The sequence below is a fragment of the Anguilla anguilla genome, chromosome 14 (assembly GCF_013347855.1).
Source record: "Anguilla anguilla isolate fAngAng1 chromosome 14, fAngAng1.pri, whole genome shotgun sequence".
Taxonomy (NCBI): Eukaryota; Metazoa; Chordata; class Actinopteri; order Anguilliformes; family Anguillidae; genus Anguilla; species Anguilla anguilla.
In genome coordinates this window covers 3,471,201-3,679,270 of record NC_049214.1, presented here as the reverse complement: position 1 = coordinate 3,679,270, position 208,070 = coordinate 3,471,201, and the positions used below count along the sequence as shown (strand labels likewise).

The 208,070-nt window shown below is 46.2% G+C and overlaps 4 protein-coding genes and 1 long non-coding RNA gene across 8 annotated transcripts; 1 reads left to right on the top strand and 4 right to left on the bottom strand.

Annotated features, from left to right (window-relative positions):
* Window positions 1–61,725: 61,725 nt before the first annotated feature.
* Window positions 61,726–69,194, bottom strand: myorg (myogenesis regulating glycosidase (putative)). Of its 2 annotated transcripts, none has more exons than XM_035391113.1 (3): window positions 68,962–69,194; window positions 64,819–65,303; window positions 61,726–63,547 (listed from the first exon to the last, which is right to left on the bottom strand). In XM_035391113.1, the coding sequence occupies exons 2-3, from the start codon at window positions 65,082–65,084 to the stop codon at window positions 61,756–61,758; spliced, it is 2,058 nt and encodes a 685-aa protein (XP_035247004.1). In that variant the 5' UTR covers window positions 65,085–65,303; window positions 68,962–69,194; the 3' UTR covers window positions 61,726–61,755. The 2 variants fall into 2 exon arrangements, with proteins under 2 accessions (XP_035247004.1, XP_035247005.1); XM_035391114.1 differs by lacking the exon at window positions 68,962–69,194 and adding an exon at window positions 68,257–68,940.
* Window positions 69,195–69,650: 456 nt separating this feature from the next.
* LOC118213254 lies at window positions 69,651–74,335 on the bottom strand. Its single transcript, XR_004762377.1, has 5 exons — window positions 74,208–74,335; window positions 72,548–72,632; window positions 71,853–71,957; window positions 71,395–71,511; window positions 69,651–70,715 (listed from the first exon to the last, which is right to left on the bottom strand). It is a non-coding gene; the product is annotated as an uncharacterized LOC118213254 (long non-coding RNA).
* A 3,621-nt stretch (window positions 74,336–77,956) lies between these two features.
* On the bottom strand, window positions 77,957–96,575 carry zgc:109965 (uncharacterized protein LOC619266 homolog). Its single transcript, XM_035391557.1, has 16 exons — window positions 96,496–96,575; window positions 95,236–95,435; window positions 94,001–94,191; window positions 92,012–92,156; window positions 91,581–91,678; window positions 91,097–91,174; window positions 86,288–86,391; window positions 85,590–85,678; window positions 85,262–85,401; window positions 84,407–84,585; window positions 83,249–83,336; window positions 82,450–82,488; window positions 80,139–80,311; window positions 79,180–79,233; window positions 78,577–78,655; window positions 77,957–78,230 (listed from the first exon to the last, which is right to left on the bottom strand). Exons 1-16 carry the CDS (start codon window positions 96,573–96,575, stop codon window positions 78,171–78,173), a joined length of 1,797 nt encoding a protein of 598 aa, XP_035247448.1. The 3' UTR covers window positions 77,957–78,170.
* A 2,111-nt stretch (window positions 96,576–98,686) lies between these two features.
* Window positions 98,687–131,176, bottom strand: fam219aa (family with sequence similarity 219 member Aa). 2 transcript variants are annotated; one of them, XM_035391836.1, is made up of 6 exons: window positions 130,907–131,176; window positions 112,125–112,224; window positions 109,413–109,515; window positions 108,648–108,728; window positions 105,357–105,432; window positions 98,687–104,036 (listed from the first exon to the last, which is right to left on the bottom strand). In XM_035391836.1, exons 1-6 carry the CDS (start codon window positions 130,964–130,966, stop codon window positions 103,878–103,880), a joined length of 579 nt encoding a protein of 192 aa, XP_035247727.1. In that variant the 5' UTR covers window positions 130,967–131,176; the 3' UTR covers window positions 98,687–103,877. The 2 variants fall into 2 exon arrangements, with proteins under 2 accessions (XP_035247727.1, XP_035247728.1); XM_035391837.1 differs by having other exon boundaries at window positions 105,378–105,432; window positions 130,907–131,175.
* A 786-nt stretch (window positions 131,177–131,962) lies between these two features.
* On the top strand, window positions 131,963–173,277 carry dnai1.2 (dynein, axonemal, intermediate chain 1, paralog 2). Of its 2 annotated transcripts, XR_004762175.1 has the most exons (21): window positions 131,963–132,233; window positions 132,554–132,622; window positions 132,955–133,053; window positions 134,786–134,866; window positions 135,076–135,202; window positions 135,580–135,638; window positions 136,161–136,325; window positions 139,548–139,607; window positions 140,128–140,256; window positions 142,088–142,172; window positions 143,933–144,050; window positions 144,825–144,868; window positions 145,241–145,485; window positions 146,059–146,148; window positions 146,492–146,579; window positions 146,805–146,884; window positions 147,912–148,060; window positions 151,726–151,825; window positions 163,374–163,559; window positions 172,802–172,950; window positions 172,994–173,277. XR_004762175.1 is itself a non-coding variant. In XM_035389803.1 (20 exons), exons 1-20 carry the CDS (start codon window positions 132,192–132,194, stop codon window positions 172,898–172,900), a joined length of 2,115 nt encoding a protein of 704 aa, XP_035245694.1. In that variant the 5' UTR covers window positions 131,963–132,191; the 3' UTR covers window positions 172,901–173,277. The 2 variants fall into 2 exon arrangements, 1 of the variants encoding a protein (XP_035245694.1); XM_035389803.1 differs by having other exon boundaries at window positions 172,802–173,277.
* The last annotated feature ends 34,793 nt before the right edge of the window (window positions 173,278–208,070 follow it).

Here is a 208,070-nt window from a genome sequence, read left to right as displayed (position 1 = left end):
TGGCAGAGGAAAAGATCAGTTAAACCGGCAGAGGAAACGATCAGTTAAACTGGCAGAGGAAAGGATCAGTTAAACTGGCAGAGGAAAGGATCAGCTAAACTGGCAGAGGAAAAGATCAGTTAAACTGGCAGAGGAAAAGATCAGTTAAACCGGCAGAGGAAAAGATCAGTTAAACCGGCAGAGGAAAAGATCAGTTAAACCGGCAGAGGAAACGATCAGTTAAACTGGCAGAGGAAAGGATCAGTTAAACTGGCAGAGGAAAGGATCAGCTAAACTGGCAGAGGAAAAGATCAGTTAAACTGGCAGAGGAAAAGATCAGTTAAACTGGCAGAGGAAAAGATCAGTTAAACTGGCAGAGGAAAAGATCAGTTAAACCGGCAGAGGAAAAGATCAGTTAAACCGGCAGAGGAAACGATCAGTTAAACTGGCAGAGGAAAGGATCAGTTAAACTGGCAGAGGAAAGGATCAGCTAAACTGGCAGAGGAAAAGATCAGTTAAACTGGCAGAGGAAAAGATCAGTTAAACTGGCAGAGGAAAGGATCAGCTAAACTGGCAGAGGAAAATATCAGTTAAACTGGCAGAGGAAAAGATCAGTTAACCCGGCAGAGGAAAAGATCAGTTAAACCGGCAGAGGAAACGATCAGTTAAACTGGCAGAAGAAAGGATCAGTTAAACTGGCAGAGGAAAAGATCAGTTAAACTGGCAGAGGAAAAGATCAGTTAAACCGGCAGAGGAAAAGATCAGTTAAACCGGCAGAGGAAACGATCAGTTAAACTGGCAGAGGAAAGGATCAGTTAAACTGGCAGAGGAAAGGATCAGCTAAACTGGCAGAGGAAAAGATCAGTTAAACTGGCAGAGGAAAAGATCAGTTAAACTGGCAGAGGAAAAGATCAGTTAAACCGGCAGAGGAAAAGATCAGTTAAACCGGCAGAGGAAACGATCAGTTAAACTGGCAGAGGAAAGGATCAGTTAAACTGGCAGAGGAAAGGATCAGCTAAACTGGCAGAGGAAAAGATCAGTTAAACTGGCAGAGGAAAAGATCAGTTAAACTGGCAGAGGAAAGGATCAGCTAAACTGGCAGAGGAAAATATCAGTTAAACTGGCAGAGGAAAAGATCAGTTAAACCGGCAGAGGAAAAGATCAGTTAAACCGGCAGAGGAAACGATCAGTTAAACTGGCAGAAGAAAGGATCAGTTAAACTGGCAGAGGAAAAGATCAGTTAAACTGGCAGAGGAAAAGATCAGTTAAACCGGCAGAGGAAAGGATCAGTTAAACTGGCAGAGGAAAAGATCAGTTAAACTGGCAGAGGAAAGGATCAGTTAAACTGGCAGAGGAAAAGATCTGTTAAACTGGCAGAGGAAAAGATCAGTTAAACTGGCAGAGGAAAAGATAGAGCCAAAGATGCAGTGGGTGTCTCCAGTGGGTGTCTCCAGTGGGTTTCTCCAGTGAGTGTCTCCAGTGGGTGTCTCCAGTGGGTGTCTCCAGTGGGTGTCTCCAGTGAGTGTCTCCAGTGGGTGTCTGTTTAATACGTTTCCTCCACCAGCCCCGCCCCTAATCCCGCCCCTTTATCGCCTGGAAACCGTAGGGTAGCCTTTTTTGAAAGTTTTTTTGTTGTTTTTTAATTCCGAGTCAGTGTTCTAGAACTCAGTCAAGAACATTCTGAACGCATATTCGTGATCTCACACCTTAAAGGGTTAGGAAACCCCCCAGTATCCCACATGGTTTTTGGCTGGACTGCAACAGCGGTGCCAGCCCTATAAACGCGAATGTCTGTGACTGAGTGACTGAGTGACTGATGAAGTTACACCATTGGTCGGCCAAGTTATGAAGTTACACCATTGGTCGGCCGGATCACGTGTGTTAGGTCCAGCCATATGCTAGGTTTTGACCTGGTCTTGTTCCTTGGAAATATAGCATTTAAAAAAAAAAAAAGAACAGATTAAAAATTCAAATGCATGATAAAAACAAACATCTCCCACTGTCAACGCAAACCTAATTGCGCCGCCCGTAGTCTCTTTCCGTTATATTACATCAGGGCGCTGTGATGAATCGCAGCGATAAAACAATGTTATTATGAAGAAAAGAAGAAGGGAAAAAAAAAACGCAGCAAACTTGGGTCAGGGCGGTAGGCATTAGAGGGGGGAAAAGAACCGAGTTATGGTTTAATTCAGGAGCCGTATTAATTGAGACGAATCGCCGCTGTTTGTTTTTCCTCCGCGCCAGGAACGGCCCGTACTGTCTGCTTCCTCAGACAGCTTTCGGCCAAAGCGCCGCGCTCGAGTTTTCCCCCTAATTATGTTCTGCAGCCATTTATTAAATCAATTTTGGCAACCCCCTCTATAAGGGCAATAAAAGGCTTCCTTTTACACTCCTATCCAAATAGCCAAGGAAACCAAGGGAGGCAGAAGTAATTATATCTGACATCAAACAACAAAATCCCAGGCAAAAGACGTTTTTCAATGTCCTTCCGCGTCGGCTTAAAACGCTGTCTATCTGACAGGCCGTCGCCCTGGTATATCAAAGCTACAGAACCCTGCGTACTGCGTGAAATTGGTAATCTACGCACGCTAGCAGCAACAAAAAAGTCTCTATGACTACAGTTCAACACACATATATTTATATTTGTAATTCACACACAGCTCCTGGACATGTCTGGAGTTTTGTTTTGTTATTTGTTTTTTTGGGGGGTTTTTTTTAAACAAAACTGATGCAAGATAATACTCCATCCATTACCTAACCTGCTTGTTCCTGATCAGGGGTCGCGGAATTTTCTGGAGCCTATCCCAGCATGCATTGGGCGAAAGGCAGGAATACACCCTGGAAAGTTTTCCACTCCATCGCAGGGCACACACACCATTCACTCACACACTCATACTCATAGTCTTTGGACTGTTGGGTTAAATCAAGAGTACCCAAAGGAAACCCACATGGACACAAGGGAGAGCATGCAGAACGTACTGCACCACCATGCCACCCCAAGATAATACTTTTTTTTTTAAATATGCAAAAACCTTGCCTTTTTATTTAAAAATAATGAGTCGTGGCTCATAACTTTTTTCCCCCCAACACTGTTGATAAAGGTAGCCTAATCAAAATAAACAGAAGCCGTTTTAGCCGCAGTGCTAGCCTCTGCAGGAAGGCCTTGTTTGAAGGGACACCTGGGAAGTCCGGCAGGGAGGGAGGGCCTTTAAAACCAGGCTCCACGGCAGACGGAAACATCGGAAAACAACGCTCCGGTACGAGGCGGAACTTGCGGCACAACATCAGTAGCCATCCGTACAAACCTCGGCGACAGAGAGCTTTTTATAAACACTTAATCCCTTCCGAATCGCCCCCTTTTTTAACACGGGCCTGAAAGAAAATGACAAACCCAAAATAAAATGGTTACTATTCTTGAACCCTTTTCACTGCAGGCATAATCCCGGCCTCTTCTGAAAGGGCACCCCATGGGAGTTCGGTTTCCAAGAGATTGCTCTAAATGTTTCTGAAAGAAACAGAAGCTCAAACACAGTGCAAAGTGGAAGTTTTTTTTTCTCTCACCTAAAAGATTTTTTTTTTTAATGGATATGGATGCTTGCGGATGTGGCCTGGTATAAACACAATGCAGCCACATCCGCATCACTGGACAAATCCTGGTTCACATTTGGTGGTGACAACACCACCAAAAACGGAGCATTCTGCAGTGTTTTTCTGCTTCCCCAAAAGGCCATTTGGAGATTCCAAAAGAACACTTGATAATAAAATGACATTATGGGTGCTTCGAGGTGTAAAATACGATATATTATATATATAAAACATCCCTCTCCCCCTCCTTGGTCTCTCTTTGCCACCTCTGGTAGCAGCAGGTCTGGAAGATTGCAGGAAATAACTACATTAGCTGGGCGGCAGTGTAGCACAGTGGGAAAGGAACTGGGCTTGTAACCAAAAGCTCATAGCTTCAATTCCAGGGTAGGGCACTGCCGTTGTACCCTTGAGCAAGGTATTTGCGAGGTATTGCTTCGGTTTATATCCAGCTGTATAAATGGATACAATGTAAATGCTGAGTAAAATTTGTGTAAGTCCCTCTGGATAAGAGCGTCTGCTAAATGCCTGTAATGTAATGTAGTTTACTAATACATTGACTGAAGTTTTTGTCAGATATCCCAACCCCATCAGCATGTCAAACACATACCACAAATACACATGCCACATTTATTATTCAAAAAACCAGGCCTACTTCTTATTTATGTGCAATAAATATATTTTGATAATGTATTTAGATGCTCACTGATATAAAATGGGATCAAGTCATTAATTGAACATGTGCATGTGCTCTGCCGTTTTCACTGCACTCAGGCAAACGATTTCTTCCAAGCATTCCAAATTCGAGTCTTCCTTTTAGAAATAGGCATTGCGAACTATATATATTTTTTTTGTAAAGCCTCAAGGACTTCTCTTTCCAATCCCTAACGTTTTCAGCGCACGTTCTGAAAAAACGTATGGTTTGTTTATGCAGGAGAATCAATACATGTCCTTTACTGCAAGCCAAACGAACTATGCACCATTAAAACGTAATTTCATTAGCTGAAATGCTTTTCGGTTGTCACAATAATCTCTCACCACCAGCTGGCTAAGTACTGGGCAGAACACACTGTCCTCCAGGTTGAGACTTTGCTGGTGCACAGTGGATCCCATTGGCTATACCGAGCGACTGCTTAGCCAGTATTCATCAGAAAAGCTTATAGGTGGGCTCATCTTGTTTCACAGAGTCTATCCAAACCACACATAGTAACGTTCCTATGTAGACTACATGTCACCCGTTTCAAACTAAAAACCTGTTGCTGCAGCTAAGGAAGGAAAACACAGTTTCTTGTGTTCACTCTACAAGTTGCTTCTTTATTGAGCCAAATTGCGTTTACACTGAATATTAATAATCACCTGAATATTCCTGCGGTGCATTTTGCATAACTTGGCAATTATGATACATGTGTTTCTTTAAACTCAATATTCACATGTAGCACATTCATAGTATAGTCATTCTCTTTTCAGGTAAATTCCCACGTCTGATTCACAAAGCAATCATTTACTATAGCCGTTGTCATTCATTAAAACAGCCATTTAAATCCATGAACTGAAACTTCCGGTCTGTAGCTGAGTATACTTCCATCAATTTCCGCCATTTTAAAACTTTCCCAAAGCATCCGCCTTCTAAATTGCTTACACTTAGCCACCCTTTTTCAACTCCTGAAATAATACACCCAAAACCGCGTGTACAGTCGCTTTAAGACATAAAAATGCACACAATAGACAGTGAGTAATTTATCATTGAAGCATAAAAACATCGTATTTTTAAGCATTTTCACTTTTGCCAGTACAAACTGCCTTCCGGACGCTACCCGCGAGGAAGCTAACTCGTTTCAAACTTAAAACACACATTTGCATTTCCTTTTTCAAAGAATACAGTGCGGTTCTCAGGCAACTTACAGTGCATTAAAGCAAGGCCTTTCTGGTACGAAAATGGTATTTACTGACCTGCTAATAATGAAGGAAAACACAGCTTCGTTTAGTTGATTTCTTCTTCATTGAGCCAGATTGCCGCGCTTTCACAATAGGAAATACAGTGGCGCCCTCTTCAGGATACACGTGAAATGTCCTCGGAAGAGTACACCTAGCTGACATACGGCTGTCTTATAATTAGTATGTAGCAGTACAGAAAGGGAAAGTAGTACCAAACTTAAATAAATTTTAAAAAATAATTTAAAAAAACATTGAGTAGGGGAGGTTTGGGGTTTTCTTCCCCATTTCCACCGAATCTTCTTTATGATAACTGAACTAATTTAAAGATTGCTACATATATAGTGTATATAGTACATATAGTAAATAGCAACAGTAAAATGGACAACAATGATCATTTCTCGGGAGAATTGCTAAGTAAACAATGGATGTTCTTTCGATGTTTCTTTGAGTTAGCACTTTTTGGATTAAAAAATTACTTGCTGTGATAAAGACACCCTGAATTTACCCTGATTTGTGTGGTCTGTGGATTTCCAAAATGCATAGAAGGTAAGAGACGAACTTGTTCTGCCACCCCGCATGTTACAAAATAAGGAAGCGTTGTTGTCACTAAAACATACAGATTGAAAATTTCATCATAAAAAAACTAAATGAATTAAAATAGACCCACTCTGACCCGAATACTGGTTGGTTCGACTTAAGGGGATAAGCAACATAGATATTGTTCACAGTTTAGCAGCCCGTAGTGAAATTGCGTGCTTCTAAATTTACTGTCACAGCATAGAGTTTTTTTTTTTTTTTTTGGCAATATTAAGCTTTGCCAGCAGATATTTTCTACCACTCTTTCAATATGCGTTTAGATAAATCCACCTGCAGTAACTGACATTTTGCAGTCTCCACAGAAGGGAAGTTGGCAGCTTAATAAGTGGTGAGTTTGTTTTATTTGTTTTCCTCAATAATATAAGAAGACAATGTTTGACTGACAGCAAAACCAATCTCAGATGAAAGAGAAAAAAGAGAGAATCTGGTAAGATTAGATACAAGCTCTGGGCTTTAAGCAAAAACAGCCCACGCATTCTTTGGGGGGTGGGGGGGTGGGGGGGGGGGGGGGGGGGGACCAACTGCACAATTTCAGACGCAGTGGGATAAAGAACTTGCTTCGTATATTTAAGACTGGTAAAGGGTTTGGCTTGCAGCCGTAAAACAAGTAAACAGCCCCCCGGAATAAAACACCCATTCTGTTGCACAGACTGGATAATATGATAATGTTGGGTGAGGATGATTCCAAGGCCCCTGACAGACAGGGGCCCTCAAAATTAACTGTGCAGGGATGGGGTGCCCTGGGGTGGTGGGGCCCAATGTGAGATCTGTTCATGGGGCCCAAAATCCCTGGCGACGCCCCTGTCCTGAGGATCAATAACCAATAACCCAGCTACAGTCTCGTCAATTATAATTGACAAGAAGCCTCTATTCAATCTACTGTACTATATTGGCAATGTGTCCATTTGCAGTTAGATTGAACAGCCCTAAGGCCAGATTCAATCCAACTGCAATTCAGTGATGTAAATTTGATTAATAAAACTGTGGAAGAGTTTCTTTATTTATTTATTTTTTTTACAAATTATTCACCAGTCACTGAAAAAAGAAAAACAAAATCATCAAATAAAATTTAACACTTGGGTAATTTTGTTTTTCAATGGCTGTGACAAATAGCATTGCATTTAGACTGAATCTGGTCATAAATCACATGACAATCACAGAAATGGGGCACTTGGCACCGCTGACTAGGGACCTTTGGAACAAAACAAGAGGTTATTCCCTGACTGTGGTCTGTATCCAACAGCGCCAGACCAACTCAGGCACTCTGCTTACGAGACCTCTGGTATTTGTAGAGGTTTCAAGGATCTTTCAAATTCTGAGACGGCTACAATCATATTTAAAAATTTTTAATTGAAGTTTGACTCTCTGATGTCCCATAAATTCTTGGTCAGGCTGTAAAGGATACCCCTCTCATTCTCTTTCTTCTTCATATAATAATAATTGCTAGTTAGGCCTAATTGCTCTGTCATACGTACTCATCTGTAGCTGATTCCCCACCCAGGTGACACAGAGTACAGGTATGGTGACAGGTAGAAACGCACGCGCGCCGGGACTACGGCGGTAGCGTTTGTTCACCAGCGAGAGCTGCTGAGTAAAAAACTCCACGTTAGTCGACGCAAGCGGAGAGCACGTGATCCAGTTGAAGGGTCGAAGGTCGTTGGGAGCGGCCCACAGACGGCAGACTGCCGTCGGCAGCGCTGACCTCTCCTTGAGTGACCCGGCGAGGGGGGAAGAGGGCTGTCGGTTTACATAGAGCACACCTGCCCAGGAGGTGAGGCCATCCTTCAGCCGGAGGTCCAGGGCAATCCCAGGTGAACCGGGGGCGAGGGCGGGGGCGGGGGCGGGGGCGGGGGTGGGGGGGCTCAGCCTAATGAGGTGTGTATCTGCCGAACGTGACAGGAGCTACTACTCAGGGCACTCAAACAATTCACACGTGGCTCAAGTGCAGATCCTCAGCTTTTATCAAAGAATATTTTTGAATACATTTTGGTTTCACCATGCACTTTTTTTATGAATAGCCTCCCTTATTTTAATTCCCAACCATTATGGAGACGAAAGTAAGTCATTCCATTATATTCTACTCTACTCTATTCTATTCTACCCTGTTCTCGTTAATCTTTACACAGCTATAACTATAGCGGTATCCAACAAGAAAATCCAGAGAAGGAAGGAGAAAAAGGAAGAACATCAAGAAGGGGTCAGGGGAGCCATGGTTCTAACACTAATGCCTGTTTATGGAGGTTTCGTGAAAGTAATTGGCAAGAATTGGAGAGAAATTGACAGGCTGCGAGATCTGAAGAATTCAGAGCTGGTCTTGAGGTTTGGGGGTGGTGGGGGTGTTGTGTGTAGGGGGGAGCAGTAGAAGCATTCAGAGCCAGTGCCGTGGTTTGGGGAGGGGGGTGGCCCGGGCGGGGGGGGGGGGGGGGGGGAGCAATCATTTGAAGGGGAGACCATGAGGTCCTGGGCTGGCAGCTTTTATGATGAAGCGGTGAGAGATTATGGGATTTTTTCCCCCATTTTTTTCCTGATTTAGATGTTTTTTTCCATGAAGCGGCACCAGGCTGACAGACATCCCAGGAGAGACACACCAAACAAGATGCTGGCGAAATGTTCATGGACCTCCTGGTCCAGAGGTCCCCCCCCAGCCAGAGAGGAGACACAGACAGGTCCCGCTCCGGGAACGGCTCACCCGCGACAAACCGGACGTCCGAGCCTGTGCTTCGTTTACCCAAAGCATGCTGGGATACAGGAGGACAGGGACTCAGGGGCACGTGTTCCTTAACCCTTTGAAGAGTACTTTTTTTTTTTTTTGAATGTTTTCTTTTTCTCAAAATTCTAAGTCAGCGTTATAAAACTCCATCGCTTTCAATTACCAGTAATGACCACGTTACATCAGCATCACATTATTTGTGATCCTGCCCTTGAAAGGGTTCATCTGAAGCGGTGAATAAAGCCGTGCGTCTCCCTCAGTCCGTTCCTCTGATCCCTCTCACGCGCGCAAAAAAAATAACGAGTGCCTCGAACCGGCCTGCGACCACCGCGCCAGACCCCCAACAGAGAGAGAAGCCTTTGTAGCGAACGTTAGCATTAACCACCGTCCCATACCACCCACACCCCCCGGCCCCCACCCCACACCAGACCCCCAACAGAGAGAGAGGCCTTTGTAGCGAACGTTAGCATTAACCACCGTCCCGTACCACCCGCGCCCCCCCCCCCCCCCACCCCACGCCAGACCCCCAACAGAGAGAGAGGCCTTTGTAGCGAACGTTAGCATTAACCACCGTCCCGTACCACCCACGCCTCCCCCCCCCCACCCCACGCCAGACCCCCAACAGAGAGAGAGGCCTCTGTAGCGAACGTTAGCGTTAACCACCGTCCCATACCACCCACGCCTCCCCCCCCCCTCCACCCCACGCCAGACCCCCAACAGAGAGAGAGGCCTTTGTAGCGAACGTTAGCATTAACCACCATCCCGTACCACCCGGCCCCCACCCCACGCCAGACCCCCAACAGAGAGAGAGGCCTTTGTAGCGAACGTTAGCATTAACCACCGTCCCGTACCACCCGCACCCCCCCCCTCCACCCCACGCCAGACCCCCAACAGAGAGAGAGGCCTCTGTAGCGAATGTTAGCATTAACCACCGTCCCGTACCACCCGCGCCCCCCCCCCCCCCCCCTCCACCCCACGCCAGACCCCCAACAGAGAGAGAGGCCTTTGTAGCGAACGTTAGCATTAACCACCGTCCCGTACCACCCACACCCCCCGGCCCCCACCCCACGCCAGACCCCCAACAGAGAGAGAAGCCTTTGTAGCGAACGTTAGCATTAACCACCGTCCCGTACCACCCGCGCCCCCCCCCCCCCTCCACCCCACCCAACCCCTCCCCCCCCCCCCCCCCCCCCCACCCCGCCACCTTACCCGGCAACCGACTCCCACACCGCGCGGTCGGGCCGCGGCGAGTCAGAAGTCATTACACCCGCTATTAACTCCGGCTCAGCCTCATTAGGCATGCAAATTGAGGAGGGACGACGACCGGGCCGGAAAAAAAGGGAAGCAAAAAAAAAAAAAAAAAAATGGCGCTCGCGAAATGGCCTCACGTCCGAAAACAATGGCAATAATAACGATGAGAATGCTACTGCCCGTGACATCAATTCGCTGACATTTGAAGCTTCACGGGGTCATTGGTAAGGTGGTTGTTTTGTTTTGCCTCCTCCTCTTCCGCCCCTCCACTGCCCCCCCACCCCGCACCCCCTCCCTCCCCCGACGCTCTTTCTCCCCGCTTAATAATGCATGGATGACTTTTCCTGTTGCGCCCGGCTCGCTCTCCACTGGCTGGAGGGCGAGCGAGCGTTCGCGGGCGGCCGGCGCCGGTGTCAGAGTCGTGCCGGCGCGGGTAAATACCGCGTGCGCTTCCTGTGGCAGGCGTGCGCATTCTTACTGGTCACGGGTCAGCGAGAAACGCCGTCGCACGCACGCCAGAAAGTATGATTTACGCCACACACCGAGGGCTACGGTGGGCTACGAGGGACATTCGGCCCATAAGCGTATGGTCTTTTGCTTTGCCTTTTTCTGCACTTCGTGTGAGCAGTCACTGAGATTGATGAAATGGTTTTTTTGTTTTGTTTTGTTTTTTGTTTTTTTTTTACGAAGGAAGCACAGGAAGGTCAGGTTGAAGGAGGCCTAAATGGGTTAGACCAGCAGCGCTGAGGCGATCGGTCCTTGTGTTTGTGTAGCACCGTTTACCAGCAAGTTCTGACATGCTGCTCTACAGTCAGCCTGTGACTTGGTCGCGGTTTTAAGCGCGGCCGAAATAATGATGCCCGGATCTGGACGACGGGAGACAACCGTTGAGGAACGAAAGGTGACTTCCGAGTGTGGATTTAGAGACGGGAAATGGTTTCACTTCCTGTCTAAAACTTCAGAGTCCTTCAATGGGAGGAGCGCAGAGAAGGAGAACAGAGTCCAGATTTCCCTTTTCGGATTCTGACCTCCCCCCCACCCCCACCCCCACCCCCACCCCTACCCCCAACACCCCCCCCCCTCCCCTCCCCATCTGTCTGTCAAACCCACAGACATCTGCAGCAGGTGGAGCCCATGCTGCTTCTGATGGAACATTAAAACATCACCGGCAGGCAGATTAGCCCGGAATAATACCGGGTGTGCGCTCCAGTCATTTCGCATCGGCCAACGACTTCAAACAGGTGGAAAATGTATTCAGGAAAGGAAAAAAAAAAACGACCAAAAAAATTTTTTTTTAAAACCAACCGCTCTGCCGTGGACAGATGCTCATGCATCCGTTGCACACCCGTTACATTTGCCTGAGAATATCATTTTTTAGGGATTTCTCTATAAAGACTCCGTACAGTGTCCGACGGCATTCACGGCTTAGCACACGGGAATGTTTTGGTAAGTAAAGTGACCGGTCACAGGGGTGCCATAGTGTGACCATGTTTCGGTGGGGGGTCATGTACGGTTATCTACAGTTACCATCTGTATCGCTCGTTCCATGTCGTCCATCCCAGTCGGACTCTCACTGTTCTCACTGGGTTTTACTGCAGCCAGTGAAAACAGCTAATGCAGCATTATTACAGGATCTGTAAATCTCCAATATGCCTCCCCCCCCAAAAAAAAAGCCCCCCACTGTATCTCCAATGTGCCCCCACCCCCACCCCCAAAGTAATTCACCATATTTACTCTGCCTTTTTTCTGTCGGTTAAAAATACCACATGCTTTTTTTACACACTCAAATTTGATGGTGCACAAACCGCTGGTGGATGCTCAGACAAAACGAGGAAAAATTTTGCACTTCTCATTTTCTCTGGCACACCTTGATGGAGGCATGTAATGTCAAAATTGTTTGCAAAAATAAATAAATAAATCACATTCGGCCCAGAGGACCGTGGGGCTTCCAGCAGCTGTGTCTGTCATTCACGCGTGTCCATGAGGTCCGGTCCTGTACGCTGCCACACATTTCAATCAGAAATTAAATTTAAATTTAAATCAGGTCACTCCTTTCCTACGTGTTTTTTTTTCCCTCACACACACCCACCAACGCCGTGCCACTGCCTGCAGTCCCAGGGAATTGTTAGTAGTCCACCAACTACCCCCGGCATTTTATTCCCTGTCCTTCCTCCACACTACAGTAGTGTCAAATATTTTTTAAAGGAGCGTCGGCTGTGAAGTCACATGATTCCAGTCTTGCAGTACCCATGAACCCCGTGACCCGCAGTCCTTCATCCCCCGCGAGAGAGAAAAAAAGCGCAAGCGCCGTCGAAACAAATGTAAGACAGCGCGCCCCGGTTTTTAAGTAATTGTATTTATATGTACACTGTAAGTGGAATTATGCGCGCTTTCTATGCAAATCGCGCCGAGGTGCAACTCACAATGCAAAGTCGGCACCATAAAATCATTCGCAGGGCCACCGGGTTTCGGCGACGCATTCCGTAGGAGACAGTGCCATCTATTGGCGGGACGTAGAACTGCAATCCTATGCCCCGGACCGCGAAATCAAAGCCTTTCAAATCAAATCAATATCTATTTATATCGCGCATTTCATAAACAATTGTCACGATACGCTTCACAGACAGCCCTGGCCAAAAAAAAAACCCTCCCATAGGAGCAAGCCTAAAGCAACAGTGGCAAGGGAAAACTCCCTGTGGCAGATGGGAAGAAACCTCAGAAGGAACCAGAATGAAATGGGGGACCCCATCCTTTCTTACTCTAAGGTTTTTTTTTTTCCGACTGAGATTTCGCACAGGGTGCTTTTAATGCGGCCGGTTGCTGTCATCTCTCCTTTGTAAGCTCGCTTTCTCTTCGCCGCTTTGAAGTCAAGAGGCTCGTTTCCACGCTGCCATTCCTACTTTGTAAGACTCGGTTCCGCCATAAAGATTCTAGAATAGGCCTTCAGTTCTGCAACCTCGCAGCCAAAATGGTTTGAATTCCTCTCACTCGAATCGCTACTGATGCTAAATTATTGCTGCAAACCTGTAGTAATAAATCTCCTGTGAATGATTCATGCATATCTGGCGTTGCCATGCTTTTAAAGAAAAATATTTTTTTGGAGCACATACCCTCATATGCAAAACATGTATACTAAGGCTGTAAGTCCATTGCTCGTGAGTAATAAAACTGTCGCTTTGCATCAGCGAGACAAAGATCTATCTCATGAGTGCAGCAAATAGCTTAGTTCCTTCTGTGTTTCATGCAGTCGGTTTGATTATCAGAGGTGTTGTTTGGGAGCGCTGCTGATATTTATAGAGAGCTGTAACGTTTCAGCGGTAGGCTACATTTTGTACTTGAGCACCGAGAAACCATTTTAGACTCTTTGTAGCTTTTTAAAATAATTTATTATTTCGTCTTAATAAATCAATATCTCTTCTCGCAAAATAAATCGTGCTCAGAAACAATAGCTCGAGCCTGTGATTTCCCCCACATTTTTTTCGCAGCTGGTAATTTGGATCATCAAGCCGGATAATTTAAGCTCTTGATATTCCAGAGCTGAGTGCGCTTTAGTATCCGCCTATTGCCTCGCGCCAGATAAGTGTTCGTGTCAGTTAACGGGTCAGGGCACGCGCGTGTTCGCGTGAACAGACGTGTACAGCCCTTTCAGCGGGTATTGCGCGGCAGCATCGGCGATCGTTCTGGTACGGTGCGCCGGTTAGCGGCTGGGAATCGGTTGAGAAAAGTGCGCTCCGGGGTAAAAAAAAATGTAAAAAAATAAAACAAAAACAAAAAAACCCACGGGGAGAAGCCCGGCGTTGCGTGCGAATCAGGACGATCAGGCGGCTAAACTCTCTCATTTCACAGCTCCGAGCGAAGATGGTTCCAGCAGCGGGAAAGATCTGTACTGTGAACTGTGAATTCCATCATCCCTCCTCCCACTTAGAGAACAATTTAAAGGCATCGACAGCCCCTGCCTCCATCAGGACACTATTGCAAATCAATACTTATTCCTGGCTGTTATTAGTATATATAAAGCAATATTACTTTATGAAAGACGCTGGGATATTGACCCCTTTTTTTCTCCCCCCTCCCGCCTGCGATTCTTATTTTCCAAAAAGAGAATCATGTATCAGGCTTAGGAGGCAATCACAGCGCCAGCCTCGGTCCCCCAGACCCCGCTGCGAAATCGTTTGCTAATGCCTGCTGTCGCCACGTAGCGCCGTTGAGCTAGCTAGCGCCATCGGCGTGCTGGGCAGCGGCGCTACGCGTTCAACAGCCAGCCGCAGAAAAGGAAAGAGCCCCATCCAGCAGCAGCAAAGTGGACAGTAACTACTGTTATTTCCGCCTGATTGGGACTTCTGTGCATGGGGACGAGCGCGGAATCTTAAGACTCACAAGATACTCGCAGGCCTCCTATACTATCAGAAGAAAGGGGTTCCAAAAGGCCCCTCTGTGTCTCCAGGGGTTCAGGCGTTCTTCGTCAGGCAAAATGGTGCACTCTGGTTCAAAATGGTTGAACCAGGGGCAACCATTTTGAAATGGTTCAGAATGGTTCGCTCTCCAGGAGGTTCAGGGGTTCTTTCTCAGGCAAAATGGTTCAAAACGGTTCACCCTGGGAGCTTTCACAATTTTCACACGGACACAATAACATGTCCAGTGTTAATTTGTCTCTGACAGAGTCCAGTGGGGACCACCAGACATTTTACTGTGCTCAATAAAGAACTAAAAAAAAGGGGCTCCACTATGAGATAACCAAAGAACCCTCTCACATCAGGGTATAACGTTTTTTAGAAGAAACTACACAGTTGGCTGTACGGGCAGTTTCCTGTCCAGAGCTTCCTGTCGGGACATTCGGCGATGCTGTGTTCACAGAAATTATCCTGAAGGCGACGGCGGGACGTTGTGTTGAATGACGAAGAGACGCTTGATGTCGGGAGACGAGAGAAAAGGAAAGTTGTTTACCTTCTTAAAGCCGGTGGGGTTCGAGGGACGCGTCTGTGACTGTTTCTCCTTCCCGAATCTGGCATGGGGAGGCGGGGTGGGGTGGCGTGGGATGGGGGGGGGGGGGGGAAAGAGGAGGGGAAAAGGCCGGGCCCCGAGTCGGGCCCCAGTCGGGCCTGGGTACGAGCCAGCAGACGCCTCTCATCTGCCTCTTCTGCTCCTTCACCTGCCCTCATTTTCCACACGGTTAGCCGCCCACCTGGCTGAGGAGCACAAACCCCCCCCCCGACCACCCCTCCCCCCCCCCTTCCTCCCCAATCAGCCTGCGGAAGGCCCACAGGTAGTCTGGGGCCGCTGGAGGGGGAGCGGGGGCAGGGGAGGGGGGTGGAGGAAACAACAAGAAACGATTCATTCCGTTATAATTTTCTTGTTCGTTCACAACGCTCAGCAAACAAAATCTCTGATGGACACTGTTAACGCTCATTCACGGGCAGAGAATGAAGCCGCTCATGTTGGGAGTTGGTTACTGAGTTACGGAAAGCCAAATGCGTGTCACTGTAGGTTATGAGAGAGATATGCAGGTGTGTGTTCGGAAAACCAAGAGCCTGCAGGATACAGCATAGAAAGCAAGGACATGACCGATATTGGTTGTTTTGAAATTTTTTATTTCTCTCGAATTTTTTATTTCTCACAGCGTGATCTATGCAGTAAATAAAATACTGATTTTTGAAGAAAAAAAAATGTTTGCCGCAGGAGAACTAGACAGAAATATGGCTAAGTATTCACAGTTATGCTTAAATGAGAAAAGCCTACAGAGAACAGGCTTTTGTCAAGCTTAGAGATTGACCTAAGAGCTTGCTTTTAAAGCATTTAGGACTCAAATTTGCTGCCTTTTATTATGTGAGTGGGTGCACTTGTGCACCTATTTCTTGATGTTTTATAAAATATAAAGTGATGTTTTAATCAATGCACATTTTCTAAATCTGTAGAGTGCTTTCTATTATCAGGAAATATTGTCAGGTTCTTGGAAAAACAAAATGTTCCCCGGTGCCAACCGCCAACAGGAAGTGGGCGCAAATTGTCCGGCAAGCGGTGGACGAGCTATACGTCAACCGGGAACTCTTCTGTGGCCCTCACATTACAGCTCGACTCTTAAGTGTCTTTTTCTTTGCTCTTTTTCCGAAACTTCGGACACAAAACAATCGACTGATTTAAATGAACTTGAGGAACCGGCCCCTTTCAACTTTATTCTCCTCTCTCTGGTTTCTTTAATAGCTTATTTGTTTATGTTTTTGTTTGTCTTTTTTTGTGGTTTTTTTTTTGTATCGTGTTTTGTTATACTTTGGGTTATTTAACTAAGGGGCTTATGCAAGTTTAATGCCTGCCTGCTGCCCACTAAAGATCAAACAGAGTGCCTTTGGGAAGGGAGTGAATGCAGAACTTTTTTAGCCACGCCCGTTTTTACTTTATTTTTACTTTTTATCTTCATTTATTTATTTATTTATTTATTTATTTATTTATTTTATTTTTTTCCAACAATTATTACTTGGCTCTTATCTACAGCAACTTCTATGTACAATGTGTTCAATTTAATCCTTTATCACAAGAGTGAAGAACAACAACAGCACCAAGTAGAAAACACCCAGAACAGACTTCTATTGCCTATACTTCCTATGCTTGTTATATACTCTTTGTATGTTGCCGAGGGCAACGTGGTGGAATAGCACTGTTGCCTCACAGCAAGAAGGTTTCCGAGTTCAAATCCCAACCAGACACAGCATCTCCGCAGTGGAGTCTGCATGCTCTCCCCACATCCGTGTGGCTTTCCACCGGGAACTCTGGTTTCCACCCACTGGTTTCCCCACGGTCCAAAGACATGACGCAGGCAAATCTGGAGGTATGAATACTCATAGGTACGAGTGTGTGAGTGAATGGTGTGTGGGCCCTGCGATGGATTGGCAACCTGTCCTGGTGCCCACTGCATGCTGGGATAGGCTCCAGCCCTTCCCCCCAATGATATCATTTTTAAAACAAATGGTATATTTCCCTTTAAAAACAATTTTTTTATAGTCATAGTTTCTCAAATAAACATCTGTATACTTACTTAAATAGTTTGATGCAAGTACAACCCAGCTCAAATTATGGGTATAACTAACAAACGTGTATTTAATATTTCTCTAATTATCCGAGATACTTCTACGTGTGATGGCAAGTGAACACCTTGTACACTCACAAAATATACGCTCTTGGCCATTGGATTTGGCTGGAGTAACATTTGTATTCTTTTTGGGATTACAATACAACAGAAAAATGCAAGACAGACAGTTCTACTGTTATGTTCAGGAAACAAATAACCCAGAATGTTCTCTGGAATGAATCTTGCATGAGGAGCATCATAAGAACAGCTGGTGTTTGCTTCTGAAATAGTCTGAACCTAAAAAAATCATAAATATTGAAGGATGCACCAGGGGCTCTGGTATCAAGCTAGTTTTAAAACTTTTCATATGAAAGAAATAAGCATTATTATTAATGCTATTGCACACATTTATTTGTACTGTTATATGAGAGAAATAAGAAAACACTATATTGATTTCTTGACTTTGAACACATTTATTGTCAATGTTTTTTTGTATATTTTATATAAACTACATATGTACATTTAATATATGCGAAAACAAAGCATGCCAACACATTTTAGTTACCAACCTTATTGTCCTGGCTCAGTTTCCATACGTCCTTATTCCTGTCTTGCATATAAATGCAGGTGCTCATCTCAAATTTAAAATACGCAGTTTGGTGTATTCATTTTTTGTTCATAGCTAAACATAACAAGCTGGATTTAAATAAAAATAAATTTTGAAGGCTGTCATGATTTTATTTTTTTACAGCCTTTCAGCTTCACAGTTATAAGTGTTCTTATTTAATTTTGGTTAATTGCCCAAAAGGAATAAATTAAGTATAAAGCAGATACTTGATCTTCACATTTCTGTGTCAGTGTTCTAGAGTTCTGTTGCTTTCAATTACAAGTAGTGATTGTTACATCAGCAGTAGAACGTTCAGTTAAGAATATTCTAACCATATATTATCTTAAAATGTTAAGGGTTAATGTGAAGTCTTTGGCTTTTTCTACAATAATTTATTCTCTTTTTTTGATGGGGGGGGGGGGGGTACACAAGGGGGCATGGTCGTCATGGGTCTTTAAAAATCTGCCATTGCTACATCATACACCCAGATACCCTGTGTTTTCGCAAAGGTTTTTTTTTGAGACAGTTACTGACTTTTTATATAGAATTTTTAGAAAACCTCAAAGTTCAATTCAGATAAGGGGGGGGGGAGGGGAGACGTGTTGCTGGAGGGCCGTATTTGTTTGCATTATTGGGGGGGGGGGGTGTTTATTCCGCCCCCAATAATGCTGGCGCAGTTAGCTTACTAGCTTTATAGAGCAATGCCAGATGACTCAGAGCTGAAAATGAAGTAAAAGGCTTTTTGGACGGACAAGAGAACGGTCTTCAGCAGCCTATCAAGTGCTTAACAATGAATGTATAAAAATGTCAGACCACGTAAACGGGACGATAAATTGGCATGAATTCCAGAATCAGATTTTTTTTTTTCCTCCAGGAGCGTGATTCCCCACCCGCTGGTTTGTATACGCACGTGTGAAATTGTACTCGCAAAGTTTAATCTCTGCTCATTTTCAAAGAGAGTGGCGTTGAACGCTCCCACGTGGAAGCAAATCTAGGCACTGAATTTGCTGGTGGTGTCAGATTGATGCATATAGATGTTCATTTTGTCAGGGTCTGGTCTTTTGGGTAACCCCTAATGTGCCCCCCCCCCTCCCTCCCTCCCTCCCTCCCTCTCCCACTCCCCCCACTCCCCCACAACATGTGCCCATAGACATTTCAACTTGTACACATCCAATGGGCATTTGCAAAGATTTCTCAAACAATTGCATGTCCACTGCTCCTGACCAATACGTCTTCAGCGCCTTTGGGGGAGGGGCTAGCTGTAAAGGGGAGGAGTCAAGCACTTGTTGATCCCAGCGAGGCTTTCCATTATAGTTAGCCACAGGCCGAACTATAATGTGTGGCCATGTGACTAACTGAACGGAGCCAACTAGCACGTTTTCGGTCTTCAGTGCACACATCCAGCGGTATCATTTTTCAGCCATTGATTGGTCAATTCTTCCGCCTCCCTCCATCTCTCAGCCTATTATCAACGCGGCTCAATATAACGCAAGTCGTTCCTGTGTTCACTTAAGTGTAAAAGCAGCACGATGAGAATTTTAAAACAGGCCAGTAATTCACGCCCGGGTTCGATCTTCACGTGTCCTTACGCTAGACTCACCATTAATCACCAGTGTTGCGTTCTTTCTTCACAGGGGACTTTTGAGAGTTTGTTAATCGTCAAAGTTATTCACAAAACCGTGTGCCAATAGCACGTTAAAAATAATAAAATGAAAATAAGACTGTCCTTAATTTGTAAGTTAAAGTTAATGACACATTTTGGGTGGATATTGGTCATTGTCTGGCTAAAAGTTTAAGAACTGTTTTCCGGTACAATACAGTCTGGGTTTTGTCAAATCCATTTTCTTTGCCAAAACATTTTTTTTTGCACAATACTGACGATGCTGTCTGAGCTACTGTTTAACTCTCTAACTAGCAGCTCAATTGACTAACTAAGCTTCTTTACGCATCAAAACGTATGTAGTATGCATGATTTATTTTATTTATTTATTAGTGCAATTAGACATTTCATGCTTGTGTACTTCAAACAATTAAAGCATGGGTTTTAGCAATAAGCATTTCTGGAGTAACACTGTAAAATGACATATTTACAGTAGCATCAGCATTTTAATTTTGCCAATGGCCCCCTAAGACCCAGAAATTCAATTTTGTCTCCTGTAGGGGACAAGAGTTTCTGGTCATAATCTCAATAACCATATTCTACTCTGTTGAAACCTGCACTAAAAGTAAGACATTAAATAAAAATAAAAGAAATAATATTTAAGATAATATTTTTCACTGCAACATGTTTCTATCATCCAAGACACTTGATGTATTACATCAAAAAATGTAAATACTAAAAAATATTTCTGTCGGGTCTCAGGAGGATATGAAGCCATTTTGTCAAGGTGAAGCTCAGACTGTAAAGTTATACAGCCAGTCAATCAAAGAGCGAAGATTTTTTTAAATCGAGCTCAACAGCCCGACGTGGAGCGTGGCTGCGCGGGCGGGCAGGAAAAGACGATGTATTATCGGAGGGATAAAAAAAAAAGTCGCGCGTTCGACGGAGCCCTAGCAGAAGGGAGTTCAGCCCGAGCCCGGCTCGGCCCATATGTTACCAAGGTGACGGTCCATGAAATGGGCCCCGCGTCTGACACCTGGCGCCGGAAGCTTCCAGCGCTTCAGCCGCGGCTCCCGCGCGTCCATCTGGGCGCTATCCCCGGCATCTGTAGAGATGATAAGGGGCGCGGGGAGGGGGGGGGGGGGAGGGGGGGGTCGCTTGGATTAAAGCAAAGGGAGTTTGTGAAGGATCCAGGAGGAAAGCCAGCCAACGTCAAGTTTTTTAGTGAGTCTGTAGTCTTAAGAGTCACACGGATACACACTGTTCACACTATCACACACACACATGCATGCACACGCACACACAGTCACACACACACGCACGCATATGCGCACACACTCTCCGCCCAGTCACAGGCACACACACATACACGCACACACACAAACACACTTTCCACACAGTCACACACACACATACCTGCGCACAAACTCTTTCTCTCACTCTACGCAGTCATACACACACACCCATACACAAACACACGCTTGACACAATTTCACACACACACACACACACACTGAAGTACTGCAGTTATACACTTAACACACATCCGGTCCACATTTGGTCATTTTTATAAAACTTCACTGGGGGGTGAAAACACACACACACACACACACACTGACTGTGTGACTAGTTATTTTGGGCTACGTTAAAGTCTTGCAGAATGCCTTGTCCTTAATCTTAAATTTGTATTTAAAATATTGATGTATCAATGTGTTTATTTCACAGCATCATCAACATCATACAGTAAGTATCCGTGTGCTTATTTCACAACATCATACAGTAAGTATCTGTGTGTTTATTTCACAACATCATAAGTGGCAGACATTACAGGCCTCCGAATGTTTGTTAAGACTTTGCAGCGAAAAATTAAAGAAAAAAGAGCTCTGATTTTAACAGCAAGGGTTACTCGAGGAGTTTGCACTGACAGGATCGTCATCTATTGTGCAGTGTTTGCAAATAGAAGTGTGATAGTTTTTCCACACTTTTAATGGTTCATGAGGGGTGTGCATGTCGCGAATGAGTGTACGTACAAATAAATACGCTACTGGGAACGCTAAAAATAAAATAAAAAAACGAAGAGGCATTTGATTCCTCACATTTCAAGCTGACACCGTTATGAATGTACTGCCATTGTTTTTTTTTTCACTGCGGTGCCTAATGTTAAAGATTCTCACCGGTGTGGCGGGGGGGGGCTTGGTCTGGGGGGGGTAACGTGGCGGAGCTCTACCCAGCGCTATCGTCAATACCGGGCGTATGGATTTGCAGGCTGGTGGTGAGCAGCAGGAGGACCGGCGAGAGAGAAAAAGGTCTTTTGTTGTTGTCCTTCCATTAATCTGCGGAAAGTAAAGAAATGGCTAGGGGATTAAACGTGCTACTCAAAAGGCTTTTTCTTCGGCGCTCCGACTGCAAATTAAAGGATGGGGAACGGGGCCGGTGGTAGTGGTGGAGGTACCGGGGGGGGTGGGGGGGGGGGGGGGGGGGGGAAGAGAAAAGTGAAAAAAAAATGTTAATTGCTCGCCAATCGATAATTCTATAATTACTTTGTGACAAATGGCTGGCTTGGAGGTGGGGGTGGGGGGGGGGGAGCCTGTGCTGGGGGGGGGTGTGGGGGTTTGTGTGAGGGTGGGGGGGGGGGAGATTGGCTGCGATCGGAAAAGGAAATATTTGCTTTTGTGCCTACAAGCGCCGCTGCCTGGGACAGGGAATTTGTGTCAGCTTTCAACAAGAGGCGGAAACCTCCGGGGATTCGCTTTGCTGTTCTGTGAGTGCGCTTATGTGGGGGGGGGGGGGGGGGTGTGGGCGTGTGGGGGGGGGGGGGGGGGGGGGGTTTTCTGTATGTGGGGGAGGGGGCTGTATGTGGAGGGAAGGGGGGGGGGGCACACAGTTTGCTTCCTTTTTCCCTCAGCTTCATCTGCACCGTTAGCTGGACCACACTTCATTCGTGGGGTGCGTACCTTATGGGGTGCACACTCAGTGTGGTGCATACTTTGTGGGGTAGAGAGTTTGTAAGGTACATGCTCAGTGTGGTACATACTTTGTAGGGTACAGAGTTTGTAAGGTACATGCTCAGTGTGGCACATACTTTGTGGGATACAGAGTTTGTGGGGTACATGTTCACTGGGGACAGACAGGCCTCTCTGGCACTCCTTACCTGTGTATGTACACTTACCTGTGTATGCACACTTACCTGCGTATGCACACTTACCTGCGTATGCACACTTACCTGTGTGTGCACACTTACCTGCGTATGCACACTTACCTGCGTATGCACACTTACCTGTGTGTGCACACTTACCTGCGTATGCACACTTACCTGCGTATGCACACTTACCTGCGTGTGCACACTTACCTGCGTATGCACACTTACCTGCGTATGCACACTTACCTGTGTATGCACACTTACCTGTCTGACGACAGCCTCTGTTCCGTCGTCCATGCTTTTCTGTCAAGAAGCAAAAAGAAAACATTTATAAATAAACCAACGTCCTCCATCAACTATTGATTGTGCCTGTCAGATATACATATGGGACCTTTGCAAAAAAAAATGTAAAAATATCAAGGTGCTTCTGGATGCTGGATCTGTTGCATGCTATTCTTTTTGGGCAATGAGTAGGTGCACTGCGCACACTGGGAACAATGCGCGACGTGTGCATGGGCGCAGGCGTAGCTCATTCTGCGCCGCTGACTGTTAATGAAGGATCCAGACAGGCCAGGCCAGGTTTCACAGCGAGGCCAGTGGGGTTATGCTGACAATTCTGCGATAACAAGCAAGCTATTTTTACTGCTTACGCACGGAGATAAGTGCGACTTCCTCAGATTCCCTGTGAATCAAACACGTGTTAAATGTGTCATCACACCACCACCCCCCCCCCTCCCCAATTACCTGGAACTGGTCAGCCCCGCCCCTTTTCATCACACACCCTCCAATCATTGCGTCTGTTTTCAATCCATAGGCACGGAGTCTAAAAGACTGCCTGAACAAAGACTCGGATTCTGGAACAACTCAAGATGCAAGAAGGTGTGAAATGTTAACCTGCCTAAAGATAATGGTAAATTCTAATTTCAGACCTAACATCTTTTATTTCACACGTTCTCGACAAGCATCTAAAATGTTACATTTCAGAAAGAAGTGAGTCTGACATTTATTTCCGGAACATTAAGGCCAGCAGGAGCCACCCTCTGGAAAAATGTCAGCACTTGACCTTAAAATAATCATTTAAAACATATTGTTTTTAATTATAAATTTAATTAATTGTGAAGTGTTCTGGGAAGAGTAATAAGCATTAGAAAATGACCCTCAGGGGATACACACGCACACACACACACACACACACACACACAAACAGACACACACAAAAACTCTCTCTCTCTCACACACACACACACACACACACACACACACACCGTCCACATGCACGCAAGCACTATGACAAACATGCAGGCACAGCCTTAAAATTGACCAAATGTCAAATGTAAAACAGTATTAAAAATATGCCTCTTTTTTTTCTCTGACACATCCAGTCAAATGAATATTACATGATATTTTCATATTCAAGTGGCTAATAATATGCCCCTGCTCATAGCAGCGTGCTGGAGCGGGCCTGATATATAATTCATAGACCATGGAATCATTGAGCTCAGAGAGGCCAGGAGGGTAAGCTCAGGTGCAAACAGTCACCTGTATTTCAAAACCGAGTCACTGTATGTGACACTGATTAGTTTCGGTGTTTTTTTCTAATGGACGAAGCACCATTTTTAAACAGAAAGCACAGAGGACATATAGCTGATGTCACATGGTGCAATCCAGCTGACTATATGTCATAAATGAGGTGAAGGGACTGCTGGGTAACTAATCTGGTTGAGTATTAAATCTCAGTCCAGTATAGCACCCTCATTGAGTTTAACCCTGATAGTGCCAAAGTCAGCTGTGGTCGACAGCCACATATATCAGCAAATATATATTGGAAAAAAAAGTGTTATCAAGATTTTACAACAGTTTAGAATTATACAAATGACTGGTGCTTTCAGATCTTTCACTACATTAAAACAGCAGTGCTGCGAAATATATTTATCATTACATTCTATCCTGCAGTCAGACCTCCAGAAATCTGACCTGCCCCCCCCCCCCCCCCCCCCCCCCCCCACATTCCCCTTTCACCATTCTAAAATAAATCTGGTGTTGTAAATAAACTGCTTTCTGCTTTCAGTGATTTACAACACGCACTTATGGGTCTCAAGCTTGTCTTAAATCCAAGTAAAACAAGACGCATGTTTTTTTTCCCTGGTAATTCTCATTTTTTTCAATTTCAAGATTAAGGCTTTAAATGGGACTTTGATTGAGAAAGTTTTCTGTATATAAATATCTTGGCATCAGGCTTGACGATGGTTTTATTTTTAAAACTCATGCTGAAAAGTATAAATTTGCCTTAAGAACAAAGCTTGGGTTTCTGTATAGCTACAAATCCTGTTTCTCCATGTCTTGCAGACAAAAGATTGTTGAAGGTACCTTGCTATCTGTACTGGCCTATGGTGATGTATTATATAAAGATACCTCTGCCTCATCTTTAAGATCTCTCAATGCACTTCATCTCTCTGCACTCAGGTTTATTACAGACAATCCCTAACATACTCATCACTGCATTCTGTACCAGAAAGTCGGTTGGCCATCGATGACGGTGATGGTTGGGAGAAACCTTCACTGGTACACGTTTATATATAAAGGCCTTTTACAGAAACTGCCACCGTAACTTGCTGGGTTTTTACAACGGGAAAAAATAGTGCTTATATGAGCCGTTCACAAGCTTGTCCGTCCCTCGAGGTTCCCAGGGTAAATTCGAACCTCGGAAAAACTGCTTTCAGCTTCTGTGCTCCGGATACTTGGAACTTTTTACAATGTTCTCATAAACTTGATTCCCTCGCACCATTAACCACATTTAGAGAGAGTATTTTTTAAATATGATTAGCCTACACTGTGAATGCTTTTAGTGATTTTTATTTCTTTTTTATTTATTTATTTAGTTATTTTTATTTTTTTTAAATTTGTTTTAAATATTTTTTCAATGTTTTCACCTTTTCAACTGTAAGTGTACTCTCATCTATTCTAGTTTATGATCTTGTACTTTGAATATTCATTCCTTTTTTTTTTACACTGTACACACGGCACACAAAAGTGTGCATCTGCCCTCAATGACTCTCCAAGTCTGAAGTAAAAGGTTTTTTTAAATAAAGAAAAAAAAACATAAAGAAAAAAACATACACACAGTGCAGTCAGGCTACTGTGCTAGACTCTACTTGATTATTTCTAATCAAAATTACAGTCAACAAATTGATATGTAGACAGCCATATACTGTAGGCACCCCATAAAATAAAATACATTATAAATTTTGCAGAACTTTACAATTATGTGTCATCCCTATGCCGCAAGACTTTATTGTGTGTGACTATAGATGACACATCATAAAAATCATATTCATACAGGACACGCACACACTGCACTCACTGGATGGCATGTGGGAAGACTCCTTGGAAGTAACAAGTCACCTCTGCTAGGCTTAATGTGTGTGTTCACAGAAACAAGACAGGTGTGTACAGGTAAATTGTGAGTCCATCTGATCACTAATGCCAGGGTCTTTCTTTCAGGCTCCTCTAGAATTTTCAATAGGAAAGGGAGATTTGAGATCATAGATTTATAATTTTTTCTGATTATCCTGATCGAAAGGGAGATTTGAGATTATAGATTTATAATTTTTCCAGATTATCCAGACCGAGATTAGGTTTTCTTCAGTACTGGCTCAATACCAGCCACTTACGGGGGACTCAGACGCACGTCCTGTTTAACGGGACGTGCTAATGACTTTGGAACAGCAGCTGTTCCAGCGCGGGGAGAAGTTCTTTAGCCGGTTTAGCGAGAATCGGGTCTGGCAGCCGCGCAGTCGGTTTCCAGAACACACGGGCTGCTCGTCTTCCTCAGCTGGAGCACAGCAGTTTCGAGCTGCCGTTGGTGCTGCTTTTCTCCTCCAGTATCTGGGGCTTTGCACATATTTCTGGGGAAGTGGCACGGGACACATTAAGGAGATCCAGGGCCGGCCCGTGGCATAAATGGGTCTATGCGGTTGTTTAGGGCCACAACTGCTGGGGGGGGGCACACGACCACGGGGGGGGGTGGGGGGGGGGGGCACACGATCCAATGTGTATCTAAGGTAAATAACGTTATTCCGTATCGCAGAACTAGCAGTAATAATTTTAAACGGAACGGCAACAGAACATTTCATAACAGTGTAATGTAAGAAGGATTTTACCAAGCGAACCCCCACCGCTTGACGGAATCCAACACAACCCCCCCCCCCCCCCCCCCCCCCCCCCCCCCCCCCCCCCCCCCCACTGCTAGATAGAGTTGCTTAGGGCCACCAAAATCCTAGAGAGAAATGGTCACTAATACTTTATAATCTCTCATTTTTAATAATAAAAAAAAAAACGTTAATGAAGTCATTACCGCAGTGATTGTTGTTTGTAATTTCCACCGATTGTTTTTTTTTTCGTGAAATTGTTTACGGTATCAAAGAGAAATATTGGAGCTCTTTTCATTCCGCTCAATCAGATAAAATAAATATGAGTATCTGGCCGACGCAGAGGAAATGTTTGTGCGGAGGAAGGCAATCTCTCCGCGCAGGGCAAAACACCTCTAATTTAGATAACCGCCATTTTCCCTCCAATTTTCTTGTTGACTGCTTCAGGAGTCATATCATTGTGTCGCCAAGCACCGCTCTCTGGATACTATTTCTCTCCTTTAAAAGGCATCTCTTTTCTTGTTTTTTTTCCCTTTTGTTCAAATAAATATTTATTTAAATATTGTAAATATGTAAAATGTTAACCCTTTTAGTCATCATTAAAATGAATGTGGATTACTGACTAATATTCAGTTTCAGTTTGGATTTGTGAAATGTTTAAAATTTTCAGGGGAACTGCTGGACTGTTTTCCAGGTTTACCAGCATCTAAAAGGTTAACTCTTTGTTTCTTTTCTTTTCTTTTCTTTTCTGCACTATCAGGTTTGGTCACAGATCGTAGCCTCCAGAAGACCCTTTTTTTCTTCTTTTTTTTGCTAGAGAAAGATTTCAGTTGCTTCAGAGCTTAGGATACATTTAGTCTTCTACAGGCACTGCCGTCAATACCATCGTCAAACACTGTCCTCCAAATTGCCCACTGAGTCAATGTCAATGACCTTCGGCTTGTTGTTGACCTTGACAGTAACCACAGCCACAACAGCAAAAAGCCACTTTTGAAACCTTTCCTGAAAACATTTATGTGTGGAGACACAATAAATATCAGTTAAGCATTTAATTTTTTTTTTCCTATATTGATAAAGCCATCTGCAGTCATTTGGAGTAAACAAGGAATTTTGCCAGAACAGATGTCAGCATTTGAAATCTGTCCTTTAGAGAACTTGTCATACTTAACAAATAGAGCGTCAGATTAAGATTTTAGAATTTTGTATGATATTCTTTTTTTCTTTTCTTTTTTTTTTGCCTCCAAATAGATCCACACCAGTGCCGATCCAATTCAATTTAACAGGAAGAAGAAAAGAAAACCAGCTGTCAAAGTAATGGAAGTTGTCTTTCTTCCTTTTAAAGTTAGCCAATCGGGGTTGGAGATTGAAATGGCGTGGCGGTGTTCAGGGAACCCCCCCCCCCCCCCCCGGTTCAGTGTCGCCGGGGCCGACCGAGTCGCGAGCCCAACGGGGGGAACAGGCTGGAGCGGGTTTTGGGTTGAGATTGATTACACGGTTCGCTCAAGTCAAATCACCTGTCAGCCTCCCTTTGACACGGAATCCATTTTGTTTCACGTGGCCATTAACCTTGAGAACACCTGGATTTATTTTCCCCGGGCCCCTGGGTGTGCCCGACCTTTTGTCCGGCGCCAATCCCCCGCGCGAAACCCGCCATTCTTCTCTTGTTCTGGGAAACGCGCGGTAAAAAGCACAATATTTATTCATTTGTTTTCGCGGTTTTGTTCCGAGCCGGAGCGAGGCCCAACCCCCCCGGGCTTATCGATCGCTTCGCGGGATGGGACGAGCAGAGGGCAGTCCCGTGCGCCATGCCGCGCGAGCTCGTTTGTACATCGTCCCCCCCCCCCCAAATCCCCCGTTTCTCCACTCACACCCCAAGCAGCCACGGGGAAGCTAATGAGGAGCAAAGGGAGGGACCTGCAGTCTGGGAGATAATGGAAACGGGAGAGGTCTCTAAATTCAACGAGCGGCGGGAATGGCGAGCGGACAGACAGCTGGGGGGAACGGCGGGATGGCGTGGGGGTGGGGGCGGGGGAATGGTGGGGGGTGGGGGGGGGGTCTTATTTTATTGTCAGCAGCAGCTTAAATTGGAATACATTTGTGAACCTGCATCCCCATAACTAATAGCTGTCTGCTCACTCGCCTCTCAGAGGAACGTTGGTCATAATAAAATGGAGATGGGGACACTCCTCCTCTCCGGGCTACCACGGCAACTGCCACTAGCCTCTGTGAAGGCGCTTATGAAAAACATGCATAAATGTATTGCTCCCGGCTCCGAACCAGGAGCGCCCAATTAACGGTGTCTCCGTGCTCTGCATCGGCGATGTCACGGGACTGTGATGCAGGGGAAGAGGACCGCGGTCAAAATCAACAGAGTTAAGAGTTAAAATCAACAGAGTTAGGAGTTAAAATCAACAGTTAGGAGTTAAAATCAACAGAGTTAGGAGTTAAAATCGACAGAGTTAGGAGTTAAAATCGACAGTTAGGAGTTAAAATCGACAGAGTTAAGAGTTAAAATCGACAGAGTTAGGAGTTAAAATCGACAGAGTTAGGAGTTAAAATCGACAGAGTTAGGAGTTAAAATCAACAGAGTTAGGAGTTTTAACAGCGACGGTACCACCGCTCGTAGTTTCCAAGAGGAAAATATGAAACATATTTTTGTTATAGTGGCATTAGTGGCAGCACTAGTAGCAGGAGTTGTAGTAATAATGTAGGTGCAGTAGCAGTAGTAGTTGTTGTAGTAACAGCACTAATAGTAGTCAGTCACATTAGTCATTGTTGTAATAGAAGTTGTAGCAGTAGTAGTAGTAGTAATCTTCCGGGTGAGATGTGGTCATTAAAGGTCCAAATTTTCACTGAACTGCTTTTCTACACCCGGTCACCTAATCACTTCATATCCAAGGACGTAGATCTCGTTTTGACTTTGAGGGGAACAACAAACAGGAATTGTTCTTTAGGATTTTTTTGGACGGGACACTAACAGTACCACCCAATATGACATGATAATATTGGGGGGGGGGCATTTTATGTTTTCCCAAAGCTGGACACCCCCCTGTGATCTACTGTGCATCAATGTCCATGCGTCTGATTGGCTACTCAATCCCTTGCATGCTACACCCACTTTAATTCCCTAGGTCTTCACTGCTAAAAAGATAACTGAGTTGAACCCAGCTGGTTAAATAAAGGTTTTTAACAAAAATGCTTTGACCTGCCAAATGGGGTGCAAAGGAGAGTGAATGTAAAATGTGTAAAACAGAGAGAGAAGCGATGTTTAGGATGAAGATGATGATGAGGGAGAAAGTGCGTAGTAATCTTTCCTGCTGAATCTGTGGCTTACAGAGATCATTAAGGGCTTGTTCTTTTTTTTTTCTTCTTTTTTTTTTTTCGCTCAGCAGTTAATTACAACATTTACATTTCTAAAGTGCTGAGTATTAATCCAGTGGCTGTAATGCTAGGGTAATCAAGATCTGGGCTAAGCATTTATTAAACCGCAGAAAAGCTGATTGCAGGCGAGCGTAGGAAATGGGGCTGGCCTCCGTTGTCGTCATGGAAATCAAGGTAGATTTTTCACATTTTAAACTCGCGCTGAGACAAGGCAGACCACACGTTTATATACGGACCCCATGACCACTAGGGGCCTCCATTGAGCTGCTGTATTTCTTCCCACCCGAAATTAAAATGAGCACTCTTGATCTTGATCCCTCCCCACCCCCTTTCTCGTTCCACGATTACCATCTCTCCACCTCCTGATTGGACACATAAAAATTGTAATTTTTGCTTAGGGCTTCCTGATGGTGCTCTGAGACCCATACAATGTTTTTTTTTTTAAACGGTGAAAGTCTTGCGACTCAAAAGGGCAGCAAGATTTATCAAAGATGTTGTCTGCTATTTCATACTTTGCCATAATTAGTTTTTCATATTTGTCCAATAAATGTCCAATATTCCGTTATCCCACAACCTACACCGGCGACATTGTCCATGACTCAACCGTTAATGACAGTTTTAACGTTTGCGTCCTCAGACTTCACTTTCAGAGAGTTCATCAAAGTGAACTCCGCGTTCACTCGCGAAATGACTGTTTGCGTGTTTTTCAAGTCAAATTTAAGGACAAACATTGGCAGGATCCAGCCGACGGTGTTTTTAAATGACACGCTTTTAAATGCCACAAGGGAAGTTACAGTTTCACCCCCCGCAGTACGGCAGATGATATTCAGTGAACAAAACGATTCGAGTGAGAAAATCGCTTTGACCTTGGCTCGCTTTGACTTAAGCGGATAACAGCCGTGTTTTTTGTCAGTTACAGCGACCGAGGAGAGATGGAGAACAACCCAAGTGTGCAGGAGTGGTCTTCTCCTTGTCCACTAAATTACAGACACTTCAAACTCAGAGTCCGAGAGGAATGAATATGCCCTGAAAAAAAAAAAAAAAACACCTGCTTAAGTTTCCGAACCGATAAATCCAGCAAGCGTGCAGTCCCCTAGTTCTACTGGGCGTGATGCAATTGACATTTCCTGGCCCATTTTCACTTCAGTAAATGTGAAAACTTTTGCTTTTTACGCAGGACTGAAAGAACAGACGGAGAAGGAATTGCTCCTCCCGTTGCTGAATTCGGGCTCTAATTAACTCTCAGAAGTCCCTTGGCGGAGGGGATTGAGCTAGGACACACAGTGGGTGAGCTTAGTTAAACACATGGGCCACTTAGGTATGACTCAAGGAGTTAGCTTAGCTCAACACATGAAGCTCAAAGGCACAACGCATCAGGTTAGCTTAGCTCCACACATGGAGCATAGAGTTAGCTTAGCTCAACATGTGGGACATAGGGGCACGACGCATTGAGCTAGCGTAGCTCAACACACGAAGCATAGCGGTACGGCGCGTTGAGCTAGCGTAGCTCAACACACGAAGCATAGCGGTACGGCGCGTTGAGCTAGCGTAGCTCAGCGCGTGGGACATAGGGGCACGACGCATTGAGCTAGCGTAGCTCAGCGCGTGGGACATAGGGGCACGACGCATTGAGCTAGCGTAGCTCAGCGCGTGGGACATAGGGGCACGACGCATTGAGATAGCGTAGCTCAGTGCGCGGGACATAGGGGCATGACGCATTGAGCTAGCGTAGCTCAGCGTGCGGGACATAGGGGCACGACGCATTGAGATAGCGTAGCTCAGCGTGTGGGACATAGGGTGGGACAACACACGAAGCATAGCGGTACGGCGCGTTGAGCTAGCGTAACTCAGCGCGCGGGACATAGGGGCACGACGCATTGAGCTAGCGTAGCTCAGCGCGTGGGACATAGGGGCACGACGCATTGAGCTAGCGTAGCTCAGCGCGCGGGACATAGGGGCATGACGCATTGAGCTAGCGTAGCTCAGCGCGCGGGACATAGGGGCACGACGCATTGAGCTAGCGTAGCTCAGCGCGCGGGACATAGGGGCACGACGCATTGAGCTAGCGTAGCTCAGCGCGCGGGACATAGGGGCACGACGCATTGAGATAGCATAGCTCAGCGCGCGGGACATAGGGGCACGACGCATTGAGTTAGCGTAGCTCAGCGCGCGGGACATAGGGGCACGACGCATTGAGTTAGCGTAGCTCAGCGTGCGGGACATAGGGGCACGACGCATTGAGATAGCGTAGCTCAGCGCGCGGGACATAGGGGCAGGACGCATTGAGCTAGCGTAGCTCAGCGCGCGGGACATAGGGGCAGGACGCATTGAGCTAGCGTAGCTCAGCGCGCGGGACATAGGGGCACGACGCATTGAGCTAGCGTAGCTCAGCGCGCGGGACATAGGGGCACGACGCTTTGAGATAGCGTAGCTCAGCGCGCGGGACATAGGGGCACGACGCTTTGAGATAGCGTAGCTCAACACACGAAGCATAGCGGTACGGCGCGTTGAGCTTAGCTCCACACGTCGGCCACAGAGGTACGACTCAGTGGGTGAGCTTAGCTCAACGTGTCGGGGCAGGGTGTGCTCTCTGAGGTCCCAGGAGCAGATGGAGGCAGGGTGTGGGGGAATGGGGGGGAGGGGGGTGGGGGGGCAGAGAAATGGCAGGAGCGAGATGGCAGCCAAGCAAACCCTGGCACCGGCGCTGAACCGGCCAGATGCCAGGCCTCGGGTCTTACCGGCGCAATACGGCGGGTCGGTCTGCTTCATTACCGACAAGATGGCCGACCGTGGGTCTCAGAGAGGAGTCAGGCCAAAGAGCGGAGCGTCCGATTGCAGCCTCAGTGTTCCGGTGCGCGCTTTAGTATGACGTTTACGCTTTAATTTAGCCGCCGACCAGAATTATTATTTGTTAAGAAATATGTCTAGATCTTTTAAAAAAAACAATTCTATCCAAAATCAAACACACTGCAGTACATTTTAGAAGTTGGCTAACATTTCAAGATAATAAAAAAAAACTCACACAAGGTCAGAATATGATTTATACTCCTGTCACAGTAGTGTATTTTATAACAATTTGTGGGGTTTTCTTGACTTTCCAACTCTGGCCTGCTTCTTAATATTATTAATAGTGTTGTCAATTTTCCATAAGCAAAGGTTTTTGAAATGTTTTTTTTCCCAGTTATGTGTAATGCAGTTTTTAATATTTTTTTAAGCATTTAAAGTGTTTCTGAAAGACCGTAGTTGGCGCCATGTGAAAAAAAAAACTGAAAAACAATTTTAAATCCTGATTTATCTCTGTAACTGCTCACTCAGTAAAAACAGAATTCTGCATTTGCTTTTACCTTTTTTTGGAGGGAAAATCTAAATATTTTAAGGCCCAACATTCTGAAAGTTGATCCTCCCCTTAAAGGAAAGAGCCAATGAAAGGTCCTGTCAGACAGCAGATGTTTGACCCTTTCCGCAGAGCCATACAAGGACAACTGTGCCACCTGAGAATCTTGGAGTGTTGATGTGCCAATCACAGGTGGGTCTATATTCAGCCAGTGCTGTTTAGTCTTAGCCTCCCTCACTCAGTCATCAGCATAATAATATATTAAAGCCACTGGGAGAGAAATGCTAATGAATCAACTAGATGACAGATCACAGAAACTCTGAAAAGCACTGAACAACTGACAAACTGTCAATCTGTCAGACCGGTAACAACGGTTACCAGCAACAGCCGTTTAACGTCCGTGTGAATCGGACAGGTATCGCTGAGGGAGGTGCCAGGTAATGGATCCCGGTACAGGGAGAGAGAAAAAAAAGCAGGTGCTTTGTGAACAAGCTGAGAACAAACAAGACTAACACGCCCGCAGAAATTTTGCCGGATAAATTCTGAAAGTTCTCAGTCTGCACTTCCTGTTTTACAGTCCCATTCTTGCCCCGACTTCTGTCAGCAAAACTAAACCCATTTTAAAGCCCACGGTTGACTTAACCTTTGCCGTTTGCCTACGGGATATCCTGCAGGAAAATATTTGGACAGCCCGTTCCACCCCCAGATTTAAGTCACAGTCAAACTCTCTCTGTTTGTGTTTTGCTTTTAAGTCTCTGCGACTATGATAGAGTAGAAACTTATGTTGCTTGTTTTTGTTTGTTCTGATAGTAATAGTAATAACATTATTATTATTATTATTATTATTATTATTATTATTAGCAGTAGCAGTAGCAGCAGCAGCAGCTGCAGTAGCAGTAGCAGCTGCAGCAGCAGTAGTAGTAACAGTAGCAGTAGCAGTAGTAGAAATAATAGCAGTATTAGCCCAAGCAGTGCTACAGGAGAGCTAGGAGGAGCAGCAGACCTTGCTGCGCTTGTTGAATATTCAGTGAGAGCTGATTTGAGGGACGTTCGGCCCTTCAGTCTCCTAACGAACCGGGCCCCTGCTCAGGACGGGCCAGGGACCCGGAGCGGTGTGCGTCACGCGGCAGACGCGCACGGCTTTGCCTCAGGATGACGTAAACCAGCAAACCACCCCCGCCCGCCCGCCCGCCCGCCCACCCGCCCGCCCGCAGCGGACCGTGCAGGCCGTGCATTACACAAACAGGATGACTCAAACCCCCCCCCCCCCAACACCTGCTCCATTTGGAGTGGGACGATCGTTTACAAAGTGAATGACAGGAGAGGCCACTAATCGCTCCCAGGGTAAATCTGTAGGAAAGTTTTGGGGTTTCGACCCCCACACCCCCCCCCCATCTCCTCTCTTCCCAGGACCCCGTACATTAAAAAAAAAAAGACTCTGGTGCTTTCGGACCGCAGCGCGACTCACCACAACATCGCTGCTGCGTCCTTCCACAGAGTCTCCCAGAGTCGCTGAACCTCTGAACCGCTGAACCTCTGAGCCGCCGCATCGATTTCACTTTTCTCTCATGAACCCATGGTGAGTCAGAGGGGCCGTGCCTGTTTCTGCTCTCACCTTTCACCAACAGGCCGCAGGGTAATATAACGGTTTCGTAACTGGCTTTGTCACCTAAAAGTTGCAGGTTTGAATCTCAGGTGGGAGACTGCCGTTGTACCCTTGAGCAAGGCACTTATCCAGCATTGCTTCAGAATATATCCAGCTGCATAATTGGATGCTCTGTTAAAAAATAATAATAATAAATGCAAAAGCTGTGTAAGCCTAGATAAGAGCACCTGCTAAATGCGTGTAATGTAAACAAACAGTAAGAAACCAGTGGCACTTGTACTGCAGATGAACATTCATTAGATATTCCATATATAGTGCCACCTTGTGCTCACAGCCCCAATCCAGCTACTAAGCTTATCCTCTTTAATGGAACTTTGATGAGTAAACAAACCACTTACATCAAAAGCATAAAATTAATCAGACACAAACAGTATCGATATGCCGTAAATACAGGGACAGGGATGTTGTGATGCGAAATGCGTTGGCACTTAGCCGAGCGCGTTCAGTACCTTGCCATCATTGAAGTGTGCTATTGCTGTCACGAGAAGGCTATGCATTTGAATTGTCAGCTGCAACACATCCGCGGGGGAATGGCTCATAAATTTCATTGTATCAGCAGTATAAACGGATTATCAGGGTCTCCCCATCGGACTCAGACTGGCAAACTTGCACGGCGCGGTAGATTTCACGGTCGGAAACATCCGCGGACTCCGTGTGTCACTGCTGAGAACGCATTGTGGAACACGATGCAGAATTTATCCGGCAAAATTTCTGCGGGCGTGTTAGTCTTGTTCGTTCTCAGCTTGTTCACAAAGCACCTGCTTTTTTTTCTCTCTCCCTGTACCGGGATCCATTACCTGGCACCTCCCTCAGCGATACCTGTCCGATTCACACGGACGTTAAACGGCTGTTGCTGGTAACCGTTGTTACCGGTCTGACAGATTGACAGTTTGTCAGGGCTGAAAAGACCGGTTTGAGAGAACACGTGTGGACGGTTGCACCCGATCAGAATCTTTTTTGATTCAAGTGGGGATACCAACAAGGCACTTAAATCAGGATTTATAAGTGTTGAGTTTCTGTTGCGCCTTACGAACGGGCAATTTCACAGCGGAAAAACAAAAATAAAATGCGTGTGAAAATGTGACTTCAGAGAGACACGACATCGGCTGAAAGCCAAAGAAATCCGGGGTGGTCTCCCGGCAGGGATGTTGGTGGGGGGGGGGGGGGGTGTTCCGGGGGAGACAACAAACAGCAACTTTAGCCGACATTGATTTCCTGCCCGCAATCCCTCTCTCGTTAACCCGGCAAGATAAGGAGAAACCGACCAACGGTTTTCTTTTTCTTTTTTTATCGCCGATGTGCCATCGGCAGCTCATTTGCCACGGCTGCAGTTTGTAAGCCATAAAACGAGTGTCACGACACCGCCGCAGCTGATAGCAAATTAATTAAAATACGCATTAATGGCGCATTAAAGGTAGGGCGGCGTTGAAGGCTCCTTCCGTATTTTCCATTGTTATCTGTAGCCTTGCTGGGTGAGAACCTCATTAGCCTCTCGCACTTAGCTTGGAAATAAACTCGGAGACTCTCTGTCACTGTTTATGCCACAATTAATTAGAGGGGGGAAAAACAGACAGCGGTAGGCCTACTGTTGTTGCAGCGCATAAGCTGACAGATTGTATTTATTTATTTATTATTTTTTTATTTTCTGGCCGTCGTTATTTTCTTGTTTCAGCCGCGCTTGTCACTTAAGCAATCCTCCGAGTATCCAAGGAATTGTGGTATTGATCTTCCCCAGACCTTTAAAAAAATTCGGGATTAAATTTGCTTGTCTCCTGGTTTCACTGAAAAGAAGAGAGAGAGAGAGAGAGAAAATCCTATTTCCTGTGTAAGTGGTGTTTCTATTGCATTATGGATTTTGTATCTTCAGGGTTGCCTCGCGTTTTCTTTCTCTTTCTCTCCCTCTCCCTCCCACCCCTCTTCATCCTGCCGAACGCTTTTATGACTGGTACTTTATTTTTATTTTAATATAGGCGAGTGCATGCCGTCTCATATTCCAGCCCGGGCTTTGAAGTCCTGGAAAGGACTGCAATTCCCATGTTTCCCTGCTCACCCTGGGGCCCCAGGTCCTTCAGACTGGCAGCCAAGAGCGCTTCCACCAGCTCCAGGTTTGTGACCGGAGGACTGAAATTATTCCAGTATGCTCTGTGAAGCACCGGTAATGACCCGCGCGGAATGCATACATTAACCTACCGCTGTACTTTTTCGGGAAGCCGGTTAGGATTCGCTCTCGTTACGTTGGCGGACTACACAATGAGTTTTCGCGGTAAACAAACCTTTAAGAAAGCTCCGGTTTCTGGTCACTATCGGTCCTGTGCCCAACCTTTAGTATTTATTTACTTTACATTTGTTTACTTGTTTTGACTAAAGTAGCTCACTGAACTCCTAGTGCGCGGCCTCTGTGGGAGTCGACGCTCTCTCTCGCACGCGCGACTGCGACTGTTTTTTTTCTTTTCCTCGGGATGATGCGGTACGGAAAAGGAGCATCTTGCTGAAATAAAACATTGATCGCCATTGATTTTGTGCGTCTGAGGGCACGCGCCGGCCTCTCCGTCGGTGCATCGCAATGATGTTCCGCCCCCACGCTGCCACTGTGGGCGGAGCTTTATTTGAGCAGGGAGAGGAACAAAAATCCATGCGATAAATAAATAGAAAAAAAAAAGAAATTAAATATTCTCAGCGGGGGAATAAAGTCAATAAGAACCAGGGTCTAATTCAAAAGTGAGAAAACCCACTCAGTGCCCACTGGGACAAAAATGAGGCAGGATCCCTACCCTGCCCTAGGTTTTCTTTGGGGGGGGGGGGGGTGGTGGTGGGGGTGGGGGGAGCTTAATTTAACCTCCTCGCTTTTTGGTGTATCCCTCAAATCAGCCTTCTCAAAGAAGTGGCTTTATTTTATCTGAGGTTTACACATTGGAAGTTTGGCGTTCTCGGGGAAATGAGCAGAGCCGATGTTGAGGTTCTCGACGCAGCGGGAGGACAGCGTTGCGTAATGGCTTTAAATCCTAAGTGGGCCGCCTCCGTACCCTTGGGGAAGGCACTTACCCTGAATTGCCTCCATAAATATCCTGCTGTACGCAAGAATGCTAAGCTAAAAAAAAAAAAAGTAAGGTGGCAAAGTCTCTCTGGGTAAGCGGCGCCTGCTAAGCTAATAAAATTATTTTGTAACGGTAAAAAAAAAAAACTATTAAATAATCTAACTCGCGTATTAAGTCGTCTCTCGAAGTCACGGACGAACCGTAACCGTGGTAACGTCTCGGCCCGTCCCTTTCATCGAAAGATCGGTCCGGGGCAAGCTATGACAGCGGGATTTTAGGCTGGCGTCTGCTACCCTCTGAGCATGTGCGGTGTGAGATCGCGCGTGATCCTCAACCTGTTGCCTGGCAACCTGTAGTACCCGCCGCTGGGGTTTTGTCTGCGGGACCCCGGGGACCCGCGTACTTCTTATCTGGAGCGGAAGGGCTTCTGTTTGTCTCGTAACCCCCCCCCACCCCCCACACACACGGCCGGGGGGCCTGCCACTCAACCTTTGTTCAAAACTTTGAACAAAAATTTGAGTCAACTGCTATTTATTTATAGCACGTTTTTTTTTACAAAGAATCTATCACAGCGAGCTTTGCAGTTTAACTCTGGCTTACAGGATAAGACATGGACATGTCAGGTATCAGTGCCCATAAGACATGGACATGTCAGGTATTAGTCCCTCTAAGACACGGACATTTCAGGTATCTGTTCCTATAAGATCAGGTATTAGTCCCTCTGATTGGCTCCAGACGGGTTGTATGAAGCATCTGAAGATGGCGAACATGAGGTGGGGTGGGGGGCTGAAGTGTTTGTAGGGGGGGGGGCGGGGTTGGTTGGGGATTTCACTCTTCACAAAAAACAGTTTGGTCAGTTCATTATAGTGATTACTGAATGTGTCAGGCTGGTCAGTTATGAACGGACAGCTCAGCTGTGGGATATCAATACCTCTTGAATTAAAATTCAGCATTCCTAAAGTCAGCACGGGCTGAAATCGGCATGTGTAAAATCAGGCAATCAATCAATCGATCGATCAACCCTTGTTTTCGTTGCACACCTTATAACAACAGAAACAAAGAAGCTAGCAGTGCCTATTAGCAGTAAATCTGTCACACAGCTCCTCACAGTGGGGTAGGGATTTATAACAGACACGTCTGAAACAGGACTCTTTTAAAAGGGAACTTTAGAGTTTCGGTTTTAAAGACAGAAACGCTTTCTCCGCCCCCGCATCCCCCCCCCCCCCCCCCCCGCCCCCCGCCCCGTACCGTTTCAGGAGCCCTGAGATTTAAACACTCTGAGGGGAACGCCCCCCCCCCCCCCACTCACAGCAGCGCAGACCGGGGGCTGACCTGCTCTGTTTCCGGAAGATAGACCGAGCGTGAACAGAGAGGTGTGGGATGTGGAAAATGGAGGTGGCCTTTGAGCGTGGGGGGTGGGGGGGGGGGGGTTGGGGAGTTGGTAATTTTTTCGGTGTGCTTTCTCACATTTGAGCGAGCAGGAGTCAGAGAACTCTCGGCAAGGCTTCATAAAACAGCCGAATCAGCACCGCTCGGTGGCACCGATTTACCGGACCGGGACGAATACCTAAACTCATCCTTCTCGTTGAGGTGCCTGCTGAAAACTGCGCTCGAGGTCCAATTGGACAGTGTAGCGGCAGTGTAGCATAATGGGTACGGAGCGGAGCTGGTCTTGTAACCTGAAGGTCACGGGTTCGATTCCCAGGTAGGACACTGCTGCTGTACCCTTGAGCAAAAGGTACTTAACCTGCGTTGCTTCAGTATATATCCTACTGTATAAAAATGCTGTGTAAAAAAGTCGGTCTGGATAAGAGCGTCTGCTAAATGCCTGTAATGTAATATAATGTAACAGTGAATTACAGCTGTCGATGGGAGGTACCCATTGTTGTCGTATTGTAGTATTCTTGTAAAATTACCTCTCTTACCCTGCGATGGCCGGTAAGTTCTTGGGTGTTCTTGGGCAGTGAAGTTCGGGCCCTGATGCCGAGCGTTTCTCCTTCCAGCTCTCGAGGCCTCTGATCCGGGGGTCCTATCGGCTGAGTCCGAAATACAGGGGAAGGGTGTGAAAGGGGGACCAGTTAGCAAATCCCAGCATGCCGTTCTTCCAGGTCCGCACCTGGGAGGAGGGAAAAAGACTTTTAAAAAAAGCAAAGAAACAGATGAATTGCACAAAAACATAGAGGGAATAGGACCTGACCCTAGCGGATATCCACCTCCCCTTCCCTCCCCCCCACCACACCACGCCACCCTCAGCATTCATCCCCATCTTTTCCTCTATCCCCCCCTCCCGCGCCCCCCCCCCCCCCGCCCCCCCCCAGCCCGGCGGAGAGAGCGCTGCAGGCCCAGCGAGCCGGAACTGGGCGCCTTGCCCCGCGGGTCCCTGTTGACTTGTTAAATAAGGGAGCTGACTGGCTGATTGATGGCCCCTCGCCGGCCCCCCCGCCCGCGCTCCCCCCCCCCCCCCCCCCGCTCGGCCCCGGCCCGGCGGCGCCCCCCCCCCCCCCCCCCCCCCGCGTTTCGCGGATCAGCGGCCCCGCTAAGAAGCCTTGGCGGGAGCCGCCCCGGACAGGCGTCCCTTAAACACGCCCTTTGATGGATGGCGCCAATTTCCAGCCCAAACCCAGATGACCCGACCAAGCGGCGCTCTCTTCTGCTCGTTTTTAACGCCACCCCCGTGCCCCCACCCCCCCTCCATTCTGCTCCCCCCAACCCCCCCCCCCCCCCCCCTCCCCCACCACCACCACTACCCCCTCCCGCCCGGCCCGTATTTCTCAGGTAAACCCTGTTCTCCCCGTACGCCAGAGAACAAGAATATTCTAAAACTGCATCAATCAAGGCTTTGCTTACACTGCGCCCCCACCGCTCAAAGTTTCAATTACCCCCCCCCCCCCCAAACCCCACCCTCCTCGGATACTGACAGCCTCTTCACTACCCCCATCTCTCTGACCAAAAAGAGGGGGTCGGGAACCTTATTGGCTTTTTATTGCTGTTTTCTATGTTCTACATTTCCACTGAGCCCCCAACACCCCCACACCCCAAGTTTTAAGCAAACAGATGCTACCGCCAATCACTTTAACCCCCCCCCCCCCCATTTTAAACAGGATGCATTGCCTAAGGGGGGGGGGGGGGAGGGAACCTGTGCCAGCCTGCCACACGGCACGGGATGTGGATGTGTTTGGGGCGGGGGGAGCGGGGGGTGGGGGGCATGCTACACAGGTGCAGTCTCAGGCAAGTCAGGTTCATTTGTAATGTACTGAGCGCTGATGTGCTCCTATCAGGAGGAGGTGGCAGGAGCGCTGATGTGCTCCTATCAGGAGGAGCGCTGATGTGCTCCTATCAGGAGGAGGTGGCAGGAGCGCTGATGTGCTCCTATCAGGAGGAGCGCTGATGTGCTCCTATCAGGAGGAGGTGGCAGGAGCGCTGATGTGCTCCTATCAGGAGGAGCGCTGATGTGCTCCTATCAGGAGGAGGTGGCAGGAGCGCTGATGTGCTCCTATCAGGAGGAGCGCTGATGTGCTCCTATCAGGAGGAGGTGGCAGGAGCGCTGATGTGCTCCTATCAGGAGGAGCGCTGATGTGCTCCTATCAGGAGGAGGTGGCAGGAGCGCTGATGTGCTCCTATCAGGAGGAGCGCTGATGTGCTCCTATCAGGAGGAGGTGGCGGGAGTGCGGATGTGCTCCTATGAGGAGGAGCACCGCGGAGGAGGAGGTGGCAGGAGCAGGTGCTCAGAAGAGCGGTCGTTCTCCCGCCGTCCCCGCCTGCGCCTCCGCCACGGGACGTCTGCTGCCCCCTTCAGGCGCCCGACGCAACCTCTGCTGCCCCCTGCAGGTGCCCGACGCAACGTCTGCTGCCCCCTACAGGTGCCCGACGCAACGTCTGCTGCCCCCTACAGGCGCCCGACGCAACGTCTGCTGCCCCCTACAGGCGCCCGACGCAACGTCTGCTGCCCCCTACAGGCGCCTGACGCGTCAGAGTTCGGTTATACTTCTGCCCTCCTCAGACATTTCTTCTGTTCCTTTCGTTTAGTTTCCCCTGTAATTACATATTTCATCCATGTGCCGGACACGTACGTCAGATTGCTTTATGTTTTCTCTATTTCGTTAATTTCTTATGTTTCTTTTGCCTCATGTCCCCTATACTTATGTATTTCATTGTTTTAAAAAAAAATCTAATTATGCCTGTTAATATTTTATACGCGGTCTCAAACAAAGCTTATGCTAATTCTTATCTTGAGACGTCTCTTTAAGATAAAAAGCTCATTACCGCAATTAAGAAACAGCAAGCTGCAGTGTGTTCATTTATTTATTTAGTTATTTATGTTTAATTCAAATGGTATTACTTCAACACGTAAGCAACAACACTCATTATGTTTTGGGAAAAATTATTAGTGCCGATCCTGCGTTGTCGGTGGCTACAGCTTCAGCACGTGTTTTGTACTGGATGGGGTTTGACTGAACTTTCCAGCTAGGATTATATACGGAGTACAATAAAACTAATAAATAAAATATCAGGACGCATAATACCCTACTTTCACAACAATGAAATTAAAGCTAATTACAATGAGCACAGTAAATTACATCAACAGTGTTCCAGGATTTATGTACCAGTGGGCCCTATTCCAGCAGGAGAAGCAGAAAAATTATTATTCTTTATTATTTTTTTGTTTATTCTTTATGTTTTGTTTATTTGACGGGGACCACGCACAGCCACTTGGCTGTCTCAAAATTAGCAAATCGAGCTGAACTGAATTATCCCCTGGGCAGGCACCATATAAAAAGAAAATATTTTCCTCCGTGACGTGGAGCGATGAAGTTATGTCTGAGTGAAGCTCCATATAACGGTCCGCTGGCATTCCGTGCATCGCACACCTTTAAACGCGTCTCTTTTAGTGCACAGAGATAAATTAACGGCGTACATTTTAGTGGGAATTTAGCCATCAAACTCTTAAGATACCTGCATCTGTGAAGTGTACTGCTTTACGAGCCTCATTTGTCTTCCAGATCAAAATTCACAACAGCGTAACAATTTTTTTTTTTTATTTGCACCTGCAGTCAATGAAACGCGGGGACCCTTTAAAAAAAAAAAGATTTACTTTGCATAAAACGAATAAGAGCGCACACAAGAATGCATAATGAGGGGAGAACGGAGCGTACAGCTCGTTTAAGGCTGGCTGTTTACCTACAGTCTGGAGCGCAGGTGTCAGGCTCCAGTCCAGGAGGGCCGCAGTGTCTGCTGGTTTTTTTGGGGTGTTTTCGACACAAGTGGTTCATTAAAGTCATTGATTGGCTAATGAAACCACACACCTTGTTCTCAGGGCCTTAATTGGCAGCTGATTGAAAGGAAAACGCAAAAAACCTGCAGACATCACGGCCCCCTTGGGACTCAGTTTGACACCGCTGGTCTAGAGGGCATCCAGCAGTGCACCAAGTCTGGACATAACCACGGAGAGGGTCTCTGTCTGTACCACATGACCTGGCCAACTGCCCCCATGCATCGACAAGTCTGCGTACAGAAATATCTTCCTGACATTTGCCTGAAATGTACGATTTTTTGTTAATTTTTGCACTCGTCCCCCGTTCTTCTTTGAGAACTCAGGATGAAAAAGTAAATCTACTGTAGTTCGCTTTGTTAATCCTCTTTTATGAATTAATGAAAAAAACCTCAATCGAATCCCCCCTTCGCCACCTTCTGCTGATCCTGAGGAAGAGGAAGCAACTGTAGGCCTTTTTTTTCACCGCTTCAGCACAACGGCGAGAGCCTGACTGGCTTTGATTGGCTTCCACTCCCACACGCTGAACTTCAGCGTTTAGCTGCTCCGAACGTCAGCTGCCAGGTTTCTGCCCACCGCAGCACTCTGCTTCTGTAATTAAATCTTCATTTAAGAGGGTCCAATTTAGACTTCGGTATAGTTTCCAAACAGAAACACTGAAAAAAACCTGAAATTTTGCATTCCAATCATAAAAGACCACACAAAGAAAATCTACAAAACAAACAGTACTTTTGTAGAACATTTAAAAATCTTTTCAAAGCAAGCACAAATTTCAAATTCCCATATTATTATTTATGTTTCATTCTCTCTCCTTTTTCTTTTTTGGACAAAAAGTATCTTGACAAAAATTTGCACTGGAGTCTTTTTTTTCTGCCAGACTGTATGGTTTGGCCAGAGCTGTAGAGACACAGCTCATCACAGTAAAACCATCATAATGAAAAGAGGAGGGAATTAAAGAGCAGTTCTATAAAAATAATAAAAGAGCGGATATTGAACGGATGGAATGGAATGGCTCCTTTCTATTGACGCCGGGATCTCTGTTGACTCTGGAATCCCAGCAGGCCTCAGTCTGTAGTTCCATCGACGCATCGACCCTGCGGTTACTGGGAGTGAGTTACTGTACTCCGTAGAGTGCTCCAGCCATCGGACTGCCACTACAGTGTATTGGATTACCCGGCGAAACGACACCCCCCCCCCCCCCATCCCGCCATTACCAGGCTCATCAATTAGCCGGCTTTAATATCTCGCTATAATTCTGCCCATTCACGCATTAAAAACGGCGTGAGATTAAAACGGACGAAGCGATCGGAACGTCGCCTCGTTATTCGTAAAGTGCGTCGTCACTGCCCCCCCCCCCCCCCCAAGCCCTCGATCGGCTCGGTCGCCCAAATCGGCGATGGGCGGACCCGTTCGATCGAGCGGGACGGGCCGCGCGCCTTCGCCGGAGGAGGTCAGGTGATGCGCAATGCGCTAAAGCATGTGACCCAGGGGGCCTGAAGAATGGCTTCGGTCGAACGAGTCAGTCGGGGATATGAAATAGTGGCTTTGTTTAAAACCGCTTCTCGCTGTCAGGGGAAGGGAGGTGCCGCTTTGGTTAAGTGTAAGTGAAGCGGTCCCATAATGCCGCAGTGTGAAAGATGTGAGACGGGATTGTTTGTGGACATTAGCTTTGGCATGCAGTTGGGAGTTGGGGACACACCACCTGACACCCCCTGGAAGTGTTGAATTGCACATAAAATACATTTTTACAAGTTAGTCTTCAGTATAAGGAAACTTGGCAAGAAGTCAATTTTGTCACTGTCAGTCAGAAGTGGGCATCTGAGTCCTGCATCTAGAGTAGGTCTGGCGTTCTACACTTCACCGCTGGTCTTTTGTACTATTCTGCTGTCTTTTGGTTTTTGAAATTTGGTCTTGGCATATCCTAGGATTACTTTTGGAGAGACATGCTATAATTTGGTTATTTTCTTTCATGCCTGTCTCGTATGACTGTGAACTTGTCCATGTCTACCATTTGTTGTTCTTTTAAGGTAGTTAAATCTCGTCTTTATATTAGATGTGAATATTTATTGTAATTTAATAAAAATCTTTTTTTAATTATTTGGTTGTGAGTTGTTGACGAAGGTTGATCCTATCAGTAAATTGCCAATTAAATCGATCATTGAGATCTATGATAAAAATAGCCAAATGAAATAATAAATATATCTTACATGTTGGATAAGTGAGGTGTTGTAACTGCTGATACACTTGTGTTTGGAATTCAGAGTGCCAAACATCAAACAAGGTTGTTAACGGTTAAAATGTCTGGGTTCAGAAAATTAAACATATCTCACGTAATCCTCACTTCCCCCAACACCATAATAACATAAAGCGATGTTTTCCTTATCGTGATGTGAACAGACCACAGCTAAAATGAAAAAGTACACTGGACAGGGAGCAGCAGTGCTTCTGCCATGCAAACAGTTAACCCAGTTGCTGCCTAAATCCATCAGCATGCGATGATGCTCACAAAAACACGTGTTCAGTACACAAATTAATTGGGCTTAGTCGTGGAACGGAAACCATTTTGGATCTACGGGCAGTATTCAGTCGAGCCAAGATGGCTACTACAAACATAACTCACGGACATTCAGTTTTTGTCATGCATGGGTTCATCTTTATTTGTTTGTTTGTTTGTTTGTTTTTTTATGTGAGTTGAATTATTTTAGGGGTCTCTTTCAGCAGCAATCCTTGGCTCCTATCAAAATCTTTGGAGCAGGAACCAGGGCTGGGGGGGAGGGGGGGGAATGCTGTCGGACTGACTCACATCCAGATGGACAGACCTGCTCGTGGCGGTGGGGGAGGGGGGTGGGGGGGGGGGCATTGGCAGGAAAGGCTGGCGGACTCTGGAAAACAACTGGCACGACGTCTCTCCAGATGGGCACACAGGTGGACACTGACTGGAGAGAGTGGGGGACGCACGAGACGTGCCAGCTTTCTGTTCTCCTCGTCTCTCTCTCTCTCTCTCTCTCTCTCTCTCTCTCTGTTCGGGCTTCTTTCACCGTGTCTGTCCTGCTAGTGGGCCACATCTGGGCTCTTCTCTCTCCGTCTCCGTTCTCCTGTGCTGGCACGCGTCGCTCGCCGGCAGCAGTAAAACGCGAGTAAACACTACCCTCTAGTGGAGATCAGAGGTACTACCGCTGCCTGTTCTGCCGTGGTAAAATAAAAAATAAAAATTTTAAAACGCCACTTTTCAACTCGTTCTGGACCACTTTTCTGTACACTCCTAAATCAAGAACTAGTTCTGCGAATTAAATGAGAATAACATTCAGGAAGGTCAGAAATATATTACACATTAATGGAACACAGCACATAGTGTGCCAAACTTTAGCTTAGCCTTTACTGAATGAAATGAATTAAATCAGAGGAAACTGACTTCAGATAAATGCAGTCTCACACAGTGAACCCCACTTATTTCTATGTTTTCTACCCAATTTGGAATGGCCAATCATGTTGGCTGATCCGTGTACAGCAACATCATTCTTGTGTGTCTCTATATTCTTTAGACCAATCAGATGGTCAGTCAGCACTGTGATATCATGCTTGGGGCATCCGCATATTCTTCAGACCAATCACACGGTCAGTCAGTACTGTGACATCATGTTTGTGCATCAGCACTTATAGAATATTCTGGAATGATGCCTGAAGCAAGTTTTCCACTTCTGTCAAATGAACATTAGACGAGAGACTCTCAATGTCGGAGTCTTCCTGCAGAATTCCAGAATTCCAGAAGCCTGGAGGACCGCACATTCCGGGCCATACTGGCCACCCACACACTATGGTCCAATGACTGTGTTGCTGTTGCAATTATGCTGTTATTATTACAGTAAAAGGAAACTAAGATGGAGGGAGCATTCACGGGACACCGGGAAGCACCAAGTTTGTTTGGAAAGTGCACAGTGCAATCAATCCAGTCAAAGGTGAAACTCCCCTTGGAAATTAACAACATAAAATCCAATTTGTGGCTGAAACACCCACTCAAACAGGCATTTTAAAATCATGCTGTTGAGGCAAAGTGGAAAGGTGTTTTTTTTTTTTTACACCAGGTAGGTGGGGTACATTGTGCACCAATCTGCTGCAGCTCTGTCCCTTTCTATGAAACTCAATGTCTGCTTGTAGCAGCCAAGCAGCGCGTAACTGTTGATTGACATTCCACAGCCTCACGCTTTTTATGGTAATGGTAACTTAGCGACTGATTCCACAGCCGTGGCCACTTTTTTAGTGACTTACACTCATGGAAAAGAAAAGGCAGGGAGCCGGGGGGGGGGGCGGGCGTTGTGTGGGGTGGGTATGGGGATAGCGCCCCACCCCCCCCCCATGCCCAAGAAAAAACAATATCACTGGAAACCAGCAAGGCTACAAATAGCATTGATTTTTGTCTTTGGACCAGAATTGGGGCATCTAATCGATGCGCGCGTGTCTGTGTGTGTGTCTGTTGTGCGCCGGCTGAGGGTGTAGATCAATTTTCGGAGGGGGGTCGGGGGGGAGTCATCGGCGAAAGAGGCGAGCGGCGGTCGGGGGGGGGGGGGGGGTTGCACTGCATTTCATATCACAGGAGATAATTGCTGCTGTAATTGAGTAATTGATAAAGGCTCGGCCTGATAAAGGTTAGAGTTCTTTACAGGCTCCGACCCCCCTCAGCCCAAACCCCAAACCCCGCCACGCCCTCCACCCTCCGCCCCATCCCCTCGCCCTGCGCGATACTCCGCGTTGTTATCGCTGTCCATTTCCATTCATATTTAATGCCTGTTTTTGGAAACATCAAGCCTTTGATTTCCTCCTGATAGGTTTTATTCTCTTCGTCACCCCCTCTTCTCCCTCCCCTCCGCCCCCCACTCCTCCCCGCCCATCCCCACCCCCCACCCCCTCTTTCCCGCGGTCCTATCCGAGCGAGATGATTTATTGAGCGGGCGCACACTCCATATCAGGTGCCAGATTAGTTTGCCGCTGTGTCATTATCAGTCTATGACGGCTGCCAAAAAAGCCTGGGCTTCGCCCGCCTCCCAAGCCCGGCTGGTCCCGGGCCGAGACAAACAAAAAGAGAGACGGTTTTCCCACAAATACGCACGCTTAAAATTCAATCTACATCAACGGCCCCCTGGGAGAACTCCGTTAAACAGGAGCTTTGTCCAGTGGCCCCCACATCGGAACAGGGGCCTCCTCCCCTTTGTGGGGGCCACCACTTTGCACACAGCTCTGTCGCACTCGTTTGCTGCTTTTATTTATCGGTTTACCCCGAAAGGATGGAGAGGACGGGCGGGGCCCTGTCGCTGCCAGCTTAACCCTTTGAAGATGCAGGCTTCTCGGAATGTTTATTTATGTATTATTCTTCAGAATTCTAAGTCAGTGTTCTAGAACTCCGTTCCTTTCGGTCATCAGAAGTCATTGTGACATCAGGATTAGAATGTTCGGTTAACAGCATTCTAATCGCATGTTTGTGACATCACACCTCGAAGGGCTGAGGAAGGTGGAGGAGAGCACAGACAGACACAGTCTTGCTTCGCATTTCTCCCTCTTTCAAAAGGCCTTTGTGAAGGCATATATATATATAATGCCTTTATACATGTGCTGTTAATACTTTATAAAGCATGCACAGCATACTAAAGCATTTGCAGCAGTTTTATATGTTTTGTAGACACACAAAAAAATAAGAATTGTGTAAAAAATAAAAATAAAATAAAAAACCTGAATTACATCATTCTATTTGAGCGGATGCTTTGGAATGCTTTCTAAAGAAGCAATTTCACGGCCGTGGACGCATTATGTCATTTAAGACGGCTTACTGAACGGCCAGGCAGGTAATTCAAAGTGATCAAAGCGCATCAGCTGAAATTCCTTCACGAGCAAATCCCACGGCTGTAAATTCACACCGCGTCTACACAGGAAACAGGAAGTGCGATGCGTTGGCTTTTTTTCTTCACAGTTTTTCATCTCGGCTTGGCCAGTTCAGCAAAATCTTCAGCAACAGGATTAATGAGAGATAAGAACAAACACTGATTGAATCTAGGGGTGTGTTTCTAAACTAAACAACCACTGCTGTGATTTCCTATGAAGGGTAAAACATTACATTACAGGCATTTGGCAGATGCGCTTATCCAGAGCGACGTACAGCAAAGTGTATAACCATAACCAGGAACAAGTGTGTCGAAACCCCTAGAGAGAAGTACCGTGGGAGTAACATGGGAGACCTAATTTTTACCTCTGCAAAACCTGCAAAAATTATTACAACCACAAATCTTCAAAACAGGATGCTCTCCACTTCCTCAATACCTCCTCTGCTTTGACTCAAGTTACGCCTCTCTTCAAGTGTCACGACTGTACCTTACGTGAGGCTTCAAACTTCTGGCTCTCGAGTCACGCTTCCTCATAACCCACCGTGGAAAACCCGCCGTGTCTCTCTCCTCCCCAATGTCTCCTGTCAGTGAAGCGAATAATGACGTGTTGGTCAGGAAGGATTTAAGTGACATCCTTTGCAACGGACAATGGATGTGAATCAGGATCCCGCAATGAATTTGGCCAGAACAGAACACCCCCCCACCACCCCCACCCCCCCAAAAAAAAGAATCAATAAAATACAATCAAGGCGGCACTACGCTTTTCCATGCAACACACGCGCGCATTGATTTAAGCGTAAATTCCACACCGTAAAGTAAAACCGACACCGAGCGGGAAGGGGCCGGAGAGATTTAGCCGACCCCCCCGGTCGCAGCACCGTCGGCACGCGTGCTGAGGGAATTCGGATCCCCGCTCAATTTCCACCCGTAAACTTTATTTCAGCCGTATTTTTTCTCTTCCCCCCTTGTTTTGTGGTTTTTATATATTGGAGCTCTTCCAGAACAGGCATTTGCAGAACGCATTAGCATTTCGTATAGATTTGTCCTCTGCGCCTTCCTCCGCAGACGATGTGAATACCTCTCCTCCGACGCGATGCCCCCCTCCCCCCCCCCCCCCACCCCCCCACCCCGGAGGGAGTCTTTCCGCGAGGGCATCCGCGAAATGCTTTTTATCGAGAGAGAAAAAAATGCGTCTGCGTCCGCGTGCCAAGAAAGTCCATTAAAATTAAACTGGAGGGATGTTAAGGCTGCTCTCGGGTAGGTCTGCTTCCACAGCAAGGCCTTGCCCTTAAATGTCAATCAATACATTGAAAGGTTTCATCGGGGAGCATTTTCCCCAACATGGCCATGCGCAGCCCGAGAGCAAGAACGTGAATAAACGCGTCCCGGATAGCAAGCAACCCCGGACCGGATCTGGCCCGATTCTGGCCTGATTCTGGCCCGAAGCCAGCACAGCTGGCACATATCCGGTCCGGTCCAGAGTCGCATGCTCTCGGGGCTTCTGTCCAACGGCAAAAAGGATCGGACACATATGGATTCTGCTCCGCAAACATGGCCGCCATTTCTCATTTGGTGTTTGCCTTATTCCTTTTTGATTTGCAGCGGGCAGAATTGCCCTTTTCCCTATTTTCACTACAATTTGATTCTCACACGTGCACTAAATATTGACATTCTGCTCAGCGCAACTTATGCCCTCTGCCTATTTTCTCTATGTGTCATTTAAAAATTCACTCAGTCTAGACATGATCCCATTACACTGAATATCAGGGATTTAGCAGATGCTTCCATGCCACTTTGTCATTTTAATGCATTCTGTCCATTCTTACAGCTGGATATATACTGAAGCACTTCAGGTAAGTACCTAGGCTCAAGGGTACAGTGGCAGTGTCTCACCTGGGAATCAAACCTGCAACCTTTATGTTACAAGCCCAGTTCCCTAAACTACACACTGCCGCCAGGGTCTGTGATGCCAGGAGAGGTAAGGGAGAAGAGAGGCTCAGCCTGCCTTCTCTTGGCTCCCTGTTACCTTCCTGTTGCATGCCTCCCCTTCCCCCTCCCCTCCCTTTCTCTCCCTCTCCCCTCTCCCCTCCCTCCCCTCTCTCTCCCTCCCTCTTTCATCACATTACAGGCATTTATCAGATGCTCTTATCCAGAGCAACTTACACAACTGTTTGTTTGTTTTTTTTTTTACGTAGCATTTACATTGTATCCATTTATACAGCTGGATATATACTGAAGCAATGCAGGTTAAGTACCTTGCTCAAGGGTACAACGGCAGTGTCCTACCCAGGAATTGAACCTTGACCTTTCGGTTACAAGCCTAGTTGCTCTCCCACTATGCTACACTCTCCTCTCCCTCCCCTCTCTCTCCCTCCCCCTCCTCCCCTCTCCCCTCCCTCCTTCCTCCCTTTCTCTCCCTCCCCCTCCCCCCTCTCTCGCCCTCCCTCTCTCTCCCCCCTTCCCTCCAAAAAATTTCAGGAGCCCTTCAGGGCTGTAGGCTGCAGGCGGGCACAGCTGAGGTTGACTGGTACTCAGGTGTGTCCCAGGTGTGCAGGGTTGCCCTTTCCAGGCCTGTTATAAATGCAGAATGTTCTGGACCCTTTTCCTCTCAGCTAGAAGGGGGTGTTTTGTTGGTCGTTTTTGGCAGAGTTCTGCCAACTGAGCTGCTTCCGGCCAAACTGGCTGAGCGGTCGCCGATTTCACACTGACACTACTGGCACAGTGACTTTTTTTCCTCTAAACTTGTGAACTTCTTGAAAAGAAAAACAGGGTTTGAGTTGCAACAGCAAGACTGACACGTACTAGGTATATTTTTTGCTCCTCTAGTCATTAATTTGTTGTTCGTTGCAGAAGCAAGTTCTTTTTTTTTGTTTTTTTTTTTGGATGTTTGTTTTTGGCATTTGCTTCTATTTCCATCACAACAACATCATGCATTTGGCCTGTATGTATAATCATAAAGTAATTACGGTGAAATTGGGGGAGGGCTTTATGCAGAGCTTTATGTTTTGAAGATCTGTGGTCACTATAGTAGTTTTTTTTTGCACTGCTAGCTTTCACAGCTCAGTTTAAAAGTAACCGTTATCTCATCATATCCATCCAATCAACACCCTTAAGCGCGGCCACGCCCATCGTCATGCCAACAGCGAGGCTTAACTGAAAGGCGCTTGTAGCCTAGCAACAGTGTCGGTAATTGAGACCATCAAACCATAACTGAGGGAACCAAAATATCAGTCGAAAATTTCTATTTCAAATTTTAGAATGTTGGGTTCCGTTTATGGCCAAGCGGATGAAATCTATTCCCGATGCGTACTTACAATATTTTAATTTTTAAAAAGTGCAAAGTGCAAAAATTCAACGGCAAGCCAAGGCGCGGGGACTGGAGCCGGTCTCTGCTACTCCGTGACCGGAATCGTGCTGAGGTAATGCCAGGCAGGGCGGGGGCAGCTGGCAGGGCAGGGGTAACGCCGGGCAGGGCGGGGGTAATGCCAGGCAGGGCGGGGGCAGCTGGCAGGGCGGGGGTAACGCCGGGCAGGGCGGGGGTAACGCCAGGCAGGGCGGGGGTAATGCCAGGCAGCACGGGGGTAATGCCAGGCAGGGCGGGGGCAGGCAGCTGGCAGGAATACGGGATGACCGGCGCTCGTGTCGCACTAAAAATACACCCTACACATCCACCGGAGATAAAAAACTGGTCAGCAACAGCACTACACGCTTTTGTACTCTGATCTTCTCCAAGAACAATTTGTACCCCCACTTCACAGGGTCGTTCCCCAAGTGCACTCACACCGCACTCCTCTGATGAAAACGATCAGCAGTAAGCTATACATAGTAATGCATGTTTTGCACCAGGGGTAGATGAGTAAAATACAAATAGATTAGAACAGATCTGAACTGAAAACGAGAGTTTTAAACTTGATGACTTCAGTTTTTTTACTAGTATCCTCTGTCATTGTTTGGCAGTGCTTGGTGAAAACTTGCCCATCTGAAGAAATGCATATTTCTGCACCGACAGAGTTTATCAGACAGACAAGTTTTTTTTTTGCCTCTGTCCCAGAACTGCCCAGTACCGTTGTAGTGCTGTTTACTTGTGCAAATAATTAGTGACAGATGACTTTAGACAGTTCTTACATGTTGTCAGTTTCTCCACAACTGTACATTTCATGCGTTCAGATTTCTCAACTTTTCTACCACCGCAACATTTCAAACGAGGCTTTGGCCCTGTTCTGCTAGTAACATCAGCAGCAGCAGCCGTAGAAACGTGTTGCTTTGCCAGAACAGTATTTGGCGAGCGGCCCGTATCCAGGTTCATAAACCTACAGTAGAACACCAACCACCCCGGCTGCTTTTGCACGACTTTTCACAGGTAGGTCTGAATCGTGCTCCTTCACTGGATTTCTCAGAAGCCCCGCTCAGCAAGATTCCTGTTCTGCAAAAACACTTAACATCTATTTTGAAAAGCCCCGCCTTGCCGGAAACGGCTTATCTGTGCCATCTGCTGACTCAGCAGTGACCAAAGACCTGCTGTCAGGTGACCAGGCTGTCAGGTGACTAGACCAAGCTGTCAGGTGACTAGACCAGGCTGTCAGGTGACTAGACCAGGCTGTCAGGTGACCAGACCAGTCATTTTGTGTACGTGCTTCAACACCCTGTAGCACATGCTTGCTTTGATTAAGCTGCCATGTATCGCATGGTTATTGAGAAATGAACGAATCTTTGGGGATATTCAGTGGAATGCTTGCACTTAAGAATGCATTGGTCAATGTGGAAAACATCGATTAAGGCAAAAGCAAGGATATGACTACAGACTGGTTTGAATACCACTACTATCCATCACTGAGTGCTAAGAATAAAGTGTAATTTGTATATTTAACATTTAAAGCCCCCTGCCCTTCCTGAACACGGCATAGATAAGGCATGTTCATTTTTCATAATTAATTTTATTTAAAAATTAATAAAACAACTTAAAAAACAACATGAACACAACAAAGCGGCGTAATCCCAATTTATATTCCGCAGATTCAAATTTTTGACCCATCGGTGGACACAAATTTTTTAAAAATAGTTCACTGAGGAGAAAAAATATACAAGATACGTCATATTTATGAAAACATTTATAATTGTCAGAACATTTTAAAATATTGCAGCAGGAAAAAAGTTTTCTTTTTTCCCCTGGTGTTTTTCTTTTCCCTCATGTGACTCATGAATATTTTTCTACTTATGGCATGAAAACTGAGGGAAATGAGGGTTTGAGTAGGTTAAGTTATTTTTAATCTGATAAAAAGCTTTTCTCTGGAACAGAAAGAAAACAGCAAAGGCCTTCATCAGCATAGATCTCTTTTTTGAAGGTCATTTTGAAGGGAAAAAAATCAATAATAATAATAAGGAAGTGATTTCTGCCATACTGTTGGAGAGTATGCTATTTTATTGTACACTTTTGAAATAAGACAGTCCCTGGATGAATAACGTTTCCCAGGTCAGGGACTTAAATTTAAGTTTAATTCAAGTAGGTTAAGCAATGACAAAAACTGCAAAGGTTACAAATACAAAGACCAGTTACCAAATGCAAGAGAGAGTCGGCATTCCTGTATACACACACACACACGCATTCACATTGACACGTAAAGTCCACTAGTTAATAAATTCAAATCTGAATCTCGTTAATACCCACATTTCTATTGCAAGATCTCATGTAAGAGCGTTCACTTCCTAGAAACTTGTAAACGTGTGTATCAGATAATTTCACTCGACATGCATCAGTAAAATTGAAAAGCCCTGCAGATTCCCTAGACACCCTGCCAACCAAAATTAAAACTAGTCACAGAACTTTTGTCGACAATGTTGGTTAAAATGTCTGCATCTTTTAAAATGGTCAGCAATTCAAATAAAACATTTAACCATGGTCCAGTTCCAAGTACCAGAGGAAGACAATAAGTTATTTTAGCCTCCAAACAACCTCTAGTTGAGAGCAACTAAAAAGATACACTGCACCATGTTTACCGAAAGAAGCATATATTTAAAAGTGTCCCCAGTTTACCTTTCAAAAATGCTTAAAGGTAAACATTTACTTTTTAACTGACCATATAAAACACATAAGGGAATTGCTATGATTTCACCTTTAAGAATTTTAGTTACATGTTTCATAAAAGCTTGAATGCTCTAAGCAAACACTTATTCTGGGTTTTCCTTTCAATGGGACCCTTTAGCCTCTCACTGAAGCAAAACAAAACAAAAACAGGTTAGAGTAGCAGCGCCCCCTGCTGGCACGGAGGACCTAAAGGCCATGTGATTGGAAACTGAAGCTTGCTTCCCCAATCCCAAAATGCCCAGCATAACCACGTGCTGTGAATCATTGGGCTGTACAACACTTTGGCCCAGAACCAATCCTCATTTTTCCTCAGCTCAAACTTATAATTAAACAGAAGTGTTTTTGTTTGTTTCGTTTTTTTCATCTTCAAAGTTTGGCGAGGTCAGCAAGCATTAAAAGGGACCTTGGCAAACTGCTTGCAAGGCAAAAATTTAATTTAATTTAATTTAATTTAATTTAATTTAATCGTAAGTCAAATGTTGATTGAACCCAGGCCACTGATTGGTTCACAGTAAAATGTCCTGTGTTAATTCAACAGATAACATAATTTAATTTAACAGATAACATAATTTTGGTCCCCCATTCCGGAGCGGGACCAAATGTTATCGGTTTGAGAGTTGAATGAACACTGCTAAGAGTTGATTTACACTGGACATTTTCCTGTGTTCTGTCCAGAGAGCTGCTGATATATACTGGAGAGGACAGAATCTAAACATCCACCAAGAGCTGTTCCACTCCAGGATTTCCAAGAGCCGATCCGCTCCAGGATTTCCAAGAGCCAATCCGCTCCAGGATTTCCAAGAGCCGCTCCGCTCCAGGATTTCCAAGAGCCGTTCTGCTCTAGGATTTCCAAGAGCCAATCCGCTCCAGGATTTCCAAGAGCCAATCCACTCCAGGATTTACCACCAGCTTCTGCCCGTCATTATTTAACGAGCTCAATCATCATTTCCTGAGCTGACATTTAGAAAACCAGCAGCAGCAGCAGCAGACAGTGCGTACGTCCTAATAAACTTCACAGCACGTTAGCATCGGAGTCAGACAGCACTGACGCCAGAAGCTGTTTCTACACAAGGCTCCCGGCCTGAACAAAAAACCTGGATACACACCGGCCCTCCAGGAGTTATGCCCCCCCCCCGCAATTCTACAGATTTGGAAATGGCACATAAAATGGCAGAAACACAGTTCACCCTCCAAGCACTTCCATATGGCACGTTATTATGGCACTAAGCACTGAGTTACGCAATCATTATTTTCCACACACACGCACTTTACATACACATTGTTAAAAATTATATTGTATTAAATTCAGTTACAAGGATTCGGACATGCTCGAAAGTCAAACATAGGTTAGGTTTTTTAAGAAATATTTCAGCGTTAAGGTTAATAATACATACAACCGCACGTACATTTGCATAACTAAAGAAAGGAGTTACATGACAAAATGGCGTAAAATGATTCCGAAAAGGCATAGCTTTGCGTCTTGTAGCACCCAAAAGCTAATAAAAAAACATCTGAAAGTAAGTTTGAAACACACAACTGAGAACTGAGCAACAACACACTCAACTTTTTTTTTTCTTTTTTTCTTTTTTCCAACTCTTGTTGAAGTCTCTTGTTGAAATTGTTCTCGGACTAATTTTTTTTAAAAAGTGCATTTAGATGGTGTTTTGCGGCTTGCTTTAACAACACAACTCAAAGTGGCCTGCACTGGAATAAAGGTAGTCACAGTTTCAGAGTACATTCACACCATCAATGAGTCTGGACGGGAATTCATCAGCACAAATATTGTATCTGACCGGACGTTTTTGATAGCCGAGAGCTACAGCTCCTGCCCACAAACGCATCCTCGGTGAGAATGTTCTACTGCGTTCTGATATACAGAGCACAGCTGCGCAGAAACTAAGGCCAGAGTAACTGGCTGGAACTAAAATTAAAGAACACGCAGGTCCTCCCAAGACTGGAGTTGTGTAACCCCGTGCCAAAGAACAGGGGTCTAAATCAGGAGTCCCCCCGGTGCAGTGTGGGATAGCTGTAGCGTCTGCAGGTTTTTTGTGTGGTTTCTATGCACTCAAGCAGACAACGTAGGCCGTGGAAACAAGGCGCCTGGACACTTTAGCCAGTCGTCGGCATACGTTAAGCGCTTTAGAGGAGGGATACGCCAAAAAACCTGCACACACCACTAGGTCCTCCAGGATTTGAGTTTCAGATTCCTGGTACAAACAAACAAACAGACAGACAAATTAAAAAACAAAAAAAGCACACACACTTGCAGCTGCTGTACTGAGATAACAGCACAATAATTAACCTGGGTTTGTAACCAGAGGTTTGTGGGATTGATTCTGTTGTGGGCCACTCTAGTCTAGTCTATGCCCAGGGTCCATACGCCTCCAGCTACACAAAGTCCAGCAGCAAACACAGATCAGTAAAAATCCTGCGCATCGTCCCAAGGAGAAAGTGCATTGAGATCAAATCTAGGCAGCTGAGCTCACAGCATGTTTAAACAGGGCTGGGCAATATACCGCCATGATAATTATCGAATGCAATAACGGTCGTCGCCACCGTGTGGCGTATTGTCTTTCTTTTCCTGTTTTTCACTTTAGTGATAGCTGATGTGGTGGTATAAATTTTTTTTTTTTTTGTTTTTTTACAAACGCACTTCAGAGACTGTGTGAAATGCTTCCAAAAATAATAAAAAATACATCACCACTGTTATCTACTGGGTGTGTTATCTTCAATGTGATTGGTAAAACCACATCACCTGATCAGATACGACCTTACTGCTGATTGGCTGTCTTATCAACACCCAGCACTGGTGATGTTTTTTTCCAGAAGCACTACACACTGACTGGGAAGCGTGGTTGTTTACTGCTACCAAATGTTAGGACATTATCCTCCTTTTCTTTATCTCTTTTGAGTCCTATCTTTTGTTTTATCTTTCTACATTTCAGATGCGTCCTTTTTTAATGGGCTGTTTTAATAATAATATATTTTTTATAATCATTGTGATATTCACTCAGCTGTTCTTCTAAGCTGAGACCTCAACCCACATCCTCACACAGGAAAATTTATTTAAAAACATTCCCCCCCCCCCCCCCATCAACCGGCACGCTGTGGCAAGGGTTGCGCATTCACTCACCGCCTTGTTGGCGCATCGCCTAGCAACGCCGGAGATCCCCCCCCCCCCCCTCGCAGGACAACAGGCTAGTGTGTGAGCGAGGGTTAGGGTACAGTGATAGGACGGATGACACGGCACTGCCGTCTGCACAGAAGGGACGGTCCCGGGGACAGGGACGGACCGTGCTGGTGTCAGAGGCGGGATGGGGGGGGGGGGGGGGGGGGCGGAAGGAAGAAAACCTCACGCTCAGCTTTCTCCCACGAAAAAAAAAAAAACAGATGCAGCTCTGTTGTGCCAACAAACAAAAACATGCACACTGCGACAAGATTCTGCAGTCGACGTCGCTGCTGGCCTGCACAACTGCTGCTGTGTAATTTTAGCTGTTCCATCGGCGTCAGCTTCTCCTAATACTCCGTCGATTGGCTGTTGGCGGTAAAGTAACCGTAAGACGCGGGCTCTGGAGATTAGACAAACTAGCTTGCAGTCGAATCAGGTCCTGCCTTTTTTGCTTACAGCATCCTTCCTGGCTGCAAAGTCAAAGAGAACTGAAACTGGGACAAACACGATTTCCTGTATAAACGATCGCCATGACAACCAACAGAGCCGCCAAACCATTTGGGTCGGAACCCAGACTCACAAGCAACTTGGGAAAACCAGTGACTTGACCGGCTTGGGCCTTTTCCCCCAGTGGGGCTAAAGCCTTGGTCAAGGACAAGAATGAGCAATGCTACTGACAGAGAGAGAGAGAGAGAGAGAGAGAGAGAGAGAGAGAGACAGAGAGAGAAAAAGAAAGAAACAGAAAGAGAGAGAGGGTTGGGGAGAGAGAGACAGAAAGAGAGAGAGAGAGAGAGAGAGAGTGTTAACGCTAACGTAATGTTAATGAAACGCTACATCAATCAAGACTCAGAACAGCGGACGGTTTGGACAGGCACCAGGCTAAGGGAACAGATCGACAACAATGAATTCGGAACACTCTGAGCCAACGCTAAAACACATTAACAAAGTCTGGTTGTCTGCCAACCTCCCCCAGAACACATTCCAAATATGGTCAGGCAGTTTCATATCTCTGGTTTGAAGCTAATAAATCAACATTAGGTAAACATTTCAGCCAGGAGCCACCAGCACTATCAGTGGTATTGACCCAGTAGGGACTGGTATGCTGCTCTTTTAAGACTAACAGCAACAGACAGGAAGAAAGCACCATAAACTGTCCTCATGGCTGTCAGTGGCTTCATTTTCTATGGGTGAGTCATTTCATTTTGCATTAGCAGTTCAATGTGCTAAATCACTGGTTCGCTGTCAGTTTTGTTCTGGCACGTCTGCACTTCATGTTGCAATACTACTGAGTGGTGCACAAGTACAACCACGTGCGCTATTACAGACCGACCAGATATTCAGCTCTGTACTGCTGACAAGGAAAGCTCTCCCTCCCACAGAAGCCAAGAAGCCATTCCAATTGGATGATTCTGAAAATGGGGGCGTGACCAACCGACACTGAAGGACCATTACTAACCACCACAGACAGTCTGAAGGACCATTACTAACCATCAGGAGTGGACTATATGGTTACTCAATAATAATAATAATAATAATAATATTATTCCTGGTACAGATGCTGGTGCCCTGCTGTTCCACGAGCAGGCTGTAATGATGAGCATTGGTCTGCCTATAACCCTGGTTAAAGAGCTACTCTGACAGCACTAAAGTTAACTTTTAACTGTCTAAAGGAGGCACGGCACTTTAACATTGCTTAACGAAGTGATTTCATTTATGCGCAGTTCCACGTATGGTTAAATTGTTTAGAAATTAGGTAAAAAAAAATAAATTAAAAAAACAACTAAAATCTTACTTAGTAATCCTTTCAATGGATGACCTGCTGATGAGGCCTGACCTTTCACCCAATTTCTGAACAAGGAAACTGCCACCATGAACAAACTGCATACGGACGACCTGGAGCAGAATTTTTACACGATTATTGCTGTTTGGATGTGCTGAGAGAGCCATCTTTGGGAAGGCAAGCTTTAAGCTTCATTTTCTCTGTTTGCAGTGATGACATCATCCAGCTGGTGAGGCTGCTGGCTTGCATCGTTGAGTGAGGAAGTTAAAAAGATTTTTAAAAACGCTAAACACTGGATACACATCACGGGACATACTACAAATAATACCATTTCTGTCTGGCGGTCTGTGCACTTTAATATTCAAAAGTGTTATACTCCTCAAACTAAAAAATATTGTATAACTGTATTGGGACGGAAGTTGGGTAGAACAGAAGTAACAACCTTGGAAAGAAAATGTTTTTTGTTTTTTTTTGCCGGTTGATGGTTACATTGTTGAAAATGAGTTCCGCACCAAAGTGATAACTCACTTCAACGTTATTACTAATGCGTACATGCAATTAAATGATATCTATGTCCAGGGGGACATTGGTTGCAGCTTATTCATTTGATACGAAGTCTCGAAGCAGTTGTGCGTTACAAAAAAAAAGTTAAAATAACAAGTTAAAATCAAAAAAGCCATCAACTTTCTAGACAATTTCCCACCATGGAAACGGCAAGCTGACTGACGGGATTTTTGAAAAAAAAAAAAAAAAAAAACATTAATTTAGCATAATTAGCAAAGTCCACTATTTATATTCTTCTTATTACAAATGTGCATTGTTGAGTTATCCCTTTTTCAGAATCCAGTGGTGACAGTTGGCGATAAATTAGCACATGTGCATAATAGGATAGCGCTGAGCACTATGACGGCATTCGAGGCTGGCGTGCTGAGAAACCTTCCCAGCATGCAGTTGGCCTGGCTGCACCAAGTGCTATTCATCTCTTTTATCACGTGATATGTATACTGACAGAGGCTGTATCTCTTGCCTGAGCTAAGCAAAGCACCGTCGACGAAGCATCACGCTGCATTCACGGGGGTCCGCTCTTCAGCTCAAACACGAGACACGGGTCCAAGTGTGAGCAGGCGTCGCGTCGGTCGCGTTTACACAATGTCGTACGCGACCGCGCGAAGCTCGCGGACGGACGGACGTGCTGCGTAGGACGGGTGGAGATCGCGATCGCGGAACAGTTCCGCAGCAGAACCGACCGGCTGCCCGGCGTGTTCCGGGGAGAGTCGGCCGGCAAAGGAAGTCCGGCGAACGCAACGCGAGTCACCTGACCCGCGGCTCACGCGTACCTCCGGCACACAGCCCAGAGATCTCACGTTCAAACTCGCAAAGGCATCAGGCTGTGCGCCGAAAAAAAAATAAAAAAGGTCAAACGAGGAGGGCCCGCCGCGCGCTTGGACGTACTTCAAAGCTGCCGAAAACAGGATGCTGGGCTTCAAACACCATAAGCCCCCTCATTCCACCCCACCCCACCCCCCCGGAACACACGCCTTCAGCAAAAACTCCCCCACAACTACATCCAGACAAAGTAAGCGATCTCGTCCAGGTCCACGGGGTAGTCGGTCAGATGCAAGGGCCCCTTGTTGTCGAAAATCTCGCCCTTGTAGCTGCGCCAGCGCCCCGCCGGGAGGTAGATGTCCCGCTCCTGCTTCCCGGGCTCCAGCACCGGCGCCACCATCAGGTCGTCGCCGATCAGGAACTGCGAGTCGATCTTGTAGGCGGTCTCGTCGCCCGTGGCGATCCACCAGAGCGGCCGGATGATGGGGTCGCCGGTGGCCAGCACCTCGTAGGCCAGCTCCAGCACGCGCGGCGCCACCAGCGTCTCGTGCAGCGCCGTGAAGCGCTGCGCGATCTGCACCACCTCCGCGTCGTACTCCCACGGCGGCACGCTGAACTGCATGGCCGGCATGAACGCCGACAGCTCCAGCCAGCGGATGTACAGCTCGCGGTCGGGCAGCCGCCGCCCGCCGTCGGTCCGGTTGCGGTAGGCGTTGCCGCCGATCATGTCGGGCATGATGAACTGGTAGCCCAGGATGCTGATGGTGAGCACAGCGGGGATGAGCGACTTGAGCCCCAGCTCGTAGCCCCACAGCGAGTCGCGGTCGATCAGCCGGAAGAAGCAGGAGATGTTCTGCGACTGGTAGCCCACGCGCAGCTCGGCGCGCTCGCTGAAGGGGATGGCCATCTCCGAGTAGCGGCGCGTGAAGGTGCTGGGGTCGTACAGCGGCCGGCGCGTGCTGAACTGCCAGGGCAGGTAGCTGGTCTCGCCCGCGTCGAACTTGAAGGAGGCCACGCCGTAGCGGGAGCGCAGGGAGCGCAGGTTGGAGGCGTACCAGTCGCGCGCGTCCGGGTTGGTGAAGTCCAGGATGCCGCCGATGCCGTTCCACCAGCGCACCAGCGCGGGGAGCGCGCCCGTGGGCTCGCGCACGAACAGGCCCTTCTGCACGCCCACGCCGAAGTTGGCCGAGTCGTAGTTGACGAAGGGGTGCGTCCAGAGCGTGACCAGGAAGCCGTCGGCCTTCAGCCTCCCGAACATGGCCGAGGCGTTGGGGAACTTGACGGGGTCGAACTCGAACTCGCCGTAGCGGCTGGTGTAGCGGTCGTCCAGCTCCAGGTGGCTGCAGTTGAAGCGGTGCCGGCGGATGTCCGCGGCGTACTGCAGCAGCTTCTCCTGGTCGATCTCGGTCTTGTGCAGGGCCCAGGTGGACCAGATCGGGTGGCGGAACATGGCCTTGGAGGGCACCTTGTTGGGCTTGTTGAAGTAGCGGCGCACCATGTACTTGTGGATGGACGTGACGTCGGAGCCCACGCACACGCGGTAGCTGAGCTCGGTGAAGGGCGGCCGCCCCGGCGGCGGCTTGTACGGGCTGTCCTGGTAGCGCGCCTGGAAGTACATGGTCCGCTCGGTGTCGTTCCAGCCCAGGTGGAAGGGCACCGAGTCGTTGATCTTGATGGCGCTGGCGTTGGACGAGAGCCAGTAGCGCTCCAGGATGCCGCCGAACTCGTCGCGCCGGGCGTACACGTCGCTGGTGACGAAGGGCTTGGGCGCCTGCTGGCCGGCGATGACGATGGGCCAGCGCTGGGTGCTGGACTCGGCGCCGCCGTACCAGTGCGAGCCGTTGTAGGACATGGCGTGCTCCACGGGCCGCTCGGACTCCAGCTCCTCCCAGCGCACGCGGTAGCACATGACCGTGCCCTTGGGCCGCACCGTCTGGATGAAGAAGTTGAGGCGCCCCGCCTCCGACCGGCCGCACCTCAGGATCTCGCCCTCCTTGGAGCAGGAGTCCAGGTCCAGCGTGCCCGACCTGAGAGTCACACGGAGAGAGAGAGGAGTTAACGCAGGAAAATGAGGGTCTGTGTGAGCGTGTGAGTGAGTGTGAGAGTGTGGGTGTGTGTGTGTGAGCGTGTGAGTGAGTGTGAGAGTGTGGGTGAGTGTGAGAGTGTGTGTGTGTGCGTGTGTGAGAGTAAGTGGGTGTGTGTGTGTGTCTGAGTCTGTGTGAGAGTTTAAGTGTGAGTTAGAGAGTGAGTGTGAGTGTGTGTGTGAGTTTGAATGTGTGTGGGCGTGAGACTTTGAGTGTGTGTGTGTGTGTGTGTGTGTGAGTGAGTGTAAGTGTGTGCGTGAGAGTGTGTGTGTGTGTCTGAGTCTGTGTGAGAGTTTGAGTGTGAGTGTGTGTGTGTGTTTGTGTGTGTATGTGTGTTCTGATGACCAGCCAGTTATACAATGGTTATACAATAGGGCATTCTGGGGTTTGTAGTCTCAAGTAATTTCCAAGTAATTTCAGTAGTGGGTCTGCATTAATGAGTTTGAATTTGCTTTTCTGTGAATCAAGGGGTGTGTTCAGTAAGTAAATCTGACTGACGGATGAGGCTCTTGATCTGAACAGCACTTGGAAAACTAGCCTAATCGCATTCTTGCTTTGGCAATCGAAAGACCTTTATCCCTCAGTTGTGTTTTTAAGACTGACAAAGCTAACTAGCTCTTTATTCCCCCCAAGTTGATTAGTCCATTGCCAGTACATGCACAGTAATACTCAGTTTGAAAATGTTTCTTTGCAAAAGTGCCAGGGTGTTGTTTATGGCCAAAACATTTTTAAAGCAACTTTGAAAATCTGCGTTCGCAAGTGTTAGCTTTTGTTTGTATCATCAAACAACCTCAGACAGAGACTGCTTTCTTTCCTTAGCTAGCTCACGTTCACCAGTTAACAGGACAAATACAGGTGTAAATACGAACATTAACCATGGTTTTGCAATAAAAGGATTGTGATAGGCATCACAATAAAAAAATAAAACTGGAGAGCTCATTTGCATTCTACAACCAGAATTTCGAGTTTGCAGTCAGCAACCTAATGGAACTGTACATGTCAACAATGTGCTGTAAAATGAGAAACAAAAGGACCAATAATGGATTACAAACAATAAACACACACACACATGCACCACAGATACCACACGCACACCCCCCCCACACACAAACACACACACACATACACACACGCACACACACCCCCCCACACACACACACATACACACACACACACACACACACATACACACACACACACATACACACACACACCTGAAGGCCATGCGGAACACGATGGCCCCGGCCTGGTTGCGGATCAGGAACCCGTCCTTGTTCAGGTCCAGCAGCTCCGTCTTCAGCAGGTCGGCCTTGCGCAGGGAGGCGATGTAGTAGCACCAGGCCGTTACCGCGGCGATCACCAGCACCACGCCCAGCACCCCCGCGCCCACCAGGGGGCGCCCGTCCTTGCCCATCTTCTGCTTTAACGGTATGCCAGTGGTGATGGTGCCACCGGCACCCCCGGGCACCACCTGATACATGCTGATGTCAGCGGGCTTGCTCAGGCACTGTGGATCAAATTAAGCTCTAAATATATAAAACATAAGGCAAGGAATGGAGCCCCAAACGCATTGGGCGCGCTGGTCTTTAGTTTTACGTGTTTTTCGCCTGCTGGTACAGAGAGAGAGAGAGACTGCGGGGGCAGGGGGGTAGGATCTCGCCTTTCTTAAACTCGTTATGGCCGCCTTCTCTGTGGCCTCCTGCAAAAGAAAGAAAAAAAAAAGACAAAAGAAGAAGAGAACATTGAGAGGACTTTTTCACACATTTTAAAAATCTGAAAGTCGGAAGCGTGAACACCGCGAGCCAGAATATTCTGTGTGTGGGAGTTTTTGGACGCATTAACAGGAATTTGCACCGTTCAACACTTAATATCACTTATTTATTTTTTTTTAACTGAAGATACTCCAGCCGACTGCATGTTTACTGTCTTGGGGACAGCAGCTGCACCACTATTCCAGTCATTGGCGTACGAAATTTGCAGGTGGACGGTGGACGGGGGGGGGGGGGGGGGAGGGGGAATGTGATCATGAACCGAGGGAGGGACATCCGATTTTTGGGAGTGCCAATCAAAAACTGGGCGTGCCTAGGACACCCAGGGGGCACAGAGAGCCACTGCCTGTGCCTGAGGTACAGCAGATGAGTCATCTGTCCCAGGAGAGGGTGCCAGCTGTTTAAAGGGGGGGGGGGGGGGGGGTGTGAGGCCTTCCCAAAATAAGGCCTTGCTCCACCGCGGACTCACCCCCAGGCCCTCATTAACTCACAGGTACACAGGCGGGCTGAGCTTCTGCTGCGTTTTATAACTCATCTGCATCCTGAGCACACGTCCCTCCAGCTCTCACTGAAGGGAACGGTCATCGAGCTGACACCCCAGCACCCAGCCACATGCCAAAACCCCCCCCCCCGCCACACCCACAACCCCCCACCCACTAACCCTAACCCTACCCCCCCCCCCCCCCCCCATCTCTCCAGCTCTCACTGAAGGGAACGGTCATCGAGCTGACACCCCAGCACCCAGCCACATGCCAAAAAGTCACCTTGCCCACCCCCCCCCCCCACCCCCCACCCCCCCCCCCAAGCACTTAGCACACGGGACGGTCCAAACTGAAACACACCGAGAGACGTGAAGGGGAACGGTCATCGAACAAACACCCAGCTGCATGCCAAACCCCCCCCCCACCCAAACCCACACGCCGCCGCCCCATCCCCCCCCCCCCCACCCCCCTCCAGCACAAAACGCACGGGACAGTCCAAACTGAGGCACATAGAGAGAGGTGTGAAACACCCAGATGACAGAAAACAGAGTTTGGCACGGGAGCACCACTGCACCAAACTCTTGTGAGGGGGTGGGGGGGGGGGGGCTGTTAAGTAACTTATCAATGCGAATCAGGAACCAAAATGAGATTAGAAGCGAGTAGCAAGGCATGTCCACCATCGCACAGATTTTTACTGCTGACTGGTTCTTCTCTGGAGCAGAAGACTCCGGTGAAACGATCACCGGTAGTTAATCAGTAACACGCCAAAGCTCTGTCCAACCATTCATGCTGTTCAGGGGGGGGGGGGGGGGGTTTGGAGTTGGGCGGGGCGGGGAGGTAACTGGTGTTGACAGGTACTCCAAAACCCATTTGCATTTGAACTGCAGGGTCTGTATCTGTGCCGTGAGTGAAGCACAGGGCAACGCACACAGACACACGGCAGTACGAGGGTACAGACGTGCGACTGTCACAGACGTGTCTCGACGAGACGCGTCTGCAAGGCAAAAATGCTGAATGCCTGGCAAACGAGCAGGACCCGCAGCTGAACACGTCGAGAAGGCGCAGCTCCGCTTTCCTAGACACGCTGAAGTGAAAGTGCAGGAGGAGGGCGGAACCCTGAAGATCGCATTCTGGTTCTACAGTGCGGGACTGTGGGTAAATTCTTTTCAAGAATTTCCCCGTCATCTCGCAGTTCACAGCCTGTGTTTACTGAGTGTGTGTGTGTGTGTGTTTACTGAGTGTGTGAGTGTCTGAGTGAGTGTCTGAGTGTCTGAGTGTGAGCGTGTGTGTGTGTGTTTGTGAGTGAGTGAGTGAGTGAGTGAGTGAGTGAGTGAGTGAGTGAGTGAGTGAGTGAGTGAGTGTTCCTTACTTGCACAAAATATTTACAAATTAGAAAAAAATATTTCCAAAAATTATCCAAAATTATAAATAATTTTAATTACAAATCAAAAGAAGAAAAATGTGCAATTCTTTTAGGGGAAGGATCAACAGCCCCAATTGCAGCACAGTTCATTTCAGCCTGCCATAACCTGAGGGACAGTGAGTGACCACCCACCCCATATAGATATTGTACATACTTATTGATTTACTTCTGTTGCTGTTATTGTATATGTACATTTATCATTATTATTTTAATATTACTCTTATTTTACATATTATATGTATGCTTTGGCAATAAATATGTCTGTATTTCATGCCAATAAAGCAACTTAAATTGAAATTGAAATTGTGTGTGTGTGTGAGTGAGTGAGTGAGTGTGTGTGTGTGTGTGTGAGTGAGTGAGTGAGTGAGTGAGTGAGTGAGTGAGTGAGTGAGTGAGTGTGTGTGTGAGTGTGTGAGTGTGTGTGTGTGTGAGCGTGTGTGTGTGAGCGTGTGTGTGCGTGTGTCCCTGCGTGCACGTGACTTTGTGTGTCAGTCTGATCTCTGCAAACAGTTACTGTTTACAAGAGTTTCAGGTCAGGTTATTGGCCAATAACATGCGGATATTATTGCACTACAAGGCTGAAATACTGGGTCAGAGTGGGGACCTAGGAAATACACACTGAAATAAGACCGCATGTATTAAAACATTGAGAAGGGACCATTTCAATTATCTGTATTCTGTACCCTTTATAAAAACAGTACAGAATTCTCTCTGGATAGAAATGTAAAAACATAAACATAAGGTTTCACCAAAAGAATGTTGGATAAATTATTATAATATACTGTAAGAGCGCTTACTGTTTGCAGCGTTCATCTGAAGTTTGATTTTTAAGATTGCAGCATTGACATTGCATTATTATTGCATTACAGGCATTTACCAGACGCTCTTATCCAGAGCGATACACAACTTTTACATAGCATTTTACATTGTATCAAGTTATACAGCTGGATATGTACTGAAGCAATTCAGGCTAAGTACCTTGCTCAAGGGTACATATCTGCGTCCTCCAAAGATGGCAGACTCCAGCTGTGCCTAACTTCTCGACACTTTCCCTGTCTTCTGGTACGATTATATTCACTGAACAACAGTTTTAAGACGTACGGCGTCTTCAAGTCGTTGTCACTGAAAATATACTGCAGTATCAACGGCTTTTTCGAAATGCTGTACATCGGACAGGACTAGTGCAGTGTCTTCGTGTGTGCGTGTGTATACGCCGTAAATGTTTTAGTATCTCATGTTACTATAAATAAAGAAAATAAAATAAGTGATAAATCGATAAAAGCAAATTTAAAATCAAAAGACAAAACCATTAGCCAAACGGTACATAATTTGTAAATAACTGAAAACCTGTCAGCATTACGAATAAAATGTTTTAAAAGCCGTGGTACACGTTCGGTTAGGAAATAGAGACACGTGCAAGGTCGACATATTGACGCATACGCTGCTTGAAGTCTTCAGGACTCGCTACCTCAGTTGTAATGACTAGTTGTCGTAGTGGCTATCTATCGCCAGCGAGCTTCAACAACAAGGGTGAAAAACGGGATGGGGATTTTATTCGGCAGTAAACTGGATCAGAGAAACTAAACGCCTCCTTTAAAAACGCGGCTTACTGCTCACACGCGATATCTAAGAAATGCTAGTAAAAACAGACGCATAAAATCTAAAATAGATCACCGTACTTACCTCGGATGATCCCGAGACTCGAACTGCGCTTGCAAAATTTTAGCCCGCCCCTACAAGTTTGGCACAACAGCACATGACGCACCGAGGGCTGCACGGTTTTAAAATTCGCCTGCCATTCAAGCGAAAGCGCTGCTCCAAAACACACACTGGGAGTTGCAGTTCACCGAGAGGAAGAACGCCTGCGCAAGCTGCGTAAATAAATTCAGCGAACTAGTTATGTCTCAACTCTGTGTCCCGGGGGCAGACTGCATGGGGTTATGCGAGGTTTCGACACAGTTTCAACACTGCACTCGAGAAAAAGTCGCTTTTTTAAACCCCCCTTTTCCCACCAAAGTGTACACGATAGAAAAAAAGTTCTCCTTTAAATTTATATTTATACAGGACTGGAACAGCGTGTTAAAACGCACGCGCACAAACAGTCATGCAGCTCGGAGACACGGGTTCGACTCAAAGTTTAATCGCTTTAATGTGCACTGTTGTGTTTAAAAGCAGTGCAGGAACTGCTATCATGACGACAGCTGGCAGTCGTCGCTGGCTGTGGAGACGTTCTCCGCGTATATCTTCAGTTCTTTCTCCGGCGAAGCTCTGTGGCGTGTTTACAAACGCTGTGTGGTTTAGCCTATTGATGCCCCTGCAAACAGTGCTCAAGGCCTACCAGGTATTTGTACAATAAGAGAAAACACAGGGGCTTGTTTTCAAGTTTATTTAAATGATGCTTACATATTAACGGGGTTTAACTTAATACATCTTCCAATAGTTAACATAAAACTCACTCTGGGCGCTTTAAGACATAGCCAGGTTTCATGCGCTATTTACCGAAGAAGAAAACAAATATCTTTTCATTGCAAATTCAAAATGTCTAATACACAAGTAGTGAATTCAGATTGTTCAAAATCAATACATAGAGGTAGGTCAGACAGACTGCCCGACTAAGCAATGGAGGGATTCTCTTTTTCAGAAAGACAATATATTCACAATATACAAAAACAATCTCATTTCAAAATACAAAACATATTGCCAACAGTCTTCATCGTGTTTGTTTAATTCTCAAGAAGTTAAATCATTTCCCTTAATTCCCCACAATGATCTTTCTTTGTTGTGCTTGCTTGTAAGACCTGAATTTCAGTTTAATTTTTGTTCCAACTACAACTTTAAACGTAGGCTACCTAAAACGTCATGCTCCACACTGTAATACACCAAAAACAAACACGCTGTCCGAAGACCAACGGCTCATATCATTAAACATCGTCTGAAGAAAGTTGAAGTCGTTTTAATCTATAGCAAGACACAAAGCAAAGAAAAACCTTATAAATCTGGACAAATAGCATAGATAAATAAATACCTAAAATGCTTCCTGGAGCCGTAGGCTAATTAAGACATTCAAATATCCTCATAAGACCCGTATTTAAATTTAATTGACATAATACAAGTGTTTTGGAAGAGAGAAAAAAAAACATGTTGCGTTGAGAAAGTATTTTCAAAAATATTATTTATTTTGCTTTTACTGAATGTCCCTTGCGGTGTCGGGTTCAGCACAGTCGACTATGTGGTTCTTGAGATTAAGACCAGAGACTCGTGGACCCCGCCAGAGGACAAAAATGAATCGCCTGCGTAGTCATAGGATGAATATTAAGGCAAGTGTATTGAATATTAATGCATGAGTTCATTTGAGGCTTTCTGAGATAAATTCGGGGTGAATGATGTAATATCCGGCCTTGTATGGCTTGACCACTTGGAAACAGCTGTAGACGGAACTGCAAGATGAGCAACACAAACATCCAGTGAATTTGAGCCCTTCCGTATGATTTGTGCAGCCTTTATTTAACGAGGTCAGCTCTACTTAATAGAGATTCCGATCCATTTTGTGGGAGAGGCTTGGTGTAAAAATAATAAATAATAATAAATAAATAATAAAATAATAATAACGCAAACAAAAATCACAATATTTTACATTTCCACTTTTTTTTTGTATGTTTTTGGACCGTGACATCACAGCAGCGTACTTCAGTTCCATCCTGCTCAGTGTGAGCACGTGATGGCGAAAAGTGTAGAATTCCCAGGAGTGGAAACTCCCTGGGAATGTTCAGTATAATTTGTAGACATGATATTGTAATTTTCAGCAGGAAAAAGACAATGTAGCTGCTTGTTTTTCATATTTATACTTTGTGTTCTTTTTTTTGTTGTTGTTGCTGTTATTGTTGTGATGTGTGCTTTTTGGTATGGGGCAAGACAAACTCCAAAGGGGTGCCCCAGAAAAGGACACTACAGGAGGACGATTTCATAAGCATTATCTGTGAGAACAGGTGACGCAAGACAAATTATTTACCAATCAAAGGACCCACTGTTTTACTTTGAGTGATTTTAATAAGGCTACAGTGTGGTGTTACAGTGTAGTCTTAAAGTGTGAGGAGTAGTTATTTTGGTTTTGCCTACCTCGGGTCTAGGGTGGAGTGGGATTTCTTGAAATACATCTGAGGCTTAGGGTACCTGGCGAGGGTAGGGTTATCCGGCCGCGTGCTTGCCTTCAGAACCTCGCAGCCCGAGATTCCCCTGCGACACAAAACAGTCCTTTCTCCTGATAACGGGTTAGCCTTCAGAAATGGCCAGGTGATAACAATTACCGTTAACCACCGATACCTGCAATGACAGTCAGTTCGGTTTTACAAGTACATAGAACGGTGCCAATAACATTGACCGCTGCTATTTTTAAGTGTACAATCGTACAATTATGACGCGAAGACGTGGTTACCAGTGTGAGATGTTTGAGCAGAACGGGAATCCCGCAGAGTCATGTGATGATGTGATGATATTCTGTCATATATATATATATATATATATATAGAACAGCAGTGTCACAGTGATACTTATCCACATCCAGGAGCACGACTGACCTGTCTGTTTGACTGACGCGGGGCTGGACGTCGCTGTGGAAACACTGGGTTCCCTTCAAATAGCCATTGCTGCTTTGCATACAGGATTTGAGGGGTTCCATCTTGCTGTAAATGGCAGCATAAAATGTTTGTTGTTATTGTGAAATGTGGGCAAATACTGCCAAATAAACACTGGTGCACAAATTTATAAAATTATATGCAATATTATAACAGTGAACTCACATGACGTATGTTTTAATGTTCTACATTTAATATGATAGGAGAGTAAGTCTTCATGCACCTGTCATTTTTGGGTGTGGCTACCACATGCTGTCAATCCCCAATTCAAATGATCCAATCAAAATGAGCATCCTTTCCGTAACAATGCATAATGATAGCTACTGTACCACTTGAATGGACTCAGCTACCATATGGTTTCTATGCTTCTTTGGGGGTTCACGATGCTCCCCCCACCCTCCCACCGTTAGTCTCTGAATTAATTCTACCACAAAGTTTTATTGTGTTAATTTCTAGTTCTTTTTAAGAAGCAGAAATGTATTTACAAACTGGAAATGAAGTAGAAATCTGTACACGAAAGCAGAACTGCTCAAAAGGGGTCAAACGGTACTCCTCCGTGTTTTTTGGAGGGGAGTTTTGGAATTGCCGCTCTCTCGAGGGGCTCTGCCAGTAGCTGGCCAGTAGAGGGCGACAGAGACCTGTGAGCCGAGCTCAGGGCAGGCATGCGTACGGCGGGTCTGTCCACGGAGCCGGGCCACAGGAACAAGCTTGCAGGCCTGCCCTCTGCTGGCAGAAACACACATTGCATCAAACTGAGGCAGGTTTTATTTACCAAAAAGAACAGCTGCGTGTTTCATTCTGATAAAAAGCCACGTTATGAGCAGCGCTGATAATGAGTGCTGTCACACGAGGGTAAATGGATTAACAACAGTGATGGAATGTAAGAAGAAGACCTGACAGTTGTGGTTGGATTATAAAACACAACGGCCAGTTAATTCCTTTAGACCACATTTAGTGTACTGCACCCAGCCCTCAGAGCTACACTCTAAGAAAGACACAGAAGCTCTTGTGAAAGTGCAAACGGCAACTGAATTGGCTCCTGGTATGAAAACGTGCATAAATATCAATATAGCCACCCCCATGCATCCTATGGTTTTTGCTAGTTGGTTTTCTTCGGTGCCTGTTACTTCATTTTCACTTGATTCGATATTTTTTCTCGATTTCGTAGTCTCTCGGTTTCGAGACTCCTTTGACTTGACTGTTGATCAGAGTCTTGGAGTCTTGGCTGTTAATTAGTCACTGGGTGCAGCTGTTGTGCAGTTGGGCCCTGTTGCCCAAACAGGGTGTGACGACACCCTTCCTGTTGGCAATAAAAGGGGAAGGAACTAACACATGCAGGATTGTTCCTCAAGTTTATACCGCCTGCTTAAATCATTGCCTACTCCTGCAGGCTTATTTTATTTTTTTTCAAAGTTGAGCTCCAAAACCGTCTTATCTACACATACTCCCTTCAACAGAGAAGGGATTTATAATTATAAAGGGGAAGAGAAACTAAATATTTTGGTTTCATTTGAAAGAGAGATTTGTTTATTAATGTAGAAGATGCATTTAATATCAGCTTTTTTGTATAAATATCTGTTCCTCCTTTCCATATTTCGTGTGCTTGGAGCTGGTACTCAGGCTCCTTCCTGATTGGCTGGGGTTTATCGAAATGGTATCGTCACATAAAGTCGTTTTTTTTAATTAAGAGCAGAAGCTGGCACAAAATCCTGAGGTGGATCGGCCATTACTGTACACCCCTGCCTCAGAACTAACCCCTGACATCAATCATTACTTAACGGTCCTCAGTGATCTTCTCATAGTCCGGCAGATGCTAATAGATTCAGTGCTGAGACACATACAGGCTGGTGTAGCTACGTGTGGTGGTCTAAGTAACTACAGGAAGGGCCACAGCAGCATTACTGCAGTTATGGACTTCTCTTCGCTACCTGAAGATGGGCAGAATGACCGTTTGTTGTCATCGTCGTCATCACCATCAGCACTATCACCACCATTATCTTCCGTCCTCCACCATCATCATTATGCATCATCAGCTTCCATCATCATCACCATCATCTACCATCATCATCCTCCATCATCCACCATCATCATTATCCATCATCATCTCCTATCATCCACTGTCATCATCATTATCCATCATCATCATCATCATCATTATCCATCATCATCCTCCATCATCATCATCATTATCCATCATCATCCTCCGTCATTCATCATCATCATCATCATCATCAGTTGTGTTAATTTCGGGATGTGAGAGGCAGCGTTGCCGGCGGCACTCCTGGGGCCGTACGGTACCTGGGCCGGGGAGGGAGAGGTGTCTGAGGGGGGGGGAAGAACCGTGCGCCGTAATCCAGGGTCGTCTGAGCAGGAACCATCTGCCGAGCTCCGTACCCGGTCTGCAGCCTTCTGGGTAACAGGAAGTCCTGGGAGAATAAGCACAACTTAGACCACACCCCTCCGATACAGCACACAGCAACAGGAAGTCCTGGGAAAATAAACACATCTTAGACCACACCCCTCTCATACAGCACACAGTAACAGGAAGTCCTGGGGAATAAGCACAACTTAGACCACACCCCTCCGATACAGCACACTGTAACAGGAAGTCCTGGGAAAATGAACAAATCTTAGTCCACACCCCTCAGATACAGCACACTGTAACAGGAAGTCTTGGGAAAATAAGCACATCTTACACCACACCCCTCTCATACAGTACACAGTAACAGGAAGTCCTGGGGATTAAGCACATCTTATCTGCTGGTGGAACTGATTGATACATAAATAATACAAGCCACCGCCATTATTTTTAACATCTGTGCGTGCAGTCAGATTGAATTTTAAAAAACTGCGGCGTTCGATTTGGCCTCATTAAAAATGCATTATTTCCACTTTAAAGCATCCCTCTCCGGTCTGTTGCCTTCCTTTGTAGTACCAGCGTGCTGTGCTATCGTATTGCGGTGTAGTTATCAGGGGAAGGTAAGGCGTGCCGTAAAGTTTACACCTTCTCTCATCACAAGAGCGATAAATGATGCACGAGATTCCCAGAGCTTTCACCCAGCTGAAGTGTAAGCACTGACTTTGTAAAGTATAAACTGATTAAGGCACCCGCTTGGTATTTTGAGAGAGAGAGACAGATGAACCAACATGGTAAGCAAAAAAGAAAGAATATAAACTATCAACTGCAACCTAGAATTAGAACCTAGAAAACAAATAAACAAATGAAAAATGCATAAGAAAGAAAATTGGTAATAATAATTTAAATAATTGGTAGTAATAATAATAATGAAGGAACACAGGATCTGTCCATCTGGTAACTCTATTATAATTATATAATAATAATAATAATAATGACAATAACATAATGATGAGAGCAGGCCATTCAGCCAACAATGCTCACCATTTTCCTACCATTCAATAATAACAACAATAAAAACATCAACCACCATCATCATCATCATCATCATCATCATCATCATCATCATCATATTAAAACACACATTTCAGATGAAAGAGAAAGTAGCCCTGTGTCAGAATAAGGTGGGTAAAGAGAGGAGGAGAGCAGGGGCACTCTCTCTCTTACCGGGCGGGGGTGGGGGTTGTTTCGGCGATGGGCGGAGGACGGTCTGGGCCGGGCTGGTTTTCCCCTTGCGGGGGCCCCGAACTCCTCCCTGTATGTGCTGCGGCTCACCTGCAGACTCATCTCCTCCACACACCTGGCTCCCCTGTGGAACGATAACTATCTCCTCCACACACCTGGCTCCTCTGTGGAACGATAACTATCTCCTCCACACACCTATCTCCTCCACACACCTGGCTCCCCTGTGGAACGATAACTATCTCCTCCACACACCTGGCTCCCCTGTGGAACGATAACTATCTCCTCCACACACCTGGCTCCTCTGTGGAACGATAACTATCTCCTCCACACACCTGGCTCCTCTGTGGAACGATAACTATCTCCTCCACACACCTATCTCCTCCACACACCTGGCTCCCCTGTGGAACGATAACTATCTCCTCCACACACCTGGCTCCCCTGTGGAACGATAACTATCTCCTCCACACACCTGGCTCCCCTGTGGAACGATAACTATCTCCTCCACACACCTGGCTCCCCTGTGGAACGATAGCTATCTCCTCCACACACCTGGCTCCCCTGTGGAACGATAACTATCTCCTCCGCACACCCGGCTCCTCTGTGGAATGATAACTATCTCCTCCACACACCTGGCTCCTCTGTGGAACGATAACTATCTCCTCCACACACCTGGCTCCTCTGTGGAACGATAATTATCTCCTCCACACACCTGGCTCCTCTGTGGAAGGATAACTATCTACTCTGAACTATCTCACTAACTCTCTCTCTCTCTCTCACACGCATACACACTCACTCTCTCTTTCTCTCACTCTCTGTACCTCACTTTCTCTCACACAATCTCTCACTGGCTCTCCCACACCTTCTCTCTCTTCCTCTCTCTCTCTCACTCACTCTCTTTCACTCTTTGTCTCTCACTTTCTCTGACACACAATCTCTCACTGGCTCTCTTACACCTTCTTTCTATCGCTCATTCTCTCTCTCTCTCTCTCTCTCTCTCTCTCTCTCTCTCTCTCTCTCTCTCTCACCTGCTGTGACTCACACTATTTCCATCCAATCTCTCTTCTTCCCTCCTTCCAGCCACCCCCCCTCCCCTCCCACATCATGGCAATGGTCACCCTTCGTTCGCCTTTTGGGCCAACCCATCCCCATGCAGGTCAGTACTCATCCTGTATTTCTGTATTTTCGATGGAGGTGGATCAGATGCGACCGATATGAATAAAACTGAACTTCCTATTGCTAGTGCACAGACAGTGCCAGACGGGGTCACATTCATATGATGCAGACGTGTCCATGCAGTGGAATCTGAATGCGATGAGCATGCCCTGTGTGTGTGTAATAGAAACATTGGGCACGGTTAGTGTGTTAATAGCGTGTACAGGTCGCAGTGCTAACTGCACTAACAGTCTAAACAGCTGAAAAACAGAAGCTGAGATCTGCAATCCGAGCAGCCGTCCTTCAGTGGGGTCTGCAATCCGGGAGCCTAATTGTCCCCCATTTGGATTCCACCCTGTGTTCTCTCCTTGGAGGGGGGGGGGGGGGGAGGGGTGTCCTGCCAATTCTGACAATGAATAATTCAGCCAGCAGTCAGGGAAACCTACTCAGGGCCTTTTGTGTCCCCTCAATTGCCGTGGTGACGTGGGGGGGGGGATGAAGGGGGGTCATCTTTCGCGCAAACGACAAGACTGCCAACGAAGCATCCACTTAACCCTTTGCAGAGTAGGTTCTTTGGAACAATCTTTTTTTTTTCAAAATTTACAGCCAGTGTTCTAGAACTCCACTGCTTTCAGGCACCAGCAGTGATTGTGACATCATCAGCATCAGAGTGTTCAGCTAAGAACATTCTAATCACACGTTTGGGACCTCACACAGTTGTTGTATTTCCATTTTTTTTTTTTACACATTACTTTCAAAAAGGCCAGACCAATGTGCATCTGGCAAGAGGCCGAGCTGGATGACAGCTGGATCACAAACCGGCCTGCCCGGCTAAACAACGGACATCTGGCCACCCGAACTCTAACGGCTGTTTTTTAAAACCCCTGAACGGTTGGTGCTACAAGAGTAACTGCTAACACTCCTATTCTCAGAACCCTTTATGGTGACTGTAGACGCCAGTGGGAATCTGTATCCGTAGAAAGCCCGATTACTTCCCTAACACAAAACCCTTTCACTCTGACAGAATGCTGGGGGATCGGGTTACCTGGAAGTAGTTCATTATTAACGCCAGGGTTCTGCTAAAACTGCAGGCCGTGTCGAACTTTCCCGTCCAGCTAGTCTGAATTGTGCAGTTCCCCTTTTTCAATGGCCAGCCTTCGTGAATAATTCAGGACTGCTGGACAATGGGAAAGCAAGCCCAGGTAAAACTATATGTTCAGACAGCCTGTTATCGCCCCTGACAGTTAAGGAAGGGAAGACAGAATGCTTATCTGGTAATCCTTTTTTTTAATCAAAACATGCCTTTCAAAAAACAAACTTATAAAATGATTGAATACAGTGAAACAACAAAAGCTTCTGAGTGAGCTCTGTCCGTTTGATGACAGTTGGTGATGGCGGTTGGTAATGCCAAGGGCCACTCCTCTCCACTGGGGCCTACACTCCGCCACATCCTGGCTGTTTCCTGCTCTCTCTTCCCCCAGCTCCAGTGCGCCAACTGCAGGTGGGTCTCACTGCTGCTTGGGCCTCAGAGCCATTTTGGTGAGCTTGGTGTACACATGTCCAAAACTCTATGTGAGATAACAACAGACAAAACATTGAATTTAGTAATTTAGTAATTTTTTTAACGATATATTAGTAAGCCCGGTCCCGGTCTGTCATGGTTCCAAGGGAAAACGCACCGCGCCAATCCCACCCCCCCCCGACACCCCCCAGCCCGACAGCTCCTGGCTTTGCCTGTGATTATGCTTTCAGCTCTCCATGCAGTCCGGTTTGCATAAATTCTCAATCTGGCAACCCTAACAGTACGTAGCGCAGCTGTTTCTTTGAAAACAGCGAGGGTTTTGTCTCCAGCAGTAAGTGCATTAAAAACCCAGGAGAGCCTTGGAAAGGCTTGTTTGTGAATAAACACTGTACCTGAATGGCGAAGTAAATGACTGCGATGTACACAGTGATGCAGCCGCCCAGGAAGAGGTCAAACGCTGCCGGTTTCACCCTGGGACACAACAGAAGTTGTAAACATTAAAAATACATAAAAGCAATAATAACCCGAGCAAAAGATATTTGGCAATGACATTTAGACTACTCTATTCAAGTCAAAGATCAGCTACAGGGTATGTTGCATGTTCATCAAATGAAGAACTATTATGAGATATGAACTATACAAACACTGTAAAATAAAAAGGAAAATATTTCTTTAAACAAAGAATATACAATATTTTAAGAAAAATAATGCGAAGTAAAAAAATCAGATAAAAAAGTTGTTGTCTGCAGTTGAGTTTATAATATCAATTAACAATTTTTTTTTTGTTTAAGGGATTTTTCTGGAGGTGATTGAATGGTGTTTGGTGAAATAAGTGCTGTCTGTTTATTACTAGGCTATGCTAGGCTACACAGAATAAGCTACACAAATAGCACTCTGTACAGGAGGGCAGTGAGCAAGCAGGGGTGGCTTTAGCTGAGCGCAGTGTCACACACCTCCACCAAACTGGGCTTCTGCAGGCAGGTGTGGTTACTCACCTGTACATCATCATGGGCTGGTTCATTTGGTCAAAGAAGGTGAGCTCCGGATCTCTGGAAGCAGAGGGAATGCTATGACGGACACTATTGACACACGTCGCCTTGGTTACGTTGCCATTATGTTTGTTTGTCTGTTGGTTTAATTTATTATTATTGCTTTTGTTTATTTTATCTCTTTTTACATGGAACGCACATTAAAGTGTCACATGTGGAGGTCTGTCTGTGGAGTAAACGTGTTTGTGTGCTTGTGGGTTTAATACAGGAACAGTACAGGCGGAAGGGATTGGGTAGCTGTAGGTTGTATCTATGTTCCACCACTATCTATTGCCCTTCATTAAACTTTCCATCATACCCATGGGACGTTGTTTTAGTTTGAGTTGTGCACTTGCGATCAGATTACAGGTGGTGTTTGTGTTTTACCGTGTTTTGCTGTGTTTTACCTTTTGAGTTCACAGGTGGTGTTTGTGTTTTACTATTTGAGTTTCCAGGTTGTTTTAGAGTTTTACTATGTTTTACTGTCTGAGTTCACAGGCGGTGTTTGTGTTTTACTATTTGAGTTTCCAGGTTGTTTTAGAATTTTACTATGTTTTACTGTTTGAGTTCACAGGTGGTGTGTGTGTTTTACTGTTTGAGTTCACAGGTGGTGTGTGTGTTTTACCGTTTGAGTTCACAGGTGGTGTGTGTGTTTTATCCTGTTTTTACCGTGTTTTACTGTTTGAGTTCACAGGTGGTGTGTGTGTTTTACCGTGTTTGAGTTCACAGGTGGTGTGTGTGTTTTACCGTTTGAGTTCACATGTGGTGTGTGTGTTTTATCCTGTTTTTACCGTGTTTTACTGTTTGAGTTCACAGGTGGTGTGTGTGTTTTACCGTGTTTGAGTTCACAGGTGGTGTGTGTGTTTTACCGTTTGAGTTCACAGGTGGTGTGTGTGTTTTACCATGTTTGCGTTCAGGTGACCCACCTGCGGTCGTTGCGGAAGGTGTGTCTCAGGACCTGCTTCAGGTAGCGGTTGAGCTGCTGCTCCAGGGAGTTCACCAGGAGGACCGGACCTGGTTCGCGGTCCAGCAGCTGCGTTGCCCGGGGAACCGAGGACAGGAATGACATCATCGCAGACAGACGGCTGTCCTGGACCTCCTGCAGGACGCACAGGAAGCTCAAAGCCTGCATCCATAAAGCTAGCGCTGATCTAGGATCAGTTATCTCCCTGTTTCCATCCAGCCACATCCATTATGAGCTCAAACTTAAAACTGCTCATAGATCACCACTGGTACCGAGTCTAGTCCTTATTTATATGGGCCAAAAGCTCACTGACCTAGCTTATCCAACAGATCCTATCATACTGGAGAATTTAAGGGCTCATATCTGTCAAGATATACAGTATGAATAATGAGATAATATTATTTCCCCCTTAAATTTCCCCTGTATTTGGATATAATGAACTTTAAGTTATGTTATTATACATTCTGGAAGGTTGTAACAACTGTTTTCTTGAAGAAAAATACAATATAAATCCTAATAGCTTTGATGTTATATTTTACCACATGCTCTTTTGTACGTCTCTTTGGATTAAAGTGTCTACATGCTCCATGTTTATATAATTTACAGAGTTGCAAGTGCTTATGTGTTAGCCTGAAGGTACATGGAATTCCCCCCCCCCCCCCAGGCCCCCACCTCGTCTCAGTAGGTGATTAAAAGACAGAGATGTACTCTCAGGCCAGGCCCGGTACTCCATGCTGAGAGCAGGTCACTCTAACCATGTCCTTCAGCCTCCCCATGCTCAGATTCAGGCCTGAGAAGATTTTCAATTCCTGTGACCATTTATAGTGTAATGTCCAGCTATGGCCAACAGAGGGCAGCAGAACACGCATAAAGTGCTTATTTACTTGTTGAACGGTTTTCCTGCATCTAAACGATGATATGATAGAGGGATATAAATGATTTAATATGAGATCAAATATCCATCCGTTCATTATCTAAATTATTTGTGGTCAGGGTTGCAGGGGGCTGGACCTGTATCCCAGAATGCATTGAGTGAGAGGCAGGAACACACCCTGGACAGTTGACTAATCCATCGCAGAGATCAAACGTATAATTAATATACTTCATGTTAAAAAAAAACGAGAATTAAAACGTACAAATGTAACCTATATATCATAAAATTTTTCATCTTGTTTGATTAACTTTGTGCTACCCAGGAGTAAATTAAATGTTTTAATAAACTTTTTCCATTTTCAATGCAAATACTTACTTTAGGAATTGACCTTACAAAAAGGATATTTCAGGCAGGTCTCATATATAAATATATCATGTCTTAAAAAACATCATTACATCATGAGGTGAGCTTCAGCCCTATTCAATGCAAAGTTGCCAAGCACTTGAAGATCATGAGATGGAAAAGCATGTGTATATAAATGCTGTCCATTATTCTAGTTAACATAACCTAGGCATCCTATTTTTGGCCAAAATGGTGTATCTGTCCCCAAGGCTCTGCTGACAAGCCCTGTATGAAAAAGAGGCTTCCTGTCTCCTAGCAACTACCATTAGTCTAGTACTTTCACATCTCCCAGAATGCCCCCCCTCCACTTTAAAACTTTCTCACGTCTGCACTCGCACTACTTAATCAGAGTGACTGTATGATTATCTTGGTGGCACCTGGTTATTTTCTCAAATATGAAATATGACAGTAAAGTTTAAATATTAATATAAGGGAATTGCACTGTGTAATCAGTGTTGTTTTTAAAATGCAATGCGCTTCCCTGGACTCTGTTTACAAATCTGCACATTAACAGGGCTAAGAGCCATCGGCAAACCCAACAAACAACATTAATATTAATATTAATATTAATGCTAGGACCGATGCAGCTCCAGCTTCACCACAATCATCTCTGCTACTGCTAATACTGAAATGAGTCACAATGGAATTTTTTTAATAACCACAGAATGTTTTTGAAAACATTCTCAAACTAAAACTGCTGACTTCCACTTCGAGACATGAATATGTTTATTTTCCTGCTTTGTGATATTTCTTCTACTTTTTTTTGTGTTCCGAAAAGTTTCACAGTGACCAGCCGATGTGAACCCCCACCCTCGTGTTTTTGTGAAAACACAAACCAAATATCTCCCGAGCCTTATGTTCCTCCTGCACTTTGCGCATACAAATTATTGAAAAAAACGTTAAAAGAGTATAATGAAACCAGTAACAGAATAACAGCATTTTTTGTTAACAAAAGCACATCTGTTAGTAAAAGTTTCAAACAGAGAGACAGCATTACCATTTGGCCTTTAAACACCTGCAGCTCCTTCGGAGTCCCCTGAGCCAAAACAAAGCAACACGATCAATACGCCATTTTAAAAGTTTAACACACACCATAAAAAAACTGACATGTGGTCTCACTCTCGTAGATGAAGTGCTGCTGGCCTGTAAAATAAACTCTTGTACTTTTATGGACGCTGTTTTAAATTGAAATAGACAGGCCGGTGTCAGCGCCATCTTGGAAAACACTCACCTGGATGAAAAGGGGAAAAAAGAAGTAATAGATTCGTAGAATCTGGGGCTAGTGCCTCTATTATGTTTCCACGTGTGAAGGGCCCGTGAACAGACTGGTCTCTCACACTGCTGTGAATAACAACTCGATCGATCAGTTCTGATTGGCTGGGAACCTCATCACCTGCCGTGCTAAAGGCTGTCACATTCAATCGCATACTACGCGATTTGACCCGTCAACGCGTGAGGACACAAATATGAGATTAGAATGTTCTCAACAGAATGTTCTTGATGCTGATGTAACAATTGCTACTGGCAACTGAATGCAATGGAGTTCTAGAACACTGACTTGAAATTTTTACTCTCAACCCAATGTGTCGTCACCCCTTTTTTTTTTTTTGCCTTAGTCTTGGGGCACCATAGGCATAGGCTCCATTTCAACTTTGGAGGAGACACACTGCAGGACCCCCTAGTCTTGCATAGTCAAATGTCAAGTCTCATAAGCGTACTAGCCTGACTAGCGATGAATTAATATGAAAATATTGGGAGTGATATGTCTCCTTGGCCGCCCCCCCCCCCCCACGCACCTTGTCTGAGAGGTTGTACATGAATCGAGCGAGGGACTCAGCCACGATGACTGTGTTCCGTTTCAGCTTCCTGATGTCCGTTTGGGAGCTGGGAAGGGGGGGCGGGGGGCGGGGGGCGGGGGGCGGGGAGTGGGGGCACACCCAGTCAAGGAACAACGTCAAACAAAAAAAAGAAAAAACTAACAGCAACTCTCACACAACAGAATGCAAGTGCAATATAATGGTGAGTAGTGTAGTATAATAGTTAGGGAGCTGGGCCTGTAGGGGTTGCTGGTTCAAATCCCAGGGGCAGTGCTGCTGTGCCACTGATTCATTACATCACATTACAGGCATTTAGCAGACGCTCTTATCCAGAGCGACTTACATTGCACCCATTTACACAGCTGGATATACACTGAAGCGATGCAGGTTAAGTTCTTTGCTCAAGGGAACAATGGCAGTGTCCGACCCAGGAATCTAACCTTTGGCCTTTCGGTTACAAGCCCAGTTCCTGACCCACTATGCAACACTGCCGCCCGCAAGGTGTATAAGCCTGAATTTGTCCTTAACTTTGACTTACAACTAAATTAATAGCTGTTGTGGGAGCCCCTCTGCTCAGACCGATGGTCAAACAAAACCCCCCTCCCCGCCCCCTGGCCACACCCTCCAGTGCCACCCACATGGTATCCAAGATGGAGCCCCTCTGCTCAAATCAATGGTCGTACCCCCCCTCACCCCGCCCCCTGGCCACACCCTCCAGAGGAACCCACACGGTATCCAAGATGGAGCCCCTCTGCTCGGACCGATGGTCACACAGCCCCCCCACCCCCTGCTCCCCCCCACCCCGCCCCCTGGCCCCACCCTCCAGAGGAACCCACACGGTATCCAAGATGGACCCCCTCTCTTCGGACCGATGGTTGTACTCCCTTACCACACCCCCCCCAACCCTAACCCAACCCGCCCCCACCCTCCAAAGCCACTCACATGGTATCCAAGATGGAGCCCCTCTGCTCAGACCGATGGTCACACAATCCCCCCTCCCTGCCCCCCGCTCCCCCCACCCCCCCACCCCCCACCCCCAGGCCCCACCCTCCAGCGGAACCCACATGGTGTCCAAGATGGAGCCCCTCTGCTCGGCCCAATGGTCGTACCCTCCTACCCCCCCCCCTCGCCACTCACATGGTATCTAAGATGGAGCCCCTCTGCTCGGCCCGAGGGTCGTCCAGGTGGGAGAGGGTGAAGCCGGGGATCCGTCGCATGCTGTAGCGCTCGTGCTCCCACGCCACCGCCGACTCCCCCAGATTGATCTTCTTATGGACCAGTCCCACCTTCACCCAGGGGAAGCGGGAAGAGACCACCTGCATGAAAGAGGGGGGAGAGAGGGGGGACTCATTTAGCCAGCTGTGAGTCTAGGCTGGCAAGCTGTGGCGCAGCGCTGCTTCAGATTAAAACTGAAAACTGGCGTTCTATGTCATGTGACTTGGAGAGCTGGTTGAGAGCGATCCAGCTGAGAAGCGTCATTACTGTATCAGCCGACATTGGTATCCCAGTGAGCAAAACCTGGAATCTAGATGGCTTGAGGGGTGGGAATCTAGTTTGACAGATGTTTTAGCATAAACAGACTAGGTGAAGCCCAAAATAGCTCAGGTTTATACCTGGATATAGCCTGGCTACATCCTATTTGGCCAGATGGCATTTCACAGGACTTTTCACCATAAAAATGTTCACTGGAATTGCTCTGTAAACTAAAGAAGTAGCACAGACGTGCATCTAATGCCTCTTTGAAACCCTTTAACCCTTGACATGTCAGTAAAATTTGAAAACACTCCTGAAGATCCTTAAGAATTCCAGGAAATATTATAAAATTAAGTATTTTATAAGTAAGGACTTTGTTCTGAATGTTGGTGAAAATAGATGCTTGAAGTAAACGTTTCACCCAGGTCGGGACTCCCTTCTATAAATTTAATATAGAATAAATATTACGGAGGTGCACGCCCCGCCCCATTCCACCCCACCCCACCCCCCGCACCTCACCTGCTCCAGCTCCTGGATGAAGGTGTGCTGAGGGGTGCCGGGTTTGGGGGGGCGGGACACGTGGAGGAACAGTCCGTCCCCATTGGCCAGCGTGTCCAGACACAGCACAAACGCCACGTTGTCCTGGAGGAGGCTGGACTCTGAGACATGACACAGTACAGTCTCAATAAAACCCCACAGTCACAATAACACTGTACAGTCACAATAAAACCCTACAGTCATAAAAACACCCTACAGTCACAATAACAGACTGCTATCACCATAACACCCTACAGTCACAATTGCTCATGTTAAACAGGAGGAAAGGAGAGAAGGGAGGTCAAAGCACCGGCGTGGTCCAGATTCTCCTCAATCCAGCGCTTGGTCCCCAGGAAGTTGTACTTGCCCCCGCCGGTCAGCGAGAAGAGCAGGTGGTATCTGGGTAAAAGATGAAAGAAAGGTTCTTTAGCATCGAGTGATGACTCCATTAGATATGGTAGTGCTTTATGAAGGAAGACCTGGCACATGCAATGCAGGAAGAAGTCTAACGTAAACCTTATGTCACAGGTGACGTTGTTTGATTCATGGTCAAAACAATTCATAACGCCTGATTTGAATGATTAATACAAATGTTAGAACATGATAATAAAGCTTAAAGTAATGCTTCTTCATTTTTATCCATTTGGTTCATGAATACAAGGCCATTATGGCAAATGGCACCAGGCACAAGTACTTCAGTCACAAGCAACAAAGTGTAAATAATCAGGATAACCAAAAACACCAATACACAGAAATAACTAGGATAACCAAAAACACCAATACACAGAAATTACTAGGATAACCAAAAACATCAATACACAGAAATAATCAGGATAACCAAAAACACCAAAATACAAAAATAACATGGATAACTACAAACACCAAAATACAAATAACCAGAATAACCACAAACACAGGAAATGGAAAGATGGATCTGTCCTGTCGACTTTGTTTTTGAAAGAGAAGATGTGCGAGCACGCGCCCATCCGCGGCAGGGTGGCGACTCACGGGGCGTGGCTGCGGGGGTCGTTGTAGAGGCGCTGGAACAGGCGGGCCAGCTCGAGCAGGACGGCCACCCCGCTGCCGTTGGAGTCAGACCCGTACGACAGCCACTGCGACACACGAGGGAGGGGATGGGAGAGGGTCAGCGCTGCTGTCTGTGCTTCTGTACGGACCAGACCTGGCTCAAATACGCATTTGTTTTGGATTCAAATACTTTTCTACGCTTTACTGATCTTGTCTGGTGTATTGGAACCAATGAAATACTCTCAAAAAGCGCAAACTCTGCATTCTGGTCATATTGGCAGGCTCAATTACAATTACAGGCAAGATCAATAGAGCACAGAAAAGTATTTGAATCCAAAACAAATACATATTTGATCCAGGTCTGATATGGACCGTGAAAACCATAGACATTTACTCCATTGTGTTTGGAGAAAAGAATGGGAGCAAGGTATTGTAAGGTACAAAATATAATTTGAGACATAATCATGTTTTTTATTTTCATACCAGACCTAAGATATTTTGCCAATTTATTCAAGAATGAATCCACTCAGATCATGGGAACGACATTCAAATTCAAATCTTTAAAATGGCGCAGAGCAGGAAATGGAATTTCTGAACTGACAGTGAAGTAAGAGAGTCTTACATTGAAATGTTGGACTTTATGTTGACTTTGCGCATGCAAATTTATGGAAAATATTATCTTTTGCCAGCTTCAAACCTTAAAGAATGTGGAGATTCAAGCTGAGAGCGTTAAGTATGTGTAGACATGAGCCTGACAGATGGACAGCAGGTCACATGACTGTGTTGGCCAATGAGAGCTTGCCTGAGAGGGGACTGCAGTTTAAAGGTTAGGCACTTTCTGTGGGGGTTAATCCTTATGATCTTCACCATCTGCACCATTGTTAATGACCACTCTGAGGTTCTTCAGTTTCCTTCAGTTCTGAACACAACTGCTTCCCTTCCCATAATGCCTGTTCTGAACCAGACCTGGGTCAAATAACAACGATACCTTAGCCCTATAGACATCGGAAATGTTCCTGTAGATTAATGTCTGTTTTTAAAAGAAACATCATGTTTCATAAATACAGGCTACAGAAACAAAATTCATTGTGCCAGCATTCTCTCAATTGATTCTGTATTTTGGATAGAATGCACTTTGATGAAAATTCTCAGGGATCTGCAACATTTCACCAGCACCACCTAACAGATTTAAGCATTTCAAATGCACATCTGAGCCAGATCTGCTTTTAACACACAGTGTTCTTTTCCCACAATGCACTCTGTTCCATGACAACGGCAAATACGGCCCCTGAGGAACGTGGCCTAAAACTCTCCCCTGAATCGTGTGAGGGATGCATTACATTACATTACAGGCATTTAGCAGACGCTCTTATCCAGAGCAGTGTCCTACCCGGGATTCGAACATACAACCTTTCGGTTACAAGCGCAGTTCCTTACCCACTGTGCCACACTGCGTCAAGAATATCAGGCAATCCACAGCACTACATCATTCGATGCCAAGTTCAACAGGGGAAGCGGAGATGATGTTCACAGAGGGAAAAAAATCAAATCAAATCATACCGTGCTCCTCTTCGTTAGTAAATGCAATCATATTTACGTGATTAAAACAGCGTGATCACTGGCGCACAAATCAAAAAGCGCTGCTCGGTTTGGCGTGAAGTTCAGGCGCGTTATTTTTTCGATTAATAAACTGCTGTAGGAGAACACGGCGGGAGGAAAGAGTCAGCGAGTTCTCTCTGGTTTTAACGGCGAGAAAAGCGTAACTGCGCGCGAGCAGCCAGCAGGGAGAGGTCTCCTACAGAATTACGACGTTCTTCTCCTGGAGCTGTAGCATGAAAACGGTCTCTGTTGGACTCGTGAACCCATATTGGGTACGGAAGGGTTATCGTTCAGCGCCACAAAATACAACTTTTTATGATATATAATTCCGTATTTTTTACTGAGCGATAACCTCCTACTACCTGGCAATTCATTTTTGTCCGCTGCAGGGGACATGGTTCTCTGATCTTAATCTCAACTCTATTATGCTGAAACCTACACTACAAGGGACATTCAATAAAAATAAGAGAAAAAAATATTTTAGAAAATATTTTCACGACAACATGTTTTTTGTCATCCAAGGCACTTGTATTATGTAAAAAAAAAATAAAGCATTTTTTCTGCCCTCCCGAGGCTCGCACTATGCTAATATTTAGATGATAGTGTCAGTTATCTCCATTATTATCATTATATCGTATTTCATATTAACACTATGGAAGTCATGCCAATATGTTTTTTTTTTTTTTTGTTTGTTTGTTTTTTTAATAAATTGAAATTAAGGTATTTCTGGCTGCATTATTAGAAACAGTAGACATTAAAGCATAAGGTGCAAGCTATGTAGTCTGAGCTACAACACTTACGCACTGCAGACTTATGCGCACACATATTCAGGATGACATACTGTTAGAATAAAATACATACTGGCATATAATAAAAATGAATTACCTCCATTTTGGATCTAATCTTTATGCTGTTACACTTGTCCTCTGCACATTAGCCTGATTCACTTCTCAGCTGTGAAATAAAGCAGCCAGCCAGCACTGGGCTGTGCAAGTATAGTGCTGCAGCGCTGGTGACTGGATAAAGACTGCAGTGTTTTATCACGAGGGAAACCTTTTAAATTCTTCTTTAGTTTGACATCTCCTTGCTGTCCTTGGGGTTGAGCACCAGAGTCATTCAACAGGGCTCAAGGTCTCATATGCCAGCACAGAACGCTCACGCAACGCAACCCAGGGGCGCCACCAGGGATTCTGGGCCCCGTGAAAAGAGCTCACTTTGGGCCCCCTCCACCCCAAAAGAAAGAAGAGACATGCAGAGGGAGAGAGACAGTGAGAGGGACAGACGGAGAGAGAGAGAGAGGGAGGGGGTGAGAGATACAGGTAGAAAGGAGGTTCAAGGACACAGGGAGTTATTTGATTTATTTGCTTGTTTATTTAACGGATGAGTGAATTTGACTCACGCGTTTGTACTGAAAGCAGAGGGAGACAAGGACAAAGCTGGAGAGTGACTGCCAGTACAGCTTATCAATTAACTTGTACTCTGCGTGGAATTCTTTCAGAATCCGTACACCACATCCACAGTAACCTTTTCCGTGCTGCAGTCAATAAAATACCGATACTCTGCAAGTGACACACTTAGAGCTCTATGGTTCTATGGGTTCTATGGTAACGACAGTTACAGCCACAGTCAGCATTCTGATTGCGACAAAGGGCCCGGAACCTTCAGTATAAAAGAAGGTTCTAGAACCTTTAATGTTATCTCCTCACGAAGCCACTTCTTGAGCAGTACTTAACAATATTTGCATTGTGACACGTGTATCATCTCAATCAGTCACTTAATACAGTCAATTCTGTGCAGTTGCACGTGGAATCATGGATAGGCACTAATATATTTTATTCACCAGTAGTTGACAGTGTGTCAGTTTTATATTAATATTTATCATGACCGTGATGTATAATTTAGTGATTTTCGCTTCTTACTAATTAATAAAGGACTGAAATCTTGCCAAATCTGTCACCAAAAAAGAAGGTTGGTTATAGAAGTAGAAGTAGCAATCACTGGCTTTATTCCATTTAGGCACAATGCACTTCCATGAAACTAATTATAAAGGGAAAAGCAATATTAAATGGCAAATTTACATCATGGCAATAATAATTGGGGTCCTGGTCGAAACGGCTTTGCTGTTTTACAGAAGTCCACCCAGTCATTGCAATAATTTGCGTTCAAAAAAGCGCTACAATTGGTCCTTCTTTGTCAAATGAATCGGTGCTTAATCACACCTAATTACCTTATTATTTTGTTTCAAATAGAGAAACAAATTGGGCACTTATCTCAGATGAATGACATAATTGGCCTAGTTGCCAGGTAGCTACTCTGAGACCCTACTTATAAGCATTACCGACTGGGAAAATCAAGTATTTCAGCAAAGATTTTAAAAATGTAAAAAAAAAAAAAAACCACATGGTTAGTGCTGCATGCTGTTACAGTACAGTGGGGATATTGATCAAAATGTCTTCTCCTCCCCGAAAGTTTCTAACTGTTGTCTGCTGTGTAACAAAACCTGTTTGAACCCCGTGAAACATCTTTTGCAGGGAAAGATTACGGCACTTTCATTAAATTGATCGTGTTAGTCAGCGCATGAGAGCAACTGGAAGCAATATCTTTGTTGTAGAACTGTGTCAGATTTATGACATCGCTGCTGGTTAGCAGGCACTTGATACAATGGGCTATTACCTGGGTTCACAGCTCTCTGGCTGTCGGCGTAGGGGCAGCTCCTGTTGGTATTTAATCACAGTCTGGAGGCTTTGAGGACTGCCTTCTGTCACCGTTAACAGCTCAGGTACCTGACAGGTGACTATGAATTTCCAACCTGTCTCCCCGCCAAGACGTTTCGGCAAATACCTGACACCAGCCCCGATCGCAAATCACACACGTGAAACACAGTCACTGGAGCCACAGCTCCAGCAGGGGGCGACAGAGAGAACAGTTAGCTTGTCTGGGGGCTCTGGGATCAATACCCTGGTGAAATTGTACCGTTATGCCCTTAAATCACACGTTCATATCTCAACGCTCTTGCTAAAAACTCAAGCTGAACGGGTAAATTATGAAGAAATTCTAAAACGGAGACTTGAAATGTGAGAACTGAAATGTGAAAGATGGCCATGCCAAAATCGTTACTAAAAATCTGTGTCGTTAGCAACCCGAACGAGGCCAAATATAATTAGCAGCGGACGTCTGAAGCGCGAGACTCACGGGGGCGAGGCCAAACGAGTCGTAGTGAGCTGTGATGATGATGGTGGGCGGGTCCAGTCCCGCTCCAGGAAGTACTCCCTGCAACACGGAGATGGCGTAATGAGGGCGGGGGGGCCATGGTGGGAGGGGTGGGGGAGGTGGGGGGGGGGGGGGGGGGGGTTTGTTGCCCACCCCCAGAGTGATGATTGCTGGGGCAGGCTGGGGGCTGGGGGGTAGGGGTGGGGTGTTGGCCAGATTTGGGGGGGGGGGGGGGGGGGTTGGTTGCCCACCCCCAGGGTGATGCTGGCTGGAGTAGGGTGGGAGCTGAGGGGTTTGGGTGGGGGGGGGGGGGGGGGGTTGTTTGCCCACCTCCAGGGTGACGATGGCTGGGGCAGGCTGGGGGGTGGGGGGGGGGTTTGTTTGCCCACCCCCAGGGTGATGATGGCTGGAGTACGGTGGGAGCTGAGGGGTGGGGGTGGGGGTGGGGGGGGGGTTGTTTGCCCACCTCCAGGGTGACGATGGCCGTGTCGGTGATGGGTTTGACAGGAGAGGTGTTGCTCACAGTAATCTGGAACCCACTTGTTAGTAACATGCTGGAGAACACTGCAGCAAGAAGGTAAACATGAGAGAGAGGGAGGGTGGGAGGAGAGAGAGAGGGATAGAGAGATGGAAAGAGACATGGGGTAGAGAGAGAGAGTGGGAGACAGGCAGACAGACAGAGAGAGAGAAGGACAGTATGTTCTCTTTCTGTAATGCATTTTTTCCTGTTACACTACACTACTTAATTTCAAGAATCTTGTATTCCACTAATCTGTTGTTCTGGGGACATTCAATAAAAATAAGGTAAATAACATATATATATATATATATATATTACAGGCTTGGAGTCTTGGATGGAAGCACATTTTGAATAAAACCCCTTCCTCCCGCTCTCACCTCGCACCAGAATGGAGGAGCCCCGGGCAGCGGCGGCCATTTTGAGCTGGTCGTACATGAAGAGGAGCTGCTCGTCCTCATGGGCGATGTACACAGGCATGAGCGTCTCCTCCTGCAGTGCCTCCCATTCACTGACCATGAAGCTCTGTGCACACACACACATATATACACACACATATACACACACACACACACACACACACACACACACACAGACACACATACACACACACACACACACACACACACACACACACACACGTACGCACACACACACACACACACACACACACGTACACACACACACACACACATATACACACACACACACACACACACACACATACACACACACACACACACACGTACGCACACACACACACACACACACACACGTACACACACACACACACACACACGTATGCACACACACACACACACACATATATACACACACACACATACACACACACACACGTACATGCACACACACACACACATGCATACACACAAACACATACACACACACACACACACGTACACGCACACACACATACACACACATACACGTACACACACACACACACACACACGTACACACACACACACATACACACACATACACGTACACGTACACGTACACGCATACACACACACACACACACACACAAAACACATCTATCTTACCAAAAGGGGACTTTATCACTTTATTCCCACCAAGTGGGGACCGTAGTTTCAAAGCATTTTTAAAAAACTAAACAAATTTAGTCTTGAGCTCACTGTTCATAATTTTTACTGAAATTAAAATTTTTATGTTTGTTTCTTTTAATGAGCCAAGTGGGAACCTGAATCATGTCTACCTAACATAGTGAGGACCTCACCAGCTAGCAGATGGACTCTGCCTGTGCTAGCACTCTCCAAAGGCATGGTTTCTTTCGAGAAGGGATAATACTTGTTGAATGATTAAATGGCTGAATCATTTGAAGATTTTCCTTGGGTGAAATATTTTTCGCAATTAATTTGTAAAATTTACTTTATAGTAAATACTGCAAATGTCTTTGGACATACACACACGCATCTACACTCATATTCACAGATACATAAACATACACAAATGTGTGCAAACACCCAAAAAATACTTGCGTACACGCACACACACCCAGGTGGTTCTGACACAATGGTGGTGTTTGAATTGAGTCCCCCAACCTTGACAGTGAAGGACTCGGAGATAAAAGATACCACATAACTGTAATCAACTTACATTATTTCATTAATCACTACCAGTACCTGAGGGCCTTCTTACCCAAGTGACATCTTATAAGAAACTTCCTTTTTTCTCGTGTGAGCCTACGGGACATTTAAGGTCAGCCATTTTACAACACTTACGACGGTCGATTTGTCGACGATAAAGACCATGGAGAGGACGCCAGGCCGAGCCTCATCTTTGAGGACGTGCAGAGAGGACTTTGTCTCGAACGCCGCTACGGCTTTTTTTTATGTCAGGGTTTCGACGAATCGGGCGGGGACGGCGGCCCGTCGCCGGTACGCGGAGTGTAATTTACGGCCGTGAGTAACGGCTTCTGTTCGGCGAGGCTCGACGGTCACGCCGCCTTCCAGATTAATTGCCGTTCGCAAAGTAATTTCAACCCCCCCCCCCCTTCCCCCCCACCCCTCCTGGCAAAACCTCAATCTGCTCACTCTGACAGTCGCGCTGTGTCGCGTGAAACAAAGCGGGTTCCCGAATCATCCATCGCTCGACAAGACAGGTGCGTGGGACGGGACAGGATGTGTGCCCCCCCCCCCACCCCCCCGCGATTTTTCGAGTGACATTGAAAAGGATGGACGATTACTTCCGGACGATCTCTCAAACCAAAAAAAAAATGTTTCCCCCAAAGAGAAAGTAAAGTTTCAGCGAGCGCAGTCCCACGTCTTACATCCACGTCCCTGTCGAAAGTGCACACGCTCTTGAGGGGCAACGTTCGAGCTCACCTGCATGTTGTCCTGGGGGACGGCGGATATGTTGCCAGGCAACAGGATGAGGACGGCCGCGGCTCTCTGGCGCAGTGCCTCCCGGTAGCGGCCCGCGGTGAAGTCCGGCAGCCTCATGATCACGCACCGCCGCTGCAGGCCCACGTCGTCCACCCAGCGGCCCTCGCCCACCACCACGGTGCTACGGCAACCTGCGCGCGGGGGGGGGGGGGGGGAGCGGCGGCCATTTTGTCCTCACGGGCACGTCACGTGGCTCAATCACAGGTGTTTGTGTTCTAGCACTGGGGTCTATGAGTGTGTATGTCTATGAACTTGCGGTAAATATTATTGTCCCAGGAATAATCCTTATCGAACCTGTGTTTTGTAGCTCCACTGACCTTGATATAAACATTTGTACGTCGTTTTGGATAAAGGCATCTGCCAAATAAATATAATGTAATGTAATAATAATACAATATAATTTCCTCCCAGGCACAGGAATTTTACCCGGCAGAACCGATCCTGAACAGTCACCAGCATTTGATAGCTGACGGAACTTGAACACCTTTACCGATCTTTCCGTCAGGTGTGGTTTGCACGCGACCCCACCCGCATACGGGTTTCCGACACCCCTGAAAGTGACGTTAGAGTGTTTGGGTAGCCGCCAAGGGGGGTGGGGGGGTGGGGGGGGAGGGCTGGGTCGGGTCGGGGGGGGGCAGAGCGGAGGTGCGGCCCACCGTGTTTCTCCTGCTGGAGGTCGTGGGGGCTGGGTCGGGGGAGGAGGGGGGGCTGGGGGGGTGGGGGCTGGGTCGGGGGGGGGTGGGGGGGTGGGGGCTGGGTCGGGGGAGGGGTGGGGGCTGGGTGGGGAGGTGTTTTGGGGAGGGGGGCAGAGCGGAGGCGCACCGTGCTTCTCCTGCTGGAGGTCGTAGTGCTGGGTCGGGGGAGGGGTGGGGGCTGGGTGGGGAGGTGTTTTGGGGAGGGGGGGAGGCGCACCGTGCTTCTCCTGCTGGAGGTCGTAGTGCTGGGTCAGGGGAGGGGTGGGGGCTGGGTGGGGAGGTGTTTTGGGGAGGGGGGGAGGTGCACCGTGCTTCTCCTGCTGGAGGTCGTAGTGCTGGGTCGGGGGAGGGGAGGTGTTTTGGGGAGGGGAGGGGGGCAGAGCGGAGGCGCACCGTGCTTCTCCTGCTGGAGGTCGTAGTGCTGGGTCAGGGGAGGGGTGGGGGCTGGGTGGGGAGGTGTTTTGGGGAGGTAGGGCGCACCGTGTTTCTCCTGCTGGAGGTCGTAGTGCTGCATCCTGTAGGCAGTGAACTCGTAGGACACGGCGGGGACGTCCGTGGGGCGCACGCCCCACCAGGGGGCGCTCAGCAGGAGCAGCAGCAGCGCCCCTCTGGCGTTTTTAAACATGGCTCCTCCCTCCTCCCCTCGTCCCTTAACCCGTGAGACGTCTGGTGCTCTGATCCTGGGAGGGGGTTGAGGGGGAGGGCGAAAGAAGAGAGAAGATAATTTGGGAACTGAAGAGAAACTTATTTCTATGGGGATTCCTCAGTTAATTCACTCGGTTTCAGTTTGTTTCCTGAGTGAATTGCAATGGAGCAGAGTGTACTTCTGCTTTACGTGAATAGGATAAATAATGCACATCCTAATTAACAAGTAGCAGACCGCAAGGAACACGGACAAGGAACTTAAATTGAGGTCACACACTCTTAACAACAACATTTTATTCGTAAATAAAGACTAATGCCTTTTCTTGCACTTCCTTCCCTGATGAAGGCAGGAAGACTCATCGGCTCTCTGAGAACACGTCTCAATTTGCAGTTCAACGTGAGTGCGACCTCAATTTGAGTTTTCTTAACGGGATAGGGACGACCAGCAAATCACGTCCCCCTTAGTTGTTTTGGGAGTTGCCGGAGAGGGCCTCGAGACAAGCAGACACCGCCGAGAAGAAATCTAAAGTTTAAATTCTGGACGTAGGTTGATACCAGGGTTGATTTTGGCTTGTGTAAACCTGAGGAAATGTAGTCACAGGGCTCAAGTACGGGACGGGGTTTTTGGGAAAAAGGTGTTAGCGTCTGTAGGCTTGTGCACTCCATCTACCTGTATGTACCACCCTGGTTCCCCTGTCCTCCTTTAGATAACTTTTCCTATTGTCTTTCTTTGAATAACCTTTTGGGATAATGATATAGGCATAGCCATGAAATGAATATTTGTCTAGTGGCCCGTTTTTCAGGTACATTACAGATTCTTGTTTGTTAAATTAATATCAGGCTTAGTGATTATTAATGGACCACATTTTTGTATTCCTGAGAGTAACACTGCTCCAGTACTGTGCATAACTCAGCATCTGCTAAGCGTCTGCAGTATAATAGCCTACAGGACAAACAGTGTAAACAAAAAGTTCATTAAATTGAATAAATAGCACACAGTATTTAATCAAATGCACTGCACCCCCAAAATGTTGAATTGTTTTTAAATATAAGACATATGGACAACTCGATGGACAACTCGCAAGGGGGCTCTACTTAAGGACAAACACGATTGTGGTGGAGTGCTCCCCCTGCAAGGCCACGTCCTGCTCACCTGATTTCTGTTTTTGAGGCATATTTACTCCTAAAACCTGTGATACACACTCACCTGTGTCCTGTGTGAACCCGTCTTCTGTCTTCTTTCGAACGCCGGCTGTCCCGCCCTGATTGGTCGATCCGTGGATCCCTAGTCCGTTGGGTTGCGGTGGCGTTCCGACGGACGCTCCTCGCTCACCGTAACAATAAAAAAGTGAACTAGCACCCTTGGCCCGGGACAGCTCATTGGTAAATCCCAATCCCAGCCTCCATCTGTCCCAAGAGGGCTAATCACTCCCCCTCCCCCTCCCCCCTCCCCCCTCGCCCACCCCCTCCCTTCCTCCAGACATGCTGTCACGCTCACATTGCTACCGCTAAGCTAGTCGTCCCTGGCTGGCGCGCTCCCATTGGCTCATTACTGCTGAGGAGGGCAAGGCTGTAGCTTCGTTAGCCACGTAGCAGACGCTGCTATGTAATCTCTTTGATTTCCTATGTTTTTTAAAAGGGACGCGGACGCCTGCGCGCGCTGGCGTTCCCAGCGGTTCCGCGACTGGAGGTAAACAGCCCGGCCCCGGCCCTGGATTCTCTGTGCCTGAGCAGCCGGCCCGCGGAGACTTCCTGTCTGCGTTCAATGCTGAAGCGGGGCCCGTTAACAATTCTGTTTGCGGCTGACGCTGCACTGCACCGGAGGGCCCTACTCAGTAATATTAATAAATAAATAAGAATATTTTAATATTTTGCATGTCTCATCTATATATACATACTATTTATTTATATATATATATATATACATGGAAAAATGGACTGCATTTATATAGCGCTTTTATCCAAAGCGTTTTACAATTGATGCCTCTCATTCGCCAGAGCAGTTAGAGGTTAGGCGTCTTGCTCAGGGACACTTCGACACGCCCAGGGCGGGGATCGAACTGGCAACCTTCCGACTGCCAGACAACTGCTCAATCTATATATATATATATATATATATATATATATATAGATGGTATACTAATCAAGGTGCTTAGCAATGACTCTCATGGTTGATTAGCAGGCGTGTTACTGCCTGGTTGAAACAAAAGCCGACACCCACACTGGCCCTTTGTGGATAAGATTGGGGGACCCCCTGCCCTAAAACATGAAGGCACCTGATCAAGAAAAAAAAAGGCAGAAGACAGATTGTTGGAAAAAAAACCCAGCACACACACAGCGGTCCCCCAGGGGCGAGTCTGAGAACCAGTAGATCCACCGACGCAGACGGCAGCCATATTGGCCTCGCCTCCGAGCCGCCTCCGGGGATGGGATGGACCTGGCCCTCTTCGTTTCCGTGATCCTCGGCGTTCACAGGGACGGGGTGCATTCGTGGCTTTCATCGAGCGGGTTTTTACGGCTCCAGGACTGGCCGTGGTGTGCGTAGAAATGAGAGCCCAAGCTGAGCCCAGGAGGATGCTGGGAGGGATATTCATAGGCTGCGGTAAATAACCCAATCAGAGAGCACGGCTCGCTCTCCCGTTTCGATATATTGCAGATAAGCCGGCTCAATTTCCTTCTAATGCTGGAGGTAAATGCCTGACCGGCAGCATTCCAGACTCCAACAATACAGAGTGGACTGGGGGGGCGGGGGAAGGCACCGTGTGGTAGTTGTGAGGGCGGGGGTGGGGGCGGGGGCGGGGGCACCCGTGTGTGTGTGTGTGTGTGTGTGAAGGGGGGGGGGGGGGTGGGGGTTGGAGGCACAGTGTGTGGGTTATCTACATCTCAGTGTGCCAGCAGTTTGCTCATTGTATCCTAAAAACAAGATAAGGATAGAAATTCAATTACATCCTTCCTTTAATTTTCCCATTGGAAGCGCGTATCCAGTGCTATCATCGCTAAGCTTTGTTTGACCACATTTACCGAAACCAAATCAAGGTCAGGACCCTGCTTGAGAGTGGTCCATACAAGACTCGCACCTAGAACATTCTGGTTACACCTCCATTTTAGACATGGAAGAATTATGACAATAACGAATGATTATAGAAATGTTATACCGTGTTTAAAATAAAGAGAAGCACTTCACATTCTGTTCCAAATGGCATCTTCGAGTCCAAATGTAATTCTAATGTAATAGGTACTGGGGTCTGGGGTTAAAATGGAGAATTTAAAGAACAGAGAGTTTGGCCACCTCTTTTCTTCTTGTCTTTATTGATATGTTACACTACACAGAACAATAACATTGTTAAATACTGGTATGGAAATGTTCACATTTATAATCATAAGAATAAAAAAAAAACATCTGTGTCTATGTTAAAAAAATGCATACTTTTTATATCTCAAATAAATTAAAACGTAACACTGGAAATAAATATGAGTTCTATAAAATACATCACTTAAGGCATACTCTAATGTAGCAAACATATTCAGAGCCGTGAGCGGGCGCGGTAATGAGACTGCAACCAAGGAAAATAAAAAATAAAATAAAAAATAAAGTGAACTCTGCATCATCTTCTCTTCCAGAGAAGGGACACCGTGTTTATAGACGAGGGACTGGACAAAAAAAAAAACAAGATTAAAGGAGGATTTTTGAAATAAATAAAAATAAAAAGTTTCCACTCATTCAGACGGAGCAGTACAGAGTGCACCTGAACACAATGTCACTTCGGAGCTGAAAGAAGACACAGCACAAAACAGGCCTGACGGTCACACTGACAGCAGGAAGGTGCCCCTGCTCACCCACATCTCATAAATCTCCCCCGTCCAACTGAATGGAAGGAACATTGCATCTCCGAGATCTGTGCCCAGATTAGGTTTCCCCACAGCTTGGTTTTGTCCTTAACTCTGAACAGAGAAGTTAGGCAAAAATGATTTTCATGTTATATTATGAATATTCCTGGTCAACACTTTTAATTAATGCCACTGACCGCAGAACGTTCATATAGACGTTAATCAGTTGATCGGTTTTACCCTTTGATGCTGTGATTCTGGCACTGGGGCCAGTGCTTGGATAACTTGTAGCAAGTAACGACAGACATCATTACGTGCGCGAAACTGTGTACACTCTACACATCATACGAAGTGCTGCGTTTAAAGAAAAGACAATGAAACAGACACGTTACCCCAGAGAACACTTCTCTGCGTGGAGTACAACGGCCAACGCATACGCGTTCAGTTTTGAAAGAGCAATTTTAATTAGACGGGGTGAATAATTTAGAGACGCGCCGCGTGTCTCTGAAGCGGTTTTTTTTTTTTTACCCAGAGGGGAGTTGGACAGGCAGGCTCACGAACCTGCCTGAGAAAGAGCATTCAATCACACGTCTTTCCATACACTCATTCAGAGCCAGGCGAACATACAGAAGAGAACCCGATTCTGTTAGAACTGAACCAGAAGCCATTTCATTAAATACATATAAACAAACACCCTCTATATACATATAATGTTGTAGTTCACGTTTCCCTTCTGCTATTGATATTTTGCATTCATATCGCTTTTATGTTATTAGGTGGATGAGGGAGGTTGGGCTTGATCAGTGAGGTGGAATCCTATGCGGAGTGTTCAGAGAGTGACAGGCAGGGGGCGCTGAGGTTCACCGAGGTTCTGGCTAAGGGAGGATAAGCAAGGACGGCCATCTTTGTGCAGCGCAATGGGAGTGAGCAGGTGTCGCAAGTCATGTGACACAAAGCGGCTAAAAAAAAAAAATGCTACTTTAAAAATACATAAAAAGTGTTTTGGCCATGTGACCTCTCTTACGATCTGATTGGTGCATTCCTTGCTCAGAAGGAAACAGGTGGCCTCTCACATTGTGTTTGTTGTTTAAACAAACCCATTTACCTTTTGACCCCTTTTTCGCAAATCGTGGTATATCTGTCGGTTTTCTGTGAACAAATCTGGGTCAGTGTTAAACGCACATAATGTGTTCAGTGACATTAAAACAGCTAGACTCCAAGTGCCTCTGACCCTCTGCAATGGTGGTCATTTCCACACAGATTTGCCACAAACTGAAAGGATCATAAAGAAGCAAAAGACTTACTAGTCTCTCTTACAACGCACCACATGCCACAGGGGTTGGAAGTACCTACATTCAAAAAATATAATTTCCCATTCAAATAGCAGAACCCCAAAACAACCGTTTGATGCCTCAGCCATGACTCAGACCAGCATGCAAATGTACTCAATTAAAGAGGCGGGGCGCAGAACTGCACTGTATCAAAGCAAACCTTGTGCTTGTCATCTCACAGTTTTTAGGGGAAATTAAAAACAATGTCATATGTCCTTTGGGACCCCGCAGCCCCCACCCCCCAACCCCTTAGTTCACAAGCCTCTCCCATGGCACACTTGAGCAACCGAAAGCTATAAAAGCTTGGGTCAGAGGCTAAAGGCTGATCGCAATACGAGTACTGCAGCGCGGGGGATCGCGTAGGACCGAGCGCACTGGAGCCTGTGCGGACCTGGTTAGCCGGTTAGCGGTTAGCCGGTCGCGACCTCATCTTCTCTCCCACGTTCACGTAAAAGAGCCCGGTCTTCCAGGCTCATCTTCCCACTGGGAAAGACGGCCACGTTTTAAAACGGTAACATTCGAACTTTGGCGAAACACAGACGGCCGTCTCTTTGGTTTACAGAATGGCTGAAGGACAACCGTCGTGGGCTGTGCTTTTTGTTTGACCTTGTCTAAAAGCAGGGCCACAAGATCAGACTGGATCATGGGAATTATCAGCAGGTGGAGCCCAGCCAGTCACATCCAGAGCCATTATAGTAGGGGTTGCCTCAGCAACCTTCAACCATGTACAGCAGCAATGCATCATGGGAAAATCTGCCTTAAAAGATTACACTTTACTATATTTATTTGAAAAGATTCCATGCATCACACACTGCATGTTTGGCACCATTTCTCCCTCTGGGGTACAGTTTGGAGTGGTTCTAAAATGATATTGGGAACATAGCTCTTTGTGAATGTTCTGAGCATGTTATTGGAGGAATCTCAGCCAATTGGCATCAGTACAAGCCACAGAACCCAAGGAACTCATTCTGTAATGACGCCATGTTGGGTCAGAAATCGGCAAACCCAGCATCTCCCCTCCTGACGGACACACTTCCTCCAGACAACATTCGCTCCGATGACATCCAACTCCCAGCCAAAGCAGATACACAAACATCAGACAAAAAAAATTAACAAAAAAATAAACCACTAAAATAAATCAATACAGACAACCAGACTGCAGAGCAGACGGCGGAAACACTAAAGTGTCTTTTCCTGGTAATTTCACCCGCGACACAAAGCGAACGGCATCGATCAATACCGCCAAGCAAAACCGCAAACAGCCACCGGAGAGGCAGTCATCACTGTACATACAGTTTGAGTGGACAGGAATTCTAGAAACTTCTGGTGCGTCAAGGCGAAGAGCGAACACAAAGGGGAGGCTGAAGTTCTCATGAATGGCAGAGCTCTGTCACTAGCGTATCTACCCTAGCGACGGACCGTTTTACTAATGGGATTTCTCCCAGCACTGCAGGTGCTTCCAACAGACAACAATGCACTGCGGCTGCGGCTGCCTTCCAGTCTCTGGACCAGATACCGGAGGAGGTATTCCATATTCACATCAAAAAGACCCACCGTACAAAACCCCAGGGGCGGGAGATGGCAGTTGGGCTCCCCCCCTTCCCAAGGGAACTCCCTGTTGCTGTATTTCGGGGATGAACCCATGCCTTCGGCTTACCGGAAGCCATTTTGTAGCCAGGCCATTCACTCCCTGGGGAAAACAGGTCAATGTTGAGAGAGTCATTGGACCCACACACAACTCTACGTCCCACAAGACAAAATCCAATAAGCCCCCTGACCAACCCCAGAATAAGTCCCAAGAGCCAAATTACATAAATCCCTGATCCACCGCAGAACAAGTAACACGAGCCAAATTCGAGAAGCCCCCGCCCCTCCCCCAACAAGTCCCGTGAGCTTTGCGGGTATGAAAGCAACATTAAACCACTCTTCTCTCCTGCGGCCTTTCAGTGTTGATTTGATCTTTTTTCTGTGGCCCGCCATGTCTGTTTTCAGAAGAGACAATGTTCCTTCCACACATCGAAATCACACAGCCTTCTGTGGGGGCCTTGATAACAGCAGAGTCTGGCTCCATAAAGTGCACACATGGTCATCTACACATGGTACGGTGGACATTGTGGTTTCATAAGACTGTTTGGACAAAAACTGCACTGCCACTGAACTGGAGAGTAACACAACGTTCATCATGGAGGCAACTATCATGGCTTGCAGGGTTGTGTACAAGCCACTCCAGAATCTTGAAAATCTCATTTTCAAGATTCTATCCTTTAGAATTACTGTACAGTACAGAGACACCACAAGAATCAGAACACTTTCAACACTCTCTGAGTCACCAAAACAAATGTGTTAAGAGAAAAGCACCTCAAATTCCTTCTGAGATATGTCTCTGACCCTTCACTGCAGGACGTGAATGAGATCACGAATTTCTGAGAACTTCAAAAAAATAAACCGGTATCGGTGAGAAAAAACAAAAACAAAAAAAAGAACACGATAAATCTCTCCTTCAATCCAATTTGTCTTTAAACAATGTTACAGAAACAAAATATCTCAAAAGTATTAGACATTACGATAAAACTCATAAGGAAGTGTTCACTAAACTGTGGACATGTGTAATTCCCTAATGTTTGCTACACAGTACAACTTTCAGTGTTGTGAAGGGGAGATTCATTCACAAAACTCCCCAAGAATAACACAAGTACCAACACGAGCCCTGGGTATCTCCTTATGCTTCTCTTATTTACAACCCCAAACCTCCCACATTCTGCATTATCATTAACCACCATTCATGTCTGTTTTTTCAGCACACAGCACAATCATTCCAGAATCTTCCATTTTAAAAAAATCAAGCCAAAAAAGATGAGTGGAAGCTAGGATCGATGAGGGGCGGCCATCTTTGAACGTGTAGTTTCTCTCAAAATATTTTTTAGTGTTTTTATAATTTTTTTAATATATCTATCTATTTTTTAACTTGTTTTTTTACACACAACGGACAAAAAGTGTTATCAGAACACTGGCAAAGGGATTGCCACCTCATACCCTTCAAGCTCTCCAATCATCTCCAGCTTGGCTCTACAAACACAGTGACGTACATATCCTACCATAGGAGGAAGAAATGACTGTTAGTCTTAGTTTTCTTTTTTCTTCTCTTATTTCTTTTAAATAGATTTTAATTCCACCTTTTTTAATTCCCTTCTTTATTAATTACTATCGTTTATTTTATTTTTTAATCATTGCTTTCTGTCGCCGCTCTGGTGGCGAAGTAAACTCACTGCAGATGGGAAGGAGGGGCGTTTTTTTTGGAGGTGGGGGGGGGGGTGCAGGTTACTGAATCTGGCAGGCAGTGGAGGAGGTGGCCTGGCAGCACATACAGGTGGGGTTGACGGATTTGGGGGGGATGAGGTCGAGGTCCTCGTCGTCCGGGATCTCGTCCAGGCGGTACCCGTCCTTCAGCAGCTGGATATTCAGGTCTTGGTTTATTTGCTACGGGACAGAAAGGACAAACGCCTGATTACACACAGGCCATAGTGTTTTTACTGTGGAGAGCAAAGCTTTGTCATCGCTTCACATGAGAGTGATCGACAGCACATTGTAGCTCCACAAAATGCTTCCCTCTAACATCGGTATTATAACCACTTCTGGATACTGATACTCATTTTCATACGTGAATCATTACAAGTACTTTTATTGTCAGTATTAGGACCTGTAGTAGTGGAAATAGTGAAATAGTAAGAATACTAATAGTTTGACCAGTAGTATGTTTGCAATTGGATGGTGATGACAAGGCTAATAAAAGCCTAAATTACATTAGTTGCGGATGGCGACACAGTGGCGAGCTAAGTGCTAAGTTAGCCATAGCGTATACTGCATATACATCAAAGGGGGATAGCAATGTCAACAGTGAATTAAATGGTAAGTGCCATTAGCTTTAGCGTCTATTTAGATCGATGGTGGATGGCGATGGTAGTGGTGAGTTGAACGGTAAGTGGCATTAGCGTTGCCGTATATTTAGATGAATGGCAGATGACGATGGCAGTGGAGAGTTGAACGGTAAGTGGCATTAGCCTTAGCGTATATTTAGATCAATGGCGGATGGATGGCGATGGCAGTGGCGGTAAGTGGCGTTAGCCGTAGGGTAGGGTTAGATGAATGACGGATGGATGGCGATGGCAGTGGTGAGTTGAACGGTAAGTGGCATTAGCCTTAGCGTATATTTAGATCAATGGCGGATGACGATGGCAGTGGCGGTAAGTGGAGTTAGCCGTAAGGTAGGGTTAGACGAATGGCGGATGGATGGCGATGGCAGTGGCGGTTTAGTGGCCTTAGCCGTAGGGTAGGGTTAGATGAATGGCGGATGATGATGACGATGGCAGTGGCGGTAAGTGGCGTTAGCCGTAGGGTAGGGTTAGATGAATGGCGGATGGATGGCGGTGGCAGTGGCGGTAAGTGGCGTTAGCCGTAGGGCGTAGGGTTAGATGAATGGCGGATGGATGGCGATGGCAGTGGCGGTAAGTGACGTTAGCCGTAGGGCGTAGGGTTAGATGAATGGCGGATGACGATGGCGATGGCAGTGGCGGTAAGTGGCGTTAGCCGTAGGGTAGGGTTAGATGAATGGTGGATGGATGGCGATGGCGGTGGCGGTAAGTGGTGTTAGCCGTAGGGCGTAGGGTTAGATGAATGGCGGATGGATGGCGATGGCGGTGGCGGTAAGTGGCGTTAGCCGTACGGCGTAGGGTTAGATGAATGGCGGATGGATGGCGATGGCGGTGGCGGTAAGTGGCGTTAGCCGTAGGGCGTAGGTACCTGGTCCCTCAGACATCTCACCTCGGCTGAGGAGTATCCTGACGAGGAATATCTGGACATGTCGAAGTCATCGTCACTGAAAGCGAAGGACAGGGAGAGTGAGACGCGCGAGGGCCTAGCCACCTCCCAACACCAGGGGGCGACGTGTCAAGAACACGACACTGAAACGGTAACTGTAACTGGGCACACAAAAAATTCCAGCAACAGACACTAGCACAGTTTTGAAACGACACCAGGCCTGCATCTCAGATGGTCCACTAGTTTCCAATATAGTGGATGAACTAGGGTGTCGGCTAATTTATAGCAAGCATCTACACCCTAGACCGTCTGCTATATAGAAAACAAGTGGGCCATTTGAGACACAGCCATAACAACACACTGTGTATATATTCCTTAAAAGAAAACATCAAAAATATTAAACTGTACATTTTTTTTTGGATGAAGTGAAAAATATACAACCGAATCTCTCGCTGCAAAGGTCACACAATCTCAACTCAAATATTATATTTATAGACAAAGATTAATACATGTTCTTGTGCTTTCTTCCCTGATAAAGGCATAAAGACTCCAATTCATTGGTTCTTTGATAACACATCTAATTTTGCAGCTAAACATGAGTGTGACCTCAATGTGAGTTTCTTGACTCCAGCAAATCATATCCCCCTTAATTGTTATAAGAGTTGCTGGAGAGACCCTCAAGACAAGCAGATGCAAAGTACATAATGTTGCTTATTTACAAACAATGCCAAATGTGCTACCAAATCTCTCTCTCTGTAAAGCTTTGGTAGGTAAATCCAGTCATGAGAAACGACCCTTTCATCCAGATTGATTTTTTTCCCCAAAGACCAGCAGTGACAAATTCAGCCAGGGTGCGGAAGGATTAAATGGATCTCTGCAGCAAGAGCCTCCTAGCGTTTTAGCGGGGAGCTGATCACACGCGGTTAATAAAAACGCACCAGAGGTGTATCGAACAGGACCGCGCGCGGTCAGTGCACAAACCCACACGTGCGTGCGTTTGAGAAACGTAAAGCAACCATAAGGTAAATATCTCTCTCTCCTTCCGCCCGACGGCCCGAGTGCGTGTCACTGAGAGCTGAGATGCAGCGGGATTAGCGGCAGCTTCAGGCACGGGGCGGGGGGGGGGGGGGGGGGGGTACGGTCAGCAGTGGGAGGGGCATCTGGGGGTACCTAGGGGGTGTCGGGGGGGGGGGGGGGGGGTCGGCAGTGGGAGGGGCATCTGGGGGTAGCTGGGGGGTGGGAGGGGCATCTGGGAGTAGCTGTGGGGTGGGAGGTGCGGGGTGGGGTCAGTAGTGGGAGGGGCAACTGGAGGGTAGCTGGGGGGGGGGGGGGTCGGCAGTGGGAGGGGCATCTGGGGGTAGATGGGGGGTGGTGAGGGTGGGGTGTTGGGATAAATCGGTCAACGCTGACTGCGTAATCCCCACATTAATCCCAGCCGCTAATCCACGCCCCCTTCCCCCCCCCTGCCCAGGAGAACCGGGAAGGATGAGAGGCGCCTTTTCAGACGTTATCACAGCACGCTACTGAGACCCGCTCTGAGCCAACCGCGACTTTCCCGCCCTTTTCCCCGTGATGTCATTCGTGTCACACCCACGTACGGACGGCAGCCACGCCAACCTCCCCTTTGCTCTGCAGACGAGCGGCAGCTCGCCCTCCTTGCTTGGCCACCAACTAATAAATCAGTCCTCCTGTGTGTATCCTCCATTTACGAGAAATTCGTTTTCAGGCAGTAGTTTAAAAACAAAACTGCTCAGGTAGGTAGGGTATAGGCTTGGGTTATAAATGGAAAATAAGATGCTAAAAAGGACACTTCTGAGTTTAAAGCAGGTTTAAAGGTCAATACAGTTCCGGCTTCTGTACAATCTGAAGAAGGTCATTCAAAAACCTGGGAGCCCTAAAGCTTAAAAGCACTGCAATTGCTTTTACGTTTTTTTAATTTTTGGGGGCCATTACACACAGAACAGAAAAGGCGGTGAAAACAGAAAAGAAAATGCAGATTAGAATTATATATTACATTACAGGCGTTCAGCACGCGCTCCTATCCAGAACGACTTACGCAACTTTAACATTTAGCATTTAAATTGCATCCATTTATACAGCTGGGTATATACCGAAGCAGTGCAGGTTAAGTACCTTGCTAGAGGGTACGATGGCAGTGTCCTATCCGGGAATCGATCCTGTGACCTTTAGGTTACAAGACCAACTCCTCAACCATTATACTACACTGCTGCCTTTTTACTAAGAGCAGACCAAAACACCTTTGGATTGAACAAAGGTCTGGATCAATATTCTTCATCAGCTTTGAATCACAATCAATTTCATTTGAGGAGTTTGCCCTGTTTCTTCAGTTTTGACAAGTTCAGCAAAACAGCAAAAACTTTCCAAACTGAGCTTGTGAAGGCAAAAACCTATTGCGTTTGAATTTATCTGTGAGTTAAAGTTAAGGAACAGTGAAATCAGGTCAATGTCCTTCCTCAAATCAAATCCCATGGAAATGAAATGGTGCGTTTAATTTTTTTTACACATTTCTGTTGGATGAACAAGCCTCAAAATCTCAATCGCCCTTTGAAAATTCTAGCCAATATGACTGATTGATTTTTAAGGACAAAGAGGACGGACTATGGACTGCTTGCCTAGAGATTCGCTTTGTAAACCATGTTCCCGATCGCAATAACTGTACAAAATAAAATAATTCACTAACAAAAATGAAAATTATGGAACCCAGATGAGTTTCTCTTTCAGGCTCACTGTTACGTCCCCAAATTAGAGTCCCACTTTTCCGAGCATGCAAAATAATTCCGTCAGCCTGCCACCAGATTTCAATAAATCTGATTTCTAACGCTTGGATCAAATGGTTAAAAGCCTAGATGGAGGCATCAGCCACAATTTAGAAACCACTTTCCCTTCAACTACTGCTTTTATAAAATTTTGACCAAAATACTTGGAAACAGTCATACAGACCTGGGTCCAGGTTCTGTCTGGAGGACCTACATTACATTTATCTGGCAGGCGCTTTTATCCAAAGCAACGTACATCAAGTGCATGCTGAAGTTCACTATAACAACTACAGAACACAGGTTCTGATAAGGTACAATACTCATTATGTAACAGTTGTTCATAGCCATGAACACATTGAGTCCAGTTCACACAGCGAGCGTAGACCTGTGTGTAAATTCATTATTCAGGGGGTTTGACTGAGTAAGAAACAGCAGGGTAAACCCATAAGGCGCACTACAAACCACAGTTTGAGGGTTTCAAACGGGTGCTGGTTACCTGTCTGTGTCCAGCGCTACCAGCGGCTTCTCGTCCGGGCTCTGGTCTAAGGAGGAGTAGCCCTTATTCGGGACGACCAACCTGGACCAGAGAAAGGATTAAAAACAGACAGAGGGTGAGGGACGGGGGAAAAGTCAGAGAGAGAGAGAGAGAGAGAGTGAGGGAAAGAGATAGAGGGACAGTGGCAGGGAGTGTAGGAGGGTAGCATAGCCCAGGCTAGCAGGGTATAGCCCAGGGTAGCAGAGTATAGCCCAGGGTAGCAGGGTATAGCCCAGGGTAGCAGAGTATAGCCCAGGGTAGCAGGGTATAGCAGAGGGTAGTAGGGTATAGCACAGGGTAGCACAGTATTGTTTATTGTTTATTTTGGATCCCCATTAGCTGTCACCGGAATGACTGCTAGTCTTCCTGGGGTGCACATAAAATATTAAAAAGGACATAACAACATGACAGACTTCAAGACAGTACTCATATTCTGTATAGCACTGGGTAGCAAAGTACTGCCCAGGGTTGCAGAGTATAGCCCAAGGTAGCGTAGCATAGCCCAGGGTAGCATAGCATAGCCCAAGGTAGCCTAGCATAGCCCAGTGTAGCATAGCATAGCCCAAGGTAGCATAGTATAGCCCAAGGTAGCATAGCATAACTCAGAGTAGCATAGCATAGCCCAGGGTAGCAAAGTACTGCCCAGGGTAGCAAAGTACTGCCCAGGGTAGCAGAGTATAGCCCAGGCTAGCAGAGTACAGCACCCTCCCGTGACGCTAACCGTACCGTGTTCTGGCCATGACGTTGTTCTTCTTGGGCTGCTGGTTCACCGGGCTGCCCACGGTCCCGTTCTTCACCGACCCCTTCCTGGCCAGCTCTCGCTGTTTCTCTGCCAATCACAGGACGCGACACCACGTTAGGCCCGCCCCCCCAATCCATAAAAGACCAATACAAAAGCAGGATAAGCACTAGAGGTGTGTCCATAACTTGCCACAACTACTTCATAGGCCATTATTTGTACATTATTTGGGCAAAGAAAGAAAGAGAGAAAGAAAGAAAGCAAAATAGAGAAAGAGAGAAGCAAGCTCATTTCACCATTGGGGGACAGAGGGGGACGGGGGGACGGGGGACAGTGGGGGGGGCGGGGGGGCAGAACTGACAGGAGACGTGACCCGGAAGTGAAGACAGGAAGGGGGAGGGGCCAGATCCGGTAGGTGCATAGGGTCTGATGATCTTTAGAAGATAAAAGGCGGAGCTCTCCCTGCAGCCGCCCAATAGGCCAGCAGCAAAGGTTATGAATGTGATGCGAGCCGACGTACAGTAGGTATCCAGATAAGGGAAACAAGCTGAGTCTGGGGAGGCTGTAGATCAGATAAGCAGCATCGTTTTGGATAAGCTCCAAAAGGCCAATGGCTAGATTACTCATAGAGACAGAGCAATCAATAACTTGCATAATATATTTTCTATTGGCAGTACACTGTGATCTGCAGAACGCATATTAACAAACACAAGTACACTGTTACATATTCATGCGCGTTCCCTCTTAGTCTATCTGGATATTGATGATGACTTTGAGAGTATAAATATCTGATACTTTATTTGCCTGAGGTTAACGGCAGGTCACAGGGCCCATCCTTTAGGCAATGCAAAGCAGTTTGGACTCAGTTCTGTTAATAACTGCACACCACAATTGAATTTGATTGCTTGAAATTGGTTTAAAAGAAAAGCCAGAATTTTTTTAATTGTCATTAGCTGGCTCAGTGAAGAAATAAAACTGAAATCGGTGGGCGGTGATAAATTTATCATTATCATCTTTTGAACAATAAATAATTAAACCGCTTATTTGTATGTGTGCTCTTGCACCCTGATGCTTGTCAATGAGAGAGAGAGAGAGAGAGAGAGAGAGAGAGACAGACAGACAGACAGACAGAAAGAGAGTACACAATCTCATCCCACCAGAATCCAGTTGTTCTTCTGCTGAAGATGTGTTGCCAGTGGAGAGGCACTTTACACATTTATAAAATATTAAAAATATATATTAATATATTATGAATGCGATATGAAATACATTACTGCCATCAAATATTAGTGAGATATCCTGTATATCTGGACATATCAAAGCTATGTTGGGCAGTTAAAACGGTTTAAAACGGTTTACCGAAATAAGACGTGTGTAATAAAGACAGCGTTCAGCATCTCAGGCAAGCCGTTTGGGTTCCATAACACTCCTACCAAATGAACCGAGTTAAATGTATAAAATAAATTCTGAGAAATTACACTGAGTAAACTTTCACGGACCAGTGGCTTTTCTGTGCTTCCTGCATTACCAATAACCCAAAAGTACGTTTTTATTTATTTATTTATTTTATATTAACTTTTAAAAATTAACTTTGTTTGTTTACTAAAAAGTCAAATGGAATATTAGAATACCCTAATAAATTAGTTAAGTAAGTGAAGGTGAATACTGGCCCACGGAACATTCTGGCGCAATCACTCAGAAGTTTACACAGAGTCAAAGTGCACAGGCAGTGGAGAGACACCAGCGGCCATCAGCGTATTATTTCTGGCATGTCGCAGTGAGTATTATTCTCAGCTTAAAACAGCACACTGCCCAGACACACAGAAAAACAACGATTCGCTTCTGAAGACAGGCTGGTCAGTGGATCCAAGTTGTGTGAGTCGCTCTGGATAACAGCGTCTGCTAAACACCTCTAATGTAATGGATCCAAGTTTTTAAAGGGTTTGTTTATCCGTGTACACTGCCGCCCTTGTAACCTCAGTTCCAATATCCACAGCCATGTAATTACCATCATACGGCACGCAGCATATATTTTTTTTACACTTTCTGGATGCTTCTATGATCCCACGCAGTTGGAGTTTCCTTCCTACTTATAAAGGCTAGAAAACGAACACACCACACTGACAAAAAGAGGCAAAGGAAGTGAGTTTGCATGCTAAGCCATGCTAGCAGAAAGGCACTGCGTTCTCTACACCGTCAGTGCAGACGGGCGCTCTTAAAGACCCGATTCAGCAAAGCGTCTCCAGCTTGCCTCCCGGGTATTGTTGCCGTGGCAGCCGCGTCGAGCTATGTTAAATTCCTTATGGAATCGGAGGATTCCCGGGGCATGCGCACGGCTGACCGGGCAGACGTCCCGGGACGGACCCGGAGTGACCTCAGCGAGGGGGGCAACTGCACCGTGTTGAGTACCGGGCCAAATCTGACCTCGCACCCCCGCTGGGGGGAGGGAGAAAACCACGGGACAGAGGGGGGGCGGTGGCCTGAGAGGTAACACGGACTGGGACAGGGGACAGATGGCAGATTACAGTGACATTGCTGACACTTATGTTCTAAGTCATTATAATACTTTATCGTGCATAGCAAAATCTTTTTACGGACATTACAAGCAATTATGTGTGTTTATAAAGCATTCATAAAGAGTGATACTCCTGCTACTACCACCACTAATAATAACAACAACAGAAATAATAATAATTCACCGATTTTCATCTGAAGAGGGGATGGCTTGTAGTTCATGGCCACGGACTCCCCCTCCCTGGTGTCCGAGTCTCCCTCTGAAGTAGACGATGCCGCCGGGTCCTAGAGGGACAAGAGACGCACACACACACACACACACACACGCACACACACACACACACATGCACACACACACACACACACACACACACACACACGCACACACACACACACACGCACACACACACACGCACACACACACACACACACACACACATGCACACACACACACACACACACACACACACATGCACACACACACACACACAAAGACTGGTTATTCCAAGCAGTGGAGCTGTGAACTAAGAGAGGCTTGTGACAGACAGAGCTATGATGGCTCATCTGCTCCAGCATGTGTCATTTCCGTGGGTAAATGTATGAGTGTATCTGCAGCAGATTCAACTTCTCTGTGTTACAGCCATTCCAGACAATAATGGGAGTGGCACCCCACGCACAACACACAATAATCACATACTAATCTCACACTAATCACACAATAATCTCACACTAATCAAACAATCACACAATAATCACACAATAATCACACTCTAATCTCACACTAATCACATAATAATCACGAAATAATCCCACACTAATCATACAATAATCACACACTAATCACAAAATAATAATACACTAATCAAATAATCACACACTAATTATACAATAATCACGCAATAATCATACACTACGCAGTAATCACACAATAATCATCTCTCTCATTCTCCCCATCTCTCTCACTCTCTCAGGGCCTGTCTCCCTCCCCCCCTCTCTCTCTGTCTCTCTCTCTCACTCCCTCTCTCTTGCTCTCTCTCTCTCACTTTCTCAGGGCCTGTCTCCCTCCCCCCCTCTCTCTCTCTCACTCCCTCTCTCTCTCTCTCTCTCTAGCATGCGGTCGTTTCTGAAGCCAGCTGTTCAGCTCAAACTGTGGCAGAAAGCACCCGAGTCAGCACTAAACAGCTCTAAACTCTCAGAGACCGTCCACTTTAATATCTCTCATATCAGCTGGAGCACAAGCACATTTTCACTGTGAACTGCATCGCAGCTGAGGACATTCGGGAGTGAACAGATAAGAACTGCAGGAAGAATGTGTGGTCAATGGCATTTTCAATAATAATATTTCACATAATGCATTAGAAAGGCAGCAAACACGCAATTTTTTATAGGATTTATTAAAATTCCACCCCAAGGGACCCGGAGAACCAGGCCACGCCACGCTCACTGGCTGCTCAGACGATTCGTTTCACTTCCATTAAATGAGCTCCAAAAAATATTCCCCAAATGTATTTTAACAAAATCATCATCATAATACTGTCTCTCCCTCGCCTCAGGGCCTCTGTGAGTCACTAGGACTTCTCCACAGTTAATGGCTGCATTTGTGTTTGTGCTCTTATGCTATTTAGGCATGTACCGACCCTTCTATATATATAGAACACACCCACGGTATATATTTAAACAGCCGTAAAAGACTGTATCCCTGAGACAGCAGCAATGGCTTTCTGGCTTTCTAACACGACCAGGTTGTCAGCCATTTTGAACACTGGCACAATAAAAATAAGGTTGAAGTGACCCAGTGAATTTTTATCTGCTGGAACTGTGTTTCATCTCCGGCACAAATTGATTTGTTAACGACTTTTAGGTGGTGCATAAATGTTCTCGTTGGTCAGGGAATGCAGTTAGCCAGGTCTGGTGCTAAAGTGGCAGGTGAATTCTCCTACACTGTAATTTGCTCCGGATAAGACAGTCTGGGTAAATTAATGTAATGGGAGGTAACATAAATCCGTTAAGCGGGATACATTGTTAGCCAACGGACATGTATTCTGGAGCGACAAGACATAAGTGGCTTGTGCTGGATTTCATAACACTGGTTACTACCCGTTATTGCCATTTACCACTGGCTAACGCCAATTATAGTTTGATCTAATAACTTGAGTGGCAATACCCACATAATCCAGTGAGTTAAAAACATGAAACGCAACTGAAATAAAATTCTGGATTCCATTTTTTTTGTAGGCACCCATTATGTGAGCAAGAAAGGGCCAGTTATGTAAGCCTAGTACTGCCGCGTTGCTCATTGGCACTGCAGTCGGAACGCATGCCCGGTCACGTTTGCTGTGTCAGCGTACAGGGAGTGGTGCCCCCCCCCCCCCACATCCACATCCCCCTCCCCCCCCCGTTTCTCCTTTACCGCCATCGTCCGTGCCCTACATGGCACGCTGCCAGAATTGTACGTGTTTGGGTCGTTTTTGGCGAGCGGATCTCGCGGGAGAAGCGAACAGTGGGGGTCCTGTTTCGGGGGCCTCCCAATGAGCCCTGGGACCGGCCCGTGAGGGGAACAGGCCCGGACCCCCGCTCCGCAAAAAACAGAGGCCTCCTTATCCCCAGCCACAAGCCTCCTGTTGTTCCAAACGAGCCGGGATGGGGGGTGGATGGGCGTCGGCCGTGTTTACTGTGGCACATCGAAAGCATAACACCCCCCCCCTCATGGCAGCGCTATACACCTGCCCTCAAGCTGGTACAACAGCTGCCCCCCCCTCCCCCAGACCCCGCCCACCCCCAGTGACAGATTAGCCAGGCAGCCCTGCCTGCATTCATTTACCACAGCAATCCATTTGGCGTTTAATGCACTTGTTAGAAATATCATGCTCAGGGACACATTATCTCTGCTCCACACGCAGTTACCCTTACTGTGATTAATTAGCCAGTGCCAAAGCTTCGCCGTGCACTTGTGCTGCAGCTTTTCAAACTTTTTACTGTTTTATTCCGCCTTTCCCCGCCTCTCTCACTTTGGGGCTCACAGTCAAGCTCACAGCAGACCTGGGAGAAATCTGTGGCTGAAATGTTCTCAGTGCTGGATAAATTATGGAAATACTGCAGCAAACTGCCACGCGATACTGAGCAAATCACACAGCCGTAAAAAACAGCTACTTTTGCTTTGGAAATCTTACACACTGTCAGACAATGTACTGAGGGGTTAAAGTGTTCCAAATAATGGAGCTGGTTGGTGGCTGATCATGTTAAGACTGCTTCAGTGTGTGGATGGGCCTCAGAGTGTGTGGATGGGCCTCACAGTGTGTGGATATGCTTCATATTGTGTGGATGGGCACATGGAAGTGCTGTGAGCCTGACTTGCAGACTGCAGTGTAATACACAGCTGACATCACATGCTCAAAGGACAGCATCAATGAGCACTAAGCCGGGCCTTCTTGTGATCTCACACCTTAAAGGGTTAATGGGGAAAAGCATTAACCCTCTAAGGTGTGAGGTCACAAATATGTGATTAGAATGTTCTTAACTGAACATTCTAATGCTGATGTAACAATCACTACCGGTAACCGAAAGCAACAGAGTTCTAGAACACTGACTTACTTTTAAAAAAACCGACATTTCAAAGGGTTAAATGCATTTCTTATAATCAGAACTGGTGCGTAGGCCTGCCTCGCTGATGCAGCGTCATCTGCACAGGGGCTTGGGGAACTGGGCTTGTAGCTACAGAGGTTGCCAGTTCAAATCCCAGCTGGGAGGGTACTGCAGTACCCTTGAGCAACTTAACCTAAAATATCCAGCTGTATAAATAGACTGCATGTAAAGGCATATAATCTGTGTACGGTGCTCTGAGAAGCTGCAGTTCTGGTGGAGTATGCTTCACATGCAGTTCTGTAGGCCTCCCACAGCGAGGGACAATCCTGCCAAATAACCCAGCTCCCCCTCCACCCCCCCACCCCCCCGCATCCCTGAGCAACGCCAGGGCCAATCGCAGGCCGCCCTGCAGGGAGCCCGTAAGGATCCACGCCGCGCTGTGGGGTGTGTGAATCTGCCCAAACCTGGCGCTACAGCTGGATAAAGCCACAGGGTGCACCCGTGCAGCACTGCGGCTGTAAAAGCAGGGACGAGCTCGAACTCAAATTCCCCCCGCGTTCATTACAACATGAAAGCCAGCCGTACCATCGCAAAAAAAGCCTCACAAATATTTATTTCACTTCAAGCCGTTGTTGGGACTGGTTCTCGGGAGACCGCAGCACACGATGATTAAAAAAAAGATTTAATTTTGTGAAGGAGATCCGTGATCCGTGATTCGTTTATGTTATGAGTCGTGAATCACCTGAACAGAGAGCGTTCCAGATTTCAGGGGTGCCACAGAGAGTGCGCTAGGACTTGGGTCTCTTTGGGATTGAGGGGGGGGGGGGGTGGGATGTTCCCTTCATTCTCCACAAAGCTTCAAAGATAGAGAGAGGAATCAACATACCCCCCAGGAAGGGACAAGCAGGCTACCGGGGACCAGCTTCTTCTTCACCAGAAGAGCACAAACACAGAATCGCTACTCCAAATAAACGCCGTTTGCGAGAAATGCTAATTTTTTTTTACATCAGCTGTAAAGGCGCTGGTGGCATCTTCTTCCTGCACCCTAACAGAACGGAGAAGGAAAACAAGGCAACAGGCAATATGCGCCCCGTTATATTTTCTTGACATTTCACCGTAATCCCTATGAGTACACTATGAATTATTGAACGGCCTTTGTCATTTTTTTTTTTTCCCCCCTCCTCCAGATGCTGGCAGGGAGAGTCATTTTATATATATATGTATATATATATATATATAAATATATATGTAAGATAATCAGCCCTTCTCGAAAATGGATTTCCAATTAATCAAAGAGCGTTTGCTTTTCCTGCTGCGGGGTCTTTGAACGATGTCATCGTGCTCCTCTGAGTCACATGGTGTGGCTTCCTGCTGTATTAAAAGGCCTTTCTGTGCTGGCGCTGGAAATACTTTCACTCAGGATTGGCCATTAGTGCAAACCGAAGTGTTCAACTGTTTACTGGTCCAAAAAATAAAAGGTTGTTCCCAAATCCCACAAAAAATTGTGTCTCATTGCCCAGAATTCACTGCAGGTTAGCAGGTTCCTGTGACAAACGTGTGAGAGTATGGAGATGCAGGCCAGCACATGAATGACTTCCACAGAATGCAAAACAATACCACAATCAACCAATCGGAGCGCGGTTAGCTCCCTTAGCTGAGTCACAGGAAAGATGAAAAGACAGGTTAGGTCCTCAGACCTCTTTCCTGAGTCCACTTTAGCTTCGTCGTTTTTATTTCTTCTCTTCTTTTTCACACTCATTTCTTCTTATTGATCCGCATTCCAGCCTTGGCCTTTTATTTTTTCTATTCTTGGCTTTTTCCAGTGATTAAAAAAAAAAGAAAGAAATTTGACCACACCGGTATCCAGGCTGAAAAAAACACTTTCAACATTAGCCAAAGACAGAGAGAGATGCTATTGTTGTTCATAAGGCTATAGGCTTCATATTGTACACAGCTGGTTTTCTCACTCACTCACTCACTCACTCACTCACTCACTCACTCACTCACTCACTCACTCACTCACTCACTCACTCACTCACTCACTCACTCACTCACTCACTCACTCACCTCACTCACCTCACTCACTCACCTCACTCACTCACTCACTCACTCACTCACTCACTCACTCACTCACTCACTCACTCACTCACTCACTCACTCACTCACTCTCACACACACACCCCTCACTTCATGCCAAACAAAAAAACATTTCCAATTGGAAGGTCTTCATCAGGTGTACATAATTATTACCCACAATGCCCTTAAATAGTTACACACTGACTGATGGTGTCACCTCTCCGCTGTGAGCTGAGCACATTTCTGTGTGAGACTTTGATTGTACACGCCTTTTTCTCCCACAGCAGACACGGGGACGGATGTGTGTGTCACTGTCGGCACGACTCATTCTGCTGTTCACCACATAACAGAGGCTCGCTCAATATCAGTCTAACGGCAGCACCCCCCTCCCCCCCCCCCCACTCCCCTGCTTCTGTCCCTCAGCAATAACTCCTCTAAGCTCGGGGAGGTGTGCTGAATTTTGAGGAGGGGAGGACAAGACGTGCCCGTTGGAATCGTCTCACTCTGTGTCCCAGAGCCGATTCTCCGTCATGCCCCCTGCTCAGAGGGGGGGGGGGGGGGTGGGGGGGTTGCGGGGGGGAGAGGGTTTTGGAAAATTCCTTTGCTGCTCCCAAGCTACGGCCCAAAGAAGGACTTGTGGTGGATCACAAAGATGACAAAAAAGAGAAAAAAAATATAATAATAACTTGCTGTATGTACCTCATTTTCCATTCATGGGTTTTACAAACCCGTTAACAAACCTTACAATCACAGGGAGGAGATCAAAAGGTAATTCATGCATAAATTAGAAAAATAAATGAGTCCTTGGGCGAAGAATAAAATTCTAAACATGCATTAATTAGGCAAAGAGGTTAAAGAAAAGTAAAAAACCAACAGAGAAAAGGGCTCAAGGGTCCATTTTAGTGCTTCAGCATGTTTAACAGCCTTAGGAATGAACGCAGATTCCTCAAGGAAACAGGTTAGTCACAAATTCCGTGCGTAGCAGGTGAGCTGAATCACCGAGGATGGTGTCGGTCTTATGCCAGATTTCTTTCCTTCATCTGAGGGGGAGAGGGGTTCTAGCACAGGATTAAAATCATTTTAATCCCACATTAGACCGTGTCTGTCAGGCTCAGTCAAGATAAACACGGGCCCGGTTAAAGGAAATGCACTCCCACTCGTTTTGGTGGGTCGTGAGCTCATGACCTTCCGGTGGAAGCACCGCGCCGAAACGGACCAGAATCAGGCGGAGCTTCCGCGTGAAACAGGCCGCGTGATCGGAGGCTACGCCGCGAGTCACATGACTCATTCAGTTTCATTCAGTCATCGCGCAGAGGCGAGCACGCCAAGCGCAGAAGCGACGGGTGAGTCCAGGTGATTCACAGGTGAATCCAAAAAGCTTTCGGGCGCATCAGCTGTCAGATGTTCCCCAGCTTCTGAATGGCTGAGGGGGAACGGGGGACGGCGGACAATAGATTGGCAATTAAGAAAAAATAAAGGGCACTACTCCGGATGCTAATTTTCAATTTAATTTGCTCTCGTTTGTCCCATCGCTCTCACAAGAGTTTTTACAACCAGCCATTCACTGAACATTTTACAAGGCAGCTTGAGTCACACTTATCCTTTTGTTAGGAAAAGCCCATTTAAATTCCCCCTTACAGGATGTGGAAGAACCTCTAACATACTGTTGTATGTTCCACATACCTTATAGTATATTATACAATAAAAAGATAGAATAATATGAGGATCTACCATGTATCATCTCCAGTGTGTTCCCCCGCACATGAAGACAGATACGGAGATAACAGAAAGTAGGAACTGCAGGTTTCACATTCCAAAACTCCATTTCCCACATATACCCCTAATCCACAACAAAGCTCACGGCCAAGATTCCATTTGTGAACGTTCTGCTATAGATAACCAGTGATGACATGCATTACTGCACATGAGCAGTGGGCAGCAGTAGGCCTGCTGTTCCGATGGAGAGATGAATCCTTATCGTGGGGAACCTTTACAACGGCCACTTTGTTGTTCGCGCTAAAAAAAAAAAAAAATAAATAAAAAACAGATTGCCTACACAAGACAAAGTTAAATAAAATCTGGAGGCCTCCTGTGGAAGGTTCACAGAAACACCCTCTCCATTAATGTTCCCAACACTGTCAAACTTGACTGAATATATGTTTAAACGTGGGGGTTTTAATATTGGAATAATAATAAAAATATGAATATTCAAATAAGAACAGTTAGGTTTCGGTCACAGTTCTGTGTGAGCAAACCCTCTCTAGCGCACACACACACACGCACGCACGCACACACGCACACACACGCACACACACGAGCCCTAATCTCCGTAATCTGGGATCTGACACGGAGAGGAGAACTGATCCTCGATGTTTAACGCGATAGCAACGCGAAATGTTTTCATCCGGTCCTGTCACTCGCCTTTTCATTGGCGCGCGTATGATTTTTTTTCCGCGTGAGAACGCAGTCGGTCCGCTCGCAAAGTCGGAGCGGGATAAACGGCGGCCGCGTGTCAACCTGAGGCACGATTTTTATCCCTTATGCATTAACCCCACCCCACAAACATGTTTTTATTTCTCAATCGGCTCAAACAATGTGACGTAGAGGCGATGCGTCAATAAAGTTGCATCGTGATGCAACTTACACATACACACACGCACACACACAGTGATGTGAAAAAGAAACTGTACCTGTATCTTTCAATTCAATGGTTTTACATATTAGGACATAACATGCCTAATAAATCAGCTGAAATAAATAATGACAAATTAAAAGTAGTTATGAGTTATTTTTCACAAGGGGTTAGTTTCATGTACTGTTAGGATCAGGTGAGGGCTAGATGAGGCTAAGTTATGTCCCAACATATTTACGTATTCACACATGTCCAACACATAACATGTGACTGGAACACAAGATGAAATGAAAATGAAGGAAAAAGCCGTGCGCTAATGTTTCAGGCTTTGAAGTGATGCAGGAGTTTGAAATATCACCCCCCCCCCCATTCCCCCCCCCCCCCCCTCCCAGGCCCCCCATCAGTGAAAGCGCTACACCCACTGAGATCTCATTCCTAAATTCCCAAGCGAAAGTGATCCCCTCCTGGAGGTAGACCATGTTCCACAGAATCATAACATCATCGATAATTAAATGGGCTTCATAATGTTCTGAATATTAACCGAGAAAGGGTGTCAGAGAAATGAATGATCCCATTTCCCGAAGACAGGGAGAGCAATTATTTACCTCTGACAGAGAACACAAACGAGGCTGTTGTAGTTTTTGTAAGCCTGAGGAATATGGGGGGTGGGGGGGAGGGGGGGGGGGTTGGGTGTGTTAAAAGTTGGTATTCCGTTTGTGAGATGAAAGCAATCAGGAACACACACACACAGACGCAGACGCAGACACACTCTCTCTCTCACACACACACACACACACACACACACACACACACTGCTGAGCTCTTCCAGTGAATTCCGCAGAGCCTGCAGGAGCTCTCCTGGCCGGCCGGCTGGCTGACCTCTTCCCGAATTGCAGAGTTTGGGCCCCCGCCAAGCTGGCATGCAGCCCTGTACCCCTGGCTGTCACCACCCGACCTCCCCCCCCCCCCCCCCCGGTTCATCTTAAGACCAGGAACAAACCGGGACAGGGGGAGGGTGGGAAGGGTCACAGAAGGCTTGTGGGACAGCCAGCTTCCAAGATGACAGCACTTCCTATTGGCTGAGATACCAGGCTGCTTCGCTTCATACACCCCGAAACATCCCCCGCTACCCCCACCCATCCCCCTTGCTGTTACTGTGCTTACAAATCAAAAATGAATAGAATATTCAAAAAAACCTACAGGCTTGCCGCATTACCTGCATGATATTGAGGTGAATTTATACAGAACCAAGGGGAAGCATAGATTTCGAGATCTAAAAATATAAATGCGTATTTCATGAGTAGGGATACCGGTGCAATCTCAGCCACGTAACCAAAAAAAAAATGATTTCAACTTGCATTACCGTCTACATCCCCATGGGGTCACTGTGGGCACTGGATTATTGCACCTGAGTAATTATACAATTAGTGACCAATTAGTGACCCTCATAAAAGCAATTAACTGACATAATGCACCAGGTGAGAGGACGGAACGTGACAGAGATAGAGCACACAAAGTGTCTGAGTGACCAGGTGTGACAGGGGGCATCCCTCCTGGTACTCCGCACCTCGATGGAGCCCGTTTATTTCGCACAGTTTACCGCCAAGCCGTCCATTTTCCTCTGTCACCAGGAAAACAAAAACCAAAAAAAAAACAGCACTGAGCAGCGGACGGAAGTCATGCGAGATTCGACAGGCGCGTTGTCTGAGTGCAAACATGCCGCCTGAAAAAGTTGAAAATTTACTCTGTTTTACCGATTTTTTTTAAACAAGCATGTAAGAAACGACGGAGGAATTCCCTGAAAAAGGAACTTCGGCTGAACGAGGCGTCGCAGGCCGACAGGCCCGAAATCAAGATGGCCGAAAACCAAGATGGCGAAAATCAGAAGAGTCGGAAGGGCACACACAGCGCTGGCGTGCACTCTCACTCATCCCGCAGGCCCACATCCGCCTTATTTATTAAGTTATTCCATGCGGCCGGCATCGTGTAGCTTGATGCCGTGAATTACAGCTCGGTAACGCACCGCTTCGAATAATGCCCCCGGAACCTCCGGGCTGATTTCATCAACGAAACTGCATTTGTCTCGGGAGAACGCCAGGTACACGGGGAAAGAACACAATGAAACCCGCAAAGACTCGATGGCGAACGCTGTTCACTGAACCTGCAAGGCTCAATCGCGAACGGTATATCGGGCTAGCGAGTTCCAACAAATGTGGGCACATTTGTGGGAGTACTCAAAAACGATTTTCCCAAGCGTTGTCCAAGCAGGAAAGTGTCACTCCACAGTTACAGCAAGGTTCAGGCTTTACCCTGAAACTTGACACGCTGCCAGATTCCAGGATTTGACTACTGCCTCAGCAATATTGCACCGGGAATGGGAGTTCTGAGATGGATGGATGATGAATAAATGGATGGATGATAAATAGATGGCTGGATAGATAGATGGATGAATAGATAGATGGATGGATGGATAGATGATAGATAGACAGATGGATGGATGGATGGATGGATGATAGATAGATAGTCAAAAGGATACTTGTCCTTTCCGACTAAATCCACTGACGCAGGGAGATGCTTCTCGTCCTATGGACACGATAACACTGAGCACCACCAAGGACTGACTGAGAACAACGGACCAAGATCACATCTAATCAGAAAATCTGAACACATTTCTCTTTCGGCTGAGTTCATCTCTTTTAGCCTTTCATTTTTCATAAGCCTGAACCGCCGCAAACCACTTCAGTTCTACGATTCGTCTCGTCGAACCCGTTCTGTGCAGGCAACATAATTGCGATTTTTTATGTCTACTTCCCGCTGCTAAGGAAAGGAAGAACCCTGCAGCCCGACGCTATAAAAACGTCCGCGTCTCTGCGCGCTGACAGCAGAATGCGGCAGGGCGGGAACGCCGCTGTCAATCACCGTCTGTGCTTAATTAGCGGCAAACGATGAAGATTACTGGGGGGGGGAGGGGGGTGGGGGGACGTGACAGACAGCGAGGCTCCGTCCACCTCGGCCCCCGAGGGACGACTGAAAGCAGCCCTGGATAAACCCGGTGTCCTCATTCATGAGCAAAATGACGTCTGACGTCCGCCAGCTCGGCTGAATAAAAGGACTGTAGGACTGCGGGATTGTGGGTGAAGAATTCCATTACCCAGCAGACAGCCACGGTTCCACCGCGTGAACATCGCCTGTTCTCCTGACACACCGTGTATATGCACAGGCCTACATCTCTCTTTCTCTTCCCCCTCTCTCTCACTCACACACACTCTCACATACACACTCACACTCTCACACTCACACACACACACACACACTCACACACACACACACTCACACACACACTCTCACACACAATATTACAGGCCTACATCTCTCTCTTTCTCTTCCCCCTCTCTCTCACTCACACACACTCTCACATACACACTCACACTCTCACACTCACACACACACACACACACTCACACACACACACACTCACACACACACTCTCACACACAATATTACAGGCCTACATCTCTCTCTTTCTCTTCCCCCTCTCTCTCACTCACACTCTCACACTCTCACACTCACAGAAGCTCCTCATGCACGCCTCTCCAAAGAAGAACAAAGACAACGTGTGTACGCTCTGTAGTGCGGACACAAACACACACAGGTATGCATACACGGACGTCTGTGCCCAGACACACACACACACACACACGCACACAGCCTCTCACACATACGCACACACACACACAGTCTCACACACACACACGCACACAGCCTCTCACACATACGCACACACACACACACACACGCACACGCACTCACAGCCTCACACACACACAGGCGTGCACACACACAGGCAAGTAAGAGCACACACACACGCACACACGCACACACACACACAGAGGCAGGCACACAGGCATGTAAGAGCACACGTACGCACGCACACACACACACACGCACACACACACAGTCTCACACACACACACGCACACACACGCACACACACACGCACACGCACACGCACACACACACGAACACACACGCACACACACACACGCACACACGCGCACACGCACACACACACACGCACACACGCACACACACACACTTTTAGCAGGGCTTTATTAAACAAGGGCACGTCGCCCTCACACCGTTGCCAAGCACGCTCGTGTTCCGCCTGTCAAAGCCGCAGCCAATCACATCAATCACATCAACGGGCAGGGCGATTCGCTCAGATCGGCAATACACGGCTTAACTTGACTTGCCTGCTTGCATTTCATTTCCAGGTTCAATATTACAGGGAAACTGTACAAAAAAAAATAAACGGAGGAAAGAAGTTTCTCAGAATCAAAAAGTTCCCCTGAACCTTCATCTGTATGCGGACTGCGCACCCACACCTGCAGCCAAGACAAACCCCTGTTCGTAACGGGATAAGGGTGGGGTGTGGACAGAGGGGTCTTAAGCCTGATTTATACTTTGTCGCATGACCCTTTCGACAAGTGTCGTGCGACAAAAAATGAGAAAGTGTCGCACTATGTGTTGCATTTATACTTCGGCAAAGGGCTGGGAAAGAGGGTTCTGTTGTCTCTATGGTAACAAGACGCCAAACTGCTGATGTTTACGTCTGTGAAAACACTGCGGCGCCCGGTGACATTACAGAAAAATAGGGGAAGAATGAATTTAATATCTACTTTTGTTTTTAAAAATGAAGCAATCAGAAAAAAAGAAAGTTGTCTGGCGTTCCGTTTGGCTGTCCAATCAACACCGTGCGACAAAGCATCGAATTCTGCGACATAACAAAAATCTAGAGGTGTGCGACACTGAAAAAAAGTGTAGTGCGACACTTTTTCCCATTGAAAATACGTCATTTTTGTCACGCAACACGAAAAGGGTCATGCGACAAAGTATAGGCTAAATAAGGCTTTACCCTTTGCTGACGTTTAGGCATTTAGCCAAGGCCCCAGTCCAGAGTGCGTTATACAGCTTCCATGTTTACATAGTGTCCATTTGTACAGCGAGATACTGAACATAGCGTAGCAGTTCAGGTTATGGACTTTGCGCAACAGTACAACTGCAGTGCCCTTCCCGGGATTCAAACCCGCAACTCTGCATTACGAGCCCAGTTCCCTAACCATTGATACAACACCGCTGACATACTTCACTACACTCTCTCAGTACTCTGACTAAGGTGCTTTATGAATATGGGACCCAGATCTACAGTAGTATCAGTTTAGCCTTTGTATAAGGTTCGGGTATGGAATAGGGGAGACCTGCTCGAGATCAGCTCTCCTACTCAGATGCTTTATGAATACAGATCTACAGTAGTATCAGTTTAGCCTTTGGATAAGGTTTGGGTATGGAATAGGGGAGACCTGCTCGAGATCAGCTCTCCTACTCAGATGCTTTATGAATACAGATCTACAGTAGTATCAGTTTAGCCTCTGGATAAGGTTCGGGTATGGAATAGGGGAGACCTGCTTGAGATCAGCTCCTACTCAGATGCTTTATGAATACAGATCTACAGTAGTATCAGTTTAGCCTTTGGATAAGGTTCGGGTATGGAATAGGGGAGACCTGCTCGAGATCAGCTCTCCTACTCAGATGCTTTATGAATACAGATCTACAGTAGTATCAGTTTAGCCTTTGGATAAGGTTTGGGTATGGAATAGGGGAGACCTGCTCGAGATCAGCTCTCCTACTCAGATGCTTTATGAATACAGATCTACAGTAGTATCAGTTTAGCCTTTGGATAAGGTTTGGGTATGGAATAGGGGAGACCTGCTATGAGATCAGCTCTCCTACTCGGATGCTTTATTAATACAGGCCCAGGAACTGACTGAAGAGGACAGGAGGTTTTATTGTCCCCCGCCTTTGTGCTGGTAACCTTGACAGATGTCCAGAGTTAACCTCGTTAATACAGACGCTCACCTCTTTCTTTTACCTCACCATCGTTCACGTCTTTTTTTTCCCCAGAAGGTTCTATAGCCTGACAGCCAGCTTCTGGAAATGAATCTCAGGCTTACTATGTTTTTTTTTTCTTTTCTTTTAACAGCGGCCAGGATGCTGACATGGCAAAAAAAAGCAGCCCAGGGATTGTAGGGATTATGTATCACCTGACCTGCGTAAAACCCCGACCCACTTTACCCAGGGCCAAAGTTAGGCTGTCACGATCGATAAGGCGACGAACGGCCCAACGGAGAAGACACAAACGGAAGGCCGATAAATAAACTACAAATACCATCAGACACTTCACCTGTAATATTTCACAGAGCAGTCTACTTCACTGCAGTACATCCAGCCTCAAGACTGCACCTCTTGCTAATGAATTCTTTTTCTAATTTCACTGGTCCGTGTTGAGATCACGTTCATTAGGTTTTCTTATCATTCTCCACCGACTAAACCTTTTTAGAAATCAGAGGAGAATCTGGAAGTTATTTCAGATATTACATAATTTTTTTCTTTAAAAAAGGCTGCAATACAAGTCCAGGCGTAACCATGCACATTCTGTCCAATTATATTCCCTTTCATCTGATCTAAATTTCAGTTCAATTTGACACACCTCACACAAAAAAAAGATTACTTTTAATGGACCCTAGAATTCATTATCCAAGCCTCAGTTACCTTTTCCTGTTCTTATTTAGATTAAATTCAATTGAATCCGAACCGCCAGATTAAACCGTTTCCTGATCCTTTTTTTGGTACTGACACAGACTTTGGATATTTAAGTCGCCCGTATTTTCCACCCACGGAACTGTAAGTAATGTGCTGAACATTTTTATTCAAATGAAATCAATTTCTGTGCGTTTGAGGAGCAGGTGCCAGGCCTTGATTTTTTCCTTGCTCTCTCTCTCTCTCTCTGCACAAAAAAAGCTGAACTCATTTCAATAACAAAGCTCCTTTGCTTTGTGAATGACGGAACAGCTGTCCCTCTGAAATTCAGGTTCCACTGGGGATTCGGAATGTGTACAGAATCCCGCTGCAGGCTATACCGCGAACTGACGGGAAAGTGGTAGATTCTCAGACCGTTGAATGTGGAAGATGGCACATATTTTACTTTTCTTTTTCTTTTTTTAAAGGTGACGTCACACACAGACGTCAACGCCGCGAGCAGAGGCTGTGAAATCGCAGCATTAATACGATCCTTATTTCACTGCGGTCATGAGTCGGTCATGTGTTTATGCTGAATTCAACGGTGAACAACGGTGCCTTGCTCTCTTAACTTTATCTCTCTTTACTTGCATCGTAATATCACAACCATCTACGCTGAAGCCTGAACAGCTGACACCGCGGCGACATTATTTACGGGTCAAACAGGTTCAAACAATTTCCCTTATCATTCCGGATAATGCCGTTAGTTGAATCAAACTCCTCCTCGCCATCCGTTAATCCCCAACAACAAATCCGATACCGCTCGCTGTCATTGCACATTTCAGGAAGAAAACAGCTCACGCTGGACCCATCGCGTGCGTTGGTTCTGATTCTGCCTCCTCTGTGCGGCAGTTCATCACTTTTGACATTCTCTGACCGGAAGCCCTAATTGTCTTTGTGCGCAGCTTTTCCCGATTGCGGTTTTTCGCAGTATCTTGCGCACGTGGATGCGTACTGTAAACCCGGGAGAGAGAGGGCGGGAAAAGCCAAAGAAAGGCCGGACGGAATGCGTGCCTCGTAAAAAGAAAACTGCCGATTGCTGTAGACTGGGAAAAATAAGACGTTGACGTGAATTACGGCACAACAGAGCAGCACTCGCAAGACAAATGATCCTTTGTGGGCCATTACCCTGGATCAAGTACATAACTGCTTAGGTAAATGCAGTCGCATGGATGCACGTGAACATACACCTTCAGACTAAGAGCAAATAAGACCTTGTCAACCTTACTGACCATTGGCGCATTTACCAATGACAACGGAGAAACGGACGGTCGCTTTGCACAAGGAAACTCTACGTGCAAGTGCCAAGCGTTCTTTTTTTAAAAACCCTTGTTAGAGCCAATTTATGATCACTGTACCTCCGGTAAACTACTACACTAATCCCAAGGGAGAGCAGTCAATTTAGATTTGTGAATATAGCCTATGTAATTTGGTACAACAATTATTTATGCCAGCCAATAAAAAAGCAATGTCATGCAACTGACATGTAAATTATAAGTTATGCTTGTGCTGTGCAAATTACTCACAACAGGTTTTTTGGGAAGGGCACCCCATAGCAGCGACTGAAGGACGAATATGGGGGTTCAGAACATTGGGGGGAGGGGTGCTGTGGGTGTAAAGAAGGGGGTGGGTTCACTGAAGCCCTCACTAAATTCAAGAGCATATCCACACAAGAACAAAAGCAAAAAAATTATGTGTGAAACTCTACGACGAATACTGGCTTAAAGAAAAACTTCCGTGCAAGAAATTGCATCATCAGCCAATAATAGGAGCCCAACAACCAGTTAGAAAGTCTTACCGTACAAAGTTCTGTGCACCTGTGCTCATTTTGACCAACAAATGACCATCTCACCGCAAAAAAAAGAGACCAGAGCTCATCCAATGGTCACTTAAACCACCACTAACTAGAGGGATGTCATCGCCCCAACTGCATTACGAGCACACACTTAGGCCTTTATTCCAAGTTGAAGACCCACACTTATAATTAGAGAAACTTACTTACCCAAGCAGCTTCTCCAAAGGGTGAGGACAAATCTCAACAAAGTACAAAAAAAAAGCTGGAATGATCAACTGTCACCCCACACAGGAACTTAAAAAACTCGGACTAAGGTTTCAAAGCCGCAAGCGTCGTCTTCTAAGACCACATAAAAAATGTGGGGTGGGACTTACACATAGTCTTACCCTACATAGTTTCACTATCCAATCATTGCTATCTACAAAGTACAAACTGCAAGTAAATACATATTCATTTTCAGTTCCCAGCGTTGATCAACAAATAGCCGCAAGGTAGGGAAAACAATGTCGTCAGTGGAAAATAATACGGGCTCAAAAAATAGTGTTTAAATCTAGTTTGCTTCCCTCCCGAGTAATTTATTTACCAGTCTTTTTATTGATAGAAGAGTAAACAAATGAGTTTACAGTCTGGACTGAATTAATATGGTACATTTACACCGTGTCATTTACATGTTGACAGGTATTCTACTATAAGATTGGTTGCACAGCTTTTCGGACCAAGACACAGAAAAGCAGCCTCCTGTTGACAGTCATGTCATGTGAGTGAAAAAAAAAATGTCTTTGCTATGTCCCTCATCAGGCAAAACAGGATTTTAAGCAAACTGGAGATCATGTCACCTAAATACAGAGCCACAGTTTAACAATGGACAGTAATTTTACTCCACCTGCAGTTCCATGAAATGGTCTTTGGATGTCCATTTAAAAAACAATTGTTATTACTAACCATAAAGAGCTAATATGTATTCCTTTTGAAAGTTAAATTGGAATTAAACAAAATCAAACGCTGGGCAATTCAACTGCTGTTACTAGTGGTGGGCTGCTTGTGAGAAACCTGCTAACTCTAGCAGAACAGAGATAAGGCAGCAGATCCAGCAGGGCTGGTCGCAAAAACGCACACTGCAAGACGACAAAGTGTGTGTGTGTGCGCGCGCGTGTGTGTGTCTGTGTCTGTGTCTGTGTCTGTGTGAGAGAGAGAGAGAGAGAGAGAGAGAGAGAGAGAGCTCATCGGGGGTAAAATCTCGGGTGCCAGAAAACTGCCCCTTGGATGCTAATTTAATCATACGCAGCTAGGATGACAGCAGATAGGGAGAATCCTCGCGTCAGAGCAGTGGCGTAGTCACACAAAAAAAAAAGAAACCTACTAGGGACGCATTACCATATTGTTCTGGAGCCGTAACTCTGACCATTGACCATAAACCACAAACCAGCTGGTGCAGAACCAGTGGGGACTAACTGTGGAGGAGGGGTGGGCAGACTAAGCAGGTCGAGAGGCTACACCAAGTAGGCTAGAGCACAGCTGATGGATCTGGCTAGCCTCCGCAAAATGAAGTAATCCACGACACGTTCGCCGTGTCCTTTCTGCTCGCGTCGGGATTGTAAAGGCTAAAGCGCGATCCATCAGCTGAGAGAGACCCCGCCTATAAACGCAGTCTGTTTTGGAAAAGAGGTTTTTGCCCTGGTTGGTTTTTGGATATGTCTACTGACACGATTGTAACAAATCGCCTGGTGCGTTCTGTTCAGTGCACAGAATTGCAACATATTACATCCGTTATTCCAGTAAACAAGCATCAATCCGACGGCGCCGTAGCGACCTGTTCCTTGTCTTCCTGTGTTTAGCACTTTTTAACAGGTTATAATTTAATTGTCCGTAGAAACACCGTTTGATTAGCCTATGTGCAGAAAATAAGCAGAAGAGGAAGAGGCTAAACGAAACGAAACACTGGCACAATATGCTATAATACACTGGCCGAGTATTTATCGCCATGCGCAAAGTGTGTTAGTTGAGTAGCGTTATAGGCTATCGATCTCGCCGATATTCCTACAATACTGCACTAGCTAGCTAAACTAGCATACATAGCTTGCATAGCGTCCAAAAGCAATCAGAAAGAGACACGATTGTTTTATTTAAACAAACTATACGAATCGCGTAAGCATACGAATTGCACTGACTTGTTTTCACAGTCACGTTAAAGCAAAACCGCGACATAAATAAATATACAGAAAGGAAATTAATTTACGACGACTTACCAAGGGCTGCATCTCCGACTGAACAGTCGGCACTTGAAATCGATCTATTTCTTCCATCATTTTGGCAGCGCGTGTCTGGTACTTCTAGTCACAGTTTTGTGGAAATATGACTATTAAATTAGTGTTTAATCCTGTACAGAGGCAGAGTCCAGTCTCTTTAGATTGTAAACAGTACACAGGATGCTCTCGCGTTCTGCCTCATCACAGCCAGTTAGCTTGTTCTCTGCCACGGACTGTCAGCGGTGACTCAACACCAACATCTCACTTCCGGGTCCGGGAGCACCCGTTTATTACCATTCCAGAGAAGGACGCCCCAGACGAATTTACTTATTCATGAAGCAACAACAACAACAATAATAATAATAATAATAATACTTATTATTATTATTATTATTATTATTATAACAATAACAATAACAACAACAATAATAATAATAATAATAATAATAATAATACATTATTATTATTGGCTATATTACGACTGGTATAACTATGACCACTAGCTAATACTATTACTAATATTACTACTCATAATAATAATAATAATAATAATAATCATATACATGGTTGGCATTATTATTATTATTATTATTATTATTGTTGTTGTTGTTGTTGTTGTTGTTGTTACTATTCATTTGATGTAATGAGATGCATGCTTGTCCACAACGTAATAGTGTACTGAACAAACGTATGGAAATTAAGTGCGTAAACTCTGTGCGGTGTGTTGACATGGTACTAGACCTCAATCATGTAGGCCTATTTTTCGGAAAGAAAGAAAGAAAGAAAGAAAGAAAGAAAGAAAGAAAGAAAGAAAGAAAGAAAGAAACTCAATTCTTTCTATCAATGTACGTGTTTCTTTACTGCTTTTAGGGGCGTGATTTTCATTTAACGCTCAGAAATCAAACGAATAAACCTTCCATCAGAAAAACAAGACGTTGCTATATTAACGCTGTGTGCAAGTATGCTTGTCTTTCTTATCATGGATTTAGGCTTCGAGTTTTGAACGTACCCTCCTACCCCGCGCACGCACTGCAACCTGCGCACACGACTCTACAGACAGCCCTGGTTGCCAGGGTAACCGTTGTACACAATCGCATAGCTTAGCTGTAGCGACTGCGTCTCATTCCTTCAAACTATCCTGCACTAAATCGAGTTTAATGTTTCGAGAAAACGTTACATGTGGCTACTGTAGCTAACCGAATAGCCTCTAAAACCAGTGGAAGACGCCTTTTTTTCTTTTTTTTCTTTGATTCGGAACAGTGTTCCCTGGGGTTACTTTGAAACCATGCCAGCACAATTGAAAGCTGCAAATGTGAAATCTAAACAGGTAAACGATGCTTTATTCAACTGAACTCTTTGCTCAAGACAACTTGACCAGGTTTATAAAAATGTACATGTCATGTTAATGAACGGTAAAGTGACATTAAACGGTTGATGAGCGACGTGACGCATAGCGTGCTCACTCAGCTATCTACAACCTAAAGGTTTGTTGTTGCAAGTCACTTCGGGTCACAGCAAAAGGACAACAGTTACTTGAAGTGAAGTAAAATGCTCTAATGTTCATTACCTGTGTTGCAATATTTTTTCCACCAAAGTTTAAATTCTATTGTATTAAACGTTTTATTTACTATTGTGTGCACTATCCAGGGGTCAGTTGCACAGTCTCAGTCTACCAAGGCTCCTGTTAAACCAGCCAAAGCCGCCAGTAAGAGAAAGGTACCCTGGAACGTCCCCGTGCGTCTGTCTGTGTTTTTCTGTCAACGTGTTCGGAAGTTACGCATGTCTCGAGACTTCGAATGTGTCAGCCTCTAGGTTATACAGTCTGAATTCTGAGTAGCCTGCGGTCGCTGTAACAAACACAATTCAAGCACCAGATGTGGCATCATGCACAACACACACATGGACAAATTAACGCACGTGGAATCAGACACGTTATCAAATCCTACCTGTGTAATAGTACCTTGTTCCGCATCCGTGTTTTATTACACTATTGAACAAATACGGGGAAGCAAACTGGAATTTTTTTTTGTTCCCTTTGTGTTTGTGAGGATGATGATGATGGGACAGAACTAGGTGATGGAACTGAAGACTGGATGCAGGGGAAGACCCTGGTCAAACCACCCGACCAGCTGGACCTGACTGAAGCTGTAAGGACTTGTTTATATTAATATCTGATGTACGGCTCCGGCTCGTGACTCGGGTCTCTCTGTATCTGGTATATGCGAACATCTGTTCACGTAAGGGGCAAACTCATGCGTAATGCTGCTGGGATTCAGGTCGAAGCACTGGCGGGTGGCACCGTCGTATTGGGAGAATTGTGGTAATAATTCTAGGGGGTGAACTCATCCAACTGGTGTGGCCAGGTGCCCGGGAAAAGAATGAGAGATTGAAAAGATAAAGGACACCTGCACACCAGCAAAAGTGCAATTTGAATAAACCTCAACAGAGCATTTGCTGGTGTGTGGATATTGTTTATTTTTTCCAATAATTATGAGCAATATCCTTCACAACCACTAATGGGTGCAGTGCATTATTCTTTTAGGGGGGGGGGGGGGGGGTTGCCAACAGACTCTAAATTTATAAATGTATATGCAGTATGTGTAAATTGCTTTGGACTAGGTCATCTGGTAAGCAAATAATAATAATAATAACATTCTTCTTCTTCTTCTTTTTCTTATTGATAATAATAATAATAATAATAATAATAATAATCCATATGTACATTATTTCATGTAAATATGTGTATTTTAGGGGGCATGGAAGCTAGCATACACCGTCAGTATATTCAAACTGATAAATTCACATAAAGGGACCTGTCTCCATTTCCAATGCAGTGTACTTCCTTTACACCAAAGCGTCCCTTTTTTTCCCAGGAGCCTCAGACAGGAAGCTGCTTGTTTGTTGCGTCTAATCACGTGACCTACGCTAAATGGCCACCTGTAGCTGCATACATCTACACCATCTGTCTTCAGGGGTGTAATTCCTGCCGAACTAAATACATTTTATCGTTTATTTTTCGTGATATTGGCTCGCCCGGTATTCATCTTGGCTCTGATCTCTTAGATTGGGCTCGGTTATCATAATAAGCAATGAATCCTCATGCCGCAGATAGCAAAGCGCTATTTTCAGCCCCTAGTAGAGGCTCTAAATTGATCCTAACTCGCAGCATTGTCCCTTTTTTTTGATTGGTCCGGGGGAAAGTAAAAAGGTACGTTAACCTTTGACCTTGTCTGCCCGGCGGTACTGATTGCCTCAGGGCGCGTCGGCCGCGGCTGGCCCGGGTAATCATGACGTCGGAGATGAAGAGGGCACGTCGCAATTTCAGACCTTGGAGAACAGACAGGCGTGTATTTCCGGTCCCGTCTGGCTCCTTGGCTGCTTGGTATTCTGCAAAAAGATGCTCGTGTTTGACGTGAGAGATTCTCTCAGACCTTTTTTTTTTGTACCTCGCTTGTGTGGTTTTCGGGGGGTTCAGGCCTGGTTTTTTTATGCCCAATTTTCCTTTTTCGTTTCCTCTCTGAAGTGTCTTTGTGACAGTGTCTCTGTAAAAAAAAAAAAAAAAAAGAAGCATGATGCAAATAAAATTGAACTGAATTGATTTCAATCACGGCTCTCCTTGCTAGTCTTCATTGTGAAGGTGGGGGGGGGGGGGGCGGGACACCGGAGTGTCAATGGGACTTCCGATCCAAAGGTAATTAAAGAGCAGATCAAAGTAAGAGAGGAACCCTCCTTTCTGATGTCAGAAGCTCTACAGGTGGTGGGGCTGTGATATCTCCGCTTGACCTGCTCCTGCCTCATTTTGTAGTTTTGTTTTAGGACTCAATTTTCTGTCGGCAGTGGGCGACAGTAACTCACCTTTTACTGTGTGTGTTTTTTTAGGAGCTGAAAGAGGAGTTTACAAGGATCCTGACAGCAAATAATCCACACGCCCCTCAGAACATCGTCCGCTACAGCTTCAAGGTGACCTGTCACGGTCTTAAATTTACGGTCAAGCCCACAACAGGAACCCACAACCTGACCTGACCTGACCAAGCCAGACCCGACCCGTGTCAAGAAAATGATTTGAAATGCTTTAATCTCCTTTTGCGTGGTTGCTGGATTGCAGGTGCCCTGACCTTTCTGCCTTTTTTTTCGGGGTAATGTAATTCCCTGTTATCTCCACTCCACAGGAGCGTGCCTACAAGCCCATCAGCAGTGTGGACCAGCTGGCCGTCCACTTCGTCCTGGAGGGGAACCTGCTGCACCTGGACTCGGACGAGGCTCGCAGGCAGAGGGCCAAGCAAGGAATGGCTGAAGGTGGGCGGAGCCTCGCAGCACCGGCACGCCTCGACCAATCACAAGAGACCACTGGGCCCACTATGCGGAGAAGAAAGTCAGGACGGAGTTCACGATGAGCAAAACATAGCACAGCCATTTTGTAACCAAAATGTGGAGTTAAAGTGAGACAAGCAGCAAAACATAGTAAAATGGTTCTCATCCTAACTCGGGCCTGGGTGCAGTCAACTATTGTTGATAGTTAAATTTGTTAAATAAATGTTGATTTTTTAAAATAAATAAATGCTAGTGGTTAATTTTTTCTTTCATAAACACAGTTTGGTGACTTAATTTTATGTAATTAATGTTGCGAAGATATGTTATAAGTAAGTGATATATTATAACTTTGTACTTTTCAGAAAAAGCTCCTGTTGAATCCTCCATAGCAGAAACCGACGAGGAGAAGCCAGAAACTCCGGTAACAGAACAAATGCTACTCGGGCTGAGCGGTTGTTATTTGGCACGTTTGTAAGTCCCCTCAGACATGCAGCGCTGGCTACGTTCAGGAACACACAGGGGGGATTACAGGAGCTGAGCGCATCAAGGCTAACCTGCTAGCTCACCTGCCACTGGGTTAGGACACACTGTGGCTGGAGAACGTGGCTGGGTCATCTTTAGTTTGGCAACAGCGTGCGGGCACACAAGTGTGGTTCAGTTACAGTGTACTTAGCTGGAGTTTGAACCTCAGGTTTAACCCTCTAGACCACAGAAGTGGATTAGTACTGGAATACCTACCCCGATCTGTGAAAGGGGGATTAGGTGTTTCAGTTTTAATGCAGTTCTGTCGTCTAGGTGTCTAACTCCAGCTAAGCATGCTGTAATGGACACAGTCTGTCCTGTACATGTTTAATTAACCCTGACCTAGCCTAGCTGCCGTGGGTTCATCGGACTTGGAAGGTGGGGGGATGAGGGCTCAACACATTGTTTTCCTCTCTTTCAGGCTGGGGGGGAGGAGCCAGCCGAGGGGGAGGCGGAGCCAGAGGAGGGCGGAGCCGAGGAGAGGGCGGAGAGCGCGGAAATGAAGGGCGGCGGGCGCGAGCAGAAGCTCACCAACCAGTTCAACTTCAGCGAGCGGGCGTCCCAGACGCTCAACAACCCCCAGAGGGTGAGAGAGAGAGAGAGCGGCCTGGGCGGGGAGGGTGGGAGGGGTGAGAGAGAGCCACACGGTGGTGGAGAGAGGGAGGGGTGAGAGAGAGCTGCCTGGGGCGTAGGGAGGAAGGGGGGGGGGGGGGGGGGGGGGCCTAACTGCAGCACCTCTGGAGACGGGGTGATGTTGCGCTTTTTATCATTTATTGCTTATTAGCTTAGCGGGTGCTCATGTCAGAAGCAAATAACTCACCTCACGTTTTCCTGTACCCTCCGTTTACGCATTAGGCCAGGGCGTCGCTCTCGCCTCCCATAGTTAGCTGCACGTTGGCCTTCATTAAACGTACATTTATTTGTGTATTTTGGAAATCCCCCTTGCATCAATAATTAATGAGTCCTCCTTAACAGAACTATGTGGAATGAGGAAATACAATTTTAAATCGCAGACGGTTTACGCGTCGGATCTTTAATCCGATTGGTTATCGTGCCGTGCTCCCCTGTCCTTCCGGTCGCTCCGCCATCTTGCCTCGCATCGCCAGCTATCCCAGCATGCCTTGCGGATACAAAAAAATCGGCTCCAGTTGAAAGTCGGTTCTCACCGGCGGGTGTGTGGCTTCAGCTGTGGAGGCATTCGGGTCAAGTGCAATGCAGTGGCACTGCCCCTTCCCAGGACTTGGAACCCGCAGCCTCTTCTAAACAGAGTTACGGTCCTGTTTCCCCTCACCAGGCACTCCAGTGCATGCTGGGAGACTGGGTGAATGTGCGGAGAGTGTATCGTTCTCTGATGTAGAAGTTCAGCTACAGACTGCAGCATGCCCGTGGCAATCCGTGGGGTGTTTGTTCTGCTTGATGAAAATGAATGGGAAACAAAGAGTTTCCTCAGCTATTAGCATTAGCATATTTTCCTGTACCTCATACAGGAAGCTGCTACTTTCTAAACTGTGCCCTTCATTTGCATTTATGTGACACGGGAGAATGAAATAAAATCCAGTAAAGTTCGGGGTCCAGTTACATCCTGTCAGTGATTCAGCAAAAGTGGATCCATATACAGTTACTCATGCATTAAGATGGAACTTCATCTTTTTTTTCCAGTTTCTGTATTTTTTAAAAAGGTATTCTCATGCCTGTGCCGCCTGGTGGATTTTGTACACGAAACACTTGGGGCGGGTGGGGGGGTTTGACTTTGATCTAAGGACTGTAGCGTCATTTGCTAAAATTTATGTTAAGTTTATGTTTACCATTTTTGATTCTGACGCATGCTCCACAACACTGACAAATGAGTCACTGAAATAAATTTTTTTTATTATAAATTTTTTTGCTTGATTTGACAAATATGCAATCCTGAACTTCCTTAGAAAAGTAATGTATTTTAATTTGTTTCTAACTCATAGTTATGTACATATTAAGTGTTATTTATTTATTTATTTATTTATTTATTTATTTATTTATTTATTTTACTGTAAATATGGTATCCAAAGTTACGGGAACAGAGCCAAAGAGGGGGACATAGCTCAGGAGGTAAGAGCGGTTGTCTGGCAGTCGGAGGGTTGCCAGTTCGATCTCCCGCCCTGGACGTGTTGAAGTGTCCCTGAGCAAGACACCTAACCCCTAACTGCTCCCAAGGAGCTGATTGGTACCTTGCATGGCAGCCTTTCACCATAGGTGTGTGTGTGTGAATGGGTGAATGGGTGAATGAGAGGCGTCAGTTGTAAAGTGCTTTGGATAAAAGCACTATATAAATCTAATGCAGTCCACTTTATAAATCATTAAAATAAGTTTTCTGTGTTAATCAGTGTGGGTGCTCCACATCCAAAATGGAGGCTTATGGGGGGAAGGGGGAGTCCGTTGTGCACGTCCTGTAACAATGGAGCCTCTTTCAGCGACACCCCTGACCTTGTGATCACTCCCTTTGTTCTCTCTCTGTCCCTGCTGAATGTCGTAATGTGAAATGTCAGAGAGAGAGAGAGAATGAGGGAGTGAGAGCGGGAGAGCCAGAGAGAGAGGGAGGAATAGGGAAAGAGAGTGTGAAAAAGAAAGATGGGGAGGGAAGGATAGAGAAGAGGGTGTGTGTGAGAGGGCGAGATGGGTGGTGGGAGGTAAGAATAAGGAAAGAGAGAAGGTGAGAGAGAAAGATTGGAAGCAAGGGATAGAGAGAAAAAGTGTGAGAGACACCAGAGAGGGAGTGAAAACGAGGTAGAAAGATGGGTGGAGGGATGGAGGGATAGGGAAGGAGAGAGGGCGTGAGTAAGAAAGATGGGAGATGGAGAGGAACGAGGATTAATATCTGAGGAAACAGAACTCGAATGCAACACTGGAAACCCAGAAGTCACTTTAAAGAAATGGACTGAGCTGATAAGGAAGTATCTGGTGCAAGATTGTGGCTCATATTTCAGCAGGAGAGAGAAGGATTGTGTGGAGAGAGACAGGACAGGGGGGCGGGGGTGGGGGGGGTGGCTGGGTGGGGGGGCAGGGGGGTGCCTGGGGGGGGGGGCTAGGGAGCATTGAGAGATTGCTCAGCAGGTCATTTCATGCTGACGCAAAAAGGTATTCGTGCGTGTGCCATTTTTTTCTGGGGGGGGGGGTTGAGTTGAGGGTGACTAGTGACTAAACGCATCTCTGAGCACCACCACTACCCCCCTGTACCCCCCCCACCCCACCCAACATCTTTCGACGACTCGCTGGTAACAGCACACAGAGTGGACAGCTTCCATTTGCAGCTTCCGTTTCAGTGGCCTTGAAGTCCGCTCAGCGTCAGGCTGATGAACGGAACGGGCAGCAGGTCGGAGCGGTAGAATGAGCTACGGAGAGGAAAAAGGATTTTTTAATTTATTTATTTTAATCACAGGTGGGTGAGAGAAAAAAAAACACAGTCACTGTCAGCCAGCTTCTCAAAAAATTTAAGTGCTACTTAACAAATAAAATATTTAATGTCATTCCGAAAAACTTCTCTACTTCTGAATGTCTCCGATTTCTGAGGACCCCTGTAGGGTCATGCTAATGATATGCCTGTTTGGAATTATCAGCAGTTATTCACTACAATTTAAAATGAACACAAGCTGAGCCATTTTAATAATTTCATTATGCTCGCTGGCTTTATATAATAGTTCATTTCTTTTAACTTATTATTGAGTTGAGTGTTTGACAGCTACAGCCAGAAAATCAATGCAATCTTGATTTTTTTTGTTCAGATAGTTTCTATATTTCTATATTATACAAATATTTTCTTCACCTGATTTTTCAGCATCGAGAATGCCAAACAGAACCCCCACCTCGTTCAAACTTCTCAGCCACAGCCAATCAGGTAAGCACACAAAGTATAAACTCCTCAGCCACAGCCAATCAGGTAAGCACACAAAGTATAAACTCCTCAGCCACAGCCAATCAGGTAAGCACACAAAGTATAAACTCCTCAATCACAGCCAATCAGGTAAGCACACAAAGTATAGACTTCTCAGCCACAGCCAATCAGGTAAGCGCACAAAGTATAAACTCCTCAGCCACAGCCAATCAGGTAAGCGCACACAGTATAAACTCCTCAATCACAGCCAATCAGGTAAGCTCACACAGTATAACCAACGCCACTGTTCAATCCAACCACAATACACTTTTTTTGTCTGTAAATTGTCAGGGAATTGATTCATTGACTTTAGTTTTAAACCACCCCACAGATTTTTTTTTTAACTGAATCTCCTGGGGTGTTTGATCCTGTGATGTTTCGCGGGTATTGCAGACAGTAACGCTCGCGAAACCCTCCTGCTCGTAAAAAAAAACGGAAAAATATAAATAAATCAGAGGACTCCCCTTCGGCGACGTGTCCGCAGTGGGAGATCTACGACGCGTACGTGCAGGAGCTGCAGAAGCAGGAGAAGAGCAAGGAGAAGCAGAAAGCGCCCCCGTCCAAGAAGGAGGAGGACCGGGCCAAGAAGAAGGCCGTGCTGGCAGAGGCGCAGGTGAGCCGACCCCCGTCAGCACAAACCGAAATCTTCATTACATTACATTACATTACATTTCAGCCATTTAGCTGACGCTCTTATCCAGAGCGACTTACACATCTATTTTCATTCCATCCGTTTATGCAGCTGGATATATACTGAAGCGATGCAGGTTAAGTAGCTTGCCCAAGGGTACAACGGCAATGTCCTACCCGGGAATCGAACCTGTGACCTTTAGGTTACAATACCAGGTCCTTACCCATTATACTACACTGCCGCCCCTATCTATTTAGACTTCTAGAATGAATGAATGAATTAATCATTGCATTTATATGGCAGTTTTCCGAACGCTCAAAGTGCTTTACAGTGATGAGTGGGAACTCACCTCGCCCACCACCAATGTGTAGCGCCCACCTGGAGGGGCGGAAATCTGGGTTGAGACATTTTAAACAAACCTAGTTAACTCCAACGTAGCTCAGGTTTTATCCAAAATACGTAGGCTGGCTGCGTCCTAGTCGGCTAGAAACCTTCTTCGCTTCTCAGCCGAATGTGGCCGAGTTTTCTCACCCAAACGCCTAGACGGCATTTCACGTACAGCGCAAACTTTTATTTATGAACCTCTGAGTTACGCACTGGCTGGGCAACCAAACGGTATAAATCTGGAAGTACAGTAGCATAAGGAATCATGCCTCCCAGGTCGTTATTATACAATGCTTAGATTGCGTTATTACCAGTGATGCAAACAGTGAGAATTGAACATTAAACATTAAACAGTCAATAATACTTTTCATTGAAGAAAAAAATAACTGGAGATGCACCCCTCACTGAACTGCATGCTGGGAAAAATTCTGAAGAAGCAGCATAATAAAACAAAAGCGTTGATATCTCCTGCACAATAAACATTGCATTGCTAAGCGTTTTCTCCACACATGGACCATAAGGTTCCAAGCATTTTCTCCACACATGGACCATAAGGTTCTATGCTTTTTCTACACTCATTGACCATGAGTTTCAATGCTTTTTTTTCACACATTAACCATGCATTTCATGTGTTTTCTCCACACATTGTCAGATGCATTTATTAGTTAACTTCACTTTTGGAAAGAGCGGTTTTTTTCTCTCTGTACTTCATCTTGAACTTCCTTGTCCTAGTCCCTTCAAGATGGGAGATTTTTTTGAAGGGCTTCACTGATCTATCTCTTCAGAGAGAGCCCTTTAACACTTGGAATTGCATTAAAACTAACGAGGAAGGACGTTAGACGAAGTAAACATAGATGAAACAGCGCTGGGATTGCATTCGCAAAGAAAAGGAAACATAAGATGACACTGATTGCTTTTTTCCTGGCAAGTTCTGAAGTATTTGAGAAAACACAACTGTCAGCAGTCATTGCTTGTTTTGTGCAAACTATTAAAGCGTGCTTTTATGATTCACTATTTAATCATATATTCTATGTATGATTATGTGTCTGTGCATATATATGTGTGTAACATTCTGTGTCATGAAACATTCTGTGTTATTTTGCTATATTTAAATAGCAAATCATGCTGTTTGGTTTTGTACAAAGAATGATATGTATGACAGGGGAAGTTTTTTTTTTTAAATGGGCTATTCAACTAGAAATAGATTAAAGGTTTGTGCTGCCCTTTTGGACTGGATATGGATTTGCCATTTATTGACGTGCGTAAATAATTCATATAATTAGAGATATTCTGGAAAGTAATTTGATCCCCCGTAGGGCTGCGGATGTAGGTTTTATTTATTTGCTCATTAAAATTGATGTGGTGTCAGAATGTCTGAACATGGGCTGTTTTTGTTCTTAATCCCCCCCCCCCCCCACCCCCACCATAGAGTGACGACATCACCAAAGTGGCAAAGGTGGCCAAAATCATCGAGCGAATGGTCAACCAGAACACCTTCGATGACATCGCACAAGGTACGTTGTCTCGCAGGAAACTGCCATCGCTTAGCCGCACGCGCACAGAGCTTCTGCGTCTGTCAGAACGCCTTATCCCCACACCAGCACTGAAAGACAATATGAATTTGTTTTGGAAGTCTTAGTATCTTTATTTTATAAAAAAAAAAAAAAAAAAAAAAGACCAGGTTAAAACCCCGTATATGGCTGGACCTAACACATGTGATCCGGCCGACCAATCACTCACTCAGTCAGTCACAGACATCCGCGTTTGTAGGGCTGGCCCCGCTGTTTCGGTCCAGCCAAAAATCAAGGAAGAAAATACACGTATCATCCCTTGTTGCAGAATGTAAGTTGCAGAAGTAATTGAAATGTTCTACACTCCTCTTCTCGCATACGAGAATAGATACGAACGTGCTTATATTTGATTCAGCCTGTTTCATAAGCAGTGCTCATTGACATGCATAAAAAACACATTTATCAGTTTATTATGGGTCCATGTTCTATTTCCATCTCTCGCTGCTTCTAATTCCTCACGGAGTCTGTCTCTTCAAACGGCAACAAAAAAAAATAAGCAGAAAAATCTTCAGTATGAATTCAACAGTGATAGAGTACTTTCAGCTCTAATAGGGAACATATGGTCCCTGTTTACAAACTACTCTAAATGGCTTGTCATCCTTAAATTGTTTTTCATTCACCACGCCATACTGAGGGAATATAAAATGTCAAACTCCTGCTTATATATACAGATATAAAGCATTAACAGCCACTCAGAAGAGGGGGATGAGAGATAAATGTTTCTCTGCATAGATCTCATGCTTCTTGTTAAAATCCTTCTGTTTGACTCTGCAACAAGGCCGGCGAAATCGAATCTCTGCATGATGCTCGTTGCAAGGCATCATGGTCCTCACTCTTAATCATCTCTCTGTTTGCCTTTGATGATCCAGCGCTTGCGGTTCTGATTGGGCAGGCCCTGAGTCTCTGCTGAGTTTAAAAAACAATGGCACAGGCTTGAATACATCATCGGCTTGTCAGAGCCAATGAGTGAAGCGTGCCTTAAGCGGAGAGTCTGTGTTTATGAAACGACCGCTTTAGTGAATGGATTCAATTAAACTCTGTTAGAGTTGAGATAACATTGTTAGTGTTGATTTCAGGCAGAGGGATTTGTTATGTACGTCTATAACTACATCTTTTTTTTTTTTTTTTAAGCCAGGACCCATTTTATGTGAGTGGATTGAGAACGCGTTTAATTAAGTGAAGAATGTGAACATTTCCGCTGATGAAGCATTTTGTTGTCTGGGTGTGTTGGCTGCATTGTCTGAACGCCCTGCCACGATGCATTTTGAAAAGTATTTAAGTGGGTGTGCCTTAACCACCACCCGACACAAATGAATTTTGCTGAACTGTGGGGATGCCACCCAAATTCTAGCTGACTCGGAAAGTCCTTTATTGACACGTTTGGCATGTTTTCATAAATCAGGCCTTAATGGCTTGGCAGGGCCTATTATCTGGATTAAATTTTTATTTTGTGTACACATTTATACAAGCAGTTATAAAAGAATCTTGCAGATTACTGAGATTTAAAAGAAGCATGCATTTTCACAAATATTCCTCTTTCATTTGGCCCTATGTTTTAGCTAGTATTTTCTACTGGCATTGGCATCTACAGTATGAAGGGTTCATGCACTTCAAATACATATTTTGACCCAGGTGTGGGAAGTGTGAATGAATGAATGGATCTCAGCTCTCCAGATTCCTAAACCCTTGTTTCCTCCCCTCAGACTTCAAGTACTTTGAGGACGCTTCCGATGAGTTCCGGGAACAGGAAGGAACTTTGCTCCCGCTCTGGAAGTTCCAGTACGATAAAGCCAAAAGGCTGGCTGTGACTGCCCTCTGCTGGTCAGTACACCGTCATTACATCGCTTCTTTACTGGCGTGTAGTATTTAGCACTTTAGCCGTTACTCTTTTTCCTGCGGGTAACTCAGGCTGCCGTGTGCAGGATCGGGACCAATTTCATTTCAATTCAGTCAATTCAGGCCAATCAACTGAAATTCAGTTAATTCAATGGACAATTCCCATAATGCCCTTTCCATTAGCTTTTGTCTTTAAATTAATTGAAATTCTGAAATTCAGTTAATTTCTTGAATTGGCTGACATGAAATGGAATTGATCTGTACTGTTACCACAAAATACCAAACCGTAGTGCTGTAACATGGTTTTTGGTCCATGTTTTTTTTAATGAATCATTTAATTAATACACACTGGCATGCTAGCTGCCATGAAAAAGTCTAACAGTAATAACCTAATGCTTAAACTGGGGAAAATATAAAAAAAACATTTGCTTAAAACCTTCCATCTGTTCAAGAATATAGTTCTTGATTAAGAGGAATGAACAAGACAGAAATACCTCCAGGCAGTTAATTAATCTTGTTAATTAAACTATTTTTGAGAATGATACAGCAGGATATGGTGTGTGATCTACTTTCTTTTCCCACTGGGGGGCAATGTTACCTATATATTTATATAAAAAAGGCACAAATTGTATGCTTGGTGCTATATATATTTTTTGTTGACAGAAATATTACTAGTGCTATGTTAAAGAAAACTGATTGCAGCACTGTACAGGTTTTTAACAACTGTAAATTGACTCTGTTCGGGATCTCATTCTGCAGGAATCAGAAATACAAAGACATTTTTGCCGTGGGACTCGGCTCCTGTAAGTGCATCGTCTTTACGCCAGAATTCTGCATCAGAATAAATTAATAAATCTAAATCTAAAACTAAACGAATGGGGCATCCTTCCAGTGAAGAGGCATGATTTAGCATCCCTTTTTTAACATCGTCTTATCGAACCTGTGTTTTGTAGTTGTTCCAATGACCTTGACATGCAGTTGTGTACGTCGCTTTGGATAAAAGAGTATGCTAAATAAATGCAATGTAATGTAACATGTTTCTTCGTTTTTGTGGTTCTGATTACCATTGATTCTGCAGACATTAAAATACGCCGAATAAATAAAAAGTAAATATTAAAAAGTTGCCCCCCCACCCCCACCCACTCCCCCCCCCACCCCCTCATCTCCCCGTGTAGATGATTTCACTAAGCAGGGCCACGGGATGGTGCTCCTCTACTCGCTGAAGAACTCCACGTTCCCCGAGCACGCCTTCCCCACGCTCTCCGGGGTCATGTGCCTGGACGTCCACGCCAGCCTGTCCCACCTGGTGGCCGTGGGCTTCTACGACGGCTGCGTGGCCGTGTACAACCTGCAGGAGCACCCAAACCCCGTCTACAGGAGCACCGCCAAGTCCGGGAAACACACCGACCCCGTCTGGCAGGTCAGGCGAAAACCCTCCCCCCGCCGCCTGGCTGGGTTCCATACGTGTGCTCACATCTGCATCTGAAACATGCCTGTGATCATACCTGGGTCAAATACGTATTTGTTTTGGATTCAAATACTTTTTCTACACTTTTTCCACTGATCTTGTCTGGTGTACTGGAACCAATGAAATACTCGCAAAAAGTGCAAACCCCGCCTTCTGGTCATAGTGGCAGGCTCAATTACACCAGGCAAGATCAACAGAGCACAGAAAAAGTATTTGAATCCAAAACGAATACACATTTGCCCCAGGTCTGCCTGTGATGTTCCTCACTGTGTCTTTCTGAAACATACCTGTAATGTTCTGTTCTGTGAGGAGTTTTTCAGTTCCATGAATGGACATTTTTTAAATCCTGGTCTCAGTAAAGTTATATCGCAGTTTAAGTCATCTTATTGCCTCTTGTGATATATTATTGTAAATGTTGTTTCTCATGTTGTAAATGTTCTCAATGTTATAAATATTGTTTCTCATGTTGTAAATGTTCTCAATGTTATAAATATTGTTTCTCATGTTGTAAATGTTGTTTCTCAGGTGAAATGGCAGAAAGACGACATGGACAACAATCACATTTTCTTCTCCGTGTCGTCCGATGGGCGTGTTGTTTCTTGGACTCTAGTCAAGGTGCAGAATCAGTGCTTACAATCAGCGCTTTTTTAAAAAACGTCTTCTCAGCAAAGCTTTGTACCGCCAGCGAGTTGTATCTTCAAGTCAGTTTCCTTTTACATTATCTGGCTTCATTATCATTTGTACTGTTGGAACTGGCGCAATTTGCCTGTTGGGCAGTACAGTTTACTTTGGGCTAATATAGGTCACTGAACACCTGCTAATTTCACTGTTAGAGAAATCAATTTCAATCTTGGTCTGAAAAACTTATGTTGAGGTATAAAAAGATGATAAAAACGATGCTTGTCATTCTGAGTGATGCTCATCACCTGTGTCCTTGTGTTTGGCCACGCCCACACAGAACGAGCTGGTGTTCACAGACGTCATCAAGCTGTCCATAGAGGGCGCTGTTACGGAGGAGCCAGAGGGCCTACGGCTGCCCACCATGGGTACGAGTCACACGCATGTCTATGATGTAAATCGTCCATTTTTGTAGCTTCATGTTTTGCTGATTTAAAGTGTATTTTAAGTGCGTAAGTGATTTAAAGTGTATTTTAAGCGCTTCTCTCTTAGCTGTCTAAATAGTTAGGTGAACAATGTGGACTTATGTTCCTACCAAAGGAAACTGCAGTTTTAAAGAACGGTCCTGATTCCTCGACTTTCTCTCCCTGCAGCCTGCGGAACCTCCTTTGACTTCCACAAGCAGATCGACTACTTGTTTCTGGTTGGCACCGAAGAAGGAAAAATTCACAAGGTGAGAAATATTAGGGATAAAAAAAAGAATTCTCCGTGGAATTTGTCGTGGACATCTGCGTTCACTGCAACGCTAACGCTAACCACTCTCACACCATTCATTCCAAACGCCCCCCTTCTTTAGGGTTTAATGAGAGGGGACTGGGCCCTTAGTGTTGGTTTACTTTCATTTTAATGTTTTATTTCTTACTATTGGACTTCCCTCTGTACTTTAGTACTGCACTTTCTGTACCCGCATGCATGCACAGACGCATGCACACATACACAAAGGATATTTTACAAGAAATCACACTGACACAGATTGCACACGTGCATAAAAACAGACACGCACAATAATTCAGTCACACTTGTTGAACGCTCTTAAAAGAAACCGTTTGACTGCCCTATTGCTCTATAAATCCCAGCGAAGCTTTTAAATGAGAAACGTCACTCGTTCGTAAATCAGCCCACTGAGACCCATGCTGGCTTGGTGTAGCCCATTTAACTGCACGCTTTCCTCAGCATTAAATTTCTAATATTTCAAATCAACTAACTGACTTACTTTCCCCTCAAAGCTCATTCATCCTATGTCATTTCAGTCGTGGGTCCCCTTTAAACAGGGAAGAATGTGTGTAGAGTACACAATCTCCAAATTTCTACAATTTGTTGTCAGTCTGCTCCCTATATCCAGCAGCTTTGTGTCTGCGTGTGTGTGTGTGCATGTGTGTGTGTGTGTGCTCTCCCGTGTATCTGTGTGTGCGTGTGTGTGCCCTTCCGTTTATGTGTGGTTCGCGTGTGTGTATGTGTGTGAGTGTGTCTGTGCCCACCAGGATATGCGTGTGTGTGTGTGTGTGTCTGTCTGTCTGTCTGTTTGTCTGTGTGTGTGTGTTTGTGTGTGTCTGTCTGTCTGTCTGTGTGTTTGTCTGTGTGTGTGTCTGTCTGTCTGTCCGTGTGTATGTGTGTGTGTGTGTACATGCATGCCTGGTTTTCCTGGTCTTATGGGGACCGAGGCCTGCCGTGCCTGACTCTTTGTCCCCTGCCGGTCCCAGTGCTCCAAGGCCTACTCCAGCCAGTTCCTGGAGACCTACAGCGCCCACAACATGGCTGTGGACTGCGTGCGCTGGAACCACTTCCACCCCAAAGTCTTCATCTCCTGCAGCTCCGACTGGACCGTCAAGATCTGGGACCACACCATCAGGTACGCCTGCGCCGCACCTGCACCCCTCCGCCCTCCACCGTATCCATAGAAACGAGCGTGGCCTGGGCTCCGCCAGTTTTCAGCCTTAGCAGGGCCGCCGCGTCCTAAACGCAACATACGCACTGCACGTAGGGCCCCGCCTCCCTCTCCCCTATCACCCTCCCACATTCTGCGATTACAGTCTAACCGCCCACCCACCCCTGCCCCTGGCCCCTCGATTGACATTAACCAATGTTGACTGAGCAGTAAACGTGTTACTTCTGATCGCATCGCGTGCAGTAGCCAATCCGCTGATCGCATCATGTTCAGTAGCCAATCCACTGATTGCATCATGTTCAGTAGCCAATCCACTGATCACATTGCCTATTTTAGCCAATCAGCTGATCGCATCATGCACAGTAGCCAATCCGCTGATGCCACCTGGAAAAAGCTCCAGAGCTCTGGTCAGCTGAGGCCCAGAGCCAGAATATTTCGGCAGGGCCAGCCTGGTTCACCCCGGGCCCCTGGCACACGCCCTGCCCACCGAGTCGCACGTCCTGCCCTCGGCTTTTGAAGGACAGATTCCGCCCCCGCTTCTGGATACTGAACTCCCACCCGCCTTTCCTCGCATCCGCTCCCTGATCACACAAATCACAGAGCCAAATTAGATCTGGGTCCCCTTCCCTCTCGATGGGGAACAGGATGCCATTTGTCGGCCAGGGTAATCGTTTGACAGGTTCATTAACCGTCGTCCTTGTTTTATTCGCACTCGAAGGTGCGGCTGATGGTGTTATAATGCAGTGCATTTGACTGGATGCAGCTGTTCTGACAGGTTTGCAATCTTCATGATTGCTAATTATTACCGTCGGTCTCTGTGGAGTTCTCTGCGGCACTACCCAGGCTCACCAGCAGAGGGCTCTAGTGCATAATGTATTTACTGGAAACATGTTGTAACTTTGGAGAAAGGTGAATCACACCTATTGGCCTTTTTTCCTTTTTATTTTAATGAGTTCGCCCTTTATTTCTCCAAACTGGTAACCATACCTGCAAGAATCACAGTAGCCATAGTGTTCACGGCACAAGCTGGTGTGGTACAGGAGAGCTGATTGGTGGAGAGACTGTCACTGACAAGAATCAGTAGCCTACGGGCACCTAACGCACTGGTGGGAGAGGCTTCTGCATCAGTAACCAATGGAACCCCCCCATCAGACTGAAACCCCGCCCACCACAGCCAGAATTAACCCAACTGGGTCTCACAGTTGTGGATTTGTTGGTCACTGGCAGCTAGAGACATAGTCAGGACTCAAACCTGCAGCTCTAGAACTCAGCCTGCCCTTGTGGTGATCTCTTTTCATAACTTCATCACTCAAAACCCTCGCTTTTTGTAAATTTAGCTTTTTTAATGTGTGTATATTTCATGCCGTGTGTTCCCATTTGGGACAGCTGTACAGCAAAAACGAACTGAACAGACTTTGAGTGTAATGCAGTATTCCTGGATTTTAAATTTTTTATTATTTTGACTTTTGGTGGAAGAACTCCTCCATTAACACTTTAACCTCACTCGCTGCATTAAACTGAAGACCTGAGAGGAAGCAGACCCCCTTATCCACATTCATATCAGCTGGACCTCAATTTCAGCAGAGTGCGTCAGTAAGTGTAGGAGTTTGCTGGTGTGTTTTAAGTGGCTTTAAATATCCCTTTTGTAGTGTAGGTTTCAGCATACTAGAATATATGGTTCCTGAGATTCAGATCAGAAACTTGTGTTCCCTTCGGGGGGCAGAAGTTAATTGCCATATCTTAGGAGGATAATTTAGCATTACCCCGCAGCACCAATTTCAGCAGTCATAAAACTAGACTATGAGATACGGAAATAAAGATACATTAATAATGGACCCTCAGTGATAGTTTCAGTATCGATCAGCCTCACTCATTCATGAAATCTCAGAAAAAGAACATTAAAAATTAATTCGCTGTAGCACAGAACACAGCAGAGATCTACGCCTGGAGAGACTTGCCTCACGGATCTGCAATATAGACCAGTGGCCTCCAACCCTGGTCCTGGAGAGCTGCAGGGTCTGCTGGTTTTCATGGTGACTCAGGACTTCATGAATCAATTAGAGCAGCTGATTACGCAGTTAACTCAACTCACCTGGTGTCTTGGGTCTCAACTGGGTGCTGATTTTAAGGTGAAAACAAAAACCAGCAGACCCTGTAGCTCTCCAGCACCAGGGTTGGAGACCATTGATATAGACAGTTTCATAAAAACATTCCCAGTGAAAGGGCCAAGCCAGGGGGTGTGGTGACTGCCAACAGTTTGTCAGGATTTTTATACGTTTAGTTATTTATTGATTAATTATTATTCTTGTGCGGAGGAGAGATGCTGGGTATATTGGGGGAAGGATGCTGGAGATGGAGCTGCCAGGCAGGAGGAAAAGAGGAAGGCCAAAGAGGAGGTTCATGGGCATGGTGAGGGAGGACATGCAGGTGGTTGGTGCAACAGAGGAAGATGCAGAGGACAGGAAGAGATGGAAATGGATGATCCGCTGTGGCGACCCCTAACGGGAACAGCCGAAAGAAGAAGAAGAAGAAGCAGAAGAAGAAGAAGAAGTTGTTTATTTATTATTCTGCTGTTAGTCTCAGTCACCAGAGCAGTTAGGGGTTAGGTGTCTTGCTCAAGGACACTTTGACACGCCCAGGGCGGGGTTTGAAAACCCCGCCAAACCCTCCGACTGCCAGACAATCGGTCTTACCTCCTGAGCTATGTCGCCCCCCCAGTGTTCACTGTGTGTCAGACTCTCAGTCAGGCTCATTTCCCAAGCCCTGCCACTTCAACAGACTCATGTAGTAATTATTTCAGAGGTTCGGTGTGATATTTAAAATTTTAATAGCACTTTCCGTGGTTTGGATTTACCTTCAGGCAATTTTCACCACATGACATTTTTAACTTAATAAAGTTCTGAGCCTCCGGAAACACCTCTGTGGTTCAGAATGGAGAATGGCTACATGATGTATAACTTGTGTGTATTTATTCCTTATGGAAAACACTGCTTTCAGGCACTAAATTTACATGTCACATCATTATTATATGTAGTGGAACTGGTTTTTCCACAAGAAAACAAATAGGGGAACTGTTTAAGTATCAAGTGGAATGGATTTTGTTCCCAAGGGTTTGTTTTACTGAAATTCCATGGACCTCCATGGACCTCAGCTGTGTCCTAGGAGGTCTGCGACAAACATGGCGTTTATAACTTTTCCTGAAAACCCCCCATATCGTTCACGCTCAAGCTTTCTCTGCATGCTGAGTTAGAATGAGGAAGCTGCCCCCTACCCCCTACCCCTTGCCCCTTGCCTCCCTGCCCCCCTGCCACCTGCCTCCCTGCCTCCCTGCCTCCTGCCCCCTAACCCCTACTCCCAACCTCCCTGCTCCCCTGCCTCCCTGCCCCTTGCCTCCCTGCCCCCCTGCCTCCCTGCCTCCCTGCCTCCTGCCCCCTAACCCCCACTCCCTGCCCCCCTACCCCCCAACCCCCCTGCCTCTCTGCCCCCCTACCCCCCTGCCTCCCTGTCCCCTACCCCCTGTCCCCCACCCCCCCCTGCTCCCCTACCCCCACCCCCCCTGCTTCCCTGCCCCTCTGCCCCCCCACCCCCCCTGCCTCTCTGCCCCTCTAACACTGCCCGTGTGTTCGCAGCACGCCCATGTTCACCTTTGACCTGAACTCTGCGGTCGGGGACGTGGCGTGGTCGCCGTACTCCTCCACCGTGTTCGCCGCCGTCACCGCCGACGGAAAGGTAAGGGGACCAATCACAGACCTCCTGCAGCGCGCTCATTTTACCTCCTTGCGTCCTTTCCTTGCGTCCTTTCCTCGCCTCCTTAGCTCCACCCAGTGGAGGAAGCGAGGAACGGAGAAAACGAGGAAACGTGTATTTTGGCTTCTTCTTCTTTTTTTTTTTTTTTTTTGAGATGTCCTTGTTCAGTCAAACGTCAGTTTGAAGCCACGTCAATCACAGACGTGACAGATGGGGAGAGGTGGATCCACAAAGGTTGATCATACCGCACGTCACGTGTTCAGAGAAAAATACTTGCAGAACGATGCACTCGTGTTTCCCTTTCTCAAAAATGCTTCAGGAGCATCTAATGACAGTAACTGATATCGCTATTGGGGGAGGTATGGTGGTGCAGAGCATAGCACTGTCATCTCACAGCAAGATGGTCCCGGGTTCGAATCCCCAGCCAGGGCCTTTCTGCATGGAGTTTGTATGTTCTCCCCATGGCTGCATGGGTTTCCACCGGGGTACAACCCAAAGACGTGCCTCACGAGGGTGTTGCTGTAATTCAACCTAGCCTGTCTAAATAAAGGTTACATTAAATATATCTGCTGATGCTGACTCCTACCTATTTTACTTTATAGCGCAATTACAAACCGCAGCCGAGTCTTCCACACTCATGGGAGAAGTAGATGAGCAGAGACGTCAGCTTACCAACTTTATGACTTGCTTACTCTGTTATTATGCAGAGAGTCTGCAGAGGTACTGAGCTTCTTTGTAGCCTTGCTTGTTACGCTGGCTCGTAAATAATAAATGGAAGTAGCTCGGAGGACTATAATTAGGCTGCGTTTTGAGCGTAACATTCTCGCTTAATTTATATGTTTCATCTTCCCTGGCTGACACCGCTGGGTTCCTTTTGGGCTCAAAGACTTTTTCGTGTTTTTACATTCCGTCCCTGTGTTCTCATCCACTGCGAGCTATTGCAGTACATCAACTAAGTGCTTTTTGTGAGGGTCACAGTCAATCACTAATTGTGTAATTAGTCAGAGGATTCAGCTGATGAACAGTCCAGTGCCTACAGTGACCCCATGGTGATGTAGATGGTAATGAAGGTTGAAATCATTATGGGTCACATTCTCTAAACGTGTGTCCGTGTTCATGAATTTATTTTTTTATCTTTTTTAGATCCTAAAATCCTAGATCCTTTCCCATTGGTTCTGTGTTTATTGACCTCTGTATCATGCAGGTAATGCAGCAAACCTGCTGATTTTAGATTTTCTGATATGCTCATTTTTGATTTGTAAGTGTTGTATCAGCAAGGGGGGCGGGCAGGGGGGGTGTGTCGGTGGGGGGGGAGTTGAGCAGTCACTGGCGGCTGACTCACACGCAAAGACAATATGGACACAGATGAGTCAACAGATGACAGAGACCATTATGTTTTGCACAGTTTGTTTGCTTTGCGAGGAAAATCAATTACATCCAATTTACAGTTGTTGTTATTGCCAACAGTTACAGCTCAGTCACGGATTGCATCAGACAACGCCTACTGAACTTTGCGCTTGACTTTATAGCAAAATAACAGCATTTGTCTCTGATAATGCAAGTTACTGTACACATTCAAAGCTTACAATGAAAGCCTCAAGGGTCTGATATCATTACTACAGTACTGTGCTTCTAGACTAGTTAATACAGTACTGTGCTTCCAGACTAGTTAATACAGTACTGTGCTTCTAGACTAGTTAATACAGTACTGTACTTCCAAACTAATTAATACAGTACTGTCCTTCCAAAGTAATTAATACAGTACTGTGCTTCCAGACTAATTAATACAGTACTGTACTTCCAAACTAGTTAATACAGTACTGTACTTCCAGACTAGTTAATACAGTACTGTACTTCCAGACTAATTAATACAGTACTGTGCTTCCAAACTAGTTCATTACAAATTACCGGTACATGAACAAGGCGCTACATTTGATACCAAGGAGTTCTGGGGCATGGGTGGAAAAATCCCTCCAAATATTGCACAGAACGTGAAACGATACTTGTCCATTCCACCGAACGTTGATGAGGAAAGGACGAGTTCACATTAATTTGAGTTTATCTTTCTTTCACTTTTTATTCGCTGACAGTGAGCTCTGCTCGTGCTCATTAAGAGCAGACGTTTGCAGGAAATCCTGAAAGGGATCTGCCCTTGTTCTGTGCCCCTCCCCATAAGGCTTAAGGGGAAAATTCATGATCCTGTTAAATCGCAGTCTTAAAAGCCGCAGAGAAACTTCAGGAAAGAAGCAAGATCTTGTCCACTGTCTCATGATCCTTAATTCTGCCCCCCCCCCCCTGGGAGAAGGTTCTGTTTAATTCAGCCCCCTTTCCCCTACTCCCCCCCCCCCCCCCCCCCCCCTGCCCCCCCGCCCCCCGCCCCCCTCCTGAAGCACTTTGGCAAAGACTGGAGCTCGGTCACGGTCCATTATCCACATCGGAGAAAACGACCTCCGTCCTCAGAAAAGCCCGTACAAGGGTCGATCGTGAATGACGCAGCGCTTCGCGAAATTTTGTTAAACGAATTAGAGAGAGGTTCTTTCTGGGTGGGGGGGGCGGGGGGTGGGGGGGGGGCGGAAAAGGGAAGTGTTTCTAACATTAGAAATTGATTCCTAAAATGGATTTTGGGGCAGATAGCTGGTGCTTCAATTTAGCGCCTCATTGCGCTCTTAACTGTTGTAATTACTCCAGTGGGTGTCGAGCACTGTTGTAATCGGTGCTGCTGATTAAGATGACGTTTGCTCTGTTCTCTTGTTTTTTTTTTCGTTTCGTCTCGTTTAATTGTCTGTTAAATTACCATCCAGCTATAAATTTATAGCGGTTTGTTTATTGCTGCAGTCGACTCTGTTGCCGTTGCGAAACGGCTACGAGGGCTACCGTCCGATTTATCGGCGAGCAAGATTGCGTTCTGCGCTCTGCTGTCGACGCGGGTAAACGAAACGAGCCGTGTGAAACGATCGTGCCGAGGCTCGGATATCGAGTGGGCCTCGTTCCAGGGCCTGTTCTGCAGGTGGCGGAGAGGAAGTGCTCTCCGAGATCGAGCAGGGCGAAAACGCAGCCTGGCAAGGACCCAACGGCACGCCCCGAACCCTTCGGATCAAATAAAGCCGTTCGTTACGAGACAAAACGAGGAGGTAAAAATCAGGAAGTTGCGAGACTTGGGCAGGATATGACATCACGGGCGTCCCGTTATTCACGATGTCTCTGATGAGCTCTGACTGAGACATCGACCTCGTTTACTCTGCTAAAGAGGAGAGTGGGGTTTGCGGATGATGTCGTTACAGGTAAAAGAAGGGCTGTCTTGGTGATTTACACTTACAAAACACATCCTTCCTTCATTCCTTCCCTCCTTCATTTTATTTATGCACCAGTTCTTCCCTCACCCTTACAGAACTCCTTCGAAGCAAGGCATTCTGGGACTTGTAGTCAAAATGACTTCAGCAAACACGGATCATGTTTTCTTTCTTCGTCCATTAAATAATTCCATCACCGGGAGACCGTGTGGCGGCAATCCACAGTCTACCTCTGAACCCATATCCGATGTCCTCCATGCAGCTGGGGGTTCGCTCAGCCACCATGACATAGCTTTCTGTCACGTGTCTCCATCTTTATCCATTACCCTCACTACTCTCCCCCCTGTGTGAGTAAAGTGACACGGTACACAATGAGGGCGGGCTGTCCTCCCACCTTTTAAATAAAAAATGGGAACATTCCCTGTCACTGCAGCTAGTTCAAATTCTCTGTATCACGAGGAGATGAGGAGATGAAGGAGATAGGAAGAAAGGTTCTTATGGTATTTGGACATGGCTGAGGAGACGAAAACAAGTCAGGAATAAGGACTATCTTGTCTGGTCTGTGTTGTTATCAGTGTGTTCAGTGTTATCAGCCTGCCCTGGGACAGTGGATGGACATTAAATAAATCTGCAGATTTACTGGCAATTTTGGCACCAATTATTTGCCCTTTTTAGAAACTCGCAATTAAAAGTGCTGATTTACAGAGCTCGTTTATAGCTGACACATACTGCTAATTGGCATTCAGCCTAATATGACCAAGCTGTGTAGCTGACTTTGTAATTAGGATTTGGTTACATCAAAGTTACAGTCCTTATTCCATGTGGTCTTCCTGTTTTGTCCAGCCCTGATATTTATCTATTCTATTTTTTGTCCTTTGGCTCACAGCTATATGCGAATGTTAGAGCTACTTTTTACAAACACAAAACTTGGTGAGTTCGGCATTCGCCAAAATGAAATCCCGCATGGTTTGTGTGCCTGCATTCTTTTGTGGGTTAAAGTTAAGGACGGATATTGATTGAATCCAGGCTTATGTCTATTCTTTCTTCATTGCACTTTACTTGAATTGTGGCCACAAGGTCGATATAACACTTTAAAAAACATGATTTATTTTTTAACGTTTATTTAATCAGGAGGTCCTGATTAAATCTCCTTTTCAGGAGAGACCTGGCCGACACAGCAAACATTAAATAGAATTCAGAAAAGACAATACACAAACGTACAATAACCCTGAGAGTAGTTTTTTTTTTTTGCAACCCAAAGAAATCAGATTCTCATCATGAAAAACAATTACGCTCGTTCAGTCACAGCGCTGTGAAGAAGAGATTTAAAATTACCCGGGGACGCCGGGTGCCTCCAGCTTTAAAAACTTGTTTTTGTAAGCTGTTTCGCGTTCGGGGGTGCATAAGGAGAAAATGCAATTTTTCCCGAAAACTGTGAATACCGCAGGAATATTAAAGAGCGCGTTCTTAGAGGGCTGATCGCTCCAGTCGTTGAAATGAATGAGACTCCCGGGGTGGAGAGGCTGTTAAACTCGGTATTGATTTATAGATAAGGAACACAAGAGTGCCGCTGCCTGCAAATGGGCAAGAAGGTCCACTGGCGCGTGAGAAAGTTTTTTGTTGGCATTAAAATGCGACGAAGCGTGAAAACCTGAGATAAGAGCAGAGGAGGCTGCACGCAAAAATACAACAGATCACCATAACCATCGATAGACAGGAGCCTGGAGCCATTTTTTATTCATTTACTTATTTATTTGTCAGAAAGGAGAAAGATCATTTGTTTTGGAAGTTAAAAAAAAAGTAAAAAGTTTCAGTTTATATTTTTTTCAGTTTTTACCTTTCATCTTTCTTAGGAGACCTTGAAAGGCATCTTATCATCTAACCATATGCCCTTTTAATTACTGAACCTTGAGCCCTGTAATGTAAAAAAAAAAAAAAAAATGCTGACATAAATTGGCTGGGAATTTATTTAAGCAGCCGGCCATGATAGCCAGCATGCCAAGGACCTCTTAAACAGCCTGATAATTGATAAGACTGTACAGTATGTATAAGCAACAATATTATCAGCGTATACAGCGTCGTTTATATTTCCTTACCAAGATCATTTATGCAAGTGGAAATGACAAGGGGGCCGAAAATTGAGCCTTGGGGAACACATTTGACAATCTCAGGAAAAACTGACATGTGACCCTTTTGTGATGACCATTGGCATCTGCGAGATCTGTTTCTGAACCACTCATCAGGCCTAACGCTCAGGCTTTCACAGATCAACAATTAAAGCAATAGAGTTTTTAAAAATTAATATCCGTTTATGATGTCATTTTCCCCAGCCTTTACTATGACAGTCTGAGCTTCATTTAAAATCCTGTCCAAGCTGATATTCATTCTGCTGAGAGTTAGTCTCTTGGGATTTTATGACCTGTGGCTGGGATTAGACGTTTGGAAAGAGGACAGTAATTGCTCAGATCTGGAGGGTTCCCTCTGACACACATCTGTCATTCTCAGTCCTGACAGCAGAGCAAAGCTTGTGAGCAATTGTGTATCACCGTCAAATGTATGCAGCAATCACTCCAAAGCGGTTCTGTGATTCTCCTGTGCAAAATTCCCTGCGTACGCTATGACGTGTATGACATCGGTTATAAGCTTGTTATAATGTGCTTACATTCTTATTAGTCAGGCTTCAAGTAAACTGTCACCCGTTTCTGTCCTATTAAATTTAGCATTTAGAAATACATGTAATCCGGATTGCTCTGGTTCAGGCACAGTAACTGCGGATGCAGATGGAAGAGAAATTTCTACCGGTACGGTACCCCCCTCTTCCCCCCACCCCCCACCCCCCCTCCTCACCCCCCACCCCCCACCTCTCCCGCTCGAGCGGTTCTGCCGACGAGGCGGGCCATCTGCCGCGACGGAGCCCTTAATTAAACACGAGGACGCGTACGGTCGCGCTCTGTTTCCGGAGAGAGGCCTCTGGCACGACACAGGCACCCCCCCCCCCCCCCCCCCCGCCCCAACCCCCCATTCCCACATCCCGCCCCCACAGCTCTCCCCCCCCCCCACCCAGTTCCCACATCCCCAACCCCCACAGCCCCTCGCCCTCCCGGTTTCCACATCCCACACAGCCCCATCTCCCCCACCCCACCCCCCCCACCCCCTGGTTCCCACATCCCCCCCCCCACCCCCTGGTTCCCACACCCCCCCCCCCCACCCCCTGGTTCCCACATCCCCCCCCCCCCACCGGCTTGCGACAGAACACAGGAGTTCACACGGGCGCTCTGACACAGGCAGGCATAAAGCTCCTGCCCTGCCACGGCACAAGCTACAGCCCCCCCCCCCCCCCCTCCCCCCGGTTCCCACATCTCCCACATCCCCCCTACAGCCCCCCCCCACCCCCCGAGCTCGCGACGGAACACAGGAGTTCTAACGCAGCCGGGCATGAAGCTCCTGCCCTGGCCCAGCTCATCAGCCATCCAGCGTGAAATATTACATCTCCGTCCAGCACTCATATTGCACTTGTGTTGTGTTGTTATCTTTGATGCTGCAGCTCGCTGTCATGCCTCATCCTGGTTTGACTTACCACAACATTCTGACCGAGCCTCTCCCCACTGTGTGTACTGGACTTAATGCGTTCGTAGCTATGGATTAAACTGTTAAATAATGAGTATTGCTCCTTATCGGACCTGTGTCCTGTAGTTGTTCCAATGACCTTCGGTATGCACTTATTGTACGTCGCTTTGGATAAATAGCGTCTGCCAGATAAATGTAATGTAAAGCAGTGTGACGCTCCCTGTTCACCCTCTCCGCTGAGCGCTAGCTGCTGTACTTCTGAACAGGCGTGCGCTGAAACAGTAATTTCTAAACGCTGCCATACGTCACGTTTTCATCCAGACAGAATGACAGGCTGTCTGGTTTTGCTTAGCTTTTTTTTCACTTTTATATCTACATAAAAACAGAGTATAAAAGTGACAAAAACAGCAGACTAAAACACATTGTGGCACTTCAGATATTCTGTCAGGTTTCAGCCAGGTGGAACAGTAGTAACCCAAGTCTTTGAGCACTGTTGTAACCTCCTGAGCTTCGACAGAAAAAATGTATTTTAGTATTTTATATTTTTTGACATCATTCAAGCGTGCAGTAAAATTATTTACAAAAAAAAAATTGTTATTTTTATAGAAATGTCTCTTGTTGTGTACATTTCAGCATGGTAGAATACATGGTTCTTGAGATTAAGACCAGAGGCTTGTGTCCCCTACAGGGGACAAAAATGAATTGCTGGGTCTTAGGAGGATATGAATATATAATATGGATTTTGCACACGTTCAGGAGAGAGCTGGGCATGGAATGAAAGAGTCGCCTTCCCCCTCAGACAGAGGTTGATGTTTCCTGCATAATTAGCCTAGAATTAGATGCTAATATTTTTATTCTGCTTATTGCGATTTAAGAGATTTTCATAGATTACACATTTTACATAGATTTAAGACTTGAATTGACTGCAATGTACAGAATCGATTTTGAAGCAGTGGTAGAAATTTTTAAAAAACCACAATGAAAAAAAATCACGTGTCTGGGCCTGGCATTCCGCCACCCGTTGGAGGGCGTGGTCCTTTCCCAGTGAAAACCCGCCATTTGGGCCAATTACAGGGAGCTGGCAGGGTGCTAATTTGTCGCCGCAGTCGCGTAGACGTTTGGCGTGACGGAGTCGTGAATGAAGACCGACAGCCCGGGGGGATTCGGTCTCGCTCATTCTTAAATTTGGGATCGGGCTGACGATGTCATCGAAGCAGAGAGGGAGGATTCACCTTTGACCTTTAAAAGCCACCTACTTTCCGATTGGCAAACGCTCACACGTCACATGCTCATTGGCTCCCAGGTACACTGACTTTTCAGACTAGATGGAGTTGTGGAACACTGACTTTTGAAAAAAAAAGAAAACCAGTCCAGCTCTTTAAAGGGTTAATTCAGGTGACCGAGGAGTCAATGCCATGAACGCAGTTCTCCTCTCTCCTCTCTTTCATGCTAATCGGCCAATGATGAAGTCATTCCACACCTGTTCTGTTTTTACTCCCTTTCCGATCTGTGGAGGAGCTCCCAATCTGTCCGGCATCTCAGGATGAAATGCTCAACGCAGACAGACGGGCATTTTTTTAATGTAGTGGGTAATTCCCTTTTTCAACTGTACAGTGTAATCAGAGGACAGATTTAAAGTAGTAATGCGCAGGCTTACGCTTGCATTCCACACAAGCATTTAGCATTCGGTCTTAATCCTGAAGCACTTACAGTAAGTGCATTGATAAGGGTTTTTAGGAAGGAGCAGGACTGGCACTGTCATCAACATCACAACTGATAGCAGCTCCTTGCGCATAGACCTGAAACAGCACATCAGGGACTGCAGTAAGAGAGAGAGAGAGAGAGAGAGAGATTGAGGATACTATAAATATTTAGGGCTTATTTAGAAGATATAGCACTATACTTTTACGCATGTAGCTGACGCTTCCATCCAGGGCAAGTCATGCAGCTTACATATAATCAATTTCTACAGCTGGATATTTACTGAAGCAATTTTGGGTTAATTACCCTGCTGATAATGCCTCACATGGCGGCTCCAGTTGGCCTGCTGCTGTTGCCACGGCACCGCATCAGTGTCACGGTTAAGGGACAGATACTGGAATGACATTGACTGTCATCAGCAAACTGTTTGCTGCGGGTAAGTTCGTTTTATCTTATATATGTACAGCGGCGTGGAAGAAGTGGCATTCAGTGTAACAAATACGCAATAAATAAAGGAAATCGGGAAGGGGAAAATACTTTTTTCATGAGACTGTACGCATTTATTTAGTTTTTTGAGGGAGGGTTTAATAAAAGGTTAATTTAAAATCCAAATTCAGGGCATCTTCTGAACTGCCGATCCACCCCCCCCCCACCCGCTCCCCGCCCCGGTGTGGTGCCGATGTTCTCCCGTCTCGTTTCCATGACCGCGCGAGCGTTCCGCCGGACGAGTGCGGACGCGGGTAATGACCGCGGCGAATAAGGCGCTTTAATTAGCGCTTAGCAGTTTGGGCCGAGCTCTGATGGGGCTCGTTAATGAGGGCCTTCAGCACGAGGAGTTTGGCCATGTGGGAGACGCAGAGGAGCACAGCCGTGTGGGAGATGCAGAGGAGCACAGCCGTGTGGGAGACGCAGAGGAGCACAGCCACAGCCGTGTGGGAGACGCAGAGGAGCACAGCCGTGTGGGAGGTGCAGAGGAGCACAGCCGTGAGGGAGGCACAGAGGAGCACAGCCATGTGGGAGGCGCAGAGGAGCACAGCCGTGTGGGAGGCGCAGAGGAGCACAGCCGTGGGGGAGGCGCAGAGGAGCACAGCCGTGTGGGAGACCCAGAGGAGCACAGCCGTGTGGGAGGCGCAGGGGAGCACAGCCGTGTGGGAGGCACGGGTGATCTCCGGCCAGAGACTGAGCTGAGCCCACACGTCCTCCGACGAGAAGCGGGTTTGAAAACGAACGATGAACGGAGGAGATTACATTTCATTTTGCTTCCGCAAGGCATGCTGGGATAGCTGGCGATGCGAGGCAGAGATGGACGGAGAAGATGTCGTGATAACCAATCAGATTAAAAGTGAGCCGACATGTAAAGTTCTCCCCATGTAAAAAACGCGGCAGCGATTGTGGGAGGCGAGCGAGCGACGCCAGGTGATCTCACCGGCGGATGTGTGGCTTCACTCCCCGAGGTGTGAGCATGTGACCGTGCACAGCGAGCGACATTTAACAATCTGCTTCAGTTCCGCGCTCAGCCGCGGCAACAGACGTTGGGCCCGGCGCCCGATTCCGCTTCTTAACCCGTTCGCCGCGTAGCAGCCGTGGCGGTAAGCCCTGAGTGACCGGACCCCAGCTCCTGCCGCCAAAAAAACCGTTCGGGCCTTTCAGCCAGCGCCACCTGCTCATCGTGGTGGGATTCCTCACGTGCAGAAACATAACGTAGCATAACATACCAGAACATAGCGTAACGTAGCGTAACGTAGCATAACATAACATAACATAACGTAATGTAACGTAACATAATGATGAGAACAGGCCATTCAGCCCAGCAATGCTCGCCATTTTCCTGACTAAATTAGTGCTCTGATTACCTACAGACTACATAGTATCTAACACCGTATCAAGCCTAGTCTGGATAATCCCCGGAGTTTCTGCCTGTACTACGCGAGGCAGAACCTCTCACGTAGTAGACGACGGTCCCGCTTGGGTCCCTAATTCCAGCCTGAAAGACAGAAGCATTGTTTTTCAATTTCACATAACTGTCCCATTACATTACAGTACTGGCATTTAGCAGATGCTCTTATCCAGAGCAACTTACACAACTTCTTACATAGCATTTACATTGTATCCATTTATACAGCTGGATATATACTGAAGCAATGCAGGTTAAGTAACCTTGCTCAAGGGTACAACGGCGGTGTCCTACCGGGGAATTGAACTTACGACCTTTAGGTTACAAGACCAGCTCCTAACCCATTACGCTACACTGCCGCCCACACTACACCGTCTCCGTGCCAAGCGAATCTGGTGCTGGACCGGGAGATGAAAATCTGCTGTGCTGTTGCATATGAACCGTCGCCCCGGAGACATGGGTGTGGATCGCATCGAGAACAATTGCTTTGTTATTAAAACGCTGTACTGTGACGTTGTGCTGAATTCCCACTCATTAAGCCGTCAGTGTCGTCCAGTAAAGTACGTGTTTGGCTCCGCGTTCCATTTATTACACTCCAAACACAAATAGACCCTGGGAACCTAGCATTACTGCATAAGAAATTAATGAACATGATAGGTGCAGCTTTAGGCAGTAACAGTCATAAAGGCCACTGAGTGTGTGTGTTGTGTGTGTGTGTGTTCATGTGTGTATGTATGTGTGTCTTTGTGGATGTGTGTGTGTGCATGTATATTTGTGCATGCATGTGTGTGTGTGCGTGCGCACACGCGTGTTCATGTGTGTATGCATTTGTGGATGTGTGTGTGTATTTGTGCATGCAAATATATATTTGTATATATATATACATATATATTTGTACTGTATGCACACATGCCTGTGCACAGACACATGCACATGCACACACACACACACACACACACGCACACGCACACACACACGCACACGCACACACACACACACACACACACACACACACACACACACACAGAAACGCTGTCAGATAAACCCCTGAGCTCCTCTCTTCTCCTCCTCTCCCCAGGTTCACGTATTTGACCTGAGCGTCAACAAGTACGAGGCCATCTGCCAGCAGCCCGTGGTGGCCAAGAAGAAGACCAAGCTGACCCACATCGAGTTCAACCCCGTCCACCCCATCGTCGTCGTCGGCGACGACCGCGGCTACGTCATCAGCCTCAAGCTCTCCCCCAACCTGCGCAAGAAGCCCAAGGTGAGAGTCGCAGGTCACCCGTCGCAGGTCACCCATCGCAGGTCACCCGCCACAGGTCACCCGCCACAGGTCACCTGCCACAGGTCACCCGCCACAGGTCACCCGCCGTGGCTCGCCGGTTAAGAGCGCCAATGCAAAAACGACTGGGGCGGCCCGGGCTCAAAATTCAGTCAGAGCCATACGGCACGACCAAGGGGCCCACCCACGCCCTAAATTCGGTTTGAGCCGTATGGCACGTCACTGCTCCACGAGCCGGGTTTGCTCCTTCAAAACGGGAGCGTGCTCTCTTTCGAATGCGAGTCCAGTTTCCTGTCCACCGCGCAACACTCCCGCCTCATAATTGGATGGCGGTATCCTGATATGGGAGGCACATCAGACTCGTATCGATAGAGCTCACTTGTCAGACTCATGCCCAACACAGTAATATGGGTGTGATCATGTTGACTCTACACAACTTCCTGTGATGCGCTTTGCTGATAAACCAATAGTCAGCCATTACCAGTACCAGAGTGGAGCTGCACTGCCTCCTCACAGCGAGAAGGTCCCGGGTTCGAATCCTGGTCATGGCCTTTCCTGTGTGGAGTTTGCATTACATTACAGGCATGTAGCAGATGCTCTTATCCAGAGCGACTTACACAACTTTTTTACATAGCATTTTACATTGTATCCATTTATACAGCTGGATATATACTGAAGCAATTTCGGTTAAGTACCTTGCTCAAGGGTACAACGGCAGTGTCCTACCCGGGAATCTAACCTACAACCTTTCGGTTACAAGTCCAGTTCCTTACCCACTGTGCTACACTCCGTCCAACATGCATGTTCTCCCCATGTTCTGCATGGGTTTCCTCCGGGTACTCCGGTTTCCTCCCACAGTCCAGAGTCATGCAGGTAGGTTAATTGGAGACTCTAAATTGCCCCTTGGTATGAGGGTGTGAGTTAATAGTGTGTGCTCTGCAATGGATTGGCGGCCTGTCCAGGGTGTATTTCTGTCTCTCGCCTAATGCATGCTGGGATAGGCTCCAGCACCCCCTTGCGACCCTGACCAGGAAGGAGTAAGCAGATTAGATAATGGACAGATGGATGGGTGGAATTAGGTTGCAGGAAATTGCACTGTAACTCGAGAGATAGAGAGTCTGGGGTCGAGGCTCTCCTCAGCAGTAGCCTGTCCGCACTGCAGAAACATAATTAAGCTCCCTGTATTCCCTCCGCTGTCGGCTTGCTGTGCATACAGAGTAGATTCAAACGCAAAAATTAGCATACTTTATTAGATATAATCTTGAATTCAGCAGGCTATAAGAGGTGCAGAGCGAGTGTGTGTTTTTTTTTTCGGTCACAGCACAAGGAGTTTGTAATCGCCTTGTGCAAGGCCGCTCGAGCATGCCCTTCTGCGGAACCGAACCGGAGAAACGGTTCCGTGTGACCGAGTCTTTCCACCGTTCCGCGCTCCGGGTTAGCCCTTCAGAAGCGCATCCCGTGAGTAGGCTATTAAAAGCGTAAATTAGCTCGGAGCTCACCCGCCCGCCTGATTTACTCCCCTGCGCTCGCCGGGTTTGATTTTAGCCCGTATCTCGCTCCGCCCGCTGCCCGCTGCCCGCTGTTCGTTTCGCCCAGTTCACACACCCGCCCAGAATATTCATCATTACAGAAATACGGCCCGAAGAAGGGCTGGAATGCTATGAGGTTATTTATGTTTATCACTGGAGGTGCTATATCAGCTGTATACCAGCTATATCTATATATCAGCGTTTATATCAACTATATTCCAACAATATATCAGCATTTATATCAGTTATATTCCAGCTATATATCAGTGTTTATATCAGCGATATTCCAGCTATATTCCAGCTATATATCAGAGTTTATATCAGTTATATTCCAGCTATATATATCAGCGTTTATATCAGTTATATTCCAGCTATATTCCAGCTATATATCAGTGTTTATATCAGCGATATACAGTACAAGCTCATTTCTGTTCCAGTGTAGCTCAGCTGCCTGACGTTATTTATGCAGTACACGGCCAAGGCATAGTTCCCCAGTATTGATGGCGGCCACGCAGCATGGAGGATGCTGGGTGTTATTTTCTCGTTCAATCACACTTTCTATTGTAGGGCAGGCTTAGCCGGCGGTTGTTACGCAATGCCGATTTCCTTAGCCTTGCCTTTTTTCTTTTTTTTTTAAATCCCGGAGCTCAAAACGGGTCAAAGCTACGGCTACGGCTCGCTTAATCACTCCGTGCCTTCGATAAAAAAACAGACCGATTCAGCACGGCGACCTCGGCCAAATCGCCGCCTCGCGTCTCGTTGCTGTCTCATGCTCCGCGCGTAGCGTAGCGTAGCGTAGCGCTGCTCTGCATTCCCGCTGGAACTCTGGGATTGCGGCTATATTTAATGCTGCTGTCGCTGGCGTGAAGCGGCTTTTAGGGACGGAACAAAGGGCCCTGAGCGGAGGAATGGGATATATATATATATATATATACACATACGGGGGCTTAACCTCCTGAGGTGTGTGTTGCAGGTTGCAGTGAAAAATGCTTTCGCTGCAATGGCATACTGGTCAGCCAAGGAAGACAGCTGCGGTCGATGACAGACCAATCTGAAGAGCGGTGAAGAAAAACCCTAAATTAATGGTTGGTGACCTCACCAGCAGTGTCTCCAGAGGGCTGGGATGAACATATCACAAGCATGTCATGAGCAGAAGAGTTTGACAGCAGAATTATAGAGGCTACACCGCAAGATGCAAACCTATCATCAGCAGTAAGAATCGAAAGGTCCGGTTAGAATTCTCAAAAAAAATGAAATAATAATAATAACCAGAAGAGTTTTGGGACAAGGTTCTACGGACAGGTGAGACCAAAATATACCTTTACCAGAGCAATGTAAAGCTGAAAGAGTGGAGAAATGAAGGAACAGGCCATGATCCACAGCACGTCCCCTCATGTGTGAAATATGGAGGAGGTGGTGTCATGGCTTGAGCATGTGTGGCTGCTTCTGAAACAGGCTCCCTTGGCTTTATTGCTGATGCAACAGAGGAAGGCAAGCAGTGGGATGAATTCGTACAGACGGACTTTTGTCTGGCTGTGTACAAAGAAATTCCTCCGACCTCATCGGTCAGCACTTCATCCCACAGCAGGACAATGACCCCAAACAGACTGCCTACACAACCAGAGCATTCATCAGTGTGAAAAAGTGGAATGTTTTGGACTGGACAAGTCGGTCACGTGATTTAAATCTAATGGAGCGTGCATTTCGCTTGCTGAAGAGGAGACTGAAGACAGAAACACCCCGAAACAAAGATCAACTGAAAGCAGCTGCAGTGAAGGCCTGGCAAGGCATTTTCCAAGAAGAATCCAAACGATGGTTGATGTCAGTGGGTCATGGACTAGCATTTGAGAGCTATGCAACCAAATATTAGACTTAATTGCTTTGATTTACTTTTAAGTCCTGTTAATGGTGCTGAACGTAGGCTTACTTTTCGTTTATAATATGAACCATTTTAAAAGGGCGAAGTCAGGCTTGTGTAACTAGCATGTCCATGGATTCCATTTAATGCTTCCAAATGCTTAAGGAATGCTTAAACAATAATTTTTAAGGTTAAACTGATTTGAACATTAAGCACAATTAATTGTATTTTTTTTTAAAGTGTGTCTGCCTTTCTGAGAATTGTATTGGAGTCGGCGATGACGTCACAGTCCTGCTGCTGTTGCTCAGGCGATATATTTTGTATTTATGAAGACCGAAAGGATAAACAGTGACATTTTTGTTTTTTGTTGAAAAGGTGAGCGTTGGGCTCCTTTCCCAGTGTGCCGCGGGACGGGGATAAAGATGGGGATCGAGACTCCAAATCCGCACCCTCTCTGTCACTCGGCGAAGGTAGCGGTAAACAGGCTCCTAGGATAGAGATCAAAAGAACAGCACTGGCACCTGCCAAAAGCTTCTCAGCACATTCGATCAGCGGATGTAATCCGGCCCTCTGGGGAAATGCTCTCTCTTCGCTGCGTTTCTGTGTGTCAATAATCTGATCTGGGTTTAAACCTACCTTGATGAGTGTCTGCTTCAAGTCGGTTGGGGAGAAACGAGTTATTAAAAAACGTGTTCGTAACCGAAAAAAACAAACAAACAAACAAACAAACAAACAAAAAAAGCTAAGATCAATATTTCATTATTCCAAGTCGAGTTCTTCACACAGACATAGAATGTTTTTTATCCCCTCCTTCTTCTCTGAAAAGACACCCTTCTACACTGGGGCTCCTGCGTCTGACTAATGGATGCATGGGTGGTGGTGTAGTATAATGGGTAAGGAGCTGGTCTTGTAACCTAAGGGTCACGTGTTCGATTCCTGGGTAGAACACTACCTTTGTACCCTTGAGCGAGGTACTTAACCTGCATCGCTTCAGTTATATATCCAGCTGTATAAATGGATGCAATTACAAATGCTATGTAGAAAAGTTAAAAAGTACTCTGGATAATAGCGTCTGCTAAATGCCTGCAATGTAATGCGTGGCGGAATGAAGCTCCTTAAATTTCTGGCTCTTGCTGTCACTTTATGCCTCGTTGCTGTCGAGTAAATCACCCTTTTGGTTAATTTTCTGGTTTTTTCAGATATGCTGCAATGTCAGTTTTATGGCGGTTCTTCGATGGCTGTAATTGCCGCGGCGCAATGCAGATGAGTTGTTAAGTTACATGTTTTTTCTTTGAAGCCAACGCGCGGAGGAACAGTTTTGGAACGATTGCTGAGCTTTGAAGTCATTTTTGCCGTCGTGCTGAAGATGGTGTAATGGTCCAGGATGTTTTAAGATTTTTTCAGTAACTTTCCCCCTATTAAGAATATTGGAATATGAGGCACGCATTCTTATCAAATTGCCTTCAATGTTCTGTCGCCGAGCCTCGGAAAAAAAAACAGAAAATTAAAGGAATTAAAGGAATCTCGAATGCAGTAATGGAGCTTTTACAGACTCTCCGCGTGGATTTCATATTTTCTCATTTCACACTTTCGACATTAAAGCCGTGAGAAGAATGATTTCTTTGAAACGAATGGGCTTATTTGCTGTGAGACTCATCTGTGTGGCCTTCCCTTTTCCCCGACATAGCTCAGGAGGTAAGAGCGGTTTGTCTGGCCGTCAGAGGGTTGCCGGTTCGATCCCCCGCCCTGGGCATGTCGAAGTGTCCCTGAGGAAGACACCTAACCCCTTACTGCTCTGGTGAATGAGAGGCATCAATTGTAAAGCGCTTTGGATAAAAGCGCTATATATTACATTACATTTATTTGTTTTTATTTATTTATTATTACATTACATATAAATGCAGTCTATTTACCATTTCCCATCCCCACTGACATACAGGGTCTTAGAGCAGGACTACTTATCTGGGGTCAGCTCTCAACATTTTAACTTGTACGAGACCCCGTTTCACAAAGCAGGATTACTGAGTTAGCTGGATGACTTGGCGCTGAGTAAAACCCAGAAGCCTCCCAAATCTGGAAAATGGCCTGAAGTAAAAAATAAGAGCTGTTCCAGGTTGTACTCAGCGGAGTTATCCAGTTAACATAATCCTGCTTTGTGAAACCTGATCCTGTATCCTGAGCGTACGGACCAGCGCACACCGCCGCAGGTTAGAGACGCGACTCTCCCTGCAGCCGCTAACCGCGCGCCAGGCACTGCGGAAAACCACCTTGGGAGGGTGGGGGGGGGGGGTCTACGGGAACCGGCCCTGAAGGGGGAGGGGGGACGGGGGGTTCTCCCGGCTCCGTCAGGGGGAAGTGATTTTTCCCGCTAAGCTAGCTCTCGGTTTTTCGGTTCGGTTAGCTCCGTCTCCGGGTTCAGCTGAAGGCCGAGGCTGTAAATAGCTCGCGGTGCGTTTGAAGCCGCGCGCGACGGCGCTTTCAGCCCTTAGCGCTTTGCGCTACGCGATGAATTCGCAAAAAACCCCAGAGCTCTCAGGATGCGACAGCGAAAGAAAACAAATCTGCTGCCTTCGCGTAGCGAGCGCTCGCTTGCGTCGGCAGCCCCCGCGTTTGGGCTCAGTCAGCTGCTAGACAGCTCCACTGCAGACATTTCACACGTTAGATTACATTACATTACATTACAGGCATTCGGCAGACGCTCTTATCCAGAGCGACGTACAACAAAGTGTATAACCATAACCAGGAATTAGTGTGCCGAAAACCCTAGAGAGAAGTACCGTTCCAAGTGCAGGGCACAACCGCATAGTTCAACTTGGACCCTGAAGGTTAAACTGATTAACACTAACAACGCAACAACGCAGTCTATGGAAAAAATACAAGCAGTAGTTAAGACAGTTAATGCACCTAAGTCACCTACGAAACAGCTGTCTAGTTACAACCCTAAGCTTACAGTCATTTACAGGGGGGTAGGGAGGGATGGGGAGAGGTGCAGCCTGAAGAGGTGAGTCTTCAGTCGTCGTTTGAAATGGGTCAGTGTCTCAGCTGTTCTGACCTCCACGGGGAGGTCATTCCACCATCGTGGGGCCAGAACAGACGGGAGACGTGTTTGGGAAGCGCAGGTGCGAAGAGGGGGAGGTGCCAGGCGTCCTGAGGTAGCAGAACGGAGGGATCTGGCTGGCATGTAGGGTTTGAAGATTATTCACACAAGTGTTTGGAATTGTTCTGTACTTCATGTTCTGAAGTCTGTAGGCTTTCAGCGAATGTTTACACACCCCTGTCCCCAAAATCACCAGTGGGGATTGCGCGCACAAACGCGACTACAAATAGGTAACTGCACATCCCAAGGTAAGGATGCGCCAGTAACTATAGCAAAAACAAACACAAATACATTGAAAAAACACACAAGTTGAAGTGTGCAACACACCCAGTGGTCTAGTAGTGATTCCCGGCCACGGGCCATGCTGATTGGGCGGCCAGGCGGCTCAGGGCCACACGTGATTGGCCACACCGCCCCCCCACGGGGGTTGGCCTTGTTTTTCAGCGGCAGGGCGAATCCTGGAATCGATCAGGCCCCTGCGGTTCAGCCGGGACACGTGATCCCCCGAAAATAAGCAGCCGCTTCAGCGCTTTCCCGCCCGCCGTTCTCGCTAATCGATGGCGTTGCGCCAGAGAGACGGGTGTACGGGCACGACCGGCCTTTCCAAATATAGGGGGAAAATTCGGGGGAAAATGAATGTGTGGGTTTTGTAGTCAGCGACTCTGCATTTTTCTTTTGTTAAAAAAAAAATAAAAAATAAAAACTTGTTGCTGTTCCACGGAGCCCAATCAGCTCACAGAACCCATTGCTGTTCCATCAGATGTGATTATCTTGAGAGCCGCGCGCGCAGGGCTGTTGGCAGGAGGTCGGCGGCCCGCCGCTCTGCGCTGGAGTCAGAAAGCAGGCTCATTAATCACTGCGCAAACAAGCCTCGTCGCATTCACCCGGAGACAAACAGCATCGGCAGAAAGAAACTGCGTCAGCACCTTGCGTCAGCACGCTCTTTATATAATTACCCCCCACCCCACCCCCCACACCCCGCGCCCATGCCCGCACCAGCCCCCCCCCCACCCCCCCAACTCTCCAACCCTCCAACCCCTCCCCCCAAACCCCAACCCCACCCCTGAACTGCGGAGACGTAAACAGGCGAGCTCAAGGTGGGAATAATAATCTTAACCGGAGTTCCATCCAGCCCGGGACCAGGCCCCGCCCCGCCCTGCATTGCTGGGTCGGAATGATCCGGAGCGCCACGTTATTATTCCGGGAGCGTTGGGAACGTCTCTTCCCGGTGTTCAGCTGTGCTCTTCCCGGTGTTCCTGTCGTTTCTGCTCCACCACATAGGCTGGTGCTAAAAATGCTGTAATTTCCCTATGCAGTTAAAAAAAAAAGCTTCTGTCTATTATTTGAAAAGCAAGCAAGAATCAGTTGTTTGCTGAAGAGTCCCAGGATGTGTGTTAAGTTGCACACCAACTGCCCCCTGAAGGTTTGGTTTGCTGGGACAGGAAATGGTCCCTGTAGTGCTCCCTCTCCTCTGGTTATAGTACAGATAACCCCGGTGTGTTGGTTAGTCATCTAGACGTCTGGAGCCAGCAAACCAAGGCTGATATCGCAGCAGAACCTTGCCCCCAAATCTATTTTTGGACTAGCTTTCCGGAACAGGCTCAAAAGGATCATGGGAGTAGAACAGCTGTGCCTTTGAGAAGAGCACTCTACATCTTCACGGAATAATTTATAAAACTTACAAGAACGTGCTTTGAGTATATAAATGATGGAATGGCATTTTAAGTCATTGCAAAAAAGGGCTTATACAGTAACCAACTCAAAGAAACTGACAATCATCTGATGTTCATTCATTAAGTCCCAAACCCTGTGATAATGCGTGTGTGTGTGCATGTGTACGCGTTTATATTTGGGTGCATTAGGGAGGGAAATTTGTGTTAAAGTGCTACAGTGCTGTACCAGACTCCAAACAGCTGGTGTTGCCAAACAGGCTTTTGTTCAGAAAAGTGGCGTCACCCGAACTGAGCATGCCCGAGCTGCGTGTGTAAATAAGAATGGGTGTCTTTTCTTGCTGCTTAATTTTGATTAGATTTATGTCAGTTTCATTGCTTCCTTTTAGAACAGTTTATTTATTTCACATTATTTCACTTTGGCGAAGTGCTAATATCAATTAAATTTCATGCAGTCTTATTTTCGACTTGGCAAAATTGCAAATTGACAGTCAGGATGCATAAACTGTAAATGTATGTTAATGGAAATTTATTGTGTGTATGTGTGTATGTCAGAGAGAGATAACAGCAGTGTGTGGGTATGTGTGTGTGCGTGTGTGTGAGTGTGTGTGAGTGTGTGTGTGAGAGAGATAAAAACAATGTGTGTGAGTGTAAGATAACAGTGTGTGTGTGTGCGTGTGAGTGTGTGAGTGTGTGTGTGAGAGAGATAAAAACAGTGTGTGTGAGTGTAAGATAACAGTGTGTGTGTGTGTGTGTGTGTGTGTAAGATAAGTGTGTGTGTGTGTGTGTGAGTGTAAGATAACAGTGTGTGTGTGTGTGTGTGTGTGTGTGTGAGTGTAAGATATGAGTGTGTGTGAGTGTGTGTGAGTGCAAGATAACAGGGTGTGTGTGAGTGTGTGTGAGTGTAAGATAACAGGGTGTGTGTGAGTGCAAGATAACAGGGTGTGTGTGAGAGAGAGATGACTGTCAGGTTTGTGTTTTCGCGTGTGTGAGTGTGTGCATGTGCAGGTTGTATCCGCTCTCTTTGCCCTGTGCTCACACGGAGCTGCTCTCCATTGTGTCCCGTGCAGGAGAAGAAGGGGCAGGAGGTGCCCAAGGGCCCCGAGGTGGAGATCGCCAAGATGGAGAAGCTGCTAAGCCTGCTGAGGGACCCGGGAAACACCTCCTAGAGCTGCAGCCCCTCAGAGGCATCTGGCACAGGGCTGTCTTACACAGAGCCGTCTTACAGAGGCATCTTACACAGGGCTGTCGTACACAGAGCTGTCTGACACAGCTCTGACACAGGCATCTGACACAGAGCCATCTTACACAGCAGTCTTACACAGGCATATGACACAGGTAACTGACACAGCTCTCACACAGGCATATGACACAGGTAACTGACACAGCTCTCACATGGGCATCTGACACAGAACCATCTTACACAGGCATCTCACACAGAACCATCTTACACAGGAATCTCACACAGAACCATCTCACACAGGCAGCCCACATAGCCATCTGACACAACTATTCAACACAGACATCTAATCTCACACAGAACCATCTTACACAGAGCCATCTTACAGTGCTGTCTCACACAGGCATATGACACAGGTAACTGACACAGTTCTCACACAGGCATCTGACACAGCAATCTTACACAGAACCATCTTACACAGCAGTCTTACACAGACATATGACACAGGTGTCTGACACAGCTATCTTATGCAGGCATCTGACACAGACATGTGACACAGGCATCTGGCCTCTCATATACAAAATCCAAACAATAAGAAGAGCTGTCCAGGAGATTATTTTTATTTGTCAAATACAAAAAGAATAAAAAGGGTGTGTATAATGTTTGGTTGTATATATTAAAAATGAGACAAAAAAAGTTCTCTCTATTTTGCATTGTACATATTTCTTCTACTTCACATTCAATTTGGATGCTAGTTTGAAAACTCTAAATACTGTGTGCATGTGTATTTGTGTGCTGTGTCCTGTGTCTGTGTGCTGTGTGGGTTGTTTTTGTGTGTATGTGTGTGTGTTTTATGTGTTGTTTGTGTGTATGAATGTATGTGTCCCTGTGCGTACAGTGTGTTTGTGTGTGCATGTTGTGTCCTGTGTGCGTGTGTGTGTGTGTGTGTGCGTGCGTGTGTGTATGTGTGTGTGTGTGCATGTGTGTATGTGTGAGTGAGCGAGAGAGAGAGATGTGAGGAACAGAGGATATGCAGTATGCTAGTTGTAAGCTGTTGGCTTGATAGACTGTAGTTCCTGCCCAGAAATTCCACGAGCTCCTAATATTACACTGCTCTGCATTACAGTAGCTTTGGGAGGACGCGTTGTCTCATCTTAAAGAGCAGCTGTGGATCTCTGCACTCTGTGGAAACAGACCCGACAAACTGGAATCCATCTTTATTCAAAAAATAAATAAATAAAATGAAGGAATAATTCACAGCCTCGTGTCCCAAAAAAAGGACGTGGAAAAAAAGCTGCGCAAATTGAGGAGATCTCGCTCATCAATTTTAACAAAACGCGGGACAGAAGATGACTGCGCTAGCATTAGGATACAGCAGAGATACATCAAACCTGGCTGTCAAGGTCAGCAGTACTGCTGGCTCTCTCTCTCTTCTGCCTGATAGTCCGGTAACTGTCACTGATTGGCCAGAGATTACTCTCACCTGATGCGTCAGGTTTAAATCAGTCCCTGATCAGAGGGGAGGAATGAAAGCCAGCGGTAACAATAGCCCTGAGGGGCGGGGTTTGAGTATCCCTGGGCTACAGTTCTACAGTTTTTTTTTTTTTATGTCGGTTTTCAAAGTGTACTCTCGCATTTTGAGGGCTTCGACAGACCTTCTCCCCCCTCCATTAGCATTCGCGAGGAGGTGCAATCGTTTAAAATTCAGAGGCTACGGAACTTTTTCTCCTGCTGTTGAGGCGTTCAACCTTTTAAACGTCCCCTTGGCACAGTAATGAGGGGTCATCTCTTTTAACATGAGCATTTAACTCCAGGAAGCATGTGTAGGTCCTCAGCACCCCAACCAAGAAAATAATAATAATAATAATAATAATAATAATACTGTACAACCAGTGGGCAACATGATGAGACACGTTTCATTCAATGGATTATTGTCAGTAATTATTGCGTGTTTAGTATTCAGTCTTACGTGGTTAGGTTTTAGCTGCTTTACCTCGATGTGGACTCTTTGATAGTGAGCAACGCTACCTGACGAATCGCACGAGCGAATCCTCTCATGCCAGCGCACTGACTCACAGAGGTCCTCAGCGGGGCGATTATGAAACGGAACACACGACCCCCTCTGTAAGTCCTCTCCAGCCGTTTTGTCACGCGGCGTTCATATGTGATAGGCTTGGGAAATGAAACGCAGGCGAGCGTAGGTAAGGGACAGGCTTGGGAAATGAAAGGCAGGCGAGCGCAGGTAAGGGACAGGCTTGGGAAATGAAACGCAGGCGAGCGTAGGTAAGTGACAGGCTTGGGAAATGAAACGCAGGCGAGCGTAGGTAAGTGACAGGCTTATATTGCACTTTACGCGTAGCTGTGGTTCCGCTCGGGTTCTCCGGGTCCCCGGCCGCGGGTTTCCACGGCGACCGGCGAGGGTGCACCGCGGGTGCCCGAAAGTGAGGGAGTCGCTGGCCGGGATCCGCGATACGGACGGCGCCCCCTCCGCGATGTACCCCAGAGACGGGTCGCCCGCACCATCCCCCAATCCAGGCCGTATCCCCATGGCAACAGTCCAGACGGCGCGAGTCGCTGGGGGTTAGTCAGGGCGTCAGCAAGTACTTGTGTGCGTTCTTCTGCTGGTCCAGGCCCGCAGCCAGCACCGGCGCCCTCTCCTGGCCGGAGGGCACCTTGCAGGCCTTGTAGAGGACCGCCAGCAGGATGGCGATCAGCACGGCCGCTAGGGCGTTGCACACGATGGCGCCCACCGCACCCGTGGACAGCCCGGCGCTCGCCCGCGACTCCATGGCGACGGGACCGGGCGGAGCAGCGATGCCAGACCGGGCCTGGGTACCAGAAAAATACCGTTACAGCTTTAAGGCCCTGGAAGATATGGAAACACTCCTGCAGCTCCCAGAGGGTTTCCCATGAAGCGCATCGCTGACCGAAACGGGCGGCCGTGCGATCCAATGAAAGAAGGGTTGTGTCGTCTCAAAAAAAACCGGCACTTAATCTACGGGCTTCTGTATTGGTGTATACAGTTTTTATTGGTGTCTGATAGTGTTTCGACGCAGGTCTGCCGGTGTGGGGGTTCGGTGGGGTCGGGGTCCAATGGTGTGGGGGTCCGGTGGGGTCGGGGCCCAGTGGTGTGGGGGGTTCGGTGGGGTGGTGTGGGGGGTTTGGTGGGGTGGTGTGGGGGTTCGATGGGGTCGGGGCCCGGTGGTGTGGGGGTCCGGTGGGGTCGGGGTCCAGTGGTGTGGGGGTTCGGTGGGGTGGTGTGGGGGGTCGGTGGCTGGCGAGCAGGAGGAGTGTATCAGGTCCAATGGGATACCGTATGTGCTGATCCAGTGCTCCAGAGAGGCCGGTCTCAAAGCTGGGGACGCTGGTCTCAAAGCTACATCGTGCGTGCGTTTCCGTTACCACGGCAACGTGGGTGGCCCCTCCCTCCGTGGCCTGATCCTCGGTCCCCGGTGCCCTGCGGCTCCTTCAGATGCCCCCCTCATGGAGAAACACCCCCCGAACAGGACCTCCCGCCCCCGTCCAACCTTCCGATTCCTTCAAACCCTCAACGGCCGTCCCATTTACATTTCTGCAGCCACGGACGAATTCTAGCATCAAGTTCAAATCCAGCTCTCTGCTTTGTTTCTTTGAGCAAGAGCCCCTTGACTGGGACAGCTTCGGAACCTGTCAAATTCCACAAACGGGGCTGCGTGTGAAATTCGGGTCAGTTTGGACCGGCGCCTTCCGCATGTGGTTAGGGGATTCCTCCTCGGGTTCCCTGCAAAAAAAAAAAAAGACAAAAACAGAAGAGGCGAAAATGGATTAAATTTGCTCACATTTGTCTCCAGGAGAAGCCATGAAATTTTTTGGTGACCCCAAACAAAAAGGGGACCCAGAAGACAAAGCCGCCTCGTGCGCTATGCAGCCCGATTCAGCGAATAACCCGGTCTGAGCTCGAATAAAAAAACAGCGCTTCTCTCTCCGCACCCGCCCTCGAGCCCGCCCACTCTCTCTCTCCACTGCACCCCTTTATCTGCGCGGAGCTCGGTGTCTAATTATATCTCTGCGCGGAGCGGCGAACACGAGAGCCGGGGACCGTAACTCAGACGCGCTCCTAATCAGCGAGGGGTTAGCGCCGGCGCCTGTGCTCACCGAAAACTTCCTTCAGCGGGAAACAGTCACGACGATGTGGGCCTTATCCATTACATTACATTACATTACAGGCACTTAGCTGACGCTCTTATCCAGAGCGACTTACACAACTTTTTACATAGCATTTTACATTGTATCCATTTATACAGCTGGATATATACTGAAGTAATGCAGGTTAAGTACCTTTCTCAAGGGTACAACGACAGTGTCCTTACCTGGGAATTCAACCTGCGACCTTTCGGTTACAAGCGCAGTTCCTTACCCACTGTGCTACACTCCGCCCACTGTGATCCACTCCCTGTATCTGCGGTCACGTTCAGCCAATTACACTGTTTCAACAGCTGAGAAGGGAGAAACCGTGTAAAATATATAGTTTTAATTAATAAACGTATGCAATTAATCTGTCCGTTTTATATAGCCTTGCTTTAAGTTTTTTTTTGTGTTTTTTGCCAGCCCCCCCTCCTTGCCCACCCACGTTTGCAACCATTGCATTGTGTGTAAAATGCCTTAATCAGAAAAACAAAACAATAAAAAGCTAAAAGTCCTCATGACAATAAAGTGAATTTATTTTACATCCATATCAAGTGTAACGTGAGCATGGCTGAATTGTGTGAGGGAACAGAAATATAAATTGTAGTAGTGCTCCATTTTTTCAAAGCTTCTGAACTTCGCTCACGGTCTCTTCCCAGAATTCTCATCGTTCCCGGTGTTCCGTGAGTCGTTTCGGAAACCTTCGCAGCTCCCGGCAGGTTCTCTCACATTGTGATGTTTATGGCTCATTCATAATGACACCATCTGTTCAGTACGTAAAACGTTTTGTTTTTTTTCTCCATGATTCACAACACCAGAGCTCGCTCTTTCGCCCGCAAACTTTCCCCCCCCTGCAAAACACTCGGGATGCCATATGCCGGCTTTTTGGGAACCCTGCGTGTGAATTTGGGTCAGGACGCGCTCGTACAGCTTTTTAAAGCGTGAATCAGCCCTGAGGAGGAATCTTTTACACGTGGCTGGAGTCGGTTCAGTTCGACGCTCCTCGTCACCCCATCACGCCATCGTCAGCAAAGGATTCTGGGACGGGAGAGGACGGCGGTGTTGAGCGAAACGCATACGGGCGCGTTCGCTTTGAGGGTAAGAGCCTGTGGTTTGCTGTAGGGGGGTGTGAGACATTGTCAGTTCTGCTGTGTGACAGCTGCTTAATGTCTCTCAGCTAGGCCTCGGTCCAGGATCATGTGATCCTTATTGAGTCACTTTCAAACGGTCCATGAGACCCATTAATCCTTTTCTTGAGGCCCTACACCCAAACGAGAATTATATAAAACTGCAATTCTCTCAAAGCACAGACAGTGGGAGACACTATGTTAGCACAGCTCTAAGCACAGTGACTGAGTCAGCACAGCTCTAAGCACAGTGACACACTGTGTTAGCACAGCTCTAAGCACAGAGACTGAGTCAGCACAGCTCTAAGCACAGTGACACACTGTGTTAGCACAGCTCTAAGCACAGTGACACACTGTGTTAGCACAGCTCTAAGCACAGTGACACACTGCGTTAACACAGCTCTAAGCTCAGAGACACTATGTTAGCACAGCTCTGAGCACAGAGACACACTGTGTCAGCACAGCACTAAGCACAGACACTGCGTAAGCACAGCTCTAAGCACAGACACTGAGTCAGCACAGCTCTAAGCACAGAGACAGACTGTTAGCACAGCTCTAAGCACAGAGCCGCACTGTGTGAGCACAGCTTTGGTTGTGAGCTTCCCTGTGTACGAGTGCAGGATTCATCAAGGCACGAAAAACAGACGGGAAATAATGGCTAATCTTCAGCAGTAAAAAGCATTAATGTCACTCTCTGCCAGTGAAATTGGCTATAACGCAAATATAATTATAGAACAGATGTTCTACAGCGTTTGACCTCCTCTTCATACAGCACAAGGCTGCTTAAGGATAATGACAAACACAAAGAGTGTTAATTACCCGTATACAGTCCAGGATGTGATCTAGTGTGAGTGTGAGCGCGTGTGCGTGTGTGTGTGGGCTGTGTGTGTGTGCGCGAGTTTGTGTGCATTCATTCATGTGTGTGTGTGTGGTGTGTGTGCATGCGTGCGTGTGTATGAGTATGTGTGTGTGTGAGCGTGTGTTTGTGTGCGTGTGCATGAGCATGTATTTGTATGTGTGTGTGTGTGTGCGTGCGTGTTAAGGAGAGATAGTGTATGTGTGCAAGAGACTGAGTGTGCGTGTGTGTGCATGTGCACGCATGTGTGTGTGCATGTGTGCATGCGTGTGTGTGTGTGCGAGAGAGTGAGTGTGCGTGTGTGTTTATGTGTGTGAGAGAGAGTGAGTGTGCGTGTGTGTGTGTGCATGTGCGTGCGTGCGTGTGTGTGTGTGCGAGAGAGTGAGTGTGTGTGTGTGTGTGTGTGTGCGAGAGAGTGAGTGTGCATGTGTGTGTGTGTGTGTGTGTGTGTGTGTGAGAGAGTGAGTGTGCGTGTGTGTGTGCATGTGCGTGCGTGCGTGTGTGTGTGTGCGAGAGAGTGAGTGTGTGTGTGTGTGTGTGTGTGCGAGAGAGTGAGTGTGCATGTGTGTGTGTGTGTGTGTGTGTGTGTGAGAGAGTGAGTGTGTGTGTGTGTGTGTGTGTGTGTGTGTGCGAGAGAGTGAGTGTGCGTGTGTTTGCATGTGCACGCACGTGTGTGTGCATGTGTGCATGCGTGTGTGTGTGTGCGAGAGAGTGAGTGTGTGTGTGTGTGTGTGAGAGAGAGAGTGAGTGTGTGTGTGAGAGAGTGAGTGTGTGTGTGTGTGTGTGAGAGAGAGAGTGAGTGTGTGTGTGTGTGCGAGAGAGTGAGTGTGCGTGTGTGTGTGAGAGAGAGAGTGAGTGTGTGTGTGTGTGTGTGTGTGTGAGAGTGTGTGTGTGTGTGTGTGTGCATGTGCGTGTGTGTGTGCGTGTGTGTGTGCGTGTGTGTGTGTGTGAGAGAGAGTGAGTGTGCGTGTGTGTGTGTGCATGTGCGTGCGTGTGTGTGTGTGTGGGCTCATCTTGCATCCTGCTCTGTACAGTATGCGGCTGAGGAAGCGGATGCAGTGTGTTTTTATTTCCTGAAGGACTGCAGGATCGTCTCGGTGATTTCTGCACCTGTCCTCCCAGCGTAGGGGATGTCTTACGCACAGCTCCTCTCAGCGCTGCTGTGAGCGCTGGCACAAACGCTGAACAAGAAGGAAGTAACAGACACTTTCAGCTCCTTTGCATCGTTCAGTTAGTAAAACACCATATTCTCCTGGGTGCTGGTGGTCTTGTGCTGAAAACTGAGGGTCCCCAACCCTGGTCGAGCATGACTCCCTGGGCTAACTTCTCTCTACAAGGAGCACACGCCCTTCCACGTGGGGAAAATGTAGGAGCACACTAATGCAACCCAATTAGTACATGTGCTCCTAAATTATTTTGCCAGTTAATACACACCAATTTTGAGGAGCTCCTAAAATGGAGCATTATGAAGCCCTGGTCCTGGAGAGCCGCAGGGTCTGCTGGGGCCCCAGCCCAGGTACTGGAGAGCTGCAGGGTCTGTGGGGCCCCCAAACCCTGGTACTGGAGAGCCGCAGGGTCTGTGGGGCCCCCAAACCCTGGTACTGGAGAGCCACAGGGTCTGCTGGGGTCCCAAGCCCTGGTACTGGAGAGCCACAGGGTCTGCCCGGGGTCCCCAGCCCTGGTATTGGAGAGCCTCAGGGTCTGCTGGGGTCCCCAGCCCTGGTACCGGAGAGCCTCAGGGTCTGCTGGGGTCCCCAGCCCTGGTACCGGAGAGCCTCAGGGTCTGCTGGGGTCCCCAGCCCTGGTACCGGAGAGCCTCGGGGTCTGCTGGGGTCCCCAGCCCTGGTACCGGAGAGCCTCAGGGTCTGCTGGGGCCCTCAAACCCTGGTACTGGAGAGCCTCAGGGTCTGCTGGTTTTCATTTCTTTTCACTACTCAAGTTGATGAATTAAAGCAGCTGATTACTCAGCAAGTCGATAACAGCATCTGCTATTATGGAGCATTACAGCCCATTAAAGGATCGGCGTCTGCCCGGTTATTCACTGCTGAAAGTAAGTGCACCCGTAGGTAAACAATCACAAAACACCCACCCTGGCTTCGCTACTCTGGCTTCCAGCTTCGTTTAGAATTGATTTTAAAATGTTATTCCTTTGCTTTTAGGGCTCAGCCCAGCCCTAGAGTACGTCCCTTATCTCCAAAGCATCCAACATCTCCACCACACTTCCCTTAGATCCTCAACAGACCCCCCCCCCACCCACCCACCCCCCCACTTTGCAGCTAGGGCTCCAGTTTTATGGAATATTAAATTTAATATCTCTGAAAATGTAATTTAAAGACCCATTTTTTGATTCGGCCGACTTTCAACCTCAAGTAACCGCCATTAATAAATGCATTGCTGTTTTAATCAGTATTTATCGTTTACTGTTCATTTATGGTTTCATTTATTTTGTGTGTTGTTTTATGGCGTTACAGCACGCTGTATGCCACCCAGGACACAAGATACAAGTGCTCCGCGAGTAAATTGAAGTTAAGATTTAATAAAAGTTTGGTGCTGACGGGAGCACTGTTGTTCTGGAATGTTCTTTCTAAGCACAAACGCGATGACAACCGTTATCAGCGCAAGCGACTTAACCCTAAACCGGCACTGCTTTTTAAAAAAATATTCACACACACTATTTTTTATAACCAACGTTACCTTCAGAATAACAAACTGATGAGCGTTACTCAGAAGAGTCATGCTAGTTAGGTCCCTCTGGTCTTTGATCTCACCATCCCAAGGGGGGTATAAACCGACAGTGACTTCTCCACCCCGCCCCCCCTTAAATCGATCCTATGCCCCCTCCCGACCCCCCACCCAACCCCGTTTCAGGACACACAGGGGCTGTGCGGGGAGAAGCGGGGGTCCCAGGCAGTCGGAGTCGTGGGCGGTGAGCATCAGTGACGTAGTAGTTTCGTCATTGCGGCTATTTTTCAACGCCGCTGGCAAGCGGTGGACAATCAACGCCACAGCAACGTTCCAGCAACGTTCCGTTTCTCTTTTTTAAACTCGTCCCTCGAACCGCAACCTCGGCCACAAGCTGCGGCAAAATTACGTGCGCAAAATTACACCGGTGCCTTTTTTATCCCCGAAGATAAACAGTAAAAAAAAAAATACGTTTAAGTGGCAAAGTCACTCGCAAGTGCTTTCACTTTAACTTTTCAGTGCCCCTACAAAAGGCTCCACGCAAAATTAATTATCTGGCAGGAATGCACCCGAAATGAAAACCATCCTTTTACACATTGCACAGTCAGGCCCTGATGAAGACAGTTTTTCTTACTGCGGTTCCAAGCATTTCTGCCAACAATGCAGCAAAAGGGAAGAGCGTGAGCCAGCCATATATCTGCATTTATATTGTGTGAAACCATCACGCACCACATGCCATGTATAAAAAGAGTCTGAATGCAAAACACACCCGTGTATGCTCACTCTCACACACACACACACACATACACCCCACATGCACGCACACAGGCACACGCACACACACACACACACACACGCGACACGGCAGCATAGGGTGGTGGTGGGGTGCTTGGTTTAGGTTTGCAGTCTTTCCAAGTTCTGTCTCTGGGTCTCGTCCCTCTGCTGGAACAGATGAGCCGTTCCGGGGGTTAGCCTGCCCCCCCACCGCACCCCCCGCCCCCCAGGCAGTATGAGGGAGCGCGCCTTATGTTCCTGCACGGGGGGGGGGGGGGGGGGCGGGGCGGCCTCGTCTGCTAAAAACGGATGCTGGAAGTGCATCGGAAGAAACGGGGCGTGTGTAATTATTCAGGGAGCGCACAACGGCTCAGCTACATTTTACAAACACGGCTGTCAGCCCACACAATGGGTTCCCCCACCCCCCCCCCCCACCCGCCCCCCACCCCCCCCACCCCCCACTCACCCACCAACCCCCACTTCCTCCCACCCCCCACCACCCACCCCGACACAAGAACACACAACGTTGGGATTTCAAGCAACTATTTTTAGGAGACAGTCGGCAAGTTTTTCCTTTATTTTTCCGACAGCTGAAAGCTCTCGGAATCGTCTCGCCCGAAGGTGTTCTGCAACGACCTGAATTTATCAGCTTCTTTTCACCAGCTCCGCTGCTCGTAAACGCGACTGTAGCAAATCTCACATCGTGGACAAACCCACTGCGTGCTTCTGCCAATGATTTCCAATTCACCCCCCCCAACCCCCATGATTCTTCACACAAAGCCAAGGAAAAGAGGAAAAAACACATGCTGCTGTGGTTTTAGCCTGCTTTGGCCCGGGGCCTGGACCGGGATAAATGTGTAATGTAACAGGAACACACACACACAAAAATAAATACATGTACGCCCATCCTGAGGTGTGGGGGAGACCAGGAGGAGGCGCTGCGGGACAGCTGTGGGGCCATGCGGGATCCGTCTCCGTCTCCAAAAAGTCTCCAGGGTTTCGTGTTCCGCGGGCCACGGGACACCGTGTAATGGAACCAGGCGCACCAATCAGAACTCAATGTGCCGTGGAGTACTTTCATCTGGAACATTCCGCCAGGGCTGTCAGGTCAATTTTTTTATTTTATTTATTTATTTATTTATTTTATTACCGGTGCTCGCGTCTGGGTCCTCACACACGGCAACCCCGGGCCCTAATCAGGTCATTTCCAAGAGGAAGATGAAGGAGGAGGAAGGGTATGAAATATGGAGTGGTTTCATTCTTTCATCTCGTAGAACGTCCTGGGAACATTTTTTTCCACTGATGTGTATATATATATATATATATATATATGCATATGAATCAGACAGGGTCAGCCGTACATGACCTTTGTAGCCCGTTGCCGCCCTGGTACGGCAATTGTTGCCAGGCGATTGTGATTGTGTCTCCTGTACAAAATACTGCTCAAAACTCTCACTTTTAGAAGCCCATGCAAATTTAAGAAACAATTTCAAATTCTGCTTTAAAAAAAATAAATACATGTCCAACCACAGACCGTTTACCACCCCCTACATTTTTCCTTTGAAATGGCCTTCACAGATTCCTTGAAAAACCCTATATTGTTTTCGGTAAAATATCTGCCCCCCTGACAGCCCTGTCTAGGACAGGGTGGCTCATGCCGCCGCAGGCACGAGCCTCACTTTCATTTCCCCGCTCGTCCAGACGTCCCAGCAGCACGCTCACCCAGAGGAATGCTGGGTAACGTCACTGCGTACGCTCTCGTCCGTCTGTTGCCCACAGCATCACCTGTCAATCAAACCCAGCCACCGGCCGGTCGTGCTGTCGGCTTCAGACTTCAATCAGAAGTCACCACGATACACCGCGACAGAGAAAAAGGAGCGATTAGTCAGCGAAGATTACTCAGGACCTCCTCTGAACACTTCAAGGATATCCTCGTTTTGGGGAGAGCTACCCCTCTGCGTCTCTGAAGCCAGCCCGATGTGTTGGCTTCCTGCAGCGAGTGTTCAGAATTTTTTTTTAAATTAAATAAAAACTGTTAAAAAAACAGAGCACAATGTTGCTGTGGCTCTTTGGCCAGACCTGCAGTCCTGCAGTCCTGCTCAGACTCACCCAAATTCATCATCACAGCTATCTGAGTTCATACAGGCTTCTGGCCTACCGTCTCAGCGGCAAAGAATTATAATAACCCACTGCACTTTGATCTTTTATTTATTTATTTCTCTCTCCTTGGCTTCTTCATTTCCCAGCCAGAGAGAAAAAGAACTACTGCTACTGATCGCTGTAATCGTAGCGGGGCCCACACCACAGACCTGACCTTCAGAGAGGGCGAAATTCAGCGGTAACACCAAACCACAGCGTCCATTACAGACCCCAAACCCAGAGGAATCCACGCGCACCACGGACCCAATAAGTTAGACAAAGAAAAGATGAAAGAAATAAATCCCCCTTTACGGGAGTCCAGTGGAATTTCTCGAGCGTCGAGAGAGTGCTGAGTTTTATTCATAAAACCACCGTGTGCGGAGAGGCGTAAACGGAGAGCTCCTCACATAAGGTGGGTGTAGAAGGAACTGTACCACAGCGTTCATGAGTGGATTGTACCGAAGGGGTTGGGGAGATTGTTTAAGCAAACAAATCTATTTTGGGGAGCTGCCCCCCCTCCCTCCTCGCCCCCCCCCCCCCCCCCCCCCCCGCTGCCGCTGCTGAAGAGACAATCAAAGCAACAATCGGACAATCAGAATCACTGAGCATTTGCAGGAGGCTTCATTAATTAGTGCGCATGCAAATGAGAAGCCTGAGAACGGACTGTAGCATTAGCGGTACGAAGCGAGCAGCGTTTCCTTCGCCCCAATCGCCATTCCCGCCACGAGATTGGAAATGAGGCACCGTGTCATCTGTGCTGTAACCAGGGGAGACAGAGAGGTGTGCAGGGACCACTTTTGCACATCAAATCTTCAGGGGGGTACATGGGGTGTTAAGGTGCACTTGGTACAGACACCTTAACACACTTCCTGGGATTCTTTTACAAAGACAAACATGTAAGGGAGGCGGGGCTATGCAGGCAAGGCCAGGGAAGACAGGGCCAGAAGAGGCGGGGCGAGAGGGGGTGGAGTCATGCAAGCAGTCCAGGAGAGGCGGGGCTATGCAAGCAGAGCCAGAGGAGGCGGGGCTATGAGAGAGAGGCCAGGGGAGGCGGGGCCAGAGGAGGCGGGGTCATAGTGATTGGAGCAGCAGGGGTTATTGTCCTGGGATTGATTTTATGTAGAGAGGACAGGACAGGACAGGACAGGACAGAGCATCATGGCCAGAAAGCAGGGCCATTTCACTCAGGGGTCCGTTTCACAAGTTCTGCAGCATTACTGCCCTTCCCATGAGCTGGTCATGGCTCCATTTGAAAAGAAGAAGAAGAAGAAATCAAGCAAAGAGATTTTTCATCTAACCTGATATTTGACGGCTCTGGATAAATCCCTCATCCCCCACGAGGCCACGCTCAAGACCTCACACTTTATTCACACGCCGTTAAGCAGCATTTTAGCTCTCCTGGGAGCCGGACGGAAAAAAAAACTGCAAAGTTAGATGTTGAAAGACAGAAAGCTGGTGTCGATTTTCTGCGAGTACAAACTGTCGCCGTCGTGGAAACGGTTCAGAAGGGGTGGCCATGGGTGTCTCGTGGCGTAGCCTTGTAGAGCACTGTCCACGTGCTCATTACGAGCCGCGATGTCGGCGGTTCGAGTCCCGACTGCACGACCTTTGTCGCACGTCTCTTCCCTGTTCTTCCTGTCTCTCTACACTGTTCTGTAGAGCTGAAATAAAGCTGAAAAGCCCCCCCCCCCCCCCCAAAAAAAACAAAGGGGTGACCATAAAAATCGGCAACTTGCTTTAATGCCCGCCACAGACAGGCGGCTCAATGCCCAGGCTCCCCCCCCCCACTCCTTAATTACTTTAATTACATTTTTTTCGTCTGCCTTCCCCCCCAGAAACAGCTGGATTATTCTTGCAAGGGATATTGAACGCGCTTGACTGATGGAATAGAAGAAACGATTCGGCACCGCCGCTTAATGAATTTGCTCATCTCCGAGGTGTCCGGGCTGTTGAGCTTGTCATAAGCACATTAGGAAGCTGTCGATGGAACACCACTCTTGACACTGCAGAGGACATCTTGGCAGACGCGGCGCCTTTTCCTCGCCGAAAGGTCTTCTGAAAGTCGAGTGAAATACTGCAGTGTTCGGGCAGGCAAAATTCAAAACAACATTCAAAATAAGATTTAGGCAGGTGACCCCTACTACAATATCACAGTCACATATTATTTTAAAAATTAGATTTGGGCAAGTCCCCTCATTACAATGCCACAGTTAAACAACTAATTTTGATATCGGTACTTTTAATGACAGGTCTAGATTTTGCCAGTTTGAATTAATGACTCACAGTGCTTTGTAAGCCACTATGATACACACAGCATGTACTTTTCATGTGATTTGTGGTCAGTCGATTTTATGGGTTTAAAATTGAGGTAAACAGCCCTTCTATACCCTTATATATTTAAGTACCCTTATATACTCGAATAATGCTTGAATAATGTTTGAAATAGTTATGTCACAGACCGAAAACCGTGTGAAATTAGACGCTTTATGAAATAGGTTAGGGTCTCCATGGAATCAAATCACCCTCTGCACCTCTGCTCATTCAAAATCTCTAATCTAATCAGTATAATCCACACTATAATCTCAAAATTATACTGATTACAGGAATTACTGCGTGCAAATGTGCTACCAATCAAGCATTTACAACCAAAAACTGGTAAAACAGTAACAGCAAAAGCATTAATTAGCTATGTTGAATCATGAACTACATTCTGCTGCCTATACAATGAACGCTAAACTTATTCATACTGTTACATAGCAATAACAGAGTAGACTAGTGGTGGGAGGCGGTTTAAGATTAGTGAGGAGTTCGTGCAATATTTATTTTTAAAAGTAGAACACAATAACAGCACAGGTACCACGATTGCTAACGGCAGAAATGAATGGTGGCAATATCTGTCATGAGAGAAGCCTCAATGTGATTAAATTTCATATTTCATCAATCACAATATCTGGCTTGTCTGGCTTCGGTATCACATGTGCGCATCATTTTTGTCGACGAAATTGCATTCCGAGCAGCGTATTCGTACCGGGGGGGGGGGGGTTGGGCATATTGGCTTGGCGTTCATTAAAATCGGACCGTTACGTAGGCGGAATCTGTCAGCGGAATAGACCCGTCTCGGAGCGGACCGGCACACAATCTCGGCCGTAATATAAAGCGGCAGTTTCATAAAAAAAATGCCTCGCGGACTCGCGGAGAATTCCTGCAGCTCGTGCCAAGGCAGCGTTGATTCGTTATTTCCACTAAATGAAGTTTTCTCCTTTGAGGACTTAACTTGCACTGGTGCTTAAAGTGATGTTGCCTCTTCGTGTGCTGGCTAGGGAATGTTGTTCGCCAGGTCTGGCGGCGATGCTCATGTACAGTAGATCAGGTGAATGCGCTTATGTACCCCTACAGGGTAAATCGCTGTGGATTAGAGCATTAACTAAATGAATGTAAGGTCATTTAATATAATGAGGAAGTTAAATATTGCCAATGCGACTGTTTAGAAAGTTTTTTCCCCCAAGCGTCTTTGAAGACTTTCTTCGGTTCTCTCTTTTTTTGTTGTTTATACTGACCAAAGCTATGGCAGTTTTTTCCAGGGGCTTCAGAATACCGTATGCTTATAATGTAACTTCATAACTGCATTATGAATCATTGTACCATTCAACTACTTTGAAAAACTATGTGTCACAGTGGAGGATGTATGGACTGTTGAAATGGCAATTTTTAAATGCAGCAACATTGCATATTTAAAGCCTTTGTTTAATGATCCGAGTCAATGGCCTTATCTCCTGGCGTCGTCCATGATGACATTTCTTAGCATATGCTGAAGTAACTATGAAAAATGTCTATTAGTGCAAAACAAAACGTACAATGCGTTTGTTCAGCATTTTCTGTCAACATCTGTTCCAAATCTGGGCAGCCACCCAATCTTTCTTAAGTTACTAATTGATCCAGCTTGTACTGTATACATAAAACATTTCAGGGATAGCAGAATCAATTATTTTGTTAATCCTCTTCTGCATTGCCGTTTAATTTGATGCACATAAGATCAGAATTGATTGGAGAAAACATCCACTTGTGCTCGCGCAAAATTTTGTCTCGCAGACCACGGCCACCAAAAGACGCTGAGCTCGAACGAGCTTAATTAATTAAGAGCTCAGTGGATTAGAAAACAGATGAATCCAGAATGCCCGTGTGCGCAAGCCGTGGTAAATACCACATTAAGAGAGAACATGCAGCCGAATCTACAGAACGGGCACTCAAAACATTTTCTGAATGCCAAATGCACCCCCGCCCCAAGAATTCCCAGAAGAGGCTATTTAGCCTTGCCGCGTTCTGTTCTTTAGCTCAAGAGCGCGAGACCGATCTACAGAGGGACCTTCACGTCTCTGACGCGTCTCTTCATGGACTACTACGGAAATTGAATTTCCATTAGAATCACAAGTGCCGCAGTGGCATGCATTCACTTCCGCCACTTGATGCGATTGCTTTGGTTTCAAATTCATCGTGGACTCAGATAAAGTTTGGCCAATTACCCCCCCTACCATTATTATTTTACATTATTGTATATTGTACATAGCTCTGCCGGTACCAACTTACAGTTTCCCAGGTGCAATTTAATAAATCTGAAAATCAAACATAGGTAATGTTGTTTATTCAGTCTTCAGCAGAGCTGACTAATTTATGTTTGGTATATCCAATATGTCCTTGGGTTGATTTCTCTGGAAAAAAATTAAGATGAAACACAATGAAACTCATGAGATCACCCTCAAATGATACACTACTGAAACAGTACTTTGTCAATATGATCAACAGTGCTAATGGGGCCTCTTCGTGTACTGCATGGTTTAAATGTGACTGCCAATATGTCAAGCAGCAAATTAAATCATGTGCTGTTATACCTGAGAAGGTACTCATTTTCCCATAATACCCTCCCGCACAAACTTGCCCAGCATGCAGTTGTAGAGGGAGAGTTCTACTTCCTGTTACTTCATCATCAACGGAAAGCGTGACTTGATTCCATTTAATGCTCACGTTTTTTCTAAGCCATGAGGGGTTCGTTCCCCATTGACTGACTGGTCTGGTCCTTAACTCTGAGGTCTCGCTGTATTCACAGGCTCAGTCATCACCAGGGGCGTCGTAGTGGGGGGGAAAGTGGGACTGACTACCCAGGCCCCGAATGGGGAGGAGGGCCCTCGAAAAGCCTGGAATGATGCGTGAGAGACATGGATCAAGAGAGGAAGGGGGGCCCACAGAGACTGCTTATGTATAGGGCCCGGAATTTTGTGCTACACCCCTGGTCATCGCCGCACTGCCAGCACATGGGTGGGACGGGGCTGGCGCTCCAGCTGCTCGACATGATTGTGATTTAGCACTGCACAGTAAAATGTCCAGGGTGAATTCAGCTCTAACGTTCGGTCCCACGTTCCAGCCAGCGGAGTTAACACCAGACATCTTGCTGTGTAAACTGGATCTGCTCATGTGGAACGGAGTCATTCAGAGGTTGCCAAAGAACCCTGACTCACTGCTCAACCCCCCCCCCCCCCCCCCCCCCCACCGACATGCATACACACACACACAAAAGCACAAACTGGCAGCCATTTTAGCGCTGATCTGTCCAGGCTGTGCATTTCGGTGTTGGCTTTAATTGGAACACAGCAGGAGCCGGGCCAATTAACTAATTAATTCCCCAGTACACAGAACTCTGTGGGCTTACTGGATCAATAACCCATTGTCCCTCCCCAAGCCATTTTGCACTAGCGTGAGCCACTAAAACACAAGCTGTTCAGAAAGGAGGGCATTCCCAGCAATGGCACATCCCTGGGAAGCCCTATTAACACCATGCTAATAACTAAGGTAGATTGCTGCCAGCGGGACATTGTACGGGAAAGAGAAGGTTCTGGCAGGAATGCAATCAAGGTTGTCATACCCCAGAGAATTTCTAGAAAGTTCCCAGCATTTAGAGCCTACCTCCCACCTCCCACCACACAACTCCCCCCCCCCCCTCTTCCATGGGGCTCTATCAGCCCAGGTAATGGCCACCTGAAGTGCATTACAATCATCTGGGGCACCATCATAATCATCCAGGGCTGCTACATATGAGAAATGTGACATTTACAGATAAGAGAGAGAGAGAGAAGATAGAGAGAGGAGAGCAAGGGAAAGAGAGGGATAGAGATGGAGAGAGAGAAGGTGGAGGAAGAGTAAGATGGAGGGGGCATATATATACAGACAGAGCTACGACTCAAATGGAATGAGGACCATTCAGCGAGCAGTAGTGCGTCTATGCAAATGTCCCGCTCTAACCTCTTGCGCAATGGCCTTCTCCGCTGATGATGTCATCAAACTGCTGACAGATGTCGAGCAATTTGCATTCATAAATAAACCGAGCTTACGCAATCTCGGGTCGGAGTTAAAATGTCTGATTATTGAGCGTCGCGATTGCAATTACGCCACCTATTAAACTCAAAATGGCACATATTCAATAGCCAAATTATAGTGTTTGCAAGTTTTTTGACAATGCAGAACTGTTTGACATAGGCTTCAATTCACATGTGTAAAATCCTTCAGCTGGGAACAATGATTTAAACAATGAGCTTAAATTCTCTGATAGAGTACATTTTACTCTGAATGCCAACTGAAATCATACAACTGCGTTACCTAACACTGCAAATATGCACTGTTCCCTCAGGAACTATTCAAATCAACAAAATGCGGGCGTCGCCTTGTCGAGAGAAAAAGGACACAGAACAGTGCGATGAAAGTGACCATGATTAGAAGCACACAGCATTTTGGATGATGGCACTTATCCTATAGCCATAGTCATGGAGTTATTTGGGATAATGGCGCATATCCTTGTCATGCTTACATTCCGAATCAGCTGTGTCCAGACACTATGAAATATGACAGTTGCTAATACTCCCATGACCATGGGATTGTCATATTTATGATACATCCTGCTAGCTCTGATTTGAGAGAGATGCTCACTTTTGGGTTTTTCTGTTGCAAACTAGCTTATTTGAAACAGCCTCCCAGTATCATCTTATAACCTAATTTCAAAGATGATGTTGTGGCGGTGCCTTCTCCAGTGCTGAAATCACATTATATTCATGACTTTCATAACTGAGGGACAATGAATCTCACAGCCACCTCCAAAAATGTAAAGCGTTTTTACTTTTGCCATGACAACAACCTAGTGAGTGAGTTATGAGTGGATTGAGTGGAAAATAGAACATACAAACATCTGTATGTTCTATTTCCAGGTTGGCGGTATGTTCCATATAAGATGTGAACATTTTTTTCCTGAACATGAGAGCACCAAAAAGCCAATGATGTATCTATCATTTATTTATTTAATCATTTAGTACAAGATGGTCTCAGGTGGTTGTCTGCGAACCGTGGTCCACTGCAGGACAGAGAGAAAGCAATCTGCTCCTGCCTGTGATGGATAAACACTGTAATGACAAAGTCATTTCTTTTCACATTTACTTCATTGTCTCCAACCCAAAGCGTGCTTGTGATCAGCTTTTTTTTTTTTTTTTCCTCCATAATTTCTGGTTTGGAGTTACAATGAGTTGGAGAAATTCTGCCAAACCGTGGTGCATTTGCTTAAAATGTCTTGTCTATCTGTATCACGCACGTTTGCTAACTGGCTTTGACAGACAGACAGACAGACAATCCTTGGTAGGATTCTTGCTTGCTGAACAAGCTTACTCTACAGGGTTGGAGTCCTGATCAATGTGGTCACTTCTGGCACTACGATCCTTACTTCACTCTAGTGTTTCTTTTGCGCCTCTACATCATGAAACCTATGCACTTGTTGTACGTCGCTCTGGATAAGAGCGTCTGCTAAATGCCTATAATGTAATGTAATGTAATGACAGCATATCACTAATGACAGTATCACCTCATACCTCTTACATTAATATCTCATAATATTACACTGAGTAAACACTGTGTTTGGAATATATGGGTAACTGCCAAAATATAGGAAACTCTTGAGTAAATGAGGGATCCAAAGTATATTGAAAACAGGAAGCCACACCGTTAATAAGCAATTAGCATCCCAGCATAATGTCTGTATAAAGATGCTGGGCAGGCCAAATCAGCCATTTCTTTGCAAACGTGGCTGGAAGAAAATCTCAGTTACTTTGAAATAGGGCTTTGACTCTTGGCATACGTTTGGCAGGAGGTTCAGTGAATAAGAGTGCTGAACTTGCTGGTGTTCCATGAGGAACAGTGGCTATATGGTGATGCTCGCATAATGTCTACGTCTGAGGGACTAGGGGGCAAACTGTGGTCAAGAGCAACTCTGAATCATGAGCGAAGAACATTTTAACAGTCACTCAACCTGATACCTGGAGATCTGGTAAAGCTAACCCAGAGATAAAGATTTAACCTTGCACTTTGAAAAGAGTGAGATCATTTTGTTGCTCTTTTCTACCACTCTTTAAAAGCGTTGATAGCACCATACAGATAAAACTGATTTGATTTTTATTCAGGCCAGTAGAGTCGAAGTAAGCAGACTGGGAAGCACCGTATAACTGTAGGCTATGCTGTGCCGTGGCCGCCTTTGATCGTAGTCTAAATTCATAAATCTCATCCGATTAGAACAGCAGCCACGGCAGCCCGGCCCGCTGGAGATGACTCACCTGCCAGACATCCACAACATTAATAATCACTTCTGCACCAAATTCTCCCGCTGCATCTGTCATCGCGGAAGCTGCCCCTTTCACAGCACGCTCCTGAGCGGAGCGCAGTAAACAAGGCGAGTCGCGCTATTTGAATATAACCCGGGCGATCAGCCAACGTCACATGTCACCCTTCGCGGACCGCCCACCTAGACGTTGGCCACATTCCGTGCGCATGCCAATCATGCGCGAGTCCTTCTGCATTCAAGATATTGCCTACGTGGATTTTTCTCATTAAAAGAAATCAAGCTTAGATTGCGAAAAAACATAACAGTAATAAGGGAGTTGTGTAAGCCAAGGCAGCACACAGAGGTAACAGATTATTTTTACACTCTAATTAAAACGAATCCAAGTGGGATAACTAGTGAAAGATCGACTGCTAACCTTGATTGTGTCCGCGCTAACAGTTAGCACCTAAAAAAAAACGGCTCCTCCTTTTTGTTTTCATTGGATCGGTCAGCATATTCTCGGATCATCATCTGCATGCTTATCTGGGTTAAATCCTTGTACATAAGATCGTTTACTCCCTGTTTAACAAAGAATGAGTTGTTTGCCAATCCAGCCGACTGCCTGATTATGCCGCGATGGCGAATTAATTCGATTCACAAGGACAGAGGGCGCTTGTCTTTAGGGGACTTGTAAGCACACATGTGCCTAGCCCATCTTCCGCGGTGCACTTTTAAACAACGGAGGTTTCCCCGTCGTATGCGCGAGAGCAAGCCTCGTTTGTACAAGCTCGAGGCTTCCTTGTATCCCATCTGTTTGCCTCCCCGCTCCCCGCCGAGCTGCATTAGCAAAGACATTTAGACGGGTGATGACAAACGTGAAATTTGACAGCTTGGTCGTTTCTATATGATATCATCTGAGTTGTTTAGCAAATAATGACTCGAGGAGTAGGCTAACTACTGGAGACACAATACGGAGGCTTGCAGATGCATCTAAAATACAAATCAGCCGTTTACGAACGAATAATCTCCAAATATTACGAATGCGCTCACAGTAAGGAGATTGTGAAAGTGGGGAAATATCCCAGTGAAACATTAGATCATGACTTCCATGGGGTAAAATAACTGACGAGAATTGTGCTGGACGAACCCCATTTTGTGCCATGATGGAGGATCCCGCTAGTTTAGCGCTGAAACAGTGATTCGCATTACACAATGTGCTCTCGGCTTGCCGACTGACACACAGGCACCAGTGTGACAAGAGTTGACCGTTTCCTGTAAACCGCAACTCATTATAGTCCTGATATGCATTTGCCTCTTGCATAGTCGCGCTATGATCAACGCAGTTGTAAGATCATTTAGCAAGCCGTGGTGAATAATTTTAAGTGACACCCCACTTAGAAGTTGGTATACGTGCTATTTATTTATTTATTTATTTATTTATTTATTTATTTATTTATTTATTTATTTAACAAAAATAGTTTATAGAATTAAGATGGGAAACTTACACCTGCGATGTGCGTATAGAATATGTTTAATGTAGGCCACGCAACTTGCGCACAGCGGAACACGCAAAACCAAAGAATATGCACAGTAATGAATTCTGGAAGACTGTATATTGTGACTTACATGTAGAAAAAATAGTTGATAAAACTCTTATCGATCTGACCAGTGCGCTCGCGTCACTCAAACGAGGCGAAGAGCCAAGGGCAACACACGTTAAAAGGGCAGACAACGCAGCGTGTTTCCATGCGTAAACACTGCATTCATTTCTGAAAGTAAATCACAAACAAAGCAGCCTACCTCCACAGTTTATCCGACGGAATACCGTCGGATGGACCTGGAAATTATAGAGCCCTCTTCACCGAAAGTGCTTTCTGCATCCAGTTTAAATACGACGTGAAACAGACGGGCAGTCGAGACTTTCCGCCATCCTGTCTTCGGTGTGGTCGTCGTAGTTGGCTTTTCGATCTTTCGTAGCCGCTTTTAAAAAGTGAAGCGAGCGAGCGAGCTAGCGAGGGGGGGGGGGGAGGGTCTACTCAGTGCTGTCACTTGTGAAAAAGCCGCGCGCTGCAGGGTGGCACGGACCTGCCCTGCGGCTGCCGCTCCGAGATCTGACGGTTGCGAATCACGGCCGTTTGAGTAAACGGTGGATATTTAAAGCTGAGATGGACTGAGGTCATCCCGTGAAAGTCTTGCGCTCCTCGGGAAGAACCGGTTTCTGTTGGATAAACGCGGAGTGGCAATTGCTGTTTTTAAACGGACGACAGCCCACGACTGGAACTCACGGCAGAATTGCTGTTTGTTTAATCGGTTGATTATCTACCGCGGCATTGACTGGGAAGTGTCGCTATTCTTCGAGGACCCGACAATCCGTTGCTAAACCCTGAGATCAGCAAATGTTAACGGTGATGGTCGTGGATGTAGGGGCGGGATGTGCCGAGCAGTTAAGCGTTAGTTAATGTTTTGTCATCACGAGCCTTTCTTCCCTGCTTGAGCAAACTTCGTAATGATTAGTGTAACGGTCTGTTTGTTTCCTGCTCCAATACCAAAAAAAAAAACCAATAATACTCTTTGGAAACCAAAGAAAACCCCACGCCCCGCCCCGTCCCACCATGGTGCACCACCACCCTCCTCCTTTTAATAAATTCCAGTTGAATCCCAGAATTCAAAATGTCTGAGTTTATTGTGAAATACACTGTACGTGGCTTATTGATGTTGAGGGAATAGGCGAGTTTATGGAAGTTAAGATAAAATTTTGGGGCATTGCATCTAACGACAATGCGTTCTATTCTTAAGTAATTAAACTAATAATAAAGCCAGTCAGCACTGGAATAGAGTGTCCAGCTAATGCAGAGTGAATTGTGGTCGCATACCATCTCCGGTGTGCTCCAGTTTACAGCCTCATTAAAGCTTTAGAAAAATTTGACCAGTAAATTTAATCATAATAGTTATTGCCTACACTCATAGGAAACCCATACGAAGGTCATAGTCTTCTGGTCATCTAGTTACAGTAGGAATATGGAAAGCCTTTACACTTTTTTCAAACACAGGCTAAATAATGGCGGTCTTTGATGTGACTTCTCCTCTCGGAATCTTTCATAACTGACGGCACGTGATTAGTTTTGACGAATTGTTTTTGGACATGGAATCGTGCCGTTTTTATTTTTTATTTTTTTGGGACTATGGCGGCCAATTGCCTGTGGTACACATTTAATTCCACGGCACCCTTCTGTCCGCAGCACCCTGCACGCCCACAAATAAGGAAGAAAATTATATTTTATTGATTGTTCTTAAAGATGGCAAACCTTTAAAATTAAACGTGCCGTTGAAGGTGGAACCGTTGCGAAACCGTTTTCCTCCCGAACGGAGCATTGATTTTGACTGCGCGCCAGAAGAGTGCGCGCGGACAAGGCTGTGTTCCAGAACCGCTGCCAAGTCGCGAGATCTCGGTAACTCACCGCACCCTGACGAGGTGATAGCAGATAATGCGTCTGTGAGATGTTTTGTCCCCAGGTGGTGATTTGAAGGGGACAGAACCTCCATTGTGAAGGCCTATTCCCCAAAGTCTGGTGAGGACTTCAGAACCTTGGACAGCACCAGTCTCAATAGACATGCTCTCCTGTGGTTAATTTGTAATCAGGCCCAGGTATATCTCTCATTGTCTTTGCCAGACCCCCTTGCACACGACTACTGCATCAGTTCTAGTACTTTACGTTTTGCTGTTCCTGTGCAGCGATATTTTCGGTTAATTAACTTTGTGCACTTCTTTGATTGCTTCTTTGTTTCAGTGTTAATTCCCCAAAATAAAAGCAGGATATAAAATACTAACTGGCAATTTGGCCTGTTGCCAGATTGAATTTTAGCCTCTCATCACCTAGCACAGTGATCACTGACCTTGCGCAGTGTCATATTAACACTAATCTCAATGTTGAATATGTCTCGCCATGTCTAATACATCTTTAATATATTAAATTAGATGGCATTCAAATTATTGTAGGAGATTCATATTTCACCCACATTCAGAATAGAATTCTTTCTTTTGAGATATGAGAGGATATTTGTGTTAGGAGTGTTTCACTGGGATCCGCAGGAGTGTACAGTTATTATTGGCATCTAAAGAGTTAATGTTTTAAACACATTTGACCCTGCAAGCGTGCCCCATGAACGGTACAAGCACCACCAAATGAGAGCGTTTGTGAAATTAAAGAGAAAAAAATAATAATTTTTTTAAATATAGGTTTATGTGCAAGAACTGCGTGTTTGTTGACCTTGAAATCTGAAATGCAGTTTGCCAGAGGGTGGCAAGGATTTTTTAGGGGTGAGGGGGGGCTGACAGTTTGCTCAGATGCTCAGAGGGGGGGCGGGGGGGGGGGGCAGGGATGTTTTTGGGGGGCTGGCAGTTTGCTTAGAGGTCCAGAGAGGGGGCAGGGAGGCTGACGGCAGTATTTTCCATCAACATCACGGTCACATATTTGTGTGGATGTGGGCAGCATATCCCCTGGGGGGGTAACAGTAAAACATATCTTGCCTGGTGGGGCCGGGGGGGGGGGGGGGGGGTTGTCAGAACTGACAGCCTTATGAGGAGTGTACAGAACACAGGATGAAATTACATCACAGGCATTTAGCAGACGCGCTTATCCAGAGCGACTTACACAGCTTTTTACATAGCATCCATTTACACTCCATCTATTTATACAGCTGGATATATGCAAGTTATGCAGGTTAGGTACTTTGCTCCAGGGTAAAACGACAGTGTCCTGCCCGGGAATCGAACCTTTGACCTATGGGTTACAAGAGCAGCTCCTTACCCACTACACTACACTGCCACCCTAGTACGGGTGACGTTAAACCCATGTGTACTAGAGTTGAGGGGGTCAATGACAACACACACAGCCATTTAGCTCATGAACTGTTTAGTTTGTGAATGTGTCGGCTATACTGTAAGTCACACACACAATCATAATCAGTCTCCATTGTAAGGTCCACAGATTTGGTCCCTTGCTCTTAAACTGCTGCTCATTTCACTCACATTTCTCTACATTTGTAGCTCATGCAAACTGTTTGATTGTGTTTTGTCATAAGCATCTGTAGTACTTATACTTAAATGTCCTTCTGCGTATTGCTAACTCTAGTGCATCGTATTGAGAGCATTTGATTTCATGTTCAAAAAAGTTAATCATTCCTATCAAGTAAACTGCCAGTTTATTTAAATCTCGACCCATTGAAAACCTGGTCCTGGAGAGCTGCAGTGTTATGCGGTGTTATTTTTGACCAGTAAAAGCAGCTGACTCATTGATCTAAAGTGGGTGCTGATTTTAAGGTTGAAACAACAAGCAGTGCATTATGTGGTTCTCCATGTCCCATGTTGCTCACCCTGGGATTTTAGGTAAAGCTAGATGAAGCCCAGCTTTAACATGTAATATTTGAAATCGCCTTGTTAAACGATTAAACGGAGGAAAGGTGGGGAGGGAGGGCTAAATAATAATAATCCATCAATCTGTCCATCCATCATCTATACCTGCTCATTCCTTGTCAGAGTAGCAGGAGGTGCTGGAGCCTATTCCAGGACAGGTCACTAATCTATTTATTGCAGGGCATCAATGATAATAATAAGAACTTGCCTGGCAGTTGTTCACTGAACCAAGTCTACAACTGATAAGCCCAAGATAGAGATGAGAAACGAAAAGGCCTATATTCCAGAATTCCTTATAAAGTTCCTTTCTCTGTAATAGGCTTTGCGGGTGACCTTTTAAATAAGCATTATGACCTTTTTCATCATTCAAACACGTTTGATGGGGAACGGTTTTTAAATTGAAGTTGTGATACGAACACACTCTGCTGTTAAGCATGACCTTTATTGCTGAAGACTGTATCCTAGTCTTTCCGTGTCCACATCGTTATTCATTCAGCTGAGCTGGCCTTCCCATTCGGCAGGAAAATAACCTCCCAATATGATCACTTCCCTAGACCCTCAACACAGAAAGGAAGTTGCAAATTGAGAGAGAAAGACAGTTCATTTAAATTGCACCAAATAAGGATCCCCTTCACGGACCACTGTGTAATAGGGGCGACATAGCTCAGGAGGTAAGAGCAGTTGTCTGGCAGTCGAAGGGTTGCCGGTTCGATCCCCCGCCCTGGGAGTGTTGAAGTGTCCCTGAGCAAGACGCCTAACTCTTAATTGCTCCCAATGAGTTGATTGGTACCTTGCATGGCAGCCTTTCACCATTGGTATGTGTGTGAATGAGAGGCATCAATTGTAAAGCGCTTTGGATAAAAGCGCTATATAAATGCAGTCCATTTACCATTCATAGTGCAAACTGATGGGGGGGAAAGCATTCAAACATAAGCCTTTAGCATCATCGTTTGTATCTGATCCCAACAACTGAATAAGGTTTGAAAATCTGTTTGTGATCCAATGTAAGAAGTTGGTCCGGTCAGTGAAGTGGTTTTACCCAGAGCAAGATCTAAGAACACAGACTTAAAGATGGGAACAAATGATAAAAAAGCAAGCACATTGGGACAGAAATAAATTATACATTATTGTGTCCGAAATCTCAATATAAAGCGAAAAAATCTCAAAAATAAAGCGATGCTATCATAATGCATCCCCGCCTTGCTTGAACAGTCAGACGAATGTTTAATGCACTTCACAGAATATGAACGTGGATTTCAGTCAGACAAATGCAGGGAACTATTTATTATAGTCTTTTGGCATCATTCAGTAGTGGTAAATGCTCAGACCGGAACTTCAGAATTTCAGTTTGAATTGCAGTCTTTGGAAAGGAATGGAATATATCATAAGGCAAGGATAAAATAATTTTCATCTTGTGAAATTTGTTTTCTTTTATAATGTGGAGATGTTATTTTGAGATTTGCAGCAAATGATGTACACAAATCCCTGGCCATCTCAGCATTGCAAACTTAAACTGAACACTCACTTTTTCTTTTTTACTGTGTTAAAACCAGAATATACAGTGTCTCTAGAGTGATGGAGTGAGGGGGGTGTTGTACTACATAGCAGTTTTTCAAGACCAGGCTTGATATAGTGTTAGATACCATCTAGTCTGTAGGTAATCAGAGCACTAGGTACCATTTTCGTCAGGAAAATGGTAAGCATGTTCAGGCAGAATGGCCTGTTCTCATCATTATGTCACGTTATGTTGTGTAATTTACACTAAAATATCCATCTACTCTTTGTAGTTGCCTATTTATAGCACTTTTTTTGTTTGTTTGTTTGTTCATTCTTACAAAATCTGCAGCGTCATGAAAGTTCTCACACAATACAATCCGGTTCTGGTCATTGTGGGTTTGTAACTGACACTCAAAAATGTTGTCAAGCTGTGCAGTGTTCTCGTCCCGTAGCTCAACGACTAATAAAGCTGGTTCAAAACCACACGCAATCTTTTGTTATTCCTGAGGATTTACTTTATTTTATTTTTTTTGTGGGGGGGGGGGGGGGGGGGGGGATAGGAGGTTTTGTGCAACGCCAATGATATGAGAAGTACAACGCTTTACTGAACGCCGTACATCACATGGTTTTACATTGCATTCCACGAGACCTCAGATTCACCGTCAGAGAGCGATCGACGCTGACGCCACTGCTACGGACCCGTTTTTCCCCTGACAATAAGTCGGGCACTTTAAGCGCTTCTCCTGTCCTTGTGCGGGAAGCCTGGGGCTGTAGTTAGGCCCCTCTCACGGTCGCTTCAGCTCGGCTCGTCGTCACGGCGACCCTGAGAAGGGGCTGTGGCTAAACTAAACGCGTCACACAGAGCGTATTGAGCTATGCGCCTTTGACACGTTCTGATGCGCAGTTACTCAGAGTGGGTAGATTTGATCCGTGTGTGGACAGCCACATGAATGGCTAGACGTAGATCTCCATAGAAAGAAAAAAAAATACAGTATGATGGGAACACTGCCCATACAACCTGACCACATCAATATGGCTCACTACACAGATGGGTTTTTAAGCATGTCTATGTATTAAGTTTTCAGAGAAAAAAGCCTCCATTTGTTGGTCATTGTTTCATTTGGTTTTGGATAGTTTCCCCACTTTCCATATGGCAAACCTCTTTCGACAGAGTTTTTTTTAGGGAGTTTATTCTTGAAACATTACAGCACATGGTCCTTTGAGGTTGCAGGTTTATTCGTGCCGTGAAGCCCAGAAATTGTTACTTCCCCTGGAAAGCGCGAGGAGAGAAATCCTGGCCGCCTGCATTCAACAGCACGAGATCTTCTTGTGCTGCTAATTAGCAGAATTGAAATGGAAACTTACAAGATGGTAGATCTCCAGGAGCAGGGTTGCTTACCACTGGACTAAAGTGTGGGATTGGAGAGGCTAAAAGCTCTACCTGAGGATTGAAGCTTTAAGAAGCCTGGCCACAGTGCAGAAAGCTCATACCTTGCCACTGCAGGAACGAGGAAACCAGAGGAAACGGAACGAGAAGCAGACAGGGGACCTGATGACTGTTCCACAAAGTCCCTTCGGTCAACAGCCATTAAACGTCGTTCCTTGATTCTGATTCAGTCATACGCAAGTGTTATTTTTCTCCTCAAAGAACTTGCTATTCGTGATAAAAGCAGTCCAGGTTAAGGTTTTTGTTTTGTTTTATATTAGGCCTTAAATTATCTTATATACTCACTACAGGCATTCAGCAGATGCTCTTATCCAGAGGGATTTACACAACCTTTTACATAGCATCAATTTGCATTGCATCAATTTATATAGCTGCATATACACTGAAGCAATGCTGGGTAAGTGCCTTGCTCAAGGGTACAACGGCAGTGTCCTATCTGGGAATCGAACCTGTAACCTTTAAGTTACAAGCCCAACTCCTTACCCATTACACTCAGCTGCATATACTGTAATCGGTTGTATATAATGTAAAGAGGTAATCTAAAGCTATATCTAAAGCATACACATCATAATGCATGGGTACAAGTTCATACAGTATCAGAAAGAGATGCATAAAGTAAGTCTTATGGGTTTTCGTGGGATTAGGAGTCCCTGAAATGAGGGACAAAGGAAAGCAGCTTCTTCCCGAAGATCAATTCCGCGCCAGCAAATCCTTCCTGGGAATCGCTGATCACCATGAGAAAGAGAGAGAGAATAGCCCGAGTCCTTCTCTAATTAAACCCCCCCCCCCCGCATGCACACATCCTGCTCAGCGTCCTGGAGAATAATACGGATAATTAGATTTTCAATAGCAAAGTGAAGAACTTCCACAGTAAGGGGTCTCAGGGAAATACAAAAGACTTGTAGGGCGAATTTTAACATTGTTTTAACAGTTTTTATCCATCTAATGGATGGTTTTGGCCTTTGGGACATAAGTCATGCCTTGTAACTCTGACTTCCAGAAGATAAGATAAACTTACAAAGGGGTGGTACTGACAATATGGAAAAGAAATAGATAGAGTGTGTACATGATATATTTGAGCATAGGAATACCTAAAATATAAATATCTGAAATCATCTCAAAACTGCACTGTGTGAGAGCATGATGGAGTATGACAGAGAGTGTGAGAATGTGTGTATGTTGGTGCTGAACACAAATTTTAAAAATACGGCTTTTATAATACTGCCTTTTCTTAAGCCAGAACAACAAGCAACAACACCAACCCAGCAGCTTGCAGGAAAGCTCTTCCCCTTTAGGCCCGGAAATAACGCCCTATATGAGGGCCAATAATTAGGCAACGGGCAGCAGCTGTGGTGATTACAATTGGCTGTGACAGGGCCTGGTGCTGTCCGTGGTCCTGAAGCTCTCCTGCGAGTGGGGCTGGTGCTGTCCGTGGTCCTGTAGTTCCCATAGGTTGCTGGATTACTTTGGTGCTGAAAGGACAGAGCACCATCACCCTTTCCAGGCACCACAGCATGTACTATAAAATTTTACAAACATGCAAGTGGGCATATTTAGATATTTGGGAAGAGTGTGAACTGTATGTCACAATGCAGCACCTATCCACACCAAAGATCACTCATTAAAATATCATTCATTCCCCAATGTAGTGATAAAAAACACAGGAGAGATGAAGTCAGTCGTTACAAATTAAATCAGAAGAAAATGTCCGCCTTTTCAAAAGACAGCACTATTGGAGAGGACCAAACTGAAAGAAGAAAGTTCATGGACTTAGAGCCAGCAGTCTGCTCAACAGCTTCATAATTTAATCATTTTAAAACGCAGAGGCAACACTTATTAAAATGAATTTCATTTTCCCTGCAGATGGGGCAATGGCTTTTATTGCAGCTTGAATTAAATCATATTTTGAAAGAAAATGAAAAAAGGAGACATGGAATATATATTTTGACTGGAATTATATAGCGGAATTGTATATTGACTGGTAGTGTGTTGTCTGTTTTTAGTAATTCCACATGCAAGCAATTTACAACACTTTTTTTTGCTCAAGACATGTATAGTACATAACAGGCAGGAATGTTTTTGGATGTTATTTTAGGGGGTAAACAGTTTTCTGCTGTATTGTGATTCTCTGCTATTTATAAAATACTTTGTTCTTTATATAAACAACAACCTTACGAAGTGAAAAGGTAGATGAAAGATTCAGACAGAAAATGCATAGCTGTTCATTAAAATGTCTTTCACCTCTCTAGCTGCACAATAAAATGTGCCTTATCCATCACTGCAGAGCTGTAAGACAAAGCTACTCCCTTTTGTTTTATTTATACAGACAGTTTTTTCCGGTATAAGACAAACCCAGGAAGAGCGCTTAGGGTGACATCCATCCATTATCTACACCTGCTTATTCCTGGGTAGGGTCGTGGGAGATTCTGAAGCCTATCCCAGCATGCATTGGGCAAGAGGCAGGAATACACACTGGACAGTTCACCAGTCCATTGCAGGGGGCGCACACACCATTCCCGCACACACTAGCAGGGGAACACTTCCTTCAAAATGAATTTTTGAGTCATAGTTAAGGAAAAATATTGATAGAATCCAAGGCAGTTACTTGCTCGCTCATAGCCTTAGCGTGCGCGTGAGTGCGAGTTTTTCACAAATGTGTTTGTGAGTGCGTCCGCATTCCAACGTTCATACTGTACTCGTGCGTCAGTGTTTGTGTGGCAAGCACCAGCCCTTCCTGCACCAAGAGGAAACCAAAATGTCTGACTCATCTGAGAGCCGCTAGGCTTTGTTTAATGTACAGCAGATATCTTTCTTGATGGACATTCATTGATTTACAATGGCAATGGGATGGAAATTGAGAAAAAAAAAAGCAAAGGAGGGAGAAGTTAATGTAAGTGGGTCGGCCTGAACGGAGCCAAGATTTACGTGGGGGGGGGGGGGACTTCCATAAATATTCCCCTGTGAGGGCAAAAAGGAAATGCATCACAGAGCTCAGAGGAGAATGCATTTTAATTTGGACATCAATCAAGCAGAGAGAGAAGAGAGAACAAATCAATGCGAAACCAGAATCTAAATAAATAACCTCATGAACAGAGGCACAGGTTCTTTGGACTCACGTTTCCAGTCAGGACCGTAACTATGCCAAGGACACCGAGGACCCAGGTCCTGTCTTTAGTGTTTTTGTTTTCCCATGTCCATTTCTAAAGCCAATGTTAAAACTTCCTTCTTTAGTGACAACCGTTACAATTCTTTTAGGAGGCAAATTTAAGCCCAACCAAGAGTCATATATACAGCATTTACCATACACCCTAAAATACATTCCTCAATGAAATTATCAAATTAAAAGGGAGGGGGAGCATAACTTGGCCTAAACCACCTCCTCCCCACCTGATCTCCCAACCTTTTGAAAGTTGGATGTTTGTAATTGAAGTGCAACTTTTCTCCCCACTCTTTGAATGTTGCAAATGTTTAGTTGTGTGCACTGTCTTGAGTGCATATTGTAAATAAAACTTAATAAGACCAATAACTTGTTTGCTGCTCTGCATAAATTCACTGAGTTTACTATGGTTTTTCTTAATACGTTGTGATTGTACAAGCATGTATGCCTTTGATGCAGATCTAGCAAGCTCAAATTCAGTTCTTGATCATGTTTTGCCATTCATAGTCCAATTCCACTTCTTTTCCAGACAGTGTGGGTATTTAAGAGTTAAAAATGCAGAAATACCTCCGATCACCGCAGAACCTGCAGAAATTTTGGGAATTTGTGATACTGACAAATGGGCGTAGATGTGGACCCACTTGCGGTTGCAAGAAAATCTGGTCATTCTTTGGTTGGAACAGTAGATAAACTGACAAAAAAAAACAAACAAAAAAAATAAAAATAAAAAAATTTAAAAACTGACAGACTACTGACTGGTGAGGAAGACTGATAGGCCAGGTTTGCAGTCTTGTGCAGGTAGTCAAACCTAGACTGGCCCTGTGCTGACACCTAGTGTTAAAGTTTCGCAAGTTATTTCTCATGTCAAAATTTTTCATTTAAATAAAACAAAATCTTGTAAGATTTTTCCACCAGTCATTGACTGCTAACATGTCTGGTAGGATCACAATTAAGGGAATCTGATATTATAATCAAATGTTTGAGAATCTACAGAATAGATCATGCGTGCAAAGGTTTGAGTGTTCTGGGCACTAAATTGCCCAAAAATGATGTGCGAAATGCAATATATTAGACACAGCTAAAAGTAAATATGCACCATGAAAACAGATAAGTATCTGCCTACATTTCACAACTGCGTGACATACTGTAGATGACCTACAGTTTAGTTTCTACAGTTCATTTGAATTCCATTTGCATGTACGTGTGAAGGATGCATACAGTTTCACCCAAAAAAAGCAACATAAGAGACCTTGAAACCACTGGATGTGGTAAGGCTACCGGATTTCTCAACTCACAAAAGAACTGATACCAACTTTTTTTTTGGTTTTTACAGGGTTGGTTCAGTCTGAGCCTATGACTAATTATTGCACACCGCCAGGAGATTTGTATTTGCAAACCTTTTCTAGGAAAATAAAAGTCCTCGTTGCCTTCGTTAATCGTGAGATTAGAATTCTGACCACAGCTGCCACCTCACGTTACATTTGTGGAATTTAGAACACCAAAACAGGGTTGGGCTATATTTCCCAATAAGAGGAAATTGGAACAGTCATGGCCTTCTGATAGGCTTCTGCATTCCAACTGGCAGCCTTTCTGATTGGCTGCAACATTGGAACACTGGAACAGAAGTGACTTTTTGTTTGTCCTTCACCCTCAGAGCTGAGATTTACAACCGCTCAATATTTTTGGTAATTTCAGATGATGGAGGACGGGTGTGATCATGACAACTTTCAGCCAAACCGAATACAGAGTATGAAAGTACATACATAGGATGCAGCTTTTGTGTCCCTGTTGTGATTTGTAATTGGGGAGAAATGTTATGTCACATAAGGTCCCGTAATTCATGGGGGGGATTAAGCGCCATCTAGTGGACATTCGAAAAGGTCATCGTATTTCCTTATTTCAACCTTACCTGGGTCTGTTTTTAAATTCTGCGACTTGAGAGTAAAAGGGATTACCCATCAAGTCAAATTATTATTTCGTAGATGCCAAAGTTATCAGGGAGTAACTGCAGACAAACAGGCTAGCTGGCGATGGCTAACACGGTGCTTTCCCAGCCTCGGTCCTGGAGCTCCCTGTTGTGTGAGCCGGTTTTCATTCCAACCACAGCTGCAAACCCATATTAATTGAACACTTCATGTCCAGAGGGATTGACCTTCTTAAACCACATTGTCAGAAATAGCTATGATATGCATGTCATGAAGAATAAGAGTCCCATGTTCACATTGTGCTATATCGCAAACAACTACTGAGGTAACAATTTTTTAAACAGACCAAACTAAAGACAGAAGTGAATCTGAATCTGAATTTGAATCCCATTTAGGTTGCTGAACACATGTATTGAATTCAAAGACAAAGTAAATAATAATGAGTCAGACCTGCAGCGTGTTAATGTTTAAGGAAAAATAATAATGAAAGAACTTAATCTAAGAAACGGTTCATTTTAGAGGCCGTGCGTCCACACTTTCACCAATGCGGAACCAGAGAACGTGTATTACTTTAGGCAAATCAACAGTAAAAGTATGTCTGAGTCTAGCTGTAACTAATGCAAAAATCACATTAAAGTTCTGTTCATGCTCCTCATTTCAAAGGAATGTTACTGTAAAATAATTTTTTCCCCTCCCTGTGATTCAGCTCTCCCAGCTAACCCTCTTCCGGTGCTGGCAGACCAGGCCAGGTGGTGGTGGTGGTGAATTGGCAGGCGAGTAAGGACAGACCTAATCGTACGTGCTAATCGTACCGTCCTCTGGCATCCCGCTGTACCCGCTTCCAGCTAAAGCACCGCCAAAGTTTCCAGACCGCACGGCGGCACAGGGACGCAGAGGAAGAATTTACACACCGTGTGCGTGCGTAAAAGCACGTAATCTCTGCACATTTAGCTTTAACCACACGTAATCCTGGCACATGAGGTTTGCGAAATGGTGGATCGTCAGAACATTTCGAAGGAGAATCGAGAATAGGTATGCAGCCTATAACTAGCATACATCAGTAGCCTAACGCACGTAAACGTAAAGTTACATCTGTCCATGCACCTCATTTCAAGGAATAGCCTGTTAATTTCATACCATTTCCTTCTGCCCCTCTCTGTGATTCATCGATCCCAGCAAACCCCGTTCAAATGCTTGCGGACCAGGCCTGCAAATACCTGCCAGTTGCGCCAGACAGGTCGACAACAAGCATCCAATGTTCGTAATGGACACTTGAACGTTTTTACAATTTACCTTTTATTGTTACTATATTCTGATTTGTAGGATGTTCAGGGGGGGAAATTTTGCAAAAGATT

Coding starts and splice junctions, on each gene's coding strand:
- myorg (XM_035391113.1), bottom strand. CDS start 65,084: ATGTATCAGGTGGTGCCCGGGGGTGCCGGTGGCACCATCACCACTGGC. Junction 63,548..64,818: donor GTGTTCCGCATGGCCTTCAG/GTGTGTGTGTGT, acceptor TGTGACTCTCAG/GTCGGGCACGCTGGACCTGG.
- zgc:109965 (XM_035391557.1), bottom strand. CDS start 96,575: ATGCCTCAAAAACAGAAATCAGGTGAGCAGGACGTGGCCTTGCAGGGG. Junction 95,436..96,495: donor ACAATCGTGTTTGTCCTTAA/GTAGAGCCCCCT, acceptor ACCCCCTCCCAG/GATCAGAGCACCAGACGTCT. Junction 78,656..79,179: donor CAGCCCATGATGATGTACAG/GTGAGTAACCAC, acceptor GTTGTGTCCCAG/GGTGAAACCGGCAGCGTTTG.
- fam219aa (XM_035391836.1), bottom strand. CDS start 130,966: ATGATGGAAGAAATAGATCGATTTCAAGTGCCGACTGTTCAGTCGGAG. Junction 112,225..130,906: donor AGTCGGAGATGCAGCCCTTG/GTAAGTCGTCGT, acceptor TTGTCCCTCTAG/GACCCGGCGGCATCGTCTAC. Junction 108,729..109,412: donor AACGTCATGGCCAGAACACG/GTACGGTTAGCG, acceptor TCTCTGGTCCAG/GTTGGTCGTCCCGAATAAGG.
- dnai1.2 (XM_035389803.1), top strand. CDS start 132,192: ATGCCAGCACAATTGAAAGCTGCAAATGTGAAATCTAAACAG. Junction 135,203..135,579: donor CAAGCAAGGAATGGCTGAAG/GTGGGCGGAGCC, acceptor TGTACTTTTCAG/AAAAAGCTCCTGTTGAATCC. Junction 148,061..151,725: donor ATCTGGGACCACACCATCAG/GTACGCCTGCGC, acceptor GTGTGTTCGCAG/CACGCCCATGTTCACCTTTG.